Source organism: Sminthopsis crassicaudata, chromosome 6, assembly GCF_048593235.1.
Source record: "Sminthopsis crassicaudata isolate SCR6 chromosome 6, ASM4859323v1, whole genome shotgun sequence".
Lineage (NCBI taxonomy): Eukaryota > Metazoa > Chordata > Mammalia > Dasyuromorphia > Dasyuridae > Sminthopsis > Sminthopsis crassicaudata.
The window spans coordinates 121,421,627-121,626,696 of record NC_133622.1 but is presented as its reverse complement, the minus strand read 5'-3'; the positions used below and the strand labels follow the sequence as shown (position 1 = coordinate 121,626,696).

The following is a 205,070-nucleotide window of genomic DNA, read 5'->3' as shown; positions in this document are numbered from 1 at the left end:
TTGCGTTCTTTGTCCAGTTTCTTTAATAAAACCCTATGTGTTTATTGTGTTTGGAAACATTCTATACAGTACAGGAAGAACTTGTTCTTTTATTTTTTTAATTTTATTTTTAGTACTTTTTTAAAAAAAAGCTTAATAGAATTACTTATAAAATCCTTTTGTTAGTGACTTTATGCAGGGTTGATTTTTTAATGACTGAAATATCTGAGACTGATCTCTTCATGCTATTTCATTCTAATTTTGTTGATTTAGGTATTTTTGTTAGAATAGTTACTTGTTCTGAGTATCTTGAATTTTTTTTTTAATTTCATATATATATATATATTTGGATTGTGAGCTTTATTTTCTCATCTCTAATTTTGATAATGTGGATCTTTCTTTTTTATTAGTTGCTACTTATTTAGAGTTTTTTTGGTCTTTCAAAAATGGGTCATTATTTTATCATTTGGAGAAGTTTTCTCATCTTTAACCTTTTTTGTTTATTTCTCTGTTCACCCATAGTGACTTGCTAGTGTTTTTTGTTTGTGTCTATTACTAATACAGTAGGCACTTAGGAATATCAATCAACATCTGAGTACTCATAAATCTCGGATTTTGTCTACTACTATATGTATTGCCATCTTTCATATGATCTACTTTTATATTTTTATAATTTCCTTTCTCACTCAATAAATTATTTAGTCAATTACTTTTTAAAAATAATGTTTTACCTGGGTCCCTACCAAAGTATCATTATTTGCTACTGATTATTGTATTATGATCTATAAATGCAAAATATAAATTTTCTGATTTTCTTAATTTCCTTTAGTACCCATAATGCTCAGTTTTAAAATAGATGTCATGTATAAGTGAAAAAAGATTATTTGCTCAATGGAAGCATTGAGTTTTTTCCATATACGCATTACATATTTATTAAGTCCAATTTAATATGTTGTTTTAATATTGTAATTCTTGATTTTTTTGTTTTGTCATTCTAATAATTGAGTATAAAAGATTCCCAGTTATTAGCTTTTAATCTATTGTTAGAAAAGTAAGCTTTTTGTTTCTTTACAAATTTTATTGTAACATGAATAATCCATTTTTTAAGTACAGGCTCTCATTTTGAATATTTCATTTCAGGATAATATAATGTAATTGTTTATAGTTCAGTTCTTTCTGGCCTATTTGCAATTTGTCAATACATCATTGTGATTTTTCCTTTTTTAAATTAGCAGAATAATAAAATTTAAATCAATCTTTGCATTTGAATTTTGGCAATTTTTAGAATCAATTGTGAACACATACACTACATATGGAACATATTGGTGAATTGTGTTTTTTTAGCCAGTCACATAGCTTTTTTTCTGTTTAACAAACTATACAGAACATTTAATTTCTTGTGAAGGAGGAAGATTTGAGAAGCAATTGGTTATTTGATCATGGTCATTGAACTCAGGCCCTCTTGACTCCACAGCTTGTGCTGTATTCACTGCACTAAGTGCCCCAGACATTTAGTTTCTTTAGTTATCATGAACTTAACAATCGTGAATATTTATCTATACAAAGGACTGAAAAAGAGAATTGCTTACGATACTTTGAAATTGAACTGAGTAGTATCAGTACTATCCCTCTTGCATATATATTCTCTTTTGTATTTTTTCAATTTTCTTCACAATGTTTCAATGATTCTTTTCTTGCTTTTCCCTCCCTTTACTATCACTACCTTCTAGTCCCTAGAATCATTGATAAAACTGGAGCATATCCAAAGTAAAATAAACAGGAACGGTGCCATATTAAGATTGTAGGGGGGGGGGGATATATATATATATATATATATTATATGGAGAAAAGACCTTTCAGAAGATATGATTTCCTTCAATTATTTGAAAAGCTGAATTGTGGGAGAAAAAATTTGTATTTGTTCTACTTAGATAAACAGAACACTAAGGAAAAAAGATAGGATGTTTTGTGTTGATTTTTTTTTTCCCCATCAATTCAGAAAACAGTCTAGGGAGCCTCTCAGTGCATGTTAATTAACAACTCATCTGTAAGTTATCTGTTGTCAGAGTTACCTGAGACCCTGATAGATTCAGTAATTTGCCTGTGGTTAAGGAGCTACTAAGTACCAGTAGTAGGAATCAAAATTTTCTTGACTTCTAGGCTGGTATGCTGTTTGCTAGGTCATAATGGAAATTGCTGAGATACCAATTGTGGTTAAATGAATGGAAGAACTTCCAAACAACTTGAATTATCCACAAATACACAGGGCTATGTTGAGTTCCCACTCCCTAATGAATGTTATGCCCAGGAAGTATTAGGCTTCAATTTTCATTATGAGGTTTCCAAATGGACATTGGATAATCATTCATCAGGGATATTGTAGAAACAATTGTTTTCAGGCAACAAATAAGACAAGATATCTTCAGAAATCTCTTTCAACTCTTAGATTCTGGAATTGTCACCTGGAAGTTTTATTCCTTTCAACATTTGCATTATTTTTAGAGGGTTTTTTTTTTAATCTAGTTTGCCTTAGCTTCAGTTTTTCTTCAACTACAGTATGATTAATATTAGTTGTTTATATTGCTCATTTCAGATTTTGTCTTCATATTGATAATTTTTTCTTATTTTCCCAATTTTAAAATAATCTTTTAAACCTCACTTCAGCCTTTCTTGTGACTTCTTACAAATTCTTTTCTTTTTCATTTTTTCATAAACTTAACTATTTTATTTTTATATTTAAGGTGTCACAAAATTGTTTTTCAGCTATTAAAATATACCAATAATAAATATTATACAGCAATTAAAATAGCTAATGTACCAGAAGCAATATAAATGATAAAAAAGAAATAATGTAAAATAATTCCAGGAGCTAACTGTACTTAGAGGAAACCCATTTAGAGAATATAAGCAAGCTGAGTGTGATGCCTATACATGTAATCTTTGCTACTGGGGAGGCTGAAGCTGGTGGATCACTTGAGCCCTATAGTTCTGGGGCTGTGAATATCTGTGAATATCCAACAGATATTCACACTAAGTCTGGCATGATATGGCAAGCTGCCTAAGAAAGTGTAAACTAGTAAATTGTATTTGTACTGCAGACAGTACAGATACTGTACTAACAGTAGTTAGTACTACTGGACAGAAATAGAATAAATCCAATTTCCATCTGATTAATAGTGGGATCAGCTGACTTAAATTCATCCTGGTCAAAACAATTTGGAACTATGCTCAAAGGGCTATAAAACTTGTATCCCTTTGATCCAGTACTCTCACCATTGGTTCTGTATCCCAAAGAGAACATAAACGAGGGAAAAGACCCACATGTGCAAAAATATTTGTAGCAGCCTTTTTTATAAAGCAAGAAACTAGAAATTGAGTGTTGGGGAATGGCTGAATAACATGGTATATGAGTGGGATGGAGTATTATTGTTCTGTAAGTGATGGGGAGGCTACTTTCAGAAAAGCCTGGAGAGGCTTAAATGAATTGACGTTAAGTGAAGTGAGCAGAATCAAGAAAATATTGTACACAGTAACAAGGTTATGTGATGATTAACTGTGACGGACTTGGTTCTGCTCAACAAAGTGATTCAAGGCCTTGCATTAGCATCCAGGGTGAGAACTATGGAGACTTGAAACTATGTAGATTAAAACAGTATTTTCACCTTTTTTGTTTTGTTGGTTGTTTTTTCTTTCTCATGGATTTTTTCCCCCTTTTGGTATGATTTTTCTTGCACAACATGGCAAATAGAAAATATGTTTAAAAAAATTCCACATATTTAACATATCAAATTTCTTGCTGTCTTGGGGAGAGAGGAGATAAGAAAGAGAGGGAGAAAAATCTGGAACACAGTCTTACAAAAATGAATGTTAAAAACTATCTTGACATGTATTTGGAAAATAAAATACTATTGAAAATTAAAAACATAAATATATATATATATATATATATATATATATATATATATATATATATATATATATATATATATATGTACAGGTTGTCTTAAAGTCTTAATGTGGTACTGTATGGTTCAGATGTTCTTGGATAGAACTACAGTTCAGGAAAATAAGTTACCCCAAGCCTATGAGTTTTTCTCACGTATGTGTTCTCTTGCAATATTTCTGTGTGTGCCTACTCTTTCTCATAGCTACTAAATGAAACATTAAGTTTATGTGTGGACTTTGATTTATTAATCATCCCTCATTTTGCTACATATTAAGTGCTTTTATTTAGTGATTTTTTTTTTGTTTTGCTTTAATGTTATATAAACAGTTGTTAGTATGTGAATGGCTGGTTCTGTGTAAATATTAGTTTGAGCACAGGAGCTATAGTAATGAGTAAGATAAAGGAGAGAAGAGGGAGGAAGGAGTATTCCACAGTATTCCTCTTGGAAAAGTGAGAGTTTAAATGTATCAGTGTGGTCTTTTTTTTTTCAATTCTCATCCTTCTTGACATTTCTGCAGCCTTTAACAATACTTTATACTCTCTTTTCTCAAAGTTTCTGTAACATTTTCTATATATGAGCATTCTTTTTCCCTTTTTTATTGTTTTTCTTTTTTTCTATTTATACATGTACATTAATCTTTTTAATACACATTTCTTTACAAATCATGTTGGGAAAGGAAAATCATAATAAAAGAAAAAAAACTATGAGAGGGGAGAAAAAAAGAAAAGTTTTTAAAAAGTGAACATAGCATATGTTGATTTATTTTCAGCCTTTATGGACTTTATAGACTCTGGATGCAGATAATGTTTTCTCTCCAAAGTTTATTGGAATTGCCTTGGTTCGTTGAACTGCTGAGAAGAACCAAGTCTTTTACAGTTAATCATTATACAATCTTACTGTTACTTTGTACAATGTTTTCCTAATTCTACTTGTTTCGCTGACCATTCTACATTCTACTTTCCTGCATCTTCATCCAGGTCACACTCAAAAATAGGTATTCTTCAGGATTCTATCTTAAGACTTTTCTTCTTTTCTACCATTTCACTTGGCAATCTCATCAGCTCCCGAAGATTCCAATTATATCCTCAATGCTAATGATTTTCAGATGGAAATATCCAATAATAACTTCTAAATTGCTAGACTTCCAACTCCAGCTGCCCAGTAGACATTTCAAGCTGGATTAATCTCAGCATGCTCCAAATGAATTCAATGTCTTTTTTTATTAATTTTTATAATTATAACATTTTCTTTGACAGTATATATGCATAGGTAATTTTTTTTTAACAACATTATCCCTTGTACTCCCTTCTGTTCCGAATTTTTCCCCTCCTTCCCTCTAGATGGCAGGCATTCCCATACATATTAAATATCTTATATTTACCCTAGGTACAATATATATGTGCAGAACTGAATTTTGTTGTTGTTGCAAAGGAAGGATTGTATTCGGAAGGTAAAAATAATCTGGGAAGAAAAACAAAACAAAACAAAACAAAAAAAAAACAATGCTCACAGTTTACCCTCATTTCCCAGTGTTCCCTTTCTGGATGTAGCTGATTCTGTCCATCATTGATCAATTGGAATTGGATTAGCTCTTTTCTATGTTGAAGGTATCCACTTCCATCAGAATACATCCTCATACAGTATCATTGTTGAAGTGTATAATGAGCTCCTAGTTCTGCTCGTTTCACTCAGCATCAGTTGATGTAAGTCTCTCCAAGCCTCTCTGTATTCCTCCTGTTGGTCATTTCTTACAGAACAATAATATTCCATAACATTCATATACCATAATTCACCCAACCATTCTCCAATTGATGGGCATCCGTTCATTTTCCAGTTTCTAGCCACTATGAAAAGGGCTGCCACAAACATTTTGGCACATACACGTCCCTTTCTCTTCTTTAGTATTTCCTTGGGATATAAGCCTAGTAATAGCACTTAGCTACTGTATGCACATTTTGATTACTTTTTGGGCATAATTCCAGATTGCTCTCCAAAATGGTTGGATTCTTTCACAACTCCACCAACAATGCATCAGTGTCCCAGTTTTCCCACATCCCCTCCAACATTCATCGTTATTTGTTCCTGTCATCTTAGCCAAATTGACAGATGTGTAATGATATCTCAGAGTTGTCTTAATTTGCATTTCTCTGATCAATAGTGATTTGGAACACTCTCATGAGTGGAAATAGTTTCAATTTCATCATCTGAAAATTGTCTGTTCATATCCTTTGATCCTTTATCAATTGGAGAATGGCTTGATTTCTTATAAATTAAAGTCAATTCTCTGTATATTTTGGAGATGGTTCTTTATCAGAACCTTTAACTGTCAAAATGTTTTCCCAATTTGTTAATTTGGTGTAATCAAAATTTTCTATTTTGCGATCAATTATGGTCTCTAGTTCTCCCTTGGACACAAACTCCTTCCTTCTCCACAAGTCCAAGAGGTAAACTATCCCATGTTCCTCCAATTTATTTATGATTTCATTCTTTATGCCTAAATCTTGGACCTATTTTGATCTTATCTTAGTATGTTGTGTTAAATGTGGGTCCATGCCTAGTTTCTGCCATGAATTCAATATCTTTCTTCCCCAAATCAAACCACTTTTAAACTTTTCTGTTACTGTCAAGGGCATCATCATTCTCCCAGGCACCCAGCCTGTCAGTCTAGGTTATCCTCTACTTAAGATGTCAAATTCATCTAAAATTACCTAAAAATTTGACTATGTCTCTCCCTCCCTGACTCCCTCCTTCCCTCCCTGACTCCTCTCTTCCTCTTTCCCTCTCTTCTTCCTTCCTCCCCTCCCTTCCTCCCTCCCCCTCCCCCCCTCACACAAACACACTTAAAAACTCCAATGACATCACCTCTCAGATCAAATATAAAATTCTCTAGCATTCAAAGCTCTTCACAACTTGACACCCTCTTAACAGTCTTATTCTTATACCAAATGCTCTGCAATCTAGTGACATTGACCTTCATGTTTTTCCTTGCAAAAAGCACTCAAATCATTTAATTCAGGATATTTTCACAGGCTATTCCTCATGCCTTCTCCTTTTCACTCTCCTGGCTTTCCTCCCCTCCAAGTTCTCTGTGAGAAACTTCCTTATAAACCTTAATGTCAGTGCCTTCCTTCTATAGATTATTTGTAATTTTTCCTATTTGTATATAGTTGTTTATATGTAGACTGGGAGTTCTTGAGAGCAAGGACTATTTTTTGCCTTTTTTGTCCAAATTATTTAGCAATCTGCACCCAGGTTATAAGTAAACTTTGCTCCTCAGTTATCTTGAGTATGCTTTCTATAGCGCCACTGTGGGGTGGGGGGAAGGGCTGAGGAATCTTTTCCTAACATCTGCCCCATTTCAGCTATGAGATTCCTAGTTTAGCCCTTAACAAAGTAAGTTCCTTATGCCCAAAAAATTATCAAACTGTGCATACCCTTTGACCCAGCATTGCTGCTATTGGGCTTATATCCCAAAGAAATATTGAGGAGGGGAAAGGGACCTGTATGTGCCAAAATGTTTGTGGCAGCTCTTTTTGTAGTGGCTAGAAACTGGAAGATGAACGGATGTCCATCAATTGGAGAATGGCTGGGTAAATTATGGTATATGAAGGTTATGGAATATTATTGTTCTGTAAGAAAAGACCAGCAGGATGAATACAGAGAGGCTTGGAGAGACTTACATGAACTGATACTTAGTGAAATGAATAGAACCAGAAGATCGCTGTACATTTCAATGCTGTATGAGGATGTATTCTGATGGAAGTGGATATCTTCAACTTAAAGAAGATCCAACTCACTCCCAGTTGATCAATGATGGACAGAAACAACTACACCCAGAGAAGGAACACTGGTAAATGAATGTAAACTGTTAGCACTACGGTCTATCTACCCAGGTTACTTATACCTTCGGAATCCAATACTTAATGTGCAACAAGAAAATGGTATTTACACACATATATTGTATTTAGGTTATATTGTAACACATGTAAAACGTATGGGATTGCCTGTCATCTAGGGCAGGGAGTAGAGGGAGGGAGGGGAAAATTTGGAAAAATGAATACAAGGGATAATGTTATTTAAAAAAAAAATTATTCATGCATATATACTGTCAAAAAATTTTATAATTATAAAATTAAAAAATAATAATAAAATAAAAAATAAAAATAAACAAAAAACAAAAACAAAAAAACAAAGTAAGTTCCATATTTGTCTATTAAAAATACTCACGTAGTTTCCTGGTCACCGGAGGACTTCAGTGGAAGTATGGTGCTTGGCCCACACATTGAACACCAAAATGTAGTGACCCTGGATCTCTTAGAATCAGCGGGAGCAAATAAGCAAAAGTCTATATTCTTGGGTCTTGTTCGGTCAGGTCAGGGGAATTAGATCTAGCAATCCCCTACCTCCTTTCTCTCCCTCCAACTCCAGGAGAATGAATCCATCTCCTCCTCCTACTCCACCCACTGATCTCACTTCCCCCTTCTTTGGCCACACCCACCAATCTAGCCAGCACAGAATAGTTGGGGAGGGTCATCCTCCAATCATGTGGTAATAGAGAATTGTCCAATTGGTAATTAGCCTCATGTGGCAGGTTACCTTGCATCTGCTCATTTGTAGACCTTGACACTTATTATCACCCATTGTATGTACTTAGACAAGTTAGTGCACCTTAAATTATAACTCATAAAGAAAAACAAGTATAGTATAGACAAATTCTAGAAAGAAAAGTTTCATTCAAAATCTAGGTAATTTAATTAACATGAAGCTAAAGCAAACAAAAAATCTAGGGAAACTAGAGTGCTAGGTTAATGTTTTAATGGTTTTCATTTGTGTTTGTAATTTATATATAACTGAATCAATTTAAATTATTGTACTAATAAAGATTTATTTTTGTAAAATTGTGACCTTTCTTTAAATTAGGGTTGGTATAGTATTATCAAAGGTATGCTCGTAAATATTTAACCACTAGCTCTATGAGGAGATGGAAAGGTCTGCATATTCAATACAATTATATATATATATATATATATATATATATATATATATATATATATATATATATATATATATATATATATATATATATGCAAAGCAATAGGGGTTAAGTGACTTGGGGTCAACTAGTAAGTATTAAATGACTCAGTTCTAAGTTTAGGGCCAGTGCTCTATACACTGAGTCATCTAGATACCCCCAATTTTGTGGGAAACTGGGGAATGAGTAGATAATATCCCAGTCACTAACACAGGTAGACAATATGTGACTTATCAAGTAGGGGAAGTAGTAGCATCGGGTTTATTGATACAGACCCCTAATAAGCAACCTGATGATAGTCACCCACATTCTGACTCCAAGCAGAAAAAACCTAGTAATATACTGGTCAGCAGCTGTGACAGCTGATCGACCTATGCTCACCATTAGAAGCACTGGTAGACACAGGTACAGATCGCACAGTCATTAGAGGTGCCAACTGGCCAAAGACTAAGACAGACACCTACATGTCTGGGGTAGGAGGATCAATAGCAGCTGAAGTTAGTGCTACCCCCTTTAAGATGGGTATTTGAAGATGAAACAGGAGTTTTTACTCCTTTTTATAGTGAAAAAATCCCCATCAATCTGTGGGGAAGAGACATTTTACAACAATTAGGGTTAAAAATGAGTACTTCAGTTTTTTAGGCAGGGCTGCTGTTGAAGGCCTGCCAACACTTTCACTTGTTCCTATCCAATGGAAAACTGATACACCAGTGTGGATAGACTAGTGGCCCTTAGATAGCGATAAAATTCAGGCCTTACTAGACATAGTACAGGAACAACTTGACCAAGGATACTTACAACCTTCTCTAAGTCCTTGGAATTCCCCAATATTTGTTATAAAAAAGAAATCTGGAAAATGGAGGATGTTGACTAATTTAAGAAAGGTAAATGAACAGATGGAAATTATGGAAATTCTTCAACCTGAACTTCATTTCCTACTCAATTGCCTAGAGAATGGCCTCTTTGGGTTATAGATATTAAGGGTTGTTTCTATTCTATCCCTCTAGATAAGGAGGATATGAAAAGATTTATCTTCTCAGTGCCAAGTGTTAACTTAGCTGAGCCTTATAAAAGATATGAATAGACAGTTTTGCCACAGGGAATGAAAAACAGCCCTACTATGTATCAAATGTATGTTGCTACTGCTCTTACTCCAGTAAGAAAAGCATTTGCAAAAGTAATGTTATTACATTACATGGATGATATATTGGGATGTGCACCTGAGGTACAAATGTTAGAAGTATGTCTACAAAAAACCATAGAAACACTAAGGAATTATAAATTGCACATAGCTCCAGAAAAAATTCAAAGACATGCTCCTTTTCAATATTTAAGATATGAAGTATATCCTAAGGTGCTTACAGTACAAAAACTCTCCTTAAGACGAGAGAAGCTAAATACCTTAAATGACTCCAGAAATTGATAGGAGATATCCAATGGATGCGTCCAGTGCTAGGTTTGACTCCTGTCAATTGCAACCATTATATGACATTTTAATTTAAATTTAAAGCGCTGTCTTTAAATTCACCACGCCAGCTTACAAAAGAAGCGCAAGAGGTTTTGAGACAAGTTGAACTGGCTTTAGTCAATGTGGTTGAAAGAATCACTCAAAAACCCTTGGAAATATCAGTTTTTGCTACACAAGAGGCACCCATAGCAATCCTTCATCAAGGAGACAGTGTGATAGAGTGGGTGAACCTCCCAGCACAACCAGAACAAGTGCTTGTGGCTAGAATTTTATTAAAGGCCATTAAGCGAGCAGTACAATTATCTGGGATAAGACCCGACAAGATATACACCTTTTATACTAATGCACAAGTTAATGTGTGTTGTGAAACTATCCCAGAGTGGCAAATTTTATTAGCCAAATTTTACACATGGGTCTTCATTAAAGATAACCAGACTATTACATAATTGGCGATGGATTCTTGAAGACAAGGTTTCTAAAGTTCCTCTTAAAGGACCAACTATCTTTACAGATGCATCCAAACATAATATTTGTGCTGTATACTCTTGTGACTTAACTATAGAGAGTAGTCAGAAGTCCTTTTCAGTCCACTCAGCGGAATGAATTGTATGCAATCATTCTAGCCCTTACTTATTATCCAGAAGACAAACATAATATCTGATTTAGCCTATTCAGTAGGTGTGGTACAAAGAATTGCCACAGCCCAAATAAAATTTGTAGCCTCCAATATATATCAGCTCTTTAAGGAACTTCAAGAGCAAGTGAGAAAGCATTGAGGTAAGATTTATATCTTGCATGTCCACTCCCATAGTGGACTTTCAGGTCCTATTTTTGATAGTAATTCAAAAGCAGATAGTCTTCTAACCATGTTGGCCAATACTCCTTTATTTCAAGAAGCCCAAGAATCTCATTCTAAATATCATCAGGCTGCCCGAGCTTTACGTTTATAATTTGGAATAACAAGAGAAGAAGCTAGGAGAATAGTAAAAGCCTGTACAGCTTGCCTTCCTTTCCATGCTCCTACACTCCCTCCAGGGAAGAACCCTTGTGGTTTGAGACCTAATGAAATTTGGCAAATGGATGTGACTTGTTATAAATCTTTTGGTCGTCTGTCTTTTATCCACGTTGTTGTAGACACCTTTTCAGGATTCACTTTTGCAATGCCAGCAGCAAAAGAGACAGCCCGAGTGGTCACTGAATTCCTTATACAAGCATTTGCAATTATGGGTGTGCCACAAACAATAAAAACAGACAATGGACCTGCATATACGTCTAAACATTTTGCACACTTTTGTGCACAGTATAAGATTTCACATACCACTGGCACACCATTTAATCCTCAAAGGCAGGCAATAGTAGAGAGAAGAAACAGAAATTAAGACACTCCTCCAAAAACAAAAGAAAGGGGGAGCCACAGATGACCCTAGAGAATTTCTAAATTTAGTTCTCTATACCATTAATTTTTTAATTTTTGACAAAGATGCAGTGGCTCCGGCAGACAGGTTTTATAACCCACCTGAAGGGCAGTGTCCAGTGCGAGCAGCTCCACTGTCTTTAGATAATCACCAGGTCATGTGAAGAGACCCAGAAAGTGGTGAATGGAAGGGACCAGATAGGTTAACTGCTTGGGGGAGAGGGTTTGCTTGTATCTCTACAGATGGAAGCCAATGAGCCCTATTTGCCTTGTCCATCAGAGAGAGACTGGGCAGACCCTTGAAATGAAGGAGAAGACCCAAGAAACATCGAGTGGTTCCATTGCTGACTGTGCCCACCACTGAAAGAGCCTGGCAATTATGGCATTTGATTCATGGACATCAAAAAGTGTTGGGCTTGAAAGTCCTCAGGAATCATTGGATTCTCTGAGACATCATAAGACTGTTGCAGGACTGCAAAACCTGTAGGAATCATTGGATTCCCTAACATATAAAAAGACTGTTGCAGGACTTCAAAAACTTGTGGGGATCATTGGATTCAATCAATTCAGTCAATGGACAATAGATTGGTTTTGGACTATCTCTTGGTTGCTGAAAAAGGCATATGTGTGACTGATGTTTACATTCCCTTCTTCTAGGACTTCTGGAAATCTTTTACAAGACCATGTTGATTTATATTGTTTATTATATCACTACTTTAATGTACAATTCATGTTTTTTACACCTCACTGAGCCTGCACTGACAGTGGGAAGAGTCATCCCTAATAGCCTCTGCATTATTGCTATGTGCCTGTGTAATACCTCCCATGCTGATGGGTTTGTGCATACCTGTCTCTAATAAGATCTTTCAGCCCAGAAAACCACTAGCAATCCCCACTTCCCTTTGGTGCTTTTCATCTCCCTTCCTGAGAAGTCAGTGGGGGCGTGACCACCTGTGTTCTAAAACAAAAGAAAGCGGGAGATGTCAAGGGCTATAAATGAGCAGGTAACCTGGCACGTGAGGCTAATTACCAATTGGACAATTCTCTATTACCACATTTTTGGAGGATGAACCTACTTAACTATTCTGTGTGGGCTAGATCAGTGGATATGGACAAAGAAGGGGAAGTGACTTGAGTGGGTGGAGTAGTAGGAGGAGATTCATTCATTTTCCTGGGGCTGAAAAGAAAGGAAAGAGGGGTGGAGATTGCTAGATCTAATTCCCTGACCAGATCACAAAAGACCAAGAATAAAGACTTTTGCTTATCCTGACTCCTGCCGATTCTAAGAGATCCAAGGTCACTACAAATAAGACTATAGCAACATTATTTTAAAGCTGAAAATAATATATATGGTCAATGATTGGGTAGTAATTGAACAAATATGGTCTATGAGTAATGGAATAATGACTTTGACTTTGAAGAAGTCAGATCTATGGGAAGATTTTTTAAGTGATGCCAGGAGAAGAAGGAACCAGATAACTACTAAACATAATGACTTTGACAATGTAAAGAAAGTCAAATTATAGATATAAGAGGACTCTGATGAGATACATTGTTCAACAATAGAAGCAATTTCTACATTACAGAATATATTCATTCTTTCAGTTAACAACCAATAATCTATTTAGGGAAAAATAAAAACAAAAGTTGTCAAAAAAATAATGTTTGATTCCTAAAAGACTCTAGCCTAGGATCAATTGAGTTGAAATAAGTTTGTAGACTGGAAATCTTTTGGCCTTTTTTTCTAGAATATCATTTGGAAGGATTTATATAGAGAATCACTTTATGAAGTGGTATATTTTTCATGAGTGATGTAGCATCACAGGACAGCATAGATGTCAAAAGGGTGGTCTGTTCTTGAGAAAAAATCCTCTCATGTGTTATTATTTGGTAAAATGTAAGTTCTTTGGTTACTACCAATTAGCAGAAAGTATCAGTCCTGGGACCCAGTTAACAAATAAGATAGAAAAATTCTAGCAAGTACATTAAAACTATTTGCTTATTCCAGATAATAACAATAATGCATAGTTTCTCTCACAGCATTTTGTTATTTTGAGTTCTAAATTCACCTAATTTTTAAAAAGGGACTTAAAATAAAGAAATTCAGTTCCCCCCCAGGCACAAGGAAAAAAAGAAACTTCTATTTTTGTCTTTATCTTTGCATTCCCCAGTGCTATGCTTACTGACACATCATAGATGCCTAATGGATGTTTGGGATGTTAATTGCTTCAAATCTGAAGTATATATTTAATTTAAATTGTTCTTATGAAGATACCAGGATTATTTTTGCCTTCTGCAGCGTAATTGCCAATCCATAAATAATTTAAACACAGGAGATTTAAATAATTTAATGCTTCCTGGCCTTTGTACCTTTAGAAATTATTTTTTTATCTCCACCATAACTTGCATAACTATTTAAAACATATACTTTAACACAGGAAAATAAGTTATTATTAAAATAAAAACTTCTAAAATCTAATACTAACTTTTGTAAATTCCCACAGTTATATGCTCATTATAATTTTGTACAAGTATATGCTTTTAGAAGGCCTACCTTTCTATAAGCAAAATCTTGGATAGGTACATTTTTATAAGGACCTTTTAAATATCTAATACTAGCCTCCACTATTATATTTAATAGATTCTATTATGTCATTTCTACATGATTCATTTACCATGAAGTAGAGTAAGACTGAGATCTTCTTCAAAATGAAAGATAATCTTTAAAATTTTTTAAACCATTATGCAAACAAATGATTTTTTTTTTTTAATGTTCAGGCATTATTGGCATCAGTTCCATTTCTTGAGAATTTTAATTTTGGAAATCTAACTTGAGACATGTACTTTTGTAATGTGCAAGTTTTTAATTTTACCACAATAACATTAAATAAATCAAGGGTTGGGTTGCTTTTTTTTTTTTTTTTTTTTTCTTTTGGCTTATTTGTTAATGAGAAAGAATTATGTAACACCAGCTTTAGAGGATCCTTTCCAAAACAATGAAGTTATTTAAAGGAGATGTTTATTACAAACTTTAAAAAAAGAAACATAAACCTTCCTATTAGGATTATATAAGTTTTTTTCCTAAATGTCAATCATAGTTTTAGGCTCTATGAAATTTTATTTGGAAGCATCTGTGTACTTTAAAGCATCAAAGAATTTTCTTCCTTTATCATCAAGAAAATCAGTGACTGGCGAAAATTAAGCTCAAAAGTAGAAGCCCCTTCAGCGTGTGCCACACACACACACACACACACACACACACACACACACACACACACACACACCACTTCACACCACTTCTCTCCTATCACTTCTAGTTACCTTGCATCTGTTTTATGTGCATTTTCTACATGTCTATATAGATGACTATTATCTCCCCTATTTGAATGTGTAGTCTTTGATGGTAGGAAGTATTTCCAATTTTTTTTGTCCCCAGCCTAGTATAGTGCTTGACATTTAGTAGCATGTAAGCTAATACCAAACCCTCAACAACCCTGGGAGGTAAATGCCCATTTATCTCCATTTTACAGATGAGGAAACTGAGGCAAACGGAGGTTAAATGACTTGCTCAGGATCGCATTTGCTGATAGGGGTCTAAGGTCAAATTTGAACTCAGGACTATTCTGTATACTATGGCTCCACCTAACTACTTCATATACTGGTTGATCAATCAAGTTTAAGATTATGAATAGAAAATTCAATTACAACTAAAACTAGTTAGATATTGAAATCTAAGTCTTGAAAGACTTGTCTTGTTTTTGTTTATATCAAGGATTCATGCTTCAAGAAAGAGTTGAACCAGATGACCTCTAATCCTAGGATGCTAGGATTTCATCAATGCTTTAAATAAATATATGATTGACAGTGCAAAATGTGAAGTCCATGGTTTCATTAAAATATTTGATCAACCATCTCTGCCACTTGGATGTTGCACCTCTGGGACCTCCTAGGGGCAGCAATAAGCTTCAATCCTTGGATCACATGAATAGGTCATATTTTCTTATACCAGACAGTTGCAAAAAAAAAAAAAAAAATGCTACTCCTTACACAACAATCCATTAATTTCCAGGTCTAAAATCTCAAGTAATTTTAAAAGGGATAGAACATAAGGAAACTCAGATCTTATATACACAGAAGTATATATCTTCAGGAAATATATATACATTCACACATATATAGATATATATCCTCAGAATTTGCTTGGTTATTAAGATCACAGCTCTAGAAGTCAAAGGGACTTTACCATCTAGTTCAAACACTTCCCTTTACAAGTGAGGAAACTGAAGCCCTAAGAGGTAAAAGTAATTTGTCCAAGGTCACACAATCATTAAGTGGCAAAATTGGAATTTGAAATTCAGGTCATCTGACTCTAAGGTCAGGATTTTCTACACAGCAGCATGTTATACCCCAAATTAAAATGAATGGGAGTCATTTAAATGTTCACCATACTTTTTTCCTTAGGTATTTCTGAATTTATATACCTTTGAAAGTCAAGGAGAATCATATTAAATCATGTGGTAGTACAAAAGACTTTTACTTCAAGATTTATCTCTTTTTTAGTATATATTTGTTATATATGTATATTTTGGTACATATTTGTATATGGAATATACAAATGATCTAAAGTAAATAGCAAAATATTCTAAAAACATAACCCTCTAAAATTGTATGAATATAAACATTAGATTGAGACACCCAATTCACACCAAGAAATTCCAGAATTTTCATAGTAACCTGAAGCTAATCTTGCATAATAATAATCTTATAATCTTGTAAATTTTTTTTATTTTGCTTTGTGGATCCCTGGATTTATTTATATCTCAACCAAAATCAACTCCTAAAACTTTATTGTGTCATAAATGTGACCCAGAATTTTCAAGGCTATCCTAATTGACCACAAGTTGGAGCGAGACCTACCAAGCTTAAAAGACTCCAAAAATATTTGACATCTGAAGGCCAAAGAAATAGTTAAAAAATACTCAATGCCAGACTGGTTTCAAGGAAGATTAATTTTACAATTACACCAATTCTCAGATGTCTGTTTTGGGTCAATGGAATGAGGACCCATGTGGACAAAATTACAGATCCTTGAAATGTGTAACTATATTGTGACAAAAGTAGATTTTGTACTCCCAGTGAATTTCATTAAGAATTTTTGAGCCAGCTTCATCCAAATCTTGAAAATCAACATTCTATTGGTAAATTTTTGGTGCTATTAAAAGTTATTATTGTATGCCAAAGAAAAGCCAATAAAGTGGCCCGAGTGATTTCAAAATTGTATGTTTTCCAAAGGCTTATTTATATTAGTATTTCTATGAAGTATCTTGATCAAATAGATATGAAATCCCAAGGAACAGATCTATTTGTCATATGATTATAGAACTAAAGTTTCTAACTTTAGTGATCTGAAACTATTTAAGCTAATCTCTTCATTTTATATTTGAGGAAACAGGCTTAGAGAAATTAAGGTCATGTAGGTATTAAATGAAAGGTAATAAATATTTGAATCCACTTCCTCTGGCTAAAGAGCCAATGTTCTTTCCCCTGTACTGGATAAGATCCAATGACCATAAACATTTGTTTATAGGAAAAACAACCCTCAAAACTAACTCCATACAAGAACAAATAGGTAAATAATTATATTTAAGGCTTTGTTCAGATTAGTTAACAAGATGATAGTTGTTTTTCCAGTTTAACTTTTTCCAAATTTTCTAGTATTTTTCACTGAGGTTTCATTAATTAAGTTAAACATTTAAAAGCCATTGTTTTCCTAAATATTTATAAGAAAGAATATGATGAAAACACTTTTACAAAATAATCAGCAAAAATATTTTAAAAATTAAACCAGCTTAAGAACTACTACTTTCTCTGAGTTAATATTAAGAAAGGTTTGATTTGGAAAAAGGGTGTGTGTGTGTGTGTGTGTGTGTGTGTGTGTGTGTGTGTGTATGTTACTGTATGTACATTTACGTACTAAAAAAGGGGGGGGGAATTAGAATAAATGTTCTTTTTCATTAGATATTGTAATTCACAACACCTTAAGCATACATCAATTTGTTTGTATGGGCAATAATATTTTAATTTTTCATCTTTTTTGCCCCTGTGCTTTTATATTGGGGATATTTTATTGATTTTTAACTGGTCTATTTTACTTTAATTTTTTTTAATGCCCTATGACCAATAACCTTGAGAAGATAAAATGTCCTGGTGAAACAATATGGTACAGTGGACCAGGGCTCAAATTTAGACCAGAATTTAGAATTTCTATGATTTTAAACAAATTACTTCCCTTCTCTGTAAAATTAAGAAGTTTGAATTATATGCTCTCTAGGCTCGTTTACAGTTAGAAATTTAGAAATAAATCAGTTTGGGCAAAAGCTTATGTCATGTATATTCAGCCTTTCAGAATTACAATAAGATATATTGATCCTGTCTTAAGATTATTCCTAAAAAAAGTTTGTTTGGTTTAAAAAAAAAAAAAGTTTCTTAAGATGAATACAAAGAGTTGGTGGGTTTATTAATTTTTTTACATTGAATTTTGGCTTAGCATTTACTTCAACGCCAATATATCCTAAGATACACTTATGAGCTGATCTTGCCAGAACCTCCATAGTATCTGGCAAGGTACCAGTCTTCATAGCTGGATGATTTATTTCTTTGGTGTTTGATGTACTTTCCTCACTGAGAAACTTCATGTCAGATATGTAAGAGGTAGTTAGTTGATCTCTTGATTTGACAGAAAAACTAAAGAAATTATCCAGGAGTTTGTTTTTTAAGCATATGTCATCTTTCCCAGGTAGTTGGCAGGCACATATCCCTTCTGTCCTTGAGCTTCAGCTAGCCACCACTTCTTATTGCCACTTAGATCACAAAATCGAAGAATATGAACCCGTTGGTATTCTTGGAGGCTGAGCTCGTGCTCACTTCTGGCTTGAAATGCATGAACCGCATAGAATATCTAGAGAAGAAAACAAAAGACATGGTGAAAAAGCAGAATCTAAAAATCTCTCATCTGAAGCAGGCAAAATGGGAAAACTTTTTAAGCTTTAGCAGTACTTCTTGATGATGCCCATTCTTTTCTAAAAAATAAATTTTGGTGGTGCCATTTAAATAATGTCATTTATTTCAACACCCTCTTTTTCCAGATTGAATTTTAATTTGTGACAAAGAAAAAAAATTAAACTTCATCCGACAATAATAATAATTAGTATTTATATAGCATTGTAATGTTTGTAAAGCTCTATACATTACCTCATTAGTTCTTCAAAATAAGCTTGTGAAATAAGTGCTATTATGATCTCATTTTTACTTATGAGGAAACTCAGTCAAGTAAGAGAAGTTAAGTGACTTGCCTAGGTCACACAGCTGGGAAATATCTGATTCAGCATTTGAAATTAGGTCTTCCTGTACTTTTTCCTACTTCACCACCTAGTTTCTTTCTTCCTTTCTTCCTTTCTTTCTTCCTTCCTTCCTTCCTTCCTTCCTTCCTTCCTTCCTTCCTCCCTCCCTCCCTCCCTCCCTCCCTCCCTCCCTCCCTCCCTTCCTTTCTTTTCTTTCTTTCTTTCTTTCTTTCTTTCTTTCTTTCTTTCTTTCTTTCTTTCTTTCTTTCTTTCTTTCTTTCTTTCTTTCTTTCTTTCTTTCTTTCTTTCTTTCTTTCTTTCTTTCTTTCTTTCTTTCTTTCTTTCTTTCTTTCTTTTTATTATTATAGTTTTTATTTACTAGATATATGCACGGGTAATTTTATAGCATTGACAATTGCCAAACCTCCTGTTCTGATTTTTCCCCTCCTTCCCCCTTCCCCCAGATGGCAGGTTGACCAATACATGTTAAATTTGTTAAACTGTAAATTAAATACAATATATGTATACATGTCCAAACAGTTGTTTTGCTGTACAAAAAAGAATCGGACTTTGAAATAGTGTACAATTAGCCTATGAAGGAAATCAGAAATTCAGGCAGACAAAAATAGAGGGATTGAGAATTCTATGTGGTAGTTCATAGTCATCTTCTAGAGTTCTTTTGCAGGGTGTAGCTGGTTCAGTTCATTACTGCTCTATTGGAATTGATTTGGTTCATCTCATTGTTGAAGATGGCCATGTCCATCAAAATTGATCATCATATAGTATTGTTGTTGAAGTATATAATGATCTTCTGGTCCTGCTCATTTCATTCAGCATCAGTTCATTTAAGTCTCTCCAGGCCTTTCTGAATTCATCCTGTTTCACCACCTAGTTTCTAATGTGTATAAATATTTATAATAGTAAGGTGCCACCTTTATATCCCCACCCCTATCCAACCATGACTAGCACCTTGACTTATTTCTCAATTGCTCAGATTTTGGCTTCCCTTTAGAGAGCTTTACATTTATATCTTGTCATTGTATTTATGCTTTCTTTGATCTGCTTATTTTATTTTATATCAGGTCATACAGAATCTTCCCAAATTTCTCTGGTTTTCCAATTTTTATATGTAATTATTCTATGATCATATTTCTTCACTTATATCCCCATGTATGAAACTTACTTTTGTTTTCACCAAAAAGTGCTGCCAAAAATATTTCGATATGTTTTAGACGTTTGTTTCTGTCTTTGAGTATCTTGGGTTATGTTTTCAGGAACTGGGTCACTGATTAAGTGTAAGAACATCCATTTTTCTTGTTTAGTTACATAGAATAACTGGACCTTTTCACAGCTCTAATCAAGTGGTTCCCACAGCCCCTTCCTGATCACTGCGTATATCTTTTCAAAGTTTATTTTCACATATTCATTCTGTCATCTTATTTATTTATTTATTTATTGGCTTAAAAAAAAAAAAAAAAACAACAACAACAACAACAAAAAACCTTACAAAACAAATTTCTAGCAGAAGTACTTCCACCCAGACTCCAAGAGAGAATGGGTAATTAACTAATTAGAACTGGAGTAAAGAAAACCTGTATTTGAATATTACCTCAGAAACTTATAAATTGTGTTACCCTAGGAAAAGCAACTCTGTGCCTCAGTTTCCCCATTTTAAAAATAAGACTAATAATATCATCTACTTCTAAGGGTTCTTGGGAGGCTATAATGAAATAATATTTGTTTTGTAAATTTTAAAGGACTATATATAAATGTTAGCTATATAACTTGATAATTTGAACTACATGAGTAACATTTAGTCTTCATGGAAAGACTGTTCATATTCTGATAGTTTCTATAATATCCAAGCAATTAATCTATCAGTGACATTTGTTGAATGCCTCCTGCTTGAAGACTAGTATAAGTACGTTCTAGGGGGAACTAAAGAAAAAGGAGAGCTTTCCAACCACAAAGAATTTATGACTTAGCTGAGAATAAACACAAACAAAACAAGCAAAAACCGTTTTGGGATAATATATCAACAAGTTTTGAGCTGGATTTTGAAAAAAAACAAAAAACAGTGCCATGGTTTGGTTGAAAAGAAGGGATGAACAATCAATGAATAAACAAGTAAATGCAAATCATGTTTATAAGCAAAGACATATAAATTAGTTTGGTTAAAAAAAAATCTAATATAATGAGAAAAGAGGGGAAGGAAAGGGACCAAGGGCACAGGTTTTTGTTTTTTGGTTTTGGTTTTGTTTTTTTTTAGGATAACAAAAAATAATTTTTAGCTATGGTGAGATCCAAAGGACAAATAAGGATTTAGCTTTAGGTCTGACTGTGAATTGTACTACAGTAGTCGAAGACCAAACAAGGCAAAACTACTCAGGTTTTTTTTTTTTTTTTTTTTTTTTTTTTTTTACTCTGGCAAGAAGCATAATCTTCTGCATATCTGTTGATCCAATAGTGCTACTACTGGGTCTATATCCCAAAGAAATCATAAAGGAGGGAAAAGGACCCACATGTGCAAAAATGTTTGTAGCAGTTCTTTTTGTGGTGACAAAGAACTGGAAAATCAGTACATGCCCATCAATTGGGAAATGACTGAATGGTATATGGATGTAATGCAACATTTTTGTCCTATAAGAAGTGATCAGAAAGCTAATTTTAGAAAGGCCTGGAAAGATTTACATAAACCAATGTTGAGTGAAACAAATAGAACCAAGAATAGTGACAGCAAGAGAGGGTAATGGTAATGCTGTGAAAGACATGGTTCTTCTCAGGAGTTCAATGATCCAAGGCAATTCCAATAAATTTTGGATAGAAAACTCCATCTGTATCCAAAGAGATAACTATGGAATGTAATACTGTGTTCATTTTTTTTCCCCCTTTTTCTTCTGTTTTCTGTGTTTTTCCCCTTTTGTTCTGTTTTTGTTCCCCTTTTGTTTCCTCTTTTTGTTCTGTTTTGTTTTTGTCTCAGAACATGATTCATAAAGAAATGTGTATTTAAAAATTAATATATACATATAATAAGAAAAAATAATAAAGGGGAAAAAAGAAATAAAAAAAAGAATAATCTTCTAGCTAAGAAGTAAAGGGGTTGAAAATAGTTTAGAAGAAACTGAAAACTAAAGTAGTAATGTTGAAAGAGCCTACCTAGGTGCTCTTAGGAAGTAAGTCAGCAGGCATCAAGGAACTACATTCCAGGATGCGAAATGGACTGCTGAACAACTATCATTTTCCTTAAAACAAATCAAACAATAATAACAAAAATCGTGGACAAAGAGATGAACAAATGTCCTGATTTTTAAGTGGTATTTTAAATGAAAGGCTATGGAATTTAACAACTGTTTAATGGAGACTCATAAATAAAAAATGGAGACTTAAACAATAAGATCAGTGTGTTTTGTTGTTTGATCACTTTAGTCATGTTTGATTCTTCATGAGACCGTTGAGAGGTTTTCTTTGCAAAGATATTATTGGGGTGGTGTTCCATTTCCTTATCCAATGGATCTTCTCATAAAGTCAAATAATATGTACAGGTATATAATGTAAAAAACAAAAACATCAATACAATGGAAAATGACCCAGAAAGAATCTACTACATTTTTCTAATTAAATAAAATGCTTATTTTGTTTCTATGTAAATTCTGAAATGGCATTTGCATAAACACCGGAGAATATAGTATATTACATGTAGTTGTAGATTAGGAGTCGTATTACTGTCTTCTCCGTATCAAAGACTGTTAACTCCTGCTGCTTACTTCAGCAGGGGTCAACTGGCTCTTACCTTCACCAGGTCTTGGGACATCTTTGGATCCAATTAACTGAATTGGAGGTCGACCTCAAGGACCCCCCACAGAATACTCACACGAATATGTGGCAATAAGTCATTATGTAAATCTTTCCAGGCCTTTCTAAAATTAGCTTTCTGATCATTTCTTATAGGACAAAAATGTTGCATTACATCCATATACCATTCAGTCATTTCCCAATTGATGGGCATGTACTGATTTTCCAGTTCTTTGTCACATTTTTGCACATGTGGGTCCTTTTCCCTTCTTTATGATTGAGGCTTACTCAATACCATCAACGCCCTGTTTTGGACTCAGGCAGAACAAGCCTCTTATACTCTATAAGAGTGCTTCTTATACTCTGCTCTTGAGATTTGCCATTTATTCTAACAAAAGACTATCAACTCTGATAACATAATTGGTCCCTATTCCCCTTTAATGAAAACAGTAGAAAGTTTCTTTCTGTTGATAGCTCCAATTTATTCTGGGAGTATTTTGCTTATACTTAATTGTTTGTATATTCTTTCCCTAGTAGACTGTGAACTCCTAGGGGCCAAGGACCATTTCTGCCTTTCTTTGTATCCCCAGTATTTCACTCAGTGCCTGGCACTTAAAAATGTTTGTTGACATTATTATGCAGATAAAACTTTTTTTCTTCCACTGGCAGCTCTAATTGGCCTCAATTCTAGGAATATCAAGCCTGCTTCCAGATAACTTTATCACCTGAACTCTTATCATCATGCAGATTGACCCAGACTACATGTAAGAAAGGAACCATTGAAATACTATGGCTTCTGATGTACAAAAATACAAGATATATGTTACAAAAAAGATGAATTCAGCTCATAAATATCTCAGAGATTAGTGGTTTAAGATTTGTAGCTGAAGTGTGATTCAGTTGTATTTTCCTTTGGGACCCTATTTGGGGTTTTCTTACCAAAGATAATGGAGTAGTTTGCCATTTCGTTCTCCAGTTCATTTTACAGATGAGAAAGCTATGAGCAAATGAGATGAATGGTTGCTTAGGTCACACAGCTAAGAAGTAACTGAGCCCAGATTTGAACTTATCTTCCTGACTAAGCCTCACATTCTGTCCATTGTACCATTGTACCAACTGCCCTCAAGAAAGGTATATTTTATTTTTTAAAAATAGAACAGGTAAAGGGGAGAGATTTGCATTGCAATTTAAGAATATATATTCATTAAACTAGGTTTTAAGTACCGGGTTGTTTGAGGATGTTACTGTATTGTTTTCCAAAAACATCCTCTTTGGCCACCTTGGATTATAAAGAAAAACAACAGAACCTCAAATGACTGTGGTAGGTAGGGAAACACGTAATTCTTATTGCTAATGATGATGAAAAAGTATTAGCCTACCAAAGACTCACTCAGATTTAGAAGCTGATTTTTACATGAGAGTAGTTTGCAAAATGCATGCCCATCTCCAATCATTGAATCAAAACACAATGTAGTGGTCAATCCTAGAAAAGACAGATTCTCAGTTGGGCCAGATTTATTCTTTTTAACTTCTGCTTACAAAAGAAATTGACTGCTGGCCAAAATACATGCGTTGTTAACTTTCCTGCCTAATTCATTAAAATGCAAAGCAAGTAATTCTGAAAAAAAATAGTAATGAAAATGTTCTATCTGAGAATTTTGGCTTGGTTAAAATGAAAATATTGTGGACTGTGGTCCTCTTTCATGATTCTTTCTTACCAGTTCCATTAATGTGCTTATAACACTAGTGCTAGTTATATTATTTGATAATGCTTGTTATAATAAGTATATATTTGTTTGCAATCCAATTTTGCTCACTAATATGCATGCAAACTGTATGCCTGGAGTAAACATAAGTATAAATAAAAAATTACATATATGTATATATATATATATATGTATATAAGAACTAAATAGGAGAAAGTATAGTAGAATACATTTGCATGAAGGTCATTTGAGTAATAAACAGAAGCAATAAATTGGAATATAGTGCAGGCAACCTGAATAAAAAATAGAAGTAGATGAGTTCAGAAAACAGCAAGCCTGGCATGGAAGCATGATATAACAATGATGAGGGATTTCATGTTCTGCATATTTGACCTATTCTCTCACTGTCTCTGTCTCTCTGTCTTTGTGTCTTCCTTCTTCTCATTGCTCCCTACTCCTAAAAGCAGAGCTGCTAATTAATTCTTAACTTGATTTTACTCACCATTTCAACATTAAAAAGGTAGGGATACCAACAAGGAAATATTCTATTCTAAATACGTTTCTTACTGCCAAGGAAGAACTGGTTATTGGATAGAAATGATGAAATTCTTGGGAAACAGGGGGACCATTTTATCCTGCAATTTATGATAGGGGAAGTAAAGTCAAGCCTGTATCCTAGGTTTGGGAAGAACCAATTTCAAGGGGTACAAAGAAAACCTCAGTAGGATCCCATGAACTAAAATCTGTAGGATAAGTCAACCTAAGAGAAACTCTGAAGATCCAAAGAGAAATAAATTACTCCAAGGAAAAGAAGAGTCTTAAAGAGACAAATATGGACATACAGATAGCTAACAAACCAATTTAGATTTTCTTTTTTTAAAAAATATAATTTTAGCCTGGAAAGACTAACATGAACTGATGCTAAGTGAAATGAGCAGAACCAAGAGAACATTGTACATAGCAACAACAAGTGCTAACTGTGATGGACTTAACTGTTTAAAATAATGAGATGATTCAAGGCAATTCCAAAAGACTTAAGAGAGAAATATGGAGAGTGATTGTGGATCAAAGCATAGTATTTTCATCTTTTTGTTGTTGTTTACTTGGTTTGAAGAATTGTACATGTTTAACCTATATTGGATTGCTTGCTTTCTAAGGGAAGAAGAAGGGAAAGGGAGGGAGAAATTTTTGGAATACAAAGTGAATGTTGAAAACTATCTTTGCATGTATTTAGAAAAATAAAAAGCCATTAAAATAATTTTAAAATTATGAACTTTACAGAAGATAAACTCAAAGGCTTAGTTAGTATAGTTCAAAATAGAAGCAATTGGGTAAGAATAGAGGGGGCTTTGCCTTTTCCCTGTTATCAGGAAAATGAGAGAGGTGCTTCAGGAGTGCAGAAGGGCAAATGTCCTGATTTTCAACAAGGCCAAGAGAATAGGGTTGACATACTATAAGCCAGTGACCAGATTTTTGATTCTTGACAAAAATCTAGAACATTTTTTTAAGGGATGGTTAGTAACTATCTAGAAAGGAAAACTGATCACAAAGACCTAGCATGACTTCATAAAAGCCCATTATTCCATCTCATCTCATCTTTTTGACAGGGTTTCCAGACTGGAAAATCAATGATATCTAATAAAATTTGCCTAGATTTTAACAAAATATTTTAAAATCTCTCACATTATTCTTGTGGGAAATATTGATTGCATACCCAGATTCAAAAGCATAGTTTTTAATTATTCAATATCAACCTGGAAGGACGTCACTAGTTTAGTATTACAGAATTCTGAAATTTTTCTGTGCTATATAACATAGTTTAAAATGAATAGATTAGATAAAGAAGTAGAATGCTTAAGTGATTGACACAAAGCTAAGGGAGACAGCTAATGTGCTGAATGATGCTAAAGATTCAAAAGTAGCTGGACAGGGTAGAACATTGGACCAATTTGAACAAGATGGAACTTAATAGTTTTTTTGTGTTTATTTTTTGTTTTTTTAGTTTTCATCAGTTTGGGTTTTTTTAAATTAATTTTATAATTATAGCTTTTTTTTTTTGACAGTACATATGCATAGGCAATTTTTTACAACATTATCCCTTGTACTCCTTTTTGTTCTGAATTTTTACCCTCCTTCCCTGCACCCCCTCCCCTAGATGGCAGGCAGTCTCATACATGTTAAATGTGTTATAGTATATCCTAGACACAATATATGTTGCACAGGAAGAATTGATTCAGAAGGTAAAAATAACCTGGGAAGAAAAACAAAAGTGCAAACAGTGAAACTTAATAGTTATAAATACTTTTATTTGAGTATAAAATAATCAAGTTTTGATGTCTAAGCTATGTTAATCAGGATCTCTGTGGGGGTAGAGTTAGTCTTTGTTTTGGCATCTTGTAAAACAAAGGACAATCACAATCGCAAGGCACTCCATAGCACTTGCTCAGCTGCCTTTATGGTCATTGCAATAACAACAAAAAAGTTTTCTAACCACTAGAGCTATCTAAAAGTGGAAAAGATTGGAGAAGGTCAAGAAAAGACTAAATGACATAGAATAGAATGACATTAAAAGAGTTTAGAAGAGTTTTGGTCTGATGTTCCATATACTTGGTTCTATGATTTTTTTTAGGAAGTTTTTGCTTGCAATGAATTGGAATCACTTCCTTTCAACTCAATTTCTATCTACTGTACCTTGACTACACATAGAAGCCTTTTAAAGAAATATCACTTTCTTTTTAGAATTGATGGCCTTTTGAATAATTGGGTTTTAGTTTTTGAGCTGTAACTTTAGAAGTAATCTAGTCTAATCCTTCCATTTTATAGATAAGGAAACTGAGGTATAAAGAAACTTAAGATCATATATCAGCAAAATGAGGATTCAAACCCAGGTCTACTGATGCAAATCAAGCATTACTTTTACTTGGGCAAGTAGAACATCAGCCCTGAAATCAAGAGGACCCAAGTTCAAATGTGACCTTACATACTTAACATGCTTCCTAGCTGTGTGACTCTAGGTAAGTCACTTAACCCCAATTGCCTCACCAAAAAAAGTATTAGTTCCTCTATCATGCCAACTATTATGATCTCCATCTATTTTTCTTCCTAGGTTAATCATCCTCAATTTCTATTACAGGCTGGGCATAATCTCCAGTATCCTCCTTTTCCTAGTCACACTTCTCTGGATATATTCTAAGTTGTCAATGTCTTTCTTAAAGAATGTTGCTCAGAATTCTGTTCACAACATGATTTGGCCAAGGAGAATACAAACTCTTATCTCCCTTATTTTGGACACAACACATTTTTTATGGCAGTCTAGGAAAACATTAGTTTTAGGAGCTGCTACATCACATTCTTGATTCATTTTGAGCTAACTCCCTAGTTTGTTGTTTTCTGATGATGAGTTTTATGTAGTCATTCTGCACTTGTGAAGTTGATCATTTTGAGCTGTTGAACCACATAGCACAGTTTCAGGGAGTTGAGAAGTGAATGGGAGGTGAGGAAATGGAACCAATATATATAGAAGATTCTTCATAAAAGTTTGTCAGTGAATAGAAGGAAAGATGCAGCATGATAGATCACCATTAGCAGGTCACAAACAAATCCATTCACTCAAGGATACTCTAGACTCTGAAAATAATACTTGATATAGCTAGATCCTACAAGGTCCCTTCTAGCTCTAAATCTGTGAGTCCTTAAACTTATGCTCTTTGATGTCATTAGTGGTCTCTCAGCTCAAAATGTGTTTCTTTATCAATTCACATATTACATAGCTCAGTAAAATATGAGCTCCAATAGCAACTGATTCATCTTTGTATTCCCAGTACCTAGAACATTGTCTAAAGATATTAAGATATTTATATTCTGTGGCTGCTGAATTGAAAGATCCTAGAATAGATTGATGCTCTTTTCCTTCTTCAGAGGGAATCATATTTTTGCTGACTTCCTCTTCCTAACTATCTCATGTTCTGTCCTTCCATCTATCCATCTTTCAGGTATGAATGTGTGCTTTCCCAGGTCTGGCAATGGTAGTAACTGTCCACAAGTATGGTCACTTGGCTCAGTTTTGTTCCTCAGGCAAAGGTAACTTAATGTAAAACCTCATTTTCTCTGTCATGAAATAGCTTTACGACCCTGGTCAAGTCATCTAATCTTGCTTGCCTCAGTTTTCTCATCTGTAAAATGAGCTAGAGAAGGAAATGGCAAACCACTCCAGTATCTTTACCAAGAAAACCCCAGATGGGGTAATGAAGAGTTGGATGTATCTGAAACAATTGAATGATCACAACTACAACAAACATGATGACCTTCATGAAGCTATTCTGACTCTTTCTTATTGCTGAGATATTTATTGTTCATACAATTTATGATCCATTCTATAATTTTTGCAGGAATCAAAGTCTAGCTGATTAGCCTGTAATTCTGGGCTCTATTCTCTTCCTTTTTTAGTCTATCATTTTTTTCATTATGATGACATGCTATCCCTTCAGATGTGGAAAAGGGCCATATATAGCATGGAAGGCCAACTTATATTTTTCTTCATTTCATGAGTCACATAGGAAAAATTCATCCTCATTGAGTAGCCAGCTTATAGTTGAATGAGCCTCTCCAATCTTAGTTAAACTCGTCCTAAAAAAGCAAAAGTAGTCCATTGCCAGAACTGTACATGAAGGCTTCTAGTGGTTATCTACCAATGTTATGACCTTCAAGATATATTCCACAACTATTAATTTTATGAAGGTGATGCTCAGTAAGTACTTTTTATTATTATAATTGGGGATAGCTAAGTGGTGAAATGGATAGAGTACTAGGTCTGGAATCAGGAAGAGTCATCTTCCCAGGTTCAAATCTGATCTCAGACACTTACTAGTTGGGTAACTCTGGCCAAGTCACTTAACCCTATTTGCCTCAGTCTCTTCATCTGTAAAATGAGTTGGAGCAGAAAATAGCAAAGCAGTCCAGTATTTTTACCAAGAAAATCCCAAGCAGGTTCACAAAGACTCAGACATGACTGAATGATAACAACAATGACTAATGTTCAGCTAAGTAGTGTATTGGAAAGAATGCTGGATTTGGAGTCAAGAAGACGAGTTCAAAACTTGCCTAAAATACTATTTAAAAACATTTTTTTTATTTTATAATTATAACTTTTTTTGACAGTACATATGCATGGGTAATTTTTTTTTACAACATTATCCCTTGCACTCCCTTCTGTTCCGATTTTTCCCTTCCTTCCCTGTACCCCTTCCCCTAAATGGCAAGCAGTCTTATGTATGTAATATATGTTATAGTATATCCTAGATACAATATATGTGTATAGAATCGAATTTCTTATTGCACAGGAAGAATTGGATTCAGAAGGTAAAAATAACCTGGGAAGAAAAACAAAAATGCAAACAGTTTACACTTCATTTCCCAGTGTTCTTTCTCTGGGAGTAGCTAATTCTGTCCATCATTGATCAACTGGAACTGAATTAGATCTTCTCTTTGTCGAAGATATCCATTTCCATCAGAATACATCTTCATACAGTATTGTTATTGAAGTGTATAATGATTTCCTGGTTCTGGTCATTTCACTCAGCATCAGTTCATGTAAGTCTCTCCAAGCCTTTATATCCATGCTGCTGGTCTTTTCTTATGGAACAATAATATTCCATAACATTCATATACCACAGTTTACCCAACCATTCTCCAATTGATGGGCATTATAGGCCAGAACTTGAAATAAAGTACTAAATGGAATTGAGGAAACAATGGTTAAATCTAGTTTAGCATTGATCTAATCCTACAAGAAATAATGATTTCCTAGTGATATAATGATTGATTTATAGTCAGCGTAGAGCATTTAAGCAAGAAGCTCTCAGGGTCAAAAAAGACAAGCATACTAGAAGCTCTCGGAGGCTGAAACAGATTCATTCTATTGTCCACCTTTGTGGTGGCTAGAGGCTGAAGCACATGCTTTTGGATTCAGAGAAATTCAGAGGGTGGAGAAGCTGACAAAGGCAGAGAAGACAAAGGACTGGTGGCAGAAGCTCAAGCTCTTGGAACCAAGGAGAGATAGGCCTCTAAGAAAACTAGCCAAGCCCCAGGAAAGGAAACAAGACTTTGAAAGAGATAATAAAGGATTTGGACTTTAACACCTGGCTATACTTGGGGTGATTACTCTGAACTGAAATGAAGGCTGCTTCCAGAGACCCCAAGAAAACTGAAACAAGAAAACATTACATACTTCTTTCTGGCTTTAACTATAGAATAAACCCTGACCTCTCCATGGTCACTTCTAGAATTGTACCATAGGCGTCAAGGGAATGTATATTTGCATATTGTCCCAGGAATATGTGTATCACCTTTTAATAACTGTAAAGTAAAATAAATAAATAAATAAAGCTTTTAAAAAGAATAACTGTAAAGTAAGCTTACTCCATAATTCATTACTGCCTTCCAGTATTTCTTGCCAAAACTATGAAATGAAAAGAAGGTATAAAAGAAACAGGCAACTAAAGACCATGCATTTTAATCAGCTGGGCTAATTAAGAAGCAGACTTGGTCAAACTTGAAAAGACTAAAAATCTCTGATTGTTGACCAACCAATGATTCCAGAGGACTCATGATAAAACATGCTGATAGAAAGCTGACAGATTCAGAGTATAGAATGACATATTTTTTGGACTTGATCAGTGAAGAAATTTATTTTGCCTGGATGTGTATATTTATCTCTTCTCTGAGGTTAACTTCCATTTATCCTATATATATAATGTATATGTAATATGTTATATACATATATGTTTATATATCACATGTAAAAACAAAGAATTCATTTTTCTTAATTTAAAAAAATTATCCTTGATTGGTCAATAATCAGACAAGGTCATGTGATACAGATAGAGCAGAGAAAGATAGATCAACCATTTGCTGGCTGTGTGACCTTAAGCTCTTCACTTTGATTATTGACCAATCAAAAATGGTTTCTGTAATGAAGAAAGAGAGTGTTAGATAGGATGATCTTTCAGGTCTCTTCCAGATCTTAGATCATCTTAAGATTTTATTCCATATTCTTAAGTTTTTATTCCATAATCTGGACATCTGTCTTGCATTCAGTTTTTTATCAAGAAGTAGTGCAAAGACACAACCTGAAGTTTAACTTCCTGTTTTTTGTTTGTTTGGTGGGTTTGGTTTGGTTTTGTTTTTTTGAAGGAGGATTATACCACAGTCTCTTGGCTCTCATGTCAGGAGTTTCATTTTTAAAGTAGGTAGAATATTCTAAGGGATTCAAGGCTACTACCAGTGACATCAACAAAGATGTTATTCTAACAGGAATTAAGTTGGATTTCCTTGGTTCCAGTGGCAGTCTGTTCAGAATTAAACTACTTGTATTGAGAGGAGGGGACAGGATAAGTGGTATTTTGAAAAAGGTTTTTTCATTATCACTGAAAGTATAGAAGACCAAGAGAACTGAAAGATGACAAAATCCCCAAAATGTTTTTTACTGCAGCCAGGTGGTGCAATGGATAGAGCACTAAATTTTGAGTCAGGGAAATCTAACTTCAAATACAGCCTCAGGTTAGCTATGTGACCCTTAATCTCTGTCTTTGTTTCTTCAACTGCCAAATGAGGTTAATTGCATCTATCTGGAAGAACTGTTGTGAGCATAAAATAAAATAATATTTGTAGAGCTCATTGTGCTTCCTACCTTTCGTTTAGAATCATCCTGGAAGGATTGTAGTATAAGGTCAGTGGTTTTCATGCTCAGAACAGCCCATTGGTGGTTTAAAGGGACAAATTCTTACCTGTTCATCCCCATCCTGGACAGAGTCTGTGTCAACCCCATCTACTTCAGGTTTTCCACATATGCCATTGAGAGAGGAGCTATTGCCACTTGTGCTCTCTTCCCAAGTTTGGGTGATGCTATGGCTGACGGGCCATGAAGACACAAAAAGGCTGATGTTATCAAAGTCCTCCTTATAGAACCAGTGCTCCCTATCTTCCTGCTGCACCTTGGCTGCATTGTAAGGCTTCAGGAAGGAAGCATATACAAAACCTTTGGCAACTAGACAAGAAGGAAAGAGAAAGAAACAAAAAAACATTTTGAAAGGGTTCTGCCTTCACCAAACATATGACCTGAGAGAGTTTTAAAGAATCAATGTATCAAGAACTAGAAGGAGTTCTTAGAAGCCATCTTGTTCAATCTCCTCATTTCACAAATGAAGGAACTGAGTCCCACACAGAATAAGTGACTATTCAAGATCATGCAGAAAATAAGTACCAGAGGTAGGATTTGGTTTTTGTTTTTTGTTTGTTTGTGGGTTTTTTTTTTCACGCTTTTTGGATGATTCCTGCATGATACTCACTTCCAGAGTCAACTAGCCACCGGTTTGTGCTTCCCAAAGGATCCTTCTGCTCCACAGCAGCCACCAGGTCTCCTTCTAGAAGGTCAATGTCATGTTCCTGTGTAGCATTACACTTACGCTTTGCTTGGTAGAGAGTCTCCAGGCTGTAGGATGCTAAAAGCTGGGAACGATGGTTTTCAGTCTGACAGGGCATATCTGACTAAGGAAAAGGAAATAGACAAGTTGGATTTTTGTGGGGAAACAAGGAAATAAATAGTGCATGGATGCTTTCTACCTTTCATCCAAAAGGTTCTAGACTATATGTCTGTTATATGTCTATCAGTCTGAGATGTATATCATCAGGCATGTCCATTATTTTACTACACCATATTTTGCTATAAAAAAGGAAGGTTCTATTGGTTGGGATGGTGAGAATCATTTGAAAGTAAAAGCAGCATTTTCCTGAAAGGATTAACAAAACATTATAAAAAATATTGCTGCTTTTCTCCTTTATAAGTGGAGGGTTAATACAGTCAGAATAGATTGCTATACTGTTTATTTTGCTCTATTGCTTCCCCCCTTTGTTTTTATATTTTTTTTTAATAAAGGATGCCTTTTCCATTCTCCAATTGATAAATGGTCAAAGGATATGAACAAACAATTTTTGGAGGATGAAATTGAAATTATTTCTACTCATATGAAAAGGTGTTCCAAATCATTATTGATCAGAGAAATGCAAATTAAGACAACTTTGAGATACCACTACATACTTGTCATATCTGTCAGATTGGCTAAGATAACAGGAAAATATAATGACGAATGTTGGAGGGGATGTGGGAAAACTGGGACACTGATGCATTGTTGGTGGAGTTGTGAACTGATCCAACCATTCTGGAGAGCAATTTGGAACTATACTCAAAAACTTATCAAATTGTGCATACCCTTTGATCCAGAAGTGTTACTACTGGGCTTATATCCCAAAGAAACACTAAAGAAGGGAAAGGGACCTGTATGTGCCAAAATGTTTGTGGCAGCCCTTTTCATAGCAGCTAGAAACTGGAAATTGAATGGATGCCCATCAGTTGGAGAATGGCTGAGTAAATTGTGTTATATGAATGTTATGGAATATTATTGTTCTGTAAGAATGACCAACAGGATAAATACAGAGAAGTTTGGAGAGACTTACATGAACTGATGCTGAGTGAAACGAGCAGAACCAGGAGATCATTATACACTTCAACAACAATACTATATGAGGATCAGTTCTGATGGAAGTGGCAATCTTCGGCAATAAAAAGTTCCAAATCAATTCCAATTGATCAGTGATGAACAGAACCAACTATACCAGTGAAAGAACACTGGAAAATGGGTATGGACCACAACACAGCATTTGCACTCTCTCTGTTGTTCTTTGCTTGCATTTTTGTTTTTCTTCCCAGCTTATTTTTACCTTCTTTCTAAATCTGATTTTTCTTGTGCAACAAGATAACTGTATAAATATGTATACATATATTATATTTAACGTATACTTTAAAATGGTTAACATGTATGAGACTGCCTGCCATCTTGGGGACGGAGTGGAGGCAAGGAACAGAAAAGTTGGAACAGAAGTTTTTGCAAGGGTCAATGTTGAAAAATTACTTATGCATATGTTTTGTCAATAAAAAAGCTATAATAAAAATAAAATAAAATAAAAGAAGGCTTGTAGGGCAGAAAGGATTGAATGAAATAAACGAATATTTCTCAAAAAGACTATGAGATGGAGTTGATCAAATCCTAGGCCATGATTCACATAATTCCTGTTCTCATAGGGCTGTAGGGCAGAAAAGGTCTAACTCTAGGATTAAACCTCAAGAAGTCAAGTGGCCCACAGGAAGTAAACAGAATTGCTGACCATTGGTCAAAAGTTGCTTCCTTTCCAGTTCATTCAATGACTTTAAAACCAACAGGAAGGGGGGCAGTATACTTCATTCTTGGTGCTATATGGATACCCTTCTGCCCTCAACACACGCCCACTTTATTCTGAACTGCTCAGATAATGTTGGCCCTCTTCTTGCAAGAACTGAACTAAAACTTTCTCTTGTACCTAGAGATGCCTCCAAGTTGTCAAATTGGGTAAGAGGGATTGAATGTTAAGTAATTCCATCCCACACAGGATGCAGGATATATTTGGGGGAAGAGGTAATAAGAAAACAAAACATAGATAAAAATCAAAAATAAAACTTTTTAAAAGACTGCATAATTGAATGGGACCCCTTTCACTGGGGATCTTCAAACAAAGGATAGATAACCACTTTTCATATATCACAAAGAGGGAGTTTTTATTCAAGTATAGCTTGGATTGCATGGTCTCTAAAATTCCTTACAACTCTGTAATTTTCATTCTTGTGAATCTTTTACAAAGATCTGTGAGAAGATGTTAACCATTATTCTTTTCAGATGATATAAGTGCAGTCCTGCCCAAAGGTGGGTTGGGGTAAAGTAGAGAGTGGTGGAGAGACATGGTTTCTGAGACCCCTAAGTTCTTTTTTCTTTTTCTTTTTCTTTTTCTTTTTCTTTTCTTTTTTTTTTTTTTTTTTTTTAGGGCTGGGGTTTAGTGACTTGCCCAGGGTCACACAGCTAGGAAGTGTTGAGTGTCTAAGACCAGATTTGAACTCCGGTCTTCCTGAATTCAGGGCTGGTGCTCTATCCACTGTGCCACCTAGCTGCCCCTGAGACCCCTAAGTTCTATAGAATATATTGTGCTAAATGCAAGGCACACAGAAAACAGTTTCTGGCTTCCACTATCTAATGGAATAGGCAACTTGTAAAAATGTATAGCCAAACATGTATGAAATACTGGCTCCAAAGCTCTATACCTCATGAAAGACATGAATTCTGGGAAGTTTTGCCCGCAATCATACCACTGGCCATGTCAAACTCACCAAAGTGGGCCCAGGTTTCTTCTTTTCAAAGCTCAGCTTTCTTTCAATAAAAGTTGTACTGTTGTCCTTTACAAAATTCAGGCTATGAACCTCTTCTATTACTCGATTTTGAACTTTATTGATGCTGGATGGGAGCAGTAATAGCTGGAGAAGAAAACAAGAGCCCCAGAGCTCTGGTAAGTGCAGATGGCATTACCCATGCCAATTGAATCATGTGTAGCCAGGCTGGGATGAGCAAATACTACAAAGAAAATAAAAGGCTTCTCTTCACAAAACAGTGAAGAAAAGCAATTCCCACAAAAGTGGTAATTTTTAAACTTTGTATGAGTGTGTCATGGGGCCTGCTGAAACCTATGGATTGTACTTGGAGTAATGATTGTTACTTACGTTCTAATAAAAGGAAATTTTCACTTAGAGGTCACTTAAAATGTGATCCTCTACTTATTCTTGTCATCCAAAGGTTTAACAACTCCTGTCATAATGCATTTAACTTATCCAATTTCACAAAACTATGTCCTTGTTTCTGTTTGACTATGAATTGTTCAACTGTGTAGAGTAGGGTAGGGACTGGATCTGAATTTTATTGATATAGGAAACTCTCAAAGAAGAGAACTTCCTTTATTAATGTAGTCAATACCTCCTATACAATTTATATTCTTAGAGGGTTGCTTATAGGTTTTAAAGGATTTGCCCATTCATATATAGCCAATATGTATTATAGGTAGGAAAGATTTATGTACTGAATTTTAAATTTAAAATAAAGGAGGAGTTGTTGGGGAGATTGTAATCATAGACTAAGATGTTCTCCATTATCCTCAGTTTTTTAAAGAGGAAACTTCCTGTGCCAATGCAAATTACCCACAATTCAGTAACATATTGTTTTAGAGAGAATTGCCTATGGCACTGAAAATTAAGCAATACAGACAGGATATAGCTAAAATAAAACTTGTACACTGGTCTTTTCCTATCTGCTACTTCACTTTATTTTACTCTTCCCCTTTCTTAGCCTATAATTAGAGTACTGGACCTAGATTCAGAAAAACCTGAGTTCAAATCCAATCTTAGAAAATTATTATGTGATCCTGGCCAAGAAATGTAACCTCTGCCTCAATTTTCTCAATTGTAAAATGAGGATAATAATAGTACCTACCTTATAATGTTGTTCTGAGGATGAAATGAGATAATATTTGATAATATTCAGTAGCTGGCACATATTAAGTACTTAATAAATGCTTGTTTTCTTCCCTTTCTTTCCTTCCTTCCTCTCTTCTTTCTTTCCTATACCTGTCCCTACATAGAAGACAATTAGCATATACTGATTCAGTTTTCCTAGAGTTCACAAATGTGGTTATCTACAGAAATTTAGTATGAAATTAGTTTTAAGCAAGGAAAAATTCTAGGAAAAGCTCAAATCAAAACAGTGGATGTGAAGCATTAGCCCCTTTCTGCATATTTTGGATTCCACCTTTAATCTTCCTGGGTGGGAAAACCAGAAATACAGTTGAGTGAGAAATGCCGGCCCCCTAGAAAAAGATGAACTGATGGGGATCATTAAAGAATAGTAAGGTCTTACTTGCAGTTTATGGAAATAAATGCCAAGATCTTATGATCTTGAAGATTTATTTAATGGACAACAGAGAATTTGTCTTATTTAAGCTTTATATCTTCTCTATCTCCCTCCACCTAGAGTGTGAGTATTATTTTTCCTAAGAAGGCTCAGAGAGTTTGAATTAGTTGCTCTGGTTCTACAGCTAAGTATTAGAGCCAGGGTTTGAACTCACATTTCCCTGAAGTCCAGCACTCTCTTGCCTTTATTTTTCTTTTCTTTTCTTTCTTTTTCTTTTTTTTTTTAAGAGGCACTTGTGATTAATTGACTTGCCTAAGGTCATTCAGTAAACATTAAGTGTCTGAGTCACATTTGAACTCAGGCCTCCTGACTCCAAGACCAGGGCTCTATTTACTATGCCAACTAGCTGCCCCTCTTTTGCCTTTCTAATGAGATAAAGAACTGAGAACTAATTCCACCAAAGAGAAAACAAAACAAAACAAAAAACAATATAGACCTTAATTTCTGTCTCCTACCCCACTCCCCACCTGTACCCCTCAAATGCAGTCTCTTCTCCCTGTGGGAAAAACAAAAGCCTAACAAAGAATGGGTTTGACTTTCATCCAGCCTATGTTAATACACTGAGATGACCTTTTTGGATCTATAGTTTAATAGTTATGATTAAATTTAAATTTAATGCTTTATGCATTTTGGACTTGCCATTCTTGAACAGAATATAAAAGATAAACCGAAAAGACTGTTTTGTGACTGGGTTGGTCACTATCCTTGCTATCTGGAGAAAAGATTTACAAATGAAATACTGGTGGAAGTAAAAGCAAAAGCAACTCAGAAACTCTCTTTTAGTAGCTGGTAAGGAAAGGAGATAAGGTAAGGAGAAAATCAGGCTATTTTTTAATGGGGATGGGAATAAGGGGAGAAACAACTGGGGCTTTATTTCATAGATGTATGATTTCTAATAGTTGCTTCTAGCCCATGTAGAGAGAAAGAATCTGCTTACTGGCATGATAGTGGAATAAGGCTTCAAGGCCATGAACATCAGATCCCTGAGGAGAGTGACAAAGCAGTAGAGACAATTCAGCAGGACCTGCCGAGTAGCTTGGTTGAACACCTGGAGCTCCTCAACAAGCTGCGCGTTAAGAGCTTCATAATCTTTCCTTGCCAGGTCTGAGTCATCACCTGCTGAGCACTGTATATAGCCATTGTAGTCTAGCAGCTTGTCATAGCGCTTCTGGATGAGTTTCTGGGGTCCTGGAAATAAGGACTGCAGGGCCAATAGTGGGGTCAGGACCAGCCTATGTAAGTGAGCCACCTGCCAAAGGGAAATAGTCCCATTACAGGGAGAATAACAACCAATTATCTTGTACAGCTATGTTCTCAGTGGATTTTCCTTCTCTTCAGATGCTCTTGGGAAGTTAGCAAACAGGAAAAAGGAGAAAAATAAAATTAACAATGAGATTGAATGATGATTGATAGCCTATCATGTAGGTGAGAGAAATAAAAGTAATTGGAACACCCAACATCCTCAACCCTAGAAAAGGAGAAAAAAAAAAACAAAAACAGGACAAAGTTAAAAATAGGAAGGAAGAGGAGAGTTATGGAACAAAAAAACAAAAATACTATGTCATTGAACCTCACTCCTTTCTCTTCTTTACTGAATTTCTTCTCAATCTCATCATGAGTTGTGATTTTGGTCTTTGAAATTCTCTCTTCTCACAATCCAATCTCCCTGCAAGAACTACTCCTTAATTCCTTATACCCATACACCCCCAACTGTTTCTGAACCTGAGATTTAATACTTCTCCCAGTTTCCTGTTCTCTTCCATTCCATAGCTCAGACTCCATAAATACCACATTCCTTCTGTGTTCTCTTATTGCTACTGGAAGAGAAATAATGAGTGACTCATGAAAGAACTACCTATTCATCCCTTCTCCCATAAGACTATATATAGCATCTCTAGAAAGATCTTGACATAGATTTTTCCTCTTTCTTTCTTTCTTCCTTTCTTTCTTTCTTTCTTTCTTCCTTCCTTCCTTCCTTCCTTCCTTCCTTTCTTTCTCTTTCTTTCTTTCTTTCTTTCTTTCTTTCTTTCTTTCTTTCTTTCTTTCTTTCTTTCTTTCTTTCTTTCTTTCTTTCTTTCTTTCTTTCTTTCTTTCTTTCTTCCTTCCTTCCTTCCTTCCTTCCTTCCTTCCTTCCTTCCTTCCTTCCTTCCTTCCTTCCTTCCTTCCTTCCTTCCTTCCTTCCTTTCTTTCTTTCTTTCTTTCTTTCTTTCTTTCTTTCTTTCTTTCTTTCTTTCTTTCTTTCTTTCTTTCTCTCTCTCTTTCTCTCTTTCTTTCTTTCTCTCTTTCTTTCTTTCTTTCTTTCTTTCTTTCTTTCTTTCTTTCTTTCTTTCTTTCTTTCTTTCTTTCTTTCTTTCTTTCTTTCTTTCTCTCTTTCTCTCTCTCTTTTTTTTTTAGGGGGAAAGGAGGGAATCATATCTGATAATATTTGCAATGGAAACTGACTACAAAACAATTGCCAAAAAAAAAAGCCTCTCAGATGATTTCTACTCTATTTGGCTCTATAGCAAGATCATGTTAATGTTAGGAGCATTTGTTCTGAGGTCACATTACATCACGTTACATTGACTTGCTGTCCTAGGACTGGTTGTATTCCTCCATACCCTTTTTTCTACTTCTGTTCTGAAGGGCATCTGTCATATAGCATTCTGCCTTCCCTACTTTTGCTCACATTGGCTCTTTCATGGAAGGGATTATATCCAAGTATATATGGCAATGTAATCTAATGAAAAGAAACTCTGAAGTGAAAAGTTGCCAGCTCAAATCCTACCTTCCTCTTTCTTTTTTTTTTTTTTTTAACTGTGTTTATTAGGCAAATTATTCAGTCCTCCTTGATCTGGCTGTCCCTATCAGTAAAATGAAAAGATTGGGCTCAAGGGTGTTCTACCTTTGAATCTTTGAACTTAGATTCATCATCATAACATTAAATCTGGTATCTGTCTTTAATCCAGAAGACAACCTTAGGAAAGCAGCTGGCTACGTTAATTATCTCTAATGGCTCCTGTTAGATTTGTCTGTTACTCTTAGAAAATCTGTAGGAAAGGGGGAAACCAATCTCTTATTGACATCAGGCAATAGAGGAAACACTGATTAAGATTTGATTACCAGCATGTGAAACAATATATATCTCCATGGAGTGGAATGCATCCTTTGGCCCAGGGAAAAATTTATGTAATTTGTCTGAGATAAATTACTATGTTCGTGTCTTGTCTGGAACATGCACATAATGTAATCATAATAGCATTTCTACCTCTTCCAAGTGACCTATAGACATGAATATCTGATATCCTAGGAAATAGGGAAATGGCCTACTGTTGGAACTAATTGGGATCAAATGAATGAGGTACCTTAGATACTTCCTTTGCTGAATTATAGTCATCACCTAATAATCACATAAAAAGGCACCAGGGAAACGGAAAGAGCCCAAAAATCTTATCTGTAGGAAAGCAGAGTCTATACTATTTACTAGATAGCCACTTTGATTTCATCAATCTATTTGTCTACATGTACAGATATCCCTATGCATAATACATACAATTATTATTCTTATACAATGAAACATACAGGCCAGAGAGAAAAAAAGCATCTACTCTTGCTGCCCACACCATGCATCTTTCCAGTGAATAGATTTGAAGTGGTGCTGAAGAAAACGGACAATATGGACCTGTGGCCAATTCTATGGAATGAGATGTGCCTATGGACCTACACTTAAAAGCATTGTACAACTTTTGCTATTTAAGGTTTGACCAAAAATAGGGCTCAAACAAACTCCATGGAAGTGCTGTCACATTCAAGTAAAAACTATCCCCATAGATCTCATGTTAATTTAGGAACCCTCAACTTAGTTATCTATGTTGCATTTTGTAAATTTCGTTAAATATTTCACAATTATATTTTAACCTGGTTTCAGAAGCTTTGCTGTTCCACTTAGAAGCTTTGCTGTTCCTTGCTCTGACATCTCTGTTCTGAGATAAAAAAAAAGCTTGTGTTTGTATATGGAACTTTACAATCTCAAATCATTTTATATAGATTACCTCATTCAGCTCTTTACCCTATGAGTTAGGAGATGCAAATATTGCTTTCCTCATTTATAGATGAGGAAATTGAAGTTTCCAACTGAAAAGAGAGGAAAATTGATTTATACAAGGTCACATAGCTAGGCAACAGAAAAGCAGACTTTTAAGCCCATGTTTTCCTATGCTAAGCCTGTGGTTCTCTTTATTCTACTTTGCAGTCTTCTATCCCATCTTGGAGACTCTAAGCTTGGGGATAAATAAGCATGATTTTTGTCTACCTTTCAAAGCCCAGGAGAGCATGACCCTCATTTGTTCTCCAGTGGAGAGAATAAAGGATAAAATAATAGTACTTTTTTTTTTTTTTAATCCTATATCTCCCTCTAATACCTGACTCATAGGATCATTGATTCAAGTTGAAAGGTCCAACTCATCATTTTTTTGCTGAGGAAACATAGGCATTTAAAGGGTAATGCCCAACTAGAGAGCATTAGAAATAGGATCCGAACCCACATCTTTTGACTCTGTAGCTAGAGTCCAAGTAGCTTTTTCCAAGTTTTATCAAGGTACGTTTTCTAAATGCATAATATAAAAGTTATTCAACTATTTTGTTGTATACAATTGCAAAACAAATCAATTACATTGAAATAAAATTATCAAAATATTTTATTTTTTAAAAAATGTTCACAGACCCTATGTTAAGAACTCCCTATTACAAAACTATCATTTTTAAAACAGTTGCCTTCTCGCCTAAAAAATAAATAAATCCAACAAAGGGAGTAAATATAATTATTCATAAAGTATTCATAAAACCCCATTAAATTAAAATTAAATGTAGTTAAAATTTAGATTAAATTAAATTAAAATTAGTGTTTTATCTTTTATTAAAATATGTAATCAGCATAAAATTTAAAAACAAAATTTAAAAGTAAAACATAATTTTACAAATTTAAATTATATTTAGTCCCACCATCTAAATATTTTATCAACTTAGCAAATTTGATTACTGAGGTTCAAGATCCTTAGATATTGTTTTTTACAAGATTCTGTTATTTAATCAGAAAGGCATCTGGACATGGAGTTAGGAGACACTTGGGTTAGAATCATACCTCTAACTCATTAAGAGCCTGGACAAGTCATGTAACCGTTTTCAATTTCTACTTCTTCATCTATAAAAATGGGACTAATTATGGATTCTTCTTCACAATATTGTGAGAATTGAATGAAACAGTAAGTCAATATTTTGTAAGTATTAAAAAGATTTATAAATGGCAAGTGTTATTTACTGATTTCACCTCTCCCCCCATTCTCTACATTCCACTCAAACCGGTCAGTTTCATGTTCCCCCTTCTCAACATCCCATCTTCAGTCTCTGTTCCTTTGCACAGATTATTATCCCTTATTCTGTCCTTCCTTACCTCTGTCTCTTGGTGCATTCTCTTAAAGTGTTGCTAGTGTTCTCATTCTCCCCTCACCCTCCATGTTATTCCATTCTTGGTATTTTAAAAATATGTTTTATCTGTCTATGTATCTACACCTCCCCCTCAGCAAACTATAAGCCTTTTGAGGACAAGGACAATATTACTTTTGCCTTTTTTTTTTTTTAATAAAGTGCCTATTACAGAAAGTGTAATAAATTCTTGATTCAAATTAAATTAGTATATACTAAAATAAACTATTGCAAACTTCATTTTTTTTTAATTCTCTAGTTGCTCATCTTGGAAGTGCAGTGGTCACTCACAGGTCCAATCCCTCTGCTGTTTGGCTTGCAAACTTTGACCTGCTCTGCTTCTAACTGGACTGATTTGCCTGATACCCAGTCACCTTTATATCTACTGTAGCCAGGGGTCTTGAGATCTAGTATTTCTCAAACCTTGGTGCCCTCCCTTCCCACACCTCCCCAATAATAAGAATTATAGTCATGACAGTCCACCTATTAAAGAGAATTCCATTAAAGATTATATGATTTTCTTGTATTTTAATGTAGCCTCAATATGAGCACTCTCTATAAACTCTTCAAGAAGAGTCATGGAAATAATAAATCCTTATAAAACTATTTTGTACAAATCTTTCCAAGATGAAGAAAAAAGCCAAATTTTGACTTAAGTCAGGAGACCTATGCTAAGCACCCAACCTGAGCTTCTCTTGAATTTGCATTACAGTAAAAATAAACAAACCCCCCACAAAAACTTCAGTAATTCACTTTTAAAACTTTGATGACTAAATCAGATCCTTCAGAAAGTTTTCTGATATCTTGATATCTTTTTCTTCCCTGACCCACAACTTTGATGTGAATTATAGTTAAAAGGGTCAAACTTTAGTAACAAAGAAAAATACTTTTTTTTTAACCTCACACCATAACTTTCCTTTATCCATGGGTTTGAAAAAACTTACAAAATCTTCACAGGGATTTGGGGGTTTGCTCAGGGTAGCTGAATAGTCACTGTCCTTAGTATCCTTGTCATATGAAATAACATGCAGCTCTGTCACAATTTGGGCAGCTAAGGGCATGGCATCCTAAAACACACAAAAAATTTGACAATGGTTAAGTCCTCCAGGCATCATCATTCGGCATTTTACTAAGAAAGATTTCATGCAACCCAAGCAAAATGTTAGCATTGATGATAACTATATCCTACATGCTAAATGTCCTTATGGCTCTTATTTCTATATTATATTAACTTCCTGTCCCCTCTCACTATCTTTCTTCTATTCAGTATTTTCTTATTCATTTTGCCCTATCACAATTCCAAATCAGCTGTTCCTTTGATTTATTGCCAGAGACATATAGGAAAAAATAAGAGGGTAAGTTTTTGCAGTAGCTGTTATCCCACTAAACACTTCACTGGTTATATTCACCTATGTTGTAAAGAGCTCTCAACACATTTGTTACTTACTTTTATTGTTTGCCTTTACCACTTAGGCTCAAAACCCAAGGATACAAAGTCAGTGTTATGGCTTAGTGAAAAAATAAAAATGTAGGGTAAATGTAGAAGGTCACAGATATGGGGGAACTCTGGGTGAGGTATAAGACCCAGAGGGAACCTGCTAACAATGTCTGATTCGACTCCCCATCTCCCTTAAGGGATCTCAGGCTTCCTGAGAAATCAGGGGGCGATGACAACCTGTGTTGTAATTGAAGCAGAGTGATACCAGGTGGCAATCTACATACAATAGCAAGTTGTTTATGTGGTCCCATGCCCAGCATATACTTAGCACATGTGCAGTGTTGCTTTGGTTATATAAGAGTATGAGAGTATATAAGGGTGAAAGAACTTGGAATAAACAAATTCCATATTTTAACCATCCTCGGGAGTCTCACCTCATTACTCCTCCACTAAGACAGTATGTTTTTTCACCCCAACAGGGGAAGTACAGAAAACACAGTACATTTTGTCACCTCAACTTGGGGGCTCTAGAAAGCAGGACACAACAGTTAAACTTCATGCCAGGATATCTGCAATCACTGTTGTCTAGGAGATCCTTTAGAGGGATATGAAGTGGACATGGCTAATTAATTATTTCAAATTGGTGAATCTTTCATGATCTCCAGACAGAGGGTTAGACATGTTGAGATCTTGCCAATTTTAGTATCTTCCAATACCAGTGACTAAAGTACTGGCAACCTGTTCTTTGATTTTATAGAGAGTGGCCAAGGTAGAGAGGTTTACAACAGTATGCTATAGAGTGGTAAAATTCAAATTAAAAAATGTTTTTGTTCTAAGGATTTTATTTGCTATTTGGTATTTATGGTACTGTATATGTAACTGTATGTTACCAAAAAATGGATATATGAAATAAATTTTAGCACATTTATTTAGCACAAAAGGTAGAAAATTCTAATGAATTACCAATGAGAAAAAATGTTTTATATGTTGCCAATTTTATTTTGTGTATTGCATTTTATAAGTTTACTTTATGGTTACTATGTTAGGAAAAGAATATCAGAATCAATGCTTTGTTATAAAGAATTTTATATAGAAAAGTGTATTTTCAGCAATTTATAGCTAAAGAGTATAGTTTTGATGGTTATAACCAAAAAAAAGGTTACTGTAGTAACTTTACTCACTATTTCTGATAGGTTCAATGCATCAATATTTGTGCTTATGATTTTTTCATCATTTTCTAGAAACATTACCCCTTTGAAAGTTGAGGATTGAATGTATGTATGTGTGTATGTATATGAAGCTATATAACATGTATACATATATATATATATATATATATATATATAAAGCATTATATATATAATTCACCATTATTTTTTTTAAAAAGCATTTCTTTTTTTTTCCTGCTACTGACAATCTCCATAATTGAAAGTCATCTATTCAGCCTGCTCCTCAGACCTCACGTGGTCCATAGTATTACATAGGTGACCATACAACCAACACTGTCACATGATGCAACTAAAGGTGAAGTACACCATCTTAGAAACATCAAAAATAACCATGAAGTACCCACCTGTATGTGTTGAAGGCAGAATGTAACGTTCTTCACACAATTCTTCACAGTTTTTTCTAAATGTCTAAACAGTTTTTCTTCTCTGTTAAAGGTTCTGTCTTTCACCTAAAATATATTTTCTTATTTTTACTTTTTTTTCTGGTATAAAAGCAAATCTCCTAATGATGTTAAGCAGTGTGAACAGAACTTTAATTTAATTAGGAATACTGGTTCTCAGAGTAAGTTGAGTTGAACAAGAGTGAGAAAGGGTGTAGAGGAGAGTTTTATCCAGAATAGGTACTATCATGTCAGGAAATTTTTATTATGTGAGCAGAAATTAAGGGATTGTGATGACAGTCTGAGAAAGGGGTGCCATGCAGCATGGCTTGCAAAATACTGCTACATGTGGGGATAGAAAAGTAAAAAGATGCCCCCAAAAGAAGCATATACCACTCCTAGAAATGGACTTTCATCTCCTGTAGCAAAATTCCAGTCACCCTACCATCACCTTTGAGTGTTTAAATGTTTTTATACCTTTTTGGTTAGGATTTTTTTGCTCTATCACTCTATTCTAGCATGTTATCTGGTTATTTCCAGAACATCCTTGAGTTTGTACTTAAAGAACTATGTGTTAATACTTTTAGCAGTTCATAGTGTAGGACTGGTGTATTACTCTAAGGAAAGCAAGTTTGGCTACTGGCACAGCCCTCCCTATGATAACTGGTGATACATCATAGACAATGATATAGCATCTACCTTTCAGGATTATTGTGAGGATAACACGAGAAATTTATAAAGTACTTTGCGGACCCCAACATGCAGGTTTTTATTATTAAAGTTGTTTCGAGGAGCCTTTCTCTGTAATGAGCATGAGATGAGTTTTTTTGGCCAAAACAATTCACAAAGACATTCTAAATTGTAAACGTGTTATGAACTGAATTGCTGGGGATAGTATACATACTAATGATACTATGAATCCTCAGAGTATGTAGGAATATATATTTAGAATTAGAAGAGACTTTAAAAGTCATCTGATCAAATAGTAATTTTTAGTATCAATCATTCATTATTATTATGAATAAAAAAAAGTATTTCTCAGTCACCAACGAAATGCTAAGGATTTTTTTGGGGAAAGGAAGATAAGGAGGGAGAGTAAGTTAGTAGTTAAATTTATATTTTCAAGGGTGTATGGGATCTCCCCAGTACAAAAACTTCCTAAACTGATATAAAGCAAAAATTTGTCTATAACCTACAACTTTAAGAATAGCCTTGGGGCACTAAGAGGCTAAATAATTTGTTCCTGGTTGCACAACCAATCTATGTTAAAAAAGGAAGCTTTTTCACTCTAAATCTGATCTGTCTCACAATCTGTCTGCATATAGAAAGGGCCAGCCTAAGAGGCAGGAAGTACTGAGTTCTAATACTATTACTGTCACATCATGACTGAGGCATGTTCAAGTCAAATATAGCCCATGTTCTAAGTGTAGGGGACAGCTTCTACCAACAATCCTTTTTGTGAGAGCTGCTGATTGGAGTCTCATCTCTCCTGCTTTCTTGCCCACTTTGTGGAAGCAACAAAATCTGATGAGAATCAAAATTCCTTTTGGCTACAAAAGTCTATTTTAAAGTCTTAGTTTGATGTGAGGAGGAAAAATTAATTGTTTTAGAATTTAGAATTAGAAAAAAATCATAGAATGTTCAATTTTTTTCTTTTTACAGATGAGGAAATAGAGTTCTAGAAGCAGGGAGGGACTTGCTCAAGGATTCACAAGGTATTATGTGGCAGACCTGATTCAGACTCTGTTGTTCTAACTCCAAGTCAAATGCTCTATTTGCCATGCTGCTTCAGTTTTCCCAAGGGCCAGAATATCATATAACACATGTGATTTGGATATATTTAAAATACATTGCTTGAGGACAGGAGTTGTCTGTACCTCGAGCACCTAGGATAGTGTCAGCACATATATTAGATTCTTAAAACATGCTTTTGATATGAATAACTAATCTTAGTGTTCAATTTTATTATTGATACCCCTGGAGATACAGAAAGGAATCATAAAAAGACGTTTTGGATTAAGAATATTTTTGTTAGAAGTGTTACCTGGCTCTGGAATCAGAGGGATTAGCTCTAAATCTTATGCTTATAGCCTATGGGACTTTGAGCAAATCACTCAATTTCCCTGGCTCTCAGTTTATTTGTCTGTAAAGTGGAGGTGACGGTCAATTACATGACTCGCTGATCATTTCCTGACCTCAGGATCAGGAATCTATATTCCTGAATCTATATCTTTAGATTCTGTGAACCAGTTAAAGTGAAATGGGAGAAAGAAAAAAGTCATCCTTCTTTAAAAGTAGTTCCTTTCAAAGGAAAGAGATTGTGTCTTCTTTGAACTTTATTACACTGTCATAAAACTTTGATGATCATATTTTTCAATTTAAAAAAATGAAGACACAAGGTTTAACAAAGGATATTCCTTTTGGAAAGTCTACTTCATTTGGATACTTTCCTTTCTCAAGCTTCTCATTATCTTGAGGAACTGAGGATATATAGTCATGACCTCATGAACTATGTAATTAGATGGCACAATGGATAGAGCAACAGGGCTTGGAGTAAGGAAAACCTAAGTTCAAACCATCAACACTTTGTGATCTTGGACAAATGACTGAACTCCCATCTGCTTAAATTTCCTTAAGCCAGGAAGAGTAATTGCACCCATCTCTCAGGGTTGTCATGAGGATCAAATGAAATAATAGGTTTAAAGCGCTTGGCACAGTACCTACCACATGGTAGATATTTAATAACTATTTGTTTCCTTCCTCTCTTCCTTTTTTCCTACAATAATAATAGCATCATGAAAGGCCAAGCACCTATAAAATCTATTAAAATGATTGGTTATGATGCTGAAAAAAAAAAGCTAGATGGCACATGGATAAAGTACTGAACCTGGAATTAGGAAGACCTGAGTTCAAGTCCAGCTTCCAAAACATATTAGCCCAAAATGGCACAAAGAGTCTAACCAACTGAAAGGACTGGACACCATACCAATGCTGAATGGTTAGTAGTTCATACCAAAGGAACACAAATACAATCAAATTATCTCCTTAATCATTAGTTATAATGATTATAATGAATAAACAGGGCCAGTCCAGGGAGAAACCACACCAAGAGTCTTCTTCCTACATCTTTTTATGCTGATGAAATTGTACTAAAATCATGGCTCCACAGATTTAGTGTTAGAAACAACCCATGAGTCCAGCACATAACTAATAAGAGTCCCCTTTACAAATCCTGAACAAGTGAGTGACCATCTAGACTTGGCTTGGAGATGCTGGTTAATCCCCTCGTTATCCGTGAAACCCATTCACCTTGGGATATCTCTAATAATCAAGAAAAAATTGTTTACCTCCTGTGTAAAAAACAAAACAAAAAACTCTCCTGATTCCCTTAATGCTAGTGCCTTTCAAAACTGGCTCCAATTTACCAATTTATAAAGATGTTTGCATGTTCTCTCCTACCATTAGAATGTGAGGTCCTCCAGAAAAGGGAGAGTTTTTGCCTTGTTTTTCTTTGTATTTATCACAAGTGTTAAACAAGATGCCTGGCACATAATTGATACTTAAAAATTGTTTTTTTACTTCTTGATTTGATTTGACTTACTACAGACCTAAATTTTCCACTCTGTAACTCTTAATATTTTTTGTTTCTTCTATCTTCCTGATCAAGCAGAACTACTTGTTCTCCTGAATGAGATAACCTTTTAAAACATAGCTGAAGCCCACTATCATGATCATACCAACCCTTCTCTTTAACTAAAAATCTCTAGTTTCTTCAACTGATCTTTGAGGAACATGACCCTGAGGCCCTTCCCTATCCTGGGCACCTTCCTGTGCACAATCTCTAGCTTATCAATGTTCCTCTTTAAATATGGCAACTAGACTAGAGTGTATTTTATTATCCTAGATAGTTCCTGACCAGAGTAGAATACATGTGGATGATTTATTACTTCCCAATTCCAAAACACCAGGACACTTGATTTTTCTTAATGTAGCTTAAAACATTTTTTTGGTCTCCTACAAAAAATTAATAATAATAACAGACTCAGAACCCATGTACTTTGTTGGTACTCAATACTAAAAGAGCTAAAAGAAAGCACTTAACTCTTTGGGGACTCCATAGTCCCCAAATTTGTGGGAGGACGTAAATATCATGTGTGGTTTCATACAGAAAATATGGTTATGAATTGGGAAAATTCCCAGAGTAACAGAGTAAACACATAGTCTGAGTGAGGAATATGGAAAGGAAAGGAGGATTCTTTTTGGCAAAGAAGAGTGGTATAGTGGCCATAAATTCAGGATTTTTTAGGATGGTCCCAGTTTCAAGAAAAAAACAAAACAAAAAACAGGGAGAGGGAAGAGACAGTATAAGGATTATTATTGGTAACCAAAGGATCTGAGTTTATTCAATTTCTTTGTCTGCCTCTCGTCTGCCTCTTATTGTCACTGATTATTTGGAAGGAAACAGAGATTAAATGGACTTAGCAAAAGCTAGCAAAGTCTTTGAGGTTAGATTTTAATTCAGGTTTTCCTACTTCAGATCCAGAGCTCTATCTACTGCACCACCTAGCTATCTAAAGTTTACTGTTTAAATCTCTACAAAATGGGAGAACATGACTCCTAAGATTGTTTCCAGTTCTAAATCTGTGGGGGGAAAAGGAATATCCTGTCAGATCATGAGTCCCAATTTTTAGTTCAAGGAATGTGTCAATATGGACAACATCAACATATGTACTTTAGGACATTTTTGGTACTAGCTAGTACATTTGTTGCCTTTTCTAGTGCTCATCCTTCATCCTCCCCATTTTTAACAGAAACTGAAAATAGATACTTTTTCATTATTTAGAGCTGTAAGAAATCATTTGATCTAAACCCTTTATTTTACACTAAGGAAATTGAGGCTTAGATGACTTACCTCATTTGAGACATATAATACTGCTTACTGTATGCAGAGCCCTCTTCTAAGTGTTTATGGAAGAGATAAAAAATTTCCTTAAGGCAGTTTTTTGTTTTTTGTTTTTTTGCTGAAGCAATTGGGGTTAAGTGACTTGCCCAGGGTCACACAGCTAGGAAGTGTTAAGTGTCTGAGACCAGGTTTGAACTCAGGTCCTCCTGACTTCAGGGATGGTGCTCTATCCACTGCACCACCTAGCTGCCCCATTTTAATGCAGTTCTTAAAGAAAATTACTATCTAGTGAAAAGACAAGATAGCAATGGAGATGGTAATAATAACACATATGTCAGATGAGATAATGTGTAAAGCATACTACCAACCTTAGAGCATTATATAATGGTTACTTTATTATTATTATTTTGAAAGACAACAGGACACAGTGGGATAGGAAGTGGTCCTTAGAGGTCAGCCTGGAGGAAGACATGGATTCAAATCCTTTCTCTCATACATAATGGCTATGGGACCTTGGCAAGTCAATTAATCACTTGGTCTAGGCAACTTTCTAAGACTAAGTCATCAGAAAAGTTACAGCCTGCACTGGAATAGAAAGTTTACTCTTCTGGGAGTTCCCTTTACCAAAGAGATCCTCTCTCTAAACCTGTGCCTATTATTACTATTGATTATTATTAAATTTCCTTAGAAACCCTTCCCTTGCAACAATCTTGGTACAGTAAAGCAGTGGTGTCAAACTTAAAAAGAAATGGGGCCATTAAACCATACATAAAGATCATTGTGGGCTACATATTGACTTATAAAACAATATATTATTATTGTATATATTTTTGTGTTTTTTTATTTGGTTAAGCATTTTTATTTACTTCTGATAGAACTCAGGAATGTTAGAAGCTATCTGGGATTGTTGGATAATCCCAAAGAAATTACTAAGAAAATACTAAGTGAGGGGAGTAGCTGGGTGATGCAGTGGATAGAGCACCAGCCTGAAGTCAGGAGGACCTGAATTCAAATCTAGTCTCAAACATTTAACACTTCCTAGCTGTGTGACCCTAAGCAATCCACTAAATCCCAATTGACTCAGCAAAAAAAAACACAAAAAACTAAGTGAGGTCTTAAAAGGGAAGGCTATTATCAAATGGTGTGTGTGTGTGTGTGTGTGTGTGTGTGTTTGTGTGTGTGTGTGTGTGTATGTGTGTGTGTGTGTGTGTGTAAAGGGCCTCTGAAAATGTGAGGCCCTTTGGGAAATGTATCACACTCATTGCCAGTATGCTAGGGACAGATCTAATTAATAGGAACCAACATGGAAAAACAAACAAACAAACAAACAAACATCTAAAATAAGAAAAATGACTACCTGAGATTCTCCTCTGGTCAAAATCTTTAGATGATTAGTCACCCTTTTGGATTTCTTGCTAATTGAATGGATATTCAGTTTGGAAAATTTATCTTTGAGGGATTCATCTTCATCATTCTTCTTGTATTTCAGAACTGCAAGAGAAGATTGCACTGATATGTTCAGATACAGATAAGATAATCCTCATTAGATTTTTAAAAGAGAAAATAGCATGAAAATAAAGGAATCACAGATTCTCTGAATTTCAGTTTTAGGGCCCTCAGAGGCTATCTAGAAATCCTCATAGTGTCATTCACATTGGTTCCTCCTGCCTTATCTGCCCCCTGTGAACATGATAAAAACCATCCCTTCCTGGTCCCATTACTTTAAATTAGCTCTCAATTGAGAGTGCTTATAGAATTTGAGCAAACTGTTTTCTTGGCCACAGATGACCATATCCCAAGGTAATAACAATTGTAATGCAACCAAGAGAAAACAGCTCAACTTTCCCGTGTTTCTTTCCTACCCAGATCTTTCCTTCTTTTAAGTTCATTGATGTTCACATTAATGTCTTTCATCGCAGCTAAGGCATCTTCCAGTTCTTTGTAATCTGGGTGGGTAGGAGGAGTTGAGTTCCGCAGTTCAGAGAGCAGTAAAGGATACTTCATCACCCGCTGAACTGGCTTGATGAGCAGGGATCCCATATCCAGCAGATTGGGTTTGCCTCTGAAATATAAACATCTAACATAAGAAAGCAGTTTCAAGAAGGGGCAATTTTGCTTACTCATCCTGCTTTTCTTATTCTTGGTTGCAGAAAAAAATTAAAACTAGAATAAGAGTAAAGAGAGCAAAAGAGAGTTTCAAGAGAAAGGTGTCACTGTTAAGTCACATCCTACTAATGGCAAACTTTAATAATAACTTCAAACTCTGCTATTTGTTCTTCACAACCCTGGTGTTACTGTTTCTGTTAAAGAACTAAGGCCTTGAAGGTAGATAAAGAACTCTGCCCAAAGACACATGGAAAGAAAAACAATATTTAGTAAGCACCCTTTGTATGTGCCAAATCCTTTTACAAATATTATCTCATTTGGTTTTTACAACCTTAAAATATAGATATTATTATTATTATCCTCTGTGGGGACAGATAGGTGGTGAAGCAAGTAAAGGGCCAACCCTGGAGTCAGGAAGAGTCATTTTCCTGAGGTCAAATCTGATCTCAGATACTCATTAGCTGTGTGACCCGGGGCAAGTCATTTAACCCTGTTTCTCTCAATTTTCTTATCCAGAAATTCTAAAATAAAAAAATATCCTGAATAAAGTCTGAGTTCAGCACTTATCATAGTACCTTGTAAAGTTTGCAAACCATAAAATATCTAAGTGCTAGCTATGGATATTGATAGCAATAGGATTATTATTAATAATAATACAAATCAGAAAATGTTAAGCCCCCCCCCAAATTTATATTATAAATTTCTAGGGGGGGTGCAGCTAGGTGGCACAATGGATAGAGCACCAGCCTTGAATTCAGGAGGATCCAAGTTCAAATCTGGTTTCAGACACTTAACACTTCCTAGCTGTGTGACCCTGGGCAAGTCACTTAACCCCAGCCTCAAAAAATAAAAAAAAAAATTAAAAGAAATAAATTTCTAAGGGGAAAGCTTAATGATTTCCCCTTCCTCATATACACATACAAATACAAATACAAGATACTTAATATACCTGTGGACTTGAAGAGTATCATGATAGTAGGGGAATCACTGCATATTAATGACCATAGTGCAAATAAATTTGTTGTTTCAGAAAGTTAGTTTAAAACCAAAAGAGATATCATTAATTAATTAACTAATTAATTCAACAATTATGTATTAAGTTCCTGCAGTATCTGAAGTAGTAATTGAAGCATTGGGAAACAAACGAGAGTTTAGAGTTCCTGCTCTTTTAGAGAAGTGATATGCTATATCTACAAAAATGCAAGTTTTATAATACGCAATAGAATCTAAACTTCTCAAAGGCAAAAAAAAATATATTTCTTTCTTGGGCTTGCATGTGTACAATTAATGGAGGACCAGGATATGGCTTAGAATAAGCTGCAATAAGAGAGGTAAAGACTGCTATGGAGAAATCAGAGGGTTATCAATTTAGAGGTAATCTATTCTAAAACTCTCTTTTTATAAGGAAAGAAACAAGTCTAGAGAGGTTTGGTGACCTGAAGGTCATACAGGTAATTAGTGACAAAGCTAGGAACTTGAATTATGACATTTCAGTCCTCTCTCACTTAAAGTCAATCCACTTACATGCCATGGTATTATCTGCCTGATATCATGGTCCTCTTTGAGAAGGAAGGATAAATAACAACATTCAGCATAGCCTTCTACTATGCAAAAGCAGAGAGGGGGGATAGATTATCATGAAGTTACTTGATTTAAAAAAATACAACTTTTTTTAAACATTTCCCTAAGGAAGCTTGGAGGCTTTTCAAATCACTTTTTGGAAAGTCAGAAAAATGCAGACCACGGATTCAAAAACAAAACAAATAGTTGGGAAATGTATGTATGTATGTATGAGGGGAAACCATCAAAACCCTTTCTCAAAAATTTGTAGGCTGATAACATTGTGTTTAATTTTTTTTTTTTGCACTTAACATTTTATAATTAATTATAATTAATAATAATACTCTTGGTAGTAATAGTAATCACAGTAGCTAGCACTTATATGATGCTTTATGGTTTGCAAACTTTACAAACATAATCTCATTTGATTCTCACAACTCTGGAAAATTGGTGCTATTATCCCCATTATACAGATTCGGAAATAAACAGATAGAGACTATAACTTGCTCAGAGCTAGTAAGTTTCTGAGGCAGGATTTGAACTCAAGTCTTCCTGACTACAGGTCCAACATTTACAATTATGTTTGTATATATGTGTTCATATATTTGTGTATGCTTCATATTAGACTGTTCCTTCAGAACAGAGATTTTTTTTTCTTGAATTCCTAGTACCTAGGACAGTTCCATGCAAATTTGTTGACTAAATAATTTAGTAAATAAATATTTTGAACAGTTCTTTAAAAAACGGTAATTGTCAAATCAAAAGAATTGTGCAATTTCCAAGCTATGGCAGATGAAATAAACCCCAAAACTTTTGCTACAAATGAATTAGATGTACATCAAAAAGTACATTAAAACTGAATTTTTTATATAAACTAAATAAATAGATGCTTTAAATATCCAGATGATTTGGATCACTTCTAACAAGTGTGGAGAGATTGATGATACATGTGGAAGACACCATGTTAAAGAGAAAAGGATAAATTGTCTCTGAACTCATGCTGGGAATACAAATACCCACAAATAAATAAGTACACATATTTAATTTAAAGAGGCAGAGTACATTGAGAGTTCTCTGGGGATGACCAGAAGAAGGAGGCTGAAAAAGGATTCCTGGAAAGTATCACAGAAGAAGAGGCTTGAGGACATCTAATGACCCTAAGAGGTAGGTGTAAGTAATACACAGAGGCATTTGAGATGCAGAATGTGGAGTCAGATGGTCTGGTTTTGAATACTGAATTGAGAGGACCTGATTTCAAATTCTGCCTCTGAGACTATTTTTATGATCTTGGGTAAGTCATTTAATTTCCTTGAGCCTTTGGTTCCTCATTCATCAAATGAAGAACTTTAAATAGATGACCTTTGAAGTCACTACCAGCCCTCAATCTATGAGCCTGTTGTTCTGTGCCTAATATTCATAATATCTTAAAAAAAAAAGTGATTTAACTTCTTATAGCATTCAATTTCTCATCTTTAAAAAATGAATTGACCAACCAGACTTCCTCCCAGCTTTTAAATGTATGATACTGGAGTTCTACAGTCAAGAAAGTAGGGAGCTGGTCAGTTAGACTTTTAAATCAGTAAGGGCTCCTTTAAATAGACAAATCAGGGAAATGAAATTCATTGGCTTGAATCAGGAAAATCAGATTAGTAGAATGAATATGATTACAATTCCTAAAAACTCTGCTTTTAATTTTCTGTGGTTATATTTTCAGGAACATTTTGCAAGGTATGTTGAAGAATGTCTCTGCATCTTTTTTTGAAGTCTATACCACAAAGTCCTATCTTATCAAGACTGAAAATAAGTTTAAAACCTCTCAATACTCCTAGACATTAATATTCCTTCTTTTTCTTAGCCCCTCCTCTGCATCAGACACATTTTTTCTTTCCTGCTTCTCAAAGTAGAAAGCACAATTCTAAATTGTTATTGTTTCCCTTAAAAGCTTCACAAATGCAAATCTCTTCAAAAGCTCTTTCCTCATCAGAAAATTGCCTGAGTGACTTTTCTCTCTCAATTTGCACTTTGGCCAACTGCAAAAGAGATAAGCAGCCCCTCTCTCTTAATATCTGTCTGACACAGTATACCAATCTGTCAAGAAAGATAGAGGATTTTTTATAAGATAAAGACACCCCAGGTTACTCAATGCCACAAAGTTCAACTCATCTAATACCTCTCCCTAAGATTAATTCTTGATAACCCTGCCTCCCACATTCGCCCCGTTTCTCAGAAAGCCCTCTTCAGAGGGAGCTGTGGTCAATTGACAAATAATGTGGATCATGTAACACAAGAGGATGGAGAACAGTCCTCATCCTTAACCGGTGCTGGACTGAAGTTGAGACTGAATGTCATTCTCTTCTCTCTTACTCACATTTTCCTGAGAATTTAACACGTGTTTCACAGCCTCCGGTAGCTACAATAATCTTATTACAAATCATTGACACTGACAAGTCAAGTAAACACAGCTGGCTCAGTTTTAGCAGCATCCCCTCTCCCATTCCCAGTTCATTGGAAAAGCACTTCACAATGAATATAATGACATAAATATATGTGGTGAAGTGAAAAATAATAGCATTTAACATTGTGAAAATTAAGGTAGAAAGATGAGAGGAAGGGAAAATGGAAGAAAAGGAAAGGCAGAGAGAGAAGAGAGTGAAATAGAGAAGAGAAAGGAAGAGGAAGAAGAAGGAGGAAGGAAGAGAGGGAGAAAAGAAAGAAAGGAAGGGATGGAGAAAGGGAGGAAGGTAAGAAAGCAGGAAGAAATTTGGAGATTGCTTTTGTTTTTTTTTGTTTTTTTTTTTTTGTTTGTTTGTTTTTAGTATATAATTCCAGGGGGGAAAAAAGAAAACAAAGAAAATCTAGTAAATATGGCTGTCAGGGTTAAAGGGCATAGGTCACATTCAGTGCAACCAGGAGGTGATACTTGAGAGCCCCGGAAGTAATTTCTGTATGCTGGAAGAGACTGCATCAGGGGCAGGACTCTAATTTAGGTAGCTTCATAACTGGAGATGTCTCCTTCTCTGATTGGCTGTGTGTGGGGGACCTCATAGACCCGATATAAGCTCTATGGAGGAGGAGCTCACTCTTTTTTCACCTGGAGCTTTGCTGGGAGTAGGAACTAAGATTGTGCAGGAGGTCAGAGGGTAGTATGTAGACGCATGAATAAAGATCCTGAGCTTGCATACAACTGCTCTCAAGTGCTCTGTTGAGTTCCAACTGCTGTCCCTGTGAGATGGCAGCCAGGGGCCTCTGAAGACCTCAGAAAGAGGTAAGCTTGATATAGACAATTTGGTGTTTCTCTGAAGCCCTGGGAATTAGGAGAAACTGGCAATAGCAAATGCAAAGATAAAACATTTGCATTTCTTGGACTTTATTCCCATATATGTCATAATTTTAATGTTCCTGAAATATATTAATGTGAGACATCTTTCCTGAAAGATTTTTGAAGTTAATGAATTACACAATATTAAGGGATGAGCATTTGAACTTGGTATCAGGTCTGGGTTCAAGTCTTGTCAATGATGCTTTATTAACTGCGATGGTGACAAGTCAATCTTATGAGGTGCAAGAATTGAGGTGAGAGATCTCCTTTGATCAGAGTTAAGGTCCTTTGTGAAAGAATTCGCAAACCCAAAATCTGTGGCAAAAAGGGATTTTATTTCTACTGAGAAAACAGCTTGTAGGCTTCCTAATGGGCAAGGAATATAGCAGAGGTGGGTGATACTGAGAAGAGAATTATCTTCAGCAGTGGGCAAGGTCCTGTTAGGACATCTTCGAAGATTTGAGTTCAGAGTCTTATTTAGTCTTCTGAGGCTTTTTCAGAGTTCTCCCAAGCACCAAACTGGGAGCAAGTGCTCCTAGGAACTAATCGCCAATTCAATAGAGGGTTGTAACTATGTCCCTGGCCAAGATTTCCAACTAAATGAGACCACTTAACTTGGAAAAGGTGTAGTCTGGGAAAGGTGCAGGCTGTAGGGGAGAGCTGGAGACCCGAAATTACCCTTCCCCCACAGATTAAAGGGGACACAGTTTATATCAAATTTACCCCCTTTGAACCTTAGTCCCTCCTTCTACAAAATAGGATAATTTAAGTTAATAAATGTTGATTAAGTGCCTATTATATTTTAAATACTGTACTGATATAAACTGAGATTTGGGGTGGGGGGAGAGTGGTCCTGAGTTGGAAATCTCAGACCTTTCTCAGTGTAATAAACCCATTCTTGCCACAAACTTTGAGTCTGTATTCATTGGGGTTTGTGAATTCTTTTGCAAAGTCTGCAGACCAGCCGGGGGATCCCATTGCTGTCAAGGGATCTCTCAACCCTCATTTCTCACACCTCAGCAATACTAGACATTGCACTAAATGGAGCAGCAAAGACAAAGTCCCTGTGTTGGAAGAACTTACATTCTATTTGGAGAAAAACAATATCCAACCATATGATTTCATTGAGATAGAGAGTACACAGGTCTACTATGAAGGACAATTTATTAATAATACAAGAGGAATTCTAGAGGATACAGAGAAAGTAAAGAAAGGTGGGATAGTGATGGGCTATTTCACAAAGTTGTTGAGAAGAAACTATTTTCTAAATATTAAAGTATTATCTAAATCTGAGCTGTTTTTTGTTTAGTCATGCCCAACTCTTAAAATTCACATCTTCCTCTCTCCGTGGTAAGCATTTTATTGCTGTTGTTTAGTCATTTCAGTCACATCCAAGTGTCTATCCCATAAACTAAAGAAAGAAATTACAGCAGTTGTCACATGATAGGGGGAAAAAACCCAAATATGTTTTATTCCAATTTATCACTACTATATTATCCTAATGAACACTGAACAGTATGATTACCAAATCTTAATGTAAGTTCAGAAATGGAGATACAGTAGAGGCATTTGCATGTAGCATTTCGAAATCTTCCCTGAAAAGAAATGATTCTATTTGGGAGCAAGGTATTCTTAGGCACACACTGTTCTCCACGCTTGGAGTAGACTCTAGTAAATTCAACCTCTTAGACTCCTTTATTAAATCAGGTTTCATCTTCTACATGAAACTTTTCCTTCTCCCACCAGCTCCTACTGCCTTTTTCCCCCTTAAATATCTTGCATTCATTTGGCATGTATTCTAGATATACATGTTGAGGTACAAGTTATGTCCCTTGATAGGATACAAACTCCTTGAGGACGGGAGCCATTTCTTTTCTTCCTCCCTTCCTTCCTCCACAGCAATTCTTTTTGTTACTATTTTTCAGAACAGAACCTTGACTGTGAATTTATGTGTCTGGGACAAAGGGAAGATTAGGCTGAAAGGATCTCATCTAAGGTTGTAACTGATGGAGGAAGTATGCCCCAGTACCTTGCTATTAGGACCTTCAAATTTCAGCAAAGTTCTGGTCACTCTACCTTAGTTGAAACTCTAATTACAGATAGTTACTTGTAAGTTCTCATTATTATATATTTTCTCTAAATTTTTCCTTGCTCCTAGCATCTAGCACAATACTCCACGTGTAATAAATGTTTGTTGAATCACTGCGGAATAAGCTAATAAACCATAATTATGAGAACAATGTTTTTTGTTTTTGTTTTTCTCAAAACCAGTTATTTTCCTCTAAGTAGGAAATAATTGGCTAAAATTGTAGGGAACTATAGTTAGACAAGGATTTCTTTCTATCTCTCTGTTTCTCCTTTTAGGATTTCTAAACATTGAAATATATGACCAAAGAACATTTATAATATTAATTATTGGCACTTTTTAGCAATAAAATAGACAGTTTGAATGACTTAAGCATGACTTAAAAAGAAGAGTACTATACCAAATGCTCTCTCCAGTTCAATCAATCAATCAACAGACAGGTATTAAGGACCTACTATTTTCCAGGCACTGTACTAGATACTAGAGATAAAAAGACAAAAATAAAATAGGATATCCTCAAGGAGCTTAAATTCTATTAGGCAAGATTATGTATATGTATATATATATATATATATATATATATATATATGTATTTAAGTCCGTATATATTTATGGGTATATATATATATATAATGCAAACATACATATATGTGTATATTTATATATGCATACCTTTATGTGTATACCAAATAAATACAAGATAACTGGTAGAAGGAAGTATTAACAAGTAGGGAGATTGGGATGGGCTAGATATGAAAAGGGAAGCTTGAGCTAAATTTTGAAGGAAACAAGGAATTCTAAAGGAATGAATGAATAAGTGAAACATTTAAGCACTCATATAATGTACAAAGTGCTAAGAATACAAGTAGAAAAGTAAGACATTTCCTTTTTTCAAGGAACATTCTAATAAGGAAAACTACACATGTGGTCAACTATAAGTTATATAAAAAAGGTCTGTGGTCCACAAGTGCAACAGCAAATCAGGCAGCAATATATCTTCTACATTATCATTTCCAATGGGGAAAAAAAGAATCTGTTTCAGATATTGGATTATTTGTCAGTAAGCAAGGACTTACTTTGAGGACAAGAACTTTCTTTCTGGGTCTTTATTAGATTTGGATATAACAGATGTAGTGCCATTTGCCAGACTGCATCTCAAGAGCTTCCCAGCAGGATAACTGTAACCTTTGGGCTGGAAGCTTTGTTATTCCCAAGGCTCTTAGATTCAGAATTGAGGGGTAAATGGTGGTCAAAGTAGCCATAGTAGATTTTTTTTGCCTGGTATATGCTACCTCCTATTTCTTTCTTAGACAACACTGAATGTTGCAGTTGTTTGGTGGTTGTGGGGCTGCCTGGTCTCTTTTCCACAGAAGTTATCTGACTCTCTGGATAAAGGTTCTAAGGGCAGGATTGCTGGTCTGGGGAATGCTGCTACTGCCAAGGCTTTTGTGTGTTCTCCACATAATTTATTCCTCTCAGTAGGAGGGTTGGTGAAGGAAGCAGGTCTGGAGGTTTGGGGGACCTGCATTGTATCCATCAAGGTCTGAATAGAGATAGTGGTCAGGATAGCAGTGGCAGTTTGACTACAATCTAGTACTTGCTCCCTCCCATCTTTCCCTTGAGGTGGCCCATTGCTTTATCTAGTCCTGGCTTGCCTCTTCTGTAACAACTCTGAAGTAAAGGTGAGTCATGTAAAAGACCTGGCCTGACATATTTGTACAACATTAAAATACTTTGTAGGCATTTTTGGAGTTAGGAAAACTTCAAGAACTCTTTCCTCATCTGCTTTAAAAGCAATTTTGAAAAAAAAAAATCACTGAGAAAAATTTCCATTGGTAAAGAACTTCAGGAAAGCCTTTTTTGCTTCTGGGTTTGTCAAATGTACTCCTGGCTGCTATATTGAAGAGCCTTAGCTGCTAAAGATCTTCACATACGGTGCCTGGCATTTTCATTTACTCTTTTCATAGACTTGAAGAGGCAATGTAGCAGTATGTCAGTGCTTCCTGACAAAGCAGTAGAATAAAAAAAGAGAAAAATAATACTAGGAAAGGGAATTTCTCATCTAGCTAAGCACTTAGTTTTTTTTAGTGCTCTTTCAATTCTTAAAGGAGGTATACATGACCTTGCTGTTTCCCACACCATCTGCCCCCCCCTTTTCCATAGGTGTTATCAAACTGCCAAAGGGATCCAAGATACATATAATAGTAAGAATCAGGAAGCTGGTAAATGTTTAACAATCAGCTCTCTGCCCTCCTCCCAAATGTGTACATATAGAGGCATACAGGTACATAAATTTATTTAAATTATTGACATAAAAGATGTATAATGCACAACTTTCCAATAATAAAACATACAATATTCTTTACTGAAAATTCCATATAGTCAATTGATTCTAATGGGATGTTTTTCTTGATTTTTGCTGAATTTAGGGGGCAGCTAGGTGACGCAGTGGATAGAGCACCAGCCTTGAATTCAGGAGGACCGGAGTTCAAATCCGATCTCAGACACTTAACACTTCCTAGCTGTGTGACCCTGGGCAAGTCACTTAACCCCAGCGGGGGGGGGGGGGGGGGGAGAGGGGGAGATTTTTGCTGAATTTTTATACCCATAGCCAATCTTTGGTTACAATTTAAGCATGATTTCACAAATGGAGTTACAACCCAATTCACTAACTCTTTTCCCAATAAATCTATTATCATTAAATCTGATGTGTGATCTAGTTTATTTCTTAGCTTCATGCAAATTGTATTCATCAAACTTAAAACTCAGCAATTGTGCTATCTCTAGTTTTTTGAATAGTTGCAGGAATTGGAGGATTGTTTAACTCTACATTATTATCTACAAAATCCTGAAAATTGCTCAAATTCAATTTCTTGTTTTAAAATTTCACTTAAATAATATATTCTTTTCCCAACTACCCATGGTGAAATTAGTTCTTTGTAAGGCCAAGTAGATGATTCCAATAACTCAAGATATTAAAAATGCTCTCATTTTTTTCCTTTAACTTTATACAATAAAAGATATAAGTTCATGTGTTGAATTAAAATTTCTAGCAACATATTCCTAGAAATAGCATCATAATTATTATTTTCTATAAGTGCAACATGTTTAAATGTATCTGACTTAATCAAATCTTCAGCTTCGATTCATGCTTTCCAGTACTAATCTTTAAAATTTCCAAAACTCTTAGGGTGAGTTTGATTAATTTTTGCTCTTTCTTAACGCTAGTTGATTTTGACTGCAATGCAGTGGAAAGTAATGAAAGTTCTTCAAGAATGTCAATCCTTAAAGTCTTACAAAACTCTCTTTGCAAGACTAGAATAGGAAGAATGATATATATGGATATGTGACACACAACAGTAGCAGCTATCAGGTTCATGTTAGAATACATTTTATCTAGAAATACTTTAAAATAATTTGCTTTATTTCAAATACTGAATCATCAAGTTATAACACAAGCAATGATTTAAACAGTACTACCTATGGGAGATTTTTCTAAAAAAAATTTTTGGATAACTCTATAGCTATTTCAGACTTTCTTCCTAGGGACAAAGAATTGATAGTCCCAATGCATTCTGTCTTGGTCAGAATTTATGAGGAGTATTGCAGTTCTGTTTAGGAAGCTGTTTTTAATTTGGAAGATATCCAGGAAAGTGAACTTGAATCAGGATGATGAAGGACTTTAAGCCTATAACATATGTCAGAGGTATTTAGCTGAGGAGAGAGTTAGGAGGTAGAGAAAAGCTGCAATCAAGTATTTGAAGAGTTGTCACATGGAAGAGGAGCTGGACTTTTTTCTATTTAGCCCCAAAGGGCAGAACTCAGAACTAAGAATAAAAGTTGAAAAAAGACTAATTGAGGTTTGATATTGGGGAGTCATGGAGGGGGGAAAATCTGCTGAAGATTAGACCCATCCTAAAGAAGAACTGCCTGCTCTCCTTCACTGGAGGTTTTTAAGCAGAGATTGGAACACTTGTTGAGTATATTACATGGGGAATGCATGAGTAGGAGGAGTAGATGGCCCCTGAGATCTCCTCTAGAATTATATGATTCTGTATAGATCTGAAGTCAATTACAATGCCCAAAATTCCATTCAATAATTTCACACTCTGCTTCTATTTATTTAGATCTGCTTTGCTCCTGAAGTGAACAGTCTAAGATGGTGTTATGTTTGTGGAGAGCGGAGAGAAGGGTAGGGTAAATTATAGAAAGAACAATCAGGGATACCAAAAGAAGACATCATTATTTGGTTGGAGAAGAGCTCTGTCTTTAATAGTGAGTGACACCTTGATTTTTAAATATTGTTTTGTAATCCTGCACTTTAAAAAACTGAATTACATATGAAGTTTGCAAAGTATTGTGCATATATCATCTCCTTTCTTCCTCATTTGATAGATATCGTGAGAATTATTATTCCTGTTTTATGGATTAGGATACAGGTCCAAAAAGTTAAATGAATTACCCATGGTCCCATAGCTAGTAGAACCTGAGGTAGAATTTAAACCTAAGTCTTCTCAAACTTCAAGTCATGAACTTTTAGTACTTCTACTTTGTAACAATGACAACAATAATAACCAGTGCTCTATCCACTGGGCCATCCCCTAACATCAGATTTCAATTCAGATTGTCCTTTGATTCCAGGTCCAGTACTCTATTCACTATGAAAACTGAACTCATGATGATACATTTTCCTGACTGAACACCTTGTACTATATCCATTGTGCCACCTAATTGCTCATTGGTATGCAAAGATTGGTTCAAATTCAGGCTCTGCCAACATGGCTATGGACAAGTCATGTAAGATCATATATTTAGAACTTGATAGTCATTCAATGATTCAATAGATATCTATTAATTGTCTACCTTGTGACTTGCCCATAGTCACATAGCTGGTAAAGTATCTAAGGTAGAATTTGAATCCAGATCTTTCTAATTCAAAACCCAGACAGCTACTTGCCTATTTTATATCATACCCCCTGGAGAAATAAAGAAAAACTTAGTTGAAAATAGTACTGACAAAAAAAAAAAAAAATGTGACCCAGAGTTTAGAATTCCCACTTTAACTGTCAATGATGTTATTAATCCAACTCATTAAAGGCTTCAAAATTATCAGTCAAGTAATATTTAAGACAAATTCTATTATGCTCATCCGTTCAGTATCTTTTTCTGTTAAAAGAAAGATAAATGTGTATCTTTGTATAAGTAACTTTCAGGGTACTAGGGCTGCCTTTTTCACACTAATAATGTTAGTCTTTATTTTTTAGTTAGTCTTTATTTTTATCATTGCCATGAGCAACTAAAGACATAGAAAAGCAGATGTTTAAGGTAGTCTATAGGGAATTGTTTCTCCCACACCACTTTTTATTATATTATTATAATATTATATTATATATATATATATAATTATAGTCTTTTATTATATTATTATATTACTATTGTTACTATATTCCTAAATATTTATAAAGTGAGAAAAGAATAAACTTTACAGGAATTTTAAACTTGTGATTAAGTTCTTCATAGAGTAGGATAGTTTAAAAATAGGCTCACATTCATGTAGCCTGTTAAGGTTTACAAAATATTTCCAGATGTTATCTCATTAATTAATTAATTAATTAATTTATAATAATCCTGAGACATAAGTGCTATTATCATGCCCATTTTAGAAATGAAGAAACTGAGGGTAGGAGAGGTTAAGTGATTAACTCAGGATCATATAGCTAATAAGTAGCTGGGGCAGGATTTGAATTCACATTTTCCTGTCTGAGTCTAACATCCTATGTCACAAACTGCTTTTATTATGTTTATAATAAAGTAGTATAAATCTATATTTTAAATATTATAAGTGTAAATTTTAATATTATAAATTGATTATATTAATTTTATTATAAGTAATAATTTTTAAATGGTAAGCCAGATCATTTCAGACAAAATTAGAAAAAAAATGACGCTAGAGCTTACATATCAATAATATTCAGGAAAATGGGAATTCATATTTATTTGTGAAAACAATCCTATGGCAACTAATACTTATAATTTCATAAAATGTAAATGATAACTTGGCAAAATTTATTAATGTGTTTTCCTGTAAGAATAGACCATTTGTATACTTAAAAAGATCAAAAGTACTTACTCTTCCAGGTATAATTTCCTATAAAATAAAAAAATAAATAAAATAAATATTAGTTTACATAAAACCAAAGGAAAGGAAGTCACACAATATTGATAATATTCATCTTGAAAGGCATATGTAACATATATCATATATAATAAAATAAAGCAGGATAATTCTGATTTACTAGGTAACTTGTGTTATCTGTCAATAGTTCAGCCAATACTGACTTTACATGAACTGATGCTAAATGAAGTGAGCAGAACCAAGAAAACATTGTATGTTTATATGACTTGGCTCCTTTCAACAATGAGATGATTCAAGGCAATTCCTATAGACTTGCAAAAGAAAGAGCCATCTGCATCCAAAGAGAGGATCATGAAGACTGAATGTGGATTACAGCAGCAAAGTATTTTCACCTTTTTGTTGTTGTTGTTGTTGCTTGTTTGTTTTTGCTTGTTTTTTCTTTCTCATTTTCCTCCTTTTGATCTGATTTTTTTTTTTTTTTTTGGCAGCATGATAAAAATGGAGTTACATTTAGAAGAATTACACATGTTTAACCTGTATTGGATTACTTGCTGTCTAGGAGAGGGATGAAGAAAATTTTGTAACACAAGGTTTTGCAAAGGTGAATGTTGAAAACTATCTTTGCATGTATTTTGAAAAATAAAAAGCTATTATTATCTTTAAAAATACTTCAGATACTCAATAACTATAGTAATCTAGTGTTTAATAAACCCAAAGTTTATCAGCTTCTGAATTAAGAACTCACTATTTGACAAAAATTGCTGGGAAAATTGGAAATTAATATGGCAGAAACTAGGCATTGACCCACATCTAACACCCTATAGCAAGATAAGGTCAAAATGGGTTCATTCATGATTTAGACATAAAAAGTGATATAAGCAAATTCGAAGAACAAAGGATTGTCTACTTCTCAGATATGTGGAGAAGGAAGGAATTTTGCCAAAGAAGAACTGGAGTATATTATGGAATATAAAATGGATTATTTGGATTATATTAAATTAAAGAGTTTTTGTACAGACAAAAGCAATGCAAACAAGATTATAAGGGAAGCAATAAACTGAGAACTTTTTTTTTTATTATTTAAGGGTTCTGATAAAGACTATGAACAGACAATTTTCAGATAAAGAAATTGAAACCATTTCTAGTCATATGAAAAGGTGCTCTAAATCACTATTTGATCAGAGAAATGCAAATTGGGACAACTCTGAAGTACCACTACACATCTCTCAATTTGACTAAGATGACAGGAAAAGATAATGATGAATGTTGGAGGTGATATAGTGGGACACTAATACATTGTTCATGGAGTTGTGAAATGGTTCAAACTATGCCTTCCCTTTGATTTCCCAGTGTTTCTACTGGGCCTGTATCCAAAAGAGATCATAAAAAAGGGAAAAGAACCCCACGTGTGCAAAAATGTTTGTGGCAGCCTTTTTTGTAGTGACAAAGAACTGGAAACTGAGTGCACGCCCATCAGTTGGAGAATGGCTGAACAAGTTATGGTATATGAATGGGTTGGAATATTATTGTTTTATAAGAAAAGATCAGCAGGATTTCAGAGAGGCCTGGAGAGACTTACATGAACTGATGCTAAGTGAAGTGAGTAGAATCAGGAGAACATTGTACACAGCAATAGCAAGATTATACGATGATCAATTCTGATGTATGTGGCTCTTCAACAATGAGATTATTCAGGCCAGTTCTAATGGCTTTGTGATGAAGAGCCATCTACACCCAGAAAGAGGACTGTGGGAACTGAATGTGGATCACAACATAATATTTTCACTATTTTTGTTATTGTTTTCTTGCTTTCCCCCCCTTTTTTTTTTCTTTTTGATCTGATTTTTCTTACGCAACATGATAATTGTGGAAATGTTATAAAAGAATTGTACATGTTTAACATATATTGGATTATTTGTCATCTAGTGAAGGGGGTGGGCAGAAGGAAGGGAAAAAATTTGGAACACAAGGTTTTGAAAGGGTTGAAAATTATTTATGGGGGCAGCTAGGTGGCGTAGTGGATAGAGCCCTAACCCTGAAGTTAGGAGGACTTGAGTTCAGATCTGGATTCAAACACTTAACACATCCTAGCTGTGTGACTCTGGAAAGTCACTTAACCCAAATTGTCTTAGCAAAAAAGAAAAGAAAATTATGTATATATATATATACATATATATATATATATATATGTATATATATGCATATGTTTTGAAAATAAAAAGCTTTAATAATAAAAAAATAAATAAAATTGAGACAATAATAACTTCCCAGGGTCATTGTAAGGATCAAATGAAGTAATATTTATAAAGTGCTTAGAACAGTGACAAAAGTACAATAGGCACTTAATAAAGGTTTGTTCCATCCTTATAGATGATGAAATAGGATCAAAGAGGTGAAAAAAAAATATTTCAGGTCTGAATTAATTATAAAATGAAACCTCATTAATTTAGACTTCAATAAATTAATTTTAAAAAATGAATTGGAGATAGGTGGAAGTTTTTTTTTTTATCAATACTATTAACATGATGTATTTCTGTAAAACTTCTTGCAATGTTGAAATTTAAAATGCTTTAGCAACTTTATATTTATATTTTAATAATTCATATGCTTTTTAAATCAGTGTTTTACACTCATTAGGCTAGTTTCCCAAAGCCCTATTTTGGTAATTCTTAGCTTATGATGAATTTTTTTAAACTTAAAATAAGTAAAACAACATTTCTTTTAAAATACACCATACCCTAGACTTCTTACCAATTAAATAATCATGTCTACTTTTGCCCAATGATGAGGTTCTGCTTTCCTTTATTTTATTCAGCAAGGTCCTTAATAACATCACACATCAACAGAGATTGGAGCTAGATGGAAGGACTCAAAGAAACTAATCTAAGCTATGTCCAAAGGCCCGTCTATGTTTTAATGAGCTATCTTCTTATAATTTTATCTGTAACCATAATAAGACAATATAGTTTTCAAGTACCTAATATATCCAGTCCAGTCTACAGAATCCTAACACTTGGTTAAAGCAAATTCTGTCATTAACATTTATCCAATTTGGCTTCAGTTGAGATGACACTTTTTTCATGGAAGGAAAGAAATAGTAACAGCAGATTGGATTTGTTCCTGTTAATGTCTCATTTTGTTTTCTTTCCTTGTTTCTTTCTTTTCTTTTTCTTTCTCTTTCCTTCCTTATCTCTCTCCCTTCCTCTGTCCTCTTCCTTTCTTCTTGCCTTCTGTCCTTCCTTTCTTCTCGCCTTTTTCCTCTTTCCTTCCCTCCTTCTTCCTTCCTTTTTATCCCTTCCTTCCTCGTTCTTCCCTCCTTCACCATCTCTTTCCCCTTTTCTCCCTTCCTTCCTTTTTTTCTTCTTTCCTTTTGTTAATGAAATAATAGAATTGATATAGTAATACCTTCTTTTCTCCTTATCTTATGTTTTAGAAAAAGTTACATTTAGAGCTAAAACTTGTTCTAACAACCAGAGTCAGGTGCAAAATGTTGTTGTTGTTTTGTTCTTGTTCTTCCTCTTCTTCCTTCTCTTCCTCTTTATCTTCCTCTTCTTCCTTCTCTTCCTCTTTATCTTCCTCTTCTTCTTTCTCTTCCTTTTCTTCATCTTCTTCTTCCTCTCCCTCCTCCTCCTCCTTCTCTTCTTTTCCCTCATTCTCATTAAAGAAATTAAATAAAATTATTATCACTACGGGCATTTAAGAAATCTTTAGTATGTCTCACAGCTGATCAATGTTTTATGAGCAATTGTTTTTTGAGGATAATTCTTCGCTACTATTTGAAAATATGAAAAGGAGAATTTAAAAAAATTGGATAAGGACTTTAAATTTTGGTTGATATAGCAAAAAAAAAAACTTCTCTAGATTGGCAGCTGCATTAATGAATACAGTATGGGAGAGGCACATGAACCACCTTTCTTCTGTAAGGGAAAAGATATATGTGACTGTTGCAAAAGTGCTTGGAAGGAGACAGAAAAAACATTTCTTCAGAAGAGCTAGTGGAGAATATATGGGTAATAATGGAGCTATAAAAAAGGTAGATAAGAGACTACCCCATAGTTTTTAAAAGAATCTCTAATTTTTAAATACTTCTTGAATACAAACCCCCCTTAGTTTAAAAAACAAAAGCGAAAACAAAACCAACAACCCATAAGACTAAGTAATTGGGATTGAATCCCATTCCATCAAACTTTTGGCTGTCTTTCTTTCCTCCTATAACTACAATTCCTTCCCCCATATCCTCCCAACATTTTGCTCTGCCAAACTTCAAGCATGGATTGCTTCCAGCTTCTACTGTCTTCACTACTACTCAAATGCTTTCATTAAAACTAGAGAAAATCATGAAACCATGTTGGCTGGGTCCAGAACAGATTTATACTTAATAATCTCAATTGGGCCTTCACTGTGGCAAGTTAATTCTTTTAGATTTCCCTAATTAATTTCTTAAAATCTGGCCTCAAACACTTACTAGCTATGCGACTGTGGAGAAGTCACTTAACCCTGTTTTCCTAGCTGTTAAAATGTTAAAATGATCTGAAGAAGGAAATAGCAAACCATTCCAATATCTTTGCCAAGAAAACTCCAAATAGGTTCATAAAGAGTCAGATTCAGCAACAACAACAAATTAAGTCCTTATTCCACTCACCTCAGTGATTATGCCAGTCCTTCATTCCTTAAAATTCCCATGGTCCCTCTATACTCTCAACTGAAAAAAATTGCAACTATTTGCCTTTATAAACTCAAGTGTATGGCATAACTTTTTTTTTTAAAAAATCTTTTTCCCCAGTTATATGTAGAAACAACATTTGGGGGGGGGGGTGGTTATGATATGGGTTGAGATCCCTTTAAGATTCCTTTCTGATTCCCAACTCCCCCATGGCTGAAGAGGTTAGCACCTTTGATTCACAAATCCTGGTCAAAAGCACCCTTTTGAATTCCAATGATATCCAGGCTTTCCTAGCCCCTACCGGATCTGAGCTAACAGGCTTTCCCAGCCTCCACTCTAATGATCTGCTCAGGTTTCCCCAACCCCCACAACCCCATTATAAAAAGGGGACCCCTGGAGCCCATTCTTTGCAGGAGCCCCAAACATGGTATCCTTCCAGCCATGTAAAGGTTCCTGTCTGCCCAGCGACCAGCTCTGGCATCTTTCTACCTTTACCCTTACTTCCAAACCCCTACAATAAACCTTTTTTATCAATCTAGATTTTGGGGCCTGTAAATTCCTTTACAGGGGACTCTGCTCCGTCACTAGACTGCACTTAACTATGTATCCTTGTGCCGAACCAAAAGGGGATAACCCCTTATCTAATTCTCATCAGTTATACATGTACATTTTCTTTCTTTCTTTCTTTCTTTCTTTCTTTCTTTCTTTCTTTCTTTCTTTCTTTCTTTCTTTCTTTCTTTCTTTCTTTCTTTCTTTCTTTCTTTCTTTCTTTTTAACATATTTCATTATGAATCATGTTGGGAGAGAAAAATCAGAACAAAATTGAAAAATCATGAGAGAAAAAAATAAAAATAGAAAAAAAGTGAACATAGTATGCATTGATTTACACTTGATCTTCTTGGTTCTCTCTCAATTTGGATGGCATTTTCCATCCAAAGTTTATTGGGGTTGACTTGGATCACTGAACCACCAAGAAGAAGCAAGTCTGTCATAGTTGATCATCATACCTTGCTGTTGCTGTGTACAAAGTTTTCCTGTTACTATTGCATGACTTCTTAGCTTAGCATCCATGAACTCACATGGTCCATACACAAATCTCTGCTTTCCCCAGTAACAGGGATCAAAGGAGTGAGCCACCATGCAAGTCAATAGTGACTTAAGATGTGTACATTCCCTTCCTACCCACTCATACAAAGCAGAAGACGACATAAGAAATCTCCAAGAATAAGAAAAAAAGGCCAAGCACAGAATGTCACAGCTAAGATGTAAATATATCTTAGAGTGGGATTACAGGCTCATACATTCAATGCTGGACAGGTCATTAAGTTCAGCCCTATCATTTTACAGATGAGGAAACTGCAGCACAGAGTGATTTGTCTAAGCACAGATAGAAAGAGATATATTAGGGATCTAAACTAAGTTTCTCTAAATCCAAATAAATATACTGTCTACTGTCCCAGTAATTGTTTTTATTCTTAAAAAATAAGAAGTCTTCCAAAATTTTGCAAATATATTAATATCTACATTATGAGTCCACTCCAAAGTCAAAAAGAATATAAGTATTACAGTCAGGAAGACTCATTTTCCTTTATGATCTTGGGCAAGTCACTTAACCTTATTGACTCAGTTTCTTTTTCTGTAAAATGAGATGGAGAAGGAAATGACAAATCACTCCAGTATCTTTGCAACAAAACAAAACAAAACTCAAATAGGGCCACAAAGAATAGTGATGTGTTTGAAGTTCAATATCAAATGATGAGATTGATATATTCACCAAATGAGATTGAGGAGAGCAATTAGCACCAAATGTTGGGGTTTGGAACCAAGTGTTAGGTTCAGTCACATGAAGAATTTATAGTGGCCATTCTCTGCCCAAAATGAAGAGGTAAAATTACCAAGGAAAGAAGTTTGGAAGAATCCATTAAAGGAATATGTTATGAAGTATGAGTATGCCATTGGCTGGCAGGCTAAATCCAAGTTACATCCCAAAAGAGTTAGGGAAAAAAAACACCATGAGACATGGGGGAAGGAATGGGAAAAAAGACCTCATAAGGCAGAATGATAAGGAATAAGGCTAACTAAAGGAATCAGCAAGGATGACTTAAAGCTGAGGACAGATTTATAGAGGAAATTTAACTCTGGGATGTGACATAAGTTGGCTTTCTGATTAGATACTGTAAGATGGGGTTGCCTAAAACCTCCACAGTGAGTGGGACTTGTAATGTTGAGTTGATTCGAATCAGTACCTTTTTTTTACTTGCCTCAGGGAGTAATCTTATGAGTACTTCTGGCTTTCTCTGCAAACCCCATCCAGGATCTTATCAATTAGACTGAAAATGAGTGAGCAACAAAAATTACCACTCATTTATTCATTTAACATATGCTTCTTTTAGTCAGTGTTTTTGAACTTTTTACCAGTTCGTGCTTGGTTTTCCAATCAGATTATCAACTCCTTGAAAGCTGGGGCCATTTGTCTCATTTGTCTTCAAATTTCTGTGATTACTTTGATTTATAGATAGGATATGCTTAAGAAATATTTGATTAATTGGAAAGGAGACTGGGTTTCTTGAAAATCTAGCACTAAACTCCCCAAAAGTTATCACTTTAATTCATGTCATTTCACTAATCTTGGTGCAGCGCTGAAAACTAAAGCTGGACCTAACTGCAGCCCAAATTAGCAACGGCAATAGTGGCTTCTGCTTTATTTAGCTATTAGGAAAAACTATAAAGATTGTAATATCTGTGGCTGATTAGTTGGCAAGAGAAACTATTCCCCTGGGCCATAGCAGCTTTGTTGCTCCTCATAAAACTGTTTTTAAAACCCATTTCTCAGAACGTAAGAGTTCAGCTTAATCAAGTTCGATGTTTGTAATGACAAAAGGTATCCTGCACTTAGCTTTGGACAGGCTAGTATCATTCATTAGCAGCTCTACTTTCATGCAAAGATTATGTTGGGCAAAATATCTTTTGTGTAAAACATTTTCCTTCTTGGTAAACTTTTTTTTTCTTGCTAATTTTGCAGATGTACAACAGCCACTTTCCACATTAGAAATCAATCCTTGGAATAAGAAATGATGCTAATTAGATATCTGAGATTCTGAGCAATCTCAAAAGCAATCATTTCATGCTCACAGAAAATATCCTGAAAAGTCATTAGATCTGAATGTAATCTTCAGTGACTTATATAAACTCAAGGGAATCTTATGATCAGCAATAGCTTAAATGCCACTGAGGTCAAGATTGTGTTGTCTAATATTCTTTTCTGGCAGAATAGTCTTCTTGTAAGAGTCAAATATATTGGTCTATATATCTAATTGAGTTATTATTTTTTTATCCTTAGAGAAAAGTCTATCCAACTATTTGTTGACTCAGTTTCCTCATCTGTAAAATAGGGATATTTTTAGTAAATGGGACTGGTTGGATGAAGTATTCCTTAATATTGAATCACATGATCCCTGTTCCCAGAGTTGGGACCTGGGGGGAAAAGGGGAGTTTCATATGATCTCTGGAAGGATGAACTTTGAACCTTGGGATACAGGAAGTTAATGAAGCTGCAGGAAGTGATATGACCTGTGGGAGGCAGCCAACATTGGTGACCATTGATCAAGGATGATTACATCCTTTTACTCTATCCAATAAGAAGGCTCAGTTTTTTTGCTTTTAAATCCTAGACAAGCCTGAAGCTAGCCAGGTTCCAGGAGCACATGGCTGGAGTTGGGATGGCTCCCAGTTGTGTCTGGGCCTCTCCCTGCAAGGATTAAATAAATGCTTTCTCTTTGTACCTAAAGATCTCTCTGATTAGGTAATTTAGGAAAAGGGGTTTTGCACCTGTCCCACACAATAGCATTCCAGAGTTATTATAAGGGTAAAATCAAATAATATTTTTGAAGTATTTAGCACAGTTCCTGGAATATAGCAGGAGCTTAATAAATGTTTGTTACCTGCCCCATTTCTAGGTTAACCCTAAAAACACAAATATAGATTAGACTAGCTTCCCCATTTCTACTCCAGAAATGAGGCAGGTAGTCTACTCTCTTAATTGAGATCAAGTTGTGAGGAATTATGACTAGCAGAGATGCTAGTTCCCTCTTTTAGAATGATTAAAGAAGGGGTGGTGATAGGGCTTAAAATCATACCTTATAAGAAAGATTTGAAAGTACTAGGGTTATTTAGTCTAAAGAAGAGAACACTGAAGAAGGAAGGGGGACTAAGAGAAAATATAATAACCATCTTGATGTATTTGAATGGAAGGGCTGTTGTAATATCTAGAACCCAGAAAGTGTTAGTCATGTCTTATTATTCCCTGATTAGAACACCTTAAGTGAGATACCCTATTTTTAGGAAAGATTGACAAACCAGAATATGTTTAGAAAAAGTTGATCAGAAAAATGAAGACACTAAAAACCATGCTGAGATCAACTGAAGTTACAAAGAATGTTTAAATTGGAAAACACTCAAAATATTATGGAAATGACACCTTCTTTAAATATGGATTTGACTATATGATCTCTGAATTACCTTCCATAGAATTATCATTAGAATTCATGGAATTCTGAGATTCTATGAATCTATATGAAAGAGCGCTAAGGTTTATCCACTTAATTGAAAAGGAAAAACAACTAAAATCATTGGATGAAAAAGAAGGCAGATTTCAGAATAAATAATAATAATAACTAGTTCTGCAGTACTTTAATATTTATCAAATTATTTCTTCAGAATTCTATGAGATAGATGGTACAAGTATTATTATCCCAACCTGCTTATGATAAATTTACCTGTCAAAGGTAGGACTTGAATCTAACTAGGTCTTTTGAGTATAAATGCCCTGTTTTAGAACTGCTTAACAATTAGAACTCTTTAAAAGTGGATGTTTAAAAGTTGAATTAGCCTTGTCCAGTTCTCTCATTCTCTAATTCATTAGTCCCATAAATTGTCTACCCTGAAGGCATTCAGAGAAGCTTTACAACTTGTCTTGGATGTGTTAGAGTCATTGGAATTTACTAAAAAGGGGGATGATATGGTCTGGTCTATGCTTTAGGATGATAACTTTGAAAGTTGAGTGTTTCACTTCCAGTTGATCAATGATGGACAGAAATAGCTACACCCAGAGAAGGAACACTGGGAAGCGAATGTAAATTGTTAGCACTACTGTCTGTCTACCCAGGTTACTTATACCTGTGCAACAAGAAAATGGTATTTACACACATATATTGTATCTAGGTTATATTGTAACACATGTAAAATGTATGGGATTACCTGCCATCGGGGGGAGGGAGTGGAAGGAGGGAGGGGATAATTTGGAAAAATGAATAAAAAAAAAAAAAAAAAGAAAGAAAGAAAGTTGAGTGTTATGGGCCAGAACTCTGAAACAAGGATTCTTACAAGGTGTTAGTTAAGTCCATGGAATTGATAAAGACAATGGTTATCTAGTTTACCTTGGTACTTAATAGTTCTCTAAATTCAGTATGATTGATTTAATCTTACAACAAATAATGATTTAGTGATATAATGATTGATTTATAGTAATATAATGATTGGTTTATACTCAGAATAGAGCATATAAACAAAGTGGGATTCAAAGCTAGAGAAGACAGAGGACTGGAGGTGGGAGCTCAAGCTCTTGGAGTCAAGGAGAGAGAGAGATTCATTTCCACATTCATCAGCCTTGTAGTGGCAGGCCTGTCCTCTTGCATTTTCTCCACTGAAACCAAGTCCCTCTGAAGGCCATGAGAAAGCTAGCTGAGCACCAAGCTAAGGAGACAATAAAGAATTTTGGACTTTAACACCTGGCTATTCTTGTGGTGATTACTCTGTTGAAAAGAAGGCTGTTCCAAAGACCCCAAGAAAACCAAACAAAGAACACTACAGCTGAGTGCAAAATGGACTGGAGAGAGGAGAAATAGATCCAGTCTGATATTAGAAGAGATAAATAGATTGCAACATTGTTTGATGGAATAAATGACTGAATAATATGATAAAACAAAAAAGCCAAAATAGAAAAATAGCAAAGGTGATAAAGGAAGGGAATTACTACATTTGTTTTTTGATACTGCATTTTTTCCATCTCCACAGGACCCTAAAAACAGAAGATATTTGTGTGTGTGTGTGTGTGTGTGTGTGTGTGTGTGTTATTTTTAGCTCTCCTTGAACCAAAAAAGGAAAAAAAAAAGTAATCACTGCCCCTAGCTTGTCAGCTTTTCATAAAAGGAACGCAAAGCAGAGCTCAAAGCAAGATTCATAAAACACAGAATTTATGGGAAAGCTTTCATCTATATCCATTTAAAATGTTCCCTGCCAGGTAACTGACAGTAGATGGAAATCAGCATTTGAAAAGGTCTTACTTTAAGGACTGGATACAGTGTCTCATATGTTGTTTCAGTTCTTCATCCTTTTCATAGGACTCAAGTATAGTGTGAGCTTCATCATGATGATAGCAGTAGATTTTATAGATGTCTTCAAGTGGGCTTTTAATTTGCAAGAAGATTCCCCCTGTTAAAGGAAAGACCAAACCAAAAGGATATTAGACTTAAACCCAAATACCACCTAACAGTTTGATTACTATTTTACAATATTAGAAAAGTGTGAAAAGATTTTTAGTCTCCACTTCACTTCCAGTAAGTGAGAAATAGTGCTCTGAGAAAAGGAGGAAAGAGAAAAATAGGGAAGGAGGGAAAAAAAGAAAAAAAAACAGAAAATAAAAGAAGATAATGGAATTCTGGGTTTTTTAGCTAAAAGAGAAGGATAAGGATCAAAAATTGGGGACTTGGTGAACATATCATTTCAGAGTTCGTGCTTCCCTAATTACTTTGGGAAATGATCTTATAATATCAATAGAACTCCTATTTTCTAATTCTATTTGGAATGCTAAATATTATTTTTTAAAATGGATTTAGAAAATGTTCCCATACAGAAATGACAGCAGGGTTAAACCTGTGAAAACAATTTTAAGTGAGTGGATTGGATTTATATCACTTTTTTCATAGACATTTGAGCACCTATTAAATCCAATTTGCAATGATCATTGGACAAATCACAACTTTAGACAACTTCTCATTTCACAAGAGAGGAAACTGAGGTCCAGAAAATAGTGACTTGCTAGTCATAAATGAAGTAGCTAGTAAATAGCAGAGTAAGAATTCAAACATATTCAAGCAATTCAAACATCTTCAACTATTGTCCTTCCTTTCTTTGGAAGAGAACCAATGATGCCACAGGGCAATGTGTTGACTCATAATTTGGATTAAATGAGGCAAAGTTTCACAAAGTCATCATAATCAGAAGTCCAATGTCAAGAGAAAAGTCAGGATGACTGGTGAGGGCCCAGGATACAGTGGATGACCTTGATGTCTTTAATGCCTGACCAAGCTCTAAGTACTCTTCAACTGCCTTTGTACCTGTTGGAACAAATTGTTCTCATCTGCCCATTCTGCCTGGGGAAGTCTTCAAATGCTTGAGGTAATAGATATCTCCCTAACTCATCAATGGCTTTGTGGTCCATTAATTATCCTTAACTTGATTTAGCCCATCTAAACTGGGGTGTGGCCATTATACTGTGCATGCTAGGACTGTAATTGTAGATCTTCTACTACCTGTGTGATATGAAGACAAGTATCATCACCAGTGTAGGGCTGAAATTCATCATCTGTAAAACAAGGGTGTTGGTGTTGAACTACATGGATTCTGAGGTCAGTTCTTGATTTTAATTTCTAATTCTATAATCTCTGTACTCTTTTTAAAAATCTTATTATTATTATTATAAATTTCAATTTATTTTTTATTCATATTTTGTTTTTATATCTTTAAAAAAATCATTCCTTGTAAAAAAAAATCTTAAAAGAAAGAAAAAAATCAGTACAGGGAAATTAATCAACATTTACCAAGCATTGATTTCCCACCCCACCCCATCTTTTTTTCCACTTCCCCTCATTCACTGTAGGAAAAAAAGATAGAAAGAAAAAAGCATAGGACTTGTTGATCATGCAAAACCAGTTGAGCAAAATAAATCTCCTGCATTGATCATGTCCTAAAAAGACATTTCTCTTTCTGTATATTTGTCCATTATCTTTTTTTCATGAAGACAGCAGCATTTTCTTCACTAGTCCTCTGGAATTATGATTAATCATTGAGTTAATCAGAGTTTTTATATTCCTAAGAACTTCATTTTAAAAATATTGATGTTTAAATTATTCTGTTTGCTTCACTCTGCATTAATTCATTACAATATTTCCATGACTCTTTGAAAACATTTCTTTCCTCATGTTTTAAAGCAAAATAGAATTCCATCCAATTCATATACACAATTTGTTTATCCATTACCCATTTAGAGGCACACCCTCAGTTTTCAGGTCTTTGGCAAAAAAAAAAAAAAAAAAAAAAAAAAAAAGGCTATTTTTGAACACAGAAACATCTTCTCTTTTCTTTAATCTTTCTAGTTTTTCCACTTTATCATGTGACTATGTCTATAGTTAGGGTATAAACTGGTGTTTCAAAAATTATTTTTGATTCAACCAAGCATTCATTGAAACATTTGGTCAAATTAATATGCCCAGTTAGGAGCTAAGAGGAATGCAGCAAAAGTATATGAGACTGTTTGTGACCTTAGAATGCTTGCAATCCAATTGATTGATGCAAATTAAAATCACTTGAAGATTTCACTATCATTATCATTACATTGGCAAAGATGACGGTTTCAATATGCAGTATAAACACCTACCTCAATGAGATCCTGAGTCCAATTAAATATTATTTATGATATAGGTGAGACACTGAGCTGGAAATATTTACAAGGTGGAGAGACTTAGATATCAAGGGAAGATTAGAGAAAGATGAAAAATCCATAATGTCTAAAAATTTTCTCTCCCAAAAGCCATTATACATGTTCAAACTCAATTTCACACTGATCAAAACCTGTGATTTCACTGGTGAGGAATACCTATCAAAGATGATTTACAAAAAAGTAGTTGTAAATAATAAATAAAAATATGTGTAGTCTTAGAAATTTATCTAGGGCCCTGTGAGATTAAATGACTGGGTGAAGGTCACAAAATCAGTATACATCAGAGGCAGGCTTCAGTCCTCATTTTTTCTGACTCAAAAGCCATTCAGCCCTGCTACCACTGACCGCTGACCCCTCTCTCTAGTAGTCCTGTCCAAAGCAAAAGATAAAATCAGTCTGGAATGATCTTATGCACCAGTACATATGAGAAATATTTTAAATGGCAAAGATGTTTTTTAAATCATGAAGCAATCAATATTAGAGAAGACTGTGGGAGAGGTAACAGTTGTTACTGGTGAACTTCTGAGTTGTTTCAACCACCCAGGAACAATTATATTTGAACCAGAAATCTCTTTACTGGACCATGTTCCAAGGAGGTAAATAATAGAAAATTTCCATGTATGCTGTAATGTCAATGGCAGAACACTTTGTGATAGCAAAGAAGTGGAAACCAAATTAATATCCTTCAATTGGGGAATATTTCTACATTTATCAAGCTGCACAAGACAGCCTGGGAAACCTGGAAAGTTGTGACTTGCCTAGAGTCTCAGGACCAGAATGTGTAAGAGGTAAGAATTCAATCCAGGGCTCCTTTTATAGGTGACATAATGACAGAGGGCTGGACTTTAAGTCAGAAAGATGTGAATTCAAATCTAGCTTCTAACACTTACTAACTGTATGGCACTAGGCAAATTCACTTAACATTTGTAGGACTCAGTTTTCTCAACTGTAAAATGGAGACAGTAAATAGCACAAACATCCCAGGGTTGTTGTGAGGATAAAAAGAGATTTTATAAAAGCTTGAAGTGCTAAACGTGGTGATTTTAGCCAGTGGCCAAGTATGACATTGTCAGGGAAGATATTTGATTCCCCTGCAAGCCCAACCAGTGTATTTGGCTTCAGAATATCATAGGTGAACCAAAACATCTTGCAATAAAAAGTGATTCAGTTTCCATGGTAACATAACTCAGGGCCTCTTTTCTTTAGTGGTGAAGGATGACTGCCTTGTCTGATGTGTGTTGGTTTGAAGGCAGGATTAGAGTGCTATACATGAATAAATCCAAAGCCAAGCAGGTTAATTTCACTTGGGGCTGCTTGCATATAAATATCATTGTAGGACACTTAGTAATTTCACCACCAGCAGTACTCATACATAGCTTTCTTCACCCCAGCCTCTAAACATTATTCACCAAAACAAGAAACTAAAGTGATCCTCTCTTTATTTTCTGAACTATCCATATGTGTGTGTGTGTATGCTGAAATGATAATAAGAACAAATAAATACATCATGACTTTTTCTATTTCCAAATAAAAAACTCCAATCCATCCTTAAAATTTAATTTGTTTACAATGCACTAATATTTCATTTTTTATATTACAATGTTAAAGAAAAAAATATTTGTCCCTCTCAAAGCTCTAAATAAAAGAAAACAGGGGGAAACAAACTTGATTTGGACCTCAGTGTTCATGACTAGTTAGAGAAAGAGATTATAATAGTATCATTTAAAAAATTTGGATAGAAACTGAAAATTTAATAATTACTTAAAAGCAGAAATCACTGACTAAAAACTACACAAAATGATCATGAGTGGGGAACAGCTAAAGATTTAGGGTGAATCTTCATTGCTCTAGCTATTCTCGTTGCCATATATCTCTAAGGAAACATAGACAGTGATAAGTTAATGATTTTTTTAATGCTTTTGAGGATTCTTACTTTTATCCTACCACTTCCCTGACAGAGAAATCAACTTCTTCACTAATACAAATTACTAGGTGATTACATTTGATGGAGTTTATAGCTGCTGACCTATTTCTGCAGTGATCCAAGTCCTTTCTTTCTACCAATGTATTGATAGTCTCCTTAGTAATATTTATTTTGACTTCCTGGATACCTTTGTTGTAGTAAGAATTTTTATAACCAATAAAATCATTTGGCAATAAGAATTTTCTGATGTTTCTCAACTTGTGACTGGCTAGAAGTGGGGTAATTACACTAACCTTTCCTTTCTCAAATGTGCTTCTAAGGTGAATGTTTTATTGACTGACTGCAGAGGGTGAAGTAGATAGAGCAGCAACCAAAGAGATAAGATTCAAGTCCCACCTTTGATACATACTAGCTGGGTAACTCTGAACAAGTGAAGCAGTCAGTGGTAGTGTAGTGAACAGAGTCCTAGAGCTTGGACTAGGAAAATATGAGTTTAGATGTACTAGCTGTATGATCCTGGACATCACTTAAATCTCTCTCAACCTCAATTTCCTAATTTATAAAATGCGAAAAGTATCTACCTCACAGGGTTGTTATGAGAATCAGATGAGATAGCTTGTACATTGTAAACATTAAGGAATTATATAAATGCTACTTATTATTATTGTTAGTTCTTAATGTATCGATATCCAGAGCAACTAGGACTACAAGTTGAAAAGCAAAAATTTCCATTCAGCTGACAGGGATGAAAATCACAATCGTATGGTGGATAAAAAGTAACCCTGTTACTAGGAAGATTCAGATTCAAATCCTATCTAGGACACATTTTGGTGACATGACCTTTTCAGGGTCTCACAGAACTATCTGAGACTAAAGATTGAAGAGCAAATTCTGATCTGGCTTGGTAGAAGTTTCCACAAAGGAATTCCCTTTTACTAAAGAAAAAAGGGGAAAAATATTTGCCATCAACCATACCTTCTCTGGCCAATATATGCTAGAATTGTAGAATCTCAGAGTTGGAAGGAACCTTAGAAGCCTTGGAGCAAATCTATACCTTACCAAGAATCCCTCTCATGTTGCTAATTGTTTTAAGCATTTAACTTCCCTCCTCCCTAATAGTTCTTTAGAGTTTTCAAAATTAACTGAACTATCTGGTTGCCTTGATCTTACAACTCTGTGTTCTTGTCTAGCTTGTCCTCTTTCCCTCAAGTCCTAAAGGAGGTAATGGCCTTCTTGTTAAAGCTAATCCATGTTTACCCTCAATTCCAAATTTTTCCCATTCCTCTATGACCTTGTTCCATTACTTACTTAACTTCTCTTTTTCTGCCACTTTCTAGCAAATTGGACTACAAAAATTGGGCTCCCTTAAAACTGGGTGAATTCCTTCTGTTTAGTGATTTTTGAGTGAAGACTGGGAGATTACTTATCAATAATATCTATTCTGGAAGATCCTACCAAAAAAGCAGGCTTACTCACAGCCCCTCAAAAACCCAGAAAATTCTAAATTTGCTTTCTCCCTAAAAATAAAATCAGAAAGACAATGTAGGAGACTACAATTCCCTGTCATTTCTATGTTTTAGGTTACAGGTGTCAGCACAAAGTGTATGAAGCAGAGACATTGATTGTTATGTCCTGAATTCAGGACTATAAGTGGGAAGAACAGCTGCCTGCTTTCCTCCAATCCTGTAGCAACATTAAATTAATCAACAAACTTTTAAGTATCTGTTATGTTCCAGGCCCCATGCTAAGCACTGGAGACACAAAGAAAAACAACAGTTATTACCTACCCTCAAGGAGCTCATATCCTAATTCTCGTTTAATATTCTGACACTCTTTTCCCTGTAGCTTACTTGATCCGTACACAATTTTGCCTTAGCTCATTGAATCATTATTATGCAAAGGTAAGGATGGTTTGACTAAACAACACATGGTTATCCAATTTTCTTGGTTTGTATTTGCAAATATATTCCAGACCTTGGAAGATTTATAATTTGGCTAAGTGCTCTGTGGCAATTTGCATTTCAACAAAAGAAAAACAGTTTTTCATCTATTTTTTCACTTTTAAATTGTTATAATTTTATGATTAACTTTAGTCATAATATTGAATAATAATTATTTGGAGGAATTGCCATTCTCTCATTCTCTCATCTCTAAAAAAATAATTTTAGAACAAATTTCAAAAGAGCAAGAGCACCAGAGAATCCATTAGATAAATATCTATTTAGTGTAAGGTATTCAGTGACCAGAGTGAAATAAGTATTTATAGGAGCACAGATCAGGAACTGAAAGAGACCTTGGATATCATCTTGCTCAAATACTTCATTTTGCAGATCAGGAAACTGAGAATAAGGGATGATACAAATGTTAAAACACCATATAAGTTTTAGTTACTATTGTTGTTAAGTGACTGACCTGTCACAAAGACAGTGATATAGATTGAACCCGTATCTTTGTTAAAAGCCAATTCCCTCAAAGCCTGAGGTCTATCTATGTCAGGAGTTCTCAAATTAACGGCCCACGGGCCAGATGCAGCCCGCTGGGTTACTGCAAATGGGCTGAGGGGTGGAGACAGAGTGTGAGTTTTTGTTTTTACTATAGTCTGGCCCTCCAACAGTCTGAGGGACAGTGAACTGGCCCCCTATTTAAAAAGTTTGAGGACCACTGATCTATGTGTTGTAGCTTGTGCAGAGTTGAACTTTGAAAGAAGCAAAGGATTTGTTTTATTTTAATTTATGGAATAAAACAAATATTTCCCTAACATAGTACTTTTAATAAAAAAAGCCAATTTTACGTGAAACTGCAAATCTACTATGCATTAGCATGTAAATTTGTTTTTATTCTTTCTTCTTCCCCCATGTATATATGCTTGCATTTATATATGCATACATCCATTCATGCATGTTTATGTATGGTTATTCTATATATACTCTATTTATCAATTCTTTCTTGGAATACAAATAGTGTCTTCCTTCATATGACCTTTTTAGTAAATTTGGGTATTTTTAAGAGACAAAATAATTTATCTGCTCAAAGTTGTTCTTAAAATAGTATTGCTGTTACTGTATGCAATGTTCCCTTGGTTCTGTTCATTTAGCTCTTCATTATTTCTTGCAAGTCTTTTCACATTTTTCTAAAATCATTTAGTTCATCATTTCTTATAGCACAGTAATAGTCTATCACAATCGTATACCACAATTTGGTCAGCCATTCCCCTATTGATGAGTCTCCTTGCAATTACCATACAAAGAGAGCTGCTATAAACATTTTAGAACATATAAAAATAGACCCAAGTAGTAATATTGCTGTGTCAAAGATTCAGGTAGTTTAATAACTCTTTGGATTATTGGAAAATAATTAAGTTATTCTTTGGAAACTAGGGATTTTACGAATTAGAAATGAAGAAGGGCATCCAGAACAGCTTATACAAAGATAAAGAAATGGAAAATTGAAGAATAATTTTAGAGAATACCAAATGAGCCAATTAGACTGGATCACAGAATAATCTAAAATACGTCAGGAAAAGCAGGCTTGGAGCTATATGGAAAGGGCTCTGACTGCCAACCTGAAATGGCTTAAAAAGCAAACCAAAAACTATGCTCTCTGTATCCTGATGCTATCAATAACCAAGATATTATCAAGAGCTCATAGCCTTTTTGGCATTGTATAGAATACAAAATAGAGGTTACTACCTTCAGGATTTTTGGGGGGCACTGAGCTATCTTTATAGCAACATTGATGGACAGGACTTTGAAGGAATACAGAAAATAAGACTTGGTTTCAGTGTTTCTCACATAACAATCCTTGGAATGATTTTAACTGTTATTTTTAGGTATAATTTTAGTTTAGTTTAACTCTAGTTAATTTTAACATTGAAGCAGAGAAAAAAACTGAGAATGTTTGTAAATGTCAAATCACAGAGAGAAAAAGAGAAATCAGGAAATAAGCTAAAAGAAAATGTAAACAGTTCCAGTGGCCAAAAAACTGAAGTATTAACAAAAATTTTGAGTGTAACTAAAAAAAATTCTGTGGATGACAAAGTTGTGGATAGTTCTAGTGACACATAATCTAAAAAGAATTACTAAAATTAGCAAAGCCATTTGTTGATTTAAATTTTTAACTCGACTATTAAATGGGGAATGAGGAGGAAAGAGGGGAGAGAAAGAGAGAGACAGAGAGAGAGAAGAAAGGAGGAAGGGAGGAAGGCAGGAAAGGAAATATGGAGGGAGGGAGGGAGGAAGGGAGAGAGAGAGAGAGAAATTCTAGAAGGGAATCTAGGAAGTAACAAATTAGAAACATGATGGAATGCTTAGTGTTACTGAGAGACTTTGACAATGGATACTGACCCATTCAGAAATACAGATTTTTATATAATTACAGTAAGACTAGAGAACTTTGCAATTCTAGGTCTCCTAGGAAACTGGGAGAATATGGAAGGGATGTAAAATCAAGGCCAAGGGGCAGGGGTGGTGGTGGCATTAAAATATTATTTCCTTCTGCTCTGAAGAACTCAAGAAGAGAATAAACATACCGATTACTTGCATGTCTGGTTCCACGTCTTTTGTGGCTTCTTCCAGCAAGGACAGCAACTTAACTGATATCTGATGCACTGATTGGATGTTGCTAAACAAGCCGTCTGCATCAAATCTTTCAATCTGATGAAATAGAAACACTGAGTTTAGGCTGACAGAAGGTGCTATGTATATTGTTCACTTTCTCTTGCTAAGCTGTAAGGGGCTTACACACCAGCTCCTGACAGTTTAGCAACCGTATGTGTAAATATCTCTATTTGAAGTTTCCAGATCACAGACACATTTTCCCCCAATCCTAAAATAAAATTGGGTTGATGCTCTGGTTATCTGCCTTTATTTTAAAGGAGTTATGTACATTGGACTAGTCCAAACCTCTCATCCCATAATCCCCTCCAGCATCATCTTGAGAATAAAGGTAAAATATCTGAAGAACACATAACATTTATTTTTACCCATCTGCCCCTCTTAGGGGAAATGGATAGATATCAGCACAAATGAAGTCAGAAGTCTTTACTGCTCAGTCAGCATAAATTGTTCATTTTTTCTGGATAAATGCCTTTTCACAAAGCCACTCCAAAAGTCAACATTCTGGAGATGTGCTGACAAATCAATTTACAAGGACTGTCATAATTAAGAAAAAGAAAGAAAAAGAAAAGAAAAGAAAGAAATCTTATTATTATCTATCTGAAGTCCCCAGGAAAAAGCAGGATTAAGAACCACGCATTGATTTTACATCTAAATTGAATCATCACTATATCTCATCAAATTTTCTAAACTAAGTCTAAAATAAAGTTTTAAAAAATTCTGAAAAGCCAGTTTTTGTGAAATGAATTGGCTTGCCCCAAATGAACCAAAGTTCAGCTGGTGTGGAAGCCAAAGTCTTCTGATTCTTCCTTTGACCTTTATCTTTCTGTTATGCCATACTGGCCCTTAAAAAGTATTTCCATTAAAATGGTTAAATTTTTAAAAAAGGTTTTACCCTTGAAAAACTAAGCTTCAGTTATCTAGAAATTTCATTGTGTGAAATATAGAATCCTCTTGTGGTAATGAGGCCCATGAAGCATTGCAACAGTAATGGTACTATTTAACAATGGTCTTTGGACTTTACTCATATGGGACAGGCAATGTACTAAGGTTCTCCTAATGACCTGAAGAGGAAATGTGGCCCTATTAAAAACTAACTTAATGATGTTCAGACTGGCTATCTAGGGGGGCTGTAGTACTCTCCCCTAGACTACAACCTGTGGCTTTTCAATACTTTTAACTTCTATATTAAAAGCAGAACCATAATGAATAATTCTGGTCCTTGGAGCAAAGTTATGTGGCTGAGATGAAAGTCACAATCCTGGGGACGTCTTTCAAGTTCATTCCCTATGCCCAAATTGCCCATGAGCTCTGTTGTCTCATTCTCAGGCTTAATGTATTTCAGATAAGTGCATTCCCTGCCCAGACCCAGTACTATCTCTAGTACCCCAAAGAAACTCCCACACTCACGCAGAAAACAATCTCTAGTACCCCAAAGAAACTCCCACACTCACGCAGAAAACAATGACAAGCCCACCATAAAAAGATCTCACAACCTTGGCAAAATATAAACCAAGCTAATGCTTGTATCAGGTTGTTTAAAGGGGCAGCATCTTTTCAAAAGACCCTACCTCAGTAACTCTAATCTTAGGATCAATATCAGAGTTGTAGAGTACTTTCCTTCATGCAGAACTTAAAGTAGGAAGGAAGCATATTCTTGAATAGGGTGTCAGAACCTGTGGGTAAGATCCTAGTCATACCACCCTACTTATACTTCTGATTAAATTATTTGATTTGCTATACTGTGCAATTTATATAGAAGTAATATGGCTCTTTTTATCAAGCTGAGCTATATAACTGAATACTCTAAAAAAGAAATGGGTTGTATCATTTGTTTTGTGTAATAGGCACATTCTGAAAAGATATGTATGAGCCAAATTTTTGTTATTTAAATTAATTTTATATGTAAAAGTAATCTTCACTAAATTGTTTTGTCAATCAAAAAAAAGTGTGTAGTAAGTGTGTGTGTGTATGTGTGTGTACATGTAGGAGAATTGAATGTTTCTGTTTTTTAAATTCAGACTTTTATAAATATGTATTTATCTAGTGACTTTATTCTGAAAAGCTTGGAGTGGTTTAGATTTATAATTTCATTTATCATAACAATGTTCTTGTTAATGGGTTGGCTGTACTTACCATGTTATAGGTAATAAAGCAAAAATGATATCCGATTATTTGTTCAAGGTCATGCAATAAGTTAATGATAAAAAGAGATAGACAAAATTCTATTTTGATCCTACCCCTTACTCCCTTATGTTGAATAAATGAATGAATGGGTAAATGAATAAGAAGTTTAACTTTTATTAAGAGTTTACTATCTACTAGGTATTGTTCTAAGGTCAAAGACACAACCTCTGCCTTTAAGGAGTACACATTCTAATTATCAGGAGTCAACACATAAATGGGAGGCTAAATTAGGGAACAATATTGTGGTCTGGGAAGTCATAGATATGACTTAGTGGAAAAACAGGGCAATGCGTATATTTGCTCTTTCCATAGGAAATGTTAGTTAATGAGCCAGGTCCTCCTTATTCCAAGGCTGCTACTTTATCCACTGTGCCACCTAGCTGCCCCAGCAGTTAGTTTTGCTTTGATTACAGTAGTAGAGGGGAGACTTGGAGGGGGGGGGGAGAAGGACAAGTTCAGTACATACTTTATTAGTCAATAGAATATTGAATATAGTATTCAGTGGCTTAGCTCATTCATTTCAATAAACATTTCTCAAGAACCTACTGTGTTCTAAGAATTGGCATATAAATAACAAAACAAAACTCCTTGATCATGAGGTGGAGAGGGGCAAGTGAGGAGGTGAGAATTTCTTAACTGAAATTTAAGATTCTTCTTGATAAGATCTTGAGTATTACATTAAACACTTTTTCCCCCCCCATTCTATGCCTTAGGTTAGGTTCCCTGCCTGCCCAAATTAAAATCCAAATCAATTTAGCAAAAGGGCTAGCTCATTCTGACAGGGGTGAACCCTGAAATTGTGTCCTCTTTAATCTGTAAAACAGTGATTGGGGTCTCAAGCTCTCCCCTGTGAAAAACATACCTCTCCTAGAAAACACCCTCTTAAGTGGTTTCATTCAGTTGGAAATCTTGGGCAGGGACTAGTTCACCTTCTATTGAGTTGAAGATTAGCCTGGGACCACTCCTAGTTCCAGTTGTTAAGTGGTCTCATTCAGTTGGAGATCTTGCCCAATATTCCTATTGAGTAGCTTGGCTTGAAACTCCAAAATAAGTACTCTCTTTTCAACTGGAAATCTAGGCTTGGGGGTATTGACAACATTGAGGGATTCTCATTTAATTTTGAATGGAAGCCCCAGCCTCAGACTGCTAATAAAAGACGATTCTGAACTCCAAATCTCTGCAGAAGTCTGAAACAGGAATTAGTCTTGCCAAGGAAGCTCTCTTCTTGGCAGGGCTGTCTATCAGGACTCTTGTGAAGATGTACTCTTCTCAGTGTTAATCTTTGCCATTTTTTCTAACAGGACATTGCCACTAAGAAGTCTGTCTTCCTAGCAAAGCTGGCTTCTCAGTGCCAATAAAATTCCCTTTTGCCATTCAGATTTTGGGTTTTTGAATTCTTTCTCATTGGACGTGCATCTCCAACCAAAGGGGATTTCCCACCTCAATTCTCTACCACTAGGACCACATCAATTCTGCATCCTATGATAAAATCCCCTTGGAGAGACTACACAAATGGCAAAATTGACTGTTTTCTATAGAAAGGCATAAATTTCCAAGAATAAGATGATTTCTTTGTTGTCTGCTCTGGGTAGACTCATCTGGAGTATTGTTCTGGGTATCATAATTTAATAAGAACATTGATAAGCTGAAGAGAATCCAGAGGAGATCAAGTAAAATGGAGAAGTTTCTTAACTCCATGTTTTATAAAGACTGGTTTAAAGAAGAAGGGTTGTTTAATTTATAGAAGAGAAGATTCAAGGGGGAATGCTAGCTGTGATCATCTAATTAGACCATTGTGTCTAAGAGGTATAATCAGATTCATAGACTAGAGTTATTAAGGGGCCCAGAAGGCTACTGTGTCCAACCACTTCATTTTATAAAGCAAATAAATAGTGCAATAGAATGATGAAACTAGGAAAACCTTAGTTTATATCCTGTCTCTGATACTTACTAGATGTGTGACTCCAGACAAATTACTTAACCTCTCAGCCTTAGTTCCCTTATTGATGTAAATTTAGATCTTTGGGGGGAAATGATGGGGGTGAATCCCGAAATTGTCCCTCTTCTCAGAGGAAATTCCTGAGTCTCAAATTGTCCTCTGAAAAAGGTCCACCTTTCAAGGAACCCAGTTAAGTGGTCTTATTCAGTTGGAGATTTTGGACAGGGCCGTGGCTGCATGTAATGTCTGGACAAGCTTTCTGGAGGATCTTTGGACCGGCCTTGGTTTAGGTAGAGGAGTGATGAAGGCAGGAGAGCCATCACAAGGATGGTCAAAGATGGAGTCCAGAGTTTTCTCTTGTGTCTGTGTCTGAGACTCTCAGTTGCCAGTCCTCTTAAACCTTAAATACCTCAGTACGATTACATTATTACAGCAACTGAGCATGTGCCAATTGTAGAAACATTACATCACCATATCACACTAAGTATATGCCAACGAGAGTGATTACAACATTGTATCACATTAAGTATATGTTTAACCAGAGAACCATTATCTCATCAGTCACACTGAGTAGGTGCTTAACTATAAGCACCCTACTGTCCTTGATTCAAGTATACCTTTCCAGAGTTCTGGCCCTCTACAATAACACTCTCTATTGATTTGAAGATTAGTCTGGAACCACTTCCAGTAACTCAAACTCCCAGTTAAGTGATTTTATTCATTTAGAGATCTCGGCCTGATAGTCCTATATTGAGTAGCCCAAACTGCTCCCAGCAACCAGGCCAAAATTTACTGGATATAATCAAAGGTTAGTCAACCTATCTTAGCAGACAGGGCCTACATGCTAAACAGGGCCATGCCCACTGGTGAAGATATCTTCTTTTCAGTGTAACCCGCCTTTGCTATAATCCCTGCTCATTAAGAAGGCTGCCTTCTTAGCAAACTGTCTTTTCACTGGAAATAAAATTCCTTTTTGAAACACAGATTTTGGGTTTGCCAATTCTTTCGCATAGGACTTATGACTCTGACCAAAGGGGATCTCCCATCCCACTTTTCACACATCATCATTTGGTTCCCTGACCTCATCAAAATAATAATAGCACCTAAATCCCAGGGTTGTTATGAGAATGAAATGAGATGACAATAGCTACATAAATTCTAGTTATAATCATTATTTTATGGATGAGGAAACTGAAGCATATAGAGAGATTAGAGGGGAGGTTACACATTGTATTTCTTAGGTAGATTATGAACTCAGGTGTTCCTGACTTGAAGTCAAGAACTCTATCCATGAAACCACTGCTTATTCAATATTCTCTATATAAAATGGACATTTAGACAAACATTATAATAGTTAACAATTACATAGCATTTTAAGTTTTACTATATAAATATTATCTCATTTTACCTTTAGAAGAATATTGCTATTATTATTCTCACTTTTTATTTTTATTTTATTTTATTTATTTTATTATAGCCTTTTATTTACAAGATATATGCATGGGTAATTTTTCAGCACGAACCCTTGCAAAACTTTCTGTTCCAACTTTTCCCCTCCTTCCCCCTACTCCCTCCCCTAGATGGCAGGTAGACCAATACATGCTAAATATGTTAAAGTATATGTTAAATACAATATATGTATACATATCCATACAGTTATTTTGCTGCACAAGAAGAATTGGACTTTGAAATAATGTAAAATTAACCTGAGAAGGTAATCAAAAATGCAAGTGGACAAAAAAAGAGGGATTGGAAATGCTATGTAGTGGTTCACACTCATTTCCCAGAGTTCTTTCACGGGCTGTAGCTGATTCTATTCATTATTGAACAAATGGAACTGATTTGGTTCATTTCATTGTTGAAGAGAGCCACATACATCACAATTGATCATCATATAAGATTTCTAATACAATATTAAATAGTAATTGTGATAGTGGGCAACCTTGTTTCACTCCTAATCTAATTGGGAATGGTTCTAGCTTATCCCCATTACATATGATGTTTACTGATGGGTTTAAATAGATGCTATTGATTATTTTAAGAAAAAGTCCATTTATTCCTATACTCTCAAGTGTTTTTAATAGGAATAGATGTTAGACTTTATCAAATGATTTTTCTGTATCTATTGAAATGATCAGATGATTTTTGTTAATTTGGTTATTGATATAGTCAATTATGCTAATAGTTTTCCTAATATTGAACCAGCCCTGCATTCCTGGTATAAATCCTACTTGGTCATAGTGTATTATCCTGGCAATGATTTTCTATAATCTTTTTGCTAATATTTTATTTAAGGTTTTAGCATCAATATTCATTAGAGAGATTGGTCTATAATTTTCTTTTTTTTATTTTCAATCTACCTGGATTAGGTATCAGTACAATGTCTGTGTCATAAAATGAATTTGGTAGGACTCCTTCATTCCCTATTTTTTCAAATAGTTTATATAACATTGGAGTTAATTGTTCTTTAAATATTTGGTAGAATTCACATGTAAATCCATCTGGTCCTGGAGATTTTTTCTCAGGGAATTGATTAATAGCTTATTCAATTTATTTTTCTAAAATAGGATTATTTAAGCAATTTACTTCCTCCTCTGTTAATCTGGGAAGCCCACATTTTTTAAGGTAGTTATCCATTTCACTTAGATTATCAAATTTATTGGCATAAAGTTGGGCAAAGTAACTCCTAATTATTGCTCTAATTTCCTTCTTCATTGGTGGAAAGTTCTCCCTTTTCATTTTTATGACTAACAATCTGATTTTTCTCTTTCCTTTTTCTAATCAGATTTACCAAAGGTTTATCTATTTTGTTGGTTTTTCATAAAACCAACTCTTAGTTTTATTTATCAATTCAATAGTTTTTACTTTCAATTTTATCAATTTCTCCTTTTAATTTTAGACTTTCAAGTTTAGTATTTGATTGGAGGGTTTTAATTTGCTTTTTTTCTAGGTTTTTAAGTTGCAGGCCCAATTCATTATTCTTTTCTCTCTCTATTTTATTCAAGTAAGCCTCTAAAGATATAAAATTTCCTTGTATTACCGTTTTGGCTGTATCACACAAATTTTGGTATGTTGTCTCATTGTCATTCTCTTGAGTGAAATTATTAATTGTGTCTATGATTTGCTGTTTCACTCATTCATTCTTTAGGATGAGATTATTTAGTTTCCAATTACTTTTTGGTCTATTTACTCCTAGCTTTTTGTTGAATGTAGTTTTTATTGCATTGTGATCTGAAAAGAATGCACTTATTATTTCTGCCTTTCTAAATTTAATTTTGAGGTCTTTTATGTCCGAATATATGGTCAATTTTAATATAAGTTCCATGAACTACTGAGAAGAAAGTGTGCTCCTTTCTGTCTCTATTCAGTTTTCTCCAAAGATCTATCATACTTAACTTTTCTAATATTCTGTTTACCTCATTAACTTCTTTTTTATTTGTTTTGTGGCTTAATTTATCTAATTCTGTGAGTGCAAGGTTGAGATTTCCCACTATTATAGTTTTGCTGTCTATTTCTTCTTGCAACTCTCTTAACTTCTCCTTTAGGGAGTTAGATGCTATACCACTTAGTTCATATATGTTTAGTATTGATATGGCTTCATTGTCTATGCTACCCTTTAGCAAGACATATAGTTTCCTTCCTTATCTCTTTTAATTAGATCAATTTTTGCTTTTGCTTGATCTGAGATAAGGATGGCTACCCCTGCTTTTTTGACTTCACCTGAAGCATAATAGATTCTGCTCCAGCATTTTACCTTTACTTTGCTTTAAATGTGTTTCCTGTAAACAACATAATGTAGGATTCTGGCTTTTGATCCAGTGTGCTATCCACCTCCACTTTATGGGAGAGTTCATCCCATTCACATGTATGGTTAAAACTACTAATTCTGTTTTTCTTGCCATTTTATTATCCCCAGATTATGCTTTTCTTTTTCTTTCCCCCCTTACCCTCCTTCTCAGTATTAAACTTATGGGCATCACTTGTGTCACACAGCTCTTCCTCTTTAGAATCCTTTCCACACCCTTTAGTCCCTTCCCCTTTCTTATACTTTTCCCTTATTACTCTTTTCCTTTTCCCTTTTCCTCTCCCACTTTTTAATGTGGTGAGAGAAGTTCCTCTTTAAACCAAATATGTCTATTATTTTCTCTTTGAGCAAAATCTGATGATAGCAAAATTCACACAATGTTCCTCCCCCTCCCTAAATTCCCTCAGATATGATAGGTTTCCTTTGCCTCTTTGTGGGATGTAATTTCCCTCTTTTTATCTCCCCTTTTCCTTTTTTCTGATACTATCTCCTTTCCACTTCTATTTCCCTTTTTTATATTATATCAGTAAAATCAAATTATACATGTACTCTTTATGTAGGTCCATAACAGAAATATAGTTCTCAAAAGTTCTTTTTACCTTTTTCTGCTTCTCTTAAGTCCTATAGTTGGAGGTAAATTTTTTTGTTTAGCTCTGGTTTTTTCATTAGAAACAAATGGAATTCACTTGTTTCATTAAATGTCCATCTTCTTCCATGGAAAAAAATGCTCAGCTTAGCTGGGTAGTTTATTCTTGTCTGCATTCCAAGTTCTTTTGCCTTTTAGAATATCAGATTCCAGGCCCTTTGATTCTTTAATGTGGAAGCAGCTAGATTCTGAGTGATCTTTATTGTGGCTCCTTGGTATTTGAATTGTTTTTTTTCTGGCTATTTGTAATATTTTTTCCTTAGACTGATAGTTCTGAAATTTAGCCATAATATTCCTTGGAGTTTTTATTTTAGGGTCTCTTTCAGAAGGTGTTCAATGAATTTTTTTCCATGCTTATTTTATCTTCTGATTCTATTACATCTGGGCAGTTCTCTTTGATGATTTCCTGTAAAATAGTGTCTAGGTTCTTTTTTCATCATAATTTTCAGGACATCCAGTAATCCTCAGATTATCTCTTCTAGATCTAGTTTCCAGGTCTGTTGTTTTTTCCAAGTAGATATTTAACATTTTTTCCAATTTAAAAAAATTTTTTTTTGGTTTTGCTTGACTGATTCTTGATGTCTCAATGAATCATTCATTTCTGTTTGTTCGGTTCTGATTTTTAATGAGTTATTTTCTTCATTAGCTTTTTTTTCTTTTTGTATATCTCCAATTGAGTTTTTAAATGAGATATTTTGTTCCATGGAATTTTTTTCCATTTCACTAATTTTTTTTTAACTGCGTGATTTTCTTTTTCCAATTCACAAATTCTGTTTCTCTGGGAGTTTGTTTACCTTTTCCAATTCACATTTCAGGAAGTTATTTTCTTTTTTCCACTTTATCAAATTTTTCTTTTAATGCATTATATGCCTTTTCTGTACTCTCCTGCAGAGCTTCCCTTTCCTTTCCCCATTTATCTTCTAGCTCTCTTTTAAGATCTTTTATAATTTCTTCTAAGAGAGCCTTGTGTGATGGGGATCAGATTACATCCCCCTTTGGGGCTTTGTCTGGAGACTGTCTGCAGTCTCAGGATTAGAAATCTGTTCTCTTTCTGTATAGAAGCTATCATTAGTTAAAGTTCACTTGGATTTTTTACTCGTTTTTTAAAAAGTTCTTAGGGTCTGCCTTAAGGACAAGGAGGTCACCAGCTTTCTCTGCAGAACAGGAATAGATAGATGGACAGTAGCTTTCCTGCAAATGGGCTACAAACAATGGCTGAGCTGTGGAAGTGCCCTGAGAAGCATGGCCTCAGAAGTTCCACTGTCCCAGGGCAGAGCCCTCCTGCTGTGCAGAAGTGTTGCTTCCTTGGGCAAAAGGCTCAGGCTGCAGAATGTGGTTGCATGTGGTCCATGCTAAGTCACTTCCAGTGCTGGGTAGGTGTGGCCAGGTCCTGTTAAATTCTGGTGTTTTTTGGAGTACACTCTACCTTTGTCATTTGTGTAATTTCTCTACTGATCTACTACTTTGCAACCAAAGCAGAGTAGCCAACATGTGGTATAGTCCTCCCTGCAAATTCTCCACCTACAGAGGCTGCCCCCGCCCCCTCTGTTTGCTCAGTGTGCTAGCCTCTGTGTTCTGCTTCCCTGTCTGCAGTAGCCTCCTCCCGCCAATCAGGACAAACCTTTTCTGGCAATCTTCGAGATTATTTTGGGCTGGTAATTTGTTGTACTCCCCACATTCGTGGATTTTGCTAGTCAAGCAGTATTCTGAGGCTGAATTTGGTAATTAGTAGTGAGGGTAGAAGGGAAGCTTAGAATGATGCATGTATCCTCTCTGCCATCTTGTCTCCACCCCTTTTATTCTCATTTTTTAGATGAAGGAACTGAGATTGAAAGAAATTAAGTGACTTGCTCAGTTTTGAACTATGATCTTTCTGTAAAGAGCTCTATTTACCACATAACTTAGCTATTTACATATAAATCAGTAAAATAGTAATGAAGAGAATTTGAAGAAGAGTGGAGATCACAAAAGGTAGCTAGTAAATGGATTTGAAATGAGATAACCTGAATTCAAATCTTAGTACCTGTTTAATCTTAGGCAAGTGCTTTAGTTTCCTTGGGCTTTTTTAATGTTATTTTTCAATCATTTTCAATTGTAATCAGTTCTTTTTGGCCCGGATTTTCTTAGCCATTTTCTTCAACTCATTTTACAGATGAGAAAACTAAGGCAAACAAGGTTAATGGCTTACTTAGGATCACACAGTTGCTAAAGATCTAAAGCCAGATTTGAACTCAGGAAGATGAGTCTTCCTTCTTGACTCCAGGCCTGGCACTCTATTAAATCACTTAACAACTCCTGTTTCTTCTTGAGGTCTTTCTAGTTTAGAGCTATGATGCTATGAAATTTGCAAATGACAGGTATATAATAGTCTCTGAAAATTACATTAACTTCAGAAGATGGACTTGTTATATTAACCCTGTAAATCCCTTAACCAAATGTACAATTGACTATATCACATTAGAGTTCAACTCCTAAGAGTTCATCATATGATCAGGGAGCAAGTGGGCATTTAGGACTTATTTTAATATGAGGTGCTTTTACATTTAACGTCTGAGAGGCTTTAATTACAAAGGTTTTAACTGCCAGAGAAGTAGTCATGATTTCTGCCTAGTTTGCTTAACAAGTGTAGGTTAGAGAAAATAAGTCAGATATCACAATATAATTCACATAAGGCAAGTCTACCAGGAAGTTTGATATCTGAATACATGATAGACAGACCTTGTTTCAAGTTGGTCCTTGGAGAGTCATATTAGTGAGGTTGTAGTATATTTCCCCTATGTGGGGTTTTGGGTCCTTGATCTATACTGAAATATTATGGAAACTCAGAGCTGGATTAGATAGATATATTGAATAGAATGTCAGGATTGGAGTCAGGAAGACTCATCTTTCTAAGTTCAAATCCAGCTTCAAATAATTATTAGTTGTGTGACCCTAGGCAACTCATTTAATCTTGTTTGTCTCAGTTTCTTCATTTATAAAATGAACTAAAAAAGGAAACTGGCAAATCACTTCAATATCTTTGTTAAGAAAACCCCAAATAGGGGTGCAATTTTCTAAACCCACCATATTGCATATTGACATTATTTGTTTTATTGTATTTTTATTAATCGTGTTAAACATTTCCCCAAATTGCAGTTTGATCCAGTTCAGTCACCCTGGGGAGCATTGTGAGTTGCATGCATCCAGGGGAGCTCATGCTTGCTACTTCTGGTCTAGACAATCAACAAAGCAATAAATTAAATCCTGATCTGTAGCATTTGCCAATTTTCTATAGAGTAGAACATATTAAGAAGAAAGAGCAGGGACTGCTTTCTCTCCCCTCCTCCCCCACCCACCTTTTAAAAATTAAAATGGAAGAAAAGAAAGGAGAAAGAAAGGTGAAGGGGAGGTTAGGGGCAAGAAACATTTGGCAACCAGTGGGCCAGGATAATTATTATGGTATTTATTTAGACAGCTGGCTTTTAGATTACAAAGCTGTGCAGTCTGAACTAGTGCTTATTCCACCAGGTTTCTTACAAGTGCTCATTTGTATGTGTGAAATTCCTGCAGTGAAGCTCGAATCCATATTAGCTAATTGAGTCAGACTGCAGGTTGAATTTTGGTCCTTGGCTAGCCAACAGTTCCCATAAAATTATTCTTCCAGTTAAATGCACAGATTACTAGATAATTGTCCTGGTATATTCTAGGTCAGAAGCCATTAGTGTAGATAGACCAAAATTAGAGAAGATTTCAATTAAACTGAAAGCAAAGGGCTGAACTGTTTGGACTCTGAGATGCATAAACTCCCCACACATAAACTCCATGAAATTAAAGCAGTTCAATAGAACTGAACTGTGACCAAGAGTCAGCTCTATAAATATATAAACCTTGAATTCATGGGGGATGATTTTCATGGTGATAGGATTGATAAAGTCATCAAAATATTTCATTTATGCCTAATATTAAAAATATCTTTTACTACAGGATTACTCTGAAGCTCCATTGTGTCATGAAGGTCACCCTAAATTCTTAAAGTCTGCAGTAATAAGAGTTCAAGTTTTGAAAGGACATTGAATTGCAAAAATCTCATAATTATAAGAGATCTCCAAGGCAATCACATCCTACTCATTCTTGATCATGAATTCCTTGTAAAACATAGCCAGTGATTCTACCCACTGCTTGAAAAGCTCCAGATAACTAATTATTAGAAAAATTTTCTTTATAACCATTTTTTATTATAACTTTCTATGTACAAAACATATGCATGGGTGATTTTCAACACTGACCCTTGCAAAAACTTCTGTTTCAACTTTTCCCCTCCTTCCCTCCACCCCCTCCCCTAGATGGCAGGTACATGTTAAATATGTTAAAGTATATATTAAATACAATATATGTATACATATCTGTAAAGGGCTAGAACTGAGAAAATGCACTTGGATAATGGAGCACGTGAGACTAATTGCCAATTGGGCAATTCTCTATTAACATGTTTGAAGGATGACCCTCCCCAACTATTCTGTACTGGCTGGATCGGTGGGTGTGGACAAAGAAGGGGAAGTGACATGAGTGGGTGAAGTAGAAGGAGGAAATTGAGGCATTCTCCTGGCGGTGGAGAGAAAGGAAGGAGGTGTGGAGATTGCTAGATCTAATCTTCTGACCTCGACCACAAAAGACCAAAAATAAAGACTTTTGATTATCCTGACTCTGGCTGATTCTGGGAAGACAGGGTTCCAACACATATCCCCACAGTTATCTTGTTGCATAAGTAAGATCGGATTTAGAAAGAAAGTAAAAATAACCTGTGAAGAAAAAACAAAAATGCAAGCAAGCAATCTTTATAACCATCTTAAATTTGAATTTCTGTACCTTCTATCCAGTTGCTCCTTGTTTAGACCTGAATTGGACCCAATACCTAGTATTACACATCATATTCTCCACAAGACTTCCCTTTTTTAAGCTAATTCCTAATTCCTTAACCTGATCTTCATCATGGTTCCCTTCGCTATCCTGGTTGCTCCATCACCTTGTCAAAGTGCTTCCTAAATGTAATGCCCAGAGTTAAACATAATTGTCCACATGTGGTCTGACCCACAGAGCATAGCACAAGGTTTATTGTTTTTTTTTTTTTAAATAATTGGTTTTGATTATTTTATTCTCTATTCTGTCTTTTCAAATCCTATATACCTATAAATTTTGTTAATGGGAAGGATGAAGTTGATGGATCACTTGAGGTGGATGGGTTAGGAAGGCAGAGGTGTTTGAGCTACAGTAGGGCTCTTTGAAAGTGGGGAAAGGAAGGAATGCAAGGAGAAATATTTAGGCAATGTAATAAGAAAAGATATCATTATAATTTGTTTTTAGAAAGAAACATTTAGTCTTAGCACTTATGCAGTATTTAAATTTTTTCATTTATATATTTCACATTTCAAAAGACAATTTTGTTTTTACTCCTATCAATAAAAAATTGTAGATAACTTTTTTTAATCTTAAATGACAAGGACAATATTCTTGTCCATATTGTTCTGAATATAAGGACCTCTGTTTGAAGATGATAAGAAGCAAAGCTGAGTATAATCCTTCAAGGGGAAAAATGGATATTTAATGAAACAGAGGACTTTCAAACATTCCTGATGAAAACACCAGAGTGGATTAGAAATTTTAACTTTCAAATAAAAGACTCAAGAGAAGCATATGAAAGTAAACATGAAAGAGAAATCATAAAGGACTTTTCTACAGTTAAACTGTTTATGTTTCTATGTGAAAAAGATAATAAATGTAACTTCTAATAACTTTGTCATTACAGAGGCAGAATGATTTTATATATTCAGAGGGTATAGAAGTGAGTTAATTGTGTTGGGATGACGTTAAAAATGGATTGGTAAGAAAGAGGAATATACTGGGAGAAGAGGGCAGGAGAGGAGGAATTAGAAAAATCATTCCACATGAAAGAAGTGTCCAAAGAAGAGTTTTTACAGTGCACAGGAAAATGGAGTAAGGCGCAACATTGAGCCTCATTGTCATCTAAATTGGTTCAAAGAGGAGAAATGTATAAAGACACTCAGTTGAGTATAGAAATCTATTTTACCCAAAGAATATATAGAGGAAAAAGGAATAAAAAAAGGGATGAGGTTGATAAAAGGGAGAACAGATTAAAAAAAAAAAGATATTGATCAGAAAGCAAACTTTAAAGGAAGCACAGGATTAAAAGAGATTAAAAAAAGGATAAACAGGAGAAAATAGGTGCAGAGAAATGCATGGTTAGCAATCATAACTGTGAATGTGAATGGGATGAATTCATCCATAAAATGGAAATGGATAACAGAATGTATTAAAAATGAGAATCCAACAATATATTGTGTACGAGAAATATGCCTGAAACAGACATACAGGTTAAAAAAAAAAGGGGTTAAAGCAAAATCTCTTGCACTTTAGCTAAAATTTTAAAGACATGGATAGCAATCATAATCTCAAGCAAAACAAAATAAAAAATAAACCTAATTATAAGAGAAAAATGTGGAAACTACATCTTGATCAGATACCATACACAGTGAAGTGTAATGTCAATACTAAATGGAAGGGTCCGAAGAGGAAGCACAGACACTGCAATAAGGAAGTACAGAAGCCTTGAGGCCTGAGATCTCCAGATGTGGTTTTCTGTGATCAGCAAGGACTGACTCGTGGGCAGGAGCTCTGGTCCCATTGAGATCTGCATCATCTATGGAAGGCATCTCTTTCTCTAATTGGCTATGCATGTGACCTCAGAGACCTGATATAAGCTGTGGGGACCACGAAGTAGGAGGAGTTTTTACTAGGAGTTAACTAAGAATGAGCAGGGGCCCAGAAGGGTAGGATATGAACATGTGGAATAAAATATTCTAAGCTTGCATGTGACTGTCCTCAGGTGCTCGATGAAGTGGTGGCCAAAGATTTCTGAAGACCTCTGATTGAGGTAAGATTGGTAGAAGCACTGTACTAGACAGTGGCCAGAGATTTTTCTGAGGGCCTGGGAATTAGGAGTGACTGGTAATAGTGATTTCTGAGTGGGGAGCCACAACTAAACATATACCCATCAAATGGCATAGCATTCAAATTCTTAAAGGAAATGTTAAATAAATAATAGAAGAAAATTGTAAAACTATTCTAATGAAGGAATTCAATTTAGATGAAACTAGCCATAAAAAAAAAAAAAAAAAAAAAAAAAAGATTAAGGAGATTGCAGTTTTAGGAAATCAGATATAATAGTCCTCTGGAAAAAACTTAATGGAAACTGAAAGTAATATATCTTCTTCTCAGCTATATATGGTATCTTTGCAAAGATTGACCATATATTATGGTGTAAAACCTTACAACAAAATGTAGAAAAAGCAGCAATATTAAATATACCCTTTTCAGGCAATAATACAATAAAAGTTGCTTCCACAAAAGGACTGTGGAAGCATAGATTAAAAATTAATTGGGGAACAACTAGGTGGCACAGTGAATAAAGCACCAGCCCTGAAGTCAGGAGGACCTGAGTTCAAATCTGGACTCAGACACTTAATACTGCCTAGCTGTGTGACCCTGGGCAAGTCACTTAACCTCAATTGCCTCAGCCAAAAAAAAAAAAAATTTGGAAACTAAATGATCTAATTCTAAATAACAAGTGGATCAATGAACAAATCATAGGAAAATAATATCATTAAAGAGAATGATAACAATGAGACACCAAAATTTCTGGTATATAACCAAAGCCTGAGACTCCAAATCTCCCTTCTTTTACAGATTAAATGAAACACAGTTTCAGAGTTCACCCCCATCACTTTTAAAAACACTAGAAATCATAGCAATGAATGGAGCTTTTCTTAAAATAATAGTAGTGTCTATCTTAAATCCAAAGCAAACTTTTTTTTTTCTAATGAGGATAAACTTGAAGCCTTCCTAATAATATTGGAGTAATCTACTACTATTATTCCACATTGTATTAAAATGCTAGGTACAGTAATAAAAGAAAAAAGAAATTTAAAGAATTAGAATAAGCAATGAAGAAACAAAATTATATACTCTTTGCAGATGATCTGATGGTATATTTAAATAATCCTAAAGAATCAACTTAAAAACTTGTTGAAATGATGAACAATTTAGCAAAGTTGTGGGATATAAAATAAACCCACACAAATCATTAGATTTTCTATATACTACCAACAAAATCCAGCAACAAGACATAGGAAAAGAAATTTCATTTAAAATAATGGCAGACAATAAAAATACTTGAGAGTCTGCCTGCCAAGACAAACACAGGGATTATATGAACTAATTACAAAACCCTTTTCGCACAAATAAAGACAGATCTAAGGAACTGAAGAAATATGAATGGCTCATAGGCAGTTTTAGTCAATATAATAAAAATAACACTTCAACCTAAATTGGCTTATTTATTCAGTGCCTTGCCAATCAAATTCCCAAAGAATTAGTTGATAGGGCTAAAAATAAAAATAGTAACAAAATTCATCTAGGAGAATGAAAGGTAAAAAATATTAAAGGAATCCACTTCCTAGCTGTGTGACCTTAGGCAAGTCACTTAATCCCAGCCTGGGAGGGGGGATATTAAAGGAATCAATGAAAAATATGTAAAGGAAAATGATCTAGCAGTTCCAGATTTCAAACTGTATTTCAAGGCAATTTTCATTAAAATAATCTGGTACTGGTTAATAAATAGATGGGTGGATCAGTGGCATAGATTATAATACACAATAACAATAGATAGCTAGGTGATATAGGAGAGAGTACTGAGTCTGGAGAATAAGGAAGACTCATTTTCCTGAGTTCAATTCTGACCTCAGATATTTACTAGCTTGAATAACCCTGGGCAAGAGTCAAATTTACAAAAATACAAACCATTTTCCAGTTGATAAATAGTCAAAAGATATGAATGAGTTTTCATAAGAAAAAGAAATCAAAGCTATCAATGGTCTCATTTAAAAAGTGCTCTACGGAAAGGGACCTGTATGTGCCAAAATGTTTGTGGCAGCTCTTTTTGTAGTGGCTAGAAACTGGAAGATGAATGGATGCCCACCAATTGGAGAATGGTTGGGTAAATTATGGTATATGAATGTTATGGAATATTATTGTTCTATAAGAAATGACCAACAGGAGGAATACAGAGAGGCTTGGAGAGACTTACATCAGCTGATGCTGAGTGAAATGAATAGAACCAGAAGATCCCTGTACACTTCAATGCTGTATGAAGAGGTATTCTGATGGAAGTGGATATCTTCAACATAAAGAAGATCCAACTCACTTCCAGCTGATCAATGGCGGACAGAAACAACTACACCCAGAGAAGGAACACTGGGAAGTGAATGTAAATTGTTAGCACTACTGTCTATCTACCCAGGTTACTTATACCTTTGGAATCTAATACTTAATGTGCAACAAGAAAATGGTATTTACACACATATATTGTATCTAGGTTATATTGTAACATATATAAAATGTATGGGATTGCCTGTCATCAAGGGGAGGGAGTAGAGGGAGGGAGGGGATAATTTGGAAAAATGAATACAAGGGATAATATTATAAAAAATCATGCATATACACTGTGAAAAAAAATAATAAATAAAAAAGTGCTCTAAATAGCTACTGATTTGAGAAATGCAAATTAAAACAACTTCACATCTTTCAGACTGGTTAACAACACAATAGAAAAAAGACAAATGCTGTAGGTTGTGTGGAAAAATTGGAACACTAATACAGTGTTGTTAAAGTTGTGAACAGTCCATTCATTCTGGAAAACAATTTGGAAATATGTTCAAAGGGCTATAAAATTGTGTTAACACTTTGATCCAGCAAAAACACTATTATCCTGTATCCCAAAGAGGTCAAAGAAAATTTTTAAAAAGACCTACTTATACAAAACTATTTATAGCAATTCTTTTTGTGCTGGCAAAGAATGGGAAATCAAGGGAATACCTATTAGATGGGGAATAGGTAAACAAGGATATGAGTGTAATGGAATACTATTGTGCTATGAGAATGATGAACAGGATGGTTTCAGAAAAACCTGGGAAGATTTATATGGATTGATGCAAAGTGAAATGGGCAGAACCAGAAGAACATTGTACACGGTAACAGTAATATTTTAAGTATAGGCAACTATGAAAGACTTAGCTACTCTGATCAATACAAAACAATTTCAAAAACCCATGATGAAAAATGTTATTTACCTCCAAGAGAAAACTGATGAATGCTGAGTGCAGATTGAAACATACTTTTGAAAATTTTCTTTATTTTTCTTGTTTCTTTAAAATGTGTTTTCTTTTACAACATGACTAACATGGAAATAGATTTTGCTTGACTTCACCTGTATGATCAATATTGTTACACCCCTATGGACTACTCTAATCTGGTAGCTCCCCTTAGAGCTACTCTTAATACCCGTCCGTTGACGGCAGGGCTAGGTCACACTTACCCGTCTTTGGGCACCAACCCGGATCCCATAGAGACAGACCACCATTAGGTAGGGGTGAAGCAAAAGAGAACTTTATTCTGAGATAGCACATATTTATACCGGAAGTCTTCTAGGAACCTGGCATAATGTGATTGGCCTGAGAAGAAGGAGGGAGGCGTGCTAGGCTTTGAGAGCACTAAGGAGGGAGGCGTGGTACCTGGAATCAGACACCGCCTCTATGTAGGACTCGCCTGGGCCTCAGAACCTCTCATCCCTCAGGTCCTCCCACATGCCTTGAACTGCATTCCTTGCTTCTAGAGGCTTTTTACCCTTACAAATATCATATTGCTTATCTTCTCATGGGATAGGAGAGGGTTAGGAGGGAGAGAGAATTTGGAGCTCAAAACTTTTAAAAATAAATGTTAAAAAATGTATACACAATTGGCAATATTTAATGAAATAAAAAAATATTAGGAACAAAAGAAAAAAAGAAATAAAAAGCCTTTCAAATATTTTAGACATGTCCCAACCAAATTTTCTCCTCTCTAGACTACATATATCTTCAACTAATCCTTTTAGCATAAATCTAATGCTACAAGATATCTCACAACCCATCTAATGTAACCCCTTCATTGAGGTAACTGGGGCACAAAGAATTTAGGTTCTTTTCCCAAAACCATCCAAGTTCTAAATTTAAGAGTTGGGATTTGAACCTGGCTTCCTTGATTGTGAGATCAGTGGCTTTTTTCCCCCATATATACTGCCTCATAAAACAATCTTCAAATGTACTGAAGCCATCCTTAACTCTTTCTTCTTCTTCTCCCATATTCAATTAGTTTCTAAATCTCATTAATCTTAAATTCATAACATTCACTTTCTGTGTCTCTTTCTTTGCCCTCATGTATCCCCCAGCATAGTTCAGACTTTTCATCGCTTCTCACTGGATTGAGATAATAGTCCTCTAAAGGATTTTCCTGCTTCTAGTTTTCCTTCCCCAATCCTTCTACAACTATCAAACTGATTTTCCTAAAAAAAAAAAATTAAATAAATAAAAAATAAATTAAAAAAAAAGATATGACTATGTTGTCCCTTTGTCTAATAATCTTCAATATTTTCCTTTTGCTTCTTTTTCTTACTCTATATTTAAAAATCTCCAAAATCGGACTCTTACCTCTCCAATCTAATTTTATCTTACTCTTCTTGCTACCTTCTACTTATGCACTGAATTGGCTTGTTGGCTGTTCCCTATACATGGACTTCCATTTCTTATATCCAAGACTTTATATCAATGATCTACCATACTTAGAATGCATTCCACCCTACCTTCTGCCTCAAAGGATTCCTAGTTTCTTTCTAACCATATCTTAGGTTTAGCCTTCCTCTGGAAATCACTTTGTATATATACTTTTAAATTTACTCATCTTCATACCTAGAATGAAAACTTTTGGGGGGCAGGTTTGTTTGTTTGTTTGTTTGTTTGTTTCTCTCTTACACTTAACACAGTGTCTTGTACATAGTAGGCACATGGACATGAACATCTGTTGTACTGAAATGAATTCCAGAGCCCTCTCCTCTGGAGGAGTTTCATCTCATCAATGTTCTTCTAAAATATTATTCCCAGAACAAAATATACCAAATATAATCTGACTAAAGAAATGGAAATTAATATTTTCAATCTAACTTCTATTTAAAAAGCTGGGGATCTTAAATCTAGAGTTAGCAGGATTCCAGCTAGTCCAGCGCTTTTTATAAGTGTTTTGCTCAATGGCACCTAGGATGGAAGCATCAGAGGTGTGACTGAACCTGTATCTTCTGACTAGAGCATCTTTTTCACTATAACCTGATACCTCTATCTAGAACTAATTTTTTTTGTTTGTTTGTTGGTCTGCCTCCCACTGCCATTTGTATTCAATTTATAACTTACTACAACCTATAGAATCTTTTTCAAATGAACAGCTTTTGTGATATATCTCTAGTTCTGTACATGGGCCCATGATTTTTTTGAATTCCCATCCCAAGATTTGATACTCCTCAATATTAAACTCTATAACAGTGCTGTTCAACCCAAATAGAAGAGAAGCTACTAAACCATACATATGAATCCTTGGCTGCATATTGACTTTGTTTTATAATGTAATGTCATCAATGTTTTATTATATTTTTATTTATTTTGTTAAACATTCCCCAATTATATTTTATTCTGATTTGAGCAATACTTAGGAGTTTGTATATTTAATACTCCTGTACTAGATGACCCCTCAAACTTTTAAAATTCCATTGATTTCCTGATTTTATTGGAAAAATAAAGAAAAGCTCACAAGGAAAATTTTAGGTAATTTCTAGCAATCAAGCCAGAGGACAGGTTTTTATTATGACTGTGACTTGGGCTCCTACTGCTATAGAATTTTTCTGTCATGGCCAAGTTTCAGGGACCTCTTATGCTTCCCCCAGAACTCTACTTTAAACAGGGATTTGTTGAAAATAACATACAATAAAATATGGGAAAGGGATCAAGAAAGTGACAATAAGGCAATGATAGATTTGCCTGTACCTCAAAATTAATTTAGAGCTAGCCTTACTAGAGAGAAAATCTTTATATTCTATTCAGTCTAAAAATAATAGTCTTTAGTTTAGGCTAAATAATCCTCAAATTAGGTGATATTTTTTCTTCTCATTTCTTGATCATTTCTCCTGAAAGGGATCTTAAGATCATCTATTCCAGAGATTCTTAAATTAAGGTTCATTTAAAAATATATTTTAATAATTATTTTTATTATAATTTATATTATATTTTTATTATTATTGGTTACCTTTGTGATATATATATACTATATTATATGTATATATATATAATTTTATGCATTTGAAAGCATTATTCTGAGAAAGGGTCCATAGATTTCATCATTACTCCAAAAGGGTGCTTGAACACAAAAACATTGAAAAATCTTACATTGTCTGAACCTCCTATATTATAAGATGAAGAAACAAGTTGAGAAAAAAAAATCAATGTCTTTCTCAGGGTCACAGAGCAATCACTGACAGAAATAGAAGTCAAACAGCTAGATAGTGCAGTATATATAGTGTTGGACCTCAAATCAGGAAGATCTGAGCCTTCAAAAGTGCTTCTTCATATACTTATTAGCTGTGTGACCCAGAATAAGTCATTTAACTATTTTTTAGCTTCATTTTCTTCATTTGTGAAATGGAGATAATATCACCTACTTTGTGGAGTTATGAAGATCAGATAAGATAATGTATGTAAAGTTGTGCAGTCACACCTGATTCTTTGTAATCCTATTTGGGGTTTTTCTTGGCAAAGACATAGATTGGTTTGCTATTTCCTCTACAATTCATTTTATAGATGAGGAAACTGAGGCAAACATGGTAAAGTGATTTGCCCAGGGTGACATAGGTAGTACAAGTCTGAGGCCAGATTTGAATTCAGGGAGATGCATCTTCCTGAGTCCAAACCTGGTGTTTTATTATGCCACCTAGCTGCCAGAGTACTTTGTAGATCTTAAAATGCTGTATAAACACTATTATTATTCAGGTTGAAGAAGGAAATGGCAAACCACTGCAACATCTTGGTGAAGAAAACCCCAAATGATGTCACAAAGAGTTAGATAGGACTGAAAAAGACTGAACAAAAATCATTAAGCAGTTAGGGAGCACATGGACAGAGTAATGAACTTGGAATCTGGAGAAACTGAATTCAAATCCAGTGTCAGATACTTCTACTTTGTGATTTTAGGAGAGCTACTTAATTTGAATTTCCTATCTGTAAAAGAGGGACGATAATAACAGTACCCATCTTTCAGAATTACTGTACTTGTCAGACACTGTACTGAGTACTGTACAGTTATGCTATTATTGTTCTTGTTATTATTATTGTGTAAATAAATCTTCTGCTCCAATCTTAGGGCCCTTTCTATAGATCATCATCAAATTGTACTACTGTCCACAGGACATCACACCCAGACAATTCCAAAACCATTGCCTGAACAATCTCACCAGTTTCATCAGAATCCCACAAGGGAAATGTTACGCCCTGGGAGAAGAGAAGGGTGTTGGGATGAGGAAGGAGTTGAGAATGAAGTAAAATTTCCTTTTCATAGGCTTCAAAATTTCAGATTGTTCAAATAAAGGTTCTTTAGGAAAAGAAACCTTTAGGTTTTCATAGTTAACATTCTTTTAGGACAAAGCCTTGTGCAAACAAACACTCTATGGGAAGCCATACACAGGACCAATGACAGCCATCCCTTCCCCCACCTTTCCATCTGCAAGGACTGATGCATTTGGACTCCTCCTTTAGAATCTGGGGGGAAGAGGGGCAGAAATTGACAATAAAAGAAGAAACCTTTTACCTGCTTGGTTTTCAGGGGCTGAACTACTTCCCTAATGCATAGCTCCAGGTCAGTGAGATAGTCCTTTTCAGTCTGTATCAGTTCTTTGATGATGTTCGACCTCTTTGCCATCATTCTCCTTATCTGTTGCTGTTCATCCTGGGCTGGGGGCCCAGGTGCAGAGGCTCCAGTTTGGGGCATCATCTTTTCTGTTAAATTAAAAAATGTAGCAATAAGACCTTCTGGGGAGGGCTTGGATGCCTTTTTTTTTCCTATTCATCGCTAACAATGCATCTCCTGGATTATTCATAGCAATGAAACAAATTTGAAGCATCTCACAGATGTGTTCCTAGGCACTGATTTGCTGCCATTCTTGCCAGGCCCTGACACTGAGCAGCTATGAAGGAGGATGGGGGGGAGGGTGAGAGAAGCTGGTGGTGACAATGGGAAGCTTCACAAAGGAGCAACGCGTGAAGGCAGTAGAACTTACTTATGTTAAAAATAGTGCTACTTCTTTGTGAACACCCCACACACTCCCAAGTTGGGTTCACAAAAAATGAAAACTCTGTTTTAGAAACCCTTGCTGATGAGTTGGCCTTGGTTTTAACAGGTTTAAATGACTTTAAATTAAGGGCAATTTACTGTAGTAAAACTAAAAATTCCCAATCATGTTTGTTTTTGGTATTAAGGTGGATGTTCTCTAGCTTTATCCACTGATAATATAAAAAACCAAACTACATTGTTAAAAGCTCCTTTAACTTAATTTAGACTTATTAAGGGCCCATAGGTTGCTAGGCCCTGCCCTGGAGTGGATTCCATCAGTTGTCTAGTACAAAAACTAAACATTTAATGTATCCGGTCTCAGATTTTGAGCAATCATTCATTTAACCTCTCTGTTTCAGTTTCCTCAACTGTAGAATGAGGATAATAATACCATCTATTTTCCATGGGTTGTTGTGAGGGTCCTGTGAGATAATATTTATAAAGCCCTTGGTGCAGGACCCAATACATAGTTCATGTTTATTAATAAAGGTATTTTTCCTTTCTACACTAGAAAGTACACTGGCTTTTAGAAGACCTATATTTCTTTCTTTCCTTTTTTTGCAGGGTAATTAAAGTTAAGTGACTAGCCCAAAGTCACACAGCTAGGAAGTGTTATGTGTCTGAGACCAGATTTGAATTCAAGTCCTCCTGACTTGAACCAGAACACTATTCACTATGCCATTTAGCTGCCCCAAGGACATACATTTTTAAACTACCTTTTTCACTTAATATTTGTGTGACTTTGAGCAAATTCACTTAACCTCTCTAGGCCTCAGTTTCCTAATCTGCTGAATGAAGATGACCAATAAGTTTTTTTAAAGACTTAACTATCTATGATTCTTATGGTCCTATGATCTTTGTATTTTATCTCCAAATCAGAGAAACTGAAAAAAAAAAAAAAAGCAGACTGATTTCTAATCTTAAAGGAAAGAAAGTAGAAGCTTAAGGAGCACTGAAGTTCAAGTAAGTTGCCCAATGTCAAGCAATAGTATCACAGGTAGGCTTTGAGCCCATGCCCTCTGAGATGAGTCTAAAGCCAGTGCTTTTCCCACCATACTGTTCAGGTAATGGTTTTGTGCTGATCCCTCCCTTTTCTTTAACTTCTTCTTTTCAAAACTTGCATTTTTGAGGACTTCCGGCCAAGATGGCGGCATGGAGGCAGACAGCTGCTTGAGCTCCTCATTTTTTCTCAGAACTTACTTCATGACAAGCCTCAGACTTAATGCTTGACCCAGAAAGAAATCCACAAATAATCACCAAGAGAAGACATCCTTGAAAGTCGCCAGAAAAGGTCTGTGTTTGCTTGGGGGAGGGTCAATCAGACTGGGCGCAGATTGAGGGCAGGCAAGCCAGAGTGAGACAGGCAGCTCTCACAGCTCAGACCTGAGGGGGAGGGGTACGATCTCTGCCGTTTCTGCGAAAAGACTTTTTCCCCCGTGTGGATATTCCGTCTTGGCAGCCAGCTAGGAGCAGCGGAGAGGGTGTAAACACCAGAGGTGAAGATTAAAACCCCAGAAAGCCAGAGTCTCTCAGAGCCCGGTCACTCCCAACCCCCACCTGGACTGACTCAGTGCGTTCTCAGAGCCTCAGAGCGCAGACTCAGTACAGTCATTGCTGTTCTGTTAGTGGCTCTCTGCTGCCCCACCCCCAGTCTGTAGAGGAAGCCCATTAATACCATCCAGCCCCATCCCCCACAAAACAGACCAATTGTTTCTCTTGTCAATTTGTTTTCTTCGATTCCTACTCTGACAAAATGAACAAAAAATTCAAAAGGGCTCTAACCATTGACAGCTTCTGTGTGGAGAGGGAGCAGACTTCAAATACTGAGGAGACTAAAAACAGACTGTCCCCAGAGGAATCCCCTAAGGGGGATATGAGCTGCTCCTCAATACAAAAGAATCTCATAGAGGAAATCAAAAAGGCTCTCACAAGAGAGCTAGAAGAGAAATGGGAAAAGGAAAGGGAAGCTTGGCAAGAGAGCCTGGAGAAGTCATCCCATGCATTCAAAGACAGAGTGGATAAAGAAATCAAATCATTGAGAAACAAGATTAGTGAGCTGGAAAAGGTAAACAACTCCAAGGAAAACAGGATTAGTGAGCTGGAAAAAGAAATCAGCTCTCTAAAAAATAAAATGGATAAAATGGAAAAAAAATTCCATAGAAGATAAAAACTCAATTGGACAATTACAAAGAGATATAAAAAAAGTGAATGAAGAAAATACATCATTGAAAATTAGACTGGAACAAGTAGAAATGAATGACTCAAGGAGAAACCAAGAAGTAGTCAAGCAAAACCAGAGAAATGAAACAATTGAAAAGAATGTCAAGTACCTTATCAGAAAGACAATAGACCTGGAAAACAGATCCAGGAGAGACAATTTGAGAATAATCGGACTCCCTGAAAAATGTGAGGAAAAAAAGAGCTTGGACACTATTTTCGAGGAAATTATCAAAGAGAACTGCCCAGACGTTCTGGAAACAGAGGGTAAAATAGACATTGAAAAAATTCATCGATCACCTACTGAAAGGGACCCTAAAATCAAAACGCCAAGAAATATAGTGGCCAAGTTCAAGAACCATCAGACAAAGGAAAAGATATTGGAAGCTGCTAGAAAAAAGCAATTCAGATATGGAAGATCCACAATAAGGATAACCCAGGATCTAGCAGCATCCACATTAAAAGAACGAAGGGCCTGGAACATGATATTCCAAAAGGCTAAGGAACTTGGTATGCAGCCAAGAATAACTTACTAGCAAGAATGAGCATCGTTTTCCAGGGAAGAAGATGGACATTTAATGAAATAAATGAATTCCATCTATTCTTGATGAAAAAAATCAGATCTACACAAAATGTTTGATCTTCAAATACAGAACTCAAGAGATTTATAAAAAGGTATAAAGAAATCTTGAGAACTATGCTTCTGCCATAAAAATATGTAAAGAACATATGTACAATTTATCTTAGAAACTAGAGGTGGAAAGGAAATTATATCATAAAAAAGTGTAAAGTGGTGGTACTACATCTCATGAAGAGGCAAAGGTAACCTAATGTATCTGAGAGAAAGAAAGGAGGGAGATGAACATAGCGTGTATCAATAGACATATTCTGTTTATGGTGAAACTTCTTCTACTTCATTGAAAAGTGAAAGGGAAGGAGTAAACTAAGGGGGAGGGAATACAGAAATTTGGAGGAAAAGGGGTAAAATAAGGGGAGGAAATTTAAGGTGGGGGAAGGATACTAAAAAGGGAGGGATATGAAAAGCAAGTGGTGTTCACAAGTTTAATACTGGGTAGGGGAGGTAAGAAGGAAGGAAAGGAGAAAAGCATAAGCAGGGATGGCAAGCAATATAGAATTAGTCATTTTAATCATAAATGTGAATGGGGTAAACTGCCTCATAAAGAGGAAGCTGTTAGCAGACTGGATTAAAAGTCAGAACTCTACTATATGTTGTTTACAGGAAACACACCTGAAACAGGGTGAGACATTCAAACTAAAAGTAAAAGGGTGGAGCAGAATCTATTATGCTTCAGGCAAAACCAAAAAAGCAGGAGTAGCCATCCTCATCTCAGATCAAGCAAAAACAAAAATTGATCTAATTAAAAGAGATAAGGAAGGGCATTATATCCTGCTAAAGGGCAGCATCAATAATGAAGCAGTATCAATATTAAACATATATGCACCAAGTGGTGCAGCATCTAAATTCTTAAAAGAGAAATTAAGAGAGCTGCAAGAGGAAATAGATAGCAAAACTATAATAGTGGGAGATCTCAACCTTGCACTCTCAGAATTAGATAAATCAAACCACAAAATAAATAAGAAAGAAGTCAAAGAGGTAAATAGAATACTAGAAAAGTTTGATATGATAGATCTTTGGCAAAAGCTAAATGGAGACAGAAAGGAGTATACTTTCTTCTCAGCAGTTCATGGAACCTATTCAAAAATTGATCATATACTAGGGCATAAAAACCTCAAAATCAAATGCAGTAAGGCAGAAATAGTAAATGTATCCTTTTCAGACCACAATGCAATCAAAATTACATTTAATAAAAAGCCAGGGGAAAATAGACCAAAAAATAATTGGAAATTAAATAATCTTATACTAAAGAATGATTGGGTAAAACAGCAAATCATAGACATAATTAATAACTTCACCCAAGAGAATGACAATAATGAGACATCATACCAAAATGTGTGGGATACAGCCAAAGCAGTAATAAGGGGAAGTTTTATATCTCTACAGGCCTACTTGCATAAAATAGAGAAAGAGAAGGTCAACGAATTGGGCTTACAACTCAAATTGCTAGAAAAGGAACAAATTAAAAACCCCCAAACACAAAACTTGAAATTCAAAAAATAAAAGGTGAGATTAATAAAATTAAAAGTAAAAAAACTATTGAATTAATTAATAAAACTAAGAGTTGGTTCTATGAAAAAACCAACAAAATAGACAAACCCTTAGTAAACCTGATTAAAAAAAGGTAAGAGAAAAAGCAAATTGTTAGTCTTGAAAATGAAAAGGGTGAACTCACCACTAATGAAGAGGAAATTAGAACAATAGTTAGGAGCTACTTTGCTCAACTTTATGCCGATAAATTCGATAACTTAAATGAAATGGAAGAATACCTTCAAAAATATAGCTTGCCCAGATTAACAGAGGAAGAAGTAAGTAGTCTAAATAGTCCCATCTCAGAAAAAGAAATAGAACAAGCTATTAACCAACTTCCTAAGAAAAAGTCCCCAGGACCAGATGGATTTACAGGTGAATTCTACCAAACATTTAAAGAACAACTAACTCCAATGCTATATAAACTGTTTGAAAAAATAGGGATTGAAGGAGTCCTACCAAATTCCTTCTATGACACAGACATGGTACTGATACCTAAACCAGGTAGATTGAAAACTGAGAAAGAAAACTATAGACCAATTTCCTTAATGAATATTAATGCTAAAATCTTAAATAAGATATTAGCAAATAGACTTCAGAAAATCATCCCCAGGATAATACACTATGACCAAGTGGGATTTATACCAGGAATGCAGGGCTGGTTTAATAATAGGAAAACTATTAGTATAATTAACCATATTAATAAACAAATTAATAAAAACCATATGATCATCTCAATAGATGCAGAAAAAGCATTTGATAAAATCCAACATCCATTCCTGCTAAAAACGCTTGAGAGTATAGGAATAAATGGACTATTCCTTAAAATAATAAGGAGCATATATTTAAAACCTTAAGTAAACATCATATGTAATGGCAATAAACTAGAACCTTTTCCTGTAAGATCAGGAGTGAAACAAGGTTGCCCACTATCACCATTACTTTTCTATATAGTACTAGAAACTCTAGCCTCGGCAATAAGAGCCGAGAAAGAGATTCAAGGAATTAGAGTAGGAAATGAGGAAATCAAACTATCACTCTTTGCAGATGACATGATGGTATACTTAGAGAACCCCAAAGACTCTGCTAAAAAGCTATTAGAAATAATTCAGAATTTTAGCAAAGTCGCAGGATACAAAATAAATCCACATAAATCCTCAGCATTTTTATACATTACCAACACAATCCAACAGCAAGAGATACAAAGAGAAATTCCATTCAAAATAACGGTCGATAGTATAAAATATTTGGGAATATATCTACCAAAGGAGAGTCAGGAATTATATGAGCAAAATTACAAAACACTTGCCACAAAAATAAAGTCAGATTTAAATAATTGGAAAGACATTCAGTACTCTTGGATAGGCCGAGCGAATATAATAAAGATGACAATACTCCCCAAACTAATCTATTTATTTAGTGCTATACCAATCAGACTTCCAATAAACTATTTTAATAACCTAGAAAAAATAACAACAGAATTCATATGGAACAACAAAAGGTCGAGAATTTCAAGGGAAGTAATGAAAAAAAAAAATTAAGTGAAGGTGGTCTATCGGTACCTGATCTAGAACTGTATTATAAAGCAACAGTCACCAATTTGGTATTGGCTAAGAAATAGACTAGTTGATCAGTGGCATAGATTAGGTTCACAGGGCAAGATAGTGAATAAAAATAGCAATCTAGTGTTTGACAAACCCAAAGATCCCAAATTTTGGGATAAGAATTCATTATTTGACAAAAACTGCTGGGAAAACTGGAAATTAGTATGGCAGAAACTAGGCATGGACCCACATTTAACACCACATACTAAGATTAGATCAAAATGGGTCCAAGATTTAGGCATAAAGAACGAAATCATAAATAAATTGGAGGAACATGGGATGGTTTACCTCTCAGACTTGTGGAGGAGGAAGGAGTTTGTGTCCAAGGGAGAACTAGAGACCATTATTGATCACAAAATAGAACATTTTGATTACACCAAATTAAAAAGTTTCTGCACAAACAAAACTAATGCAAACAAGATTAGAAGGGAAGTAACAAATGGGAAAACATTTTTACAGTTAAAGGTTCTGATAAAGGCCTCATCTCCAAAATATACAGAGAATTGACTTTAATTTATAAGAATCAAGCCATTCTCCAATTGATAAATGGTCAAAGGATATGAACAGACAATTTTCAGATGATGAAATTAAAACTATTTCCACTCATATGAAAGAGTGTTCCAAATCACTATTGATCAGAGAAATGCAAATTAAGACAACTCTGAGATATCATTACACACCTGTCAGATTGGCTAAGATGACAGGAACAAATAACGATGAATGTTGGAGGGGCTGTGGGAAAACTGGGACACTGATGCATTGTTGGTGGAGTTGTGAAAGAATCCAACCATTCTAGAGAGCAATCTGGAATTATGCCCATAAAGTTATCAAAATGTGCATACCCTTTGACCCAGCCATACTGGGCTTTGTATCCCAAGGAAATACTAAAGAAGGGAAAGGGACCTGTATGTGCCAAAATGTTTGTGGCAGCCCTTTTCATAGTGGCTAGAAGCTGGAAGATGAATGGATGTCCATCAATTGGAGAATGGTTGGGTAAATTATGGTATATGAATGTTATGGATTATTATTTTTCTGTAAGAAATGAACAACAGGAGGAATACAGAGAGGCTTGGAGAGACTTACATCAACTGATGCTAAGTGAAACAAGCAGAACCAGAAGATCATTATACACTTCAACAATGATACTGTACGAGGATGTATGCAGATGGAAGTGGATATCTTCAACATAGAGAAGAGCTAATCCAATTCCAATTGATTAATGATGGACAGAATCAGCTACATCCAGAAAAGGAACACTGGGAAATGAGTGTAAACTGTTATTTTTACCTTCTGAATCCAATTCTTCCTGTGCAACAAGAAATTTGGTTCTACACACATAAAAAAAAAAAAAAATACTTGCATTTTTGAGTTGCCTCGTCAAAGTCAAAAGTGATATCTGCATTACCAAATAGCTCTTGGGACTTTCCAGATCTTTCTCTCTTTTCTACATATCCCATCATTGTCTAAACCCTGTAAAAAGGAACCATTCAGTCTCTTTTTTCCCCAGAGAGACACATAACACCTTGGAAAGCAGTTTGGGAAGATGGCCGCACTGCGTCTAGTCTCTCTCATTTACTTTCTCCTCCAAGCCATCCTTTGAAGAGACACCAAAACAATCTTAAAAACAATTCTCCTCTTACCATTCCTCTGCTCAAAAACAGTTGGTGAGGGCAGCTAGATAGTACAGTGATAAAGCACTAGCTTTAGTCAGGAAGACTTGAGTTCAAATTCAACCTTAGATACTTACTTTCTAGCTGTGTGACTCTCTTCAACTCATGAACTTGTTGTTGAACTTGTTATTCAACTCAAGATCAACTTCTGACCAGAAGGGTCAGTGTTTCTTCCTTAGATTACCTTCTCTCTTTGCTTCCTTGAATATTTGTGGTACCCCCTCAATAGAAGGTAAGCTCCTTGAGGACTATTTTGGTTTTTAGTTACTTAGAGTAGTGTCTAGTACAGAGTCAGCACATAATAAGAACTTCTTAGATTAGATATCTCTATATAAATATCCCATTAGAGTTTAAACTCCCTGAAGGCAAGGATTATATAATTTTTATCTTTGTATACTCTAGCAGGTATTAAAGTGAAAGCATTGCCCTATTAAAGGCAGGTTTAGGGAGATAAGGAGGGTGAAATCCTAGCTTGGGATAAAATGTGAGTGGTGATTTCTTGGGGCGGGGAGCTGAAGGTGAATAAAGAATGGAAGGTCAGAGTGAAGGCAACTATTTTGGCTAATTTTGCCTAGGGCTGTCCTCACCTATAGAAAATTCATTTGATCTGAAACACAAGGCTATGCCAAGGTTAAAGCTGAAAAATTATCTGTGCATAAGTTTTAATAAAAAAACAAAAAAAACTAATGTATATGTATGACCTCTCAAAAAGTTGTTTTTACATGTAACTGGGGAAAATAAAAATATGAAAGAGACAGAATAACTAATTAAATAAATGAATAAAACCTCAACTTCTGAAAAAAAGAAAGAAAATTCATTTGAAACAAGTTCAAATTATTCAGATTGATTTTTCCATACAGAAGATTATTCAATCTTTTTGACTTGTCTTCCTTCTTGCTTTATTTGCATGATTTTGGGGTTTTTTTGTCCATGCATTTATTCTTTTTGTTTTTATTCATTTATTTTATTGTTCCTTAGCTCCTTGCTACTGAGCAAATGAAATCTAAGTAATTTTTGAAGTTTTTAAATTATCTGTAGATTTATCTTCCTACTCACCCTCTCCTCCATTACTATGAATAATTGAGCATATATTGGATTCCTGCCTTTGGATCTAGTCCCCAGGTGTAATGTTTGGGCTGGCTTTCTGGAGGTCCTTCGGCTGGGCCTTGGTCTCAGCAGAATAATCACCACAAGAATGGACAAGAATAGAGTCTAAAGTCTTTATTGTCTCCTTCACAATCTGTGTCTGTCATAGTCTGACCCAGTCTCCTCTAGCAGTCTGACAGTCAGTCAGGCTCAACCAGTCTCAGTCTGAGTCTGCCTTTGTCCCCAGTTCTCTCAGCCCTTAAATCCCCCATTAATTATAATAGGGGATCATTACAGTATACTGAATATAATAGAGTGATTATATCATTATATCAAACTAAAGTGATTATATCATTATATCATACTAGATATGTGAACTAGAGAGCCATTATCTCATCAATTCCACTGAGTTAACACCTTGTTTCAAGTATACTTCTCCAAAGTTCCAGCCCTCTACACCCAGGAATGCTATCTGGGGAAGAATTTTGGTTAATATTTACATAGCACAAAACTCATGACACATGGTGAGGGAAGTATACTGTTCAAAATGATTCTGTTCTGAAATGTTGAAAACAGATTTTAAATATTCAGTGGGAAAAAAAGAGATATGACCACTTTAAGAATGAAGTGATTTATATAGAAGTTTTGAAACTTCTACTGGGATCAGTGATGGGACAGGGTTTAAAGATATTTAAATAGTGTCAAACTCAAATAGAAATGTTGGCTGCTAAAACTGTAACTAGGTGGCACATTGATAGAGTGCCAACCGAGTGCCAACCCTATAGTCGGTATAGTTCAAATCTGCCTCCTGATATACTTACTAGTTGTAAGTCACTTCGTCTTATTTACCTGAGTTTCCTCAATTACAAAATGAGTTGGAGAAGGAAAGGCAAGCCCCTCCAGTATTTTTGCCAAGAAAAGTCTAAATGGTGTCATAAAGAGTTGGACACTTCAACATCACTCATTAAAACAATACATTTTACATAATAATCCCTATAAGCCACATGTTGACTTAGAAAACCACATATTAATATTATCTACATTTTACTGTGTTTTTATTTATTTTGTTAAATATTTCTCAATTACATTTTAATCCTGTTTGGCCAGAATTGTAGTGTTATGAATCACATGGTTAATGCCTCTGTCATGACTATTAGAATTATGAGGAACCTTAAAGACCATCTGGCCCAATTCACTCATCTTAAAAATGAAGAAAGGAGGGTCTATGGAAGCATAGTAGTACATAGGATCATGTAATTGAATGGAGCCTTGGAAAAGAGAAATTCCATTCAAAATAACTGTCAATAGCATAAAATATTTGGGAATCTATCTACCAAAGGAAAGTCAGGAATTATATGAGCAAAATTACAAAACACTTTCCACACAAATAAAGTCAAATTTAAATAATTGGAAAAATATTAAGTGCTCTTGGATAGGCTGAGCTAATATAATAAAGATGACAATACTCCCTTAAACTAATCTATTTATTTAGTGCTATACCAATCAGACTCCCAAAAAACTATTTTAATGACCTAGAAAAAATAACAACTAAATTCATATGGAAGAACAAAAGGTCGAGAATTTCAAGGGAATTAATGAAAAAAAAAAATCAAATGAAGGTGGCCTAGCTGTACCTGATCTAAAACTATATTATAAAGCAGCAGTCACCAAAACCATTTGCTATTGGCTAAGAAATAGATTAGTTGATCAGTGGAATAGGTTAGGTTCACAAGACAAAATAATGAATAACTATAGCAATCTAGTTTTTGACAAACCCAAAGATTCCAACTTTTGGGATAAGAATTCATTATTTGACAAAAACTGCTGGGAAAACTGGAAATTAGTATGGCAGAAATTAGGCATGGACCCACACTTAACACCACATACTGTAAAGGGCTAGAACTGAGCAAGGCACTTGGATAATGAAGCACGTGAGACTAATTGCCAATTGGACAGTTCCCTATTAACTTGTTTGAGGGTTGACCCTTCCCAGCTGTTCTGTGCTGACTTGATTGGTGGGACAAAGAGGGGGAAGTGACGTGTGTGGGAGGAGTAGGAGGAGGAAGAAGAGGAAGTGAGACACAGAAGCTGACTCAGTCTCTCCTGGCATTTGAGGGAGGAAGGTGTGTGTGAGGTAGCTAGGCCTAACCCCCTGACCTTGACTGTAAAAGATCAAGAATAAAGATGTTTAGTGATCCTGACTTCAGCTGATTTCTGGGAAGACAGAGTTCCAGCATTTTGGCGTCCAAGCATGGGGCCGGCACCCTACTTCCACTGAAGTTCTCAGGTGACCAGGAGATTAGATAAGTATTCTAATAGAAATAAGGAACTCACCTTGTTAAAGACTAAACCAGCAATCTCTAGTAGCTGAGATGGGCCAGGTGTTAGCTAAAAACATTCCCTCGGCCTCAGCCGACCCATATACAGCCCCTGCTCCTGCTCCAGCCTCCCCTAGTAGTAATCCTATAGAGGATATAATTAAGATAATTGACAAGAAAAGATTACTTGTAACCAGCCCACAAATGGATAATGTATTAGACTCATTGAATTGCACCTCCCCTTGGTTCTTAAAGGAAGAAAAACTAAGCATAGATAACTGGAAGCTAGTGGGACTTGAAATGAAAGAATTTTACACAAAAAAATGGGCCTTATTCAATTACCGCAGAGGTATTTTATCTATACAACGTGATTCAATTAGACTTAAGCTATTGGGCAAGTTATAGGAGAAGGAAAAGTGAACAGAGCTGAGGAACAAAAGATAGGCCTTGCCAGAAGGCAAGGGGATTTGAATGAGGAATTAGGGTGTGTTGACTCTGATTGTCTTGAAGAGACTTCAATCCCACCTAGAGAGCAGACTATTGATCAGCCCACATCAACTCCACCTTCAGGGACCAAAGGAGGGAGGAGGAGTAGTGGGAGGGGCGGTGATAGGTGATATCATCAGCATCTCCACCCCAGCAATCACCAACCCCCATAACTAGATTACAGAAAGGGCTTATTGAAGCTATCCAAAATGGAAAAGAAATAGATAATGATTTCAAACTTCAAATTTTTCCCATGATTCAACAGTATAAAAGTAGAAAATATGCTCCTTTTAATGTGGATGTCCTTAAAGATCTGAAAAAAGCTTGCACTCTCTTTGGGGCTACATCAAATTATGTTAAGATGTTAATACACAATTTGGCTTATGAAACTTTAACCCTTAGTGACTGGAAAATCATTGCAAAGATGTGCTTATAACCTGGACAAAACTTGTTGTGGTTTTCTGAATATAGTGAATTCTGTAGGATTCAAGCCCAACAAAATAGTCAAAGTGGAGTTAATACTTCAATCACCTGTGACCTACTAACAGGTGTAGGTTCTTATGCAGATGCTTCAGTACAGATTAATTACTCCACAACAGCATTTGAACAAATTGCTGCTGCTGCTATCAAAGCATGGGCTTTTCTCCCCAGTAAAAACTACAAGGGTGAGACCTACACAAAAACTGTAAAAGGACCAAATTAACCCTTTGCTGATTTTGTGGCATGTTTGCAGACAGCTGTCATACAGACTAATGGTGAAAATGAAGTAATAGACACTTTGGTAAGGCAACTTGCTAGAGACAATGCCAATGAGGATTGTAGAAGGATTATACTAGGACTACATAGGGATGCTCCTTTAGAGGAGATCATAAGACGCTGTGCCACAGTGGGCACAAATAACTTTTATAGCCACGCTATGGTGCAGACTTCCCAAGATCCCAACATAGGAAGACAGTGTCCCTTTTGGCAAGGGACTTCCAGAGAGACTCGTCAATGCTTTCAATGCCGTAAAGTAGGCCAACTGAAAGCTCAATGTTGGCATAGAGACAAAGTGAGAAAACAGGCTGGGAGAACAAGACCCAATATCCCATGTCCAAAATGCAACAGAGGACTCCATTGGGCATCAGAGTGTAGATTGATTCAGGGAAACGGGCGATGAGGAGCCCAGCTCCAGGGCCCCAGGCAAAAAACACTTGGGGCATGATGGCAGCCAATGCCACACTCAGAGAGTGCCTCCAAGTCCAATACCCAGACATGACCAATCAGCCAGGAAGCCATCTGAGGGGAGAAAGGGATTACACAATCAGCCAGCCAGGAAGCAACATGATGGGAGAAAGGGACTACAATTAGGGAGGACAGAGTTGTATGCAGCTGGGACAACTGAGATACCCCCTGGAGAGGTGAAATCTGTTCCTCTCCAACCTATGGATCCCTTGCTTCCAGGGACAGTAGGCTTGACCATTTCGCCTCCTGAGAGTACTTACAAGACAGTGTTCATTCATACACTGATGTGGGAAACTGGGGAATGTATAGATAATATCCCAGTCACTAACACAGGTAGACAATGTGTGACTTATCAACCAGGGGAAGTAGTAGCATCAGGTTTATTGATACAGACTCCTAATAAGCAATCTGGTGACAGTCACCCACAGTCTGACTCCAAGCAGCAAAACCCAGGAATATATTGGACAGCAGCTGTGACAGCTGACTGACCTATACTCATCATCTATATAAATATCATACCATTAGAAGGATTGGTGGACACAGGTGCAGATTGCACAGTCATTAGAGGTGCCAACTGGCCCAGTCACTGGCCAAAGAAAAAGGCAGACACCTACATGTCTGGGGTAGGAGGATCAATAGCAGCTGAAGTTAGTGCTACCCCTTTAAGATGGATATTTGAAGATGAAACAGGAGTTTTTACTCCTTTTATAGTTGAAAAAAATCTCCATCAATCTATGGGGAAGAGACATTTTACAACAATTAGGGTTAAAAATGAGTACTTCAGTTTTTTAGGTAGGGCTGCTGTTGAAGGCCTGCCAACACTTTCACCTGTTCCTATCCAATGGAAAACTGATACACCAGTGTGAATAGAACAGTGGCCCTTAGATAACAATAAAATTCAGGCCTTACTAGATATAGTACAGGAACAACTTGATCAAGGACACTTACAACCTTCTCTAAGTCCTTGGAATTCCCCAGTATTTGTTGTAAAAAAGAAATCTGGAAAATGGAGGATGTTGACTGATTTAAGAAAGGTAAATGAACAGATGGAAACTATGGGAACTCTTCAACCTGGACTTCCATCTCCTACTCAGTTACCTAGAGAATGGCCTCTGTGGGTTATAGACATTAAGGATTGTTTCTATTCTATCCCTCTAGATAAGGAGGATATGAAAAGATTTATCTTCTCAGTGCCTAGTGTTAACTTAGCTGAGCCTTATAAAAGATATGAATGGACAGTTTTGCCACAGGGAATGAAAAACAGCCCTACTATGTGTCAAATGTATGTTGTTGCTGCTCTTACTCCAGTAAGAAAATCATTTCCAAAAGTAATGTTAGTTATTACATTACATGGATAATATATTGGGATATGCACCTGAGCAACAAATGTTAGAAGCATGTCTACAAAAAACCATAGAAACACTAAGGAATTATAAATTGCACATAGCTTCAGAAAAGATTCAAAGACATGCTCCTTTTCAATATTTAGGATATGAAGTATAAGTATAAGGTGCTTACAGTACAAAAACTTTCCTTAAAAACAGAGAAGCTAAACACCTTAAATGACTTTCAGAAATTGAAAGGAGATATCCAATAGATGTATCCCGTGTTAGGTTTGACTACCTATCAATTACCACCATTGTATGACATTTTAAGAGGAGACAGAGCTTTAAACTCACCACTCCATCTTACAAAAGAAGCTCAAGAGGCTTTGAAACAAGTTGAACTGGCTTTATCCAACATGGTTGAAAGAGTCACTCAAAAACCCTTGGAAATAGCAGTTTTTGCTACACAAGAAGCACAGCAATCCTTCATCAGGGAGACAGTGTGATAGAGTGGGTGAACCTCCCAGCACAACCAGAACAAAGCCTTATTCCTCATCCAGTGCTTGTGGCTAGAATTTTATTAGAGGCCATTAAACGAGCAGTACAATTATCTGGGACAAGACCTGACAAGATATACACCTTTTATACTAATGCACAAGTTAATGTGTGCTGCGAAACCATCCCAGAGTGGCAAATTTTATTAACCATGGCTCCAAATTTTGCACATGGATCTCCATTAAAGATAACCAGACTGCTACATAATTGGCAATGGATTCTTGAAGAAAAGCTTTCTAAAGTTCCTCTTAAAGGACCAACAATCTTTACAGACGCCTCCAAAGAAAATATTTGTGCTGTATACTCTCATGATTTAACCATAAAGAGAGTAGTCAGGACTCCTTTTCAGTCCACTCAACAGAATGAATTATTTGCTATCATGCTAGCTCTTACTTATTACCCAGGAGACGTAAATATAATTACTGATTCAGCCTATTCAGTAGGTGTAGTACAAAGAATTGCCACAGCCCAAATAAAATTTGCAGCCTCCAATATTTATCAGCTCTTTAAGGAACTTCAAGAGCAAGTGAGAAAACATCCAGGCAAGATTTATATCTTGCATGTCCACTCACATAGTGGACTTCCAGGTCCCATTTTTGATGGAAATTCAAAGGCAGATAGCCTTCTAACCATGTTAGCCAATAGTCCTTTATTTCAGGAAGCACAAGAATCTCATTCTAAATATCATCAGGCTGCCTGAGCTTTACGTTTACAATTTGGAATCACAAGAGAGGAAGCTAGGAGCATAGTAAAAAGCTGTACAGCTTGTCTTCCTTTCCATGCTCCTACACTCCCTCCAGGAAGAATCCTCGTGGTTTGAGACCCAATGAAATCTGGCAAATGGATGTGACCCATTATAAATCTTTTGGTCATTTTTCTTTTCCATGTCGTGGTAGACACCTTTTCGGGATTCACATTTGCAATGCCAGCAGCAAAAGAGACAGCCCGAGTGGTAACTGAATTCCTTATACAAGCATTTGCAATTATGGGTGTGCCACAAGCAATAAAAACAGACAATGGACCTGCATATACTTCTAAACATTTTACACACTGTTGTGCACAGTATAAGATTTTACATACCACGGGCATACCCTTTAATCCTCAAGGGCAGGCAATAGTAGAGAGAAGAAACAGAGATATTAAGACACTCCTCCAAAAACAAAAGAAAGGGGGAGCCATGGGTAACCCTAGAGAACTTCTAAATTTAGTTCTCTATACCATTAATTTTTTAATTTTTGACAAAGATGCACTGGCTCCAGCAGACAGGTTTTATAACCTACTGGAAGGGCAGTGTCCAGTGCGAGCAGCTCCACTGTCTTTAGATAATCGCCAAGTGATGTGGAGAGACTCAGAAAGTGGTGAATGGAAGGGACCAGATAGGTTAACTGCTTGGGGGAGAGGGTTTGCTTGTATCTCCACAGATGGAGAAGGAATCAGATGGGTGCCAACGAGCCGTATTTGCCTTGTCCATTGGAGAGACCCTTGAAACGAAGAAGACCCAAGAAACATCAGGTGGTTCCGTTGCTGACTGTGCCCACCACTGGAAGAACCTGGCAGTTATGGCGTTTGACCCATGGACATCAAAAACTGTTGGACTTGAAAATCCTCAGGAATCATTGGATTCTCTGAGACATCATAAGACTGTTGCAGGACTTCTAAACCTGTAGGAATCATTGGATTCCCTAACATATAAAAAGACTGATGTGGGATTTCAAAAACTTGTGGGGATCATTGGATTCCCTAACAGTGAAGCAATGGACAATAGATTAATTTTGGACTATTTCTTGGTTGCTGAAGAAGGGGTATGTGTGTCTGGTGTTTACATACCCTCCTTTTTTGACTTCTGGAAATCTCTTACAATACCATGTTGATTTATATTGTTTGTTATATCACTACTTGCATGTACAATTCCTGTTTGTGTGCTATGTGCTTGTGTAATAACTCCCATGCTGATGGGTTTGTGCATACTTGTCTCTAATAAGGCCCTTCAACCCAGAAACCCGCTAGCAAATCCCTACTTCTCTTTGGTGCTTTTCATCTCCCTTCCTGAGAAGTCAGGGGGAGTGTGATCACCTCCTTTTTGGGGTTCTCATCTCCCTGAAAAGTCAGGGATGGCGCGACCTCCTGTGGTCTAAAACAAAAGAAAGCGGGAGATGTAAAGGGCTAGAACTGAGCAATGCACTTGGATGATGAAGCACGTGAGACTAATTGTCAATTGGATGGTTCCCTATTAACTTGTTTGAAGGCTGACCCTCCCCAGCTGTTCTGTGCTGACTTGATTGGTGGGACAAAGAGGGGGAAGTGACGTGTGTGGGAGGAGTAGGAGGAGGAAGAGGAAGTGAGATGAGAAGCTGACTCAGTCTCTCCTGGCATTTGAGGGAGGAAGGTGTGTGTGAGGTAGCTAGGCCTAACCCCCTGACCTTGATTGTAAAAGATCAAGAATAAAGACATTTAGTGATCCTGACTCCAGCTGATTTCTGGGAAGACAGAGTTCCAGCAACATACCAAGATAAGATCAAAATGGGTTCATGATTTAGGCATAAAGAACGAGATCATAAATAAATTAGAGGCATATAGGATAGTTTACCTCTCAGACTTGTGAAAGAGGAAGTGATTTTTGACCAAAGGAGAACTAGAGATAATTATTGATCACAAAATAGAAAATTTTGATTACATCAAATTAAAAAGCTTTTGTACAAACAAACTAATGCAAACAAGATTAGAATGGAAGTAATAAACTGGGAAAATATTTTCCAGTTAAAGGTTCTGATAAAGGCCTCATTTCCAAAATATATAGAGAACTGACTCTAATTTGTAAGAAATCAAGCCATTCTCCAATTGAAAAATGGTCAAAGGATATCAACAGACAATTTTCAGATGAAGAAACTGAAATCATTTCTAACCATATGAAAAGGTGCTCCAAATCACTATTGATCAGAGAAATGCAAATTAAGACAACTCTGAGATACCACTACACACCTGTCAGATTGGCTAAGATGACAGGAAAAAATGACGATGAATGTTGGAGGGGCTGTGGGAATACTGGGACACTAATACATTGTTGGTGGAGTTGTGAAAGAATCCAACCATTCTGGAGAGCAATCTGGAATTATGCCCAAAAAGTTATCAAACTGTGCATACCCTTTGATCCAGCAGTGCTACTACTGGGCTTATATCCCAAAGAAATACTAAAGAAGGGAAAGGGACCTGTATGTGCCAAAATGTTTGTGGCAGCTCTTTTTGTAGTGGTTAGAAACTGGAAAGTGAATGGGTGCCCATCAATTGGAGAATGTTTGGGTAAATTGTGGTATATGAATGTTATGGAATATTATTGTCTGAATACAGAGAGGCTTGGAGAGACTTACATCAATTGATGCTGAGTGAAATGAGCAGAACCAGGAGATCATTATACACTTCAATAATAATACTGTATAAAGATGTATTCTGATGTAAGTGGATATCTTAGATAAAGAGAATCTCTAATTCAGTTCCAATTTATCAAGATGGATAGAATCAGCCACACCCAGAAAAAGAACACTGGGAAATGAGTGTAAACTGTTTGCACTTTTGTTTTTCTTTCCAGGTTATTTTTACCTTCTAAATCCAATTCTCCCTGTGCAACAAGAGAACTGTTAGATTCTGCACATATATACTGTATTTAGGATAAACTATAACATAATTAACATGTGTAAGACTGCTTGCCATCTATGGGAGAGAGTGGAGGGAGGAAAGGAAAAAGTTGGAACAGAAATGAGTGCAAGTGATAATGTTGTAAAAAATTACCCAAGCAAATGTTCTGTCAATAAAAAGTTATAATTAAAAAAAAGAAAAGAACAAGAGCCTTGAAAGCCACTGAGTTCAGCCTCTTCATTTTGCAAATGAGAAAACCAAAGCTGAGCTGAGAAGGACATCTCAATTATTATACAGATGGTGTCACACACAGTGGTATGATTTGAATTCAGGTCTTTTTGACTCCAAGTCCAGCATTCTATTCAGTCTTTCCGGTTTAGAGCCCAGACTAGAATCTAGGTCTCCCTGTTTGGGTTTTAATTTTCTTTCCTCTATGGACACTACTTAAAATTTTTTTTCATTGATATCTTTTGTTCTTTATAAATGATAATTCAAATTGGTTAAACAGGATATTTAAAATGATCCATTCCAGTGCCTTCATTTTACAGAAGAAGAAATTGAGGTTCAGAATTGGAGTTTTCAGAGCTAGGAGTCTCAGCAGCAATCTAGCTTATTCATATGTGAAAGAATCCCAAATATAACCTTCCCAACAATTAGTCATCCAATTTTCACTTGCAAACTTCCAATAGGGAGGAGGACACCCTACATCCAGAGGAGCTTCCTTCCCTTTTGGATAGTCATCATGTTAAGTACGTTTTTCTTGATATCAAGCATGAATCTGCCTCTTTGAAACTTCCACTCATTGTTCCTAGTTCTATTCTCTGGGGTCTGATGGAACAAATTACAGTTCTTGAAATACAAGGCACAATACCCTCTCTCATTTCTCCCATTAAAAAAAGAAAAAGAGAGAGAAAGAGAAAGAAAAAAAGGTTGAGGGAGGGAGAAAAATATAAAGACAGGGAGACAGAAGGAAGAAAGACAAAACCCTTATAACAAATATGCATAGTCAAGCAAAACAAATTTCTACATTAGGCACATCCAAAATGTGTATCTCAATTCTCCAGATGGTCTTAAAAGGGCAAAGTACAGGGAGTGGATCTGTCATTTCCTTATTCCTCCAAGCTCTGTTCCTCTCAAGGCAGCCAAAGATAACATTAACCCTTTTGGTCACCACTGTAATGATTCATATAATGCTTCTAATCTTATAAAACTCTCAAATTTTTGTTGAATGAATTGCTATTTAGTCATTCCTTCTTATCTTGTATGTATATAAAGTTGTTTTTTAAAATAACCCATAAAAGGGCTTTATTTTATACTGATTGAACTTTATATTTTATTTTCAAAGCTTAATTTTTTATTTTAAAAAATAATTTTTTTCTCTTCCTCTTTTCCTCCCTCCTACCCATTTGGAATAAAGGAAAAACAAAACCTTTGTAACAAATAGTTATAGCCAAAGAAAGCAAATCTCCTGTTGGCCATCTCCAAACATGTATCTGAATGTGAGCCCTGGGACCATCAGGAGGTACATAGCCCATTTCATCACTGGTCTTCTGGAATCACAATTTATCAATCACATCGTTGATCAGAGAGTTCTTAAGTCTTCATTGAATTTAATTTTATTAGATTAATCTAATGTTATAAACTGTGAAGATTTTTTGTATCCTATCTCTTTTATTCATTGTGTTTGATATCAATACTCACTTTGTGTTGTCTGCAAATTTTATAAGCCTGCCACAGGTGACTTTATCCATATCATTGGTAAAGGCAGATAGAGATTGGAGCTGATTTGTGATTGCATTAGTCTAAAGAACTCTCAGATGAAGCTCTTTTTTTGCCAGTGTAGCATGGCATCTGACTAGCGATTTGTAGTCTTAGAGAGAAGTTTCTTAGAGAAGAGATGAAGTAATTGACCTAGGGTCATACAGTCACTAACTGTCAGAAGTGGGATTTGAACTCAAATTCCCCAGCTTTGAGTCTTTTGAGTCTTATATCAGTGATAAAAATGGAGCATGCTATTAGAGAATTCCCGTCAAGTTGAGCCTAATAATGCAGAAATCTGAATTCTTCCTAGTTTGAGAGATTGTGCTCTAGGACCAGGAAAATAATAATTATTACTTATAATAATAATGATTACTAATAATAATAACCTTTACATATCACTTTAAAGTTAGCAGAGCTCTTTAAAATATTAACTCATTTTATCTGCACAACAATCCTAGGAAGTGGGTGCTATTATTGTTACATTTTACAGATGAGGAAACTGAGGCGGAGAGAGGTTGACTTGCCTAAGCTCACACAGCTAATAAGGATCTGAGGCCAGATTGGAATTTAGATCTTCTTGATTCAAGGCTCAGCATTGTAGCTCCTTTGCCAATAACTCTCTTGCTCACTTGGACTTGCGCTCTAGGATCTGTAGGATCAGGAGAATTAGAGTGAAGAGCTAGATAAAGTCCCAAGGTCTCTGGAAGGAGCACAATAGCCTTTTTCTGGCTATAGTATGGGATTCAGACAAAGAGAATGTCAATCAACTCTATTTATGCCAGTGTATTCTTAAGAAAATCACCTACCCCTTCACAATATAGATCCTCAGTTCTGGTAACTATAGAGAGAGTAATGACTCCAATTTATGACAAAGACCCATATGGATCTTTGTGACTAGTAGAAGCATTAAATGTAATGACTAGTCATATTTGGTCACAAGCTGTCACTGACATGACAGTGTCATGTTTGACACATTTTAGCTGTAAAGCCCCTTAGTGCCCCCAGACAATTAGCTCCCAAATACAATTTAGCTATGGAAAAATGAAAAAAGGAGTTTCTCCCCACAAAGTAAATTGCTGGTCTAGTAAAACCAAAAATTTTAAACAAAAAAAAATTGATTTTGGTGAAAATTAGCAGGTGAAACAATGAATAGAGCACTGGGCCTGGAATCAGAAAAATCTGAGTTCAAATCTAATCTCAGTCACTTATCAGCTATGTTACTTTTAACAAGTCACAGTCCTTGTTTGCCATAGTTCTCAGCTATAAAAATAGGGCATACTGAAGAAGGAAATGGCTCCAGTACTTTGCCAAAAAAACTCACTGACTTTTGTCCATGGGATCACATACAGTCCAACACAAATGGACATTGAATAGCAACAAGCAAATATTACAAGCAGAGTGTATATATTTCAATAGAAAATAGTTCTTATGGCACTTTGAAAAATCATTTGGTAAGAAAGGCAAAAAAAATTAGAAAAATGGGAGGAGGTATGAATATAGTATACAAAAGAATGGATATGTCTTTGTGCTGAATTTTTATACTTGTGATGGAATGACCTTCCTATTTAATTATATCCTTGTATCTTTCCCTCACAGAATATTTGACAATATATCATGTGCAGCCCACATGACTAATACATTCTGCATTGTTTCTTTCTATTATACTTCCCACCAAGTATATGCTACATCACATCTTCTGACAAAAATGTTATTTCAAGGTAATGCATATAATAAAAATGTTCTCTTTCATGTCACAACAATATTATTTCTCCTTACATAGTGTTGTCAGAATGATATCTACACTGATTAATGCTCACCTGACAACTTAAATAGGGACATGTCCCTGGGAAAAAACCATGAATATCTTTTAAGGTCTTATGAAATATAAGAAGGGAAATCTCTTCTTAGGGAAAATTGTAGAATAAAAGCACAGCAAATAGGAAATAAGGAAACAGGAAATGCTCTTGACAAGGAGACTCTCATCCCAGTAACATTAATGCTTTTCAGCTTCAGAAGGAAAGAAAACAAGACAAAAACATTTTTTAGTTGTCAGGCATGGCTAAGTGTCACTGTTCAGTTGTGTCTGACTCAGGTGACATCATTTGGAGTTTTTTTACTAACAATATTGGAGTAATTTGTCATTTCCTTCTCTGGCTCAGTTTCCAATTCCTTGCTCCTACAAAAAGGGCTGCTACAAACATTTTTGCACATGTGGGTCCTTTTTCCTTTGTTATCATCTTTTAAGGACACAGACCCAGAGAGACACTACTAGATCAAAAGGTATGCCAGTTTGATAGCTCTGGGCTCTCAGATTGCTCTCCAGAAAGGTTGGATCAATTCACAACTGCACCAACAATGTATCAGTGTCACAGTTTTCCCACATCCCCTCCAACATTTATCATTATCTTTTCCTGTCATCATAGTCAATCTGAGAGGTATGTAGAGGTACCTCAGAAGAAAGGACAATATTTTTCACCTTTGTTGTTATTGTTTGTTTACTTGGTTTTTTCCTTTCTCGTGTTTTTTCTTTTGATCTTGTGTGTGTGTGTGTGTGTGTAACATGAAGAATATGGATATATGTTTAGAAGAATTGCACAGGCTTAACCTATATCAGATTGCTTGCTGTCTTGGGGAGGGATGAGGGCAGAAGAGAGAGAGAAAAATTTGAAACAAGGTTTTGCAAAGATGAATGTTAAAAACTATCTTTGCATGTATTTGGAAAAAATATATTACTATTAAATTAAAAAAAGAACCCAAACAACAAGTTATTTGGGAATGAGGAGGTATTAAAAACTTGGGTGATCAAGAAATTCCTCATATAGAACATTGCATTTGATCCAGGTTTTAAACTAGGGAATATTTTCTCACTTTAGAGCAGGATAAACGAAAGAAGAATGTTGATTTTCCTCAGTTGCTGCTAATTTGACTCTAATCAACTATGTTGGCCTACCTTTGTATATGCAAAAAAATTAAAAAAAACAAAAACACCTCAAGATTTATCATTCTGTCACCATTTTGCCCTCCAGTTATAGGAAATCTCTCCAGTAGACTGAGCAAGAAATACCAGTCTATGACTTAGTTAAGTCCCAGGGAATCTGATTAGAATTACATAGCTAGCGTCAGTATTCAGATTTGTACCTATGTCTTCCTGATCTAACATTCCATTCACTATATTGGGTGGTCTTTATATATACCTACATATGTGATATACTACAACTTATATATGGTCAGTTAGGTGGTACAATGGATAGAGTTTGGGGTCTAGATTCAGAAAGACTCATCTTCCTGCTTTCAAATCTGGCCTGATACTCCTTAGCTGTTTGACTCCGGGCAAGTCACTTAACTTGGTTTGCCTCGATTTCCTCATCTGTAAAATAAGCTGGAGAAGGAAATGGTAAAACACTCCAGTATCTTTGCCAAGAAAACCCCAAGTGGAATAATAAGGGTTGAACATGACTAAAAACAACTGAACAACATTACATAATTTATATATACAATACAAAGGAACTTTGGAAACACAAGTTGTGTGGGGATAGGCAAGATTACCAAAAAAACTTCGGTGTTAGTATAGATCTTTTTTTTTTTTTTTTTTTTTTTTTTCTATTTTAATAGAACTCTACTGTAGAGGACGGAACTTTTGGAGAAGTATATTTGAAGTATAGTTGAAACAATGTGTTAACTCAATGGAATTGATGAGATGATTGTTCTCTAATTCACACATATACTTAGTACTTAGCATGGTGATGTAATAGTTCTACAATTGATGTAATTGTAATAGGGTATTTAAACTGAGGACAAAGTCAGCCATAGACATTCTATCTTTGACTATCCTGCCTCCTGCACTATGGGAAAGATTGGCAGACTGGCAGACTGGCAGACTGCTGGAAGAAACTGGGGATAGTCAGTCAGACTGTGAGTCAGACTGCTGGAAGAGACTGTGAAGCAGACTGATTCAGACTGAGAGACTGAAGGAGACAATAAAGACTTTGGACTTTATTCCTGACTATTCTTGTGGTGATTATTCTTCTGAGACCAAGGCTGGTCTAGCCCAGATATTACACTCTTCAACTGAAAAAAGAAGAAAGATTTACATCTCAAACTTTTATGATAGGTTTGTCTTAATGATAGCCCTTGCTTGATTTAATGGCTCATTTAAAAGAAAATTTCCTACTAAAATACATCCTTTTTGTTTTTGTTTAGCTCACACATGCATACATGGCAGTGGCAGGGATGGGAGACTGGAAACGTTCTATAAGAATAGCACAAAAAAACCAAAGCTGATTTTTAGTTTCCCAAGAAGCATTGCTTCAATGTTCAAAGGAATCCTTCATTTAAAATAATCTAGTTCTCTATCTTAATTTAATATTTTTTACTGTTCCACAGAAAAGAATACTCAAAGCATAGTAGACAAAAGAAGGCACAGTAGAAAAATGATCATCTCTAAATTTTTAAAATATTCAGTGTGTTTTTGAATATTTTAAGAATAGTAACAATATTGTTATAGCATTATAAAAAGCCTGGATGCTGATTGATGAAACAGAATTTTAAATGTATATTTTGCAAGCTGCTATTTTTATCCTCAAATACAAGGATCTGGTTTTGGCTTTTGGTTTTGTGTTTTACTTTGTGGAGGAGAAAACTAGTTCTTTCTTTCCATAGTTGCTCAGTTGGAGGATTTTGTTTGTGTCAGGGTCATGTCGTATGACTGAGTGAGCTCATTAGAGGAGATCCACACACAAAAAAATATACTCTTCCATACAATATGTAGGTCTAGGTAGGGACTATATAAATGACAACTGAAGTGTACAGGACTCCTTAATCCAAAGAAAGCAGATGCTTTTTGCTGTAGAAATATGTCTCTAATCAAAGAACTGAGAAAGAAGAATGCTGTCTGATAATAGAGAGATAATGGACTAATAGAAGGAATAAGAAACACATTTTAAAAGATGACCAAGTGGAATTTTATTTGCTTTACTCTGGTTATATGATATGAGTTATGTAATTATCATTTTTGTTTCAATAAATGGAGAAAGATAAGAAAATAATTAATATTTGATGATTATTGATTAATTTTCTTATATTGCTTTCTCCTTTCTTTTAAAATATTTGTTTCAAAAGACAGCTTGCTAGGTAGGGGAGGAAGAAGAATATATTAAAAATAAATATGATGTAGGAACAAAGACTATCAATAAAAAATATAATTTTTTGTTGTAAAAACAAATCACTGATATCTCTTCTTCTCTCTTTTTTTCTCCATCTTTTCTATCTTTCTGTGTTTCTTTCTCTCTGTTCCTCTGTCTCTGACTCTGTCTGTGTATCTCTCTCACCCTCCTCCCATCTTTATTACAAGACTTTCCAATCAAGATAAAAGTGAGATAAAAGCAAGATTTTGGTGAAGATTATTCGTGAGAGCAGTCTAAAGTCCCCGAGGATCACCCCAGCTCTCAGAAGTAATAACCCAGTTGCTGTCATGAACAGTGCTTAGCTGAGATGGGAATCCTCCCACAGGGAACAACTCACTTATGTTGCTCCCTTGCTTTGTTGGAGTCAGTTCTCTCTCCCAAGAGCAAGTGTCCTCAAAATAAGTAGCAGAAAAACAGATCCTCCTCAACAGAGGATCCCAACAAGCTCCTAAAGTCCAGGAAATGGTGGCACCTCTCTCCCCTCTGCTTCCATCCTGGCACTTGAAGGCTTTGTCTAGGTGCACAATCCCCAAGAAGATGGGGATAGACATTCCCAGTAACTACTGATCATTTGTCACCTTCTGAGCATACAGACCAGGCTAGAGGAAACATGAAGATATTCTGAGGGACAGAAAGGGGGTGCCTGAAAGGTGAGTCAAACAACTGCTATCAGTGATACCAATGGGGTATCAAACTCAAATCAAAATGGGGACCACTAAATTGTACATACAGATCCCCTATAGATTTAAAATACTCAATTATCTATGTTCCATTGTATTTTTTATTTATTTTGTTAGATGTTACCCAATTACATTTTAATTTAATTGTGTTTGACAGCTCCTTTAGACCCTGGTGGATAGTACAAGATCCTGGGCCCAAAGACAATGGAATAACCGCAATCACAGAGGGTGGGGTATAGTTATGAAAAAGGCATCTCATGCACTTAAGACCACTGATCCTTCCTCCAGCCTAATTGTTTTGGAGGAAGGGCAGTAACCCTGGAGGTGCTAAGTCATATCTTGACAACTTTCTCTTCCAGGTATAGTAGACCACTCCTCCTCCCTCTTTCTCCAGCAGCTGAAGATGCAAGAAAAAAAAAATATTACCACCAAAGTTCTTAGGATTTTCACATGGCTCAACATTAGAAATGAAAATGGACATATATCAATGAAATTGGTCATAACAAAGATGTATCACCATCTGTTTTATGGCTACACCCTAAAGATCATGTAAATGACCTCTGCCAAAGTGGTCCCGAAGATAAAGGGCCAGCTGTAGGGTCAGACTCCTTTTCCCAAGTTTCCATCTGAACTTAGTTATTTACTAGCTATATAACTCTGGGCAAGTCATTTAATCTTATTTACCTCAGATATGTCATCTATAAAATGGGCTAGGGAAGGAAATGGCAAATCTTTGCACCCCCAAACCCCAAAGGTAATCACAGAGTCATGATTGAACAATAACAGCAAACTCCTTTAAAGCAAAGATTGTCTCACTTTTTTATATGCACCTCAGCATGTAGTAGACACTTAATATCATTTCACTCAGGGCAGCTAGGTGACTCAGTGGATAAAGCATCAGCCCTGAAGTTAAGAGGATCTGAATTCAAATTTGACCTCAGACATGTAACACTGCCAAGCTGCATGACCCTAGGCAAATCAATTAATCCCATTTGCCTCAGGGGAGAAAAATGTATATGTTTTCATTCATTCATTGTCACAATCAATTAATTCCTTCAAGGTAGACTGACACACTTGCCAAATGCCCAGCAGCCAAGTTGAACCATTGCTATTTTGTTCATTCATATAGCTTCCTTATTTTCTTATTTCTTAATGGAAAAAGAGAAAAAGATAAATGGTTCTTAACATCTTTCACTTGTCCATTTTATTCCTATGCTTCATTTGTGATTAGCAACTATTTAGTTGTGATTTCTTTAGATTTTAATTGCAGCAACTCCTAAACAAAGAACTTTTGTTTCCTTTCAGCAGCACCATTCTTTTCTTCTACAAATAAATTGTCCCCATTGCCAGGGAATAGAGATTTCAGGTGTTTGTCAATTTACATTAGGCTTCTTTCAGATCAAAAGGCTGACAATAAATATGAGAAAAACTATTTCCAGGAAGTCAAACAAATGGGGAGCAAAGGGGAAAATCATTATGGTAATATTGCTGAGTGCATGACCTTAACCTAAAGATGACTTGTCCTTTTATATCCTAAGAATTGGAGGTAAAGTGGGGTGGAGGAGGGTAATGTTTACTTTAAAATATAGTGTGCTGATGCAATACTCTATTATGAGTTACTCTGCTGACAGGAAAACACAGAGAATGCTGGCAACTAGCTGCTAAGTAAAAAAAAAAAAAAAAAGGACTGGATTTGACTCAGAGAATCTGGGTTTGAATTGTACTTCAACTACTTAGTAACTTCATGATATTAGACAAATCATTTAATCTCAGTCTTTTGTTTCCTTGTCCATAAAATGGGGTGGCTGATCTAAATCTATGATCCTGAGAAGTTGAAGTACAAGGCAAAAGCCTTAGAAAGGCAAATATTTGAAAAGAAAAGAGCGTTATATTACAAATCTGAAATTAATAGCAAAAATCACAAGATGAAAGCAGGAAGAGTTTTCATTTGAACAATAACAATATTTTTAAAGTCTTTCATTTCATAGATAAGGAAAGATGTCAGGGTTGATTCTTTTCAGGGATTAATGAGTAGCCATGGAGAAAAGAAAGAAGTGGGGGGCTGGGCACACTGGAACATAGAGGTAGTACCTGCTGAGGACCACTAGTTGGGGGCTTTTCTGAGGATTGCATCTTGTTTTGGAGGGGTGGGGATAATGACTAGGTTTGTGTCTTGCTTTCCATAATGTTTGCCCATAAACCCCAACTCATTTCCTGGTGATACAAAAAAAAAAAAAAAAAAAAAAAAAAAAAAAAAAAAAAAACCATTACCCAAATATCTGTAGTAGAAGAAGATGATGAAAATTTTCTTGGATATTTAATGATAATTGGCAAGAAATGTGCAGTTGATTTGGGATTGAAGAGAGGATACCAAATGGTGATCAACAAAGGTATAGTGAGTATGCAATCTATCATATCCATCTGCATGTCCTTGGAGGATGTCTCAAAAATTGTTGGAATGATTTATTTAGGGAGCAAAGCACGTTTATGACATTTTTGTTAAACTGAGTATACTTATTGTTTTCTGTGAAACAAAAACTTAGAAAGTCACTTCAGAATACATGCAATAAGTTACCTGTTTTAAAATAATGTGGAATTGAATTAATCCCCTTGGTAATAATTTTCTGAAGCACACACAAACTTCATTTGCCTTGATTTCTACCCTACTGATCTGGAATCTATTCTTTCCCTGTCAAGCTTGGATTGGTCAGTCAAAGGAGATTCTGTAGGAAGAAGGGGACAGAAAAGTGTATCATAGATTATCAGAGTTAGAAGGAACCTTAGATTGACCAATCCAATCTTGTATGAACCGTTAATCCACTTTATATTTAAAGAAAGCTAGATTGGTACTTGAGTCACATAGGTTGTTCAATTCTTTCTCAAGTGGATTCCTTAAGATTTGGCTTAAGTGTCACCTCATCATGGCTGGATCCTTGAAACTTCATCATTTTCCAACATTATACTTATTTTTGCATATGTTTCATATGTCTGGCTCTTTTATAATAGGGGGTTTTGGCTGGATGGAGTTCCAGGTTGGCTCCTAGCTGGATAGTCGCATGACTTTGAACAAGTTAATTAATCTCTATCTCCCTCAGTTCCTTAACTATAAAATGGAGATAATAGTAAAGAACACCTACTTAAGGATGTTGTAAGGATCAGTTGAGATATTTGTAAAGCACTTAGCACAATGTCTGGCACATAGAAGTAGGTATGAATTATATATCAGATTTCTGAGATATAAATTATAGTGAAATTAAACAATTGACTTGAGTACTAGCTCCTGTACTTCCCTAACTGATTAACTCTCCCTGTATATTGTCTTTCCCTATTAAAATGTAAACACTTCAAGGTCAGGGACTCTCTTCATTAAATTGGAGATAATCACAGAAGGAAGGCACTAGCATTAGGTGGAATCAGAAAAGACTCCTTTATTTGGTGGATTTAGAAAGGATTTGAAGTCAGGGAATCCAGAAGACAGATATGAGGAGGAAGAACATTCCAGGCATGGAGAACAACCAATGACAATGCATGGTGGTCTGATGTGAGCAACAGCAAGGAAGCCATGCCCTAGACTGCAAAGTACAACAATGGAAGTAGGGTATAGACTGGAAGGGAGGCAGAAGCCAGGTTATGAGGAACCTTAAAAAGCCAAACAGGAGATTTTATATTTGATTCTAGAGATAACAGGAAGCCACTGGTGTTTATTGACTAAAGGGAATGACATAATCAACCTACACTTTAGAAAGGTCAGTTTGACCACTGAATGGAATATGAAGTGCTATGGGAGACATTTGAATTAGGGAGACTAACCAAAGGCCAAAAGATCCAGAAATGAATACCAAGTTCTGGTCCCAAATCAAGTGCAATTCTCAATCAAGTACACTATAAGTTTTAGTCAATGACTCCTTTAACAAAAATACAGTGGAAATTAAATGTTTTTCAGGGCATATTGGTTGTCAATAATAGAGGTTCAAACTTTTTGGATTAATACATCAATTTGGTTACCATTTTTACTCTATAAAATACATTTCAGAAGGGAAAAACCACAAAAGCCTTGGGTTTTTTGGTAGATATAAACTAAATCTTTTTATTAATCTCACAAGGAGAAAAAAAGATAATCAGCATTTCAAATCCCCCAAAATCAGTAATAATAATAATAGCAAAAACAACATCAATGATAAATTGGCTCAGATGGTATCTTTTTCTTAAGTATAAGTCTTGTTTTTTCTTTCTGAACACACTTCTGAGATGCCAGGAATACTTTCAGCAAGTCTATTCCCTTTGTATTTCCCAGTTATTTAATTGCTTTTAAAGACACAATCTTAATTAGCACAAGCAACTCCCAGAAATTTTGCTCATCATAGAAAAAGATATGGCAGATATAAACATTCAAAAGAGATCTTTCTGAACTAGAGGCTGAGTTCAGTGCAGATCAGATGACTTTAGTATTAGAGACTCAAATGTATTTTATGGGAAAGGTGGGAGAGGCAGGCTTTGGGACATCATTTAGCATTCTAGAATATACTTAGAATTCTGACAAGTACATACCAGATTAGAGACATAGCATGAAGAGCATGTCAAAAGGCCTAAATTTGACTCCTAACTCAAAAATTTACCAAATAGATAATCAAATAGGGCAGTTAGATGACACAGAGGATAAAGCACCAGGCTTGGAGTTATGATTCTTCTTGAGTTCAAATTTGGTCTCAGATACTTATTAGCTATGTGACCTTGAGTTTTACCCTGTTTGCCTCAGTTTCCTCATCTGTAAAATGAGCTAAAGAAGGAAAAAGCAAACTACACCAGTGTCTTTGCCAAGAAAAACCCACAAAGACTTGGATATGAATCGACTGAACAATTAAAGCAAGCTAAGACTTAGTTTCCTCCTACCTGTGATTTCATTGTTATAGGCAACTCCCAGAAGAGGAAACTCCCTCTATCTCCTTAGTTCCTCTATTTTCTCAAGTTGCCTGGGCACTGGGAGTCAGAGTTGGATATTAACCTACTCAAGATCACACAGTCAGTATGTCAGAGCCGAGACTTGATCTCAGGTCTCCCTAGCTCCAAGGCCAGTTCTTTATTTTTATTATTTATTCCATGATCCTTCTCATCTTTATAAGGGGGAGAATAATAATATTTATATTATCTACCTTCTCAGGCAAGTGTCTTGTAATTGGTAAAGCATGACTAGAAAGTGAGCTGTTATTATAGAGTGAGGGTCATTGGACCTTCAGGCTCGGGGAGAAAAAAGAAATGAAAGCAGAGGAGAAAGAAATAATGACATCTTCACTGCTGAAGATGCATGCCACATTTGGACATTTCAGTCATTATAAATGAATGCTATTCTAGATGGATTTTGCTCACATTTTCCATAAGACTGATGCTATTTCCCTGTATGAGAAAACAAGTGCAATATCTCTTTGTACAATTGCCTAAATGGATGTCACAGTAGTGTCTTATCTACTTAGATAATAATAAAGGAAGTAAACTGACATTTATAAAACATTTTGGCATGAGTTCATATTTTCTCAGACACTACCTATGTGATCCTAGGCAAGTCACTTAACATTTCTGTACTTCAGTGTCCCCATTTGTAAAAAGGGGGATAAATGACATCTAACAACTCTGCCAGGTTTTTGTGAGGTTAAAATGAAATAATATTTGTAAAGCTCTCTGCAAACCATAAAGCTCTCATCATCACTGTCCACCATCATCATCACTATCCACCATCATCATCACATTTGTTTCTCAACTCCTTGAGGACAGAAATTGTTTTCTTTTATCTTTCTATCCTATCTCCTAGTAAAGTACCCAGAACATAATAGGCATTTAATAAATGTTACATAATTGATCTATATCAAAATCCTGTGCTATAAATACTAAGAGTATTATTAATCCTGTTTTACATATGAGGAAAGTGTAGATTTAAAGAAAATGATTTGTTTTGCTTCTGAAAGTATTTGCTAATACTTTCAGAACCAGAATTCAAACTCCAGTGTTTTTGACTCCAAATCTAGCATTCTAGCCATTATACTAAGATTGTGGGATAAAATTTTCAATAAAAAAAGAAATATATTGCTCATTTCATAAAAAGGAAATAAGAGAATAATATAAAAGTATCAATAATAAAAATTGACTTATTAATTATCTAATAAGAGTGAGATTATGACTTCACTTACCATTTACAAGTTACATTCATTTTTTTTTTAAAGGTAGACATTAATCTATAAAAGGTAAACATTGGAATTCTGACCACTCTTCAGCTTTTCTAATTTAATTCATAGGATCATAGATTTGGAACTGGAAGGGCCACCTAATCCAACCCTGTCATTTTACAGATTAAAAAACTAGAAAGGTTAAATCTCTTATCTAAGGGCCCATAGGTAAATGAGAGAACAAGATTTAAATTCAGGTCTTCTGACTCCTGAAGTAGAGCATTTTGAATTGTTCTATCCTGCCTTTCCTGAGTCAATTGCTACTACTTATATGTTATTGCATATTTGAAAATAAAAGCAAAAAAGAAACAAATCTGGAAACAAAATAAATTGATGTGGCCACAGAAACTCCTTTACAGATTAGGAAACTGGTCCTCAGAAGGTCAGAATGACTTTCTTAAGGTCACAAGATAGACTACCAAGCAGAATTTTGAACTTAGTTCTTCTGACTCTAATGCTGTCTCTCTAGTTCAAAGTCATTGCCTTATTTGAAAACAGAAGACTAGCAGAGAGACTTGGAAGCAAAACAAATTGATTTGGAAGCATTAACTCCTTTTCCAGGCACATACCTTGCAATTTCTGGTTGTATTCAGTTCTGTCAGACTGACTTCTCCTCAAGGGGCCCGAGTTACTGTGGTCCACGACCATATTGCTCTCCATAAGAGTGTCAGTCTTCCTCCTCTCCAGCATGTAGAGTCTCTGTCTCAGAAAGGTCAGATTCTTTTTCTTGGTTCCCATGTTCTCTTTTCCAAAAGCTTCCTTAGTTTCCATCTGCACCAAAACGTAGGTAAATCTGAGGAACTCACCAAAGTAGACAGCTTGACAATTCACTGTGGGAAAAGTCAAACCTCCCAGTTTACCTGCTCCTTTTAATTAGACAATTTTGCTTCTGGGTTACCTGGCTGTGACGGTCACCTCTCCAGGATCCCGGAACTCCACCTCTATGAAGTCATTCTTTTCTGTACTTAGAGTCAGACTGGGATCCTGCCACCTGTTACCTGAGACACCTGTAGCCCAGAGCTAGGTAAAACAGGGTCTGCCCGTCACGTGTTCCAGAAACAAACAACAATCCCATTGTGTGTGTGTTGGGGGGGGGGAGTGGAGGTGAGAGTGTATGGGGGCTTTGGGATTTGTGTCATGTCTGTATTGCTCTATTATTAATGTTTAAACTTGAAATTTATTGAAGCTTACAATGTACATGCTTTCACTGTACAGGGAAGTATTATATTGCATGGAAGGCAAACATGGACATGTATGTGACTTTTAACTAATTCCCCACTTTGGTGGGGAATTAGACAAAAACATATACTTGAATCATCCTTAGTGAAGGAGCCACTTGGGCATACACATAAAACAACATTTTTAGAAACTAAAACAAAACAAAACAAACAGGAAAAGTATAGACATGATCACAACAGCATAAATGGAAATGACATGGACAAATTGAAAGTGATTTGTGTCTAATTATAGTTACATAGAAATGAGAAGGGACTTCATTCCCTTCCTTGAAGAAATGGGGAAGGGGGACGCTACAAGGGCAAAACTGCATACCACGTTAGACTGCTGATATAGTCTTAATTTTCCTGAACTCTATTTGTAATGCCGGAGAAATGGAGGCAGGATAGACATTATAGAATAATTTATTAAATGGAGAGATTTATTGGGACCAAATGGATCCATGGTTTGGTCCCAGGCTGAATGAGACTATATTCTCCAAGAATCCAGCCAACAGTGAGAGTTCTCAAAGACATATATACTCAGATACAGGAGGTAGACTGAGGCAGGGGCGGAGTCAGGGTGCTGAGAGGGAAGGGACTGGGACAATCCGGTTCTGACAGGGTGAGGGGAGGCATGGGAGGAGGAGCCCCGGAGATGGGGGGAGGCATCTTGATAAGATAAGATGGTATCGGACATTCCAGTTGCTCGGGATGGGGAGAGGCATTCTGATATTCTAAAACATAAGATCTTTTATCCTTATCAAGTATTCTGATAAAGAAGGAGGGGAGGTTTGGCAGGACAGAGCTTTGAGAAGCAGGGAAATTGAGTCAGGACTGGGTCAGGATAATTATGGAAACTGAGAACTGTGTCATAACATATTTTTTTTCTTTTATTATTATTCAAAAAAGGGGGAGGAGAAATTGGAGAAGGAGGAGGAAGGACATTTTGAGAGATAGAGGCAAAGTAAAAGCAAAAGATATTAAAAAAATTTTTTTAAATAGATCATTTGCAGAAAAGCAATTAATTTGCAAACTCTGATCTAGATTGTTATGTGGGGGGAAAAACAAACAATAAAACAACTCCCTCTTTGTCCCCTGACATTATAGATTAAGAATCAGGTTGATTTGTCCCATTGGGAGCAGAGACTGGCATTTAAGAATGTTTTGCACTGGGGTAAAGTGATCCCTGGTGCAATGTGTGAACTGCTGGTGGGGGGGAGGTGTGCAGAAAGACAGGGCCATTTTTTCAGGTTTCAGAAGTTAGTCTCCTATTCAGGATGGCACCCAGTGTTTTCTTGTGGTTAATCCTTTTGATGCGGGGTAAACTCTGTAAAAAACTGTGTTCCCTTTAAAATTATCACTCTGAAACTATCCCTTTTTGATCTATAAAATTAACACTCTGAAACTGTGTTCTCTTTTGATCTATAAAGAAGGTAGATTCGAGTCTCAGGCCCTCTTGGGAAGCATTATCTCCCCAGACAAGTTAAGTGGCTTCATTCGACTAGGCCTTTCTAAGGCAAATCACCCCATTGATCTTTTGGGGATGCCAGACTTTTCAGGAAATTCCATTTGGAGATCTGGGCCTGATTTCGATAAGCATCTAGGCCTGGTGACTTTGGCTTTCTTTTCAATCTGAAACCTGAGCTTCAAGATTCCTTTTTAAAGGACATTTTTTGCAGAATGTCCAAAAGTAGAACCGTGCCCGCTGTGGTGACATTTTCTTCTTAGTGCTAATCCCATTTCCTTAATAGGACTCGCCTCTGAGGAAGTCAGACTTCCTACCAAAGCTGGCTTCCTATCCAATAATAAACTTCCATTTTTGGCACCTACAGCTCTTCTGGTTGGTGAATTTTTTCACGAAGGACTTGGGTGACCAAAAAGGGATTTCCACAACTTTTTGCACTGCCACTAACCTCAACATTTTCACAATTCAAATTCCTACCCTTCCAGGTCCAGGTTCTTAACAAAATAAGCCTTAGAATTCTGCATAAGAGCTTTGATTTCATGGAGTCTTTTTCTAAAAGACTGAGAACCAGAAATAGGCAGCAGTGAGCATGAATTACTAAGCTTACCTGGAGAAAATCAGAGCCAGGGTGGGAATATGGAGTGGGACCACATCCACAAATTTCACAGCTTTAAATAATCTAGGACACTAAAGAGAGAGGGTGGGAAGAAAGGCATGTGCATGTAAGGGACAGTGGACCTTTCATATGAATATCTTTCATAGATTTTAATTTGAAGTTGTTTTTCTCAATTGCATGTGCTGAGAAACCTAGGGAGAATTCACCTAAGCTGTGGGAATAAGACTCTGGTTTTTGTGTGGGAAGTTTGAGACACCAAAGACTTTCTGAGATTTGTGCTTCCTATAGCAAAACGAAGTTTGTTTCCCATTACTACCTTTGTAAATTTTGTCTAGATGCAAAATTTTTTGTTTAAAAAATAAGTTCTAATTGGTAACATTAGAGGCTCAAGGAAAGAGTTAGTAGTGAATATTTTGGCCAAGGCAACCCATGAAACGAAGCAAAATATGAAATAACTCCCCAGTCAATAAGTAAACAAACATTTATTAAGTGCCTAGTATGTACCAGCATCATATAGTTCCCTTCTCTCCCCCCATATACAAAAGAGTCTGGATGGCAAGTTTCATCATTCATTAGTCTTCTGGAATCGTGACTGGTCATTATGTTGATTAGTATGTTGTCATTGTAAAAATGTTTTCCTGGTTCTCATTTCATTCCCAAGTTTCTCTGCAACTATCCAAGTCAGAATTTCTTATAGCACAATAGTATTCCTTCACATTTTAAAGCCATAACTTGTTTTAAACATTCTTCCAATTGATGGGCACCTCCTCAGATTCTCATTTTTTTGCCTTCTCAAAGGAAGTATTAATATTTAGTTTGAGTTTGTTTTACTTAGCACTAATTCCCTCTTCAATCTTCTTTTCTTTCCTTCCTATTCCCCTGATGTGTGAAATGTATTACTGTACCTAACTCTTTGTATGTTTGTATTCTTCTCTCCTTTGAACATTTTATATGAAAGTGAGGTTTAAGTGTCAAGTGCTTAGCTCCTTCATTTCTTGTATAAACGTCTACTAGCACAACCCAATTAATTATGTGAGATAGTTTCCTTTAAACTGCTTCTCCCTTGCCTCTCTAGTATGTTATTCTTCCTCTTTTTCTTTTCCATTTTGCTTTTAAGATCATCAAAACATAATGAATTCATCCCTTGCCCTTATCTAATTAGACTTCCTCTATAACCCCTGCTATGTTAGGGTTCAGAAGGGGTGCATGTAATACCTCCTCAAATTTGAAGATAAATTGTTTATCATTGCTTAGTTCTATGTGATTATTCATTTATATTTATCTTTTTATGTTTCTCTTAATGCTTTGAACTTCAAATCTTCTCCACAATTCTGGTCTCTTTATCAAGAATGCTACGGGGATAGTTATTTGGTATAGTGGATAGAGCACCAGCCCTGAATTCAGGAGGACTCAAGTTCAAATCTGGTCTCAAACACTTAACACTTCCTAGCTGTGTGACCCTGGGCAAGTCACTTAACCCCAATTGCCTCAGCAAAAAAAATGCTAGGAAGTTCTCTATTCCATTAAAAATCTCCCCTTCCCAACTCCTCACTTTTTAAATCTTGCCTATAAGCCTATGTATGAACTTTGTCTTCTGGAATATTATATTCCAAGATCTCTACTTCTTTATGAATTGGCAGGAGAAGAGAAATGGTATGAAAATCCATGCTAATTTTTTTATTAATAGTGGTACATTTTCAAAACAAAGATGTTGCATAATGAAGATGACTAGTTTGATTCTTAACAGAGAAACTGGCCACTAACATAAAACTAATGGGAACTTGGGGGAAAAAAGGGAGCCCTTTATCTCAGTGTGCCTGCTAAAAGGAATAAACAGAGTTTATCTAAAAACCCAAGAAGGCACTTGGATGGTATAACACATAGAGTCCTAGGCCTAATGTCAAGAAAACCTGAGTTCTAATATGGCTTCAGACACTTATTAGCTATCATTTAATCCTGTTAGCCTCAATTGCCTCACCTGTAAAATGAGCTGGAGAAGAAAGTATTTTTGCCAAAAAAATCCCAAATGGGCTCATGAGGAGTTGAGCACAACTACAAAAGAAAAACATATTCAGTATATATGTGTGATGGTCATAAAATTAACTTTGAGAAATTCTTTTTGAATTTTAAGTTGCCTTTTGTCTTTTTGATATCTATAAGAAACAGAACTACTGAATAAAGTCATTAAAACTGGAAGAATCATTTGCTGAATCCCATTTTATAGGCCAAAGTGAAATGACTTGCCTCACAGCTCATACAGCTAAAATAATACTTAGGACTAGAATTCAGCACTCTCAAATGTCCAATTTAACGCTGTTCATTGTAGTAGATCTGATTCTCAAGACTTATGCTTTATTTGGCATAGACATGATTCTTAAATACACAATTTTTATTATTATATTAGCTTGACAGGAATGTAGCAATCTTGTCAGTGAATGATGAATGCATGGCATAAACTACTAGAAGAGATGTTAAACTGTCTTTTTTTTTTTTTTTTTTTTTGTCTTGAAGGAGGTAATCTTAGCAATGAAAATTTTAGACAGCTTTTGGGAATGACACTTTCATGATTTTCAAGTTTGGTGGGAAGAAAATTTTTTGAGATTAAGGAAGTGGGAGGGGAGAAAAATTTTACATATTTGGCATGTAAATTGTCTTTTATGGAGAGCAACTGAACAAATGAAAAGACCAACAATTTAAAACTCAAAAATCTTTGGGAGACAATGTAAGGGGCCAAATTGAGCCACTGAATATATTGGGAGATGTTCAATCTGGTAGGAGAACTACGATATCTATAAGATAGTGGGAACTTTATTTCAAACCATTAATATGAAGGATAGAGTAGTGCCAGAGAGTAACTATTTTCATTTTGTGGGAGGAAGGATATATTGGACCTTTCTAGCTCACCTGGAAGTGTTTAGAAGTAAAGCAGCTACTCATAGGCCCAATCCTTGATCAGCATAGAAGCTTTGCTCTTCTTTAAGTGGTTCGCTAATATGATGTTAGAATTGGTGCAAATAGCCTTTTTCTCTGAACTCACTGAAGCTCAGAGCCTCAGAGCTTGAGATCCAGCAGCTTTGAGCATCCAAATAGTGGAAATTATAGGTTTGTGCCACCATTTTCATTTTCTAAAGAGATCATTTTGAGGACAAAATATAACATTTGAATTTTACACACACACACGTGTATATACATGCATGTATATATAAATGATGTATAAATACATGCATATATGCCAAAGATATACATATCTATATACATATGCATATGTGGATGTATATACTTTTTTTTATTAAAGCTTTTTGAAATATGTGTGGACAATACTTCAAAATTAGTCCTTGCAAGATCTTGTGCTCCGATTTTCCCTCCTTTCCCCCATGCCTTCCCCTAGATGACAAGTAGTCCAATATGTTAAACATGGCAGAAATATATGTTAAATCTACTTTTAAACTTACATGTACATATACACTATGTATATGCCCATGTTTGCATTACTTTCGAGACAAATGAAGGACAATATGAACCTAATCAATAAATCTGAATATCAATATGTTAAAATTCCAATAAAATAGGGGGAGGTAATCATATCATAGTTAATATTAAATTTAATTAATCTAAGAGATAAACTTGGATTATTTGTATAGTTTCCTTTCATCTAGATACAAAATTCAGCACAGAAAGTGTTGAGGGCTCCTCAGGCTTGAAGCATGCATTTGACTTTACATACAAACATTTTCATGTATGTGTGTATATATATGTGTGTGTGTGTGTGTTACACACACACACATACCCTACATGCATGCAAACATTATAAATATGTAAAATATATACCCTGGGCTTTTCTGAGCCTGCTCCACTCTTGAGGGCCCTTCTGAGCATACCCCGTTTGGCTGCCTTTGTCCCCTCCTGGTTGGATAGTGGGGATATCTTTGATTGACTACCTTTGTCTTCTAAATTGAAGACAAAATTGTTCTCTCTTATTTTATTGCCTTTTTTATCTGCTACATTCAGAAGATAAAGATCCTGGTTCACCCATAGTGAACCCACCATGACCTGAACTGGTAAGAAGTTAAGGATTATCCTTCCACAGCCCAGAAATGGGCCCCTGAGTGGTTTCCCCTCCTTTTTTTGTTCCGTGTTGTTTGTCCTTCTCAGTTTCAGACGCATAAGGTGATCTCCACAGGATTTGGGAGTTCAAGCTGTGTGGGACAGGTTTGGTGCAAGATCCCTTCCCAATGAACTAATCAGAGACATCATCAGGTCCAGAGAGAGCATTTATTAAGCCCTGCAGGGAGAGGCCCAGATACACACCTGGGAGCCATCCCAACTCCTCCATGTACTCCTGGAACCTGGACAGCTTCTGGCTTGTACAGGGTTTAAAAGCAAAAGACCGGAGCCTTCTCAATGGATAGACTAAAAGGACATAACCATCCTTAATCAATGGTTACCAATGTTGGCTGCCTCCCACAGGTACCTTCATTTCCTGCAACATCCTGTGTCCCAGGATTCAAAGTTCATCCTTCCAGAGATCAAATGACCTTCCCAGAGTTCCATCTCCGGGAACAGGAAGAGAAATACTTCATCCAATCAGTCCCATTCAAAGCCATGATGAAGTTGAAATCAATATGTAGAGGGCTAAAACTCTGCATCAAACAAGCGAGCACTTAAGGCTGCCTATTCAATGTGAGACAATGGCTCTATTAGCATATATTTGGATGATGGCTCTCCTCACCGTTGGTGCTTGCTGAATGTTTGGCAGTAAGATAATCATAGGCAAGGATTGGAGGCAGAGGGAGAGAGGTGAGAGACACTTGGTGGCAGGATGAGGAGGAGAGAGACTGGAGACTGGGCTCCTGAATCCAGGATACATCTTTGGCACTGCCTCCTTCACTTCTCCCCCTAAAGACTAAGGACTTTGATTTATCCTGACTCTGGCTGACCCTGAGGCCCTCCAGGGGGCTAGCTCATACTTTATATCAAGATGGTAGACCAGTTGGAATAAAAATCCAGAGAAGCTGGGGTGCTTGGGACACAAGTCTTAGGTGGATTTTAGGCTAACTATCATTTGAGTTTTGATAATACATATGTGGTATTTATATGATTTATTCTTTATTTCATATGCTTATTTAAGTATTCATTTTTGTTGTTCATTATTAAGTGGCATTGTAGCATGACGGTTGATGTGCTATTATTAAAGTCATGAAGACAGTGGTTCAAGTTTTGCCTTTCCAATGACTACCTGTGAGATACTGAGATATGTCATCTCTTTGTGTCTTAGATCTAGGAGTTATCTGGTAAAGAATAGACAATATAATCCATCTGGGTAGAGAGAATTCCTGCATGAGGGTAGTTCCCTATTTGCACAAAATGATAATTCCTTTGTGTATTACATTCATAATTTTAAAGATTCTAACCTGAAGTGTGTTGGAATCAGCTTGTATGGGACCTAGAGAAGTGATTGTTAAATTTTCAGTGCATACAATACATACTCTGTGGCTCAGAATGGTGAGTGGTCACCATTTAATAAAAAAGCTGGAGGGATCTCTAGGAGCAAAGCAAAAGTTTATTGTAGGTTCTCAAGAGAAGTGGGCATCCCTCCTATCCAGCAAGCAATCAAAAGGAGGAAGCACTTTTTTTGTTGCCAGGTTTTACACTTTAAATAGTCCTTAATGCAAATACCCCTCCCACCACTGACCATCATCTTCACTGTCTGAGAGTCTCACATTCTAATTGCAAGAACTACCCAAGAAATTGAACTTGGCCAATAAGTACATAGTTGCACATATTTGATTGACATAGGGAAAAAATGATGGCATGGAAGGATAGCAGGAAAGGAACTTAGTTGTACCCTTGAGTCAATGCTTGAGGACCTTCAGGCCTATTTCAACTCTGAAGCAGATGAAGCCTTACTTGATTTTCATAACTGTCTTGAGAGATCTCACCTCATCTTGTGCAATATCTTGGAACTTGGCAAACTCTATAAATCAGAACTGAATTTATTATTTTGGTGATTGTCTAGACTTAGCAAAGTGTTGGAGGGAAATATTAATAATGCAGAGAAAGCTTAAAAGGGGGAGGAGATATTAAATAATGTAAAAAGAGCTTAAAAATGTGTCATCCATAATTTTTTTCAGTCAGTTGTGAAACATTTACCAGCATTCTTCCCTCCCTTCCTTCCTTCCTTCCTTCCTTCCTTCCTTCCTTCCTTCCTTCCTTCCTTCCTTCCTTCCTTCCTTCCTTCCTTCCTTCCTTCTTTCCTCCCTCCCTCCCTCCCTCCCTCCCTTCCTCCCTCCCTCCCTGCCTCCCTCCCTTCTTTCCTTCCTTCCTTCCTCCCTCCCTCCCTCCCTTCCTTCTTTCCTTCCTTCCTTCCTTCCTCCCTCCCTCCCTCCCTCCCTCCCTTCCTTCCTTCCTCCCTCCCTCCCTTCCTTCCTTCCTCCCTCCCTCCCTTCCTTCTTTCCTTCCTTCCTTCCTTCCTCCCTCCCTCCCTCCCTCCCTCCCTCCCTCCCTTCCTTCCTCCCTCCCTCCCTCCCTCCCTTCCTTCCTTCCTTTCTTCCTTCCTCCCTCCCTCCCTCCCTCCCTCCCTCCCTTCCTTCCTCCCTCCCTCCCTCCCTCCCTCCCTTCCTCCCTCCCTCCCTCCCTTCCTTCCTTCCTCCCTCCCTCCCTCCCTCCCTCCCTCCCTCCCTCTCTCCCTCCCTCCCTCTCTTCCTTCCTTCCTTCCTTCCTTCCTTCCTTCCTTCCTTCCTTCCTTCCTTCCTTCCTTCCTTCCTTCCTTCCTTCCTTCCTTCCTTCCTTCCTTCCTTCCTTCCTTCCTTCCTTCCTTCCTTCCTTCCTTCCTTCCTTCCTTCCTTCTTTCCCCTCTTTCTTTGCTGTGTGCCTCTTTTCTCTGTCTCTCACTCTCCAGACACTTCGGTGAGGGAACTCATTAAATTTGCTATAGATAGAACCTTGTGCCATTCTGACCTTGGTTATTTGGGGATAAGGAAGGAAAAAGGATGTTGTGAGTAATTGTGAAGAACTCATTTTTAATTTCTGAGGCCAAATAGCATTTTTATGAACAGAATGAGTTTTAAAAAATTATCCACAATGTCAAAAATTGTCTTATAATCAGCCTTTCCTCTCTGATTCTATGTGATATGGAGCAAACAATTTAATTTCCCCCCCACTTTCTTTTTTTAATTCAAAATTTTATGTAAATTTATTTTTTTTAAATTAACAAGTATATATCTTTTCTCCCTCATATCTCTCCCAATCAGAAAAAAATGGAGAAAAACAAAACTCTTGTAACAAATATGCATTGTCAAGCAAAATCTGCCTCAGTTTCTTAATTTCTCAAGGGTATAGATAGATCATCTCAGTGATTATAAAGCATTGTGAGAAGAGATCCTACACATCTAGGTGAGTTTTATTAAATTCAAAATTACAGTTTCCATAGTAACTGTAACTAGGCCAGGTTGCATTCAGAGCAAGAAAGATTGAACACACAACTTCAATAAGCATTCATCCCATTACAACCAACTAGGTTACAGGTGAATGCTCATTAGGTTACTGCTGAGCAGAAACTTTATAAGAAAGGTGCCTAAAACTGCCTTGAAAAGAGTCATACCCTCATTAATTTTGACATTCAGACTTTAATAATATTTGATGTACATTAGGTAATGTGGGAGCTGGTTGGTTCTTTCTGCTAAAAACTAGGGATATCTTCTTATGGGATCTTAGGACTAGAGCTAGGAAGGACTCAGAGGCCACCAAATCTAAATTCTTCCTTTTTACAGGCCAAGGAAATGTAGTGTCTTGTTAAAGGTCACACAGAGACTAAATGACAGGCAGGATCTGAACCCAGGTTTTTGGCTTCAGAGTCAGAATTCCTTTTGCTCTACACTGCCATACCAACAATCCCTCTCACTGACATTTTAACCAGAGTTTAGGTCTAGACCAGATTAGGTCTGTTACATTTTCTCCATTAACTAAATCCCCCTTGTTTAGCATTTCTCCTGTCCTACACTTTCTGGTTTCTTAATCTCTATCACTAGCAGCTAAATGCTTCAATGAAGACAGAATCAGGTCTGGAGTTGGAAAGAACTAAATTCAAATTTGGCTTTAGATACTTGTGACTTGTGATAGTAATGTGACCCGGGCAAGTCACTTAGCCCTATCTGCCTAGTTTCCTTATTTGTAAAATGAGCTGGAGAAGGATATAGCAAACCACTCTAGTTTCTTTGCCAAGAAAATCCCAAATGGGATCACAAATTGTAAAGTAAGACTTAATAACGATAATCATTCAATATGACTATTCTATCCATTAATATTATTGAGGCACTATCCCAGCCCCATTTAGTTCAGCTCCTTTTCTCTCTGAGTTAGGTTCAGGCTTCTATTTTTCCCTCTTGTGCTCTAAAGTCCAGATAATCTGCTTTCTTATTCCTCCGACACAATATTCCATTTCTCTTTTTTTTTCATGTTTTTAACTGTTACCCACAACTACCGTGTTTCCCCGATAATAAGACGCTGTCTTATTATTTTTTTTTTTGGACAGAAAAACACCAGAGGGCTTATTTTCAGGGGGGGGCTTATTTTAGAGGAATCTTACACAGTAAGGGGAGGGCTTGTTTTCGGGATAGGTCTTATTATCGGGGAAACACGGTAGAATGCACTCTCCTCCTTTCCTTGAACTCTTAGAATCCCTAGTTTTCTTAGAAGCTCAGATCAAATATCACCTCCTATATTAACAATCAGACAATAAATATTTATTAAGATACCAGGTACTGTACTAAGTGCTGGAGTATAAAAAAAGGGCAGAAGACAGAACTCTGTCCTCAAGGAGCTTGCAATGTGTGCAAAACAAACTATATAAAGAATAAATAAGAAATGATTAATGAAGGAAAAACACAATAATTAAGAGAGCCACCAAGAATTTATTGAGTTGGAGGTGACATGGTTAGATCTGTGTGATGTTCTGTTGTCTCTAAATTGTGATTGTTCTCTTGGGGGTAGGTTTCTTGGGGAGCTTCTGGAGGCAGCCTTCCTTTCAGTTCCGTTCTAATCATCACCAAAATGCAGCCAAAAGTTAAAGTCCTTTACTGTCTCTTTCCAAATCTTCTCTCCAGCTCCCTCTGAATCCAAAGCCTCCAGCCAGCACGAAGGTAGACGTGGGAATGAAATCTAGACTCTGAATCTCCTAGAGTGTGGGAATCAGACTCTGCCTCTAAGTGTGGGATTGTGGTTTTCCCAGAATTCAGTCCTAGATGTGAATCTCCCAGAAGTCCATGAGCAGGCTTTTCCTTTAGACTTGGGAATCTGCTGGACTTGCGAATCCACTGAATCCTTTGTCTCTGAATCTCCTCGAGCTTCCCTGAATTTCTCTCCTTGACTCACATCAGACTGACTGACCACACTCAATGTTGGCTCCTTATAACATCCCAGAGAATGGGCTTGTGGGTACTCCATGAACTTGTGGGAATTACTTACAAACCAATGAGCAAACTCCTTTTAAAGGTGTAAACTCCTTTCAGAAGTCTACAAGTGTAAATTCCTTTAAAGGTGTGAACTAAGCACAATACCTTGTCTGAAGTTCTGGCCCATAACATCTGCAAGAATCCTAACAGATCAGGACTTTAGAAGTGGCTTCAGTGGCTAATTAGAGGATTAATTCAAGTGGGGAAGAGACTTGAGTGAGATAGGAAGCAGGCTACTTCAGTAAGCCCAGATTTGAAGTGATGAAAGCTTGCACTAAAGTGGGGGAAGTGTCAGAGGAAAGAAAGGGATGGTATATTAGAGAGATATTGCAAAAGCAAAATCAGCAGACCTTGACAAGAGATTGGTTATGGAGGGCAATGAGGAGCACGGGATGATTCCTAAGTTGTGAGCCCAGTTCTTCAGGCAAAAATTTCTTGAGCAAAAAGCTGTCAGAAGTGGAAAAAACTTTAAGAAGCCTAGATCTAGAAATCTTCCTAATTCCCCAAGTTGTTAGTACTTCCAAATATTCTATCTTCCCCCCACAAAAAAATGCTGCCTATTTATTTTGTACATATTTCTTATATACTATATTTGTCCATAGGGTATTCTCTAGAGGAATGTAAGCTCCTTGAAGGCAAGAATTTTTATATCTTTGAATCCCCAGAGCCTGGCATGTAGTAGGTGCTTAACAAATGCATGTTAATTGAAGAACTAATTCTATTCCTTTCCACTATGTTCTTTGGACTAATTTTCCCTGCTTGCTGCCTTCTTGAATTTCCATTGAAGAATACAACTCTCCCTGCCATCATGACCTCTTTAAACTCACACCAGTTAATGGTGCCCAAAACAATCCCTTATGCCACAGTTCAACTCCTCTTGATCTGTCATGTTCTCCCACTAAAATGTAAGCTCTTTAAAGTCAAGGACTATCTTTTTGTTTGTATGCACATTTTGACACAGTATCTGGATCATAGTAAGTCCCTAATAAATGTTTATCTACCCATCTAGCCATTCATCTATCATTTATCATCAAATCTATCTATATCCTTCTTCTTTACATATTTTCGCTCTATTATAGTATCTTCTCTTCATCCCCATTGCCACTATTTACCCGCATCCAAAACACTCTTGCTGTTACTCAATGATTTTTAACATCTGCTTCACAGTGCTTTTCCCCACCCTAGCTATCAAAATTATTCAGAATTTTTCTTCAGCATATTAAGTTGTAGAATAATTTATCTAAAATCTCCAACCTGCAGTAATATGTTATGGCCAAATCACTCCTTCACTCATATCATATGGCTTGACAAGACCCAAGGGTAGAAAAAAATAAGGAGTGAGTGTAATTGGATTTTAGTTATGCCTGTGTTTATGCTAAATGTGGAACTGGTATTTATAACTTCTGATGGATTTATGGTACTGGGGCCTCGGGATATTGAAGAAACTTGAGACTTTTAAGACTGTGGGTTGTGAATAGATAATAATACTATAGAAGTGGAGGAGGAGAAGAGAGAGATTTAGGGTAATAATGTTTTGAAACTAAGCTATGCATTGTGGATCTGAGATGGAAATATAAAATAGCTGCTCCTCTTCTCAATAGCTAGAGGATTGATTCCATGTAGGCAACAGTGGAAGCAGAAATGGAGATCAAATGGGCAAATTATTAGTTGGGAAGTCAGTACCTACTAAAGGGACATCATCTACTATGAGAACAGCTACTGAAAGTGAACACAATTGTCACTTGAGGCACAAGAAAGAGGAGCAAAATGAAGCAATCAACGGAGCAAGCAAAAATCAGAGATCTAAATTCAAGAAGAACCATAAGATTTGAAATCCAGAACTAGAAGGGACCTCAGAGGTAATCTAGCTCAAATTTCTTATTTCATAAAAGAGGAAACTGAGGCCTTAGGAGATTAGATAACTTGCTCAAAGTCATTCAGGCAGGATTTGACACAGGTCCTGTGTCTCTAGAGCTAGTGTTCTTCCTACTACATTACTATTACGTAGGTGAACAAATCCTAGTGAGGATCAGAATTGGGTAAGTATGAGAAGTAATCATTAAATAATACAACCAGGGGATAATCTATCTCTCAGATCTGTGGAGAAGGGAGGAATTCATGGCCAAAGAAGAACTATAGAAGATTATGAAATGCATTACATTTGATTACATTAAATTTTTTTGCACAAGCAAAACCAAAGTAGCCAAAATTAGAAGGGAAACAGAAATCTGGGGGAAAAAGTTTACAGCCAGTATTTCTTATAAAGGTCTCATTTCTAAAATATATAATTTATAAGAATACAAGTCATTCCTCAATTAATAAATGGTCAAAAGATATGAACACATAATTTTTAGAAGAAGAAATTAAAGTCATCTATAGTATTTAAAAAATGCTCTAAACCACTGTTGATTAGAGAAATCCAAATTAAAACAACTCCGAGTCACCACCTCACACTCCTCAGACTGGCTAAAATGACAGGAAAAGATAATGATAAATGTTGGAGGGGATGTGGGAAAACTGGGGCAGTAATGCATTGTTGGTGGAGTTGTAAAATGATCCAATTATTCTGGAGAATAATTTGGAACTATACCCAAAGGCTATAAAACTGTGTATATCCTTTGCTACAGCAGTGCCAATACAGGGTCTGTATCTCAAAGAAATCATAAAGAAGTGAAAAGGACCCACATGTGCAAAAATGTTTGTAGCAGCTCTTTTCGCGGTAGCAAAGAATGGGAAAATGAGTAGATATCCATCAATTGGGAAATGGCTGAATGAGTCAAAAGAGATAACAGATTAGTCTGCTCTATCAGGAAGCTACAAGTCCAGAAAAAGGGAGATTTAATTCTTTTAAACTTTCATGTTGTTGAGAAAGTATCAATTTACCTTAGTAGAAGGAATTTCTTCACTGGATACTCCTTTAAAAAAAATGAAGTCAATGTACAATCTAGAAAGGACGAGAATGAAGGAAAAAGAAAAAGAAGAGGAGGAAGACAAAGAGGAGGAGAAGGAGGAAGAGGAAAAGGAGGAGAAAAAGGAGGAGGGAGGAGGAGAAAAACCCAACAATATTTGTATAGCATTTACTCTGAACTAAGCTTTGTGCTAAGCAATTATCTCATTTTCTCATTTGATCCTCACAACAATCCTGGGGGATAGGTACTATTATCATTCCAATTTTATGGATAATGAAATTTAGGCTGAGAAATTAAATTACTTGCCCTGAGTTACATACCAAGTAAGAGTGTGAGACGGCATTTGAATTCAAGTCTTCCTGCTTCCAGGTCTAGAGCACTATTTACTACATTACTTAGCTTCTATGCTCAGTATGTGAGAAGAAATGTAGTTTGCAACTATATAGTCTTAACTTGTTTCCAGATAATTTGTACACAGATATTTCTCCATATTGAAGTAAAAACTGATTTGTAATTGTCTGACTGAACTTTATTAAAGAGAACTCAATGGAGCATGGATAAGAAGGGAATGGGAAAATGTTAGGATCCCCCAAATTCTCATCCCCTGAAATGTGATGGCAAATGTAATTACAAAACAATGAAGGGGACTTTCTTCTTAGGAGTTGTCCCAGGTTGCATTTTTATCTTATAGGGTAGGGATAAAAACTAGACCAAGTAGTCTCATTTATAAAGAGAATTCCCAGATGAGGAAACTCCATCTTACAAAACAGGTCAGTACCTTCTCTGCAATTTATATTCTTCCCTGCATAGAACAATGAAAAAAAGGATGATTTGCTCTGCATCACATAGCCAGGATATATAAGAAGACTTGAACTCAAGTCTTGCCAGCTCTGAATCAGCTCTCTATCCATTATGCAGTCTCTCAGAGAGGATTAAATGTCACTTTTTTATTATTATAGCTTTTTATTTACAAGATATATGCATAGGTAATTTTTCAGCATTGAAAATTGCAAAACCTTTTATTCCAACTTTTCCCCTCCTTCCTGCTACCCCTTCTCCCAGACGGCAGGTTGACCTAATGTCACTCTCAAGTCTCAATTTCACTAAACCCCATTTCATATTCCATCATAGCTTCTATTTTTAGAAACTCCTTTCCAAACAAATGGATCTCTGGGATGCTTTTATTCATTAGAGGGTGAACTCACCAAGGTCTCATGTGTCTCTCTCCATTAATGATGGAGAGAAGAGAAGTGTTTTCTTGGCAAATATAAATTCCCTCCTGGCTATCTTCCCTTACTTTAAAAGAATATTTTCCACACCCTTCTTTCTGTGCCCAGCAAAAGAACAAACAATACAACAGACCTTCAAAACAAAACAAAACAAAACGATAATGTAAAGTCAGGCCTGATTTTTAGTCCCAGTCAAAAGCAAAGATAGGCTATTAGGGTAATTATGAAAGCCTGAGGAAGAATAGAATCAAAAGACTTATTAATGTACCCAGTTTAGGATTTTTGTGTCATAGACATGGTAGGAAAATTTAAAAAAACTAATCTTAAAAAAAACCCAAAACTTTCATCAGGAAAACTTTCATTCCAAAATCATTTTTGGGGGGAGAGATCCCACTGCTCAGAATAAGGAAGGCAGAGCAGCTCCTTCTTGCTATCAGAATCCCTAAGAAAACAATGGTTCCAGGTTTGCACAGAGCAGAGAATCCATAGCTTTTACTTTGGCCAATACAAAGTGTCCTTTCTTCTACTCCAGCTGCCTTCTATCCTTTAGTATGAGAGATTGTAGATTTTACATGTGAATTATATGAAAAGGTCCCAAAGATACAAATGGAAGTGATTGATATTGTTCTCTAATATAAATATATAAAAAATAAATCAGTTATAGAAAAATTCATCATGATCATTATAAATAGCATTTATATAACACTTTAAGGTTTGAAAAGTACTTTACAATATTATCTCATTTTATCTTCATAACTCTGAGAGGTAGATGCCATTATTATTTTCACTTTATAGATGAGAATACTGAGGCTGAGAAAGATTAAGTCACTTGTCCAGGATCATATAGTTATTATCTGGGGCTGGATTTAAACTCAAGTCTTCCTGACTCTGGTCCCTTTTAGCTGTGGATTGAGTTTTTTTGTTTGCTTTTTGAGGGTGGCAAATGCCACTAGAGACTTCTTTGATTTAATCAGTTTTTACATTAGAATTTAGGCTTTCTCCATTCATTTTCCCCATTCCTTCCCTTTCTAGTACAGGGTGTCTTAAAAGTCTTTATTAAAGCTTATAATTGCACAAAAACTTTTGGGACATCCTCCTCCTACTTTTCTTTTTTCCCCTTCCACCTTTTCTTTCCCTTCTCCTTTCCCTTCTCCCTCCCCCTTCATTTATCTTCTGTCTTTTCCTTTCTTCCTCATCTCTTTCCCTTCCCTTTTTCCTTCCTTTTCTTTTACTGCCCATTTCACTCTCCCTTCCCTTTATCCTTTATACTTCTTCCTCCTTTTCCTCCACTACCATCCTCTCTCCTTTCTCTCCTCTCCATTTCTTGTTTCTCTCCATCCCTTCTCCCTCCTCCTCTTACTTCCCCTTCCATATCTCTCCCCTCTCCATTAAGGAATTACTCAGGTGGGCACAAGAATGGAGGAAGAATGGGTTTAAGCAAGTACAAACCTTTTTTGTTCCATGCCTAAAGTATGGGAAGCCAATTTAATATTTGAAAGCTATTGCTGTAGAATTATATAAATTTGTTTTGGATTTTTTATATTTCATATTGCTCAGTTCAAATACTACCTCCTAATGAAGATCTTTTCTCATCTATCAATGCTAGTGCCTTATCTCTCCCAAATTATTTATTATTATTATTATTATTATTATATTGTATATATCCATGATATTTCCCCTGATAGAATGTAAGGACCCTTAAGAGCTGGAACTGTTTTTTTTTAAACTTTGTTTCCCTGATAGTACCTAACATTGTATCTGGTACATAGCAAATGTACTTAATAAATGCTTAATTAATTGCTTGGCCAGTTTTTTTTTTCTTTGATTTTTTTTTTATGTCTTAGTTTAAATTGAGGAAGAAATGATACTTCTTCAACACCCAAGGAATTAATTTTGTAAAAACCATTTGACATAAATATATTTATTATCATTAATAAAGAAAAACCATCATCATCTACAACATATTTTATGTTTATTTGACACTCTCCATTATGGGAATTCAAAACAAGAAACATTATTCATTAATAATAACAACAATAATTATAAAATTTTATTAATAACAATAATAACTAACATAACAAACATTTACATAGCACTCAAAGTTTTTAAAAAGAACTTAAAAAGCATTATTATTGTCCCCATTTTAAATTTCAGAAAACTGATCACAGGGCTTGGGTTGCATGATTTTGAAGAGTAACACAGTGCTAAAGAAAAATGGTTCCATATAAACTTAAGCTTCTATTTGACAATTATGCAATGTAGAAAAGTGTTATATGATCTGGTTTCTCTTTTATATGGAGTAATTAATGTTTTGAGAACCTAGACTTCCCCAAATATGAACCTGTTTCTCTTGTTGTAGTCTGAGACTGCATTAGCTTTATTGACTCATATTTTGGACAGTTGACTCAATTGTGGTCTTGTAGCATCCCCAGACCCTGAGATCTTTTTGCAGAGCAACTGTTATCAAACGATGCTTCCCCTCTTGAGTGCTTGTGGATTTGATACTTTGACCCCTACTATATTGTTGGAAGTCATTTTAGACAAATGACTCATACACTGTTAGAACTAGAAGAGACAATAAATATCATTGACAATAGAACCTTTATTTTTATGGAAGAGGAAACAGAGGCTCAGAGAAGTTGTGATTTTTCCAAAGTTATAAAAAAGATAAGAGAATGTTTTATAGCAGTCACCAAGGTCAAAATGAGTTAACATTTGTGATTGTCTGGTATGATGCAGCCATCAAAGAAACTAATGTTCTACTAAACTATATTGATGATATAGAGTCCAGAACAAGTCTAGGAAATCATGCTTAAATTCTCCTGGTCAATTCAAGTTTGGACTTAGAACATTTAGTTTTAAAACCATTAGTTTAGGATATTTCATTTTCAAGCTGGAGTGTCAGAGCATGTGGCCAGGAGACTAAGGTACCTAGAGACTTTGAATTATGAAAAATGGTTGAAGAAAAGGAGAGATAGACAGTGATATTAGTAAATGTTTAACCAGTGGCTCTTTTGGGGGAGAGGGAAAAGAGGATGAAGATGTGCCAGTGACACACTCCTAAATTTAATTAGCATTATTGACATTTTGTATATTATTTTCTTAAGTCCAGGCAAGCAACAAAACAATGAACCAAATCTTGATTTGTAACATTTGCTCATTTCTGAGATATAAATGATGAAAATTTTGATCATAATTCTGTCAGAAGCAAAATAGTTTTCTTGAAGATTTCTAAGAACTGTGAGAAGAAAATAAATTTAGACTTAATTTACTTGGTCCCAGGAGATAGAAAATAAGAACAACTGGTTGTAAGTTACAGACAAGACCCTTTCAGTTTGGTGAAAGAAAAACTTCCTGAAAAATAGAATAGACCCAAACTGAAAGGGAATGCACCCAGAAATTTCCTCTCCAGAGAGGCTTTCAGGTACTTTTCAATGACACTATAGATGGAACTCTTGTTTTACTCATACTGAATTAGATAGCTTTTGTGGTTTGGGTCACCTTTGAGATTCTGTGATTTTCTGACAGGTCAGTTGAAGTGCAAAACCCGGACTCCTGATTCTCAGGACATTGAATTTTTAATACACAATGAAAATCTTCTCATCCAATTATTATAATGATTATCTTTATTCATTTTTTAAAAGGTAGAATTCAGTTTGCTCTTTAAGGAAGATTTTCATCCAAATGCTTAAAATAAAAATACTTTTTCATTATAGCTTTTTATTGATAGAACATATACATGGGTAATTTTCCAACATTTGCAATCACTTCTGTTGCAGCTTTTCCCTTCTTTCTCTCCACCCCCTCCCCTATATGGCAAGCAGTCTCATACATGTTAAAGTATATCTTAAATACAATATATGTGTACACATCTGTACAGTTCTCTTATTGCATAAGAAAAATCAGATTCAGAAAGGTAAAAAAATAACCTGGGAAGAAAAACAAAAATGCAAGTAGTTCACATTCATTTTCCAGTGTTCTTTCTCTGGGTGTAGCTGGTTCTGTCCATCATTGATCAATTGGAACTGAATTGGATCTTCTCATTATGGAAGATATCTACTTCCATCAGAATACATCCTCATATAGTATTGTTGTTGAAATGTATAATGATCTCCTGGTTCTGCTCATTTCACTTAGCATCAGTTCATGTAAGTCTCTCCAAGTCTCTCTGTATTCATCCTGCTGGTCATTTTTTTATAAAAAAATAATAAAATAAAAATATTTTAAAAGAAATCTTCCTTATTAAAAAGAATATCTCCAGAGGGAGAGACTCAATAACCTTCACAAAAACTAGTTATCAAGAATTTTGATCTGTTTAATAAAACAAAGTAAAATCTGATAAACCTTCCTTTTGGAGGATTTTTTAAAAAATAGTTTTTATTTACCAGATATTTGCATGGGTATTTTACAACATTGACAATTGCCAAACCATTTGTTGCAATTTTTCCCCTCCTTCCCACCCCACTCTCCTCCGCCAGATGGCAGGTCGATCAATACATGTTAAATATGTTAGAGTATAAATTAAATACAATATATGTATGCAAGACCAAAACTAATAGTTTTGCTAAACAAAAAGAATCAGACTTTGAAATAGTGTACATTTAGCCTGTGAAGAAAATCCAAAATGTAGGTGGACAAAATTAGAGGGACTGGAAATTCTATATAGTGTTTCTCCCAGAGTTCTTTCACTGGGTGTAGCTGGTTCAGTTCATTACTCCTCTATTATTACTGCTCTATTGGAACTGATTTGGTTCATCTCATTGTTAGAGAGGGCCACATCCATCAGAATTGATCATCATACAGTATTGTGGTTGAAGTATATAATGATCTCTTGGTCCTGCTCAGTTCACTCAGCATCAGTTCAAGTAAGTCTCTCCAGGCCTTTTTGAAATCATCCTGTTGGTTATTTCTTACAGAAAAATATTCCATAATATTCATATACTGCAATTTATTCAGCCATTCCCCAATTAATGGGCATCCACTCAGTTTCCAGTTTCTGGCCACCACAAAAAGGGCTGCCACAAACATTCTTGCACATACAGGCCCCCTTCCCTTCTTTAACATCTCTTTGGGATACAAACCCAGTAGCAACACTGCTGGATCAAAGGGTAGGCACAGTTTGATAACTTTTTGAGCATAGTTCCAAATTGCTCTCCGGAATGTCTGGATGTATTCGCAGTTCCACCAACAATGTATCAGTGTCCCTGTTTTCCCACATCCCCTCCAACATTCTGCATGACCTTTCCCTGTCATTTTAGCCAATCTGACAGGTTTGTAGTGGTATCTCAGAGTTGTCTTAATTTGCATTTCTTTGATTATTGATTTGGAGCATCTTTTCATATGACTAAAAATAGTTTCAATTTCTTTATCCAAGAATTGTCTGTTCATATCCTTTGACCATTTATCAATTGGAGATTAGTTTGATTTCTTATATATTAGAGTCAATTCTCTATGTATTTTGGAAATGAAGCCTTTATCTGAACCTTTGACTGTAAAAATGTTTTCCCAGTTTATTGTTTTCCTTTCTAATCTTATCTGCATTGATTTTGTTTGTTTAAAAACTTTTCAATTTGATATAATCAAAGCTTCCTATTTTGTGATCAATAATGACCTCTAATTCTTCTTTGGTCATGAATTCATTCCTCTTCCACAGGTCTGAGAGGTAAACTATCCCCATTTTCCTCTAATTTATTTATAATCTCATTCTTTATTCCTAGGTCATGAACCCATTTTGACCTGACCTTGGTGTACGGTGTTAAGTGTGGATCAATGCCTAGTTTCTGCCATATTAATTTCCAAATTTCCTAGCAATTTTTGTCAAACATTGAGTTCTTATCGCAAAGGCTGAGGTCCTTGGGTTTGTCAAACACTAGGTTGTTAGAGTTATTAATTATTTTGTTCTTTGGCTCTAACCTATTCCACTGATCAACTAGTCTATTTCTTAGCCAGTACCAAATGGTTTTGGTAACCGCTGCTTTATAATATAATTTTAGATCTGGTATAGCTAGACCACCTTCATTTGATTTTTTTTTTCATTAATTCCCTTGAAATTCTTGACCTTTTGTTTTTCCATTTGAACTTTGTTGTTATTTTTTCTAGATCATTAAAATAGTTTTTTGGGAGTCTGATTGGTATAGCGCTAAATAAATAGATTAGTTTAGGGAGTATTGTCATCTTAATTATATTTGCTGGCCCTATCCAAGAGCATTTAATATTTTTCCAGTTGGTTAGATCGGACAATTTGTGTGGAAAGTGTTTTGTAGTTTTGCTCATATAATTCCTGATTTTCCTTGGCAGATAGATTCCCAAATATTTGATACTATTGGTAGTGACTTTAAATGGAATTTCTCTCTGTAACTCTAACTGTTGGACTTTGTTAGTGACATATAAGAATGCTGATGATTTATGTGGATTTATTTTGTATCCTGCAACTTTACTAAAGGTGTGGATTATTTCTAATAGCTTTTTAGTTGAATCTTTGGGGTTCTCTAAGTATACCATCATATCATCCGCAAAGAGTGTGGAGGATTTTAAAAGAAAATGTCTCAGGAAATCTAAGATCTAAAAATGCATCTTTTCAAATTTCATAAATTGAAATAAATGTGAGCATAATACAACATGAGTTTGTTTAAGTATGTCATTTACCTCTATGAAGTATACAATTTGTTAAAACCCAAACTCATTCCATTTTACTGAAAAAATGTCCATGAAGGAGATAAATAAGAGATCTTTCATGTAGAGAGAGTTAAATTACCTGGTTTAATAACACTGTTTGATGGTACAGGGAATTCTTCCTTTTGAAGCAACTGAGCAGCAATGTCATCATTTGAGTGATATGCCAACATTGAAACTTGAGAAAATCTCATCAGGAAATAAAGTTTGTAGTGTGATTTTTTTTTTAAAAAGAGAAATTTAAGAGATCTGTGGCTTCAGTTTTTTTATTTTTTTTTATTAATTTTATAATTTTAACATTTTTTGACAGTACATATGCATAGATAATTTTTTTTTAAAAACATTATCCCTTGTACTCCCTTCTGTTCCGAATTTTTCCCCTCCTTCCCTCCACCCCCTCCCCTAGATGGCAAGCATTCCCAAACATATTAAATATCTTATAGTATATGCTTGGTACAATATATATGTGCAGAACCGAATTTTATTGTTGTTGTTGTTGTTGCAAAGGAAGAATTGTATTCGGAAGGTAAAAATAATCTGGGCAGAAAAACAAAAAACAAACAAACAAAAAAATGCTCACAGTTTACACCCATTTCCCAGTGTTCCTTTTCTGGGTGTAGCTGATTCTGTCCATCATTGATCAATTGGAATTGGAATTAGCTCTTCTCTATGTTGAAGATATCCACTTCCATCAGAATACATCCTCATACAGTATCATTGTTGAAGTGTATAATGATCTCCTAGTTCTATTCATTTCACTCAGCATCAGTTGATATGTCTCTCCAAGCCTCTCTGTATTCCTCCTGTTGGTCATTTCTTACAGAACAATAATATTCCATAGCCTTCATATACCATAATTTACCCAACCATTCTCCAATTGATGGGCATCCATTCATTTTCCAGTTTCCAGCCACTATGAAAAGGGCTGCCACAAACATTTTGGCACATACAGGTCCCTTTCCCTTCTTTAATATTTCCTTGGGATATAAGCCCAGGAGTAGCACTGCTGGGTCAAAGGGTATGCACTTTTTGATAACTTTTGGGGCATAGTTCCAAATTGTTCTCTAGAGTGGTTGGATTCTTTCACAACTCCACCAACAATGCATCAGTGTCCCAGTTTTCCCACATCCCCTCCAATATTCATCATTATTTGTTCCTGTCATCTTACCCAATCTGACAGGTGTGTAGTGGTATCTCAGAGTTATCTTAATTTGCATTTCTCTGATCAATAGTAATTTGGAACACTCTTTCATATGAGTGGAAATAGTTTTAATTTCATCATCTGAAAATTGTCTGTTGATATCCTTTGACTATTTTTCAAGTGAAGAATGGCTTGATTTCTTACAAATTAGAGTCAATTCTCTGTGTATTTTGGAGATGAGGCCTTTATCAGAACCTCTAACTGTAAAAATGTTTTCCCATTTGTTACTTCCCTTCTAATCTTGTTTGCATTAGTTTTATTTGTGCAGAAACTTTTTAATTTGATGTAATCAAAATTTTCTATTTTGTGATCAATAATGATCTCTAGTTCTCCTTTGGTCACAAACTCCTTCCTCCTCCACAAGTCTGAGAGGTAAACTATCCTATGTTCCTCTAATTTATTTATGATCTCGTTCCTTATGCCTAAATCTTGGACCCATTTTGATCTTATCTTAGTATGTGGTGTTAAATGTGGGTCCATGCCTAGTTTCTGCCATCAGATTTTTTACAAGTAAAGAAAAATTGTTTAGAGAGAAGTGGCAACTGAAAGAAATCACCATATCTTCCTCATATTTCTGCCTCTTTCTTTAACCAACAAATCTTAATATCTTCAAAGGTAGTAGTAATTTTTATTATCTTTTATTACAGGAATTCCTTATTCATTAAAATTAAATTCAATATTTGTCCAGAGAACAATATTTTAAAATCATTTGATGGTTTTACTGATATCTTTTGGTTCTATAGTCTCTCACTTCCATAAATGTCTCCCTTCCTACATTTCATTGCTATAAAATCAACCCTATAACAAAGGGAAAAAAAAGAAGAAATCACTTCTGCAAAATGAATCAGCACACCAAACAAATATATGCAATGTTCCACATCTATACAAAGAAACAGAAAAGTGTAATGTAATATTTAGACAAGTTTGGTCATTATAATTACATGGCATTCAATTTTTGACTTTGATTTTTTTTCATTTACATTATCATAATGATTGTGCATATTGTTTTAGTAGTTCTACTTATTTCCTTTTGCATCAGTTCATACAAATCTTCACATGCTTTTTTGTATTCTACACATAAGATGCACAGTAAATAAAGTACTGGATCTGGAGTTAGGATGATCAGAGACATTTAATACTTATTAGCCATGTGACCCTACAGGTCACTTGAACCCAATTGCCTTACCAAAAAAATAAAGAAAAATCATCAGAATCATTGGAATAAGTTATTTCCTAAAGCTACTATTTTGAATGGGATAACATTTACACACACACACACACACACACACACACACACACACACACACACACATATTTATATACTAGCATATTTGTTAAAAAAAATATAATAAAATCCAGTTTTGAAGTAAGAGAGCATGTTCTTTATTTGGAATATTGATTAAGGAACAATTATGTTCTAGGTAACTTTGTTAGTTGCTAATGGAAAAAAAAAAGCCAAAAATAAAACATTCTTTTTCCCTCAAGGAGTTTACAGCAGTGATAAGGAAAGGCTACCAGAGAAGTAAAACTTTCCTCCCAAGCCAATTCTTCCTAATATTGATCTTTAGAATACATGGCAAAGAGGGAAAATTAGATAGATAGAGTGGACAGCGAACCATCCCTGAAGTCAGGAGGACCTGACTTCAAATCCGGCCTCAGATACTTAATACTTCCCAGCTGTTTGACCTTAGGGAAGTCACTTAACCCTAATTGCCTCATCAGAAAAAAAAATGATGGCAAAAGAAGATAGAGTTCTGGATTTGGAGTCAAGGAACCTGGTTTCAAATCTTACCTTTTATTTTGATTCATATGTGTAACTTCACTTCAGTGCTTTAGATTTCGGTTTCCTTACTGTAAAATGAAGATTTTGGATAATATGACCTCAAGATTCCTTCTTTTTACAGAATTTCAAAATACATAATAGCAGTACCTTAACTCAATCTCTTTTCTTTCCATTGTCTTAAGTACAACTTTGCCTATTTTATTCATTTTCGGTGTCATTTTAATATTGGAGCCACTTAAAGGCAGTTTGTCTTTTAAAAATAGAATTTATGAGATTACCATTGCTTGTATAAAATCAGTCATGTCAACTTGGTTTGCACTCATTTCTAATTATTTGTTTCAGGTAATAAAAAGGAAAAGTCATTTCAGTAAATGGAGATGATATGTATTTTTTTTTTGTTAAGGGATTATGGCAACAGCTGGCTTTCTCTAGGGAACTACCATGCTTCTGCTGATCAAGTAGATGGCACTGTGACATCAAAGCTAGCCAAAAAAAAGAAGGGGCTCCATTATTTGCAGTTAGAGTGAAGGAAGCCTGAGAGGAAGGGGGGAAAACAGAGGAAAATGTAAAAGATAAAAGGTATTTTTGAAGAATTTTTAATGGGCATCAAATTTCAGTAGATCATTGAAAATCTCATTAATTTTAACAGAGGAGATGCCTTCTGGAACTACAGATGCTAGTTCTGTTCCTTAGCTGGCTTGCAGTGGAGTTAGTAGAATTAGTTGTGAATTCTGGCTAGTATTTCTACTCTGGATATTGCTTTACAAAGGCAATCCACCCATTGCTTTTCAACTTTCAAACACTTCCAAAGATCCAATCCTATCTCCCATGAGTCTTTGCTTTCTAATGACTTGTCTTCTAACCAATGCTTTCTAATATGTTAAAGATTTTGTGCCATTCTTTTTTTTTTTTCTTTGAACTTTTCAGCTTTTTTTCTAATCCCAGTATTGGTGTCTTTTCAATTCTCACTTTCTCACTTCAAGCTATCCCCTTCTATCCATTCTCAAACATGATTTCCAATTTTCTGACCTATGTCCACTGTGCCTTTTTCTAGGTATTCTGTTTCTGTGCCTTTTACCTGACTATCATTTTTCTCCACCTCCTTAATATTTCCTCTCCAAACTAGATTAGCTCTTATTCTCCTGCAGAAAGAATCTTTTTCATATCATTGACTCATAGATTGAGAAGTGGAAGGTACTTTAGAGGTTATCTTATCCAAAAACCTCATTTTACAGATGAAGAAACTCAGAAAAACTAAGTGACTTGCCCAAAGTCACAAAAGTAGTAAGAAACAGACTCAAATTAGAAATCAGGATCTGTGGCTGCACCTTCTATGTTTTATCTACAGTATCATGTTTGTACTCTCTTTCTCTATAGTTTCTCATACTCTTCTTTAGTTTTGGAAAGCTAATTGGGGTTAAGTTATTTGCCTAGGGTTACACAGCAAGTAAGTGTTTGAGGCTGAATTTGAACTCAGGCCCTCATGACTCTAGGGCCTGATCTACTGTGCCATCTAGCTGCCCCTAAGATCTCTTATTTTTCTAATTGCAGGACCTGACAGTCTCATTCTTCTACCCAGAGGCTGTGCTCTCCCTAATTATGAGGTCAGGCTATTCTCTGTCTCTGCCAGTCTGTCTATCTGACTTTCTAAAAGTTCATTATGAGAATAGTTTGATTAGTTATGGAAAAGGCAAAGAAAGTTCCCTTCTTTCACTAAGAGAGATTTTCAGTTAATATAGCTGGTTAACCTTACTTATCTATAAAATGAAAAGAACATTTGTCTTAAAGTTATAAGACCTGTCTTTGAGTTCTAGCTCTCCTATTAGTTTTGTGACTATGGATATATACAATACAGATTTTAGCCAAGCTATAGGCAAGTAAGAGGTGTAGTGCACAGTGCTGGATAGAAAGCTAGCCTTCAAGTTAAGGAACACCTACTTCCAGTCTTGCTTTTATCAAATACTGTTGTAAATGGAATATATGAAGCAAGTAAGGCATGGACCAAAGAATGTAGAGAGGAGTACAACTTGTGAAAAGGTTGAAAGGAACGGCTATAGTGAGGGTCGTGTCCTTGTGCTAGATCTCCTGGAGAAGCCTCTCTTCTGAGGCTCCGCCTACGTGGTTCTGAGTGGGCTGGGCATGGGCAATCCCAGAAGAGAGGCAGCATATATAGACATTATTCTCCCTTGTTGTTCATGCCTCTCCTCAGGCCTATCTTTCTAACCAATCCCTATTGAAAATTGGGTCAGTCCCAGAGAAGTGATGGACCATTTTTTCTCTCTTTCACAAATGAGCCATCTCTGTGTTTCTATTGACTCTTCTCCCTAATCCTCTCCACAACTGGATTTGTTTCAGGTATAAGAATTTTTAGTAACTGCTGGTGATGCCTGATACCACTGGTTTATACAAATCAACTATATGTATGATTTTATTTCATGTAATTTACAGATATATTTTTGTGGTCTTGGATTTCCTTGGGACAAAATTGTAAATGGGTTATTCTATATTATAAGGATGCGGTTCCTGCAAAACAAGAGAAGGGAATTGTAAGGGTCCTTTAAATGGGTGGCGCTACAGTGCAACAGGAGATTGAGGCCCAGAAGTATTCTCTGTGGATTTAGGACTGCCCTGTGGGTGGGATCCTGTCTATATTGAGATACCTTCATAATGGGTGACTCTCTCGCTGGTTGGCTGTGTGTGTGACCTCACAGGCCCTTTATAAGCCCACTGCAGACAGCAGTCACTCTCTTTAACCTGGCTCCCTAACCGGGGGTAGCCGAGCCAAGCCAAGCTGATGGATAGCTGAGAGGTAAGGAGTTTGGTAGTGAACACGTGGGTCTTCAGACCAGGTGTTCACTAGGGAGCTGACAAGTCAGGGCATTATGTGAGTAGGTACAATAAAGGCTTTTAAGATTACATATGGCTGTTCTTGAGTGCGCTACCGGTTATTAAACTATAGATTCAAGAGATCGTGGCCAGAGATCTTTGAAGGCCTCAGAGGAGGCGAGCCGGGTAGAGTTCACACTGCAAAGGTCAGTGGTCAAACGGACTCTCTTGGGCCTAGGGCAGACTAGTAATTGTAACTGTCAGGAGGGCATGTTACAAATGGCGCCTGAACATGGGGCATCAGGAATTATCAGGTTTTGAAAATATTTAATATTCAGAATTAAGATTCTGAAAGATCTGGTAGAAACGCCACTTAAGAGGGAAGGCAGAGAGGCAATAAAGACCCAGGTAACCCCGGGATTAGGCTCAAGTACACAGCTGAACATATATATATTATATAAAGAGGTTAAAGAGCCAGATGGAAGATCTTTTAACAAAGATCACCACTGAAGAACAGCAGGAAGCTTGTAATCAAGCTTCCAGAAGGCTACCCCCACACCCATTAAATATAGCTCAAAGAGGGAGCAACCTAGAACTAATGCGTATGTATGACAGTATAGAGTACAAAATGTGACAACTAGAAGTTGAGTTAAAAATAGAATGACAAAATTAAAAAAGAGTTGCTAGAATTGCAGGTTAAATTACAGGTTGAGATAAAGAAGAAAAAGCTAGGTATTACAGATAGAACAGGAAGAGTTCAAACCAGTGGCTGAAGCTAAGGAGGGAAATAAACGAACCACATGGACTAAAGTTATAGAAATTCTTCTTAGCGTTTTGTTGCTTTACCTTGTGCATTATTGTTTTAAGGAATTTATTGATTACTCTTCCATTGAGAAGAGGTTTAGTTCTTTTTATGTGCAAAGCTCGGGTTGGATTCTAAATCAGCCTTTGGGGAATTTTCCAATTCCTCTTCCCTCAGCCTCACCTTCCTGGGCCAAGGGAGAAGGAGGAGGAGGAAAAGGAAGGGCGATAATATCAGCACTGCCCATTAATCCATTCAAAACTCCCATGTCTTCATTTCAAAGGACAGGAGTAGGCTTTATGGCCAAAGGCAAAAACGAATTGTGGGGTATTGAGTATAATCAGAAAAATTTTAAAAATACAGTTCAGTTAATTTCTAAGAAACCTTACAGGGATAAGACCTTGCAGTTAGAGAGAGTGGAGTTTTATCCTTGTAAAACTGCTAGGATCGTCTTTGGAGAGTTGGAACTCCTCTTTTCTTATCTCGTGGATTTTCCACTTCCACAGGTGGGCTTGATTTCCCAACCCCCTATGAGTACTTATAAAACAGTGTTTATGTTTAGAATGGTTTGGAAAATTGCTGTTTTAATCACTAGAATAAATAGACAGTGTGTGATCTTTGACCCAGGAGGAAAAGTAATATTAGATGTATTGATTCACACTCCTGAAGTACAATTCGGTATCAGAAACTCAAACTTTGATTTTTAGGCAAAAGAATTCAGGGATATAGCCGAGTGTTCTTTTTTCATTAACTGTATGAGTGGCAATCCACTGAAAAGGCATCACCTCTTTTAAGAACTTCGAGCGCGAGTGAGAAAGCACTCAGATAAATATACCCTACATGTCCATTTTCAGAGTGGACCTTCAAATCCTATCTTTTATAATCAGGCTGCTAGAATCTTATATTTGCAAAGTGTGATAACTAAAGAGGAAGCTAAGAGCATGGCAGAAGACTACACAGCTTATCTTTCTTTCACTCTCCTATACTCCCTATAGGACAAAACCCTTATGGTTTGAAATTTAATGTTTTAAGACCAATGGACATTATGGCTTTATTCCAATCTGGAGAAGCAGCTAGACATGTGATCAACCAGTTTTCCATTGTAGAAATTTCACATGCATTTAAGACAGTTTATGGATTGGCTTACAAATATTTTGCCTTTAGGTGTTTTTGCATTGAATTTGACTTTGCCATTGGCATTTCTTATAATCCTATTAGTAAAGTCATTACTGCACAGACTATATCCAAGATCTTCTCTTCTAAACAAGAGAAGGGAATTTTTGGATATGCACAAGATATGGCAATACATATATGTGATTGCTTGCAATTTTTAAATTTTGATTTTACATTTTTAAACACTTTTGATTTTACATTACTAAAGTATTTTGATTTTACATTACTAAGTTATTTTGATTTTATATTTTTAAGTTACTTTGGTTTTACATTTTTAATCTATTTAGGTTTTACACTTTTAAATTATTTTGGTTATACATTTTTAAATTCTTTGCATTTTACCTTAGCAATGCACTTCGGGCATACACAGAAAGTGCAGCTAAGTGACAGACTGAGTAACTTTTGTCTGATTTTTGTTCATCTTTTTGACAACAACTTTGTTTCCACTGTGATGTGGAAAGGCCTGCATGGCATTTGGAAAGGCCCAAGTTGGGCCCCGGGTACATTCTTTCCTAGGTGCAGATCCAGCAGCAGAATTGATCCCCACCAGAGACATTTGTAACCTGGGGATCCAAGAGAAGGACCAGACAACAGCCCAGAGGGACCAGCCAGATGTCAGCAGTCCTCTAGACGCTGATGGCAGCAATGTTTCTCCTGACTGTGATACCAGAGACAGCAGACACAGTTCCAGTGTTGCAGCTGAAATGGACTGTTTTGGGTGATATGCAATATAAAGACTGTGAATGGACAATGGGCCTGCTTGCTCCTCCCGTGGCTACTTGCCATATGGTGGCCTGGGGAGAGGCTTTGCCCTATGCTTTCTATTGAAGGACTATGCTTTTAAATTAGTGGGTGAAAAACCAACGCACCCACCTGCTGTTGTTATTGAGACAATGTTACTGGACATGACTTTGCTTATGTGCACCTGTGAAACTAGAATTGCTCTAGGATTGTGAAAAGTGCAATAGAGAATTGTGATAAGCTAGAATTGCTCTAGGATTGTGATAAATGTAACTAGAATTGTGACAACCTACCTCACTGATATTTAATTGTTAACTAGAATTGTGATGTTTTACCTTGTTGACTTCTCACCTCAGTGTTGACATACTACCTCATTGGCATCCAACCTCTTTGGCTTATTATCTCCTTGAGTATGACTTTAATGAATGGGTTGAACACTTGGGCCACTGTTGAGCCTGGTTCTCATTGTCATACTTCTGTTTACTGATCTGCTGCTTTGTACCTCCTTGGGCATAACACTCTGTCATCTCATGGATCAAGTGAACTATAGCTGGTGCTAAAAGTTTAGATTGATGAGATGTGCAGTTCCCACAAAACAAGAGAAGGGAATTGTAAGGGCCCTTTAAATGGGCGGCGCCACAGTGCAACAGGAGATTACATAGCCCTGAAGTAATTTCTGTGGATATAGGACTGCCCTGTGGGTGGGATTCTGTCCACATTGAGATAGCTTCATAATGGGTGACTCTCGCTGGTTGGCTGTGTCTGTGACCTCACAGGCCCTTTATAAGCCCACTTCAGACAGCAGTCACTCTCTTTAACCTGGCTCCCTAATGTGGGGTAGCCAAGCCAAGCCAAGCTGATGGATAGCTGAGAGGTAAGGAGTTTGGTAGAGAACACGTGGGTCTTCAGACCAGGTGTTCACTATGGAGCTGACAAGTCAGGGCATTATGGGAGTAGGTATAATAAAGGCTTTTAAGATTACATGTGGCTGTTCTTGAGTGTGCTACCGGTTATTAAGCTATAGATTCAAGAGATCGTGGCCAGAGACTTTTGAAGGCCTCAGAGGAGGCGAGCCGGGTAGAGTTGTCACTGCAAAGGTCAGTGGTCAAAGGTACACTCTGTTGAGCCTAGGACAGACTGGTAATAGTAACTGCCAGGAGGGCATGCTACACTATATAATTAAAATATGTCTATATTTTAATAAAAATGGGCATAAAATCATAGAGTTAAAATCTTTTAAAGTTACAGTTGAATCCTTTTTTGTTGGTCAAAAAAATATTTTTAAGAGGGTGAAATCTTTGGTTTGGGTGGAACCTATTAGAAGAAAATTAAAAAGAAGACAACACTAAAATACTAAAAGGCTGTATCATAAGCCTTTACTATAGAACATAGTATTACTGATTAAGCTTCTTACTCTTGACTAAGATTGGAATGTATTTATTGCTGTATTTATAATATTATAAGGGATTGATAATATGCTATGTGGAGCTGAAATTCCTCATGCTTGTTTTAGTCCAGGGGTAGTAACAATATTTAATCAAGTCTTACTTTATAGTTTTTTCAGACTGTTAATCACAGTTAAATCATACATGATCTTTATACAGAAGGTACATTTTATTATTGAGTCAACATATAGCAAAATGGAAAAATTATTCATTATGCAAGTTGGGGCAGGTTGTAGCATCCCTTAAGGCTATTCTATCTGCCCACCCACTGGTGGCCGACTAAGCAAGCTCACCTGCCTTCAGGCTCCAACCTGTATCACACAGAGACAGACCAACCAGGAGGTGCAAAGATTCTGTCTTTTTTCAGTCATCCTCTCAGTGTGGGTAGCAGGAAGCAGGAGCACAAGAATGCAAGAGCGAGAGAGTGAGTTCTGCTCAAGGATATCTATTTATGCTGCCTCTCTTCTGGGATTGCCCATACCCAGCCCACTCAGAACCTCGTAGGCAGAGCCTCAGAAGAGAAGCTTCTTCAGGAGATCTAGCACAAGGACACGACCCTTGCTATAGCCGTTCCTTCAACTCCTGCCAGACACAACCTCCTGCCTCAAGAGGCCAAGCCCCTTTTTACCTCCTGGGCCTACCAGCGGACATAGTATACAGGCTCAGTGACACATCTCAAAGAGAGAGCAGTGCTTCATTACCCATAACAAAGGTCTATTTAAGAACAATTTAATTATTTTCCCTTTCTCTTTTTTGAAAGGCTTATTACCTTGGACCTTACTCATTCATGGAAGTAGTGACTTGGAAGTAGAGGTATACTTATAATACTGCTCCTCCCACTCCCCCAATCCCTGTCCTTTACAATTTTTCCAGAACTGAACTTACAAACCTTTGAAAATTTTTTGAAAAGTTTTTGATTTCCATTGTATATCTTCCTGTCAAGTATATAACAAATTATTTGGAATAGAAACTTGGCTTGGCTGAAACTTAGTTTAAATTCTCTTTATTGGAATGTAACATGTTTGGAATCCATACAAAAAAGTTAGTTTTCACTAGTAAAGAAAATGGTCTCATGCTTTCCCCATTTACTTTTCTATCATGTGCTTCTTAAAGTCTCTAATTATGCTACATAATTTCACTAAGCTTCAGTTTTTCATTTTGACTTGTGCCTGACTCTTTGTGGCCCTATTTCAAAAATTTTCTTGGCAAAGATATAGGAAGTGCTTTGCCACTTCCTTTTCTAGCTCATTTTACAGAGGAAATGGAGGTAAAGAGGTTTAATGACTTGTCCAAGGTCACATAGCTTGTAAGTGTGTCTAAGGCTGGACTTGAACTCAGGAAGATGAGTTCAAACCTGGCATTCTATGTACTATCCCACCTAATGGTCCCTATGAAAGAAAATAGCATCTTTATGTTAAATGCTTAATATTTGCCAGGAATTGGGCTAAGTGTGGGAGATACAAGTGCAAAAACCTGTTCTCTCATAAAAGAGAGAAAAGGACTCATTTGTGCAAAAATGTTTGTGGCAGCTCTTTTTGTGGTGGCAAAAAAAATAGAAAAATGAGTAAATGCCAATAAATTAAGGAATGGCTGAATAACGAATAGTATATGAAAGTAATGGGATATTGTTGTTCTATAAAAATGATGAACAGACTGATTTTAGGAAAACCTTGGAAGATTATATGAACTAATCTTGAGCAAAACAAGCAGAACAAGGAAAATATTGTACACAATACAATTTTTTTGGGGGGGCAAAGATATAGGGAGTGGTTTGTCATTCTATAAGATTGTATGATGATCAACTATGACAGACTTGATTCTTCTCAGTGGTTCTGTGATCTGAGGCAATCTCAATAAACTTTGGATGGAAAATGCTATTTGCATCCAGAGAGAGAATTATGGAGACTAAATATAAATCAATACATACTATGTTCGCTAATTTTTTCTGTTTTTTTCTGTGTGTTTTTTCTCTCATGTTATTTTCCCTTTTGTTCTGATTTTTCTCTCAATATGATTCATAAGGAAATATATTCTTAAAAAATGAATGTCCTAGAATAACAAAAAAATGTTTGTTTACATGTAACTGGGAAAAATAAGTTTTAAAAAAACCCTATTCTCAAGGAACATACACTTTAACAAAGGAAACCAAGCTGCACCCCCTACCCCAAATATATATTTAATTTCTTCCTGACTCTAAGTTTGGCTGCATTTATCCATTGCACCACCTCTATAGATGCTCCTAATAAATGAGATAGCAAACTTCACTGCTACAATCTTACTCACATGGTTTTTGAGAGATAATATCATTCACTCAAATATATCTTTCTAGGCTTTTTCTATTACTGCAACCTGGGGCATTTAAGAGGAAGATCTCATCCTTAAACAACATACATTATGTTCTATAATATAGAACATAATATAGAATACCAATCCATGTGGAGGCATGATGAGCCTGCTTCTTGGTATGCATATTCAATGCACCCTTCCTGACTTCAGACCTTGCACAAGTATATTAACAATTTTCTGTCAATTTGTGAGGAAAAGCTTTTTAATTTGCTATTGAGCAGGAATTGAGTGAACATACACAGACTTGAATAGGTAAAATTAATTTTTCTTTCCTGGTGGCTTTTCTAGTAAGGAGAAAAAAGCGTTGTGGGCCACTCTCTGGGGAGAAATGTAGATCTTCACTTCGATATTCCAGTTTGTCCTTATTGAATATAAGGCAGAGCATGGTAGGATTGTCACTTCTGGAACACTAAATTTTTATTACTGAAACATAAACAAATGTTTTGGCCGACACATTCTATTGTTGACATATTGAAGTTCACTAAAATAGATAGTTGGGATATTTGAATTAATTGACTCTACATCTGCTACTGGATTGCTATAACATATCTTAGAGATCCTTTGTGACTGGCATCTTGCTTTCATAACCGTTTCTTTCTTCTTTGTTTTCATTCTTACTTCTTAGACTTTGTATCCTGTTTTCCTATTAAAACATGCAATATTTTGGAATAATTTCCTATCGTGACCAAATCCCCACTCATTACCTGCCAAACTCCCCTAGCCTTACCTTTCTTATTGTTTTCCCAGCTGTGACTGCCCAAGCATATGATCTGACAGCCAAGTATAACTATTAGGTACCTAATCAGCATTTGTTCATTGAATTAATAAACAAGGATTTTATTCTCATAGATACTTAGGATTTCTTAAAAACCAGTAACCAATCAACAAGCATTCGTTAAATTACACAGTAGATAGAACACTAGATATGGAGTCAAAAAGATCCAGTTTGAACCCTTTCTCAAATATTTACTAGTTATATGACTGGGAAATTCATTTAATTTCTTCAACCTTAGTTTCTTCATGTATAAAACTGGGATAATAATAGCTCCTATCTCTAAGGGTTCTTTGATGATCAAATAAATTATATACATGCCATATATATTTATGTACATGCATTTTTTATATATATGCATATATATATATGTTTTTCTGATTTCAAGTTCAGACCTCCTTACTGATTGAGGCCATTCTCAAAATCTATAAAGAAAACTTTAAGGGTTATAGATCCTTAAGTGTGAAATAATGCTTCTCTTTTGATGTTCAGCATGCCAGAATAGAGGAATTCTCTCTTCCTTTCCAATGCAATGATATAGTCTCCCTCATCTGGAAGCATAGAGCTGTGTGCTAACTAGATTGCATAGCTGCCTTCTGTCAGAAAGTACTGAGCCAAGTTGTCATTCAAGTAAGGACTAAATAGACAACTGAACCATTACCTAATTTGAGGGGGGGAAATTATATCTTTCATATGAAGAAGTCTTGTGAGTGAAAACTATAACTAGATGGTGCTTAATAGCTGTATGATTATAAAAAGCATTTGGTTTCAATCATTTGATTTATTTTAAAAAGCCCTTTGGAAAAATAATTTTTTTCCTTCTGAGAAATTAAACTTATCTCATTATGGAGGAAGGGGTTAGGGATGAGAAGGAGAGATATTCTAAAGTGAAAATTATACCAGAAATTGCTTAAATAAAATAGAACAAAATTATCTCAATAATAATAAAGAATAAGATGTTATGAAATTGTCCATGGGATTTCCACAAGAGAGAATAAAGAAAATCAACTTAATGCCACTTAACATGAAATGATTAATGAGCCTGCAAATTGGATGGTTGAAAGAAGCAGTGTCATCTGCTGATGACAGTACAATGTGAGTTAAGAGCAAATGCATATTCTAAATGTCCCATGCAAAGGTACTAATGATGTTCTGAAAATCACTATTTGTTAGGAAGGTAAACTCAAACAGTGATTTTCATCAGATGGGAAAGGAAAATAAGATTAACAAGGAAGGAGGGGACTGGGCTAAAATGCATTACCAGATAAGCTCTGGAAAATTAAGTCTCCTGGAATTGCCTTAATACAAAGAAAAATTGCTTCTCAGAAACACTTAATATGACAGATATTGAAGAGTTAAAATTAGAAAAAAAAGCTGATGACATTTGGTTGCACTCTGGAAATAACTATTTAGTTTAGTGATAAAACAATGCCAAGTATTTAGTAGAAAAAATATCTAGTAAATATGGAATAAAAGTTGATTTTGGAAAAATGCAATGCAGTCAGTAATAGTTTTCATATTTTCAGAAAATTTACTTGATAATATGAAGACTGTAAGGTCTTTTTCTCTCCCCTAAACTCCCTAGATAAAGGAATACAAAGTTTAATGAGATATGGAGGTCTATGCACCTCAGTTAAGTTTATCTAAATTTAGCTTTAGGTATAATTGTGATAATTAAATAATCCTAATGCTAGCAGCAAAGTCAGAAAATAAATAAGAAAATATTATAGAAGGCTAATCGTTTTAGTTGACTGTTGCTGTTTATTTGTAAAAATTAATGTGTCATGGCTACAAACCAAATGTTAACCAGTAACTAGAAGAAAAGAACATAGGCTTTTTAATTTTCCTGTTTATCCATCTTGTGTAAATAACATTTTAAAGAGAAGTAACATTCTTTCTTAAAAGCCATTAATGCCTACAACTTAGGTACTATCTTTTAAAAAACTTCATGAAATTGATAGGCACGGATTTCTAACTTTGTTAAGTCCTGGCTTTCACTGGGTTAATTATTCAGAATTAAGTGTGAATAGAACTTGTTCATCTCCTTTAATCAGTCTAGGCCATTTCATGAAAGACTTGGATATGCCTTAATGGAATCTGTATAAAAAGGAGAAGGTATTTCAGAAACACAAAAAATCTGAGAATATGAAACATTGAGGCAACCAGTAAAAGGAGAGCTTGTAGAGCTAAACTATGGAAAGAAAAGAGACACAGAGGAGAACCATAAGCATTTTAGAGCAGAAGACCTGGTCATGAGTACAGTTAATCAAGTACTGAGAAAAAGTCCTGAGGGGGGAAAAAATTTCTCTTTTCTCATTTACTATGTCTGATGACTATTCATTGACATAATAATATAATTTGTTGTTTCATTACCCAACTGATTTCAGTAACTTGGATTTTTAATTCAATAACAAGGATGACAGGGTTATTAAGAATAGATATCAAGTAAATTTAATCAGAGAGCCTAAACTCTCCTTAAATATCAGGATTTTTTTTCCAACTAGGTGTTGAGAATGATTGTATTTGAACTCAAAACTTTTTGTTCAAAATAAAATTCTTAAGGCCCCTGAAGGGGGAACTACTTGAATCTTAGTGATAGGTTTTAGTGGTCCCTAAGTTTAAGGCAAACTAAAATTCTAACAGAATATTATACATTTTTTTGTGTTTGTTAGGGTTTGTTGAGTGTAAGGAATAATAAAAACATCTAATAGTTGAGAGTAAAGCTAGGAAAGTAGATTGTGGCTAGGTTGCCAGGTGGTTTAAATGCCAAACAGAAAAGTTTGTATTTGATTCTAAAGTGAATAGATAAACTCGAGTTTATCAAGTTATGAGGTGATCTAATCAAATTTGCATTTGGGGAAAATAATTTTGGCAGTTGAAGAAATGATAGATTAGATATGAGGGGTCTAAAGTTAGGAAGGCTAATTAGGGGTATATTGCAACAGTCCAGGAGAAATGTGAGGGTCTGAATTAGGCTGGTGTAAAGGCTGTGTAGTAAAGAGAAGGGGAGAGATTTAAGAGATCCAGAAATAGAGCAACAATTTCAATATGTGGTTCTTCTAATTGATTAATTCAAGTTTCCCTCAGAAACCACAGGAAAGTTAGTGCATGAAACCACTCATCATATCAAGAGAGATTAGAAGGACTTCAAGAAAGGTCAGTCTCCCTGGGGAGAAAGGGGTGTTCAGCCTAGCTCAGACTGTGTCCAAGAAAGCCAGTGAGAGGATATTAATCACAGAAGATCTTCATCTGCTGATTCATTAGCAGAGCTCATCAATTTGGCAGCCTCCAGGCCTAGGAAAGAAGACAAATCGCTAGCCTGGGAAATCAGGCTGTTGACTGGAGAGATCAGGTAGGGCTACCCCCTGAAGTAAGCAAGACACCAAACACAAAAAAATTCTTGTGTTCAAAGCCAATGCCCAGAGCTGCACAACAAGTTTAGGAAAATGACCCCTGTGTCCCAGGAGTACAGATTAATCTTAAAAGTCACAAAATAGAAAAGAGAGAGAGAGAGAGAGAGAGAGACAGAGACAGAGACAGACAGAGACAGAGAGACAGAGAGGAGGAAGAGGAAGAGGAAGAGGAAGAAAGGAAGGAATGAAGGGAGGGAGGAAGTAGGAAGGAGAGAAGAAGAAAGGAAGGAAAAGAAGAAGAAAGAAAATGAACAAGAAACAGAAATAGAAAAGAACCTTAACCATAGAAAGATACTATAGTGACAGGGAAGACTAAAACACCAACTGAGAAGAGGACAAAATGCCCACATGGGAAATCTCAAAGGATGATGGGGATTGATCTCAAGCCCAAAAAGGCTTCTTGGAAGTACTCATAAATGATTTTTTTTTGGTCGAAAACTTTTTATTTTTTATTTTTATTTTTATTTTTTTAATTTTTGTAATTATAACATTTTCTTTGACAGTACATATTCATAGGTATTTTTTTTTAACAGCATTATCTGTTCCAAAATTTTCCCCTCCTTCCCTCCACCCCCCCCCCCCAGATGGCAGGCATTCCCATACATATTAAATATCTTATAGTATATGCTTGGTACAATATATATGTGCAGAACCGAATTTTGTTGTTGTTGTTGTTGCAAAGGAAGAATTGTATTCGGAAGCTATAAATAATCTGGTAAGAAAAACAAAACAAAACAGTGCTCACAGTTTATACTCATTTCCCAGTGTTCCTTTTCTGGATGTAGCTGATTCTGTCCATCATTGATCAATTGGAATTGGATTAGCTCTTCTCTATGTTGAAGATATTCACTTCCATCAGAATACATCCTCATACAGTATCATTGTTGAAGTGTATAATGATCTTCTGGTTCTGCTCGTTTCACTCGGCATCAGTTGATGCAAGTCCCTCCAAGCCTCTCTGTATTCCTCCTGTTGGTCATTTCTTACAGAACAATAATATTCCATAACATTCATATACCATTCTCCAATTGATGGACATCCATTCATTTTCCAGTTTCTAGCCACTACAAAAAGGGCTGCCACAAACATTTTGGCACATACAGGTCCCTTTCCCTTCTTTAGTATTTCCTTGGGATATAAGCCCAGTAGTAACACTGCTGGGTCAAAGGGTATGCGCATTTTGATAACTTTTTGGGCATAATTCCAGATTGCTCTCCAGAATGGTTAGATTCTTTCACAACTCTACCAACAATGTATTAGTGTCCCAGTTTTCCCACAGCCCTTCCAACATTCATCATTATTTGTTCCTGTCATCTTACCCAATCTGACAGGTGTGTAATGATATCTCAGAGTTGTCTTAATTTGCATTTCTCTGATCAATAGTGATTTGGAACACTCTTTCATATGTAGTGGACATAGTTTCAATTTCATCATCTGAAAATTGTCTGTTCATATCCTTTGACCATTTTTCAATTGGAGAATGGCTTGATTTCTTATAAATTAGAGTCAATTCTCTGTATATTTTGGAGATGAGGCCTTTATCAGAACCTTTAACTGTAAAAATGTTTTCCCAATTTGTTACTTCCCTTCTAATCTTGTTTGCATTAGTTTTGTTTGTGTAGAAACTTTTAAATTTGGTATAATCAAAATTTCCTATTTTGTGATCAATAATGGTCTCTAGTTCTCCCTTGGACACAAACTCCTTCCTCCTCCACAAGTCTGAGAGGTAGACTATCCTATGTTCCTCTAATTTATTTATGATTTCGTTCTTTATGCCTAAATCTTGGACCCATTTTGATCTTATCTTAGTATGTGGTGTTAAATGTGGGTCCATGCCTAGTCTCTGCCATACCATTCCAGTTTTCCCAGCAGTTTTTGTCAAATAATGAATTCTTATCCCAAAAGTTGGGATGTTTGGGTTTGTCAAACACAAGATTGCTATTTTTATTCACTATCTTGCCCTGTGAACCTAACCTATTCCACTGATCAACTAGTCTATTTCTTAGCCAATACCAAATGGTTTTTTTTATTTAGAATTTTTTCCCACAGTATATATGCATGAGTAATTTTTTTTATAATATTATCCCTTGTATTCATTTTTCCAAATTATCCCCCCCCTCCCTCCACTCCCTCCCCTCGATGACAGGTAATCCCATACATTTTCCATGTGTTACAATATAACCTAGATACAATATATGTGTGTAAATACCATTTTCTTGTTGCACATTAAGTATTAGATTCCGAAGGTATAAGTAACCTTGGTAGATAGACAGTAGTGCTAACAATTTACATTCACTTCCCAGTGTTCCTTCTCTGGGTGTAGTTATTTCTGTCCATCATTGATCAACTGGAAGTGAGTTGGATCTTCTTTATGTTGAAGATATCCACTTCCATCAGAATACCTCTTCATACAGCATTGAAGTGTACAGCGATCTTCTGGTTCTGTTCATTTCACTCAGCATCAGTTGATGTAAGTCTCTCCAACCCTCTCTGTATTCCTCCTGCTGGTCATGTCTTACAGAGCAATAATATTCCATAACCTTCATATACCATAATTTAGCCAACCATTCTCCAATTGATGGACATCTATTCATCTTCCAGTTTCTAGCTACAATAAAAAGAGCTGCCACAAACATTCTGGCACATAGAGGTCCCTTTCCGCTCTTTAGTATTTCTTTGGGATATAATCCCAGTAGTAGCACTGCTGGGTCAAAGGGTATGCACAGTTTGATAACTTTTGGGGCATAGTTCCAAATTGCTCTCCAGAATGGCTGGATTCTTTCACAACTCCACCAACAATGTATCAGTGTCCCAGTTTTCCCACATCCCCTCCAACATTCTTCATTATTTGTTCCTGTCATCTTAGCCAATCTGACAGGTGTGTAGTAATACCAAATGGTTTTGGTGACTGTTGCTTTATAATATAGTTCTAGATCAGGTACAGCTAGACCATCTTCATTTAATTTTTTTTTTCATTACTTCCCTTGAAATTCTCGACCTTTTGTTGTTCCATTTGAATTCTGTTATTTTTTCTAGGTCATTAAAATAGTTTCTTGGGAGTCTGATTGGTATAGCACTAAATAAGTAGATTAGTTTAGGGAGTATTGTCATCTTGATTATTCTCATAAATGATTTTAAAAGGCAAATAAGATATAAAGAAAAATTGGAAAAAGAAACATGAAGTATGCCAAGAGAGAATCAACAGTTTGGAAAAAGAAAGGAAAAAATTGAAGAAAATAATTTCTTAAAAAATACAATTGGCCAAATGCAAAAAAAAAAAAAAATCCACTGAAGAAAACACCTTGAAAAGTAGAATTAATCAATTGGAAAAAGAGATTCAAAAGCTAAGTAAAGAAAATCATATATTAAAATAGAACTAAAACCAGGAAAATGTAAGCTAATAATTCTATGAGACATCAAGAATCAATCAAACAAACTAAAAAGATTGACAAAAATGGGAGAAAATGTAAAATACCTCATTGGGAAAACAGATCCAGGAGAGCCAATTAACAAATTTTAAAATTGCCTTCCAGAGAAGGGATTACAAACAAAGAATCAACTACCCAGGGAGAACTTCATCTTTCAGGGGAGGAAATAGATCTTTAGTGAAGTAAGGGATTTTTAATCATTTCTATTGAAAAGATCAAAATTAAACAGAAAATTTGATCTTCAAACACAGGATCCAAGAGAAGCATAGCAAGGTAAACAGGAAAGAAAAAACATATTATTTAATCCCTGATGGAAAAATGATACTTGTAATTCTTGAGAACTTTATCTTTTATAAGGGTAGTTAGAGGGGGCATACATAGACAGAGGGTGTGGTTTTAAATTGGCTTTGATATGATGATGTTAAAGAAAAAGACACAAAGGTTAGAAAAAAGAATTGTACTGGGAGAAGAGGAAATGAAAGTAAAATGGGACAAATTAGATCACATTAAGAGGCACAAAAGATTCATTAAATAGAGGGAAATAAGGAAGGGGGGGTGAGCATTGTCTGATGCTTAATCTCAAGACGGGAAAATATATTTAACCAGTTGGGTATAGAAATTTATCTTACCCCATAAGGAAGTAGGAAGAGAAAGGGGAAAGAAAGGGGCTAGAATAGAAAAGAAGACAGAAACATTAGGAGAAAGGGATAAGAGAGAAGGGATCACAGAAGGGAGGGGGGGTTGAAAAGGTGGTATGTGTCAGGAACAAAACACTACTAAGAAGGGACAGGATAGAAAGAGAACAAAAGTACATACAGAGGAGAAAATAAGAGGGAGGGTAATCATAACTGTGAATGTGAACGGGATGAACTCTCCCATAAAATGGAAGCAGATAGCTGAGTGGATTAAAATCTTACAATATGTTGCTTACAAAAAAATATATTTGAAATAGATACATATAGAGTAAGGGTAAAAGTTTAGAGCAGAATTTATTATGTTTCAGCCAAAGCAAAAAAGGCAGGGGTTTAATTGGTCTATCTATCCTCTGAAGAGCTGATTAATGTTCTTAATATGTAGGTCTGACCATGTTATTCCATTACTCAAGAAGTTTTAGGGGCCCTATGTTGCCTGTAGGATAAAAAACAAACTTCTCTAGGCTCCAATTTATCTTTCAGATCAATTCCTTATTACTTCCCATTACATATTATGTTCTTAGAAAAAAAGTATTATTTACTTTTCTGCATATATGATGTTCTATCTTTGCCTTATGACAAGTATAAAACTGAGAAAAATAGTTTCTGTATAATTAATAACCAATTTATTAATTAGACTAGCAAAAAAAATGGTAAAACATTTAAATACTCTTGAAAAAGAGGATCTTTGGGTCCCATATATAAAATTGATATAAATATAAAAATAAAATAATGATTTTTATCAGTTTTCTGTTTCTTTTCACAGCTCATCCTCCCATGCTTAGAGCAGTCTCTATTCTCTCCCCCAGCCATTTGGCTTCATTACCTTCTTCAATCCTCAGGTTAGGTGTATCTCTTATATGAAGCTTTCCTGCCTCCCCTGCTTCCATTCTAATTCTCTCTCATTTCACATTGTCATATTATTAATCTTCCTTAAAACACTCAATTTCATTGTTATTCTCTCATTTAAAGATTAAGAGTGATAATAATATATTATTTTAAAAAGATTTACAGTGGTTCCCAATGTCATTTTTTCTTTTCTGTTTTGTATTGTTACTTAATTGTTTTATTTGAAGTTTGTCTTTTCTTCCTCAAAAGATCTATAAGTACTTGGAGCTAAGGGTTGCAGTTTGTATTTCTTTAGTATTCTGCCTCAGAGATTAGCACTATACTTTTTACATGTTAAGCCCTCAATAACTACTTCTCTCTGAGAGCAAGAAATCTCCTTTTTTGAAAGAAAATACCTATTATACCTAAATTCTGAGAAAATTTTTTAATGGTTTGATTCCTGCCTGTGTGAGGGCCTTCCCCTCTTCTGAGGAAGAGTATGCTAAAGATTCCAGTTGAAGCAAGAAACTTGAAATTAAGAGAAATTCTTCAATCTCACGTCCTTTGTTGCTTTGACTGCCACTGACCAGCAAAAATTTTTAGATCAGTGAAACACCATCAAGAATACTTGAGCACAAAAGGAAGGAGTGTACAGCAAAGCCCTATGTTGAACAAGAACTCCATACTGGGGGATAGGGGAGAGAAGGGAAAGGAAGAAAGGGAGAAGCCCACTGATGTCCACACCAATGATATCAACACGAGATATGGGAGGTTGTTTACAAATTGTCCCTTTCTATACTTGCCCTATTCATGTTCCCTATATATGTGGTCACTGTTTCCACTGATGGGTAGAATTCTGGACATGAGTCAAGAAGACCCGAGTTCAAATTCAGTTTCACAGCAATCTAGATCTGTGACATTGGGCAAATCCTTTTATAGCTGTTTATCTTTGTTTCTTTATCTGTAAAATAATAATAGCATTTACCTCCCAGAATTGTAAGGATCAAATGAGATATTTGTAAAGTGTTTAGCATCGTGCCTAATGCATAATAAGGCTTAATAAATACTTGTCTTCTCCTGTTGAGTCCATTTGTGGGAGAGTTTTCTTTGGATATACTTTATTACTTTTTACCTCAATTTTTCTTGATTTGAAGCTATCCAGCAACCTACTTCTTCCTCACTTATACTCCTAAGAGGTCCCTAGTTGCCTCCAAAATTCAGCTCACTGATGTCACAACAATGATATCAATACAAGATATGGGAGGTCGTTTACAAATTGTTCCTTTCTATACTTGCCCTACACACATGTTCCCTATATGTCAGTCTGAGGTATCCAATAGATAATCTGACACAATTAACAATTAAAATAAATGGTTCATAGGATCAGTCTTTCCAACCTACCTTAGCCTTGTCAACATAATTAACTCTTGATAGTGACAATTAACATGTGTCCCCTGGGTAAGCAAAAGCAATTATGGAAAAATCAAGAGCTTAGAAAAGTACATGTTTACTGGAAGCACACAAAACAAAATTAGATAAAGAACAATTTAGACTTCTCTAAACTGTTTTTCATTTTAAAAAAAGGAGAATGTTATAATTTATAAGGCAAGGTTAAATGAATCCATGGTCATTCAAATCAATAAAATTCATTTCCTGCAATTTGGTGAAGTATTTCAAATAGTTTATCTGGAAGTTTCAAATTTATGAGATTATAATACCAATGAAAATAGTTAGGAAAGTTAATTTAGCATCTGTCAGTTAAAATCTTGTGCATAATCTTTAGAGAATTTTTTTTAGGTAAATAATTATTACTGTAAATTTAAGAACTCAGGCTATTATTTTCTGACCTGCTTATATTTCTTGCCATCCTCAGATGAGAAGGCCCTCACACAGGTGGGATCAAATCATTAAAAAAATCTCATAATGACTTAATTTTTTCTCCTCCATAAGGTGAATGTGTCAGTTGTCAGAACTTAGGTATAATATGCATTTTAGATAAAATAAGATTTCTTGCTCTAAGAGAGAAATTCAAACATAGAACAGTCAGATATCTAAATATCTTGATGGTTCATCAAGGATGGTGTTTCTGTCTCTACTATAGTTAGAAAGTCTTTTCAACTTCCATAACTGTCCGTTCAATAAACTGCATACATTCAGCTTTCTCTTAGAGACTCTCCTTCCACAACTTTTCATAGTGGTGAGGTCTGAGATCCTTGTAGTTTTTGTTTGTTTGTTTTTCTCAATTTCAATATTCTTCCCCTTACCACCTCCCCCATCTAATGAGCACTTCATTTAAATTGGTCTTGAGTGAATGTATAGGTAATGCTCCTCCCTTCAGCCAAGTACTGGCATGAATCTCATTGAACTCTGGAGACTATAAAAAGTCTTCTTTAACATCTATATTGGAGGATCTGGAGAGAAAAGAGGTAACCATTAAGACTCTTATAATTAAAAAAAAATAGGTATTAATCAGAAGATAACAAAAATCTTCATAAAAGATTACAAAATATACATGAAACAATACTATAACCTTCTTCATCCTCCTCCTGTTTTGTCTGGATTTATATCATTAACTCTTTTTTAAAAAAAATAGTTCATTTAGAAGCATTTGGCTCCAAGAAATGAGCAGTATGAGCAGGTAGTCATACCTCAGTAAAACTGTCTAAGCAGAAGGGCTATATCAGGTTGAAGGTAACCAATAAATAAGTCTGAAACTTAGGGGAATGTCTACCCCAAGCTTGTGAAGATGCTCCCTGGCAGAATGGATGAATGAGAACAATTTGTTCCAGTGATTCATGAAAGCAACTGAAGCATGGGCTGTGGAGTGCCTAGAACTTGATTAGCCATTAAGGTGCCAACATCAGCACTCCAGGCCATCACTAGTATTCTTGACTTTATTCTTGCTATTGGATTTAATGGTTTTGGAAGAGAGAGTGAGGCTGACAACTTATACAACTCTATCTCACTTAAATCCAATTCACTGGTAAGTCAAGGCACCACCCTGTTATGTCATTGGTCTTTTGTAATATTTGGGCTAGCTCTTTGGAGGACCTCAGGATCAGCCCTGAGTCCTTGGTCTTTAGGTGGAGAAATGAAGGAGGCAGGAGAGCTACCACGTGACTGGTCAAAGATGGAGTCTGGAATCTGGTTTTGGAATCTGGAGTCTGGAGCCTGAAGTCTTCTCTGTTCTGTGATTGAGAGAGCCTTTTGTGTCTAAGATTCCCTTAAATACCTCACCACAACACACTGAGTACCAGCAACCATTACATCACCATAGAGAACCATTATCTCACACTGAGTAGGTGCTTAACTATAAGCACCATGTTGACTTGAATCTAGGTCAAGAGTTCCGGCCCTCTACAATCTTTTTTGAATATGAAGGATGAACAGTAACAGTGAATAATGAAGAGTTCAAATTCATAATAATTCCTGTGTGCTGATACATAATATGCTGGGAAGCAAAAAGGAAGGCCTAGGTAAAGTCTAGGCCTTTATTATCAATATCACACTTCATGGCTTGAGTTGAATGAAGTTCAATAGATACCACAAGAATCAATGGAGGAATGAAAGGCAAAGAATAAAACTCAGTTACAGCTACTTCAAGCATTATTTTCTACCTCATCCCTTGTTTTAAAAACCTTTTTTTTTTCCCCTGAGGCAATTGAGGTTAAGTGACTTGCCCAGGGTCTGACTTCAGGGCTGGTACTTACTCTATCCACTGTGCCACTTAGCTGTCCCTAAAAACCTATCTTTATTATCTATATGTGGGCACTTTCAAACCTTTCTAGGCTTTGATGCCTATCATACACAAGTATCTCTGTCTTAATATACTTAACCTAAGGTGAGAAGTAGATAAAAATCATAACCCTCAAGGATAGAATCTATTAATTTAGAGCCTTTGATTATGAACTCAATCATGATAGAAAAAGGCATCATTATAAATAAATGCATAAAATGAAACATGAATATCATTGCAGACAAGAAAACATGCTTAGTGTTTGTTATGTCATGAAGTTTGTTAAGTGTAAGAGGTTCTAAGTTTTTAAGTCTTTTGACTCAGAAGTCTTTTTTTTTTTTTTATACCACTTCACATCTCCTAAATGTACAGACTTATCTATAAGAAATGATGAGGCCAATTTAAAAAAAACTTGGAAAAATTTACATAAACTGATGTTGAGTGAAGTGAGCACAACAAGGAGAACATTGTACACAGTAACAACAAGATTATGTGATGGTCAATTGTGATGGAATTGGCTCTTCTCAGCAATTCTATGATTTAAGACAATTCCAATAGACAAATGCCATCTGTATCCAGAGAGATAACTATGGAGATTGAATGTAGATTGAAGCATAACATTTTCCCTTTTTTGTTTGTTTGTTTGTTTGCTTTTTTCCCCTTGTGTTTTTTCCTATTTGGTCTGCTTTTTCTTGCAAAATATGAAAAATACAGAAATATGATTAAAAGGATTGCACATGTTTAGCCTATTGTTTGCTGTCTTGAGGAGGGAGGGAGAAAAATTAAAAACACAAAGTCTTATAAAAATGAATGTTGGAAACTATATATGTATTTTGAAAAATAAAATATTCTTAAGGAAAAAAAATGACAGACTTAATTAAAATGGCAACTTCTCTACTTTCTCTTTTCTTGGATTTTCTTTATACATTTTTCAGACTTTATACATTTTATTCATCTCAATTGTGCTCTATAAATTATCATATATTTTATAATAAATAATACAGCATGTAAAAAGAAATGCTTTAAATCTTATAACAGAATAATTTGGGTCAGAACCTGAGCTAGATGCTGAGAAACACTGACCAAAAAATATGAAACAGTCCCTACTAGATATATAGGTAGTATTGTAGAACCTGCTTTGGGCCAAACAGAGTGGAAATATCCTCAGTTTAACATTTTAAGACAAATTTTGCAGTTGGTCACTGATGTGGAAAACTTTGGTTGAATGAAGGAGAAGGGAATCTTTGGGTAATTAGCTAATTAGCCTCTGGGCTAATGATCTACTCAGCAGTTCTGGATAAAGTGTGTGGGGGAAGGAGTAGTTGAGGCCTGGCTGAGGAAATGATCACTTGAGATGTAATGGTGGAGAGGAGAAACAGAACCATATGACAACTTTCAATTTTAACTAAATATTCTTTTTTAAATAATGCTAAGCTCAGATGTTTTTACTTGCTGAAAGAACAATCTCTAAATTTGGTCATTATGGGACAAAGTTCTGTCCTAGACGGACAAAGGGTTTTTCCTAGTGATAAGGTCCTGGGTTACTAGGTGGGGTTGGCAGAGAAAGACTGAAGTACTAATACAATTAATCCCTGAGACAAGCAGGGAAGGACACTGATGGGAATCATCTCAGCCTTACATTTGCACCCCTGTGAACCCTACTTTATTGTATCCAATCAGAAAGCCAAGTTATGTTGAGCTCCCGAGGTTAAATTTCCTTATAAATCTGTATTTGGCCCATGTCATCTTTGCTGAATCATTCTGATTTAGCCAGCCATGGCATTCTATCTCATGGAGTGTTTGTCCTTCTTAAAGCTGGATGGGACTGACTCAATTTATAAGACAAGTTTATAGACAAGGCCTAAGTCACATGATCCCTATTCCTCGAGTCAGAAGATCAGGTCTTGAACCCTGGGATGCAGAAAGTCACATGAAGCTAGTGAAGTTACAGGAAATGCCATGACCCACAGAAAGCAGACACTATCCAATGAAAAGTCTTGGGTCTTTTCCTATTTAACGGGATTCCCTACTTCCTGCTGGTTGTGTGGAACACATGATGGGAGCTGGGATGTCTTCTGGGTATGCTGGACCTCTCCCTGCAAGGACCAAATAAGTGCTTTCTCTTTGTACCTAAAGATGTCTCTGGTTAGTTAATTTGGGAAAGGGGATCTTGCACCCATCCCACACATAGCTAACTAAATCTTATAGTTAATCCTCTATACATTTATCCTGCCAATGGCATACCTGCATTTCATGGTATATAGTTCTGTTGAGGTGTGATAAATAAGGGGTGAGAGATCCTTAGGCCAGTATCACATATTTTTTTGTGAAAAAAATTCACAGTCCTGAATTGCAGGTGAAATTTTTGGCAAAAAATGGGTTTATTACACTAAGAAACAACTTTTCAGTGGCCTATCCCAAAAGGAATTTAGCAAAGGTAGGTTTTTAGCAAAGATGGGCTTACACTAAGAAACAATTTCCTCAGTGGGCCAAATCCTGAAAGGAATTTTAGCAAAGGTTTGGGATATAGCTTTTGATTATATTAGATTTTTATTGCCCAGGATTAGGGAGTGATCTCCAGATGAATTTGAGGGATTAATTTTCAATTCAATTCAATTCAAGGTGGTGATTGTTTTCTAGACTAAAGTGAATATCAGATCAATTGGTAGTAGGAGATTCCCATGGGAACCAGATAGCTTTCCCAAGGGAGATTCAGGTGGGTGGGGATCATTTTTAGGAATTTCCTCAGGCCAGGTGGCCAATTTCTCATAAAGATCTGGGAGACACAGAGTCCTTATTACATCATTTCCCCCAAATTCATTTGGGGCAAAGGGATGAAGGTTTCATCTTCTGGAGCTGCTTCAAGCTGTCCCCGCATTCAATGGGAATTCAAGCCAGAAGGGGAAGTGCAAGACCTGAAGATGGCATTAGCCATCTAGGGGATGTGGAGTTTCCAGGTCCAGATGTCCCATGATCTTCAGACTGAACAAGTAATTGGAAGTTTGTAGCTTGGAGCTTGGAGGAAACAAAATCTCACAAGCAGGTTAGAAATGGGGTGGCATCCAAGGTGGAGATGGTGACATTTGGGAATGGGGCCTTTGCAAATAATGTATCAGGTCACATCTATGGGCTGCCTTGAGGATAGTGAAGGCCCACTCAACAATCCTGAATGCTCCCACTGCCCAGAACTCCCTAGCTGAAAGGCTAAGAAGGAGTTAACACCCTATTGGCAGGGGCCACAGAATGATATCAAGAAAAGCTGGAGAAAAAATGCTAGGAGCAAAGTTCTTATCCTTGAAGTAGAAAATGGCAAAGAAGAAGAAGAAGAAGACTAGAGTGAGAGAAAAGACACAGACAATTTCACCCTTCTTTCCCCAGAGTGTTTTCAGGGGTCCTATGGAAGAGAAACTTCCTCTATAAGTTCACAGGAATATTAAGAAGGGCCTCCCATACAGAAGTTCAAAGGGGCTAAGCTTAAAGGTGTCAACAAAGACCAAAGCAACTTGAAACCTCTGCATGAGGTCACATGTGTAAAGTCCATTTGCCAATCTTCCTCTGGATATGTGCCCCTTCTCTGAACAGGCTTCAGGAGAGGGAGAGGTTTACTTGGGCACAAACTGGGCAAGCCTGACAGATCTGCCTGATTGTTTCTTCCAGCTTTGATCAGTAAAAATGCATTTCACAAGGGATTGAAGAGCATTTCTTCCCAAGCTTGGTGAAGACCAAAAATAAGTTTACACTGACTTGCCTCTGGGATTAAAAATTGGCTTGAGAGTATTTGAAACCAGACAGAAGGAGAAAGGGCGAAACCCCTTTCTTCTGCAAGGGTTTGTTCCTGTGAGCTATATGGAGTAGTGTCAGAATCAGAGAGCTAGGGGATTAAAGATGCCATAGTCAGGGGTGAATGGGCAGCAGCTCTAGTAGCTGAATCTGCAAACCCATTTGCCTTGGCCTGAAGTGAATCTCCCTTCTGGCATCCTTTACAAAATATGACTGAAACCTCCTTGGGTTTATGGACAGCTTGCAATAGCTGTAGAATTTCTCCTGCATATTTAATAGAATTCTTTGCTATCAAAAGTCCTCTTTCTTTCCATGCCCCATGAGCATGCAAAATATGAAAAGCATATTTGGAATCTATATAGATGTTCACTTGCATTCCCTTCCCTAGTTCCAAAGCAATGGCAAAGTTAGGGCAATGAGTTCAGCTTTCTGGGCAGAAGTCTCAGAAGGCAGTGGCTTAGATTGCAGAGTGCTATTGAGGGTCATCACAGAATAACCTGCCTTTCTTTCCCATTTTCAAGAAAGCTAGACCCATCTGTAAACCATTCACCATCTGGGTTGTCAAGAGAAATGTCTCTCAAATCAGGTCGACTTGAGTAGATAGAATCTAAAACTTCCTCACAATTATAAATGATGTTTCCCAACTGAGTGTTGTCAGGGAGCAGGTGGCAGGATTAAGAGTGTGACACACTCGGAGAGTCAGGTTGGGGGTATCTAATAGAAAAGTCTGATATCTAGGAAGCCGCCCACTAGCAAGCTACTGATGTCTTTTGGCTTCTAAGATACTCTGGTGCCCTAGGATGAGTTTTGAGGCTTCTTCAATTAGAAGGGCTGTAGTAGCTCTCAGGCCAGTCCACTCTACCTTCGTTTAAGACCCCCCCAGGGCTTGGCCCTGACTTTCATCTACAGAGTAAAGGGCTTTTCTAAATTAGGTAGAGCCAGGGTAGGGGCAGAGGTCATTTTGGCTTTTTTTTTAAAGCCTTGGCCTGATTGGGCCCCATTCAAAGGGAAGATTATGGGGGCCTTGAATGGAATTGTAGAGGGATTTAGCAATAATTCCATAATTCCAAAATTAGATATCCAAATTCTGCAGAAACCAGTCATGCTCAGGGTTTGGAAGGCATAAAATGGTCTATTTCCTCTCTTGGGTCAGAGAAGCCTTTCAGGTGGAGCTGCAAATCAAGATGTGACTGCTGTTAAGCAGCTCTAAATCTCTTAAATCTTTAGCTCAACCAAGGATTCCTTCCAAGGAATCTATTTTCTCCCAGTTTTCAGAGGGAATATGGGAAGGCTTTGAAAGCAGCACAAAAAGATCACCTGGAGGTCTGAGAAGAGAAAATTGGGTCCCCAATTTCACCATTAAATCATGTTCTAATAAGGGAGTAGGGTAGGAGGGAATAATAACAAACGATGTTTAAATAACAGGTCACCAAATTGGCAAGGCAGAGCTTCAATCCCCATTCTCTGGGAGGAGGAGCAAGTGACATTAGAATGCCAGAACAAGACAGAAAGAAAAGTCCCCATATCAAAAATGCCTGGAAGGTCAGGGCATGGGGGGGGGGGCAGCTTGTACCCTGTAGGGAGTCTCTCCTTCAGTGCCCCACCTGATGGCACTTGGGGCAAGGCAGGGGAGTTTCCCCTGAAGACAATTTTGGGCCCGATGGCCCTGTCCAATGGTAGTTTTGAAAGGGATTCAAAGGGATCCTGTGTCCCTAGAGAAGTAGGAAGGAGGGAATGATTTAAAAGGTTAGTATCTAATTTTGGATTTCCCTCCAGCAAATTTTAGCAGTATCCTGCAGTGCTATTTTAAGTTTTTTAGTTTTGAGATCTTTTAAGGCAAATTTTCTCTGTTTAAGAGATGCCTTAGGAATAGAGAGGTGGATTGTCCCATTTTTTTTTTTTTGCCACAAATCTTAGATTTTCCAGATTCTATGGTGCTCTGTCTTCTCAAGCATCCCCAAAGAGGTAGAGAGGTGACAGAAGTTCCCTGATTAAGGATACTTCTGCTAAAAAATGAAGGGATTCCAAGTCTAGGTATCTCCAGTCAAGGAAATCTGCTGAGTGTAAAGCTCCTGACAGTCCAAATCTTCTTGGGTATTTGGATGTCCCAGCTATAGAATATAGAACAGCAAGAGAAGGCTTACCTCAGCCAAAATTTTGGGGATCTCCATACAGGCCATCAAATGTGGAGGTGTGAGAAATAAGGGGTGAGAGATCCCCAGGCTGTGAAAGAAATCCCAAAGATTTTTTGTGAAAGAATTTGCAGTCATGAATTGCAGACAAGGTTTTTTGGCAATTAAAAAAAAAAAAAAAAAAAAAAGGTTTTATTACACTGAGAAACAACTTCTCAGTGGGTCTTCCAAAAGGAATTTAGTAAAGGTAGCTTTTGGCAATGACTTTTTTTTTTTTTCCCAAACTAATTCTGTAATTTTATCTAATGCAACATTCCTACTCCCCTCCCTCCAGGTACTCAGCCAGCACAAAGCTAAGTTAAAAAAAAAAAAAAAAGATAATTGAGAAGGACAGCATTAACCAATGGAATATCAAGGAACATCATGCTGAAGAAGTGAGTTTTGAAGTAAGAGGAAGATTCTGTGAGGTAGAAAGAAGAAAATATTCCAGATATTGAGGGAGATTGTGTAAATACTGGAAGTAGGATGAAGCATATGCAGGGAACAGTAATAATCCTATTTTGTCAGAATATAGAGTGTGTAAAAAGAGTACGATACAAAATAAAATTTGACTTCTCTAATAATAGTTTATTCCATGATATTATATTTGAAATAGTATGAATTACTTTCTTGGGCTTTCAAGAATGTGTGGAAGGGTGGGTCAAATGTGACAAAAAAAAATCAACATGAAATGACAAATAAAGAATCTCTAGTTTGTCATAGTTCATTTGTGAGTTAATGACAAGGGTAATATAAAGATGCCTGAATTTGTCACAGGGCCTGTATTCAAAATCTCGATTCTGCTATTTAATGCTTCTTTATCCTTAATACTTGAGTTTGGCCAAATATTTTAATATTTTGTGGATCTCCATTTTCTCTTCTCTAAAAGGTGAGCACACTTTGTGCATGGTACCAAATATAAGGCACTGTGCAAAATAAAAATGAAACAGTTTACACTTGAGGGGTTTACATTTTATTGGGAGAATTTACTTATCGAAAATAATCTACCTTACAGATGAGATTTTCTAATGTAAAGAGAAACCCCAAGATTTCATTTCTTTTTTTTTTAAATTAATTTTTATAATTATAACATTTTTTTGACAGTACATATGCAGAGGTAATTAATTAAATTTTTTTTTTTTACAACATTATCCCTTGTACTCCTTTCTGTTCCAAATTTTTCCCCTCCTTCCCTCCACCCCACCCCTAGATGGCAGGCATTCCCATACATATTAAATATCTTATAGTATATCCTAGGTACAATATATATGTGCAGACCGAATTTTGTTGTTGTTGTTGTTGCAAAGGAAGAATTGTATTCGGAAGGTAAAAATAATCTGGGCAGAAAAACAAAAAACAAACAAACAAAAAAATGCTCACAGTTTACACTCAATTCCCAGTGATCCTTTTCTGGATGTAGCTGATTCTGTCCATCATTGATCAATTGGAATTGGATTAGCTCTTCTCTATGTTGAAGATATCCATTTCCATCAGAATACATCCTCATACAGTATCATTGTTGAAGTGTATAATGATCTCCTAGTTCTACTCATTTCACTCATGATCAATTGATGATCAATGGATGTAAGTCTCCCCAAGCCTCTCTGTATTCCTCCTGTTGGTCATTTCTTACAGAACAATAATATTCCATAACATTCATATACCATAATTTACCTAACTATTCTCCAATTGATGGACATCCATTCATTTTCCAGTTTCTAACCACTACAAAAAGGGCTGTCACAAACATTTTGGCACATACAGGTCCCTTTCCCTTCTTTAGAATTTCCTTGGGATATAAGCCCAGTAGTAGCACTGCTGGGTCAAAGGGTATGCACATTTTGATAACTTTTTGGGCATAATTCCAGATTGCTCTCCAGAATGGTTAGATTCTTTCACAACTCCACCAACAATGCATTAGTGTCCCAGTTTTCCCACAGCCCTTCCAACATTCATTGTTATTTGTTCCTGTCATCTTAGCCAATCTGACAGGTGTGTAATGATATCTCAGAGTTGTCTTAATTTGTATTTCTCTGATCAATAGTGATTTGGAACACTCTTTCATATGAGTGGAAATAGTTTTAATTTCATCATCTAAAATTGTCTGTTCATATCCTTTGACCATTTATCAATTGGAGAATGGTTCGGTTTCTTATAAATTAGGGTCAGTTCTCTATATATTTTGGAAATGAGACCTTTGTCAGAACCTTTGCTTTTAAAAATATTTTCCCAATTTGTTACTTCCCTTCTAATCTTGTTTGCATTAGTATTATTTGTACAGAAACTTTTTAGTTTGATGTAATAGAAATCTTCTATTTTGTGATCAATAATGGTCTCTAGTTCTCCCTTGGACACAAACTCCTTCTTCCTCCACAAGTCTGAGAGGTAAACTATCCTATGTTCCTCTAATTTATTTATGATTTCATTCTTTATGCCTAAATCTTGTAACCATTTTGATCTTATCTTAGTATGTGGTATTAAATATGGGTCCATGCCTAATCTCTGCCATACTAATTTCCAGTTTTCCTAGCAGTTTTTGTCAAATAATGAATTTTTACCCCCAAAATTGGGATCTTTGGGTTTGTCAATCACTAGATTGCTATTTTTATTCACTATCTTGCCCTGTGAACCTAACCTATTCCACTGATCAACTAGTCTATTTCTTAGCCAATACCAAATGGTTTTGGTGACTGTTGCTTTAAAATATAGTTCTAGATCAGGTACAGCTAGGCCACCTTCATTTAATTTTTTTTTCATTACTAGTTCTAGATCAGGTACAGCTGGGCCACCTTCATTTAATTTTTTTTTCATTACTTCCGTTGAAATTCTCGACCTTTTGTTGTTCCATATGAATTCTGTTGTTATTTTTTCTAGGTCATTAAAATAGTTTCTTGGGAGTCTGATTGGTATAGTACTAAATAAATAGATTAGTTTAGGGAGTATTGTCATCTTAATTATTTTCGCTCGGCCTATCCAAGAACATTCAATATCTTTCCAATTATTTAAATCTGACTTTATTTTTGTGGCAAGTGTTTTGTAATTTTGCTCATATAATTCCTGGCTTTCCTTTGGTAGATATATTCCCAAATATTTTATACTATCGACAGTTATTTTGAATGGAATTTCTCTTTGTATCTCTTGCTGTTGGATTGTGTTGGTAATGTATAAAAATGCTGAGGATTTATGTGGATTTATTTTGTATCCTGAAACTTTGTTAAAGTTCTGAATTATTTCTAATAGTTTTTTAGCAGAGTCTTTGGGGTTCTCTAAGTATACCATCATGTCATCTGCAAAGAGTGATAGTTTGATTTCCTCATTTCCTACTCTAATTCCTTGAATCTCTTTCTTGGCTCTTATTGCCGAGTCTAGCATTTCTAGTACTATATTGAATAGTAATGGTGATAGTGGGCAACCTTGTTTCACTCCTGATCTTACAGGGAAAGGTTCCAGTTTATCGCCATTACACATGATGCTTACTGATGGTTTTAAATATATGCTCATTATTATTTTAAGGAATAGTTCATTTATTCCTATACTCTCAAGCGTTTTTAGTAGGAATGGATGTTGGATTTTATCAAATGCTTTTTCTGCATCTATTGAGATGATCATATGGTTTTTATTAATTTGATTATTAATATGGTCAATTATATTAATAGTTTTCCTATTATTAAACCAGCCCTGAATTCCTGGTATAAATCCCACTTGGTCATAGTGTATTATCCTGGGGATGATTTTCTGAAGTCTATTTGCTAATATCATATTTAAGATTTTAGCATCAATATGCATTAAGGAAATTGGTCTATAGTTTTCTTTCTCAGTTTTTAATCTACCTGGTTTAGGTATCAGTACCATGTCTGTGTCATAAAAGGAATTTGGTAGGACTCCTTCAATCCCTATTTTTTCAAATAGTTTATATAGCATTGGAATTAGTTGTTCTTTAAATGTTTGGTAGAATTCACATGTAAATCCATCTGGTCCTGGGGATTTTTTCTTAGGGAGTTGGTTAATAGCTTGTTCTATTTCTTTTTCTGAGATGGGACTATTTAGACTACTTACTTCTTCCTCTGTTAATCTGGGCAAGCTATATTTTTGAAGGTATTCTTCGATTTCATTTAAGTTATCGAATTTATTGGCATAAAGTTGAGCAAAGTAGTTCCTAACTATTGTTCTAATTTCCTTTTTATTAGTGGTGAGTTCTCCCTTTTCATTTTCAAGACTAACAATTTGCTTTTTCTCTTATCTTTTTTTAAATCAGGTTTACTAAGGATTTGTCTATTTTGTTGGTTTTTTCATAGAACCAACTCTTAGTTTTATTAATTAATTCGATAGTTTTTTTACTTTCAATTTTATTAATCTCACCTTTTATTTTTAGAATTTCAAAGTTTCGTGTTTGTCTGGGGGTTTTTAATTTGTTCCTTTTCTAGCAATTTTAGTTGTAAGCCCAATTCATTGACCTTCTCTTTCTCTATTTTATGCAAGTAGGCCTGTAGAGATATAAAACTTCCCCTTATTACTGCTTTGGGTGTATCCCACACATTTTGGTATGATGTCTCATTATTGTCATTTTCTTGGATGAAGTTATTAATTATGTCTATAATTTGCTGTTTTACCCAATCATTCTTATACTAAAGTATAAGATTATTTAGTTTCCAATTATTTTTTGGTCTATTTTCCCCTGGCTTTTTATTAAATGTAATTTTGATTGCATTGTGATCTGAAAAGGATACATTTACTATTTCTGCCTTACTGCATTTGATTTTGAGGTTTTTATGCCCTAGTATATGATCAATTTTTGAATAGGTTCCATGAACTGCTGAGAAGAAAGTGTACTCCTTTCTGTCTCCATTTAGCTTTTATCAAAGATCTATCATGTTAAACTTTTCTAGTATTCTATTTACCTCTTTGACTTCTTTCTTATTTATTTTGTGGTTTGATTTATCTAATTCTGAGAGTGCAAGGTTGAGATTTCTCACTATTATAATCTTGCTGTCTATTTCTTCTTGCAGCTCTCTTAATTTCTCTTTTAAGAATTTAGATGCTGCACCATTTAGTGCGTATATGTTTAATATTGATACTGCTTTATTATTGATGCTACCCTTTAGCAGGATATAATGCCCTTCCTTATCTCTTTTAATTAGATCAATTTTTGTTTTTGCTTGATCTGAGATGAGGATGGCTACCCCTGCTTTTTTGGCTTTGCCTGAAGCATAGTAGATTCTGCTCCACCCTTTTACTTTTAGTTTGAATGTATCACCCTGTTTCAGGTGTGTTTCCTGTAAACAACATATAGTAGGATTCTGACTTTTAATCCAGTCTGCTAACTGCTTCCTCTTTATGAGGGAGTTTACCCCATTCACATTTATGGTTAGAATGACTAATTCTCTATTGCTTGCCATCCCTGCTTATGCTTTTCTCCTTTCCTTCCCTCTTACCTCCCCTACCCAGTATTAAACTTGTGAACACTACTTGCTTTTCATATCCCTCCCTTTTTAGTATCCTTCCCCCACCTTAAAGTTCCTCCCCTTATTTTACCCCTTTTCCTCACAATTTCTGTATTCTCTTCCCCTTAGCTTACTCCTTCCCTCTCACTTTTCAATGAAGTGGAAGAAGTTTCACCATAAATTGAATATTCCTATTGATACACACTACGTTCATCTCCCTCCTTTCTTTCTCTCAGATATAATAGGTTACCTTTTGCCTCTTCATGAGATGTAGTACCACCACTTTACATTTTTTTATGATATAATTTCCTTTCCACATCTAGTTTCTAGGACAATTATACATGTGTTCTTTACATATCTTTATGGCAGAAATATAGTTCTCAAGATTTCTTTTCACCTTTTTAGAAATCTCTTGAGTTCTGTATTTGAAGATCAAACATTTTGTGTAGATTTGGTTTTTTCATCAAGAATAGATGGAATTCATTTATTTCATTAAATGTCCATCTTCTTCCCTGGAAAATGATGGTCATTTGTGCTGGGTAAGTTATTCTTGGCTGCATACCAAGTTCCTTATCCTTTTGGAATATCATGTTCCAGGCCCTTCGTTCTTTTAATGTGGATGCTGCTAGATCCTGGGTTATCCTTATTGTGGCTCCTCCATATCTGAATTGCTTTTTTCTAGCAGCTTCCAGTATTTTTTCCTTTGTCTGATGGTTCTTGAACTTGGCCACTACATTTCTTGGCGTTTTGATTTTAGGGTCCCTTTCAGTAGGTGATCGATGAATTTCTTCAATGTCTATTTTACCCTCTGTTTCCAAAACGTCTGGGCAGTTCTCTTTGATAATTTCCTCAAAAATAGTGTCCAAGCTCTTTTTTTCCTCACATTTTTCAGGGAGCAAGATTTCATTTATAAAAAAGAATCAAATTGAGTTGTAAAAATGTTTCTGAATAAAGACAATGAGAAAAATGTTCATGACAAATAATGGATATCACTCATTATTTGAAATTTTAAAATTTCATTTTCCATTTCTTCACTTTTTAAAGAAGCTTTGGTCTAAACTTGGAATAAATCTCATTATCTAATGGGAAATAGTTCAGAGGTTATTTAGACTAATCTCCTCATATGAAGAAATAAATTCATAGTTTAAATGATTTATTCAAGATCACACAGATGACAAAGCTAGGATTCCAACTGAGAGTCTCTAACATAAATCTATTTCTCTTTTTGTTTGCTTTCATGCTTTTTTGTCTTTTTTTTTTTTTTTTTACATTACTGACATTTCCTATATTCTGCATCTTCATAAAATGTTCTCTTAGCAAAGTGACATATGAGCTGTGACTGATACAATAGTTTGTACCCCTAGTCTAACATATCTCTTTTAGAAATATATAGTTCATCTATCAGTTTTCTGGAACCCAATGAAAGGTGTGCTGGTAAAGGTTTAACAACCAGCAATCTGGGGAAAAAATGACCAAATCGAACACTTAAATTTAATCTGAATTATTAATATTTTCTCCATTTCTTTAAGTCTAAATAATAAAAAAATTAATAAAGCCTTGAGTTATAGTGTTTGTTGATTTGGGAACTATAAATGCTCACACTGAAAATTTAATCATCAATTTGAACTGATTACAGCACCCATGCCTAGACTGCATGATCTAGATTCTTTCATTTGATTGGTTTAGTTCTTTAAAAATTTAAAACTACAAATTATATAATGCTATTAATATTTAGCCAAATCACAAAGGTAAAGTCTGACTGAGGGGCCACAAGTTTTATTTGTATTTGGCTGACCTGACAGTCAAAAAGAATACAGTTTTGTGTTCAGGTTCATCAGAATTACATATTAATTTCCATCCTTTAAAAAAAATGAAAATTCCATTTCTTTATTTAGCTAGTAAAACAAGTCACTCTTTGGAACAGCTTTTTAAAAAACATGCTCAGGTTCTTTTGTTTGTTTGGCCAATTAGATATGTTATCTTGTATTGTTATTCAATCATGTCCAACTCTGTATGACTAGGTGGACCATGCTGTCTAGTGACTTTTTTTGTTTTTTGTTTTGACAAGGAAACTGGAGCAACCATTTCCTTCTTCAGTGAATAAAGGTACACAAACAAGTCAAGTGACTTTCTCAGGGTCACATAACTAGTAAGTGCCTGATGCTGGATTTGAACTTAGGTCTTCCTAAATTCAGGTCCAATCCTTTATCCACTGAACCATCTTTCTGCCTCAAAACTTGCATTACTCACTCTAAATCTCAACACAATCTTTGAACCCTATATTATAGTTTTGCACTGATTCTCCAGGTTTCAGGTTAACAGTTAGGCATTAAAGACTGTTCACCTGTACCAAGGGCTTGCATGTTATTTAAGGTGAAGGCTTTGTGAAGTGACTATTTTCAAATTAGGTTTCCTAAATCCTTAAAAACTTTCAATTTGATTCACTTCACTGTTCCTTCACACTATTATTCTACATTTTCCCTTTCTTTCATAGTCAAATTCCTAAAACAATCTACTCTCTCTTCTTTCTCCCTTTCTACTTTGTCCCTTCTAACTTTTTAGTCCTTTGCGATCTAGCTTCTGACCTCAATACTCCAGGGACTTGGCTTTCTCAAGGTATTACTGATTTCTTTGGGACAGTGGTGGCACATTTTAAAGATGTAAGAGAGCACCTTTTTACTTTTTAATCACTAGATTCAAAGGTCTTTTCCTTTTTTGGTCATCTTTGCCAATCTGGTAGATGTAAGGAAGAATCTTACAGCTATTTTATTTACATTTGTCTACTTACTAAATGCTTTTG

The 205,070-nt window shown here is 35.7% G+C and overlaps 1 protein-coding gene and 1 long non-coding RNA gene across 12 annotated transcripts; one reads left to right on the top strand and one right to left on the bottom strand.

The window, feature by feature from the left end:
- Nucleotides 1–15,971: 15,971 nt before the first annotated feature.
- ARHGEF38 (Rho guanine nucleotide exchange factor 38) lies at nt 15,972–143,116 on the bottom strand. Of its 10 annotated transcripts, none has more exons than XM_074272739.1 (17): nt 143,034–143,116; nt 142,705–142,906; nt 125,947–126,147; nt 109,493–109,680; nt 86,062–86,185; nt 77,175–77,322; nt 66,165–66,182; nt 52,826–53,025; nt 52,321–52,454; nt 46,025–46,129; nt 43,958–44,080; nt 38,491–38,802; nt 35,927–36,070; nt 34,189–34,284; nt 33,024–33,222; nt 32,463–32,722; nt 16,402–18,798 (listed from the first exon to the last, which is right to left on the bottom strand). In XM_074272739.1, exons 2-17 carry the CDS (start codon nt 142,904–142,906, stop codon nt 18,613–18,615), a joined length of 2,640 nt encoding a protein of 879 aa, XP_074128840.1. In that variant the 5' UTR covers nt 143,034–143,116; the 3' UTR covers nt 16,402–18,612. The 10 variants fall into 10 exon arrangements, with proteins under 10 accessions (XP_074128848.1, XP_074128845.1, XP_074128843.1 ...); XM_074272741.1 differs by having other exon boundaries at nt 142,996–143,090; XM_074272738.1 differs by lacking the exon at nt 143,034–143,116 and having other exon boundaries at nt 16,404–18,798; nt 142,705–143,025.
- LOC141545624 (uncharacterized) lies at nt 57,531–66,765 on the top strand. Of its 2 annotated transcripts, none has more exons than XR_012483092.1 (3): nt 57,531–57,894; nt 64,162–64,309; nt 66,659–66,765. It is a non-coding gene; the product is annotated as an uncharacterized LOC141545624 (long non-coding RNA). The 2 variants fall into 2 exon arrangements; XR_012483093.1 differs by having other exon boundaries at nt 66,358–66,765.
- Nucleotides 143,117–205,070: the final 61,954 nt, after the last annotated feature.

Coding starts and splice junctions, on each gene's coding strand:
- ARHGEF38 (XM_074272739.1), bottom strand. CDS start 142,906: ATGGAAACTAAGGAAGCTTTTGGAAAAGAGAACATGGGAACCAAGAAA. Junction 77,323..86,061: donor ACCAGACATGCAAGTAATCG/GTATGTTTATTC, acceptor TTCCTTTAACAG/GGGGAATCTTCTTGCAAATT. Junction 44,081..46,024: donor TCTGCCTTCAACACATACAG/GTGGGTACTTCA, acceptor TGTGTGTTTTAG/GATGCCATGCCCTTAGCTGC.